Here is a 284,059-nt window from a genome sequence, read left to right as displayed (position 1 = left end):
TGAATCTGGTGCCAATGGACTGCTGGATTCTAGATTGTCAACCTTGCATAAGATGGATTGTTTACAGGACACAGCTTTTGCTTTTCCCCATAGTGAACACTCTCTCTCTCTCACCTTGTATAAGGGCTTCCCAGCTGTCATCTTGTATACTATTGAGAAGATCTCTCTCTCTCTCTCTCTCATCCTGTTTATTTATCTACAATAAAATACAAGAGACTTGTTATTTATTGAGAAGGAAACAGAGGATGGATGCTGAGTTTTGTTTATTCCCTGGTCCTTCCCTACCAGGGTTACTGTTCATATTGTGTGTCAACAAAAACCTAGAGGGTGAATGAGGTAACCAGACATTTGATTAGCTTAGGAGCAACCTGGAATGACCCACTCCTCCACCCAACATCTCCGTTCCCTTTTCTCAGGGTATAAGTTCTGTTGCATCCCTGTCTTTGAGGCCCAGTCATTCCCTCTGCCCTGCTGAGGTGGCAACATTTAAATATAGGCTGTCAGAATAGCCTGGATTCCAGAAAGGCTCGAGCAACAACAAAAATTGGCTGGATAAGCAAGACTTTAGGAGAAATACACCCCCCCTTTTTAAAGGCCCATGGCATGGTATAGCTGGGGGTGAGGGCTCCCTCTTGTGGGAACAAATTACCTGGATTAAATTGGGTTAAATCCTAGAGAGGAGCAGGGTACCTCCAGACAAAGCCCTGTCTCATTCACAGAATTTTACAGGGGTGGGGGTGGTCTGGATGATGTTGTCTTCCATTTGTAATCCTCCCGTGTTTTCCCACTGCTTCTTCCATCTTTTTTCTTACCACAGGTAATGTGTTAAGGAGGGAAAGATGGAATAGTTTCACAATGCCTTTGGAGTGTTAGCACTAAGAGCTCTCTAGCTGGAAGCACCCCCCAGAAATGCTTCCCTGCTTTTTGTATAGCTACATGACATGCAGTAACTGTTTTTCCCTTCACTGTGTCTTCATAGGAAAAGCTTTCCTTGCTGGATTTCAGCTTCTCAGCCAGTTGTTAAAGGCACAAGTCCCTTCTAGCTGCATCAGCAAAAACAATGCTGCTTCTCACCAAGTACTATTCTGGGGCACGGGTAGGAAGTATTCAGGCTTGTGGGATCTACTTCGTTTTTTACTGAATCACCAAGATCCACTAATCAGAGCCAGATGCAAGTTAAGGGGTGGGGAGAGTGGAGTCAATTGCCTATTTATTTAGTTAATTTATACCCTGCCTTTCTACCAAGAAAAATGGCACTCAAGGAGGCTTACAATCATAAATAAAACTCAATTAAAACAATAATAAAACAAATGCATTAAATCACAACAGAACAATACAATACAAACCTGAAGCTGGCAGAAGGTTCATCATGATCTGCTCGTGGATCTTTGGGTGATTAGCCATAAATCTTCCAGGGTTTCTGACCAGTGTTGGCTCCAGGTTTTGGAGGGCCCTTGGTCAGACACTCTCCTCCATGGGCTCTCTCTGTCTAGTGAGTCTACCTTTTCTCTGCCATTGTCGCCAGCTGCTCTTGCTCCTCATCCTCTTTCTCATCATTGCTGCCACTTGTTTGCTTGACAGGCTGAGAGCCTGTGAGCAAGTAGGCAGTGGCATCTGCTGCTCCCCCTTCTCACCACCACCATTGTCTGGGCTGGAGTGAGAGGCAGGTGAACAAGCTGGTTGTAAACATGAAGAGAAGCAGCTCCAGGGGGTTTCTCTTCAGTGGGCAGTGCTGGGGCGTGGGCCCTCAGCAGGTGCCTGACCATGCTTACCCTTGATGCCAGCCCTGTTCTGACTCACAATTATTTAACAATAGCAACAGCAAATGGATCCCCCCTCCCTGTAAATTAGCCTACTCAAATGAAGAAATCTTGTGAAATGTTCTGATCCTGAAAACAGCGTTAGGATCCCTCATCTATAACACCTCAGATGTAAAGCTGTACTTATTTATATTATGCAAGTTAGCCCAGGGTATGGTTCATGAAAAGCAGTGGGTAATTGGCTCTCCCCCCTGACCCAGTGACCCAGTTTGAATGATCACTGCAGCCCACCGTTGCTTTTTTAAGTCATGGTGGGTTGCCGTGTGTGTTTGCCAACATTTTGAACATGCAAGCCATGGGTTGTTCTATGGTTATCCAAGGGTTGTTTAACCCTCGCCTAGCCCAAAACACCCAGGTTGGCACAACAGGACAAGCCATGGTGCCCACCCACCACAGCTTGCATATTCAAAATGGTGGCCACAATGTGTCCTGAGTTAATTAACCCATGGTGGCATAGCGTTACATGCTAACAGGCTCATTATTCTGCACCTGGCTCTGGTTGTTGTTCAGTCATTCAGTCGTGTCCGACTCTTCGTGACCCCATGGACCATAGCATGCCAGGCCTTCCTGTCCTCCGCTCTCTCCTGGAGTGTGCTCAAGTTCATATTCATTGCATCGGTGATACTATCTAGCCATCTCATCCTCTGCTGTCCCCTTCTCCTTTTGCCTTCAATCTCTCCCAGCATCAGGGTCTTTTCCAGGGAGTTTTCCCTTCGCATTAGGTAGCCAAAATATTGGAGCTTCAGCTTCAGTATCTGTCCTTCTAATGAGCAGTCAGGGTTGATTTCCTTTAGGATTGACTGATTTGACCTCCTTGCAGTCCAGGGGACTCGTAAGAGTCTTCTCCAGCACCACAGTTCGAAAGAATCAATTCTTCGGCACTCAGCCTTCCTTATAGTCCAGCTCTCACAGCCATACATTGCTACTGGGAAAACCATAGCTTTGATTAGACGGACCTTTGTCGGCAAGGTGATGTCTCTGCTTCTTACTATGCTGTCTAGGTTGGCCATAGCTTTCCTCCCAAGGAGCAAGCGTCTTTTAATTTCATGGCTACAGTCACCGTCTGCGGTGATCTTGGAGCCCAAGAAAATAAAAACTGTCACTGCTTCCATTTCTTCCCCTTCTATATGCCAGGAAGTGATGGGCCAGATGCCATGATCTTAGGTTTTTTAATGTTGAGTTTCAAACCAGCTTTTGCACTCTCCACTTTCACCCTCAACAAGAGGCTCTTTAGATCCTCTTCACTTTCTGCCATTAGGGTGGTATCGTCTGCATATCTGAGGTTGTTGATAATTCTCCCGGCAACCTTAATTTTGACCTGTGATTCATCCAACCCGGTGTTTCTCGTGATGTACTCTGCATATAAATTAAATAAGCAGGGCGACAATATACAGCCTTATCGTAGTCCTTTCCCAATTTTGAACCAATCGGTTGTTCCACGTCCAGTTCTTACTGTTGCTTCTTGACCCTCGTTCAGGTTTCTCAGGAGACAGGTAAGGTGGTCTGGTACTCCCATCTCTTTAAGAATTTGCCACAGTTTTTTGTGATCCACACAATCAAAGGCTTTAGCGTAGTCAATGAAGCAGAAAGAGACGTTTTTCTGGAATTCTCTTGCTTTCTCCATGATCTAGCGAATGTTGGCGATTTGATCTCTAGTTCCTCTGCCTCTTTGAAACCCAGCTTGTACTTCTGGTAGTTCTCAGTTCACATACTGCTGAAGCCTAGCTTGTAGGATTTGAGCATAACCTTGCTGGCATGTGAAATGAGCGCAGTTGTACGGTAGTTTGAACACTCTTTGGCATTGCCCTTCTTTGGAATTGGAATGACCTTTTCCGGTCTTGTGGCCACTGTTGAGTGTTCCAAATCTGTTGGCATGTTGAGTGCAGCACTTTAACAGCATCTGGGCTCTAGTACAAAACAAAGTAGACCCCCGCAAGCCTGAAGTTTGCCTGTCCCTGACCTGCTGCATCCCATGAGCCATATATATATATATATATATATATATATATATATATATATACATACATACATACATATATATACACACATATACATATACACACTTATATATATATATATATCACACACACACACCCCTACCTACATCTGAGTTATTATAGATCAGGGATTTAATGCAAAACTCTCAAAGTGGAGCTGCGCAAACATCTGGTCAAAGACAACCAATTAACACTCCTGTTTCAAGGGGAGGAAAACTGAGGTTAAGAAATAAGTGACTAGCACAAGGCCAGCCATTTTTCAAAAATCAAACTTTCGATTTTACTTGCTATTGTTAAACGAAAGGGAATTAGTAACCTTTGCTGATCTACTGCAAATCACCCAGATCTCTACCAGATCCCAATCTGCCTTCTGCCCAGCCCTGCTGTAGAGCACAGATTCAAGGTTAACACAGATTAGTTACTCCAGTAAACCCTGTCCTTCAGCTGCCCAGATGTCCACACAATCACCCATTCAAAGCATAGATGGAATGGGAATTGTAATCTGTGATGATGGTTGTAAGAACAGAACCAGGCCATGGTAAATACTATTTTGTCTGTAGTATAAGTGGTGTGCTATTTGGCTCCTTCACACTGGGCTTTTATCCTGCAATTGAGATTGCTCCTTCACGGAAGTTTGCAGGCTCTGATGCAGTGACCCTGCCATGACCCTCCTGTATGAAATACCCTTTGTTCCGTTTTTAAATAGATCGCAGATAATGAGCTATCAAATTACCTCATTGTGTTCCGCTTCAGTTTCCTCAGTCAAAAGAGTTAAAGTGGGAAGAAGAGGCGGGAGATCAATGACAGATAATGGAAGACTCAGATATGGGGGGGGGGAGGGGAGCGCGTGTAAAGGGAGTGAGTTGTGATCCTGCATTTAAAATGGAAGCAGAAAGTCCCCTTTTAAATGCAGGATTTTAGGCTGGTGTAGAAATGACCATTGTGTACATCATTACCCTTCAACCGTTGGATGACAGCCTCACTTAAGGTAGACGACAATGCAGTCTAAAATAGCTGCTTGCTGACAGATACTTCTCAGTGTCAGTGCAAATGTTCTGGTGAAACTGCATGAGGAAGGAAGAAATAAAACGTTATTGTGTGAAAAGGAAAGGAGGAGGAAATAAAGGGTTAAAGGTGGGCCCTCCTGGGTCCAGTAAGGTTCAAAATCACTGGCGTACATTGTATGAGATGTAATGTTGGCCTGAGAGATGGATGGACAGGACTGGAGGCGGGTAGACCTCCTACGAGGACAGGGTCACTGTAGGCAGTGGCAGCAGTTCAGAGGTGTCACACACCCCACGCCTTGCCTTGTGCTAACTTTGGGTTTGGGGAATCACACGTGGTTCCCTGTCAGCTGAGGCCAAGCTTGTATCTTAAATGTAAACAGGCAGCGTCTCCAGGTAGCTAAGAATAGCCTGTCTTGGGACATGAGACACCAGCTGAGGAGAGAAATGGGGTTTACCTACTCCTTGGCCTTGAAGTGGGAAAAGCCCAGGGTGGAAAGGAATGCCAGCTGTGTGTGTGCATAATTTTCCCTCACAACCCAAGAAATTTTGCTACATTCCCACCCCCAGGGGGCTCCTGTACCATTCAGTGCTGTCTAGGAGAGGGAGACTTTCAGCTGAGGCAAGACATCCTACCAAGCTGTCTTCCTGCCCCACAGTTTATACAAGAACAGGAGCCCCATTTAATTCAGGGTGCTTCCAGGCAAGGCCATTGCCCTGCCGAAGTCATGGAATTTTACAGGGGTTCAGACATCGTCTTCTACTTGTAACCTTCTTGTGTTTTCCCATCGCAACTTCTGTCTTTTTTTCTCCTTACCGCAGAAAAACCAATAAAGGGGGAAAAAGACGGAATAATTGCACAATGCCTTCTGACAGTTAGCGCTAGGAGTCCTCCATCTGGAAGCACCCTTATATAGGCCCAGGTCCATGAGGCAGTGTCAGAAAGAGGAAATCTAGGGCCTGTAGTGACAAGAGTGTGATTCCTGTTGTGTACACCAGGGGGCACTGCCTTCAAAGGGAATGTGAGCTAGTAAGTAAACCGTGAAGGGCAAGGATGGGTGACTTGTGGCCCTCCAGATGTTTTGGCCTGCAACTCCCATCAGCCCTAGCCAGTATAACTAATGGTGCATCATGGGAGTTGCTGACCAAAACACCTGGAGGGCTGCAAGTTGCCCACCCCTGCCAGGTAGGTTTGTTCTTGACACACTGATGAAAACCAATATTCATACAAGCTGTGCCAAGATGCCCTCTAGAGGACGTGCAGAGCATGACATGGACTTTCCCTGCTCTTATCTCCTGTCTTGTGAAAACCCATTACTTCTTGAACTCAGGAATCAAGGCCTGCGTCAGCACCTGACACCCCTGAACAGCTGCCAGGCCCCAATGCCCTGAAGGCCCACTGCTAATGCCTGCCCCGGTGCCCCCTCAAAGCTAGAGTTGAATCCGACTGCTTCTGTCCTTCTCTTCTCCCAAACAGGGGCATTGCCTTCTCTCCCTCATCCCCTCTGCAGGTTTTCTGCACTTTTAACAGTGGCAGAAATTCAACAGGTGAGTTTTCCCTATCATCACCTCCATCCCTGGACAGCTGCACCTGTTGAACTTCTGGCTGGCATGTTGCTGTCAAAGACAGAAGAGGAACTACTGCCAGAAAAAAAAGAAAAAAGGGGGCAACAGTTATTCCCCAGTCTTGGTTTTTATTAGCTCACCCTCATCTTTGACCAATCTCCCAGATCCTGTTCCAGAAGATTCTACTATTTTGGTCTCCCAAAGAATTTCAGGTCCTGGCTTGTGGTATTCATTTGATCTTATACAGGCAGCCTGGCCTTGGGATCAAAACTCCTCCCTTCCCTTCCCTTCCCTTCCCTTCCCCTCCTCTCCTCTCCCCTCCCTTCCACACACATGCAGGCACGTACTTGGTTTTACACTTGGTTCCATTAATCTTTTTCTCCTGGACTTATTCAAGACCCAGGAGAAATATTGCCAACTTCCCAAATCCCTCTGGGGCCCAAAAGGGGAAAGGATGAGGCCAACTGCAAGATTTTATCGTGGGTTCTATTGTGCTGTTAATCCTGACATTGACAGTTAGCCTCAGATGCACCCTTACCAGGTGGGAGAGTGAAAGTGTGTTGATACAGGGATCGTGCCATCCCAACAGTACAGGGTTGCTGTTTCCAGCCCCTGAGAGAGTGCTTGTACCTTTAGAAGTTGCACAGAAGGGAAAGTTCTGCCAGGTGCAGCTTCTCCTGTCATCACCTGTCTTTTGGATAATAGGCAACTGAAAGATCACAAAAGAAGGAGCAAGATTCAAGTTCATTAAAGCTCGTCATCAGGCTGGGTGAAGAATTCTGATGAACTCAAAAGTTTGCTTACTTCTTTGTAACCCTTTGGTTGACAGGTGTCAAACCTCTTCCAGCTCAAGGGCCAAATTCACTTTTGGAGAAGCTCTCAGCAGTTGCATTCCAGTTGTGGGCGAGGGCTGAAAGCAAAAAAGGGTGGGACAAAGGGTAAAAGGGGTGGGGTCAAAATACAAAATATATGAGCATATTGTAATGTTCTTACTGCCAGTAACTAAGCTTTAATTGAAGAATACATTAAATATTTTATTTTACTTGAGATGATTTGGTTGAGAAATTGATTGGCTTTGCATTCTGTGTAATTAAAAAAAATCCTAGCATTTTTTTCTAAATGTGCATATATAGATATAAATTAGCATATTGTAAATCTTATGTGGATTTGTTCTGATGGGTCTGGCCCCCAAATCTTCCAAGGGCCTAGCAATGTCCCAGCTTAGAAGTAAACCCCATTAAGTTCAATGGGGGCTTACTACCAGGTAAGTGGGCATAAGATTGCAGACCAAATGACATTGAAAGAGTAGCCATGTTAATCTATTCTACAACACCAGGGTTCTTCATTGATTTTTGCTTCAGCTAGCTTAACTTTCACTGTTTCTGTTGCAAAACATTCTGGGAACTGTTGTTCTGAAAAGCCTTAGGCTTAATAGTTAACCCCACAAAACTGATTTGATTTGCACATTTTGTTGGCAAGCAAACAGGTGTTTAAATGGATTTACCCTTGCAACGGGTACGTTAAGGGCTTTCAGATCAATAAATAGGGTGATGTAGCGTGAAGTAGTATAGTGAGAGGCAGTGTACTCGAGTGGATTAAGCAGGGGTGGGGACCTGCTGTCTTGCAGGGCACTTCTGGCCCGCAAACCTCCCCATCTGGCCTGCTGAGGCCCCAAACATGGCCCTGTCCCCTCTCTGGAGCTCTGCTAGTAGGGTTTCAAAGGAATTTTGGATTAATAACCATCTCTCAGCCTAGCCTGCCTTATACTGTTGCTGCAGGGATAAAATGGAGACCAACCTTGACACAATTAATTAAAAAATACAGAAGTGAACAATAAATATGGAGGTATTGACCCTGCATGCTTCCAGACAAATGGCTCTTAGCACTACCAACCACAAGACTGTGATAAGAAAAAAGATGGAAGAAGCAATGGGAGAACAGGAAGGATACAAGTGGAAGCCGCCGTCATCTGGGCTTCCTGAAAAATTACTTGAATGAAGTGATTGTACAATAAGAGGTTTTTCTGGAAATGCCCATGCCTCTCAGCCTATCTGAAAGCCATGCCCCATGACCCAGAAACTCTGTTCTCTAATCCCATAAGTCATGGGAGCTAACTGTGGTTATTCTATAGGAAAGGAAAGGAATTTGGCATGAGCATACACAACAAGAGAACTCTTTTTTATCCACTCCACAGGTACAGGAGAAACAAAACAGGCCGGGCTGAAGTGATAATTCAAGAATGATGTTCTAGAGACCAATAGGTTTATGAAATAGACTGTAGAGCCCAGCAAAGTTGCACAAATGATTTCACCTCTAGCTACACAGACTAGTTTACAAAGGGGACTGTCCTTTTGCTGATCTTGGATCCTGTATTTGGTAAGAGCTTGCCTTAGTTTTACACATCTTACTACAGGGAGATGTCTGTTAACAAAGCCATTTCTGGGCAGATAACTTCAGCAGCAACCAACTATGCCCATTCCCCCCCACCCCCGGCCAGCAATACAAGCCTCATTTCCCCACATCTGCTGCATCTGGCTTTTACTGCCCAGAATGCAATTTCCGCCCATTAAAAAAAAATCCTACCGTTCTAACAGCCGCTTCAAACCCTTCTTGTTGGACAGAAGATTGACACCTCCATGCAGAAAAGAGAGGCCCACAGAAAGGCTTCAATTCAAGAGAGATCTCATCTCCAAAGTTCACATAGTGCAGGATGGGGGAAGCGGGTCCTCCAACTGAATCTGCAAGCCATTGGAAGGAAACAAAGCTAAAGAAGGCTGCAATGAAATCGTCCATAGCACCATCTCCGCTTACAGTAGCGGTGTCCTCCAGATGTGTTGGACTACAACTTCCATCGTGCCAGCTGGCTGGAGCATGCCAGGAGTTGTAGTCCAACACATCTGGAGGGCACCAGGTTGGCGAAGGCTGGCTTAGAATCTCATGCAATTGAAATATCTTCTACAGCAGCAAGAAGGTATGTTGACACACAGGTGTGAGGGGTCCTAGGGAAAGTGCCCTCTGGTGGACCCCTTCCTCTATTGATGGGTCCTGCTGGGCTTACCTACCACTGGTGGTGGCCAGCAGCCACTGCAACACTCCAAGCAGCACTGAGTGGCTGGCTCTAGCTGCCATTTACATTTCTCACAATGCCATAGAGTGACACTACCTTGGGGGCATTGGGAGAAATGTAAATGGTGATTAGAGCCAGACACCTGGTGGCCCAGGGTAGGTATCAGGGGTGGAGCCCACCAGGGCACTGGGCCCCCAGAGCAGCTGCCCAAGGCTGCCAGGTATTGGTGCTGATCCTGTTGACATCAGGCATGATGGTAGCCAGTGATTTACTATGAAGGGTTATGATATGAGCCACCACAGGATGAGCACTTATTATTAACTATCATTTCCATGAGAGCTAGTGCCTTGCCAATAGGATTGCCAAGTCCCTGCTTGGATATGGTGCCTGTACCTTTCAAAAACTGAGACAGGAGGCAGCCCCTACATCTCCTGCTCTCTTCCTCCACTGGTTCTCTCACCTGCTCAGGGACAATTATTAGGGTTTCTATGTTGCTCCACCGAGATTGACAGAATTGATTCATTTATTGATTTTCAACTACAATGGGTCACAAATAACAGAACAATGCCAAAAAAAAGAACATCAATTAAAAGAACTATTAATGAAAAGCTACAACCACCGATTACAAAGATGAGGATAAGACAGCACAGAAAACAGCAGTCCTAGTGTCTAAGAGCTCTCAAGCTGACAGGTGAAATCAAACAGAAAAGGTATAAGAACATAAATGGGTCTTCTAGACGGAGAGCTCCTAGTGCCACCAATCAAAAGGCAGTGTGCAATGAGTCCATCTTTAACTCCTTAATGGATTTTCTCTGGTAAGAAAACCAATAACAATTGGAGAACTTAGCAGCGGCAAAACGCAGGAGGGTTATAAATGGAAAATGGTGTCGTCTGGAACCCCCCATCCCACCCCCCCTGTGAAGTTCCATGAATGAGGCAGGGCAATTTCACAACAAAAGTCTCATCTGGACGCTCCCCAAGTCACTACTCCTCTCCAGTAAGGAGAGACTGGGCCAACCTGACCTCAAGGGGAAAGGGAAATCCGCTATTTAGGGGGCATCACAAAAAAGGCCCTGCTCCTTATTGACAATCAAAACTCCCTAACTGAAGGAACATGGAGCAGGGATGGATAAACAGATCTTGATGTCTGGGGGTGAGGGGGAGCTCATATGGAACAAGGCTGACTGGGAATCATGGGAGTTGTGGTCCAACACATCTGGATGGTACCAGATTGGAGAAGGGTGACATAGCTGCTCATCCTCTAACTTCATTGAAGGATTTAAAGGTATACTGTCAATCACATTGCTGCCAATCTCAAAAATTAGATCCCTGCTGGCCAATGGGACATACAAGTGGACAATTGAGAAACATGGCAGGAAGCACAGCGGCTGCATATTCTACAGCTGCTTTGAGGTACTTAAAGAGAAAGGCAAAATCTCTAAGTGAGGACCTAGCAATCCTGTTTACCAAAGGCCATGACTGCTTGTGAAAGAATTTCCTTCTGTCTCACATTCTCCACAGTGTGACCATTACTTCAAAGTGCTTCAGATTAAGTTCTGAGTGCGCTGTGATTGTCCTGTAGACAGACAAGATCCAAAATGGTTTTGGTGAAGCTTGTTCTATGGGCCCATTTGTGCAGGTAAGCTAAGATGGGGAGCTTTTGAATTACACAGGATTCTTCTTCAGGCTGGCAGCACGAGTATTCTGTGCAGTCCAGAAGCTTGCAGCTGTTGCCCTATGAATTCAACTGCTCCTGCAGTATCATCTGAATTGTTTTAGATTCTCTTTTAATTTAAAGCACTTTAAATAATTTTGAAATGTCAAGCTTTCAAGCCGTGTTCAAAGAAAGAAAGAAAGAAAGAAAGAAAGAAAGAAAGAAAGAAAGAAAGAAGTTTGTGGATGGTTGGAGATGGGGCCCAGGCATCCTACCTCCCACCATTTCTATTTTAATTCACGGTTAGAAAAAGATCCTCCACATTCCAGAACCGACTCCCACCAAACCCAAGTATTTCCCCATCCAGATCTAGCTCTCCAATCTGTTTTTGATCTGGTTAGCTGGGATGTAGGTGTGAGTCTGGGACAAAAAGCAAGATTTTGTTTTCCCTGAAAGCATCATCTGCCCAACAACTGGGGGAACCAAGAAGGAAGACTAGCTGAGCAATAATGCAGGGCACATCTGGCTGAGGTGGGGAAGAGAGAGACAGAAGACATTCCCTCCCCTGTGGAGCAAGACAATTGTTCACTCCTTGTATAGCTCCTAGAGAAAGGGGGGGTGTTTCTCTGTAATGCAACCTCCCCCAATGTGGTCCCCTCCAGATGTGTTGGACTACAACTCCTAAAAAGCAAAACAAAAAGTTGGAGACCTCCACAAAAACTGCTAAACAGCACCCAACTGTTGAAATTAGCAATAAACAATATTAAAGGTGCAATTTATTATACAGAAGGTGAAAATTCAGTTGTGCAAAACACAGCATTACAAAGCCCATAAACAAAAGAGAAAATACAAAGAAATGAGGCGGATATTGCTTTGGAGGAAGGCCGTTGAAACAGGCACACTACCGGATGCCGGTCTCAGATTGCCTGTTTTCAGATTGTGCAACTTTGATTAGATCTGTTAGTGTATTTTGAAAGTTTGGTCTTGTTTTTCCCTTTTCCCTTGGGTTTTTTTTTGGGGGGGGGTATTTTCCTTTTCTTTGTACAAGGGCTTTGTAGTGCTGTGTTTTGCACAATTGAATTTTCACCTTTAATATTGTTAATAATTATTTATTATTGTTAATTACAACAGCTGGGTGCTGCTTCGCATTTTTTTGAGGTGGACTGACCATGCTGGCTGGCGATGGTGGGAGCTGAAGTCCAACACATCTGTAATGCATTAGAGGAAAGTGGCACAAATGTGATGCTACCTACCTATGCTGCCAGACAGCCTGTGTGAGAGTTCTTTTTTCTCATCCTCTCCCTTTCTCTCTGCTGCCCTCTGGAGGTCATCACCGCACACTGCTCCATTTATTTCAATATGTAACCTTCCCTTTCTCAAGGCCAAACTACACCAGATGGTCTTTGTATCTAACCTGCAGGGTTGTTGTTGTCTTTTAAACTAAATAACATCCCCTGGGCTGGGGAAGGGTGGGGGGGCTGATAATAACTGGGAGGAGAGCAGACATGGAGGATGAATATAACCCTTTCTTCCTTTGCTATATAGTCTTGAGGGAAAACCCTCTTTTGAAGCTAGTATTTACTTTGGGAGTGGGTGTGGGAAATCCCCCACTGGCACCAGTGGGGGGATTTCCCACCCACCCCTCCAAAGCAAATACTAGCTTTGGAAGAGTGATTTTCCTCAGGACTGCAAAAAGGAAGGAAAGGGTTATATTCCACCCTCAGCACCTACGCTGATCTCGTTATTTATCAGGCCATGGTCCCTGATGCAATCTGGTTTTTTAAACCTGTGATTCAGATTCAAAGTGTTGCTTTTACATGTAGTTTGGCCCTCAGAATGAGTAACGGCACTGAGTAAAAAACATGTTGTTAGGGGCATTTCTGACGATTAATTTGCAATCCTATACTCACTGGCCTGGGAGTAGGTCCCATTGAACTCAATGAACCTTCCTTCTGAGGAGTAGACATGAATCAGGAATCCATTATTAGTTTCCCTGTACAATAAATGCACATTTGTTACATATTTATTGCAGAGGACTGAGACAATTTCCCTCAAAGTGGCACTTCTATTCCCAGGGAACTGCCTCTTTCCACCACTCAGGTTGGAGTATTTCTGTTATTGAGAGCATGGCATTCTTTCCCCAGATAATGTGCCCCTTTTGCAGTGCATGCAATATGGTTGCACCAGTTATTTACCAATTGGATAGAACAGCCTCCCCCAGCCTGGTGCCCTCCAGATATATTGGACAGCAACTACCATAATTCCCATCCAGCAAGGCTGGGAATTATGGGAGTTGCTGTCCAACACATCTGGAGAGCACCCGGTTGGGGAATGCTGAAGTGAAGCCTATATCATCACTGTGACAAGCTAAATATTTTCCTATCCACTGTGCATACAATTTTTTAACTTTAATTTTGCAGCTGGTTCTTTCTTTCTTTCTTTCTTTCTTTCTTAAGGGCTAGACTGGAGATGAGCTTACCCCAGTATGATTGCTGTTACAACACATTGATCTTAGATTTTAAAATCTACCAAATCACCAAAGCTTCCCCTCCATTATCTCCCCCACCCCCACCCTGTCCTGCCATTCCAGAAAATGTCACTTGATTAAAACAAAAAATCCCTTCCAGCCATGCACTTCCCCACTGGAAGCCAGTACTGGAGTTCTCATTCATCTCCGTTTACAAAAACAAAATTAAAAAGAAGTTGAGAACAGTGATGTGAATATCTCCATAGCAAAGTTTTTGCTGGTGTGCGGATAGGGGAACACAACAGTGAACTCAGATTAACATTCCTCAGTAGTCTCAAAAGGTTTTTATTTTTACAGGCAAAGGCCTGTACAAATAGAAGACTATCTTATGATATAACCTGAAAGAGGGAGGAACTGGTGTCCCATGTAGTCTCAGTTCTCCCGATGGTGTGAGGTGGCTTGCAAGTTGCAGCCAAGACTGACAGGTAGGGTGACCATGTGTGCTACTTTATAGTCCTCTGTTTGGAGGGCTGCCAGAGGACCATCCTCTATTTGAAGGCATCCTCTTTTTGAAGGGCTGTCCAGTTCAAGTCCAATTTAAGGATAAGGAACTATGAAAGAGACAGCAGAGGCCTTGAAATTGCCCATCGACAGTTGCGGGGGGCACCACTGACCCGCGCAGCAGCCTGAGCAGATAGGCACACAGTCATCTGGTCACAGCTTTCTCCCCTGACATGTCTTGTATTTCTATTTAAATGATAGTCATAATGACTAAATTTGCATCTATACATATTGGCATATGCAAATCTGTGTCCTTCGGGGGGGGGGGCGGTGATGCATAAGTGGCCACCCTACCAACAGGTCCCAGTTTCACACAAGGCTAAATTTTGTTCCTAGCTCCTAACTTGCAGACCTTCATTACATTTGAAGCTGCAGATTCAGCTGGCGTTAGGAACTGGGAGTTGACTAACACTGCCCGTACACCCCAAAACAGCCTTTAGAATACCCCAGACCCACTGGAGGCAGTACCCTATGAGAGCTGCTCATATGAATTGTACTGGTCCAAAACTTACTGTATAGATTGATTCTGTTTACTGCCTTTATACAGTGCCTTTCTGCCAAAGCACTCGAGATGGTTTACAATATTAGAACAGTAAAGGAAATGAAACAAAAAAAATGAAAATGAAACCGGAGAAATCTCTCAGGCTGTTGCTGGCCTCTTGAGGAGTTGCTGGCAAGAGTGAATCTCTGGCCTGGCCTCAGGGCCAGCCCTACCATTAGGTAGAGTGAGACAACCACCTCAGGTAGCAGAAGATTCAATGGCCAGTCTGGTTAGCTTCTCTACATGGAATGTGGGTGAGCGGTGGGGTGGGTCGGGGGCCATCTTGACCTTTGCCTCAGGCAGCAAAATAACTTAGGCCAGCCCTACCTGGCTTTCTCCACTGCTAACCTTCCCATAGGGCACACATAGGAGAGGGGCTGTCCCCGACCCTAATTCCCTCAGGCCTCTGAGGGTCTCTTCAGGAGATGGCATAGGCTCCCCCTGGCCTGGATTTCTCTTCAGCCTCCCCTCAGCAGCCAGGGTAGATGAGGGAGGAGCTGTCCCAACCGTTCTCTCAGGCCTTTGATGGTGTCTTCAGGAATGGGCAGCAGGAGCTGCCTGTCTTGCCCCTTTTCTCTTTCCCTTCCTTTCCAGGGCATGCAGGTCTTTAAGTAGGCCCTGGGAATGTGGGGCAGAGGCTGCCCCAGCTGGGATCTTTCAGGCCCTTGGCAGTCCCTTCAAGCCCAGACCTGTTTAAATCTCAGTTCCTTATCTGTGTTTCCAGCACATGGACAGAGGTTTGCCAGTTAGAACCACATTCCCCTGTGCTTGGAGAGGGGTACATAGTAGCAATACAGTTACCTATTCAGGAACCTTGGACTGCACCCTTGGCACAAACAGGTTAATCTGAATATTCTCCCTTTCCAAACATGCCCCCCCCAGGGTGAAAATAATCAGCATGATGGCTAAGCAGGCCAAGATGGGGACTTAGCCTGAAAGTGCAATGCGTTTCAAGGTGACCAGTGAATCTTCCTCAGGGACAACTATAAACTGTCAGAACCTGAACACACATTAAGATAGCTCATAAACACAATTTTCCATATCCATTATTTTCCATAGAGTGCCAGTTGTCATCTGGATGTACTGTATAACTGATTTATGACCAGTGAAGATATGCCAACATCTTAAAAAAAAAAAAAAAGAAAGATATGGGACAGACAACATGGCCTCTCTGACCTAATTCAGCAACTATTTTCAGGATCATACTCTTAATTCTTTAAAGTAACATTTGTATTTATATAAGGTTTAACACAACAGTCCTCTCTATAAGGATAACGAGTCTTGTGATATCTGAAAGTCTAACAGCACAATCTTATCTGTGTCTACTCAGCAGTAAGTCCCACTGAGTTCAATGGTGCTTATTCTCAGGTACATTGTCATAGGACTGCAGCCTAACAAATTTATTGTGGCATGAGCTTTCACAGCACAAAGCCTGCATCATCAAATGCATCTTCCCCTCTGGAACCTCTCTCTATAAGGTCATTTCCCAAGTGACAACTGTGTCTGTTTCAAACACACTTCCAGGAAGCTGAGTTTCCACAGCCCATTAAACAAAAAGAAATGTAGACTGAAGAAATTTCATGACATGTGACCGTGCTAATGTGCTTTATGTCATCAGGTGTCTTTGTGATTGATTGCATGTGGAAATGTCAACTAGATTAGCAGACAGAAGAAACAACTAAGCAACTGGAGCAGCCTTCCCTAACATCCCCCACCCCACAGATGTGTTGGACTGCAATTCCCATTATTCCCAGCCAGCATGGTGAAGGCCACTCTAGAATCCATGACCTGCTTCATGGTACGGCCCGTTGTGGTCTACAGTATTTTAAATATAAGAGCACAGGTGGAAATCATAGAATAGTAGGGTTGGAAGGGGCCTATAAGACTACTGAGTCCAACCCCCTGCTCAGTGTAGGAATCCAAGTCAAAGCATCCCTGACAAGTGGCTGTCTAGCTTCATCTTGAATGCCTCCAGTGTGGGAGAGCCCACCACCTCCCTTGGTAATTGGTTCCATTGTCGTATTGCTCTAATGGTCAGGTTTTTCCTGATGTTCAGCTGCAATCTGGCTTCCTGTAACTTGAGCCCATTACTCCATGCCCTGCACTGGGATGATCGAGAAGAGATCCTGGCCTTCCTCTCTGTGACAACTTTTCAAGTACTTGAACAGCGCTATCATATCTCCCCTCAATTTTCCCTTCTCAAGGCTAAACATGCTCAATTCTTTCAGTCTCTCCTCATAGGGCTTTGTTTCCAGTCCCCTGATCATCTTTGTTGCCCTCCTCTGAACCCTCTCCATTTTGTCTGCATCCTTCTTAAAGTATGGTGCCCAGAACTGGACACAGTACTCCAGATGAGGCCTAACCAGTGCTGAGTAGAGGGGAACTAGTACTTAATAGGATTCGGAAGCTATACTTGTATTAATGCAGCCCAAAGTAGCATTTGCCTTTTTTGCAGCCACATCACATTGTTGGCTTATATTAATATAATCATTGTAACAGCATTGTGATTCTTGAGGTTTTATTTTCACTCCCATGCCTAATAAAATAACAGTATTTGTATGGTACATTTGAAGTGTTGATAGTGCTTCTCACACATAACAATATCTCAGTAATGCTAATAAGCAGCCCTGCAAGGTGGGCTAATCCTAGGCATGAACTGGTCTTTTTCTACTCCTGCTGCACACTGAGTCTATGTTTTCAGAGATCTTTATTCTATGACTTGTTTCTTTACAGCGGGGCATCAGGACTCAGCTGTTCTGGCTCTAACCCATGGAGTCTATTGCTTCCTTATTAATCCTCCTGCACAGGGCCAGCATCAAGGGTAGGCATGGTTGGGCACCTGCCAAGGGGCCCATACCTCAGCAGGGGCCCACTGACAAGGGCCTCCTGGAGTCGATTCTCCTCTTCACTGCTGCAGCCTGCTTGTTTACATGCCTCTCGCGCTGGCCCAGACAAAGGTGGTGGTGAGAAGGAGGAGCAGCATTTGCCACTGCCTCCTTGCTTATCGACCATCTGCTTGCCAAGAAAGTGGTGGCAATGATGAGAGAGGAGGAGGAGCAACAGCAACTGCTAACAATGGAGGTGAGAAGGTCGACTCAATAAGGCAAGGGAACTACTGAGGGTGTCTTGTCCAAGGGCCCTCAAAAACTTGGAGCTGGCAGTGTTTCTGTATCCCCCACACACACACCTTCAAACACCATCTGGATTCTGTGCCTCTCATCCCCTCCCCTCTCCCTGTTTTGCTCCTATCATATGTCAGGTATTAAATAATTTGGCAGCGGCAGGTAAAGCCAGGTCAGCCCGAAATCCACACCTGCTTCAAGACAGGCAGCTTGAAATGGGAGCAGGCTCCTCCACCCCCCACCTACCAAAAAGTCAACAAACAGACTGGATTGAGACATCAACATGGAAAAACCAGGTAGCAACAGAGCAGGATTATGGCTTTGGCCAGGAGTAATCAGCTCTGTCCTATATATATATCTGTCACTGGCCATCCTTTCTCCCTTACTTTGTTAGAGGCAAAGACCTCCCTCATGAAGGCTCCTCATCCCTACTCTGTTGCCATCAGCAGCCAATCCAGCAGGACGTACTGAGGGTGATAACACATTGTAGGACAATTATGTTTTTTCAAGGATATCTTTGTCCCAAAAGAACCACCAGCCTCTAGGCTTTTAAATCAATGGTGGTGGACAGGCTATTGCAGAGTAAATGGATACAGCATACAAAAGATGGAGCTGTTTCTTACTGTTTATTTATGTATTTAAATCTGAATAGGTCATATGGCTGTAATAAACATAATTAATTCAAAGACAGAGTCGAGTCTCTAGTAATGTGTAATGTGGCGGGGGGAGACCTCAAGCGCTAACCCCTTGGTATGGGAACTATGGTGTTATAAACACGCTCCTATTTTTGTCCGTGACAAACTGGAAGCCACAGTGCTGATCCTAAGTAATAGCGGCTCCCCAAAGTTGCTTTTTGCTAGCCAGCTCCAAAAACATCAGTAGATTTCTTTCCCCACCTCTCTGTGTCTGACCATGAGAGCTGTGTTCCCCTGCTGCAGCTGACATATATCTCATGTTGTGCCAGTGTTGGCTACTTGGCTGATCAGGAACCTGTCCACTAACATGCTTTGGCAGGGGTGTGGGGATTGCATCTGGGGATGACCATGGCATCTGGTATATGTGTTTAGAGCTGAAAACACTCATGTTATGTACTTCATTAAACAGCTGCACAAAGTGTGGTCCTCATCCTGGAATCATGAACAGGTTTCTGATGTGATGTCAACTTTGCATCCATCCCCATTGCAGCTCTTTCTCTGCCTACACATTGACCCTGAGCCATGCTATTGCAACGACATACCTACACAGCATATGTGGCTTGTGCTATTACCCCACAGTTTCCAGTTCAGTCTGCTGCCTTGACCCCTACCTTTGCCATTCACACAAAGCATCAGGAGAGCAGGACTGTGGTGTTAGTTGAAACAATTACTAACAAAGTGCAGCACAAGGGCCAAACACACACCAAGAGGAAATGTTCAATGGGGAGCTGGGAAAAAGGTAAAAGCCCAGGTGAAAGAAAAAGCCCAGGTAAATTGCAGCTGACTGGGACAGAGATGAATTGCTCTGGGTCTAGAGACAGATTAGTCCCATTGGCCAGTGGGCCAAGAGCTGTAAGGAGCCCATGATCCCTCTTGGCAAGAAGAACTGCCAACACTGCAAAAGTAAGGTGGCCACATTCCTTACTATACAGAAGACAGTCCTCTATTTGAAAAGTGGCCAGAGGACAGTCCTCTATCTTAGTCCTCTAAGGGCTGTCCTATCTAAGAGCGTCTCTACATGAAGCTTTTATCATGTGCTCGTGGTTGGTCACTCACAGAAGTTTACAGGTCCTTTACATGATGTCGTCATCCTCCAGGGCATCTCCTGTCCTTTGGGATCAATATCATAGCTTTTCCCTTAATGATGAAAATGTGGAATTAAATCTGGGAAGTGTGATAATACTGCATGTAAGTGCACAATTCCACTATACCACAGTGCCAATTTCAGAGAAAGTTTCGGGGGCCATATTCCAGTGGTACGCAGGGCTGAAGGCAAAGGGGGTGGGGCCAAAAATACAAAAAATTCCAGCATGTTGTAGCTTAAAGCTCTTCTTGTTGAAATGTCTTGCAACAGGCTGCTCCCTCTTTTTGGTAAGAATTGAAGATTTGAATCAAACTTAAAGAACATCTCCAACAATGCGGATACTTTAGTCACATCATTGACTACAACATCAAATGAGCATCAATCATATCCAGGAATACCCTTCTTTGTGAAACAAAGGTTAACTCTTCGAAAGAACATCCCATTTGTTGTGGACTACCATCCTGCTGCCCTTAATTACAAGATAATTAAAGATAGTTACCCTATTATATCCTATCATTTAATGGAAGCCATTAATCCTCCACCCTGCAATGCATTCAGAAAACCACCCTGCATAAATTGTTAGTTAAAGCTGCACTTAAACAAGATACGTGTTTAAGTGCAGCTTTATGAACCCAGGATCATACCACTGTAAATCAACGTGTTGCATTACTTGCAGTTACCTCCAAGAAACCAGTTCTTTCAGGAGCACAGTTACTAACAAAACTTATTGCATTAGACAATCGTTAACATGTACTTCTACTAATGTGGTTTACTTAACTGAATGTAAAAAAATGGATGTCATATGCAATATGTATGGAAAACTACAACGGTCCTAAGAACAAGATTCTGTTACTACAAATCTGTGATCCTTACCAAAAAGCTGGAGCAGCCTGTTGCAAGACATTTCAACTCACCTTCACACAGTCTCTTGGATTTATAGTTGTTTCCAATACAACAAACAAAAGACACTGACATACTTGACAAAAAGGAAAATTTCTGGATCTGTAGACTGAGAACTCTTAGTCCAAATGGCCTTAATCTGGAGGACAATTCATAAGCATTACACCAATCATACCTCTGTTTTTTCTCCTAAGGAACTTTCACCTCCAAGCATTCCAGCCTGCTACTCCTGATATCCATTTAATAGCACAGCTACTGATGAGGGCAGAAGCCGAAACATTTAGCTTAGAATATACTTTTTGAATACCCTGTTGTTAGTTTTTCTATCTTTGTCATACATTTTACCTTAAGATTGACTGCACCCACCAGGGATTCAGAGCCTCCTTATTGCTATGCTGTTGTGCCAATATACACACACACATACATACATATGAGAGAGAGAGGGTTTAACAAATGTTGGTGGGGGGAGGACTAGCTTCAAGTCAGGATGTAGCAGCATCAGCCTTCACTCAGCCCCCTCCCACTTCCCACTCCCTTTGCCAACCCAGCCATGCCTCTGGGTTTGGAAGAAAATGGTTTGCATTACCTAACAGAGCAGCCATTGCTCAGTCCTCTTTTCCATTGAGGTGCACTTCCTTGCCTCTAGAGAAAGGAGGCACTTGCAAGACATAAGGCTCATTTAGTCTTGTACTCCTTAGCCCCGCAGGCTTTGACCTCTGACCTTTCACCACTCCTTCCTCAGTACATCTGCAGACTATATAGACAAAGGAGAAGTATTAGACCAGAAACGGGGAGGATGGACTGTGAGCCACAAATCTTAATTTGTCAGTGTTCACATGAACAAAGGTAAATGACTCTCTTGAACATGGTTAGTGTAAAAGATGCATCTTAGGGGCTTCCATGTGGAGGGCTCCTTGCACTGCAGAGTGGAAGGCACTGTGCAGCTATTCCAACTTTTTCTCCTTAACAGATTTTCTGCAGTAAGAGAAATGATGGAAGAAATTATGAGAGCCAGTGGGGTGTAGTGGTTAGTGTTGGACTGGGGCTCGCAAGTCCCCACTTGGCCATGAAGCTCACTTTGGGCCACTCACTGACTCTCTGCCGAACCTACCTCACAGGGTTGTGAGGTTAAAATGGAGAGAAGGAGGGCCAGGTAAGCTGCCTTGGGTTCCTTGCAAGAGAAAAAGGGTGGGATATAAATGTAATAATAAATAAACTGTGGGAAAACACAGGTGGGTTACAAGAGGAAGATGACAACATCTAGACCCCCTGTAAAATTCTGTGAATGAGGCAGGGTAATGGCACCATAAAATCCTCATCTGGAGCAGCCCTTATTTCCAAACTGTTCACGCACATGCTTTCCATACTGAAATATTGACCTCATTTTTCCCCCCACAAGGAGAGTTATGTTTGGTGAACCAGTGTCAAGATTTGCCAGAGCTATGTATCTCCTGCTCTTCTACCTAGAAAGAAAGTTGAGTTGTGCTTCTCCCTATGGGGCAATTGGGCCTAGGGTAGCCCTGTGTCCTTCTTTACAGAGGACGGTCCTCTACTTGAAGATGGCCTCTTTTTGAAGGACTGCCCACTTCAAATCTGGTTTAAAGACAGCCATAAAAAGGGAGAAGGGGGACTTAAAGTTGCCCACCAGCTGTTAGCATAACTGGACAGCAGACTGAGCAGGCACACAGGTCACCTGGCCACAGCCTTCCCTCCTATGGTGAGATGTATTATATGTGTCTACTGTTTACATTACAATAATTATTTCCAAATTTGCATCTATACATATAAATTAGTACATGCATATTTTATGCAAATCTGTGTCCTCTTTTATCCTCTCTTTTTTTGGTGGTGCATTTACTCTTTTTTGAGTATGCCTAGGGGGGTCACCCTAAATGGGGCATCCTGGGAAGGGTTGAGATATGCCAGCTTTGGAAATGCCATGAAAGAGGAATTTCTATTCTTGTTCCAGCCTCTCCTGCACTCCCCTCTCAGTGAGAACACCACAGAAATGAACATGTATTATCGATCTGTTAGAACTAGAGTTTCATCCGAGAGAGAGAGTGGGTTATGTGGAATAGTTATATGGAAAGCTGCTCTTTTGTGGTAAAATGATATCACAATAAGATACTTGCCGCCACATGTCATGAGATTTATATTAATTAGATTGTGGGACAGGAATCTTGTTGTTGTTGTTGTTCATATTACTCTGCAATTGCAAAACCACATTATCTGACACTGCTGAATAATCATAATCAATACAGCAGCAGCAGCAACTGCTGTTTTGACATCTCTCAGCAGTTTACCACTCCATTGCTAAACTTGTCTTTATTTTTCATTGATTCCTATTCAGGATTTCTTGCTGTACGATAGCAAACGCTAGCTATCCAGGCAGGGCAAAGATGAGCTTGTGGGATTGACCTTGTTTTCTCACAAGAACTTTGAGGTCCACCAACCAAGAGACAGGTGCAAAATAGTGGCACAGGAAAGCAGACATAAAACTGACGAACAAGATGCTTCTGGGCACATGCTCAGACCAGAACTTTGTTTCAGTACCAGAACTGGAGCTAGCACACAAATCTATTCCCGTTTTCTCCCAAGCGTTCTTGATTTTAGCAGCCTCATTTAGGAGCAGGGCTGGCCCAATATATTTTGCTGCCTGAGGTGAAGCAGCGAATGGTTCCCCCAGCCCTTTCTAGTCAAGGTGCATAGTAGTACCCTCAACCAACCAAGTTATTTTGGCAGCTGAGGCAGAAAATCCCACACGCACGTCTCCCTGGCAGTAAAAATCTGACAATAATATATTAATAAAAATAAATGTGTTACCTTTTAATGACATCAGATCTGCTGCCTGGGGCAACCACCTCACTCTGCCTAAAGATACAGCCTGCACTGTTCAGGAGGTAGGAGGAAGGCTTTTTATTGCTCCCATTGTTAAACCACTGGGAGTTGAAAACCCTTGCTGATCTACTGCAAATCCCCTGGAGATCTACCAGTGGATCCCAGTCTAACCTGCCCATTCCTGAGCTAGGGTACTGCAGCTTCCCTCCTTCTTTAATTAATAGAAGCACAGACACATTAATAGAAGCATAGCTTCCAAATCCTGGGAAGTACTAGTTCCCCTCTACTCAGCACTGGTTAGGCCTCATCTGGAGTACTGTGTCCAGTTCTGGGCACCACACTTTAAGAAGGATGCAGACAAACTGGAGAGGGTTCAGAGGAGGGCAACAAAGATGATCAGGGGACTGGAAACAAAGCCCTATGAGGAGAGACTGAAAGAACTGGGCATGTTTAGCCTTGAGAAGAGAAGACTGAGGGGAGATAGGATAGCGCTCTTCAAGTACTTGAAAGGTTGTCACAGAGAGAAAGGCCAGGATCTCTTCTCGATCATCCCAGAGTGCAGGTCATGGAGTAATGGGCTCAAGTTACAGGAAGCCAGATTCCAGCTGAACATCAGGAAAAACTTCCTGACTGTTAGAGCAATACGACAATGGAACCAATTCCCTAGGGAGGTGGTGGGCTCTCCCACACTGGAGGCATTCAAGATGAGGCTGGACAGCCATCTGTCAGGAATACTCTGACTTGGATTCCTGCATTGAGCAGGGGGGTGGACTCGATGGCCTTGTAGGCCCCTTCCAACCCTACTATTCTATGATTCTATGATTCTTTCTTTTCAGCATTTATTGTGGAGGGGCCCAGTTCAGTGGTAGAGCACCTGCTCTGCATGCAGAAAGTCCCCGGTTCGATCCCCAGCATCTCCGGGTAGGGCTTGGAAAGAATCCTGCCTGAAATCCTGGAGAGCTGCTGCCAGTCAGTGTTGACAATACTGGGCTGGATGGACCATTGGTCTGACTCAGTATAAGGCAACTTCCTACGTTCCTATAGTCCACTTTGCCAATAACAATTGCTCATAGTCATGTTTCCCACAAACAGACTAAGCACAGAAGACAGCATATGGGGAGTAAAGGCACATCATGGTTTTAGCGGTAACAGTGCTGTTAGTTTCTGGTTGCTCATATACCCAGTGATGCAGCTGGGTAATTTTAATGGCCTTACCTTAGGTTGCAATCCTATCCATGTTTAGACAGACAAAAGTCCTACAGCTCCCTTCATTTTAAGATGGGGGTGGACAACTTGTGCTACATTCCCTTGGGAGTAATCTGTCAGGGGCTGGGGTTCCCCTATACCTCCCCCTGCAAAACACAAGCTACCCCCCACTCACTTCTCCCCCACTCACACACAGTCATTTCCTCCCACTCACACATGCATGCCCCTACTCACTCACAGCTTTAACCCTTTCCTTCCCTCCACCGCCACCAGGCAAAGAAAAGGAAAAATGCTCTAGGAACAGTCAATATGGGTCCCACCATAGAAGCCTTATTCCTAGAGTGACCCCAGAGTGTACTAGGAAGCAGCAGGCTGGCACCATCGAGTCCCCTTCCTGGGATGTTCTAGGAATGAGGCTCTAATGGCAGGAATCAAAGAGGCCATCCCTAGAGCATCCCCCCCTTTTTTTGTATTTTAGGCAGTGGCAAATGCTGGGGGATCTCAGGGGCTGCCTGTGGCCCACAAGCCACACTTTTTGCACCCCTAGTTTATGCCTATCTAGGCTTCCTTCCCCTCCTTTCCCTCCCTACACTCATCCACAGTACTGCCTTCTGTGCAATTCCCCACCCCCCTTCACACCCATGCCCATCCCATCCATGTCTGCTTCATCCATTTCCCTGCCTTTTTCTTCCTCTCGAATTCAAGACTGCTGCACCAGTCCATTCCTGAATAATTTTTTGTGAGGCCTAAACAGTGCACTGAATGACGTTGTCTCCACCCAACCGCTACTGTTTTCTTGGTGTTTCTTCAGAAATGGCCCAGTTAGGATAATGCTTGGGGGCCGCGGTGGCTTAGTAGTTAAGACGCTGAACTACAGACTGGAAGGTCGGCAGGACAACAGTTCGAGACCCGAGTGCTGCATGACGGAGTGAGCTCCCGTCTTCAGTCCCAGCTTCTGCCAACCTAGCAGTTCGAAAGCAAGAAATTGCAAGTAGATAAATAGGTGCCGTTTCGGCGGGAAAGGTAATAGCGTTCCGTGCACCTCGGTGTTCAGTCTTGCCGGCCACATGACCATGGAAGCGTCTTCGGACAGCGCTGGCTCTTTGGCTTAGAAATGGAGATGCGCAGCACATTCTAGAGTCGGACATGACTGGTTGGGGACACCTTTACCATTACCTTTAGGTTAATGCTGAAGAGTCGGACACGACTGAACGACTGAACAACAACAACAACAGTTACTAGTTCCCAGTTCCTTCTTTGCATGAATGTTCAAAAACAGAGCTCAGTTGCTAAACTGAATAAAGACCTAACACAGCCTTCCCCAAACTGGCACCCTCCAGGTGTGTTGGGCTAAAACTCCCCTCATCCCCAGCCACCATATGATGGGAGTTGTAGCCCAACACTCACCCAGAGGGTGCCATGTTGGGAAAGGCTGACCTAATAAGGAACTGGGGATTAATAACCAACTTGAACAACATGCTTTATCCAAAATGTTGCCGTTTCTTTCTTCTTCCAGGTCCTGGGAATTACAAGAGGACTTGTCAGTGATCCGGTTTCTCTGCCTCTTGCTCAGCAGATGTTACATCCAGGCCAGGCCACCAGTTATTTTTAATTTACTTGCCCCCTCTGTTCCTTCCCTTTCCTCATCCATCCACCCATCCATCCATCTAAGAGGGCAAAGGGAAGACTTCAAAGCACTCACAAACATATCCCTTCAAGCATATTCATTCCTTGCATCCATTTTATTAATTTGGAAAATGCTTTTTTTCTTCTTTTTTAAGGGCAAAATGAACAATAAAAGAACAGCTCACATGGGCTGTGCACTGGTGGATTAGGGCACTAATATTTACCAAATGTGGGACAATCCCCCACCCCACCCCCCGCAATTTCCTATCCCTCCCACTTCAGCAGTGTTCTTGATTGGTTCATTCATCTACCACCCCCTCCCCCTAGCAAGCCCTTTAAAAACATATGATTTGACCCATTATTCTTTGTCCAAATGGTAGGTTTCTGTTTTTCTTAGGACAAAGGGGTGGGTGGGAATTCTAAGTGGAAGAGAGCAAGATGTAGTTGGGAAAGCCAGCAATCCTGAGTTCTTTTATACGGGAGTGATGGCCAGTGGTTAGAGCACAAATATCAGGAGCTGGAACTGGGTTTTCCAGCAGATAGTAGAGTTTAGGTGGTAAGGTGTGTATGTGTGTGTGTGTGTGTGTGTGTGTGTATGTCTGTATACAGCAGACTTCCCTAACCTTGTTCCTCCAGATGGTTTAGACTTCAACTCCCATCAGCCTCAACCAGCTTAGCCAATGATCAAGAATGCTGGGAGTTGTAATCCAAAACATCTGGAGAGCACCAGGCTGGGGAAGGCTGATATAATGCTCCACACTCTTGAATCCTTGTAATAGGGTTTGCAGCAAAAGGGACTAGCATCTTTTATATCAAGGCAGGAAGGTGTGTGTGTGTGTGTGTGTTTTAAAAGGCAAGGGTTAGAATCCGTTGAAACTATTCTGCTAATATTCATCCTATATTACTATATTGAGAGCTAGTGTGGTGTAATGCAAGGGTGGGCAGAAGGTAGATCAGGATCTACTGGTAGATCTTTGGGTGCTTTGCAGAAGATCAGCAAGGGTTTCCAATTCCCAGTGGATTAACAACAACAGAAAGCCCCCCCCCCCTCAATTTAGGCTGCTGAAATCAAGAAAGCTTGGGGGAAATAGGAATAGATTTGTGTGCAAGCTCCAGTGGTATAGATGTAAATTTTTGAAGTGCAGGGACTCATCATGACAGACCCCATAGCTATGCCCCCAAGGAGAGTCCAAAAATTTAGGCAGTCATGCTGATCCGTATCAACCAGTTCTAGTAGTTTTCATCTCCACCAGGAGCAGGCCTTTTGTAAAGCTAATGCATCTCAGTTGCCCATTCAAGACCAAGCCACCCCAAAATACTTTGCGTTATGACAGGGAACAATATATTGTTGATGGGAAAATTAATTGCTACTGTACTGTGAAGATTGCAGCTAAGCTGAGGGTGAACAGAGAAGTCAGGGTGGGGGTGGGGATGGGGGTGGGGGGTGGCAGATGATATCAGCGTCCCTGCTAATAAAAAAGGGCTGGGAGGCCTGACTCTACTAAACCACTGCTGAAAACAAATTCCTGGGCTGAGCACAGGCACCTTGTTCCACAATTCTATGTCTGCCTTTCTGAGCTACTATTTTGCAATTGGCTCCTCTTGATGGACTGAAGGTTTATAGTGAAGAAACAAAGTAGACCCTGTAAACCTAAAGTCTGCCCCACCCTTAGTATAGTTGCTTAGACCATGAATCTCCCTGGCTAGCCGGCAGTGGGGCTAAGCTTTTACTTGCCTCAGCTTTGGAGTGAAGGCAAGAAAACAGTGCTTTTGAACATGTGCAAAGGGCCTTTTCCTCACTGCTGCCAATTCACTTGCCCTCTGTGTGTGTGTATCTTATCCTCATCCCCTCTTAATACTGTTTGCATGCTCAGAGAGGGCAAGCAAATAGAGTTCGCAACAGCAAGGAGGAACAGAAACAGGGCCAGGGGGTGCGGTGATCAGCACTGGGCCGCCTGTGGGAGTGTAGTAGGCCTTGACAGATGCTCAATGATGCCAGCCTCCTGACACCTCTTCCGTCACCTGCAACAGGGCTGGGAAGACTTCAGGCTTTCGAGATCTTTGTTTTTTCACTGCAGGGTCCACCACCTGGAGGCAGGTGAAAAATAACGGCTGCGGGCAGGCATGTACCCAGTAGAACTAAGGCAGGAGTGGACAGAAGGAAGATCTCAAGATATATTGGATTTCAACTCCCCTAAGGCCCTGCTACCTTGGCCAATGGCCAGGAATGCTGAAAGTCGAATGCTGGACCTAGAGCTCTCCAGTTGCTGATGCCTAGTTGATATGAACCTATGAGGCTACCTTGTACTGAGTTAGACCATTGGTCCATCTCGCCCAATATTGCCTACTCCAGGAGTGAGCAGAATTCAGGCTTGTAGGATCAACTATATTTTTCGTAGAACCCAGGGAACCACCAATAAGAACCTGGTACTAAATAAATAGGCTAAAAATTAAAGAATGTGGAGCCCAGGAATTTGTTTCAAGTAGCAGAACTCAACGGGGCTGACAGTCCTTCCACACAAAAATCCAGTTATCCCAAGCTTTCTTCATTTCAGCGGTACAATTCAGGGAAGGGAAGATTTCATTTTGTTGTTGCTGCTGTTCAACCACTGGGAGTTAGAAACCCTTGGCGATCCAGTGGCCTGGGCGAATGGCTCAGTGGCAGAGCACCTGCTCTGCATGCAGAAAGTCCCAGGCTCGATCCCCAGCATCTCCAGGTAGGGCTTGGGAAAAAACCCTGCCTGAAACCCTGGAGAGATGCTGCCAGTCAGTGTTGACAATACTGGGGTGGATGGACCCATGGTCTGACAGTATAAGGCAGCTTCCTGTGTTCCTATCATAGAATCATAGAATAGTAGGGTTGGAAGGGGCCTACAAGACCATTGAGTCCAACCCCCTGCTCCAAGTCAGAGCAGCCCTGACAGATGGCTGTCCAGCCTCATCTTGAATGCCTCCAGTGTGGGAGAGACACTATATTCCAGTGGAAATCACCCTGAGATCTATAAGTAGATCCAGATCTACCTTCTGCCCACCCCTGGTCTACTCTGACCGGTAGCAGCTCCCCAGTGTCTCAGGCAGAGGTTTTTCCTCTGCTATCTGGGATCCCTTAGCTGAAGATGCCTGTGATTGAACCTTGGACATTGTCCATGCAAGGCACATGCTCTACTACTGAACTACAGGCTCTCCCAAAACATGAACAAACAAAACTCCTTTAGTTATTGCTGTTGAGACTATTCAATATCAGATGGTCTCTACTGCTTGCACATGTTTTGTGTACAGAAGTACCTTTGATACTCTGTCCCCATGATCACAGAGCCTCGTGTGACGCAGAGTGGTAGGCGGCTGTATAGCAACCAAAGCTCTCCCCACGATCTGAGTTCGATCCCAGCGGAAGCTGGGTCCCAGGTAGCCGGCTCAGGTTGACTCAGCCTTCCATCCTTCCGAGGTCGGTAAAATGAGGACCCAGCTTGCTGGGGGGAAAGGTAGTCACGACTGGGGAAGGCAATGGCAAACCACCCCGCTACAGTCTGCCACAAAAACGCTAGCGCAAGCGGCATCCCTCTAGGGGTCAGCAATGACCCAGTGCTTGCACAGGAGGAACCTTTCCTTTTCCCCTTCATGGATCACTGCCTTGTTGTGGCGAAGGGGCTTGCGTAACTCAGTGAAGCCATAAGCTATGCCGTGCAGGGCCACCCAAGATGGACAGGTCATGGCAGAGAGTTCTGACAAAATGTGGTCCACTGGAGAAGGAAATGGCAACCCACTCCAGTATTCTTGCCAAGAAAACCCCATGGAACGTATCACAAGGCTAAAAGATATGACGCCGGAAGATGAGCCCCTCAGGTCGGAAGGTGTCCAATATACTACTGGGGAAGAGCAGAGGGTATTTCCAAGTAGCGCCAGAAAGAGTGAAGCAGCTGGGCCAAACCCGAAAGGACACTCAGCTGTGGATGTGTCTGGTGGTGAAAAGAAAATCCGATGCTGTAAAGAACAATATTGTTTAGGAACCTGGAATGTCAGATCAATGAATCAAGGTAAGCTGGAGGTGGTCAAACATGAGATGGCAAGATTGAACATCGACATCTTGGGAATCAGCGAACTAAAATGGACAGGCATGGGCGAATTTAATTCAGGTGACCATCATATCTACTATTGTGGGCAAGAATCCCTTAGAAGAAATGGAGTAGCACTCATAGTCAACAAAAGGGTGGGAAAAGCAGTACTGGGGTACAATCTTAAAAATGATAGAATGATCTCAGTACGAATCCAAGGCAAACCATTCAACATCACAGTAATTCAAGTCTATGCCCCAACCACTGAGGCCGAAGAAGCTGAGGTTGATCGGTTCTATGAAGACCTACAACACCTTCTAGAACTAACACCAAAAAAAGATGTCCTCTTCATCATAGGGGATTGGAATGCTAAAGTAGGAAGTCAAGAAATCACCAGGATAACAGGCAAGCATGGCCTTGGTGTACAAAATGAAGCAGGACAAAGGCTAATAGAGTTTTGCCAAGACAACATGCTGATCATAGCAAACACTCTTTTCCAACAGCACAAGAGGCGACTCTACACATGGACGTCACCAGATGGTCAATATCGAAATCAGATTGATTATGTCCTTTGCAGCCAAAGATGGAGAAGCTCCATACAGTCAGTAAAAACAAGACCTGGAGCTGACTGTGGCTCAGATCATGAGCTGCTTCTTGCAAAATTTCGGCTTAAATTGAAGAACGTCGGGAAAACCACTAAACCGTTCAGGTATGACCTAAATCATATCCCTGATGAATATACAGTGGAGGTGAGGAATAGATTTCAGGGATTAGACCTGATAGACAGAGTGCCTGAGGAACTATGGACGGAGGTCCGTAACATTGTTCAGGAGGCAGCAACGAAATCCATCCCAAAGAAAAAGAAATGCAAGAAAGCCAAGTGGCTGTCTGATGAGGCTTTACAAGTAGCTCACGAAAGAAGGGAAGCGAAAAGCAAGGGAGAAAGGGGAAGATATACCCAACTGAATGCAGAGTTCCAGAGAATAGCAAGGAGAGACAAGAAGGCCTTCTTAAATGAACAATGCAAAGAAATCGAGGAAAACAACAGAATGGGAAAGACTAGAGATCTCTTCAAGAAAATTGGAGATCTCAAGGGAACGTTTTGTGCAAAGACGGGCATGATAAAGGACAAAGAAGGCAGGGACCTAACAGAAGCAGATGAGATTAAGAAGAGGTGGCAAGAATACACAGAAGAACTATACAGGAAAGATCTTAATGTCCCTGATAGCCATGATAGTGCGGTCACTGAACTTGAGCCGGACATCCTAGAGAGTGAAGTCAAGTGGGCCTTAGAAAGCATTAGTAACAACAAAGCTAGCGGAGATGACAGTATTCCAGCCGAGCTATTTAAAATCCTAAAAGATGATGCTGTTAAAGTGCTGCATTCAATATGCCAACAAATCTGGAACACTCAACAGTGGCCACAAGACTGGAAAAGGTCAGTTTACATTCCAATTCCAAAGAAGGGCAACGCCAAAGAGTGTTCAAACTACCGCACAATTGCGCTCATTTCACATGCCAGCAAGGTGATGCTCAAAATCCTACAAGCTAGGCTTCAGCAGTATGCGAACCGAGAACTACCGGAAGTACAAGCTGGGTTTAGAAGAGGCAGAGGAACTAGAGATCAAATCGCCAACATTCGCTGCATCATGGAGAAAGCAAGAGAATTCCAGAAAAACGTCTATTTCTGCTTCATTGACTACGCTAAAGCCTTTGATTGTGTGGATCACAACAAACTGGCAAATTCTTAAAGAGATGGGAGTACCAGACCACCTTACCTGTCTCCTGAGAAGCCTGTACGAGGGTCAAGAAGCAACAGTAAGAACCAGACATGGAACAACCGATTGGTTCAAAATTGGGAAAGGAGTACGACAAGGCTGCATATTGTCACCCTGCTTATTTAACTTATATGCAGAATACATCATGAGAAATGCCGGGTTGGATGAATCAGAGGTCGGAATTAAGATTGCTGGGAGAATTATCAACAACCTCCGATATGCAGACGATACCACCCTAATGGCAGAAAGCGAAGAGGATCTCAAGAGCCTCTTGTTGAGGGTGAAAGAGGAGAGTGCAAAAGCTGGTTTGAAACTCAACATTAAAAAAACGAAGATCATGGCATCTGGCCCCATCACTTCCTGGCATATAGAAGGGGAAGAAATGGAAGCAGTGACAGATTTTACTTTCTTGGGCTCCAAGATCACCGCAGACGGTGACTGTAGCCATGAAATTAAAAGACGCTTGCTCCTTGGGAGGAAAGCTATGGCCAACCTAGACAGCATAGTAAGAAGCAGAGACATCACCTTGCCGACAAAGGTCCGTCTAATCAAAGCTATGGTTTTCCCAGTAGTAATGTATGGCTGTGAGAGCTGGACTATAAGGAAGGCTGAGCGCCGAAGAATTGATGCTTTCGAACTGTGGTGCTGGAGAAGACTCTTACGAGTCCCCTGGACTGCAAGGAGGTCAAATCAGTCCATCCTAAAGGAAATCAACCCTGAGTGCTCATTGGAAGGACAGATAATGAAGCTGAAGCTCCAATATTTTGGCCACCTAATGCGAAGAGAAAACTCCCTGGAAAAGACCCTGATGCTGGGAAAGACTGAAGGCAAAAGGAGAAGGGGACGGCAGAGGATGAGATGGCTAGATAGCATCACAGATGCAATGAATATGAACTTGAGCACGCTCCGGGAGAGAGCGCAGGACAGGAAGGCCTGGCGTGCTATGGTCCATGGGGTCACGAAGAGTCGGACACGACTGAACGACTGAACAACAACCCCATGATCAGTGCTAGTTCCAGGTTTTGGGGAGCCCTTGGGAAAGACACCTCAATGGGACCCCCTCCCTCTGTGAATCTGCCTTTTCACTGCCATTGTCACCAGCTGTTATTGCTCCTTGTCCCTCTTTCTCATCATTGCCACCACTAGTGGCATCTACCACTCCTTCTCACCACCATCATTGTCTGGGCCAGAGTAAAAGGCAGGTGAACAAGCAGATTACAGTGGTGAAGTGGAAGAGCAACTCCAGGAGGCTCTTGCCAGTGGGCCCCTGCAGGGATATAGGGCCTTGGCAGGTGCCACACCATGCCTACTTTTGGTTTCAGCCCTTCACATGATAAGTAGGACATGCCTTCCAAAAACAGTACCTATTTAATTGGTGCAATATGTGTTTTCATGCACAGGCCACATCCCAACACAACAAATGATGTGCTGGGATGTGCGTTGAAACTCATTTCATGCATGCCTAACTTTGTTGGACTATGGCCAATGTGACTACCCACCTGGCACTTAATATTGGCACATACAATACGATTGTGCTCCCATATGGCTGGCCAGATACCAGCTCCCTTGTTGTAAAATATGCTCTAGCAAATATGCTAGTACACATGAAGTTCTGAAACGTTGAAACCAACACTATTCGATAAATGCCAATGACATACTGAGAAAAATATTCAAGCATGTGGTATCTAAATGCAAAAAGATGTGTTTTCTAAATGGCAGGGATACGTCTTTAAAAAAAACAACAGCTAGTGAATGGACCTGGTATCGAATGGATTAGAATAGTTCTCCATTTGATACGGAGAAGCCTTCGAGGTGTCAGCGCTGGACACATTGTGCCTGCCCCATCTGAATGAAGCCATACCTGCAGGCACTCCTTGGCACGGCTCCTATCATTCCTTTCCATTTCATTTATTGCATTTCTATACCGCCCAATAGCCGAAGTTCTCTGGGTGGTTTACAAAAATTTACAACCTTAAAAGTACAATATTACACATAGTATAAAACCCATTTACATACAAACATATAAAAAGGCAGCATGCGCGCACAGTGCGTGAGCACACACGCACACAAACACACACATATATATGTAATTTAAACAATCAACAATAAGGAAAGTAGAGGAGGGTCTTAACCTAGTGCCGAAAAGATAACAATGTTGGCATCAGGCAGGACTCATTGGGGAGATCATTCCATAATTGGGGGCCACCACCAAGAACTCCCTTCCCCTTGTTGCCACCTTCCAAGCTTCTCTCAGAGGAGGCACCTGGAGGAGGGCCTTTAATGATGAGCGTAGTATAGGTTCAGCCCAGGAGAACCCCTCAGGGATGGGTCTGTCCACTCCATTCCCCTGTGGGGGGCACGCCCCTCAGCAGAGGGTAGGGGGCAGGAATATAACTTTGCCCCTCAGCCTTCTAATCTCCCCTGGCTTCAAACGGAAAAGCTATGCGCTAGTTAAGGAAGTCTGCCTCTAGTGGCTGAAGATGCTATTGCAGTCTTCAAGCACATGGACACCTTTACATTAATTAAAATTAATGAATGTGTTTAAAAAAACAGTAATGCTGAGGCGCACACCTCTAGGGTCCCCTTAGTATGCATGCCAAATTCCAGGTGTTTTAAGTTTCATGGCGCATTGACACTGACAGATGGACAAACAGAAATCCTCTTTTATTATTATAAATGTGGTTTGCTAGCCAAAGAATCCCCTCAAAGTGGCTCGCTGCTATCATTTAACTTCTGTTTCATTAGTAGAAATGTGTTCTTTGACACAATGTATGCCAGACTTCTCCATGCCCCAGGTATGCTGGACTACAAATCCCATCATCCCCCAGTCAGCCTGGTAGTTGAGGAAGGCTGGTGTATGCTAAACTCCTGGTATGTGCTGGTATGTTCAAATACTAAACAGAAATGACAAATACAAAGGAGAGAGACTCCCCCAGATAGCAAGGAAACTGTTAAAGTCAATGGCACCTGCAGGAAATGAGAAAAGTCAGTATTATTACTATTCAAGAATAACAGTATTTAATTTATCTATTACATTTCTATACTGCCATAGCCACAGTTCTCAGGGTGGACCACAAAATAAAGTACAATATATTGCAATGATACGTTACAAAATTATGTGGCCAAAAATCATTTATATAAACCTTTCACATACATCTCAACTGTGGACTGGGTCTGAGATTATGAGATTTCTGGATCATATCGTGCTTCATTTCTTTATCTGAACCACCTAGGGAAACTTTCTCATGGAAGGCAGCTGAAGATAACGCTCTGGCCACTTGAATATATATTCCAAACATTTCTGTGATGGAACTCACCCAGAAAGTCTTAACAAAGAGAACTCCCCCCAAAGGGGCTTATTATTCCCCATAAGGTTCAATATGAAAGTCAGTTCACAAAGCTACTGCTCCTTTACTGTCAGCTACAAACAGAATTGGAACTGACTTTCCACACTGTCTGAGGTACTCTGTCTTTTCTAAGAGTACATTGTGCTATGTTCCATCCACACTAGAGGATATGATACAGCCATGTAAGGAACAGCCAGTGAAATTCACTTGAACGACCATTTAAAAAATGTTTTCCCCTCCATGGATCTTTATATATATATATATATATATATATATATATATATATATATATACACACACACACACACATACACACACACACACACACATACATTTATGCTATATTGCTTATTCATTAAAATGGTGATTGCCCACTTTCGCCTGACTTTTAAAAAAATATTCTGTTTTTACATCAGAAGTGTTTCAGCTTTGAAGTTTTTAGTTGGAAAACAAAAGAAAACGCATTGCTAAAATTGTGGTGACCAGAAAGGCAGAAAGCTTTCTTCCTTCTAATTACTTATATGAGCAAATATGTATAATTTTTTAAAAAATTGCCAGAAAAGCCTATTAGTGCTAATTAAAATATCAATTAAAAATAAAATAAATGGATAATAGTAAAGGTGTGTTGAGTAGCAATTAGTTCACCTGCCCAATACATCACTGCAAATGTTGAAACCACACTTCTTAGAAAGACAAAACAATAGCTCCAAGAACCATCCACACCTATGGAAAGTTTGTTACTGTTCAGTTCCTCTCTCGTAGAGCTCATCTGCTCTACTTGAGATTTCTGTTCAGATGCCTCAATTATGGCCTGCTGGGGTCAGGAGAGGTCCTTTCCCCCTGGCCTGCATACAATTTGAGGAGAGATCCCTTCTTGGGGGGGGGGGGGATGCTAGCTACTACTACCACCATGATAGACAGATGCTTTGGTGGCATGGAGCTGGTGTGCTGCAACTGTCCCCATTTACTTGGGGCTGTCACAGTTTTCTTGCACCTGTCCCTGGTACATTACTACACCTACTTTATGCCTTTGGGGGGGGATGCCTTCTTAACATTTGATAATGTGATTTGCTAGCAGTATCACACTCTACGGGAAGGGTGGGCATGTTCTAGTGTTCCAGGGGCCAATTGCCACCCTGCAGACCTCCACCCAGGACAGGCTCCTGCCGCTACTGCTACACTTCCAAAATTTGGTGGTGTGGCAGCAACAGACGGACTATAGTCTACAGGATGGGGGTGGTGGTGAGAGCCCCTGGATCCCCTGAAGTTGGCCACCCCTGTACTAGAGCTAGTGATGTTTATGTTTCATGGGCATTTATATCACAGCCTTCCAATAAATTCTCAGAGCAGCTTACAATACCATTTAAGACATACATTAAAAAATGAAAAACATACTAATACTACATACTAAAAGCAGCAGGATCCAAAATCTAGAAAGAGTAGTGTAAGAACTTGAAAAAAATAAAACAGTTCCAGCCTTCTCTAGCCTTGTGCCCTCCAGATGTGTTGGACTATGACTTCCATCATCCCAAACTTGCATGGCACCAAAATGACATGAAGGCAGGTGCCAGGCGAGCCTCCCTGGGGAGAGTATTCCACAATCAAGGTGCTACTTAGGGTGGCCAGGTGTCCTACTTTACAGAGGACAATCTTCTATTTTGGAGAGCTGGCAGGTGACAGACCTCTGTTCAAAGGTGTCCTCTATTTGATGGGCTGTCTGGTCCAAATTTGGTTTAAAATCAAAGAGCCATAAAAAGGGGACAGCGCACAGGGGCCCTGAAGCTGCCCATCAACATTTAGCACCCAGAGACCAGATGGAGTAGGCACACAGGTTGCCTATTCAGCCTTCTGCACTATGCTGAGATGTCTTGTATTTCTATTAAAACCATGGTTATTTTTTCTAAATTTGCACATACATGTGTGCGCGCGCGCGCACACACACACACGCAAATGTTATGCAAATTGGTGTCCTCTTTTTTGGTTATGCATTTCCTCTTTTTGGTGATACTGAGGCCCTTTCCCCAATAGCCAGGTAACCACCCACTGCTCCTCAGACAGCAGGGGAACCCAAGAAAGGGCCTCTGATGAAGATCTAACTGTACGGACAGGAACATGTGGAGATAGACGATGCTGCAGGTACCCCGTTGGTCCTAAGCCATGAAGGGCCTCCAACGGTCATCTTAATGCATGGGCAGGTTCATAAGGATATAGGCAGTCCTTCAGCTAACTTGGACCCAAACTGTTCAAGGCTCTAAACCAGCACTGTGAATTAGGCCCCGAAATGCAGTGGCAATCAGTGCTGCCACTACAGAACTGATGAAATATGATTTGACCCTCTAGCCCAGGGGTGTTGAACTTCTTTCGGGCTGAGGGCCAAATTCCATTTCAGAAACGCTCTCGGGGGCTGTATTCCAGTGGTGGGTGGGGCTGAAGGCAAAAGGGGCAGTGCCAAAATACTAACATATTTTAGCTTACAGCTCTTAGTGCCACTAACTAAGCTATAGCAGAGGTATTTCAACCTTTTAGAATGAGGGGAAAACATCCAAAAGGTGAGAAGCCACCAAACAATCAGCAATCAGAAGAAAGGGGGTAGAACCAGAGGAAGAGGGCATAGTCTTCTGGGGAACTGCAGAGGGCTGGATTGGGACCCCAGCTAAGCCAGATTTGGCTTGTGAGCCTGAGGTTTAACACCCCTGGTCTAGCTCCAACAAGGACTCAAGCGGCCACCTTCTGATCCAGTGGATATCTCCAAGTCCTCTTCAAGGGCTGCCCCACGCAGATCATACTACAGTAGTCCATACGATCATCGTTGACTGTATAGTGCACCTGTTCTGTTTGTGGCAGATGATTGTATGAATTCTGTAGGTTAAGGTGATGGGAAGAAGGTGGTGGGTGGATTAGGGTTGGATTCGATGGCCTTGGAGCCCCCTCCATCTGTGAGAATCTGCTCATTGTATCTGAGGAGACATCCTATGAAAATATGGCCCTGCCTTGCCCTTGGTTGTCAGAAAGTTCTTTTCACAAACTTCTTTGTGTGCAATGTCCAGGTTTTTGTACCTGTATAGTTGCTTCAAAAGAAAAGCCCCCTTTGAAGGCTTTTAACCCCCTTTCTAGCAGGTTTTGTTTCCAGCTGGAATTAAACCATTTTGAGGGAAATGAAGGGGAGGCAAGGAATATGTCTTTCTCTCTTCAATATTTTCCTGGGTAACTGGAGAAGGCCATCTTTGTTAATTGCTTATGTCTCTGTCCCTCTTTGAGGCAGACAAGGCTGCCTATTCATGCTAACAAAAGCCATGAAAAGACAGGTCTGGGATTTGCACTGCCGCGGCCCGCTGTTTGATGTGAGGTGCTGAAAAGAGGCAGCTGCTTTTGTTGTCATGAAGAAGAAGAAAAAGTCATGCCACCGGTGCCAGGACCCAACCCAGAAAAGGGATGCTGGGGAAATTCTGCTTTCCAAAAGGTGAGAAAAGATTGGATCCCAAGTGCCAGAGAGAAGCAAAAGCAAACCCACCCATGTTTCTGAGATTCTCCAGAGCACCAATTGTTCTGTAAGAACAAGATAATTGCCTTGATAGTAAGTAGGGTGGCCACTTAATGTCAAAAGAGAAGGAAACGCGTCACCCAACACCACACAAAAGGTAATTGATTTGCATAAAATTTCCGCATGCTAATTGGTACAGATGCAAATTTAGAAATACAGACTATGATTGAAACAGAAACACAATACATCTCACCACTGTGGAGATGTCTGGGACCAGATGACCTGTTAGCAGGTGATAACTGTTGAGGATGGACAACTTCAAGGACTTTCTTCTATCTCCCTTCCAATGGTTCATTGCCTTAAACCAGACTTGGATTTCAAACAGAGCAGCCTTTCCCAGACTGGTTCCCTTCAGATGTGGGAACCAGGTTGGGAAAGGCTGCTCTATTCCCAGCATGCCCCAGCCATTGAGAAGGCCTTCAAACAGAGGGCTGACTGCCCTTCAAATAGAGGGTGGCTCTCTGTCAAGTAGGACACATAACCATACTACTTGATGGATCAGGCCATAGTCTGTGCAGTCCAGTATTCTAGAAGATGATAAGGAAATAGCCTTCCCCAAACCTGCACTCCCAGTAAACAGAGGTCTACTGTCTCCAAACATGGAGGTCCCATTTAACAGCCATTGATAGAACCATCCTCCATTAATCTGCTGTGTCCCTTCAAAAAACATCTTCCAAGGCCTGGTCTCCACATGCAAAAAAATGACGTAGGAATTACATGAAAGCCTGAGGTGGTAGTAGGATGGACTGTACCATTTCAGACTCCAGGCACAGAATCTCATTTTGGAATGCTCCCTTGTGTAAGGAGTTCCTTTCAAATGGAAGAAGCAGCTACCACAGCAAGGAGTGAGCTGGACTAAAGACTTTCTCCCTGGAGAAAAGATTAATCCTCCCTCTTTGACGTAATGGTATATTCGAGGATTTGAGATACGGTGGTTAAGCTAACTAATATTGTTACAGCAAAAGACCGCTGGATAATCATTTTATTGAAAGATGGGGTTGATTTATTATGTTTTGGAACAACAAAGCATGGCCTTTTGTTTTATTAAGAACATTAGAAAGATATTTAAGGGAGCAATCCTATGGTTGCTAGTCAGCGGCTAGATGGCCATAGGATATCTGGTTTTCCAGGAACTGACCTTCCCCGCCTTCCATGCTTCCTCGCAGGCAGCGTGGAACAGCCCTGTGCTCCACACTCGCAAGGGGAGCGTGGAGCAGCCAAAATGGGGCATGCCAGGGGGCGTTCCAGGGCAGAACTGCCTATTTATTAATTGCCTATTTATTAATGAGAAGACGACGACTAGAAGGAATTTTGTTATATAGAGTTAGGCATATGATTAAGTTATATATTTATATGATAATTCTACTTTTCCCCCCAAAGTATCATGTATAAATTTATTTTTTAAAAGGTAATAATAATAATAAAATACTTTCCCCCAATGCTCTACCTTTTTACTTGCAGGGAGTTTCATTTCTACACGAGGGAGTATTCAAAACTGGCATCCATCCCACCTGTAGTTTGACTCCACCATCTCATCCTGCTAGTATGAATAGACCAGGACACAGCGAATGCCTATCACCACATCTTGTAGTAGTGAAGCCCATAAGCAAGGGTGCCCAAGATGTTTTGTTCCGTGAGGCAAAGGGCAAGATGGCACCCACTCATGTGCAAAAGCTGACTGGACAGGCAGTTGAATCTTACATCTGTACTGAAGAGGGGACAACATCCTCAACCGCACTTGAGGGCGGCAGGCTAGCTTAAGGGGTGCAGTACAGGCAGGCTGGCACACACAGCTCTGTCTCCCAAAACCTCACCACTCTGCAGCATCTGCTGCCTGAAGCAGCCATTTCACTCTGCCTTAAGGGAGGGCTGGTCCTGCCCATATGTTAACGATGTATTGGAGAAGTTGGAGATCCTGCATTTGCCCCTCTGCAGGATATTATGTCAATGTGGAAGAGAAGGTATATCCAATGATGTGGGTTTTCCAGATAATTTTCCAGAAAATAAGGTCATTTGCATCAGAAAATGTTCTGATGCCCAAGACAGATATAATTTAGTTGGTTTGTTTTATTTATATTTAGTAAATAAAGCTAAAAAAAAGTAACCAATGTTAATTTTTGGTCCCAATACACCACAAGTACTTGACCCAAAATATTTGAGGGAAAAAATTAAAGCACACTTAGAGCACAGTCCTATGCAGATAGGCGGCTGCCTCTGAACTCGGAGGTGACCGCCTATCCAATGCAGAGCAGGAGAAACACGGAGGGGATCGTTCCCTCCACGCTCCTCCTGCCCTGCATTTTTGGCTAGACAGCCAATTGCTGCTGTCTAGCCTCAGGAGGCCCCTTCATGGATCACTGCCTTGTTGTGGCGAAGGGCCTTGTGTAACTCAGTGAAGCCATAAGCTATGCCGTGCAGGGCCACCCAAGATGGACAGGTCATGGCGGAGAGTTCTGACAAAATGTGGTCCACTGGAGAAGGAAACGGCAACCCGCTCCAGTATTCTTGCCAAGAAAACCCCATGGAACATATCACAAGGCTAAAAGATATGACGCCAGAAGATGAGCCCCTCAGGTCGGAAGGTGTCCAATATACTACTGGGGAAGAGCAGAGGGAATTTCCAAGTAGCGCCAGAAAGAGTGAAGCGGCTGGGCCAAAGCCAAAAGGACACTCAGCTGTGGATGTGTCTGGTGGTGAAAAGAAAGTCCGATGCTGTAAAGAACGATATCGTTTAGGAACCTGGAATGTAAGGTCAATGAATCAAGGTAAACTGGAGGTGGTCAAACATGAGGTGGCAAGACTGAACATCGACATCTTGGGAATCAGCAAACTAAAATGGACAAGCATGGGCGAATTTAATTCAGGTGACCATTATATCTACTACTGTGGGCAAGAATCCCTTAGAAGAAATGGAGTAGCACTCATAGTCAATAAAAGTGTAGGAAAAGCAGTACTGGGGTACAATCTCAAAAACGATAGAATGATCTCAGTACGAATCCAAGGCAAACCATTCAACATTACAGTAATTCAAGTCTATGCCCCAACCACGAAGAGTCGGACACGACTTAATGACTGAACAACAACAACAACAGCCGCAAGAGGGCTGAGTGGGGGAGGAGGCTGCTGTACGACACATTGGATGTGTCGTACAGGCATTTCCGCCCTCCCCATCCCAGAACGCCCCCCGGAACGCCCCATTTTTGCCGCTCTGTGCTTCTCTTGTGAGTGCGGCGCACGGGGCTTTTCTGCGCTGCCTGGGAGGAGGTTGGTCCTCCGGGAACAGACCTCGGAGTGTGGTCTCCGAGGTCGGTTCCCGGAAAACCAGATATCCTATGGCCGTCTAGCCACTGACTAGTGGCCCTAGGATTGCTCCCTCCATTTGATTTAAATATGATATTATGAAGAAGATTGTATTGGAATACTTATAATAATATAAAGACAATAGCATCTACTTCCCTTACATTATTTAAATTTAAGGAAAAACACAAAGGTACTGAAAACTGTTGACGCACTAATTAATTTTAGCAACCCAAAGAAATGTGCAAGATATGCTGACAACCACTCATCTATTTCAACAGAGTTCCGTTCTCTTCCACTAATGTTGCTGGGGCACATTCAGTTTGGCCCTAATTGTGTTTGCCTATTTATTAATGAGAAGAAGGAATTTTGTTATATATAGTCATTATTTATTAGTTCCATTTCACTCTGAGACATATATTTGTATTCTGTCACATATTTGCTAAGAACAATCATTTGAAAAACATTACATTACAACTTTGAAACTGTCAAGCTTGCCTAATATTGTATTTGCAATTGGCATATATTCGTTTTTACTAATGAACTTGTGAAACGGAAAATTTTCCATGGAAGAATAAAGCACTGGAAAATTTTCATTTGGGAAGATTTTCTGTCCCACATCAAGGGTATACCTAGTGCAGTGTTCCCCAGCTGGGGCCCCTCCAAATGTTTTGGGCTACAACTCCTGGGATGCCTGATCATTGGCCATGTTGGCTTGGATGATGGGAGTTGAAGTCCAAAACATCTGGAGGACACCAGGATTGGGAAGGCTGGCCTAGTGAATCAGAACACTTTGTATGGGAGGCAAGGCTCTGGGGTTTTCTGGAGAAGGAGGATGTCAGAACAACTGGAACTGGTAGCAGCTTGCACTCCTGGATTCTCTGGGATATAGGTCCATAGCCTAAGGATGCCAGGGTGGTGGTTGCATTGTAAGTCACTGACCAGGTTCGGACAAAAGTGAGCCTTTTGCCAACTGTTGCAGCCCCTTTGTTCTTCCCTTTGCACAACCTGCTATTAAACCAGGAAGTCTCCAATTAACCACACTTTCTCTGAACTGAGGAACTATGGTTATCAGTTTTAGAACAAACCAGGATATTAAACTATAGTTTGAAGTTGGTTTAATATCCTGGCTTGTTTTGGTAACCATACCAAAATTTGGTAACCATACCAAAATGGTTTTGGTAACCACACCTGGTAACCATAGTTTCCTGTTTTGGATAAAATGGGAAACTACAGTTAATTAGAGGCTTCCTGGTTTAATTGTGGCTCACGAAAAAGGAAGCGTGAAAGACCAAAAGGTTCTTTGTCCAAATGCAGCCAGGGGTAAAAAAAAAAAAAAAGCAAAAACCTACATATAAGTAGGCTAAGGGAGCAATCCTATGGCTGCTAGTCAGCAGCTGGACAGCCATAGGATATCTGGTTTTCCAGGAACCGAGGTTCCCGGAGAACCGACTTTCCCCCTCTTCTGTGCTGCCTCGCAGGCAGTGCGGAACAGCCCTGTGCTCTGCGCTTGCAAGAGGAGCACGGAGTGGCCAAAATGGGGCATGCCAGGGGTCGTTCAGGGGCGGGGAGGGCGGAAATGCCTGTACAACACATCCGGCAGCCTCCTCCCCTGCTCCGCCCTCCCGCGGCTAGACAGCTGAAATAGGCTGTCTAGCCGCAGATGCAGGGCAGGAGAAGCGCAGAGGGAACAATCTGTGGAGGGTTGTGCCCTAAGATGTTTTAAGGCACAGCCCTATCGGGTTGCTGCCTGTTGGACAGATGCTTCCAATTTTGAAGGCCTCTTCTAAGCATCTTATGCCCTGCCAGGCTGCTGCTGGCAGGGCGAGAGGAGCAACGAAGACGATTTTCACCTCGCCACCCTTTTCCCCCCCTTGATGGACCTCTGAACATGGCTGGCTGGGGAATGCTGGGAGTTGTAGGGCTTTTTTTCTGTCTAGACATGCATAGGACTGCATCCTAAAAGGGGCATTTTATTATGTTTCCGTATGCGTATGGCCTGATTGGTTAATAAGCAATAAACTGAACTGAACTGAAATATACCAGCATATTTCAGCTTGAAGCTCTTCCTGCCAGTCACTGAGCCTCAGGAGAGGCATTTCAGCCTTTTAGAACTGAGGGGGCAAGGGAACTGCACCTAGCCTGGGAGCAACAGTCAAGGCAAAGGGGGCGGGGCCTGGGGAAGGGGGCGGGGCCATCTGAGGAACCCTGGAGGGCTGGATCAGAAACCCAGGCAGACCACATTTGACCTATGGGCTTGTGGTTCAGCACTCCTGACCTAAAGAAAGGGCCAACCCTCCATCAAATGTATCAAATGAGAGCGAGAAAAAATGTAGTATCGGTGGGTGCCAAATGACCATGAAATGCAAACGGCAAGATCTGTACCAGTTCTATCTAAAGCTAATGGGTAGTATCACTACTAATTTAAGAATCATTCATTTCAATGGGTCTACTCTTCCCAGGACTAACGCTGGATATTACCTAATGTAAACAAAATAAGCACAGAACATCTAAGCTTTACATAGGACTGTCATAGGTCGAACCTCTTACATTTCATGGCCATTTGGACCAGTTGTTTACAACAGCCTTTCCCAACCTGGAGCTCTCCCTATGTGTTGGACTACAACTACCAGCATCCCCAGCACGGGCTGGGTGCAGGTGATGGGAGGTGCAGTCCAACACATCTGGAGGACACCCCCATTTGGGGAAGGCTGGTTTGCAATGTCTCTCTCCCTCCCTGCATCTGACGAAGTGTGCTCCAGTCCACCAAAGCTTATGCGAGAATAAATCTGAATAAGTCTTTTAGGTGCCCCAAGCCTCTCCTTTTTTTTGCTTTTAAGACTTAGGGGCGTGAAAGTATCCCCTGACTAGATTGCACATTGAGTTTGAAACGTAACTAGTTGATGCTGCTGTCTGTCACGTGTTAGCCGCATTCACAAGTGATGCGTTGGATATCCCTGTGGAAAACGCCCTTTGCCGTCGTCTTCCCCCGCGCCCGACCCACGTCTTGATGGCATCTTCCCCTTGGCGGGTCTTTTCCTGCGCTCTTCTTCTTCGCCCTCCTGCAGGGTTCGCGGGCTTACTCGGAGCCGAGCCGACAGGCGCCGACGAAGGACGAAGAGAAGGACATCAGCTTAATTGCCTCGGGTCCTTTCTCGGAAACCCCAGCCTGGAGACGGGACTCCGAGGTTAAGCACCGCGAAGAGACGGCCGCTATCCTTCGCCCAATCGCAAGCGGCAAGAGACTAGTCCGCATTGATCCCGGAATCCTCCCCCCCCCCCCCGCCACCTCACCCGGCGGCGGCGGCGTTCCTTCCTTCCTCCTTCCCTCCCGCGCTCGCTCGCTCCCTTCCTCCTTGCAGCAGAGGTGAGTCTGACATCGCTTCCTCGCTCTGAAGACGCCGCCGGCGGGGCGTGTGCGCGTGTATGTCAGGTATGGGGCTCTGTGGGGGCCTGGCGGGACCTTTTTGGAGAGTGACAGCGCCGGCGAGGCGAGCTGCTTGGCAGGCGGCTGGAGAGGCTCAGTCAGGTAGGGCAAGATCGGGCAAGCCACACGGAGGGAAAGAGAACGCGGAGCGCAGCCTCGACGGACGTCTCCCTCCGCCGTCCATCTCCACGCCCGCCCGCGCTCCCTCCAGCATTCCCTCTAATTCTCTTCCCATCACCCCTGCTTTTGCATTTCTCCTCCAACCGATCTCTCTACGATCCTTCCTTTCCTTCCTTCCTTCCTTCTCCGGCACCTCCAAACCAGTTCCTCCGGTCCTTCTCCAGCTGGGTCTTTCCCTTCTCTCCGCGCCGTCCCTCTCCCACCTAGCCACCCCCTCGTGTTTGGGGAGCGGAGCCTCCACGGACTCCTCTCTCTCGCCCGCCCCACCCCCCGCCGCGGCCGCCCGCCCGCCCGCCCGCGCCAACTCCACCAGCAGCCTTTGCGCTCGCTTGAACAGCAAAGCGGGGAATGGGATCCCGACGACGGCGAGCGTGTCCCCCTTCGCATGTGGAGACCTGAACAGGCGCCCGTCTGGCTGGAGAAGGAGGAGAAGGGGTGGTTCTCTCCCCCCCCACACACGCGCGCGCGCGCGCATGCCAAGGGGCAGGAGCAGGACGGCCAGGGGCACAGCGAGGGCACCCTAAAGGTAGGAGGCAAATGGCTGAGAGTCAGCCCTTAGTTACTCTCTCTCTGCGCCAAGAAGCTCCCAGTTCCCTGCCTGTTAAAGAACCCAGGCGTCCGGCATGCTCCTACCAGCACCCTCCCCTTCTCCCAGCAAACTAGATATTACTCTCCTCCCAAAGAACCCAGGCTCTAGGATTCCCACACACTCCTCCCCCCACCCAGCACTAGACCCTACTTTCCCCCAAAGAAGCCAGGCATCTGGGATTCCTGCATCCCCCCCCCCCCGTCCCCAATCTTACTCCACTCCTGAAGAACCCAGATGTCCAGGATTCCCTCATACACACTAGACCGTACTCCACGTCCAAAGAACTCAGGGATCAGGGATTCTCCCCCCCCCCAGTAGACCTTACTCCCCTCTCGAAGAACCCAGGCATCCGGGATTCCAGTAGTAAACCCCTCCCCAACACGCGCACATAAGTGTGCTTGACTCTCTTCCAAAGACCCCAAGCAACCAGGCACTATCCAAAGAAGAGTTCCAGAGAACCCAGGCATCTGGGATTTCAGTAAACATGCCTCCCCCCCCCCCCCGCAACACACACACATAAGACCCTACTCCCTTCCAAAGAACCCAGGCATCCTGGATTTCCGCCTGTCCCAGAACATTAGACCTCACTCCCCTTTTCAAGAACCCAGGAGTCTGGTCTTCTCCGAACCTCTTCAAATGGTTCAGCCCACAGTTTGGGATGTGAGTCCATTCTACCCATCCATCCCACTCAGGTAAAGGCAAGGTGGGAGGAAAAGAGGACATGGCTGTGATCAATATACCACCTTACATACAGACACACACACACACACTTGCCTACAAGGAGGGTTAGATGGAAACCAGCTGGAGCAAGAAGAAGGGAAAAACGGAAATATCCCTGGCTTGTTCGCCCCTTCATCCGCCTGGTTTGGATTATGTGCTGGTGATGGAAAGCAGGACGCCTGGGTTCCCTGGAAGGGAGGGTGATGCAGTACACAGGGAAGCTAGGGCTACCCCCAAATACACACTGGCCCTGAGGGCGAGGCCCTTTTCTTTGGATTCATTGAATCCAAACCAACTGACTGGTCATCCCAAAGAGAGAGGTGGATTAGAACCCTTGACCTTCAAAGCACAGGAAACAAAGCCAGCTTCTTGTACTTCAAAGAACCACTGGATGACTAGTACCGGAGAGGGAGAGGCATCCATGTGATAGGATCCAAGACCAGCCATCCCCAACCTGGTGCCCTCCAGGTTAAACTACAGCTCCCATAATCCCCAGCCAGCATAGTCATTAACCATGGGAGTTTCAGCCCATCACATCTGGAGGGCACCAGGTTGGGGAAGGCTGATCAAACCAATCTCTTGTCAAATATGTATCCTGGAGTTTGCTGGGAAGAGATGGGATCCAGGTGCAAAGGTTGTTGTTGGGGTGGTGGTGGGGAGAATTCTGAAGATCATAGCAGTCCATGTCTGCCTGTTCCCACCCCAGCCTCCATACTTCCAGTCTTCCCATCCTTCTAGTCCATGTGGGGTAGGAGTGCCATTTCAGCACATAAAGAGGGGTGGGCCAAGTCACAGCCATACTGAAAGGATGCATTCAGCATTAAACTGTAAGAAAGCGGTGTAGTGGAAGAGCGTTAAGGGTGCAATCCTATGCATGTTTAGACAGAGAAAAGGCGTACACCTCCCAGCATGCCCCAGCCAGCTGGCATGCTGGGAGTTGTAAGCCTTTTCTCTGTCTAAACATGCATAGGATTGCACCCTAAGTTGCAGTTACCTCGTCATATATTATCTACGCGGTTAGCCATGACTGGAGCTTTCAGGAATGGGACAGAACTTAGATCAGACGCAAAACAGAGTTAATTTTATCAATGCAGGTCAACCGGCGGCCTTCCCTTGTCAAATGTAAGCACACGAAAGAGATTTGTGCCTTTGGCTTAGTGCATTTAGGGTGCAATCCTATGCAGGTTAGACAGAAAAAGTCCTATGACTCCCAGCATCCCTTCAGCCAGCCATACTGGCTGGGGCATGTTGGGAATTCTAGGGCTTTCTTCTGACTAAACATGCATAGGATTGCGCCCTTAAATTATTAAATTTATATCCTGCCTTTCCACCAAAAATGATGCTCAAGGCGGCTAATAATTATGAAAATTGAAATTAAAACAAAACCTTAATTACAGCATAGCATAAAAACAAATAAAAGCACAGTTACATAGGCCCATTTCATTGATTGAAACCATAGTTGCTGGGTAGAACCAGTGGGCTGTCTGGAAAGACTGATGTTCCTGAGGAATAATTACATATGGTCTGCAACAAAGGTGGAAGGGATCTATGTGCCCCTACCATGCATTCTCTCTAAATGGTGCCCCCAAGAATAGGTCCCAAGAGGCTGGAAACTGAGTGCCATGGCCCCCAGATATTTCCCCCTTAAATCTGGTCTAATCTTCAATCCGTGCATGTAATGGGGGAATGATTGTTCCTGGATGCCCAGCCTAGTGGCTTAGACCAGGGTGGACAGAAGGTAGATCTGCGTTTACTGGTAGATCTCCGGGTGATTTGCAATAGATTGAGAAGGGTTTCTAACTCCCAGTTGTTGAACAGCAGCAGCAATGAAATGACTTCTTCCCTTGCCTGAATTATACTGCTGAAATGAAGAAAGCTTGGGGTAACTGGATTGGATTTTTGTGTGGAAGGACTGTGAGCTGTGTTCAGTTCTACTACTAAAACAAATTCCTTGGCTCCACAGTCTTTAATCCTTGGCATATTGCTTCTGTACCAGGTTGTCGTTGGTGCTTCCCTGAGTTCCACTAAAAATATAGTTGACCTTACAAGTGCGAACTCTGCCCAACCCTGCAGTAGGCTATACTGGGCTAAATGAACCAATAGTCTGACTCAATACAAGGTAGCTTCATAGGTTCATATCAACTAGGGATCAGCAACTCGAGGATCGTATGTAGGTCCGGGGTGGGCAGAAGGTGGACCAGGATGTATAGGTATCTCTAGGTGACTTGCAAGGGTTTCTGACTCCCAGTGGTTTAACAGCTGCATCAACAAAAAGGCTTCCCCACCCACCTCCACTGCTTAAGTGAGGCTGCTGAAATAAAGAAAGCTGGGTGGATTTTTGTATGAAAGGACTACAAGCTCAGTTCTGATCCTGAAAACAAATGCTTGGCCTGAGTCATGTGCCCAGAGGCACTCTGTTCCTCAGGTTGCTTAGGTGCCTGTCTGCCCAGAGCCTCTATTTTTCACCTAACTCCAGGTGATGGACCCAGAGATGCTAGTGAAAAAGCAAAATAGATCCTGGAAGCCTGAAGTATGTTGATGGAGGAGGTGTCAGGAGGCTGATTTCAGCAGGCTAATTTAGGAGGTGGGAAAAGGCATTTTGTTGTCTCTCCTGTTAATCCATTGGGAGTTGGAAGCCCTTGCTCATCTGCTGCAAACCACCTGGAAATCTACCAGCAGATCCCAATCTCCCTTCTGCCTAGAGGCTAGCTAGCAAGGGAGAAAGATCCCTGGATTCTTTCTGGGGGTGTTTGTCAGCAAGGCTCCTGGGTTCTCTGAAAACTATTGGATCTCATCATAGCCCAAGTGTCTCGCAGGCCCTTTTGTCATGTGATCTGAATGTTGAGCAGGGCCAGCCCTACCATTAGGTAGAATGAGGCAGTTCCCTCAGGTGGCAGATGCCACGAGGTGGCAGCAAGGTGTTGGAGCAGAGAGCTGTGTGTGCCATGCAGCCTGCTCTGCACCTCGTAAGCTAGCCTTCAGGGATGATGGAGCTTGCTGTCCCATCACCAGTATTGAAATAATATTCAACTGCCTGACCAGTCAGCTTTTGTACATGGAACGGGAGGTGGGCGCCATCTTGTTCTTCACCTCCAGCAGCAAAATGTCTTGGGCCTGACGTTATGGCCCTTTCTCTATGTGAGGCCTCTGTTCCAAGGTCATCCTCAGGTCCTGAACTACTCCACTGCCCCAGGTTCAAACCTGCCCTCTTGATTTCCTGGGGCAGCAATCACACCAAAGCATCTGCTTTCTCTTCAGGTTAAATTCGAAGCTACTTGATAGATACAGTAAGGCATCCCAAGTGTTGCTAAAGCAATTGGAGAAGCCAGGGGGCAGGGTCGTTGCTAAGCACTTAAAAGAGTCAGGGTTCAGGCTCATAGGACACAAATCTGCATAAAATCTACATATGCTAATTTATAGCTATATATACAAATTTAGAAATAATTACTAGGATTTATTTACATTTCACAATACTAGACAATTAATTTCTCAAATCATCTCCAATAAATAAATTCTTCAATTCATTTGTACCCTGACTCAGGTCATCAGAAACCAATGGAAAACTTTTTTTTGCTAAGCTCAATTGTCATGCAGGAGCATATTTTTTGAGGGAGTGTTGCAGCATGTGGAAAGGGGAGCATTTACCTTTCCATCCCCAGCTTCATTCCCCCTTGAAAATTGCCCTCTGCATGGCAATTAAGCTGAGAAAAAGCTCTAGGTATTCAGCACGAATGGACACTCAAGGTTCTGTATAATAGATCTGGGGTCCTGGGAAATCAATTTGGGGCCAGGCCTTGCTGGGAGGGAAGAGACATGGGGGCAGGCGTTACCTCTCAGACTCTATGGGTCATGCTTGCACCCAGACAAGGCTGCAAGATTCTCTGAGGGGAATTGGTAAGGAGGTTTATGGACTCAGAATTCTATGGAAAGGGAGATCTCCTGGATTCAAGGAAGGTGTTCACTCAAACAGAAGTTACTTTATTGGCATTAAAACTAAGAGGGTCTGTATTTCACATGTCCCTAGAGCCATTTCAGCTAAGGCAGTGTCCTCAGAATCTCATCTTTCATTTAAGTAAAAGCAAGTTTCTGGTTCTCATGAAAAATGCACAAGTTAAATTTCAGAAGCCGGAGAGAATCTTAGGGGGTGGGGTATTAGTCAAATAGCGGTGCTTAAGGACTTTGCATGCCTCCTCTTAGCTTCTTCTTGTCTACTACCATTTGCTGGCCCAACATAAGCCCCTTCCCCACTCTTCTTACCCTTCCCTCTTCCAGTTCCCCTCAGTTCATGCGTGGATCTGTGGTGGTGGTGAAGCTTCCATCTTAGAAGCACAAATAACGGCAATTGCACTGAAAATTCACGTCATTTGATTTGACTGCAGAATTGTCTTGCATGGGCTTTGGGGCTCCCCTGATGCAGAGACTTTGATACAGTGTCTTGCCAAAGTAGTAGCCACTGGATACAGGTGTTGCCGAAGAAACTGGAAAGGCCCAGATCCTTCCCTGACACACTGCTGGATGAGGTGGGGGGAAGAAGGAACAGAACACCAGCAACCTTCTACGTGGAAGTTGCAGGCCAGAACCATGGGCATCCTTAACGCAGCCACAGCTTCCTGCTTGTTGATCAGCGTTCAGGCTGGGAGGCGGCAGGTCGGAGCCTGCCCGGTGCTAAGCTACGCATACCTCCTCGGAGCAGGGGCTGGTTCCCCTGCGCGCACGGAGTGCCTGCAGCTTCGCACAACAGGCACCCGCACCCCTCACTCTTTCACACGGGAAGGAGCAGCGAGGTCACGGGCAGGCAGGCGTTGGGCATGGTGGGGGATAAAAAGAGATGCTTATGCAAATAGCCTAAGGGTCAGGCTTAACTCTCTCTGAAGAGTTGTTTGCTTAGCCACTAGGCACCACTCCCCTGCCAAAGAAACCCAGGCGTCCAAGCCTCGCCCTGCCGTAAGCCAGAGAACAACAGATTCCAGGGTCCTTTCTCTTGCTAACCGTAGGGAAAACAACACAGCAGCACTTCGGCCTTCTCATCCCAAGGGACCCAGAAGGCCTGTTTCTTGATCCATCTGTCCTAACCTGTTAGATTTAACTTTGTTTCTAGAGCCCCATGCAAGGCAGGAGAGAGCCTCAGCTCCCCTCCCCTCCCCACTTTTTCCCATCAGCTAACCTACCCACTTTGCTAGGTAAGGTAGGAGTATTGGCTCCTGGCTCTTTCCTGCATGCCAGTCCCTTCTGGCTCTTCTTGCTCTGCCCACTAGGATGTCAAGAGATGTCTGTGGCTTAAGTGGAAACACATGCATGCACATGTGTGTGTACACACACACACACACACTCTGTGTTCATGGGTCACCCAGTCCAGTGCTGCACCCCCTATCTATGCAGTCTCTCCCAGCCGCTCCAGTGGAGGAGGGCAGTTTATTTTCCTGCCCCCACATAACCCTTGTCCCTCCCATCCCACTCTCCCCCCCACTGCCCATGATGAAGATGCATATATTGGTGGTGGTAGGGAGTGCAGTAGGTAGAGAGGATGGGTCCAGCTCTGCCTAGATTGGTTGGACTGGTGGAGGAAAGAGGGGGGGAGGCTTAGAGCTCCATCAGTGTCAGTTTCAAAGGCGAGAGGGATTAGCCACCCTCCCAACCCCATCCCCCGTGTGGTAGTCCTCCCCAGATGTTGCCACATCTGGATTCCATTCCCCTGGCTCCCGACAGCAGCTGTAGAATTTGCAGGCGTCACCTGATGTTTCCCAGCTGCCCCTGGGATGGGACGGGACGGGGTGGCGGCGGAGGAGCATTTGGGCTCAAAGGTGTTCTGTAAACCTGAATGTCCTTTCCAAAGGAGCTGCAGGTGGGGAAGGGGGTGGTTTGCAGCTAGTTCAGCCTCACAGGTTGTGAATTCTAGAGGGTGATGTTCTCAGTCTCTAATATGGGAAATACTTTGGAGGGGACATGGGAGTCAGATTCACCCTGTGGGTAGCTCTGGAGGTTTAAGCATGGAGTTTTAGGTAGAGGATGGGGGCCTCCAGATGTGTGGGACTACAAACCCCATAATCCCCAGAAAGCAGGCCAGTGGCCATGCTGGTTGGGGATCATGGGAGTTGTAAGTGCCGGCTCCAGGTTTTTGAGGTCCCTTGGGCAAGGCAACCTCAATGGGTCCCCTCCCTCAGTGGGTCGAGCTTCTCACCAGCACCGTCACCAGCCGCTATTGCTCCTCATCTTCTTTCTCCTCATTGCTTCCACTTGCTTGCTTGCCAGGCAGAGAGCCAGGGAACAAGGAGGCCGTGGCATCTGCTGCTCCTTCTCACCACCACCGTTGTCTGGGCCAGAGTACGAGGCAGGCGAACAAGCAGGTTGCTGTGGTTAGAAAGAGGAGCTACTCCAGGGGGCTCTTGTCAGTGGGGTATGGGCCCTTGGCTGGTGCCTGACCATGCCTCCTCTTGACACTGGCCCTGGAAGTTGTAGCCCAGTACATCTGGAGGACACCAGTTGTGGGAAGGCTGAAAGAAGAGGTACTGGAGTACAGGTGAATTTCTTGCCTGGAATATGCAAGGGTGTTGATCAGTACCAGGTATATGACGTGAAAAAGGGGCTTCTTTATTTTATTTCTATTATTTGCATGCTCAAGGAAATGTTAGACATTTTGAGTGAGCACTGGGATTCTGAGTATAATTTTGTGTTTTCATGGTTTCCTCTAATAGCAAACTCAGGTAGTTGAGGGCCGACAGGATTGGACCAAACATGGCCAATGAGAAGAGGGAGGTATTGGCATGCTCAGGTAAACCCTGAGATTTGCAGAAGTACAAAATATGGTGAAAAGGGGGACAGCCTCCCAAAACACATGAGGACTGAGCATGCTCAGTGGCCTGTAGAAGCCACAAAATGTGAAATATCACTTGAAAAAGAAAATGTGAAAGGCGGGGGGAGTTGGCTTGCTTGAGCCCCTAACAGTTTATAGTATCCTGGACGAGGGGATGGCTGGCTAGAATCCCAAACAGGAGCACTCCTATTAGGCAGTGAGGATATATTGCAACATTTTGTTGCATATTCCACCTGTCCATAGTTTATACTCATGTTGATGTGCACAAAATCTGTGCAGGCACAACTATACTAGGTGTGAGGCTCTTGAGAGATATGTTCTGCATGATCTCATGGGCAAAGCCAAGAGCGCTATGTAATTTTACGATCATCTCTGAACATAAAAATATGCTCATAGTTTTATCAAATGAGTTTGGGTGGAGGGAAAAGAGCCTGCATTCATGTGTTCTTTGCAAGCTGAATGGTATTCAGAGCAGGTGGTGCCATGAAACCAGATCTCCTGAGTTCTTGGGGGAGGAGAGAGATTTAGGCTACAGTCCTATGCACCAGGGATGGGGAATGTGTGGCCCTCCAGATGTTATTGGACTGCAAGTCCCATCAGCCCTTTTCAGCGTAACCAATGGTGAGAGATTATGGGAGTTGCAATCCAATAACATCTGGAAGACTGCACATTCCCCACCCCTGCTAAAACACTCATACAGCCCATTTAACTCAATGGGACTTACTTCTGAGTAGACATGCATAGGATTGTGCTGTTGGTGAGTTTTAAGCAGTGGCTGGGATCCAGCTCTGGGTTCTGTAAGGTTATCCAGGAGTACAAATATGACTTGATGCAGTGTATCCTCACTTTCTAGCAGAGAAACCTGTGTTCAGGGTTCCTGTCTAGTAAGCAGAAGTGAAGTGGGAAAGAGCACTGTGGACTAACGATGAAGAGCGGGGTGGGGACAGGCTCTGGTGCTCGAGAAAACAAAATTTGTTGTGCTCTACGCGTTTTGGAATATTTCCTTCTTCAGGAGCTGATAAAAGCTTCGATATAGGCTTCAAGAGTAGCATGTGCAAGTATCCAGGCGAAAGAATATTTGTGTATTTCAGAACAAGAGACAAAACGGCTTTTAACAGCTCCTAAAGAAGGAAATATTCCAAAACGTGTACAGCACAGTACATTTTGTGTTCTTGAGCCCCTGAGCCTGTCTCCCCCTTCTCCAGGGTTCCTGTCTGCCATACCCTGCTTCCAAATTCTCTCCCTCCTTTTCTCCCCACCCATCTCATTTTCTTCTCTGACTGACAGTCAGCATTCCATGGCTACTGAGCATGTTCAGTCCTCATTGGGCTGTTTGTTTGTTTTAAAGATATTTTGTACCATTGCAAACCTCGGGGTTCTCCTGATCCTGTTGATGCCTCCCGCACAAGTGTCTGAGTTAGTGTAGGCTGGTGGCTCTGATATCAGTGGGGTGGTGAATCTGCTCTGGCTTCCAGTCAGAACCAACCAGAATTCTAAAGGAGCTATCCAAGGTGTGAAGCACCTTGGATAGCTCCTTTAGAGCTCTGACTGAAACCCGGAGCAGATCCACTGCCCCTCTGACGTTGGCGCCACCAGCCTCCACTGGTCTCAGTAGCCCCGTCTTGGCTTGCCACCAGAGCTTGCTATTAGAGGGAGTGAGATGACGTGATGCGCTGAAGTAGGTAGGGTGGCCAGATGCAAAAGAGGACAGGGCTCCTGCGCTTTTTAATAGTTGTGCAGAAGAGGGAAATTCATCAACTGTGTCGCTCACACACACACACTGAAGCAATGGTGGAGTTTATGTAGGATGTGTGTGTGTGTGCGCACGTGCTGAAACCCCTTTGGGATCTTTGGAAACAGCTTAGACACAGCCTTCCCCACCCTGGGGCCCTCCAAATATGTTGCACTACAACTGCCATCATCCCCAGCCATGCTGGGCGTTGTGGTCCAACACGTCTGGAAGGCCCCACATATTGGGACAGGCTGAACCTGAGGGTCAAAGCAGAAGGGATGTTAACCTAGAACTCCTGGGTCCTATTCAGTGAGAGTTTGTTTTTGTTTCCTTTGCCAGATCCAGCAAGTGACACTGAGTCCTTGGCTAAGTCTACATCCGTTGGCATCTTCCCATCTTCTGAGCCAGATCCCTTTGCCAGCAGGGAGACAAAGCACTTACCTCTGGGCAAGAGTCCATTCTCCTCGCTCATCCCATGGAGAAACAAAAGATGCAGCATGAGATTTGCCGAGACCCCGAGGAGTCCAGGCTTTCAGGCACATGAACTGCAAAGAGGTATCAGCACCTGTTAGGGACAGGGCAGCAAGAAGTGGTCCTCACACCCCTGTCAAGAAAGATCTAACCCTTCCCAGGCTGGCTTACATCAGGGAGTATCCAAGCAGGACCCCAACGTGGAGGGTCATGAGTAAAACCCAGGATCTGCTTGGCTGGGTCTGAAGAAAGCACTGAACCCACAGGTAACAGACTCCCCCTCACTCATGTCCATGGACCTCACTCACAGCCCCCCACACTGCTTTCTAACCTTCCCCAGCACTTCTCCCTGATTTGACTGAAATCATTGAGATCTTACCCTTTCAAAGGGCTCGGTCTTTACAGCAGTGGTGCAGAACATCTTTCAGTTCCACTTCGGAGGAGCTCTCAGGGGCCGCCTTCCATGGGTGGGCAAAGGCAAAAAGGGGCAGGCCCAAAATACCAGCATGTTTTAGCTTAAAACTCTTCTTGCCAGTAAATAAGCCTTAGCCAATGAACTTCAACCTTTTAGAAGCGGGGGGGAACCACCAAATGATCAGTGATTGGGGGTAGAGCCAGCAGAAAGGGTCGTGACCATCTGGGGAGCCCTGCAGAGCCGGATTGGGACCCCAAGTGGTGGCCTAGGGTGGTCATGTGTCCTCTTTTACAGAGGAGAGTCCTCTATTTGAAGGGCTGCCAGACGGCCGTCTTCTGTTTGAAGGAGTCTTCTATTTGAAGGGCTGTGCTTCCAGTTCCTGTTTAAAGATAAAGAACCATAAGAACTATTGCCCATCAACGGCGCCTAAACAGCAGACTGGACAGGCAGACACACAGGTTACCTGGCCACAGTCTTCCATACTGTGATGAGATGTATTGTACTGTATTTCTCTTTAAATTATAATAATTATGTCTAAATTTGCACCTATGCATATAAATTAGCATATGGATTTTTAATGCAAATTGCTGTCCTCTTTTGGGGTGATTCATAAGTGGCCACCCTAGGCACCCTGAGTTTCTGCACCGTGTTCTAGAGCAGGAGTGGTCAGTCTTCAGACTTACAGGATCTACTTTGTTACTGTTTTTTTTCTTACTAGAACCTCAAAATCCAGTAACTGGAGCCTCCCGCAGAAGACATACCTTTAAATTACAGGATTCTGAGCCTAACAAGCTGTTTTGCACATCAAAATTGAATGGAGGTCACAGTCTTTCCAAATCCAACCTAGTTAGGCCAAGCTTTCTTCATTTCAGCAGCATAATTTAGGGCAGCTTCCTCAACCGGGTGTCCTCCAGATGTTTTGTACGACAAGCCCAATCATCCCTAACCCTTGGCCATGCTGGCTGGAGCTGATGGGAGTTGTGGTCCAAAACATCTGGAGGGCACCAAGTTGGGGTAGCCTGATTTAGGGTAAGCCAGTGGGGGTGGGGTGGTCATTTTGTTGCTGCTATTGTTAAAAAATTAAGAATCAGAAATCCTTGCTGATCAAGTGCAAATCAACCAGGGATCTAGCAGTAGACCCAGGGCATGGTCTGAAGGCACATGAGGGAGCCACCTTGCTGAAGCTAAGCATGTCTGGGTCTTGTCAGTGCTTGGAGGGGAGACCACCTGGGAACCACATGTAGCTACCTTGAGTTCCAGGATGGAAGAAAGGTGGGGTATAAATATAATAAATAATTTAAAATAATATTTTTTTAAAATAGATCCAGATATACCTTTCCATGCCCTAAAGTTAACCTTCAGCGATACCTGGCAGCTTGAGCTGCCCATTGCCAGATAACAAATACTTCTTTTCAGAGTGCATCGTTACAGCCAAATCTCTAAAACCCTGCTCCAGCGTATGACAAATTATGGCCTAGCTACCGCACCACCACAAACCCCCTAATATATCTATTAACTCTCTCAGATTCTTGCCTAATGCTGCTAAATGAGTGCAGACGCCTGCTTTGGGGTAGGTTTGCAGCTACCTAAAGGTAAATTCAGCAGCTGCTAGCCGGCACAGCAGACAAGAGGTCAAGTGTCATAGTATCCGGATACTATGACAATACAGCTGCAATCCTATACACACTTACCTGGGATCAAGTTCCATTGAACTCCATGGAGCTTACTTCTGAGCAGACACGTATAGGATTGCACTGTTAATGCTTTAACGTGTGCAATCCTATGCATGTCTATTCAGAAGTAACTCCCATTGGATTCAGTGGGGCTTACATCCAGGTACATTGGGATATAACTGCAGTCTCAGTTGTTGTACTGACTAGTAGTTGTTCCTGTTGCTGCTGCTATCTTCTATTGCCAGGAACAGTTTTCCTGATCCATGCTTGATTGCTCTCTACTTCCTCTTTATATTTATACTGGAATTTGCAAAGAAATACATTAAAATTAGTTTTTTTTTTTTACAATTCAGAGTATCAGGAATTTAGTTTTGGAGAGTCTGCAATAGCCAGAGCTGGTTTATATGAGTGAGACCCAAAAGATCCCACTCATTCTGTCATCTCAGTAACTTGACTTTTAGTTTTCTATAGGTTTTTTCCCCCCCAGCCTGGTTCTCTGAGATGTATTCTGTTCAGCCTCCTTTGCCCCAGGTGGGTGTTAAACTGACAACCTTGACTGTTTTATAGGAGGAGTCCAGGCCCAGTGCCACGACCTGGATGACTGTGGGGGCCCACTGCCAATGGTGAAGCCATCTGGGGCCTCTACTCTGAGCCCCCTCAGCAGCCGCAAAATGTAATACCTCAGAAGTTCCATTGTTCTGTGGCACATTGTGGGTTAAAAATATGGGTGCTGACGTGTGTGTTTTTGGTAGTGGCTGGCCATGCTTGGTTTTACCCACAATGCCATGGAACTTTAGGGGCAGGTCAGGCCCTGCCATTAGGCACATGTTGGAGGGGCAGCAGCAACAGCCCCCTGGCTGTTCCCCTTGAAGCCTCCCAGGTGTTCTTCTCTGTGGTTCTCTGTTGGAAGTCAGACCTGTGTGTACCACATGACCTGTCCTGCACCTCCTAAAGTGTCCTGCTGCCCTCAGGTGTGGTGGAAGATGCTACCCCATTGCCAGTATTGAAGTAAGATTCTGCTGGCAGTCCAGCCAGTTGCTGGGGGTGCCATTTTGCCTCAAGCAGGAAAGTGTTGGACTAGCCCTGTCCTGGGGATTGCATTTTGGGTAAACCAAGATGGCAGCAGCAACTATGGCTGCTGGAAGCCCATAAGACAGCAAAGGGCCTTCTCAATCCTGGTGCTGAAGGAAGACAGCAGAAGATCATGAAGGGGAAAATGTGAAGGTGGAAACGGGGCACTCATGGATCTGTCTTGTTTTCTGAGCATTTTGCTGACAGATTAGCAATTTTTGAGATTCATTTCTTCCTTCGTTCCTTTCTTCACAGGTCCCCGCCGTGCAGGGAGTGATGCTTATTCTGTTCCATGCCATGGTCACCCCATTGCTCTGTGTCATCCGTGCCGCTCCCCTTCCCAACACCAGTGCCCTCCCTAACACCACCGATGTCCTCTGGGGTGAGGCTCCCTTGAGGGATTGGGACCTCTTCTCTCCGCGGGTCGCTCTTTCCAACCATGAGCCAGAGGGGCCCCCGTTGCTTTTCCTCCTGGAGGACTCCAGTGCCCATCCAGGACAAGCTGCTAACAGAACACTCAAGTCCAAACGGTCACTGGATGGGGCCATCCGCCGGGGAGAGATGTCTGTGTGCGACAGCGTCAACGTCTGGGTGACGGACAAGCGGACGGCCGTGGACATCCGTGGCAAAACCGTGACGGTGCTATCTGAGGTCCAGACACTTACGGGGCCCCTTAAGCAGTATTTCTTTGAGACAAAATGTAATCCGGCAGGGGGGACAGTGGGGGGCTGCCGGGGTGTGGACCGACGCCACTGGATCTCTGAGTGCAAGGCCAAACAGTCATACGTGAGGGCCCTCACAATGGATTCTGACAAGATTGTGGCCTGGCGCTGGATCAGGATCGACACCTCGTGTGTCTGCACCCTACTCACTCGCACCGGCCGGACGTAGGGAGGAAAGGGCCTTGGTCCATGTTGTCACTTTGGCTAATACCACCTCCCTGGCCCAGGACCCTCTCAGCTGTTCATTGGTGCGATCCTTAAGCCCAGCATGGTCTCTCATTGGCCAAAGGGTGTGTGCAGTGTTTCAACTGAACAGGAGGAAGGGGGTGTGGTCCCTGCTGATTGACAGACGTCTGGCCACCATGCCTGGCTCCCCTGGCACTCCAGCCAAGCCAGGGTTCCATATCGACAAGGTACGTCGTCATGACTACAAGCAGCGGCCATTGGCTGACTGGGGAAGACGTTGCTGTGCCTCATTCACCGGGGTGGAGAAGGGAACTTGAAGCACTGCTGCGAGCTAGCCGGGCAGCCTTTGTGGAGTGGAGGGCAACAACCTCTGTGCTGGATGGGGGGTGACCACAAAGATATTAATGGGTCCCTGGTGGTCCAAGGGGTATGTGTGATTCCCGGTGCCTGCTCCAGGTTTGGAGGCCCTTGGGCAAGGCGCCCTCAATGGGCCTCCTTCAGTGACTCTACCTTCTCACTGCTGCTGTCACCAGCTGCTGTTGCTCCTCCTCCTCTTTCTCATCACTGCTACCACTTGCGTGCTTGACAGGCAGAAAGCCAGGGAGCAAGGAGGCCGTGGCAAATGCTGCTCCCCTTTCTTACCACCACCGTTGTCTGGGCCAGAGAGAGAGCCAGGTGAACAAGCAGGTTGCAATGGGGAAGAGGAAGAGCAACTCTGGGAGTCTTTTGCCAGTGGGTTCTTAATGCTTACCCACAAAGCCAGTCCTGGTGATTACCCCAAGTGATCAGGGCACAGGTGTCTTGGGACCCCTGCATTAACAGTCATTTGGGCCTGGCACTGACTGCCTGGCCCACAAATCTTCCTTTTGCAGCCCTGCAGGGCAGAGTACACCCCGGTGCTCCTCCCTCTGCATAGTCCTCTAGATCAGGGTTTTTCAACTGTCTACCCTCGGGGAGCCCTTTCCATCTCAACACATCTGCCAAGGATTCCCCGCATGCGATTAAAAAAGAAGTTCTGGGGCATGTTTTCAGGTGCATTGCCTGTACATGTGTGGCCACCAGTCACACCTGCTGGGCCTCACTATTGCTACATGCACACCGAAAGTGCACAGCCTAGAACATGCCCAACAGGGGAAATTCAGTCGTTGTGGGAGGTTTGTCCACCGTTACCATCTGTCAGTTGAGGAACTTCTGATAAACTCCCGAGGAATCCTGGAGTTCTTTTGAAAACCGGTGTGTTTGGTGGTGTAAGTTTACTTCTGGAGTCCCCCTTCCTTTCTTTTTCCTTGCTTCATATTTATTGCCTCCCTCTCCTCCAGCTTCAGTCTGTGTCTGACCCTATCCTGTCATTTTAATTATTAACTTATTTGTGTACATTTACTCTCTGTGGGGGATAAATTCTAGGAAAATGTGTGTGTGTTTGGAGCCTGGGGTGGGGGGAAGATTAAAAACAAAAGATATGTCTGCTACTTCATTTCCAGTGTCCTGATGTCTTACTTTGGGCAGGCTGGGGGTTCGGGGGGGGGGAGAGCATCTGGAAAGCAAGGCTCTTAGAAATGAAAAATGGATTGCAACTGGCCCCTGCTGACATCCCAGCTTTCTTAATGCTTCTCAATTGTAACAAGCTGTGTTTTGTACACACATAGCATCCCCCTCTGCAGCTACTTGGCACTCGGGAAGGAAACTGTTTTCTGGCCCCAAAGGCCACCTGATGACTAGCAGTGGAATTGCAAGGCCTTATTGTGAGAGGGCAGAAATGGGGATCTACTGGTAGATCTCTGGGTGATTTGTGGTAGATCAGCAAGGACTTCTTCTGACTTCCAGTTGTTTAACAGCAGCTGCAATAAAGCGATCCATTCACTGCCCTAAATTTTACTGCCGAAATTAAGGGTGCTTCCAGATGAGGCTTTTATTGTGCAATTGTCTGCCTCGTTCACAGCATTTTCCAGAGGTTCTCATCGGCTTCCATTTGTAACCTCCCATGTTTTCCCATTGCTTCTTCTGTCTCTTTTTTTACCATAAAAAATCCATTAAGGGGGGATACAGAGTGGCTGCTGATGTCTTTGGACCGATAGCACTAGGAGCCATCCATCTAGAAGCACCTGTAGAGAGTTTGGAATAACCACAAGTGGGTTCTTGTGAGAAGGATTGTGAGCTTCATTCAGCTCTGCTACTCAAAACAGAATTCCTGGGCTCAGAATTCCTTGCTTCTAAGTGTATGGCATTTGCCCCAAGGTCTGGTTTCTGGATCTCAGGATTGTGTACTAGAAAACAGAATATACTTTGCAAGTGTGACGTCTCCCCACCTCTGACAGTGCGTTGGTTTGGCTGTGTGTTGGCAACCAGTCCTGCAGAACAGGACCAGCTCTCCCATGAAGCAGGGAGAGCTGCCCGCATCAGGTGGTGGAGTGGGAGGAGTGACAAATTTTGCCACTCCCACCTGTCTCTGCCAGGAGAGCCCACTGCTGCCCTGCCACTTCCAGCAGGGGCTCTGGAGAGCCCTGCCAGCCACTCTGCCACTGTCGCTTTTGCCAGAGTGCGAGAGCAGTCAGTGGGGCTCTCTGGAGCAGCCACCTGCCCTCTGTTTTCCTCATTGTGCGCCCCTTTCCTTTTGCCACCACCATGTTGGCTCTATAGAGAGCCATGTGGCCTGAAGAAGTGGCTTCCGGGGTCTCGCAAGAGCTTATCTGGTTCTTGCAAGTGCCCTGCAGCCACTTCTTCCAGCCCCACAGCTCTCCACAGAGCCAATGCCGTGGTGGCAATGGTAAAGGGAAGGGATGTGCGAAATGGGAGGGGTGTGTGAAATGTGGCAGTGGTGGCACATGTTCTCTCCTGCTCAGGTGGTGAGGGAGTTCGTGTCAGGGCTGCTACAGAACAAGAGAAATGTGACTGAAATACTGGACATTGTTGTATGAGAGCAGGTCTCCTCATAACATTTCTGAAGGGTTACGATAGTGCAGAGGTGGGCAATATGTGGCCTTCCAGATGTTCTGGCCTACAGCTCCCATCAGCCCTATCCAGCATAGTCAAAGGTGAGGGATGATGGAAGCTGTAGGCTAAAGCACCTGGAGGACCAGAAGTTGTCCACTCCTGTGATAGTTGATCTGCATACCTTTGCATACATGGACATGCACATATTTTTTACTTGCTGACTGATTCATTTTTTTTTGAGCGGGGGGAATTAAAAATGGATCCAAGCATGGGCAGTGGGGGAGTGTCTTATAATTGGGGCCATTAGAAACACTGTCTTTTTCGAGCACTACATATTATTGTGGATATTCATACATTCTTTAAAATACCTTTTAAAGAAATCTTCTCTAGGTGTGGTGGCAGTGGCAAATAGACAAATTGTGTTATTCCTCACCAGTGCTGTCATGGGCACTATATGATACAGGGGTGCAAATCCACCCTGCCTATGGTCCCACACCCCCTTCCCCTGGCCCCACCGCCTTTCCCCTGGCCACCAGTTGGTGGTTTCCTGGGTTTAGTGCTGTTTTTTCCCTATTCTAAAAGGCTGAACTGCCCCTCCAAGGCTTAGTTACTGGCGTTAAGAGGGCTAAACTAAAATATGCCCGGGTCTGGCCCCACCCTCCTTGGCCTTTGGTCCTGCCCCCTTTGCCTTTAGTTCCACCCACCACTAGAATGTGGCCCCTGAGAACTGCTCTGAAATGGAATTTGGGACTTGGTCTGAAAGAGTTTCAACCCCCCTGATCTAAGAGGTGAACACACATCTGTTGTAGCTGTTCTGGGAGCTACTTTCATCTTTGGCCAAGTTGTACTTCAAGCCCTCTAGAAACCTTAAAATCAGTTTTGACTAGACGCCCATGAAAAAAGTGGAATTGTGAGTGTGTGTACTCCAGGCAATGATAGCTCTACAATACTAGTCAAGTAAGACAAATTCCCAGTATAGGTGGAAAGAGGAATGTATTGTGTAACCCAATGCATCTTGAGCACATAACTGAGGAAAGTGAACCAAAAGAAAGGTATCAATGAAAGGGTTTCCATATGTTTCTTGCATATCTCTCTCTGCCCCCCACCTCACAAAGAGTGGGAAGGGAGGGAGATATGTAATAAACATATATAAAAAACTAAAGATAGCTGTGCTGGTTGGGGGCGGGGGGGAATCCAAAATCCACAGTTGGGCAATACCATTATTAAACCAACCAAAATTCCACAAAAGTATGCAAGTGTTTGAGTTTTCCAGAACTCTTGATTAGGCTAGGTGGTACGAAAAGCAGGTGATGGGGGGCGGAAAACAGCAAAGTCCAAAAATGTGACTGGGTGTTGTGGCCATGGGGTAGTATCCAATGTTAGTCCTACTTAGAGTAGACCCATTGAAACAAACGAGTCTTAGACTAGTCATGACCAACAAGTGCCATTTATTTTTATGGGTCTACTCTAAGTAGGATTACCATTGGCCACTACCCCATGAGTTTAGATTAGACCCAGTCTCAAAATGGAAGAGATTAGTCAGTGGTGGGTGTCGCAGGTATCAGATTACACCTAGCAATGCATTTTGGGATAGTGAAGCAATGACACCTTTACTCATACACATTCACAGTCATACATGCATACACGGTACACAAAGACACACACACCCCTTGTGCAGACAACCACACAGGACCTACTTTGGGTTTTAAGGAGCCCTCAGCAAAGTACCCTGCATGGGCTGCTCTTACATTGGTGCCTGTCCCGGCAGTGGATATATCTGGTGGCAGATATGCCATTTTAAACTTCTCATATTGCCACAGAACACTGCATTGTGGGACATTTAAAATGGCCACTCACAGCAACTCAGTGTGAGGGGCCTAGGTGTCTGCACCAGTGGGCCCTACCAGGGCACTGGGGTCTTCACAGCAGCCCACTGGCACCTTTTTATTAGGAGGGCTGCTGGCATCAACTGCCCCCTGCCCCAGGCTTCTCTGTTCCTCTGAGCTTAGCTGAAACCCCCACAGTAGCTGGGGGGAAATGGATTTTCCCAGCAATAATATATTGTTCCCTGTTTTCATGCAAAGTATTTGGGGGTGGGTTGGTCTTAAATGGGGAATTATGACCCATTCACTTCTTTAAAGACCTGCTCCTGGTAGAGATGAAAACTGGTAGTAGAACAGGTTTGTTGATATGGCCTGCCTGAAGTTGGAGGTGTGGCCATGGGGACTGTCATGAAGAGCGCCTGCACTTCAAAATGTACCACTACATCACTGCCTGCTACTGTAGGTAGCAGCAGAAACAAAAACTTAATACACAGCACAGTCACTGACTACTGACTCCCCTCTTTCACTTACACAAGGCAAAACATATAATTTGGAAGTTCCTGTCTTACAGGAAAGGTACATACAAAAACATACACAACACAGCAAAGTAACACTTACCATTTTATTTATTTATTGCATTTATATCCCGCCTTTTTTCCTCTTGCAAGGAACCCAAGGCGGCTTACATTATCTTCCCTCCATTTTATCCTCACAACAACAACCCTGTGAGGTAGGTAGGGCGGAGAGTCTGTGCCTGACCCAAAGTCACCAGGTGAGCTTCCATGGCTGAGTGGGGACTAGAACCCAGATCTCCCGGCTCCCAGTCCAACACTCTCACCACTGCACCACACTGGCTGTACCATAAACATGACACGTGTACCTTTTCTCTCAGGCAGAAGAGAAACAAGGGGGACATTTCTCTCTGAGGACGAGGAGGAGGAGCTATACTAAGAGGAACAACAGCAGTTTTTCCAACCCAGTTCCTGTGGCACCTGCTGGCACTAGCAGCCCCTGCTACTCTGCCACTGCCCAAATCCAGCAACAACAGCCACTTCCTCCCCTCACTGCAGGAACTCCTTGTGCCTGCCACTGCAGCCTATTGGTCCCCCAAGCCTGGATTCAAGAACTGCCACTGTTCTCATTGCTGCCCAGCACAGGTTTGCTCACATCTGATCCCAAACACTGTGCTGCCACTGCAGTCACCTTAAGCATTGATGCTGCCACCTGCCCACCATGGTGGAGATGGGGATTGGGGACCCTGAAGGATCTGGGGACAGAGCGGGTGTAGACAGGTGGCATGCTTAAAGGCTTTTTAAAACATTGGGTTGGATCCAGAATTAGTCATACTTAGAGCAAACCAATTGAAATCCATGGGATTCTAGTTAATCATGACTAACATAAGTCTAGTTCATTTTGATGGGTCTGCTCCAAGTATGACTGAGTCTGGATCGAACCCATTAAAGTGAAAAATAGGTGCTGGGGCAAGTAGGCAGAAATGGCTGCCAGTCTGTCATGAGCCAGCCAACTGATGTGGTGCCCTCTACACGAATGTTGAACCTCTTTCAGCCCAAGGGCCAAATTCAGTTTCCAAGAAGCTCTCAGGGGCTACATTCCAGGGGTGGGCGGGGCCAAAGGAAAAGGGGTGGGGCCAAAAATACCAGCGTATTTTAGCTTAAAGTTCTTACTGTCCATAACTAAGCCTTAGGGGAGGCATTTTGACCTTTTAGAATGGGGGGGAAACTGCACAAAAGCCAGGAAACCACCAAACAATCAGTATTTTATGGAGGCAAGGGAAGGAGGTGTGGCCATCTGGGGAACCCCTGAGGGCTGGATTGGGACCCCAGGCAGCCGGCAGTTCTGCACCCCTGCTCTAGAGTTAAACTTCCGTCGTTCCTATCAGAGTAAAATTAGGATGCTCTGGATGGTCACAGATAATACTTTTTTTCAGTTGCCATGAAATCAGTATAGTGCAATATTATGGCTAAGCTTCAAAGATGCTGCCCAAGTGTTTGGCACATTACAGACTAGTTGCTGCACCACTATAATATTCCATATATGTATGTATGCATGTATGTATGTATATATGTGTGTGTGTGCACGTGCGTGCGTGCGTGCGTGCACACATGCGTGCGTGCATGTAACACTTTTTCTTCAGGGTCTCTAAAGGGACTCACAGCAAAGGCCTTGTACAGGGACAATTAACATATATCATTTTAATTTCCTAATTAAAAACAATAATAATGCACATGTAATAATTTTACATGCATAACCATACACTTATCACCAAACAATAAAACAAGGCACAGCCTCCCAAAGTTCTGTCTTTTTTTTCAGCTTGAGTCCACAACAAAAATATAAATAAATCTTCTCTCTGAAGTTTGATTTTTCTGTTGGCCGAAGAAAGAAAACAGTGTCTACTCAGTGCACTGCAGCTCTGCAGCAATCTTCTCAAAAATGGATCCAGCAACACAGGAACAACGTAAACAGCCCTTCATACAATATAAAAGAACATAAACAAACAAGGAAGTCATAGTGTTTATAAAAAATCATGACTCTTAAAAAAAAAATTCAGAAGGAAACCTCCCTACTAAACTGTCTCAAGAGTTCAGGGTCTTACAGGGAGGAGAAAACTAGCTTCTTCCACGCTGCAATTTTGGTAACTGCCTAAAATGGTGTCCACTCCCTCTCTCACTCCTTTATTGAGCAAGTGCAGGAATATTCCCACTGAATTCTTAAAGAAAAATATACCAGTGGATTACATGTGTACATACACCCTGTCAGAAACTTGAAAAATGCATCCAGTGTATTCTAGGCCCCTGCTCTGAGGTATTCTTGAAGCTACTCAAAGGTACATTCCGCTGGTGCTAATTGGTGCTGCAAACAAGAGGACAAAGTCCTAAATGGAATAGCATCAGATACTGCGACACTGAGGGTTTTGACCTCTTGTTTGCTGTACCAAGTGGTAGCTGACAGAAACAGTTCTGTTGACCGATGGCGGGCTGCACCAGCAACGCCATGAACGTCATCTGGACATAAAAGAGAGAGGCTGATACAGCGAAAAAGAGAGTAGTGATAAAGAAGGTGAGCCAGAAGGAGAGATCTGAATGGATAAAGGTAAAAATATATTTTAAAATGTTAAATCAAATTTGGGTGCCTTGGGGCAGAGTGGTGTTAATGGTGGCAGGCCATGGGTCTAGAAAAGTTGGACATAAGTGTTGTATCAGATGGGTGAAAGGGCACAGTTTAGACCAGAGCTAGGCAACCTGGTGTCCTCCAGATGTTTTGGACTACAACCCCCATAGTCCCTGGCCATTGACCTTGCTGGGGCTTATGGGGGTTGTAGTCCAAAACATCTGGCAGGCGCTGGCTTGCTTACCTCTGGTTTAGACTATCATTCTCTCTGTTAGTCATATTCAGGAGTGCGTGCCAATCCTTATGTAGCCAAGATAATACCACTCACGCACAAGAGAGATATCAGCAAGCCCAGAGGTACCCCAAGGTGTGCAAAAACCAACAACAAACCTTTAGGAGAACGCCCCCACCCAAGGGACAACAACCCCACCCCAAAATAGCCAAGACTGAGTATGCTGGGTGGCCACAGAATGCTGACTGCTGGGGGTGGGGGAATGGAAAACATGGAGTGGAGTATCGTGGAAGAGGGCATGTCTAGCTGAAACCCTGAGCAGGAGCACCCCAACACCATTGCGCTGCCAGTGCCGCTCATTTGCTATGATTTTCTTAAATGCAGAGCAGTGAAGGCTGGTGGCTCGAATTGTGACGGGGCCATACGTCCATTCTGGGTTTCAGGCAAAACTCTAAAGGAGCTATCCAAGGTACTGAAGCCTATCCCCAAAATAGGTTCAGTACCTTGAGTAGGCCCCTTAGAGTTCTGGCTGGTTCTGACTGAAACCCAGAATGGATTCATAGCCCCACTGAAATCGGCACCACCAGCCTCCACTGATGCAGAGTTTGCCAAGCAATCCAACACCTACCACTCAGTTTGGATCCTTTAGCTTTCATTTTGATAAAAGTTTATAGCCTTTACGACAGAAACTTAAAACTTTGCAGGCAGTATGTGCAAAGGCTTCAGTCTATGGCACAAAAAAACCTCTTTGCCTTTTATGGTTCCTCTTCTATAAATAGGCTTTGCATAATAAATGGGTGAAAAAATGAGTTGGGTTCCTTTGTGCATGTGTGTGCGCGTGTGTGTGCAGAGTATAACAAGAAGTTAGTTTCTGAGAGTCTCGGGTAGCTGGAGCTGCCTTGCGTGGAGTCAGAGCAAAAGGATCCTGCTCAATACTGCTGCTGTCTAAAACAGAAGTGCCTACCCAGTAGCTCCCGGTGGTCTTTCCGAGGCCTGAAATCCCTCAAATGGAGATGGATGTGCTCTACCATTGAGCATTGGCCCTCCTGGGGCTCTGAGCAGATATGGCTGTGGTCGCTGCCCCTGTTGTACACCCCTTCCCCACTTTTTAGTATCCCTGTCCATCAAGGGGTGAGCTTCTGACAATTTCCTTAGGGTTCAGCCTTGTTTACTCCAGTTGGGCCTTGAAATGCCAAATCTGACTCTTCTTATTGGCCAGGTACAGGGGACCTGTAGCCTGAGGGACCCTCAGCCTAGTTTCATGCAGACCGTGGACCACTTTACAAGACCCACTCACTTTGCAAACCCCCACCCCTTTGTCTTTGCTCAGTTTTGGCTTTGGCCACACCCACTGCTGGAATCAGGGAGGCCACTTAGGAATCACCAAGAACGAGGAAATGCATCACCCCCAAAGAGGACATTTGCATGAAATTTGCATATGGTAGTTTATAATTATCAGTGCAAATTTAGAAATAATTACAAATTAAAAAGAAATACAGTATATCTCACCATAGTGTGGAAGACTGTGATGAGGTGACCTGTGTACCTGCCTCTGCAGTCTGCTGTTCAGGTGCTAACTGTTCTGGGGTGGCCATGTGTCCTGTTTTACAGAGAACGGTCCTCTGTTTTGAAGGCGCTGTCCAGTCTAAGTCCAGTTTAAAGATTAAAAAAATCAGACGGAAGAGCTGAGCTTTGAAGTTTGTCAACGGCCCCAGCACAGCAGACTAAGCAAGTCGCACAAGTCAGCTGGCCAGTCTTCCATATCTAATTATTTCTAAATTTGCATCTACACTGATAAATTAACATATGTAAATGGTATGCAAATTGGTGTCCTCTTTTGGGGTGATTCATAATTGCCACCCTATTTCCAAACCCTGCCCACTTTGCAAGCCCCACCCCTTTGGCTCCGGCCCCACCCACTTTTGGCTCTGTCTCTGTCCAGTTTGGCTCTGGCCACACCCACTGCTGGAATGTGGACCTCAACAGGTGTTGACCTCAACTGAAGTAAGGTAGACCTTGACAAAAGAAGGTTTCCCTCTGCTGTTACAGGCTAAGCCAGAGTGACAGGTGGTGATGGAGATGAAATGGAGGCAGAAATGGCATATAGACCCAGATACTGATGCATGCATTTTTCTAGACTTGTTTTTCTCCCTTCCTGCACAGGCCCCCACCATGATTTTCCTGCTTCTTGCTGTGCTCAGCCCACTGTTTTGTGTCACCCATGCCATGCCTCTTCCCAACGCCAGTGCCATCCCTGGCACCACCGACGTCCTCTGCACCGAGACGCCACTTAGGGACTGGGAGTTTGTCTCTCCACATGTCGCCCTTTCTAGACAGGAGCCTACGGTCCAACCCTCATCGGAGGACCCCTATGCTCCATCAATGCTAACAGCCTGTGACATGATAAGTACCTGGGTGACAGATAAGGGAACAGCTATTGACATCAGGGGTGGAAATGTGACGGTGCTTTCTGAGATCCAGACCCCTCAGGGCCGACTCAAGCAGTATTTCTACGAGGTCAACTGCAATCCAGATGGGGGCACAAGAGACGGTTGCCGGGGTGTGGATCGACGCTACTGGAACTCTAAGTGCAGGACAGCCCAGGCGTATGTCAGGGCCCTCACTGTGGACGCTCCCAATGTTGTAGCCTGGCGATGGATCAGAATCAATGCTTCATGCACATGCACTATCAGCTGTGCTCACCCGCCTCACCCGCCAGATGGAGGGAAGTGTAGAAGGCGGAATGGGACATCAGTGCTACAACAAGGGCTGGACCTCGGGGAACAGCCTAGGGACCCCCCAATTGACTATCCAGAGAGTGGCGGGTGATGGGGGCACCGGCAAACAGGCCCTGTGTCAGCGCCTGGGTTGGCATGGGCACGTCAGGCCCATGAGGACTGGTGCTGAGCACTGCAGCATCCTTTCTTATTCTGAAACATTTGAGAGTTAGGGAGCAGCCAGCTGGGCACGTGCACAGTTACAGATGCTCATTTTATTACTGATACTTTAAAAATAAACCTTCCTTTTCTATATCAAAATGGTGCTCATGATTCCCAAGTAAATGTGTTTAGCATCAAGGCAGCAGAAACAGATTCCATTATATTCTTATAGTCATGATGGTGCTGTGATTTAAGTGAGTTTAAAATGCAGATCTGCACATGCTCAGAATATTTATTTTTGGCAAACAGGGTTTTTTTTTCCTTTGCTTTTTTTGCTCTGACATATCAGGCATGCAAAACCAGTTGTGAAGCATGCAATGATGGGGAGATGGAAGAGGAGGGACATTAGTAGAGGAGGGACTGTAGCTCAGTGGCTACAGTCTGGAGAGGCTCTGCTAGTCAGTGTCGACAACACTGGGCTAGAAGGGCCAAGGGACTGACTCAGTCTAAGGCAGCTTCCTATGTTCCTAAGAGAAAGTGAAGTTGTGTGCTTCACAACTGAAGTAACACACTTGGCCATCTAAAGGGGACCCCCATAAGGTCATTAAGGGCGGAATCCTATGCAGATAGGCAGCTGCCTCCAACCTCAGAGGTGACCGCCTATCCAATGCAGGGCAGGAGAAGCACGGAGAGGATCGTTCCCTCCACGCTCCTCCTGCCCTGCATTTTTGGCTAAACAGCCAATTGTGGCTGTCTAGCCGTGGGAGAGCAGAGCAGGGGAGGAGGCTGCTGTACAACCCATTGGATGTGTTGTACTGGCATTTCTGGCCTCCCTGCCCTGGAACACCCCCCAGAACGCCCTGTTTTGGCCACTCCACGCTCCTCTTGCAAGCGTGGAGCACAGGGCTTCTCCGCACTGCCTGTGAGGCAGTGCGGATGGGGGGAAAGTCAGTTCTCGGGCAACCGACCTCGGAGCGCGGGCTCCGAGGTCAGTTCCTGGAAAACCAGATAGCCTATGGCCGTCTAGCTGCTGACTAGCGGCCATAGGATTGCTCCCTTTGTCTAGGGTCTAAAATTACCTATCTGTACCACAGTGGGGTGTAGTTCATGGTGCCACATTGGCTAATAAGTTCTGGCTTTCTTGCTTGCACCATCTCATAGGCCATGCTCAGACATTACGGATTGGTGTTTTTTTCCCTAAGCCTAACATGGTCTCTCATAAGAACATTGGAAAAGCCACGCTGGATCAGACCATCTACCGCAGCATTCTGTTCACACGGTGGTCAACCAGCTGCCTGTGGGAAATCCAGAAGTAGGATATGAGTGCAACAGCACCCTCCCACCCATGTTCCCCAGCAACTGGTGTACATAGGCATATCGCCTCTGATACTGGAGGTAGCATAGAGGCATCAGGACTATAGCCATGGATAGCCTTCTCCTCCATGAATTTCTCCAATGCCCCTTTAAAGCCATCCATAGTGGTGGCCATCACTACATCAAAGACTATCAATGGTTACTAGCAGAATAGCACAAGTACACAAAGGAAAAAAAATTATTTCATATTTACAATTAAATGCTGTATTTTCCCTGTTCTAAAAAAACTTGCTGAAAGTGCTTTTTAGACACAGAAGTGAAACTGGAAGGTCATGACAATGTCTAAAGAACCTGTGAACAACCGTGAGTAGGGAGTGATGAGTGCATGATAAATGCCTCATGTGGAAAAGCCCTAATACGTTTATGGCAGCATAAACTTTCATGGATTAAAGTCCACTTCATCAGATGCATGAAGTGTTATCCCAAGTTGGCATGCATATATACACGTGTGTATATGTTGTGGGGGGGGGAATGGCACAACTGTGAGTTTATGTGTGTGCGTGCATGTGTATGTGTATGCCAACTTAAGATAACAATTCATGCGTCTGATGAAATGGATTCTAGTCCATGAAAGCTTATGCCACTATAAATTTAAGTCTTTTTAAGGTGTCAACAAATCTAGATTCTTTACTCTTTTAAGGACCTGACAGCTGGAGAATCTGTGTAGCATAGCAAAGGAAAGATATAACTTCAAAGAAAAAATGTACTGATAAGTCACCACTGCAGGCATCAGCCAGGGGCAGGCCTGAAATGAGCATGTTAACTTAGTCCATCTCCTAGAAATTGAGTGGGCCAAGCCAGAAGCTAAACTTCACCCGTTTCTGGGATCCCTTTGAAAAAAGAAGGTTTCTACATAGGGACAATTATCAGAGTTGATACTTCTGTCCAGGGTCAAATTCCTGTCCATACACCCGGAGAAATTATGTCCATCTGAAGATGAGAATGTGTGTGTACTTCTCTCTCAATAAGATTTTAGGGTTGGTTTGTTCTACTACACCCATGTAATACACCCACGTGCGTGCATTCACGCACGTGGGTGTATTTATATCCTACCAGTATGGAATTCAAGAGGTTCTATCATGCCCTCAGACAATGCCCATGTAGATAGAACCTAACTTTATCTTTGGCTTTCTTTTCTACAAGTGGTTTTCCTACCTCTCTGTGTGCAGTCTATACAAATATGTTCCAGTATTTGAGAGCTCTAAGCTGATGTGAATCTGCAAGTTCCCAAAACAACAAAGAATCATGCAGCACTCTAAGGACTAATAAATGTATTATGGAATAAGCTTTTGTGGACTAGAGTGCACTCCATCAGATGCATGATGTGTTATCCTAGCTTGGCAGGTATATACACACATGGGTCCCTCTGTCTCTGTGTGTATGAAAATGGCTACCAGTGAGGTCAGAGGGAAACAAATTGCAAACGTTACAGACTGTGACAATTACATTAAAGGTTAAATGTATGGGAAAAAAACACCGACTTGCTACGGAGTCCAAATGTCTATGATTGCTACGGAGCCCAAAGAGGGCCCCTGAGGAACAAGAGGGAGGTAGCAGCATGCTGGGGAACCCTGAGGTTTGCAGAAGTACTCACACAAAAAAAACTTTAGGGGGAAAAACCTCTTAAGGGTGCAATCCTATGCATGTTTAGACAGACAAAAGTCCTACAACTCCCAGCATTCCATAGCATAGCTGGCTGGGGAATGCTGGGAGTTGTAGGACTTTTGTCTGTCTAAACATGCTTAGGATTGCGCTCTAAGAGGGCCACCCCCCACCCCCCACCCACACCCCAACCATGGCTACGAAATGCTGAATGTCTTTTGGGAGGGGGCGGGGAAGGGGGCTCTTGGAAGTGGGCATGGCTGGCTAGAACCCAGAACAGGAGAAGTCCGCATTTGTATATAATAACAACAACAATAATGAGAAATATGGCCTGACTAAAACCTCCATTCTAATGCACCCTTATGTAGGAGTGAGGCAGAAAAGGTTTAAGAAAACCTTGCCTCAATGTGGTGTTCTCCACATTTTGGACTACAACTCCCACCATTCCTGCCATTGGCCACGCTGGCCGGGGATGATGGAAGTGGAAGTCCAAAACATTTGGAGGAGAGCAGGTTGGGGAAGGCTGGCTTAGAGAAGAGTGGTGGGAGCTTACTTTTGAGTCAACATGGATCGGATTGGGCAGCATGCAATGGAAATCTGCACTGCTACCTACTGGTGAACAGTAGCAATGCAAGCTTCCGCTGCATGCAGCCCATCCAATCCCATCCTTGTTGACTCAGATGAACTGCACCCTAAACGAACTGGCAGAAGAACTCTCAGAGCCACTGTCTATTATCTTTGAGAAATCATGGAGGACGGGTGAAATGCCAGATGACTGGAGGACATTTTCCCTATCTTCAAAAAGGGCAAAATGGAGGAACCTGGGAACTATAGTCAGTCTGACATCAATCCCTGGGAAAATTCTGGAGCAAATTATAAAGCAATCAGTCTGTAAGCACCTTGAAAACAATGCAGTGATTACTCGGAGCCAACATGGATTTGTCAAGAACAAATCCTGCCAGACAAATCTGATCTCATTTTTTGATCAAGTAACTTCCCTTGTGGACTGTGGGAATGCTGTTTATGTGGACATAATATACCTCGACTTCAGCAAAGCTTTCAACAAAGTGCCCCATGATATCCTGATGAGCAAACTAGCTCAAAGTGGGCTAGATGAAACAACGATCAGGTGGATCCACAGTTGGCTACAGAATTGGACTCAAAGAGTGCTTATCAATGGGAACTTCTCAAACTGGGGACAGGTAACGAGCGGGGTACTGCAGGGCTCAGTCCTGGGCCCAGTGCTCTTCAACATTTTGATTAATGACTTGGAGGAGGAGGTGCAGGGAATGCTGATCACATTTGCAGATGACACAAAATTGGGCGGGATAGCTAATACATTGGAAGACAAACAAAAGTCAAAGTGATCTTGATAGACTGGAGCACTGGGCAGAAAACAACAGAATGAGATTTCATAGGGATAAATGCCAAGTTCTGCACCTAGGAAAAAGAAACCAAATGCACAGTGACAAGATGGGGGATACATGGCTCAACAACACTACAAGCGAGAAGGATCTTGGAATTGTTGTAGATCACAAGCTGAATATGAGCCAACAATGTGATGTGGCTGCAAAAAAGGCAAAAGCTATTTTGGGCTGCATTAATAGAAGCATGGCTTCCAAATCCCGGGAAGTACTAGTTCCCCTCTAGTCAGCATTGATTAGGCCTCATCTGGAGTACTGTGTCCAGTTCTGGGCACCACAGTTGAAGAAGGATGCAGACAAGCTGGAGAGGGTTCAGAGGAGGGCAACAAAGATGATCAGGGGACTGGAAACAAAGCCCTATGAAGAGAGACTGAAACAACTGGGCATGTTTAGCCTTGAGAAGACTGAGGGGAGATAGGATAGCACTCTTCAAGTACTTGAAAGGTTGTCACAGAAAGGAAGGCCAGGATCTCTTCTCAATCATCCCAGAATGCAGGACACAGAGTAATGGGCTCAAATTACAGGAAGCCAGATTCCAGCTGAACATCAGGAAAAACTTCCTGACTGTTACAGCAATACAACAATGGAACCAATTCCCTAGGGAGGTGGTGGGCTCTCCCACACTGGAGGCATTCAAGACGAGGCTGGACAGCCAGCTGTCAGGGATGCTGTGACTTGGATTCCTGCATTGAGCAGGGGGTTGGACTCGATGGTCTTGTAGGCCCCTTCCAACCCTACTATTGTATGATTCTATGACTCAGGAGCAGCGATCCTTTTATCCGCCTCTCATTACCAGAGACTGCAGAAGTCCTGGCTTCTTCCCACTCACACACGCACACCCCGCCCCCACGGGCGCCCTCCCCAAGGCACGATCGAATCCAGAGCTGACAAAGGGCGGATAGAACGCTCGGCTGCCGAGCGTTCCATCTCCATGGCAACGTTTGTCCCAAACATTCCAGGGTCCCGCCCCTTCGTTGGCGCCCGCGGCTGTCTCCGCACCCGCGCCCGCCTGCAGCCATGTCCAAAAAGCAGAGGCGGGCATGGCAGGCACTTTCTCCGCCTTCCCCGTCGGCTGGGAGGTGGACTCCGAGGCGCTGGGGGCTCCGGAGGGACGCCGGCAAGACTGGAGACTGACCAGCAGCGGCGTGGGGCTCAACTATAGCCCCCCGCTGCCTTTCCCGCCGCCCTATGCACGAGTGAGCAAGCGGGCGACATCGAGTGGGGCTGGCTAGTTCGATTCGGATTGGTGGGATCGATATGATTTTGGGGGTGGGGGGCTGAGATCCCCGACTTTTGGGTTCTCCGCAGGGCAAGTGGTGCCTAGCACCAGGACGCCTAGGTCCTTTGAAGGGGAATGGGTCTAGTGCAGCCTAATCCAACCAGCGGCCCTCCAGATGTGTTGGACTACAATCCACAACCTCCAGACAGCTGGCTGGGGATTATGGGAGTTGTAATCCAACACATCTGGAGAGCACCCGTTTGGGGAAGGCTGGCTTAGTGGGTGCTACAAAAACACCTGGGGTCTGTTTGCATCCGTTCATCCACTTGCTCTGATTGTTTACTGCCCTTTATACTCCTCCCCGTCCGCACAACCGCCCCCATCACCAGTCCACGATCCACGAGCCGCTGCCTCCCGCCTCTGGGAAAGCGTGGCGAGATGAGGTCATTCCACGGCTGGCCACCACCATGCAACTCGCCTATGGCCCGAAGACCCACGGGGGAGTGCTGGGCCAGCCCCGCTACTCTGTCGCCTACCCGTACTGGGACGTCCTCTACAATAAAGACTTGCGAGAGAAGGTAATTAATGGCGTGTTTCGGAGGTGGGGAGGCTATAGAAGGTGGCGTGGGGGGGGGGGGCGGTCTGTGGTCAGTGGAAGCTAGCGGCTCCAATTTCGGTGGGGCTGAGGATCCAGTCTAGGTTTCAGTCATAACTCTGAAGGAGCCATCCAAATGAAGCCTATCCCCCAAATAGGTTCAGCACCGTGGATAGCTCCTGTAGAGTTCTGGCTGGTTCTGACTGAAACCCAGAATGGGTGCATAGCCCCACCAAAATCAGCACCACCAGCCTCCACTGTCTGTGGTGTAAAAGAGAGAAGGGACTGGGAAGCCGGCTGGTGGCTTGCTAGAGAGGGAATGGGTGGGAGCCCTGCCTCCGAGGGGGAACGGCATGGCGGGGGGAGAGACCAGCCTTGCCCCATCCATGGGCAGAGAAGACACAACTGCTTGGAGCTTGCCTCCTCCCTGCCTGCCAGCCAGATGTTTTGTTGCTCTCCAGAGATGTTTTGGATTACAACTCCCATGATCCCTGGCTGGAGTTCATGGCAATTGTGCTCCAAAACATCTGGAGGGCACCAGGTTGCCGACCCTGTCTTGAGTTTGCTTTTTTCTTCCTCCCTCCTAAGTTCTTTTTCTTTTGTGTCATGTTTTTAAACCAGGAGTGGGTAGACTTCAGGCTTGTGGGATCTACCTTGGCGGATTGTTGTTTTTTGAACTAGGATCTAGTGATCCACCAACCAAAGCCTGATGCAAAAGAAATACGCTTAGAATTAAAGAATCCTGAGCCCAGAATTTATTTATTTATTTATTTATTTATTTGAGTGCCAGAACTGAACGACGCTCATAATCCTTTCACACAAAAATCCACTGCAGGTTAATTCAAGCTCTCTTAATTTTAGCGGTATCATTTAGGATGGGGTGGTGGGGTGGGGCATTTTGTTGCTGTTCTTATTAAACTATCAGAAATTCTTGCCAATCTACAGCAAATCACCCCAAGATCTACCTCATCTGTCAGGGATGCTCTGACTTAGATTCCTGCATTGAGCAGGGGGTTGGACTCGATGGCCTTGTAGGCCCCTTCCAACCCTACTATTGTATGATTCTAGATTTACCTTCTACCCACCCATTGTAAGCCTGAGGGTTGGTACTGTCTTATTAGTGATCTTGGATAGCTGCTCTGGGAACCTTTTTCGTTTGCAGAACACGATAAAAATTCTTAAAATTGGGTGTTGAACCTTTTTCGGCTTTAGGGCTGAATTCAATTTTGGAGACGCTGGCTGTAGTCCAGGGATGGGCAGGTTGAAGGTAAAGGGGGCAGGGCCAAAATAGGAAATATATTAACAGCATGTCATAGCTTGAGGGTGTAATCCTATGCACTTTTAGACAGAAAAACGTCCTACAACTCCATGGCTGGCTGGGGCATGCCGGGAGTTGTAAGACATGTTTCTGTCTAAATGTGCATAGGATTGTGCCCTAAAGCTCTTATGGCCTGTAAGTGAGCCTTAGGAGAGGTATTGCAACCTTTTATGATGCGGGGAAAAAACTGTGCAAAAGCCAGGAAACTTGCAGAGGAAGTTTGGTCTGACCACACTTAAGACAGAAGACAACTGCATGCGTAAACAGGACCTTTAATTAATATTAACAAGCATCTTCTTGTTACAATTAAAGCAGGCAAAGGAAGTAGGCAAAAGTGAAACCAAACCAGCACCCCAACACCCTACACCCTGTAGTGGCTGGCTTTTCAAGCAGTTATTTCCCCCTCCTTGCAGTGGGTTTAACTAATGGCTGTTGCTTCTTCCAACAGAAACCACCAAACAACTGGTGGTCAGGGGAAAGGGGGTGGGACCAAGGGGCTATCTGGGATTTGCAGGCAGGCCAGATTTGGCCCAGGGGCCTACGGTTCTGCACTCCTGCTATAAATAAATAACACGAACAAGATGATCCAGTAGGTCATTTATAGTCCATGCATGTTTACTCAAAAATAAGCCACATGGAGTTCGATGGGATATACTTCCCAAGTAAATGTACATAGGATTGCAAACAGAGTAAAAACTGGGAGGATCAGGGACTCCTGGGTTGTCTGCAAAAGGAGTGGGGTCTAAGGTAAAATGTTTGTCAACCATATGAGGGGCTTCTTTTGGGTACAGTAAAAGGGGAGTGAGGTCTGCAGGGCTGGAGCAGGGAGTGACAGGGCCAGAATTTTTGGGAGGGTGGCTAGTATATCTCTAAGGGGAACAGCCAACCTTGGCTATAGCCCAGGCAGGGGAAGGGAGTCACGATGGGGAATGCGGAAGAAAAGTTCCAGAGGACATAGAATCATAGAATAGTAGGGTTGGAAGGGTCCTAGAAGACCATCAAGTCCAACCACCTGCTCAATGCAGGAATCCAAGTCAAAGCATCCCTGGCAGATGGCTATCCAGCCTCATCTTGAATGCCTCCAGCATGGGAGAGCCCACTACCTCCCTAAGTAATTGGTTGCATTGTCATATTGCTCTAACCGTCCCCTCAGTCTTCTCTTCTCAAGGCTAAATGGGCTCCAGTTTGTCTGCATCCTTCTTAAGGTGTGGTGCCCAGAACTGGACACAGTACTCAAGATGAGGCCTAACCAGTGCTGAGTAGAGGGGAAATGGTGCAAAAAGAAATCTAACTGCTTGACTGGGCATATAGGTGAGTCAAATAATCATGAGGACTGGAGGAAATCGAGCATCTTTAATGTAAATTGAGCGAACGAGGAGATGGGGACTGGAAATGGCAGTTTCTGACTTTTTCACCAGAGGGCACCCTTGCCCAGGTACGATGATCATCCTCCACTGTCCCCTTTCCACTTGTATTTATCTCCAATTTTCTAAGCTGCTTTTCTTCCCAACAGCTGAAGTTGAGAGCCTGGAGGTTCCCACTGACCATGGGCAACCAGAAGAGTGAGATGAAGGACCGCTACCCTGGCTGGCCCAATCTGCCACATGAGCCCACCTTTCATGCTGGGCCTCAGCCGTTTGGGTTGGCAGCTCATCACAAAGATGGAGCATCAAAGGTATTAGGTATTCCAGGGGATAGGGGGGAGGAGAGGACATCCCCACCCCCACCCCCAAAGCCTTCTTCCCTCAGGCCAAACCAGCCTTCTCTATTTTAACCAGAGTCAGAACTCTCAAATTAAGGATGCTTCGTTTTGCACATTTTGCTAATAGGCATTGGATCCAGGGTCTGCCTTGCTTGAGACAAAGGGCTCCACTGGTGGAGACCCCCCCCCCACATGACATAGCTCACTGGAGTCTCTGTATAGCATTTTCAGGGGGCTGGAGGGGCTGCCTTGGGAAAGAGGAAGCAGGGAAGTCCACTTCCACCAGTGCAGTTGATCCAGCGTAAATCTGGATCTAACCCATTGATTGGATATAGTTGCGTGCTGTCCATGGAATGAGGTAAAATATTGTTCAGTGTTCATTGTATTCCTGCTCCATGTGTGTGTATAATGGAGTGAGACCATGTATGTTTGAGATGCAGGAGCTACGACTGCGTTGGGGTCAGGGCCAGCTCCGGATTTTTTGGCGGGCGGTGTCCACTGAGTCATTGGACCCTGGAGGGCTTACCTAGCAGCAGTGGCAGCAGCAAGAGGGAGCTGCTGTTGACATTTCCCACAATGCTCCAGACATTGCATTCCTCCAGGGCATTGTGGGAAATCAAACACAGCCCTACAGCGTATGTGTGTGCATGTGTGCGTGTCCCCTGCCAGGATGTCTGTATGCTGAGGCCTGGTTGGGGCAAATCAACTCCTCATCTGTTTCTTCTGCAATAGAGGGAGAACTGGCTGAGAGGTTCAAGACTGCCTTGTCCAACAATGGCCTTTATGTTGTTCTCTCTGCAGTCCATTGTGGCCAGCACACGGAACGAAGAGCTGGCGGGCAATCCCTTCTACGTCCGCGACAAGGCAGTTCTGCGGCTCACTGAACCCTATATGTCCATCACCACCCAGGACTTCCGGCCCTTCACACAGTCAGTAGCGTTCCTGTTGTTCTCTCCCCTTGCCTTGAACCCCTACACTTGTCAGCTATTGCTAACAGTTCCCTGCAGGAGCTAGGCCAGCCCAAATAACCAGGGGGCTGGGGCAACTCCCCCTACGAGAGAAAGGTATCACTACAGCGTTTGGGGCTATTTCATTTAGAAAAAAAGGTGAGTAAGGGGGGAACATGACAGAGTTGCATAAAATGATGCCCAGTGTGGAGAACGTGCAATAGGGAGACGTTTTTCTCTCTCCCTCATGATACGAGAATGTGGGGTTATCCTATGAAGCTGAATGGTAGGTTATGCAGGACAGACAAAAGGAAAGACTTCTTCACACAGCAGCGAGTTAAATAATGGAGTTTGTTTCCACAGGATATGGTGCCGGACACCAACTTAGGGTGCAATCCTATGCCTGTTTAGACAGGAAAAAGTCCTACAACTCCCAGCATTCCCCAGCCAGTTTTAGGACTTTTTTTCCTGTCTAAACAGGCATAGGATTGTGCCTTTAGATGGCTTTAAAGGAGGATTAGACAGATTCATGGTGAATAATAGCTGAGGCTACTAATGTCAGCTAGATGATATCCTCAGGATCAGAGGTAGGAGACCTCTGAATACCAGTTGGTAGGGCAAAACGGAGAGAGGGCTATTCGCCTCATTGGGCTTGTGGTATCTGTCCATTGTAACCCAAATTCTGCCAACAGTACAAATTAAGCATATTTTATCCTGTTTCTGCTAGTCCTACCAGGAAGAGGCAAGGAGCTACACAGGGCACAGAAGACCCATGCTCATACCACTGGAGCTCTTATTCTGCAGCTCCTCAGGGTTCTGCAATGTTCATAGGCAATGCCCACGCAGTTTCAAGCTTATCTTTGCAATCACAGGGGCCAGAAACTTGCTATTTTAAATGAAGGGTGGCATTCATTGGAAGCTGAATTGTATGGCCAGTGCCATACTCCGCAGTGTTTCTGCAATTCCCCAAAATACCAGCACATAGAAACACAGCACTTGCCGTCAGGTAGCCTCTTCCTGCCCTGCAAACATCCTCTCCCCTCAGCTACTTGGTTTTGCTCCTCTTCCAGAGAAAGTAAGTGATCTGATTCTACCTTTGCTCTTGCTATGTATTCGGGGGGGGGGGGGAGGTGTTACTGTGGGCTAGTTATTTTTTTTAACCTTGGTAGCTCTAGTAGAGTTGGGAGTAGCAGCTGTGGGTGGAGCTTCTGCTAAGTTCTTCACTTCTGTGTGTGCTAAATAAAGCACTGCTGTGTTTGAGGCCTGCTGAGTCTGACAGTCATTTCCTCTACCTATACAACAGCTTTCTTTCCATTCCCCTACAGGAAGGAACTACAAGGCTACGCCCGGAAAGATGCTCTGACATACTGGCAGTGCGAAGGTTACCCAAAGGCCTGGGGCCACGGCTTGAAGGAGAACCCCCAGGCACAGGATTCCTACCCTCTGATCCGGGTACCTGGGCCAATGCGAGACATCAGCCAGTTCCCAAAGGCCACCCGGGTGCCCCGCCTGCCCCCAAACATAAGCGCAGTTCCCCACCGTGGTCTCCTCAGCCTGGCAAAAGAATCCTACCAACTTCCCAATGACTACAAGCGCACCTGGGACCGCTTCTGCCCCGTGGAGCAGCCACCCACTGTCTCGTGCCAGGTGCCCGTGGTGGAGATCATGTGCGTGCCGCGCATGTATGAGACAGAGTATAAGTGCTATGGAAGTGGCAAACCTATGCCAGTGTGAGAGGCCAGGTGCAGCAGCAATTATGCACAAATGTGCTTCTCCTCCTTTCTGCCACTCAAAGAAACAAAGAACTCAAACAATTATCACTATCATTTTGCTTCTGTCTTTGTTTTGCTGTGGTAACCTCACAGCTTGAAGTTTAGAGTAGCCTTCCCCATCCTGGTGCCCTCCAACTCCCCGTCATCCTGGCTGTGGATGATGGGAACTGTAGCCCAACTTCTCTAGAGGGTGCCAGGCTGGGGAAGGCTGCCTTAGAGGCATTCAGAAAAGGGCACCTTTTGGGCAGTGCTTTGCAATAGTCAATCCCAGATTCAAAATGATCCAGTTAAAATGTCGTCTAGTGTTTTGCAATTTGTACTTTAATTTGAAGAAAGATTTGCTGAGGGAAGCACAAAGACTATAATCTAGGGATGCAGAACCTTAAGCCCCAGGGCCAAATCCAGCCCTTGGGGGGGGCACATCTGGTCCTACTGGGTTCCCCAGATAGCCAAGCCCCCCCCCCCTTTGGTAGTTAGCTGGCATTTGTGCTGTTTCCCCATTTCCATTCTAAAAGGTTGAAATGCCTCTCCTAAGGCTTAGTTACTGGCAGAAGAGCTTTACACCAAATATGCTGGTATTTTGTCCTGCCCTTTTTGCCTTTGGCTCCTCCCACCCCTGGAATGCCACCCCCGAGACCTTCCCCAAAATGGAATTCGGCCCTCTGGTGGAAAAAGGTTCTGCACCCCTGCTGTAATCATTACACACTTGCCTGGGCGTAAGGCCTGTTGAATGCAATGCGACGTACTTCTGGCTAAACGCTCAAAGGATTGGACTGCAACGATGGATTCCACAAACTAGTGCATCGCACGAAGGAAAATGAAATACATGACTTGAGTCAAAGGGGGTCTTAAGGAGTGTAAGAAATGAATCGGTCCTGAATGTCTGCTTGCAAGATATTTTAATCTCCATCCGTATATGGGAGGTGCTTGGAGCACAGCAACCACTGCCAGACTGAACACAGTAGACCTGGGGTGGGCGACTTGTGGCCCTCCAGATGTTGTTGGACTGCAGCTCCCATCAGCCCTAGCCAGCATCACTGATGCTAAGGCATAATGGGAGGTGCTGTCCAGCAACCTCTGGAGGGCTACAAGTTGCCCGCCCCTTGCAACAGACAACACACAATGGCACCAATGCCTGGTAGATGTGGCTAGTATGCAGTGCTGCCCAGAAAGAGGGGGAGTGAACTGGGACAATTTGCCCCTGGTCCCACAAGGGCTCCCCTGCCTCAATTTTCTGTGCGCACCATTTTTCTTGGCACTGCTGCATTTATCATGGGGGGCGGCGGCAGCAGGGCCCCCAGTACCACATCTGCCCGAGCTTCTGTAAACCCCCTGGACAGCCCTGCTAGTGTGAAAGCAAGAGATACCTGGAAATGAGGTACAAGCACTTATTCATCACATTTGCATCTCACCCTTCCTGCAAGTAACTCAGGGAAGTTTACATGACGTTTCCCCATTTTATCCTCAAAACCACCTGGGAAGTAGGTTAGAACGAGAGATGGTGAGTTCAGCTGCAACCCCATGCACACTTACCCAAGAGTAAGCCCCAATGAACACAGTGGAACATACATCTGAGTAAATGTGTAGCATCTGATGGAGAGCTGAAGCCAGATTTCCCAGGTTCAAATCCAACATTTGTGAGCCAGTGTGGTGGTGCAGTTAGAGCAGAGGGTGGGGAACCTTCAGATACTGTAGTACTTCAACTCCCATCAACCCCAGGTACCATAGCCAATGGTTAGGGATAATCAGAGGTGTCCAAAAACATCTTAAGGGCCACGCTTACCCCACCTCTGGGTTAGTGTTTCAGAGTCGGACAAATCTTGACTCAACCAAATATTTTATGGGGTAATCTTGGGCAGTCACTCATCCGCCTAGCCTACCTCACAGGGTTGTTGTGAGGATAAAGTGGCGCAGGGCAGAACTACATATCCTGCCTTGAACCCCTGGGAGGAAAGGTAGAATAAGTAAATAAACATTCTAGCCACTGCATTCTCTTCGCTCTTGTTGTTTCCGTGTGTTTTTGAGCGCAACGGCACCGGGTAGCAGTGTGTGGCCCATGGGATCTATTCACAGACATCCAATAACTGTAACCCCTTCCAGGCATGAGCTACTTCATTGCCTGTGAGCAACAGCGTGTGCTTTGAAAAGAGCTTTCCAAAGAAAAAAAATTACAAGCTTTGGAGCCATTTTAAAAAATGTGTTTGAACAAAGTCAGCTAGTTCACTGCTATGTCCCAACCAACAGTTAAGGAACATAGGAAGCTGCCTTATACTGGGTCAGACCCTCGGCCCATCTAGCCCAGTATTCTTGACGCTGGCAGCGGCTCTCCAGGGTATCAGGCAGGAATCTTTCCAGCCCTACCTGGAGATGCCAAGGATCGAACCTGGGACCATTGGCATTGTAAAGCAGGTGCTCTACCACTTGAGCCACAGCCCTTCATCGTAGCTTCAACACTTCAAGTGCATTATAATAAAACCAAAAGGGGTAAATGTGTACATGTCTTCTATTGAAGGCAGGGGTGGCAGCTGCATACAACGAGACAGAAACATCAGGTTGCCCAGCAAAACAAAATAAAAATAAGCTTCTTACTTAATTTTTAGTCTGATACTGGGGACTTGGGGCTGGGCCTCACAATTAAGCCGAGTGAGGCATCTGATTTTTGGTGTCCTGAAATGGCATCAAAGTAAGTAAAGCAAATGCACAATCCTATGCATATTCAGACAGAAAAAAGTCCTACAACTCCCAGCATTCCCTAGCTAGAATGGCTGGCTGGAGGGATGCTGGGAACTGTAGGACTTTTCAGTCTAAACATGCATAGGATTGCGCCCTTAGTTATTTATTTGATTGACTGTTTTGATTCCACTTTTACTGCGGGGGGGGGGGGTGCTTGTGGTATTTTATGCCTCAGGTCCCAAAGTAATTTGACTGGCCTTGGGTACTATGAACCTTGCCTTGAGTGGTGGACGGGTGCCATTTGCTGCTCCATCTCAGGCAGCAAATTGTCTTGGCCAGCCCTGCCTAGGGCTACCTTTCAATGTGACCAAGTCCACAAGAGGTTGTGGGCCCCCATTCACAGTAATCTTAGTCATCACCCATTTATTTCTCATATTTGTACCCCATCCTTCCCTCCAAAGAGATCAGGGTAGCATATATAGGAGTATTCCATTTTATCCTACCTGTGAGGTAGGTTAGGATGAAGGAAAGAAAGCTCTTTAATGAGCTTCTGCCATGCATTAAAAACGTGGTTGTTCAGGCAGGCATTTGGGGTGGGTTAGGGTACTTTTAGAAATATGATGCTTTAAAGTTGAATTTTATTGTTTTGAAATTGTATTGCTGTACAACGCCCAGAGTGGCTGGGTGACCGGCCAGATGGGCGATTAAGAAATTCAATAAAGAAAGAGCGAGAGAGAGAGAGAGAGAGAGACTGCCTTGCCCAAGGCTACACGGTAACCTTTATGGATGATAAACTACCCTCTGCAATGCCTATTACAAATGAGCGACCCTGAGCTATTTCAGAAACTGCTCTTGTATGTTTTTCATCCATGATCCCCTCCCACCTGGCATTGGCAATGTCTTTTTTAAAATCTCTTCATTAGAAAACCACTGTTCTCAACCCTTCGCCAACCCTGCCTGCCTGCCTGCCACTCTGTACCACCCAATAGCCAGAGCTCTCTGGGCAGTTCACAAATCAAAACTTAAACCCATAAAATACAGTAACACAATAAAACAACATGTAAAAACCTTAAGTATAAAACAGAATAAAAGAAAAGTAAAAGCCAGCAGCTGTGCAAAGATCTAAACACATGCTAAAACCGAAGGACTAAAAGCCCTAACAGCTAAAAGGACTAAAAGCCCTACTCAACTGCCAAGGCCAGCTTCTGATTTGAGGTGGGCCTGAGCCAAGGGTCTTCTGGGCCCTGGTTACTTAGATGCACTGGGAGCTGGTCCAAGCAGCTCTGGAGGGCTGGGACTGGCCACCCCTTTAAATTTCCCACAACGCCTCAGAGCAATGCTATGCCAGGGGCATTGTGGGAAATTAAAAGGCTAACTAAACCCAGCTGCTACAGTGCTCAGTGTGCCAGCCCAAGGGGCCCAGAGCAGGCCTCAACATTGGGCCCTAGAGGATGCTGGGGCATTGGCAGCTCCACAAAAATGCCATTGCTGCCAGACCTGTACACTGGAGCCCCAAACCCAGATAGTTCCAGTATATGAAAGGGTGAATCATCATAGGCAGCAGAAGTGGTACGACAATGCTGGTCTTCAAGGGGTGGCTTGCAACCGGACCTAAGCTGGGGTCTTTTCTGTAGCACCACCACCATCTCAGTAATGTTTAACTTCTATAAGAGAATTAGGCAGGGAAGCAAAGCTGAGGGAGCCAGATGCAAAGACAACACATTCTTAATAGTTAAAGCAACACATTCCTTACTTACACTGAAACTGGACTACTGCTGTGCATTCTATGTGGGGCTGCCTTTCAAGAGTGTTTGGAAACTTCAGCTGGTCCAAAATGCACCAGCTAGAACAGGGGTGTTGTACTCAGGCCTGTGGGCCAAATCCATCTGGGGTTCCAATGGTTTCTTGGCTTTTGTGCAGTCTTTCCCATTCTAAAGGGCTGACATGCCTCTCCTAAGGCTTAATTACAAGCAGTAAGAGCTTTATGCTACAATGAGCTGGTATTTTTGATATTTTGGCCCCACCCCATTTTGCCTTTGGCCCCACCCACTGCTAGAATGCAGCCCTGAGAGCTTCTCTGAAACTGTATTTGGCCCCTAGGCTGAAAAAGGTTCAATGCCCCTGAGCTAGGGCGTTGACCAGAGCGAAGTATCAGGAGCATGGGACTTCCTTGTTACAATAGCTTCCCTGGCTTCCATCTGTTTCTGAGCCAAATTCAAAGGACTGGCAATTACGTTTTTTTCTTGTCTCCTAGCTGGGCAGAACAGAGCAGAGAAGCTGCTCCAGCTGGTCTAGGGGCTAGGCAAGCAAGCTCCCAGAGAGCAAGTGATCAGAGTGGGAAACGGAGAGCAAAAAGGAGTCTGCAGGGGAGGTCCCTAACATTTTTTTAAATTTCTTTTTCTTGTAACACACACTTCCATACCAGTGGGACTCTGTTGTTAACCTCCAGTGAACAGAGGACAAAGCACAGGCTATTCCAGTATAGATAGCTAGAAACCTAAAGGGAATAGAGACTATAGAAGGAAAAGACTCTCCAGTGGTGGTGACCTGCAATGTTTGTCTGTGTCTGTGCAATGTCTGTGCAATGTTTGTTTTCTTGCCTGAGATCAACATGGCCTACACATGCAACACGTGCAAGTTGATCACACTGTTGGAAGAAAAAGTAAGAGGACTGCAACAGCGAGTGTCAACCTTCAAGGGAATAAGAGAACACAAAGAGTTCTTGGACAGAACGGTGGAACTAGAGCAGCAAAGTGACGAACAGAAACTAGAAGAGCAACAGCAAGTTGAGGCAGAAGAGGAAAATGCTGAGGCGAGGAAAATTAAGTAGAGGATATTCCTTGGAAAAGGGTGACAGTTAGGAGCCACCCTCGGAAAAGGGTGACTAGAAGCCATTCTGCACCAGTTGAAAGCAGTGGAACTACGGAACTGTTTTCAGTACTTGAGGATGAGACTGGAGGTCAGCCTGCAGAGGAAGAATTACAGGGGAACCTGCATGAGAGCGAGCAAGAGGCTGAAGGTCAAGCAGAGGCGATGAAACCAAGGCCTACAACAACAAGAAGAGAAGAGTAGTAGTTGTGGGAGACTCCTTGCTGAGTGGGATTGAAACTCAAGTATGTCGCGAAGACCCATGGACTCGCCAGGTATGCTGTCTCCCAGGAGGACAGATTAGAGACATGACTGAAGGATTGCCTGCACTCATAAAGCCCACTGACAGGTATCCCTTTCTTCTCATCCATGTGGGAAGAAATTATACCACCAGCAGAGCTACAAAGAAATTACATCAGACTTTGAAGCTTTGGGAAGGAAACTCAATAACTTTGGGGCCCAGATAGTTTTCTCATCCATCCTTCCAGTAGTTAGAAGCGGGTTAGAAAGGGAAAGAAAAATACTCCAGGTGAATGACTGGCTACAAAGGTGATGCCGACACGAGAGATTTGGATTCTGGGACCATGGGCTATACTTCCTGGAAGATGGTTGGCAAGGGATGGGTTGCACCTCACAAAGGCTGGGAAGAATGTGTTTGGCCACAGCATGAAGAACTTCATCAGAAGGGCGTTAAACTGAATTCTATGGGGGGAGGGAGACATAAAGTTGGGGGTAACAATGGAGGATGGCTTATGCACCATACTGGAGAGAACAGCTCTAATAGCGCCCAATAATAGTCTCCAGAAACATGCAGGAAGAAAGCCAGACTATAAAGCACATGGTCTTCGATGTCTATATACTAATGCCCAGAGTATGGGAAACAAACAGAATGAACCTGAACTCTTAATACAGGAGGGAAATTATGACTTGATAGGTGTAACTGAAACTTGGTGGGAAGACTCCCATGACTGGAATACAGCACCTGAAGGATGTAACTTGTTCAAAAAGAACAGAAGGAACAGAAAGGGAGGTGGAGTTGCACTATATGTTAAAAATATGTATCTCTGCACAGAAATACAGGAGGATGAGTTTGATAGCCCCATCGAGAGCATCTGGGTTAAAATAAATGGAGCAAAGAATAAAAGGAGCCTGGTGGTTGGAGTCCACTACCGGCCACCCAGTCAAGGAGAAGACAAAGATGAAGCTTTTGAAAAGCAAAGTGCCAATGTTTGAAGGAATCATGATGTAGTAGTAATGGGGGACTTCCATTTCCCCGATATTTGTTGGGAGACAAATTCTGCAAAACATGGCCCTTCCAAGAAATTCCTGACTTGTGTTGTGGATAACTTCCTCCTACAGAAAGTGGGGGAAGGAACTAGAGGATCGGCTATCCTTGACTTGATCCTAACCAACAGAGATGACTTAGTGGATAAAGTAGCAGTTACTGGAACTCTGGGGGAAAGTGACCATGTTATACTTGTGTTCTTGGTTCTAAAGGAAGCCAAAGCTGAATGTAGCCAAATGCATATCCTGGATTTTAGGAAAGCCAATTTTAATAAACTCAGAACAATGATCAGTAAGGTCCCATGGCAAGTGACTCTAATGAGAAAAAGAGTCCAAGATGGGTGGGAGTTAAAAAAAGAAAAGAAAAGAAATTCTAAAGGCACAATTACAAACAATTCCAACAGGAAAACAAAGTGGAAGACAACAGAAGAAGCCAATGTGGCTTCACAAAAAGCTTAGACATGACCTGAAAATGAAAAAGGACACATATAGGAAGTGGAAGGAAGGCCAAGCTACAAAGGAAGAGTACAGGCAGGTAGCACAGAATTGCAAGGATGGCATCAGGAAGGCTAAAGCTGAGAACGAGCTGAGGTTAGCGAGGGATGCTAAAAGCAACAAAAAGGCTTTCTTCAGATATGTGCATAGTAAAAGAGAGAGGAAAGAAATGGTGGTTCAGCTATTAAATAAAGATGGCAAAATGATAACAGATGACAAAGAAATGGCAGAATTGCTCAATTTCTACTTCCGCTCAGTTTTCTCCCAAAAGAGGGTCTATGACCCCACTGGCAAAGGAGAAGTACAGGCTGAAGGGGTAGGATTGCAGCTTGAGATTGATAGGCATATGGTCAAGGAACACCTAATTACTTTGTACAAGTTCAAATCTCCAGGGCCAGATGAACTGCACCCTAGAGTAATAAAGGAACTGGCAGAAGAACTCTCAGAACCACTGCCTATTATCTTTGAAAAATCATGGAGGATGGGTGAAGTGCCAGATGACTGGAGGATGTTTTTCCTATCTTCAAAAAGGGCAAAAAGGAGGAACCTGGGAACTACAGACCAGTCAGTCTGACATCCATCCCTGGGAAAATTCTGGAGCAGATGATAAAGCAATCAGTCTGTAAGCACCTTGAAAACAATGCAATGATTACTTGAAGCCAACATGGATTTGTCAAGAACAAATCCTGCCAGACTAATCTGATCCCATTTTTTTATCAGGTAACTTCCCTTGTGGACTTTGGGAATGCTGTGGGCATAATATACCTCGACTTCAGCAAAGCTTTCAACAAAGTGCCCCAAGATATCCTGACGATCAAACTAGCTCAAAGTGGGTTAGATGAAACAACGATCAGGTGGATCCACAGTTGGCTACAGAATCGGACTCAGAGAGTGCTTATCAATGGGACCTTCTCAAACTGGGGAGAGGTAACGAGTGGGGTACCGCAGGGCTCAGTCCTGGGCCCAGTGCTCTTCAACATTTTTATTAATGACTTGGAGGAGGAGGTGCAGGGACTCCTTATTAGATTTGCAGATGACACAAAATTGGGCAGGATAGCTAATATCCTGGAAGACAGAAACAAAATTCAAAGTGACCCTGATAGGCTGGAGCACTGGGCAGAAAGCAACTTAATGAAATTTAAAAGAAAAAACTAAATGCACAGTTACAAGATGGCTCAACAATACTACAAGTGAGAAGGATCTTGGAATTGTTGTAGATCTCAAGCTGAATATGAGCTAACAGTGTGATCTGGCTGCAAAAATGGCAAATGCTGTTTGGGGCTGCAATCTGGTGCCCTCCAAATGTTTTGGACTATAACACCCATAAGCCCCAGCCAGCATGGCCAATGGACAGTGATTATGGGAGTTGTAGTCCAAGACATCTGGAGAGCACCAGGCTGCCTACCCCTGGTGTATATTTTGTTAAACTTTTAAAATGCATTGACCAAATGTTTTAAAATTCTGTATTGAGAGCTTGTGAGTTTGTTAAGAAATAAAAAAGGCAGATTATAAATTTTCTTAATAATGTAAAATAGGTGCGTGTGCACACACAGAGCTCCACCTGGCTTGTAGTAGCAGGCTCCGGGAGCAGCTTTTGAATCACCAGCCTAGACAACCCCACATTGTGGTGGAAGGAAAAGATGCCAATTAATTGCTGGAAATGCTGCTGTCCTGGCGGACTAACGAAGAACAATATGCAGACTTTAAAAAGAAGCTGGGGCTGCCAAGACCATTGCCTTCAGAGAGATGTGCAAAGCTAACAGCTAGCTCTTGTGCATGCTGCAGCTATTTTTAATTATCAAGAGCTAGTCCTTATTTTCTGGCATCTATCCATGGTAACTCACTGTCCCTATTTTTCCCGTTTGTGGGATTTGTTGTTGTTCAGTCGTTAAGTCGTGTCCGACTCTTCGTGACCCCATGGACCATAGCATGCCAGGCCTTCCTGTCCTCCGCTCTCTCCCGGAGCGTGCTCAAGTCCATATTCATTGCATCGGTGATGCTATCTAGCCATCTCATCCTCTGCTGTCCCCTTCTCCTTTTGCCTTCAGTCTTTCCCAGCAGCAGGGTCTTTTCCAGGGAGTTTTCTCTTTGCATTAGATGGCCAAAATATTTGAGCTTCAGCTTCAGTATCTGTCCTTCCAATGAGCACTCAGGGTTGATTTCCTTTAGGATGGACTGATTTGACCTCCTTGCAGTCCAGGGGACTCGTAAGAGTCTTCTCCAGCACTACAGTTCGAAAGCATCAGTTCGTCGGCGCTCAGCCTTCCTTATAGTCCAGCTCTCACAGCCATACGTTGCTACTGGGATACCTTGTTAAAATTTGCTAGTGTGATTTGCTAGCATGGTCATTCTGTAGGGCAGGGGTGCTCAACCTTTTTGGCCCCAAGCACCACATCAGGTGCTTGCTGGGGTGGCAGGGCCGCACGTGTGTGTCTGCGTGCGCACCCCCCCCTTCACATATCCCAGCAGCAAACAGCATCAAGGCGTTGAAGGCCTCTCTCCAGCCACCCCCACCCAACTGGCAAAAAAGAAAAAAAATGCTCTATGAATGGGCTCTATGGTTCCTGCCATAGAAGCTTCATTTCTAGAACTTCCCCAGAGCTTCCTAGGAAGCTGGCAGGAATTTCCAAGTACTGCTACAGCAGGAACCACAGAGCCTGTTCCTAGAGTGGTTTTCCCTTTTTTTCCACAGATGCTGGGCGTGTGGGAGCTGCCAGGCAAGGCTTGGGGAGCCACCTGCAACTTTTGCACCCCTGATTTAGGGCATGGGTGGGGAACTTTTTCCAGCCTAAGGGCCAGATTTCCTCATTGGTAACCTTCTGAAGACCTCATGTCGGATGATCAGAGCCAAAGCCACATCCCACATATTCCCCCTCCCCATTGACACCCCCACCCCACACATCCACACACTCCAGGCCAGCATTCACACACATGCATACATCTCTGCCCCATGGGCAGGTCACTGAATTTCTGAGCAGAGTGCTGAGATGAGGGCTTTCCTTTTGCAGCACAGGACTCTGCAGCCATGCCCCTCCTCCCCTGCTTCTCAGATGTCAGCTCAGCAACAGGTGGGGGCAGGGAGGAGATTGTGGGAAGGGGACGCTGAAACTTTTAACTTCCCGGCAAACTCCCCCCACCCCTGTTGCTCAGCAGGAAATAGCAGAGTAGCAGAAAAAATGGGCTGTGGAGCTGGGAGAGTGGGCAGAGTGTAGGAGGAGAGGCTGGCTGGCTGGCCTTTCCCCACCCGTGCTTCAGATTTGGCTCCTTTCCTAAAAGTTGTGTTGGGGTGGGTGGATGCATCATCTCTCTAGCACGCACATGGACACACACAAATGTTAAATCTATGCGCATGAACACTAAGGCACTGTTCAATATGCCGCCTACCATTTTACACCCAGCAACTGCTGAAGTGTATTTCATGTTGTAGGACACTTGCCTTTTTCTAGTATATCTTTAACCCAAAGAAGAAAACCCCTCTTGGCTCTTAAATCGGTGGAGGGCGGAGCTATTGCAGAATAAATGGATACAGCATCAAACCGGGCATCAGGGCAGAGACCACAGTGCAGTAGTAGAGCAACACACTTTGCATATAAGGGGTCCTGGGTTCAATCCCTGCATGTCCAGGTAGGGCTGGGAAAAAACTCATCTGAGGACCTGGAGATCTGCTACTGGTTAGTGTAGAAAGTGGTCTGCATCAACAGTCCGACTCCATGTAAAGCAGCTTCCTATGTTCCAGGAAATTCCAACATGCAATAGCAGAGGGAGCTGAGGCTTGAAAAATGATCCTTGTTGGAGAATTGAGATCTTACACACACACCTCCCCATTTTCCACTGTAAAATGTGGTAGGGTTTGCTCTTAGAACCCAGCTGAAGCCCTGGCAAGGGCAAAGATGACATAGGGAAGGGGGTAAGTTAGGAAAAGACCTAACTGGAGCAGTCAGGAGAATGGCAACTCAACAGTGCACCTTTCCCCTATGAAGCCTGGTGCCAGCCAACCCAACACTTGCCTGCTTTTCATGGCAAGCCACACGGATGCCCTTTAATTTGCTACAGCACTGGCGTCACGGACAGCACGCTCAAAATCCTGGGCAGGATGCGACAAAAGCAGTAGGGGATTTCTCACCTAGCAACACAGAGCCCAGAGCCAGCGACCTTGGATGAGAGATGGAAATCCATGGCCTACGGAAATCTCTAGTGGGTTTCATTTGCAGCTGCTGCCAGGTTGCCCATCTGGAAACTCAGAAACTTTTGGCCCTCAGCCTCCCAGGAATAATTTGATCCATGGCTCAGGTGTAAAATGTGATTTAAGCCAGCTGAGTTCTTAAATCGAGCTGAAAATCTGCATGAGCATGTGCAGAGTGCCTTTCCCTTGCCAGTGTGAGTAACCACATCTGGGCCTGTCCCTTACCCAGTATCATGGATGAGAAGGAAGGCATTTCAAGGCTAAGTTTCTGTGACCCACCTCTTACCTTCACCTCTGTTCCACAAAGTTAGGATTTTGGATTCCAGCATTTCTTCTGCTCAAACCACCTGATAAATAAAACCTCGTAAGACCTAGCAGCACCTAATCCTCTCTCAGAGAACCCAGACGTTCTGAGAACCATATTCTGACCCTCTTTGATCTCCAGATCCCAGCTCTTAAGCCTTCTTCCCTTCCCAAAGAACCTAGAAGCCTTGGTCCCTAGAAATGACCAGACCCAAATCCCACTGCAAACCCCTATAGCAGGGGTGGGCAATTTTGGGCAGTTTGGGGGCCAATTTCTAGCCCCCAGACTCCCTCATGGGCCACACTGCTGTCACCACACCACCCCATGGCAAAAAATCAGTGGCAAACCGCTATGGAGACTTAAAGGGGCCACATATAGCTTGAAAATAACCCACGTTTGGCACATTTAGTCTCTGTAGCAGTTTGTGGCTGAATTTCGGCAGCAAACTGCTGATCTTTTGCTGCTGCACTGCCAAATTTCAGCAGTGCGGGGGCGGCAGGGGTGCACAGGGGCTGCACTCAAGGGCACCCTTGTCCTAAAGGTGTTGCCCTCCCCTTCCCCAAGGCCTTGGGACTTTTGCATGGAAGGGCCAGCACAACGTTGCATGTTGCTCTGGGTTAAGTTCCCTGTTTGACCATGAAGCTCACCAAGATGACCTTGGGCCAGTCCCTCTGGCTCAGCCAAATCTACCTCACAGGGCTGTTGGGATGATAAAACGCGGGGAGACACACATGACACACGTAGGCCATGCTGAGTTCTTTGCAGTAGGGGTGCAGAAGCTCCGGGCCAATTTGGCCCTCGGGGGGAAGGGTAAAATCCAAATGTGACATCACCATGGCCAATCAAGATTCAACACTGCTGACGCAAAAGGGATTCTAACCTAGCAGTGGAAAGCAAGGCTTCCAGGGAGAACAGTGCATGTGCCTTTTAGCATCCTTGGAACGCTGCAGCCTGGTTGGCAACCAGGTACAACACCCCTCTTTGCTCGTCCTTGAGTCTCCTGTCACTTGGATGATGGGAGGGGGAAGGTCATATAAAAGAAGATGCAAGATAGGGGAGAAATACTCCAATCCAGGCCAGCTCAGGAGTCACTATGAAGTTGATAGAGGTACGTGCACATTAAAAAGCAAGTGTGTGAGCAGAACACAGGATGCACCCATGGGTCTCGTGTGCTCACTACTGAAAGCAATGCTTGGAGCTACTGTGATTATAAGACAATGGATATTGTTTTGTTCTTTTGCATGTTAAGATGGGTTAAGAGGGCAGGACTGGAATGACTGAGTGGAAATTGCAAGGAAGCAGATTTCAGCTAAATTATTAGGAGAAACTTCCCAACAGCAAGAGCTATTTGGCAGTGGAACATGGGAGGGATTGTGAGCTTTCCTTCACTGGAGGTATTTAAGCAGAGCCTGGACAAGGATCCAGGCTCTTTATATACTTCAGGGATACTGTAGTCAAAAGATTCTTTCACTGAGCAGGGGCATAGACTAGATGATCCCCAAGGTTCCTTCCAAATCTAACATTCTGTGAATCTAAGTGTTTCAGGCAGAAGGGAAGCAGCAATCGTATGCACATTTCTTTGGAAGTAAGTCCCATTAAACCTAATGGGGCACTGTTGAATAAGCATGCATAGGCTGCGAGTCATTTTAGGGAGGAAGGAGCTTCCAGGCCCTGCTAGTAAAATATAAAGAGCTCTGATTCAGAAGCTTGAATGTTTATACACCCACAAGGGGATTTAGGAAAAGTTTATCATTTTGATCATTTTCGTGCTCTTATGCATGCATGGCATCTCTGAGATGCTGTACTACTTGTGAGCTAACTCGCTGTTGCTTTCCTCTCCCTTAACAAGAGCTAGAGCTCTTTTTTTAAAGCTAAAAGGAGGGAGGCTGGAATATTTCCCAGGAGACCAGGCTGCCACGGCAGCCTTCTCCAACCTGGACTCCTTTAAATGTGTCAGACTACAACCCCCATCACTTCCAGCCAGCAAAGTCGATGGGGATGAATGGAGTTTAGTCTAACACATCTGGAGTGGGCCAGGTTGTGGAAGGCAGCCCTACAGCATCCTCACCACAGCTGCAGCCCTGGAGAGAAAATGAACCGATTGGTTTGCCATGCTCAGTGGCTGCTGAATCAAAGACAACAGATTGAATTTTATCAAGAGCAGGGGAGGAGCACTCAGACCAAATAGCTGCATTGAAGTATTCTTGCAAGAGATCTGACCGACTGCAGCCAAATGGACACCCAAACACAGTGCAAGTGAGGAGGTGCCCACCTAGGATCTTACTGCTTTGGTTGTGATGCCTCAGCATTCAGGCACTGACCCACCCCCCAAATCACCAACATCTGGCAACAGCTACATCCACATCTGATGCAGATCCTGAGCTAGTCTTGCTCTCCAGAGCTCTCAATACCTGTTTCTCATCTCTCCCTCTCTCTATGTCCAGGGAAAGAATCCCTTGCTGGCGGCATTCTTATTCTTGGCTGCTACTCACTGTGCCAGCCGCAGAAGTGGCCCAGGCAGCAGCAGCCTGGCCTGCCACCCTGTCAATACCACCATTGCGGCAGAGAAAGACGACTGCCCTGTCTGCATGACCATCACCACCTCCATCTGCAGTGGCTACTGTGAGACCAGGGTGTGTGCGTGAGGAAGTGAGAGAAGGTGGGCGGTGGGAAGTGGGGAAGAAATCCTTTTATAAAACCCATGCACCTACTTAAGACTCAGGATGATGCAGTGGAACTGAGAATGCTACCTTAGAATCAAGCGTCATGCAGTGGGCAGTGAGAAGGGTCAGAGAGCTCACCTAGCAGCTGTCTGCACCTCTCCTGAGCACCCGCTCCTTACACTCTGGAGAACCATTTTGAGAAACTAAAAGGTGCACAGATACAGAAGCACCCTAAACATCTGGTTTGGGGCTTTAGCACAAAAGAACCTCACTGTGCCCTCCAAAAAACAGTACCGGTGACGGGGCCCAAGAGACCACTGCTCCTTGGGTGACGTCAACAGCCCTGCTCTCCATCATCTGCTAGTAAAGACCCAGACAGCCTACAGGTTATAAAGAAAGAGCACACCTGGTCCCTGAAAAATTGCCAGTGGTGATATGCCAGCAACACGGTGGCCTTTGGGATCCCACGGTGGCCTTTGGGATCCCACGGTTAGCATGTGCATGTCTGGACTATGATGAGAGATGGACAGCACAATGGAATTCAAATATACGCACTGGAATAGGCCCGTAAAAGCTGGCAGAGGTGTGCCAATATCAGCCTGAAGTGTGGCAATGTGGGGCTTCTCTCTCTTTTAGCTGCTGCCCTCTCCCTACATTAGCAAGGGGAAGCCAGTCATGTGTAGCACCCCCTTTCTAACTCCCCGTCCTTTTCAGGAGATGTTGTGGAAGACTATCCTCTCATCCTTCAACCAGAGAGTCTGCACCTACAAGGAGGTCCGCTACGAGACCGTGCTTCTGCAGGGATGTCCAGCAGGCGTTGACCCGTCCTTCACGTACCCCGTGGCACTCACTTGCCACTGTGACCTCTGTAAGATGGACTCCAGCGACTGCACTGTCCAGAGCACTGGGCCCAACTCCTGTAGCAACCAACACGTCTTTGCCTAATAAAAAGGGGGGCAACTAATAATAAATGCCATCCAAGGCCAACAATGGTGCATCCATCTCTGGGGGGTGTTTCAGTCAATAGACGCAAGGAACTCAGGAATCCTGGTTTCCAGCCCATTTTGCCTGATCTATCCCCTTTTCTCCCATTTAACAGGGCACACTCTACCTTTCTTAAAGAGCCCAGATATTCCGATTCTGCTCACCACTAGAACCAATGTTAACTCCTAAAAGGATTCCTGGTTCTAAACACCCTTCCCTAATTCCATAGTTCAATATTTCTGTGCTGTGAAAACTCGGGTTTCAGAAAATGAACAACATAATCCCAGCTATGCAGTGTGAAAACTGGCTTGAATGTACTGAAGATGCACAGCAAAGTTTTGTGTGGTGGTGAAGCAGAGCAGGGTACAGACACAGAATTGTTTGGGGCACTGGCTGTCATGGGAAACTGGGGAAGGTGGTGAGGGCAGGCTAGCTGGGAGGCTCTTAAGAGGAGACCTGGGTCAGGACTTCCAGTTTTTTAACCTTTAGGGTGAACAAAGCCAGCCTCCTTATCTTGCCTTGCACCTCTCCAATCCCACCGAGACCCCAGCTCTCAGAACTGCCTTTTCCCCCTTTGAAAGCTCTTAACTCACTAAACCTCATTTCTCTGTCCGAGAACCCAAGGACCCTGGGCCACCCCCCCCCACACACCAAAGCTCGCAGGAGTCCTGCTTCTTATTCAGCCCCTGGCCCAAATTCTCAACTCTCCATCCTCCCAAATTCTGTGATAGGCCATGTGGGAACTTCTGGGATTGGGCCAAGGTTCAGGCTTCCTGGGTTCATTCCCCATCTCTGTCAGTTGCAACAGAGCCAAGTGGAACTTCTGAAATGGCAGTGGATGATGGGAAGGGCAGGCAGAGTAGTTAACATGGTTGCTGTGGGGCAGGAACCTCTTCCAGAAAAGACCAAGACATGAAGGGAAGGGTATAAGATTTCTTAACAAATGGGGGGAAATTACACACAAGAGAAACAGTAACATTCTCCAGGAGGGAAGCAACTCCCTGGTGCAGGAACAACCTCAGCCCTGGGTGAGACTGGAGCAGGACCCTCCTCCACCATCAGATGAGGTCCCTGAGGATGTCATCCTCCATGATGCTGGGGGCTGGAACCTGCTGCAAGCCTGGCTGAGATACAGGCCCCCGGGGACCAGCATTCATCAGCATTTGACCTGGGAGGAGATATGGTAAGGTGGAGGAAGAGACATAACCGGTAGGAATGAGCAGGTACATTTCTGGGATTACATTTTTAAAACAGGGGTGGTGAACCTCCAATTGGAGGGCCGAATGTGGCCCCGTGGTTAATTTCAGCCAGCCCCCTGAACATTTCCAGGAACTCTTCAACTATTCCAAAGGTGCTGAACCTCAGGCCCGCAGATCAAATCCAGCCTTCCGGGGTTCCCCGGATGGCCATGCTGGTCATTTGGTGGTTTCCTGACGTTTGCATACCCACCCACCCCGCCCCATTCTAAACGGCTGAAATGCCTCTCCCAAGGCTGGCTTACTGGCAGTAAGAGCTTTACACTACAATAGGCTGGTATTTTTTGGTATTTTGGCCCAATCCTGTCTGCCCTTGCCCTGTCCACCCCTGGAATGCAGCCCCAGATAACTCCTCTGAACTTGAATACAGCCCTCAGGCTGAAAGAGGTTTGACACCCCTAACGTATTGCTTTAAAAAGTGTCGAAAACCTTTTAATTTCCCTGAGTATATCTCTTCACTTGCCTCCCCTCTCCAGGAACAGTTAGGACACTGTTCCAGTGAATACAATTAAGAATCTATAATACAATTAATTCATTAATTGCTTGTGTGTGCCCCCCCTTGATCTCCCCCCCGAAAGTCAGAGGTTCTTGATAGAAAGAAAGTTCCTTGCCCTTGTTTTAAAACAAAGATCCTTCCCCAGCTCCCAGATGCAGCTGTTTCTGGGGTGGGAGTCACCGAGTAACATGAACTTGGCATATCATACCTTGCAATGGTGCCCGTGGTGCCATCTGGGCTGGCCACTGCTGTCCGGGGGCTTGGTGCATGAGTGGCTGTCCGGGGAGCTGCAGCTGCTGCTGTCCTGGAGGCTGGTGCCCCAGAGCCTGTCCCATCGGCTGGTGTGGCAACATTCCCGGGGAACCTTGCTGGAGGTGATGGAGGGGCTGCTGGGATTGAGGAACACCAGGCTGGGGCTGTGCAGGAGAGAAAGCAGGAAGGGAGAGGAGATGAAAATGCAAAAATTCATTCACAGTGGAAGGAGGGAGGGATCATCAAACAGGCAAGTCCTCCCATGAGAAGAGTCCTGTTAGACTGGACCAGAAGCCTCTCTACTCCAACATCCTGTTTCTAGGAGTGGCCAACAGGAAGCCGACAAGTAGGACATGCCCTGGTCTCCCCTCGTCTAGACTGCTGTAATGCACTCTACGTGGGGTTACCCCTGAAGACGGTTTGGAAGCTGCAGCTGGTGCAGAACATGGCAGCTCACCTGATTAAAGGCAGCCGTCGGCGTGATCACATCACTCTGGTGCTGAAGGAGTTGCACTGGTTACCAGTTGTTTTCCGGGCCAAATTCAAGGGGTTGGTTTTGACCTTTAAAAGCCTATATGGTTCCGGCCCAGCCTATCTCAAGCAGCGCCTCCAGCAACACCAGACAGGCCGCTTAACAAAATCAGCCTCGGATGGCCTTCCCTCTGTCCCGTCAGCCAGGACAGCTAGGCTGGTGAGGACGAGGGAGAGGGCCTTCTCTGTGGTGGCCCCCATTCTGTGGAACTCCCTCCCTAGGGAACTCTGCCATGCCCCCCTTTAATGAGCTTCCGCCACGCACTGAAAACTTGGTTATTCAGGCAGGCATTTGGGGTGGGTTAGGGTATTTTTAAATAATGTTTTAATGTATAATATTACTGTTTTAAATTGTACTGTTGTACATCGCCCAATTTATTGCACAATTTAGAATCAGACTAAAGAGAATAGAGAAGACCCACAAATCAGTTAGATATGAGCTCACTAATAGTCCTAATGAATATGCAGTGGAGGTGAAGAATAGATTTAAGGGACTAGATTTAGTAGATAGGGTCCTGGAAGAACTATGGACAGAAGTTCGCAACATTGTTCAGGAGGCAGCAACAAAAAACGTCCCAAAGAAAAAGAAAACCAAGAAGGCAAGATGGCTGTCTGCTGAGACACTGGAAGCAGCCCAAGAAAGAAGGAAAGCAAAAGGCAACAGTGATAGGGGGAGATATGCCCAATTAAATGCAAAATTCCAGAGGTTAGCCAGAAGAGATAAGGAATTATTTTTAAACAAGCAATGCGCAGAAGTGGAAGAAGATAATAGAATAGGAAGGACAAGAGACCTCGTCCAGAAAATTAGAAACATCGGAAGTAAATTCCAGGCAAAAATGGGTATGATCAAAAACAAAGATGGGAAGGACCTAACAGAAGCAGAAGAGATCAAGAAAAGGTGGCAAGAATATACGGAAGATCTGTATAGGAAGGATAATAATATTGGGGATAGATTTGATGGTGTGGTCAGTGAGCTAGAGCCAGACATCCTGAAGAGTGAGGTTGAATGGGCCTTAAGAAGCATTGCTAATAACAAGGCAGCAGGAGATGACGGTATCCCAGTTGAACTGTTTAAAATCTTGCAAGATGATGCTGTCAAGGTGATGTATGCCATATGCCAGCAAATTTGGAAAATACAAGAATGGCCAACAGATTGGAAAAAATCAACTTATATCCCCATACCAAAAAAGGGAAGCACCAAAGAATGTTCAAACTATCGAACAGTGGCACTTATTTCACATGCCAGTAAGGTAATGCTCAAGATCTTGCAAGGTAGACTCCAGCAATTCATGGAACGAGAATTGCCAGATGTACAAGCTGGGTTTAGAAAAGGCAGAGGAACTAGAGACCAAATTGCCAATATCCGCTGGATACTGGAGAAAGCCAAGGAGTTTCAGAAAAACATCTATTTCTGTTTTATTGACTATTCTAAAGCCTTTGACTATGTGGATCATCACAAATTGTGGCAAGTTCTTGGTAGTATGGGGATACCAGGTCATCTCGTCCGCCTCCTGAGGAATCTGTATAACGACCAAGTAGCAACGGTAAGAACAGACCACGGAACAACGGACTGGTTTAAGATTGGGAAAGGAGGACGGCAGGGTTGAATACTCTCACCCTACCTATTCAACCTGTACACAGAACACATCATGCAACGTGCTGGGCTTGATGAAGCCAAGGCTGGAGTTAAAATCGCTGGAAGAAACATTAACAATCTCCAATATGCAGATGATACCACTTTGATGGCTGAAAGTGAGGAGGAGCTGAGGAACCTTATGAAGACGGTGAAAGAAGAAAGTGCAAAAGCTGGGTTGCAGTTAAACCTCAAAAAAACCAAGATTATGGCAACCAGCTTGATTGATAACTGGCAAATAGAGGGAGAAAACGTGGAGGCAGTAACAGACTTTGTCTTTCTAGGCGCAAAGATTACTGCAGACGCTGACTGCAGCCAGGAAATCAGAAGACATTTACTTCTTGGGAGGAGAGCAATGACAAATGTTGATAAAATAGTTAAGAGCAGAGACATCACAGTGACAACAAAGGTCTGCATAGTTAAAGCAGTGGTATTCCCTGTAGTAACCAATGGCTGCGAGAACTGGACCATAAGGAAGGCTGAGCAAAGGAAGAGAGATGCTTTTGAACTGTGGTGCTGGAGGAAAATTCTGAGAGTGCCTTGGACTGCAAGAAGATCAAACCAGTCCATACTCCAGGAAATAAAGCCAGACTGCGCACTTGAAGGAATGATATTAAAGGCAAAACTGAAGTACTTTGGCCACATCATGAGAAGACAGGATACCCTGGAGAAGATGCTGATGCTAGGGACAGTGGAAGGCAAAAGGAAGAGGGGCCGACCAAGGGCAAGATGGATGATATTCTGGAGGTGACAGACTTGACCTTGGGGGAGCTGGAGGTGGCGACGGCCAACAGGACACTCTGGCGTGGGCTGGTCCATGAAGTCACGAAGAGTAGGAAGCGACTGACCGAATAAACAACAACAACAAACATTACCCAGTTCAAACTACCGCACAATTGCGCCCATTTCACATGCCAGCAAGGTGATGCTCAAAATCCTACAAGCTAGGCTTCAGCAGCATGTGAACCGAGAACTACCGGAAGTACAAGCGGGGTTTCAAAGAGGCAGAGGAACTAGGGATCAAATCGCCAACATTCGCTGGATCATGGAGAAAGCAAGAGAATTCCAGAAAAATGTCTATTTCTGCTTCATTGACTATGCGAAAGCCTTTGATTGTGTGGATCACAACAAACTGTGGCAAATTCTTAAAGAGATGGGAGTACCAGACCACCTTACCTGTCTCCTGAGAAACCTGTATGAGGGTCAAGAAGCAACAGTAAGAACTGGACATGGAACAACCGATTGGTTCAAAATTGGGAAAGGAGTACGACAAGGCTGCATATTGTCGCCCTGCTTATTTAACTTATATGCAGAGTACATCATGAGAAACACCGGGTTGGATGAATCACAGGTTGGAATTAAGATTGCCGGGAGAATTATCAACAACCTCAGATACGCAGACGATACCACCCTAATGGCAGAAAGCGAAGAGGATCTAAAGAGCCTCTTGTTGAGGGTGAAAGTGGAGAGTGCAAAAGCTGGTTTGAAACACAACATTAAAAAAGCTAAGATCATGGCATCTGGCCCATCACTTCCTGGCATATAGAAGGGGAAGAAATGGAAGCAGTGACAGATTTTACTTTCTTGTGCTCCAAGATCACCACAGATGGTGACTGTAGCCATGAAATTAAAAGACGCTTGCTCCTTGGGAGGAAAGCTATGGCACACCTAGACAGCACAGTAAGAAGCAGAGACATCACCTTGCCGACAAAGGTCCGTCTAATCAAAGCTATGGTTTTCCCAGTAGTAATGTATGGCTGTGAGAGCTGGACTATAAGGAAGGCTGAGCGCCAAAGAATCAATGCTTTCAAACTGTGGTGCTGGAGAAGACTCTTACGAGTCCCCTGGACTGCAAGGAGGTCAAATCAGTCCATCCTAAAGGAAATCAACCCTGAGTGCTCATTGGAAGGACAGATACTGAAGCTGAAGCTCAAATATTCTGGCCACCTAATGCGAAGAGAAAACTCCCTGGAAAAGACCCTGATGCTGGGAAAGATTGAAGGCAAAAGGAGAAGGGGACAGCAGAGGATGAAATGGCTAGATAGCATCACCGATGCAATGAATATGAACTTGAGCACACTCTGGGAGAGAGCGGAGGACAGGAAGGCCTGGTGTGCTGTGGTCCATGGGGTCACGAAGAGTCAGACACGACTGAACGATTGAACAACAACAACAACAACATGCCCAGAGTGCTCGGGTGATCAGCCAGATGGACGATTAAGAAATTTAATTAATTAAATTAATTAATAAAATAGGACATGAGTGCAATAGCACCTTCCTGCTCATGTTCCCGAGTAACTAGTATACAGAGGCATGTTGCCTCCAATATTGGAGGTAGGATACAGTCATCAGGACTAGTAGCTACGGATAGCTTTATCCTCCAGGAATGTGTCGAATCCGTTTTTAAAGCCATCCAAATTGGTGGCCATCACTAATCTTGTAGTTATCTAAGATCTAGTCTAGTCCAATCTGTCTCCCAAAAATCTCCCAAAAGACAGATTGGACTAGTCTAGTCCAATCTGTCTCCCAATCTGTCTCCCAAAAGTGGCCAGGCAAATGCCCCCGGGAAGCTGATAAGCAGGGCATGATGGATAAAGGCATCCTCCACTAGTCAGCATTTGGAAATCAGATAAAGCCGTCCAAACTGGTGGCCATTACTACATCTTGTGGTAGTGAATTCCATAGTTTAGCTATGCGCTGGGTGAAGAAGGCCTGCCTTTTGTCTCTCCTGAATCTCCCATCATTCAGCTTCATTGTATGGCCCTGAGTTCTAGTACTATGAGAGAGGGAGATCATTTCTCCACACCACACATGACTTTATACGCCACCAGCACTTACTTAGCTTCCTTTCTAAATTAAAAAGCCCCAAACACTGTAACCTTTCCCTCCTAGGGGAGTTGCTGCAACCACCAGATCTTTTTGGTTGCCCTTTTCTGCCCCAGTCAATGATGTTGCAGATGTGACAATGCAAATTGTTCACTCCTTCCAGGCAAGGAGTGCCGCTTCTTGGCCTCAACCGTCCCACCTTCAAGATATACTTCAACTGAAAAAGATTCTCTCTCTCTCTCCTTCTCTCTCTCTCAGCCCAGCTGATGTCTACCTTCTGGGTGCCGAGCCCTACCTTGGGTGGTAACATAGGGCCAACGCCCCCGCCCCCAACAGAATGCAATTCCACTCCTTCCGCCCACGTGGCTAACATGACTGGCATGTTGCAGCGCCTCTCTCAGCTATCTGGAGGCTTTGGTTCCCAGCTCCCTCTCTGTGTTAAGAGAAGGGGCTGTTGTGGAAAAGGACAGAATATAAATCTGAGGAAGGTGTGCAATGGTCCTGGAGATCACACTAGAGCTCTGAATTCGCCCTGTTCTTCTGATGAAGACTGGACAGAACCTGATAGGAAAAGGGGAGGGGAATGGACTGACTTCCACTAAAAGTGGATAAAGCAGGGGTGCAGAACCAATGGCCCACCTGAGTTCCCCAGACAGCCCCACCCCCTTCCTCTGGCCCTACCCCCTTTCCCCCGACTGCTGATTGATGGTTTCCCAGATTTTGTGCGTTCCCCACCCCGCCCCATTCTAAAATGTTGAAATGCCTCTCCTAAAGTTTAATGACTTGCAGTAAGATCTTCCAGCTAAAACACGCAGATATCTTTGATATTTTGGCTCTGCCCGTTTGCCCATTTTGCCCTTGGCCGTGTCCACCACTGGAATGCAGCCCTTTTCTCCAAAAATTGAATTCAGGCCTGGGGCTGAAAGAGGTTCAACATACCCTGGGATAAAACCATTTGCACAACTCAAACTCTGGAGCTGATGTGAGAAGCTGCTCTCTCTGTGACACCCTCCCTCTACCAAGGGAGAAGAGCCCACTCCTTGCCAAGGGCCCTGAGCATCAGAGGGAGCAAAGGATTATGGGGCATCCTCTCTTCCGCAGGGCTCAGTGGTAGAATCTCTTCCCCCCAAACAGGGTTCCATCTCTTAGGCGTGCTTAATGCTTGCACAGTTCCAAATAAGGACTAGCTCATTGGCAAAGTGGAGAAGAGACAGATAGTGCTTACCGGCTGTTGGCTCAGGAGGAGGCTTCGCAGCTGAGGATTGGCTCCCGGGTTTTGGGGCCTAAGCATAGTACCCCCTTGGGTGGCCTGTGGCCCAGCCTGTGGGGGACCTGGCGCTTGTGGGGGTTGGCTGGTGGGTGGAGCAGCTGGCTGAGGCTGCTGCACTCGAAGCTGCAACTGGGAAAAATAAAAAGAAATATTATCCAGCTTGCTGGAGCTCGCTTAGCACTGTCCATCCTTCCCGTAAAACCAAAGGCATGGCAAATGAGAGACACATGCAGAAGCACCACAGGGATTGGCCCACAAAAGGGGAGCTGTCACTGAAAAGTGTGCTACACACCAGAAAAAGACAGACTGCTCTCCAGGGCGACTGGGAGAGTATTTGCAGGACCTCTGCAGTGGCCAGATTACAAAAGAATATTAGGAAGCCCTGGGTGTGGGCAAGACAGGTTGAGAGAAAGCTTTTTAAAGTGAAAGGAATCTATAGACTTGGAATATTAACTGCCCCCTCCCCAGCCTGCCTCTGCACTTGACTGCGGGAGGAAAGGACAGTGGCACTGAAAAAGCAAGGTCCAAATGCTGTTGCAAGAGCCACGCGATTCCCATCACAACTGCTGCATTCAGTTAGGAAATTCACCTACTGGGTTAACACACAGGGGAATCCTCTGAGCCGACATCTCCCGTCTGGGGCTGGGACTCAACCCCTTGGGTTGATTAGGCCAAGCTGCATGAAGCAGATGAGCCCATCCCCCAACAAACGCAGCAGGCTCCTACCTCCACAAGAGACTCACCAGCCCCTGTTGCCGTTGCTGTTCTTCCATGATCCCCACCTGAGGCATGCCGGGGCTCACCTGTTGGCTACCCATCTGCAGAAAGATTAGGGGGTGTGTGCATCTGACCAGGGGGTGGGGTAGCCAATGAGACAGAGCAATTCCAAGCTCAAACAGGCAGTAGGTAGCGCTCCCCACCCCACCTTGTGTGGCTGCCTCCCCCCAAAAGGGTTAGGACAAAACCTCATCTCATCCACCGTCTTACCTGCTGCTGGACCCCCTGTGTCACTGGCAAAGCAACAGGCTGCTTTGTCAGGAAGGGCTGTGTGCTGGGCGCAGACCCCAAGGGCTGGGACCCCCCCATCTGCTGTAAAGAGAGGGAGACACAGGAGAAGTAAGCACATGGAGAGGGGCCAGTGGGAACTGACAGGGGAAGATTTCAAGCCAGGAGAAGGGACCAAGGATTGCATCACTTAAGTTAAAACAGTCCGTGCCTTTCCATCACTAAATGTGAAAGGGGACAAGGAGGAGTATAAGACAGGCAGGCAACCTAGTGCCTTCCAGATGTTATGCACCACAACTCCCATGATCCCAGGCCATTGGCCATGGTGGCTTGTGTTTATAGGAGCTGTCATCCAAAACATCCGCAGGGCACCAGATAGCCTATCCTTGGTCTAAGAGCACACTCGTGTGCAGAGCTGCACAAATAAACAAGTGTACAAAACACTGGATCAGGACTTAAATCTGAGGCCCAATCCAGTATGAAGAATCCCCTGCAGAGCTCCAGTTCATCAGCAAGCTCCAGAACACCAAGAGAGATATCTTAAGGGAAGCTGGGAGTTATTCCTGATGTGCCCACATTTTCACTATGAATAGCTTAACATCAGAGGGCTTCACACCCAGGTTTATTCACGAGTCAGACACAAGCAAGCAAACACTGCTGGGAGAAGTGCGGGGCGGGGCAGGGCATGGGGCTGTGATTCTGGGGAGCAATGGGGTATTTTTGCTACGGCAGCCAACGACAGATGGGAAATGGAATGTTTCAAAAGCAGAAGAGAGTGAGAGATTTCGACCCACGGTGATTCAAGAGGTCTGTGAAAGGGTCCCCCAACGTACCTGGGTGAGGGAAGGGGGTGGTGGAAGAGAACAATGCCCATGAGGGAACAACCACTTACCTTCTGTTGCTGTACTTGCTTGTGGTTGGTGATGACCTGCCGAATGCCATTGACAAAGCCACTCTGGTCATAGGGAATGAGCCCCATGAAGATTTTCTTCTTGGAGGAATACAGCAGCATCAGCACCCGCACCTCACAGGGGGTCGTGTGAGGGAAATGAACACAGCCCGCCTGCTCGTATGACAAGAAAGATGCACATCTGCTAAAGAACCTGCCCCAATAGTTACTGGGGAACTTCTCACCCCTCTCTCTCCTTCCCTCCCACCCGCAAGAGGAGTAAGAAGCCCGATTCACAAGATGAAGGCTCTGCCCCCATGACTAAGAAGCTCCACTTATAAGGGGGAGGTTCCGCCCCATAAGGCCAAGATTCACCAGCCACAATTGCAAGACTCCATCCCTCTGGGAAGGAAATCCCGCAAAGCACCTAAGAAAGGAGAGGGGAACCTTTTTTGATCCAGGAGGTGGATTGCCTTCTCTTCCCCTGGAACAATCCAGAGGGCCAGATGATGTCGAGTGAGAGGCTCCCTGGCCCCAAGCCCCTCCTTGACATCATCTGGCCCCCACCCATTCTCCCTTTCTCTGTGCAGAGAGAGGCATGGAGCTCTATGCCTCTCTCTGCAAGGGAAGGGGACTTGACTGACATTTGGAGGATCTGCTCTGCCAAATGGCAGCTGAATCAGGTGCATCCTTTGTGTGACATCCTGATTGGGGCTGTGGGCAATGGGCAAAAGGAAGGGATTCAGCCGGGATTCACCCCTGGCCAAGTGCTCAACACTTAGCGCGACACTCCCCCAGGAGAAAACCCTTGGTATCACCAATCTGTGGGGAGGGGGTGAGGCCCATGGAGGGAACCCAACCCTCCACAGGCCAGAGGTTCCCCATCCCAGATCTAACACATTCTTGTGATCAAAGTCCACCGGCTGCTACCACCAATATGGATGTTCAAGATCAAAAGGTAATTCAGTGAAGTAGGGGCAACAGTGTATATTGGACTTCCCCAACCTGGTGCCCATCAGGTTCCAGTCTACAACTCCCAGCATTCCTGACCATTAGCCAGGTCGGCAGGGGCTGATGGGAGCTGAAGTTCAAAACATCTGGATGGCGCCAAGTACTGATGAGTTTTGAAAACTATAATCGTTGACTGATTTGATTTGTCCATCATGACCAACCCACTGTGAGAGAAGACACTACCTTCTCCAAATCAGTTGGGCCACCTCAACCCACACCCCTCTACCACCTGTAGTGCCTTACAAATCCGTTGCCCATGATGCGGTACAGCCCCTTCAGCGATTCCAGATCCTTGTTGGTGAAGTGGAACTGTACCATGCGCGAGTTGCGAAACAGGTGGCCCAGCGTCGTCTGCAAGGGAGTAACAGAGGTTAATCCAGTAGGAGCCTAAGCTCATGTATAAGCCATGCAAACTTGGCCGTAGAGAGGGGTGATGAATCAAGGAGCTTCCCGTGAAACATGGAGAAGTCAAAAGCAAATCTGAAGAAGCAAGAGTCGTCCGACCATACAGACCCATAAAATATCTAAGAAGAACTTGTACCGTGTATAATAATTCAAAGAGACAGACTAATTTCTGATGCAGAAAGCCTTGGGGAAGAAAGGCCTGTTCAGGGCACAGACGTTCTAGCCTCTGACAGCTGAGCACAGCTAAGTAACAGATTCAATGCATCTGCTGCAACCTGCAGAAGTACAACCTACATATCTCACACATATTTAGCATTTAAGGCTAAGATTTCCAAAACATATACCTGCCTGCTACCTGCAGTGTGACACCTGCCATGCTCATATGCAGATTATGGAAATCAGAAGCAGCCCTTAAGCTCCAGATACACTCCTAATGTCTTCCAGTGTCACGTGAGTGGCCTCCCCTTACTACATTGCCTATATTTTTATGTGGCAGGGCCGTTACGGTACCCATTTTACTGTTGGAGTTACTGCAGCTAAGATAGAAGCAACATCCATAAAGGCATGAATTTGGCGCCAGACCCAATGCACTATCCAATGGACTCCCCTAGGGCCTTTTTGATCCCTAGATGCTGGCGGACTATAGTTCCCATCATCCTCGACCATCGGTCATGCCGGCTCGGGATGATGGACATTGTGGCCCAACAACATCTCGAGGCTGAGAAAGGATGCCTTAAGGGGATATGGCCTAGTGCCAGGTCAGACTCTGCCCACAGCCACCCCACAAGCCCTCCCCTTACCAAGAGCTGCTGGGGGATCAGCTGCATGATGAGCTTCTGGGGCCACTGCTCAGCCTTCCTGGAAGGGAGCAAGCAGAGCAAGTCAGCTGTGTGTTCCTCATCGATCATACTAGCCTTCCCCCACCTGGTGCCCTCCAGACATGTTGGATTATGGCACCCAGCAGCCAACAGGCAATCCCTGAACTCCAAGCTCCTCAAAACCAGATCTGATTTCTCAAGGGAGATGGGACCTTGCTCTGGCAGCTTTCAAGGGTTACAGCCAGGATGGGGAACCTGTGACCCTCCAGGAGTTGTTGGGCTACAGCTCCCATCATCCCTGATCATTGGCCACGCTGGCTGGAGCTGATGGGAGATGGAGTCCGGAACCATCTGGAGAACCACAGGTTCCCCAATCCTGGTTTTCTAGCTCTTCATCCACTTCAGGCTGCAACTACCCTTGCCCCATTTAGTTTCACCAAATCAGGGAGGTTACTATTATTTTGGAGGTCAAAAGACAAGAAACCTGGTCCTGGCCCCAGACCCTTTCCACATCCCTGCCCACTAAACCAAGGGTGCGGAATCTCAGGCTCGGGGCCGAATCTGGCCCTCCAGGGTTCCCCTGATAGTCACACTCCCTTCCCCTGGCCTGACCTCCTTTCCCCAAACCACCAGTCGTTTGGTAGTTTCCCAGCATTTGTGCTGTTTTTCCCCATTCTGAAAGGTTGAAATGTCTCTTCTAAGGCTTAGTTACTGGCAATAACAGCTTTAAGCTACAATATGCTGGCCTTCTTGTGGTTTTGGTCTCAGCCTTTTGCCTTCAGCCCAGCCACTGGAATGAGGCCCCCGAGAGCTTCTCCAAAATTGAATTTGGCCCTCAAGCTGACAGAAGGCCCCATCCATGCCCTAAACTTACAGCGAGGACGTTGCTGAGCTGGGATCGGAAGCTCCCTGCCCTTCGCATCGCTGGAATGTTCCTTTCCTCGCTGAACCGCCCCCCGCAAGACCCACCAGTGCCTTGCCCATTTCCACTAACACTAGAGCACCAGTTCTGTGTAGAACCTCCCTGCTCCCCCTGCCGCCTCCACCAAGACTGCCTCTCCTCATCCGCCACGATCCCCTCCCCTTAGCGACACAGACCAACACTCACAAGTTCTCTCCTTGGTTGACATACACTTGGCAGGGCAGCGAACGCGTAAGCTTGGTGTTGGAATCCACAGAAGCTGGCTTGGGCTTCTGGGGAAAGAGGGATGGGGCAGACCGTCAAAACATGTCAGGAGAAGGGTTCCCCTTTTCCCAGCTCACCCCTCCTCCTCCTCCACGATTCAGCTCTCACCTCCTGCCATTCCAGCACGCCGCTCCACGCCATCACCTTGTTTGTGACCGACTGCTGGGTCGCTCCGATCTGCGGCTGTGCCGGCTGGGTCACATTCATGCTGCCGGGAGGCACGCCAGTGGACTGCTGAGGGGGGTGGGTGGGGAGGGTGCGGGAAGGAGAGGGAGAGATGGGCAACAATCACTTGTGGGCCAGCCACTTAAAGAGATGGAAAAATAAGTGGTAAGCCCTGGATCGGCAAGATCCTGCGCACACATTTCTTCCCCCCTCCTGAACGGTCGGGGGCTCACGTGTACCATGGCTGAGGCACCAGGCTGTGGCGGAGCTTGCACAGGCGGCTGGACCAGCAGGCTGGAGCCTGTGGTGACCGTGGAGACCAGACTGGACGGAGAAGAGGCAGGGAGCTTTTGAGGCAGGGCTGGGACTGAGCCTGCCGGGAGCGTCTGTGTGGGAGCTTGGCTGAAGGCTGGCTGCAAGGGGTTCAAGGAGGGGACTATGGAGAGGAGAGAGAAGGCCATGTGGTCATGGAAGCAGCTATCCTTCACCCCCAAACACACATACCTCTAGCACCTCTTAACCACCCCCCTCTCCTGGTCGAATCCTACAGAGCAATCTTTTCCCTCCCAGAGCCCAGGAAACAAGCAAGGACTCACAGCGGGGGCCTAGGCCGGCTTTCTGGCTCTTGGCAGCCTCCACAGCGGACTGCGCAGCTGCCTGGGCAGCGGTGAGAGTCGTGGATGGCGCCACCTGAAGCGAGAGGTCAGAGCAAGGCATGGGTTGTGGGAGCCAGGATCCTCCCATCCCCTACCCACCTCTTGGGGCACATGATGTACCTGGTATGGCTGAGAAACCGGTGGCAGGGCTTGTGGCGGGGCAGCAGGGAGCTGGGGCGGCACTGTGGGGAGCTGGGGCTGCGGCACAGCCTGTTTGGGCTGCAGGGCGTTGGCAGCAGCTCCCCCTCCGACTGCAGACAGAAAAGCAGGAAATGGTGCTAGTCATCAAAAGGAAGTGCCGGAGGGGGGTATTACTCACCACCAGGAAGTGTGCACTCCCTGACACCCCATTCTCTCTCTCTCTCTCTCTCTCCCTCCCTCATATACAGACACAAAAATAAATTCAAGGAATATCAATCAACTGCAGGACAGGGTAGAGCTAACCCTCCATTTTCTACTGTTAAGGTTCATATCATTAATATATATATTGTTTTTTTAAAATAACTTATCTGTATCATCATTCATGTATAGATTTAGTGCAACTGCTTCATGCTAAACATTGTTAGCCACTGTGAGTATACTAGTGGAAAGGCGGGCGATACGTTTTAAATAAAGAAAAGGAAACCACTAAAAATAAATAAATAAAACTTAGGGGGACAACTGGAGGGCAAAAGACATAGTCCACATGCTGAAACTAAGCCAGCCTGGTCTGGGTCCACCTGAGAGATCGCCTGGGAACCTCTGTAAGCTATGCCTTGAATTGCAGGATGGAAGAATACCTCTGCTGGCTACAACACCATAACCAGGGGTGCACAAACTGCCTTCCCAAAAAAATATGTCCCCAGAAGAGGTGAATGCTGTGGCCTTTTATCAATTCAAGCACTTTTACATGGCTGTCACTGAGCTATTTAAGTCTGCTTCTGCACAGGGAAGGGATGATGCAGGGCACTGAACCCTCGACCTCTGGAAATCTGATTTGGCTGCTCCTCTCTTGCTTCTAGGATTTATCACTTGATAATGTGCTCATACATTTTCAAGTGTATCTTTGCAGCCCTAGGAGCAATACACTTTTTCTTTTTTAATTAAAAAACAGTAAAAGCAGAGATTCTCAGGAATCTGAATTCTGAACCTAATGTCACATTTGGGGCTTTTTCTGTGCTTGTGCATTATTATGGAATACATCTTGGTTGGTCTATAATTTGAATATATGGTCCTACTGGAAAACAGACTTTGTTGTGACTAACTTAAATCCCATTTATTTCAATGGCTCTACTCTGGGTACAACTACATCTGGAGCTAAGCCAATGACCCCTTGAACACAGCACAACCCTAATGAGCTTCAACCATTACACTGTAGTTAACAGACTTTCTTGACTCAAAGATTGCCTACTGATAATTGCCAGGCAGGTTTGGAAGGTGAGATGGAAACAGTCCTCCCCACCCCCACCCCGCCCTTCATGGGATGTCAAGCCTCCTACGTTCCTCTGTCTACCCTTTCCCAGGCCGGACTGGTCAGCTTGCACCGACTCAGCATGATGCTTCCCAGTGCCAGCCAACTGCTCGCTCCCAGGTCGGCTCTTACCTGGAAGCACCATGCCACGGATGAGGATCATATGCCGGGGGTCCTGGCTGTAGTCCTTGAGCTGGGCCTCCAACATGCCCCCCGTCACGGCCTTCTCAAAGAGAATGCGCAGAGCCGGTAGCTTCCGTGGGGAGATAATGGAAAAGTGGATCCCACGCTGGGGGGTGGGGGAATAAAGGCAGAGCGGGTAAGCAAAGAGGACATCACACACACACCCCTTTGCCCCACGCAACCTCAGGACAGGTTGTGGAAGACAGATCTCCAAAGGTTCCCATCCCCCAATCACTTATGCTGTCTTGCTCCTTCCCGGCATGTTGGCAACTGGCACACAACCCAGGCCATGATCTGAGGGCACATGAAGCAGCTAAGTGGGCCTGGGTCCAGTCAGTGTTTGGATGGGAGACTGCCAGGGAACTCCATGTAAATGGTTTTGAGTTCCACAATGGAAGAAAGGCAAGAGATACAGCAACCTTCCCCAACCTGACACCTCTAGATACGATATGTAAATATTTCAAATAAAAACAAATGCACAAATACCCAAGTGTCCAGTCTCCTATTCTCACTACTTTAACCAGAGCAATTTCAAGATGGGAGGAGGAGCCCCCACAAGATTGCATGGGAGAACACAGCTTAAGGTAAAGATTGCTCCCATCTCCCACCAGGTTACCTAAAGGATCACCTTCTGCTATAGACACCTACCCGAACCTTAAGATCCTCTTTGGAGGCCCTGGTCTGTGTTCCCTGACCAAGCGAAATGAGGGGAGTGGCTACTAAGGAGAGGGCCTTCTCTGTGGTGGCACCCCAGCTGTGGCTCCTCTAGTGCCCCCTTTTTGGTGTCAGGTGAAGGCCTTATTTCACCAGGCTTTTTAACACTGCTTGGACTCCTCGACTGGGTTCGGAAGATTGCAATGGGGAAAGAAGCCAACGTGGCTTCTCCCACTCCTGCGCAACTGCCATTTATCCCCCACGATGCAGCGTGAGTTGTCCTAAATGGGCACACAGCAGCTTCATACCCACCTTAAAATCCATGACGTGCAGTAGAGGCTATGAAGCCGCCCCTGTTGCGCTGCACACCTGGTTTGCATGACATGCCAACCCACACTGCATCACGGAGGATTATGCTAATAGCAGTCGCATGTGTGGGGGGAGAAGCCACGATGGCTTCTTCCCCCATTGCGATCATCCCAACACAGCCTTGCTGTTTTAGTATGGTTTTTAATTCAAGTTGCTAATTGTTTTAAGCTGTCTTTATTAGAAGGAAGTTCTTATGCTGTATTTTTAACATTTGTTGCTCTTAAATATGTTATTTTGCCCATGTTTAACATTTTATTTTGCTTTCCTGACCTGTAAGCCATCCAGAGCATATTTGTTGATGGGCGGCCATGTAAGTTCAACAAATCAAATCTCACAAGATAGCGTAATCTATTGTCTTGTTTTTATGACTGAAACAGTGAGCCAAGTTTTTACTCTCACTCTCTCGTTAGCACCAGATAAGATGTTTTTGTGTGCTGTACACCCACCAGGCTTTCAACGGAAATGAAATAGTCAGAGCAGTGGTTGCACTGAACTTTAGTCTGAAATATGTCATGAAAGATTATCATACCTACCAGCCCAGAAAAGAAGCCAAGAGGAAGATTGCAATACTATCAATCCTCCTTATAATTGGCACAAATGACATACCATGGGAATTACTCTGATATACTTACTCTTATTTATTTATTTTTATTTATTTACAATATTTGTATACCACTCCATATCTAGAACAGATTTGGGAGTGGTTAACACAAGAGATAAAACTGTAAAAGGATAAAAAGATTAAAACACCAGACTTAAATTATGCTATTTTGAAAGCAGAATACCAATAGAAACCATGACTGGTCAATTACGGAATGCCTCCTGGAACAGTGCTGTTTTCAGGAGCTGCCGGAAACAGCACAGTGTGGGGGCCTTCCTGACCTCTAAAGGCAGGGAGTTCCACAGAAAGGGGGCCACCACACTGAAGGCTCTTCTCCTGATGGACTCCAATCGGGCCATTGGTCCATGTGGAGCCACAAACCCTCCAGTGACCTCAGCGACCGAGCAGGTTGGTAAGGCAGAAGGCACTCTCTCAAGTATTCTGCTCCCAAGTTATTTAGGGGTTTGTACCCTAGTACTAATACCTTCAACCTGGCCTGGTAGCGAATAGGCAGCCAGTGCAGTTCTCTCAGCAAAGGAGTTACATGCTAAAAAGGGGCAGCTCTTGAAAACAGCCGAGCTGCTGCGTTACTCATACTCACACATATTGCTCGTAATATGTATTATCATCCCTGCAAGCCATGAGGCATGGTTAGCTCAAGTCCCCTAAGACAGTCTTCCCCAACCCCCTGCCCTCCAGATGTGCTGGACTGCAAATCCTGTCATGGAGTGGATGGGAGTTGTAGTCCAAGCCATCTGGAAGGCGCCAAGTTGGGGAAAGCTTCTCTATAATATGACTATTCTAATTAGTGGATATCCTAATGTTCGAGCTCTGTTGGTTGAGCAACAGGGAGTGAGAAAACAAAATTGGGTATTTGGGTTATGTTTGATATAAAAGGCCTGCAACCCTTTGACCTGGCTATCATAAGGCGAGATGTGTCTGATTTTGCTTGATAAAAGGTTTATTAGAATTCAGTTTTCTAACAAAGTCTATTGTTTAATCAAACTTGGAGGCTGCATTGCATGGACAAGAGATCACTGGCTGCTGAAAAACAAAAGGCATCTCAGGGCTATTAGAAAACAGGGTTTGGTTTCAACTCTGAAACCTTACGTTCATTTAAAGATAGTTCGGCTGATACTGTGAACATTTCTTGCTTACAAAAATGTTCACAATGGAAAATGCAAATACATTTTGAAACCTCATGACTTTCCACACTTTCTGTTACCAATGGGGAGGTAAATGAAGAGTATAAAGAATTCAGTAGGTTAGGCAAATTGAGCTGAGTGGTAACATCACCCAGAGTTCAACTCTGTACCCAGAGAACCTGACTGGCCATCATGAACTCATCTCTGGACTGACTCCCCTCAGCTGCTTGCATAAGGAGACTTGCTTTACTACCTCAAAAAACTGCATTTATCCATGGAATCTGGTATCTGAACATGTCTGAGCCTGAACATATTTGTTCTCCTTTGTGAACCAGTAAGGTCACAGAGTTTAGGCTCTGGGCAATAGGGCAGCATCTGGGCCTTGGGCCTCTGGTTGGCCAAGCCTGGTTTAAGAAAACAAGAAGACAGGGAGGAGACGGCCCCCTTGAACAGGCGTTGAAACAGATGGGCAGCAGACACACAGTTCTTTCAAAGGGTTGCCTAGCAACATGTCTGCAATCCCTCCTTTCAACTTCCTTCCCAGGGGAGATAGGGTTCTTCGTCTAAGACATTCTCTACCTCTAATTCACTTGGCATTTGAATTCCCTGGGAGGCAAGTGGGGAGAGCTCCTGCCACAAAGCATCTTCAGTTCTAAGCTATCCAGGTCACCCCATACATTACTTGCTGGGATTCCCATACATCTCCAAGCCATGCTCTGTTCTAACCTAGAAGATCAGCCTTCCCAAACCTGATGCCCTCCAGATTTGCTGGACCACAACTCCCAGAATTCTAGAGGGCACCAGGTTGGGGAAGACTGTAGACGATGTCTGGGAGGATTGGGGTAAGGTAGCATGGCCAATGGTCAGGAATGCTGGGAGCTGAACTCCAAAACATCTGGAGATCTACTTTGCCTGCTCCTAATCTCAACCCACCATACATCATCCAAAAATCCAGAGAAATCAGAAATCCAGGTTGCTGCAAGCATCTTTCACTCACCTCACCAATCTTCTGCACCAGGTTCTCCGTTGTATAGCCAGAATATGTGGTGCTCTCCACAGCTGGAAGGAGGTAGGGTGGGGAGTTGCAGATAAGGATGCAAACTTTATGCGTCGGGCCTCTGTTTGGGGGAGACCAGGAACAGGTGAGGAGCCCTGAAGAACTACATAGTCAAGCATGCTGTGCTTTAATCTAGACCAAGGTTTCAACAGCAGTGCAGCATTGCTGTGCATTTGTCCTATCTTGGACCAGCATTCTGCATGGCAGATATGGATGGATGCAACCCTGACATTGCTTTGTTTTTTACTTTAAAGCAGCTGCAAGAGGGGGCTCGGGAGAGACTCCAATTCAGATTAGAGCAGTAGTGCTGAGAAAAGGTATTTTAGAAGTTACACTTACACACACACTTAAAAAAAAAAAAAACTTCCCTCCCCCTGGGCCTGAAAAGTTGAGCAAAGAAAATTAAAAATAAACAAATGAACAAGTCCAAGAAAGGCTTCAGTAGCTGGCACAGACACTCCCAGCACCACCCCCACCTGGCAAGCTTTCATTTTGTCCTATCTTATTATGACTTTCCAAAGGAAACGGTAAAAGGCTCTGAAAAATCTTATGAGAAAAAACGAAACTCAACTCAGCTTTTCATTCATGTTTCTCCCCTTTCTGTGAAACAACGCCAGGCACATAGGAACCACAGAATGAAACAAAACATTTCACAGCTTTAAACATGACTCATGAGGATGCACTAGTATTAAAAACAGATGGGAACCCTCATGTACACTCATTGAGTCCTGACTTTCCACCCTGCCTTCACCCCTACCCCAAAAAGACTTACATTTGCTCTCTCATCTTTTTGAAGTCATCAAAGAGTTGCAGAGCAGTGCTGAGCCCTTCTGAGATGAGACTGCAGCTCTCGCCACCGCCACCCACAAATCTGAGATTAGGAAGACAAAAAATCAGAGAGGGCCAGTGCTGGGAACCAACGGCCTCATGGGCTGCATTCAGATGATCAAAGCCTCTTGGCCATGCATGCAGCCTGTTTGTGGCCAGAGCAAACACACCAGGAAGGCTTCCATTAGCTATGGTTTCCTGACTTTTCTTAACTGAGACCCCACAGTTAATAGCTTCAGAAAAAGCCAGGATATGAAGCCATGGTTTGAAACTGACTTCATAGCCTGGCTAATTCCAAAGCCATTAATCAAATAAAAACCCCAAAACAAACTAGCAAGGACAAGAAAGGGCTTCCCATAGCTGGCACCGACAGTACTGGGAACCAAAGGGCCAAACAAGAAATTACAGTTAAAGGAAGACTTCCTGGTTTGTTCATTCCCCCTGTGAAGAGATGAGCAAAGGAGCTGCGTACGTGGCCAAAAGGCTTGTTCATCTCTCAGTTTATTAATGAGATATGATTATCCAAACCAGCCCATTCTCAAGCGCCAGACAGAACCCAGACATAAACAAAGTGGCTATACTGAGTCAGAGCTTTGGTCCATTTACTTTTAACATAATCTACTTCAAACAGCAGTTGGTCTCCAAAATTTTAGGCAGAGGTTTTTTTCCCCTATCCCTGCTGCTCAAGATCCTTTAACATGAAATGACTGGGATTAAACTTGGGACCTTACAAGATGCAAAATTTGGGCTCTACCACTGAGCCATGCAATCTTCTAGACTTTGTGGTGACGTTCACCACCCACCCTAATCTTCACATACTTCCCAAGAAACTCAGAAGGCTTGGCTTCCAGCCCACTCTCTACAACCCACCATACCCCACCTTAGCCCTAGAAAACCCAGAAGTCTTCCTTTCCATTCCTTCTCAGACCGATTGAACCGGCCATCCTGTTCAGTCCCCTGAGCCAAACAAACCACTGCCTACCCACAGATCAACCTTGGCTGTAGCATGTTACAAGCAGAGGAGAAAGATAATTGCAAGGCAGCGCATGGATCCAAGCTGACAGCAACTGAAAAGGAACATACTTCACCCTGTTTCCCCCAAACATTTGCTATACTAATCCATCGAGAAATCTTTTCTGATCTCCAGAAGTTACAACTAAGACATTGGATTCCTCTCCTGTTCCAAGGCATTACTCCAGGGATGCACAACCAGTAGTAGGCTAAGGCGTTTCCTGACCATCCCTCTGAATTCCCTGCTGGCAGTACTCTCCACTCTTTTCCACAGAGATTCTCATACAAATCACTCTTTCCCTGCTGCTGCTAGTAGCAAGGAAAGAATCTGTATCAGGATCAGCAGTGTGTGTGTCTATGCATGTGTGCAGCTCCCAGGCCAGCAACAGATACAGCCCTTAGGGCCGAAAAGGTTTTGCTCCCCTGCATTAAACGCTGAAACACAATCTCTAGTGCAAAATTAAGCAGCATGACTACAGATAGTCATGTGCGCTCCCAGACTCACTGAATGCTGTCAAGCCATGTGACAAACTCGTAAGCGCTGCTAGTTGGTGCATGGCACTGCACGTATGACTCAGGAGCGCAGTCCACCGTATTGAACACCACCAGGCTGTACTGGGTGCCACCATACTGCAGGAGACAAGGGTGGGAGGTAGAAGTCGGTTAGACAGACGGGCTCTGGGCAAAGGTATTTTCAGCACTGTGACTCTTCTGCTGGGCTTCTGCTCGGCTGTGTGACTGTGTCACTAACCAGTGATTTTGGCTCCCACTACAGCACAGCTGTGCTGGCGCATTCAAGATGTCTGCAATGTGCACATGCTAATGGAAATGTTTAGAAAGAGCAATTTGTTATCGGTTAAGTTCCTATATGTTTTATTAAATCCACAAAGAGTTCTTTTGTCAAAACTGGAGAAACTGGAATCTAAGCTCACTGGCTGACTTCAGGCCACTCACTGGCAGCATTCAGGTGATTCTCCAAAGGATAGCGAATGATCTCTGTGCTCACATGTTCCTTGCTCCCTCTTCTGCTTGTTTGGCTTAATCAATTACTTTCACATTTGATCTAACTATGCTTTGCCTGCAAGTCAAGGCATGGCCCTAGCTTGTGGGCAAAATATAGTTTTATCAAACCAATGGCTTGCCACACTTGGATGCAACAGCAACTATGGTTTGATCAAACCACTACATAGTGCACTGAAGTATGCACATGACAGGAGTGGAAGATAGAGTGTACAACACAAGGCTTGCTCCCAATCCTTCAAACTATGGTTTGGAGGATTGTCTGAATGCAGACATTGCAACCCAGGTTCAATATAAAGTTAAAACACAGTAACCCCATGTACACTACCTTGAGATCCTTGAGGGAAAAATGGGATAACAGTGACATAGCTTGCATGTTAACACTAAACTATGATTTAGTGTTTATTAGCCTCAGGGCTCACATGCTCCCTCTTCCCCTCTGGCATGGCTGCAAGGAGATCGGAACTTTTCACTTCCATTTCCAACTAACCATAGTTATCCATTATGTCTGAACCTGGACAAATTGTGATTAGTCTTAACTATGGTTTAGGTTAGAGAAATAAGCCAACTTCAAACTGTGTTTTATAATTGTGGCTTGTCTCCCTAAACTATAGTTAATACTAACCACTGTTCTCCTGGGTTCAAATAAATTGAGTCCTAACAGTTAGTTGAAAATGGAAGCAAAAGCTTCCGATCTCCTCTTCATGGGAGGAATGCATGAGCCTGAGTCTCAACCAGGCTTGTTCCCTTAGTGCTAAACTGTTGTTTAGTGTTACATCTGAGCCCACTCAATGTGATAAAAAACAAAAGTAATTAACAGACATTTAGAAACAACTGTTCAGAAGTAGAAGCTTTTACTCAGGGAAAAACTGCTTTTTCCATTCTTTGCTTTAGACAACAGCCAAGTTCACACATCACAGTAGCAAATCACACGTTAAACTATGGAATTTGCTACCTCAAGACGTAGTGATGGCCCACAATTTGGATGGCTTGAAAAGGGGGTTAGACAAATTCCTGGAGGAGAAGGCTATCAATGGCTACTAGTACTTATGGCTATATGCTACCTCCAATATTAGAGGCAGTATGACTATATACCCTTTGCTGGGGAATACGAGTGGGAGAGTGCTATTGCACTCATGTTCTATTTGTGGGTTTCCCATGGGCAGCTGGTTGGCCATTGGTGAACAGAATGTTGGACTAGATGGCCCCTTGGTCTGATCCAGCCTGGCTCTTCTTAAGGTCTTATGATTAAACCCACAAAAAACACATGGGTCACATGCCTGGCATGTGCCACCGCCATTTTGAAAATTCAACTTCCGATCACAGATTACTTCATGACATGTGAACCTGGACACTATGGGTTAACTGTGGATTAAACAGCCCACAGTTAACCTAAGAACTAATTGTATGTTAACAGTGGGTTGTTTAACCCAAGATTAACCCAGTTCACATGTCATGAAATCACCTCCATTGAGCCGATTAGAGGTTGCATATTCAAAATGGCAGTGGCACGCAACCCCAGCAAAACCTGGGTTAATTAACCCATGCTTTGCTGCCGTTACATGCAAACCAGAAGACACATAAGTTCAGACGTCTGGGGCCTCGAATCCAGGTCTTCCTATAGTTCTCAAGACAGCACTGGCTGATCCCCAGCCCCTGCTTCCCCCACCTTATTTTTTCAAGCCATGAACTTTGCTGTTTGGATGGCTGGGTGGGAAAGCAATAAGGCAATTTTGCTCAGGAAAACAAAAACCAAAAAGTGGGGTTTTTACACATATTTGTGGCCTCATGAACAGAAATCAATTTTAGCTATCCTCAAGCTAATCCATGAAATCCTGATAACAGAAAGGAGGCATACTCAAAGAGAAGGACTGCCTTGAGTGCCTTTTAGCTGCCTTGAGCACCATTTTCTTCGTGGAAAGGCAGGGTATAAATTGAATAAATAAATACGGGGTTCCCAGAGCCCACTCAATTTTCTGCATTCATAAACAACTTTGAAAGTGCATTCACACACTCACATCTCCTCCAAAGTCTGTCTCAGCTGGGGGACCACCATTGAAATACCTAGAAATAAAAAATACTCTCTCTCAGATAGGCAAAAATGGGCAAGGATTGTCTCACACGGAACACATCAATAAAAATTTATGAAAAATAGCCATAAACTACTCACTCAAGCAAAAGGTTGTGAAATCACAGGATTATTTTTCATGACCATTATTCCAATTTAGCTATTCGTCATGATTTACCACTTGCCCATTTCCCAGGGGCAAGTATAAATTGTAAACACCTTTATATTGTGTTTTACACCTGATTTAGATCCTGTAAATGTCCAACTCATCTTATTTCTGCTAGTATAATCTGCAAGGTTGTTTCCCCATCAATTTACCTTCTCTTACATGTCCTGAGATGCTGTTATTTGGAAACTGGAAGGTTAGTCATTCTTTGTATTTGCAGCTATTTCAACTTGGGGAAAAAACTTCATGGGCCAGTATTTTACTCCTAGGATTCTTGATCCTATGCATTCTTACTTAGAAGTAAATCTGAATGATTTCAATAGGACTTATTTCCAAGTACGTTGCAATACCATGTATACTTATACTTAACACCATAATCCTATGCATTTTTACTGGGAAGGTCCCGTTGCATTCAGCAGGGCTTATTTTATGTCAGGAGTAGACAGAAGCTAGACTGGGATGTACTGCAAAATATCTAGTTGATTTTCAGTAGATCAGTAATAGGTTTCTGATTCCCAATTTTCTAACAATAGTGACAACTTGTGAGCTTGCTTCTTGTACTTATCGCAAATTCCTGGGCTGAATATGTGCTAAAAGGCACCCTGTTCCTTCATCCTAAGCATATAGTAGATCTCGGAAACCTGAAATCTGCCTACCCTATTCCATGCAAATGTGCATAAGATTGTAGCTGTTTTTAATCCTATGTACTGCCACATTTTACAGGCATGAAAAGAGGGAGACTTGTTCACACCTGCTCACTGAATCTATGATTTTCCAAATCTGTGTAAACTAATAGTTATTTTATTTATTACATTTCTGTAACACCCAATAACTGAAGCTCTCTGGGCAGGTCACAACAATTAAAACCACAAATACAACATGATAAAACATAATATAAAACTTTGTAAACTATAGTATAAAAGAAAAAAAAAGCCAGCAGCAGTGTAAGATTGAAAGATACAACATCATATTTAAAAACAACAAAAACTGAAGGAGTAAAATGCCTGTGAGAATGAAAAGGTCTTCACCTGGCACCAAAAAGACCACAATGTAGGTGCCAAGCAAGCTTCTCTGGGGAGGGCACTGCCACAACGGAAAAGGGCCTCTTTTTAGAAGCCACCTGCTTCACTTCATTTGGCTGGGGTACCTGGAGGTTGGCCTCTGAAGACGATTTCAGAGCCCAGGCAGGTTTACATAGGTAACCTGGCCCAAAACTGTTTAGGTCTTTAAAAGTTAGTATCAGCACTTTGAATTGGTCCCAGAAATGAACTGGAAGTTAGCACAGATCACAGAGCACTGGTATAGTATGTTCATATCACCCAGTTCCTGTTAGTAATCTCATTGCACTATTTTGGACCAGCTGAAGTTTCCAGACTGTTTTCAAAGACAGGCCCACATATAACGCATTGCAGTAATCCAGATGAGATGTTACCATAGCGTGGATAACTGTAGCTAGTCTTGCCTATTGGACCACACTCATTAGAAGAGGGACTCCTGTAAACAAATTTGCCTGTTATATTAAAATGCTTTGTTAAAGTCAGTATATAGTCAAATAGTGAGAACATAGTACTTATTAAGGTTAATAATTGCAGCCCTTTCCAGAAAAAGAACAATTTCCCAACAATCCCTTTCCCATGAGTGTCTCGTTGCAACGAGGACAATGGCAGTGCTGTTGCATACTGGGACCTTGTGAAAACTCACTCAATGGCAGGAAGAAGGTAATGCTTGCGCAGGGACTCGAAGTAGGGCCCGAGATTGGCAGTGCCCTCGATGACGAAGACCACATCAGCAACCATCCCCATGGGCTGAGCAGGCATGTCCAGTGTTGGCACCACCATCTCCTCCAGCTATCCACGATGACGTGTGGATATACAACGGCAATATGGCAACAAATTAATAACAAGAAGGAAGCTGAAATCAGTTACTATTTAGCATTTATTCCGTATCAACGGAGCACTAGGTGCTGTACAAAACACAGTACTGACATAGTCTCTGGTCAAGGGTCACTATCTACACTAGACAAGCAAGACAGATAAGGAGAGGGAGAGGGTAGGAGACTGAGAAATGAGGAATAGGGTAGAAGCAAGCCAAACAGAGATGAAGGTGTAGGTAAGGGAGGGAGAAGGTGGCGTGCAGGGCAGGAATAGACAGACTTCAAGTATGCACTTTGTGGGGTTTCTTTACTAGAACCCCATTGTCCACTAACCAGAGCCAAATGCAAAATAGCAGTGGAGGGACCAGACATACACTTTGGATTAAGGCAATCCAGGCATTTGTTTTGAGAACCAGAAGTGAGCTCACAGCTCTTTTACACAAAAAATTACTCTTGGTTTCCCCCAAGCATTCTTGGGTGTTTCCAGATGCAACTTTTATTGTGCAATCACACTGCCTCATTCATAAAATTCGATGGGGGTGGAGTGTCCAGTCGTTGTCATCTTCAATTTGTAGCCCTCCCATGTTTTCCCACCACTTCTTCCATTTTTTTTCTTACCAGAAAAAAATCATTTAAGGAAGATGGAAAAGCTGCAGGATACCTTTCGATAGTTAGCGATAGGAGCCCTCTGCCTAGAAACAGCTTTTGTTTCAGAAGCCTAATTTAGGGGGACACATTTATGTAGCTGCTATCATTAAATAATTGGGAAAGAACCCCCCTTAGTAATCTATTGCAAATCACCCAGTAGCTCCTGATCTACCTTCTCCCCACCCCTGGTGTAAGAGACATAAAAGCCCTGCTAGTTCAGAGGAAAAGTCCATTTAGCCCTATAATCCATTCCCACAATGACCAGCCAAATACTCTTGGAAGGCATAGAGACAACACCTTCCCTAGTGCTCACACACACACACACACACATATACCACAAGTGGTACTCAGAAATACTGTACCACTTGAAGCGCCATTTAACTATCATGCCTATCACTAGTTGATGAGGCCACCTTCACCTATGAGTTTGTCTCAGCTTTTTTTTTTTTTTAAGCCGTCTAGACTAGTGGCCATCCCCAACATCTTACGGCAGTGAGTCCTGTAAATCAATTATGCATCGTGTGAAGAACAACTTCCTTTTGTCTACCTCAGGGGTGGGCAATCTGGTGCCCTCCAGATGTTTTTAACTACAACTCCCATAATTCCTGATCATTGGCCATGCTGGCTGGGTGTTGCAGCCCCAAACATCTGGAAGGTACCAGGTTGCCCACCACTGGTCTACCTTGAATCTACCACCCTAAAGCTTCACAGACCTCTAGTATCATGAGAGGGAAGCAAAGGCGGGGGGAGGGGCCCTCCACTTTCCCCACACGTCATGCATTATTTTGGCTTTACTGAAGGAGCAACCAGTCTTGAGCGAGGACTTGCGGGAAGGGAAGAAGCAAGGGATGTATTAAGTAAGAGGAGACGCAGGGGCATGATTTCTGTCTGGCTTCGGCCTCTCTCCTCCCCCCTCCCCAAATACCGCTCGCAGGCTTTGGCTCCCCTCCCTCATCCGCCCCCTCCGCTTGACCCCCGCCTAGTCCCGTACCCGACGCTGACATCCGGATTCTCGGCCCCGCTTGCTCCCCAGCCACCGGAAGTGATCCCCTTCGGGTCCACTCCTCGGCACGCACGCGCGTAGACGCACCTTCCTCCTCCCGTGTGGGTGGAGGAGAACTCGGATTCCTCTTCCTCCTCGGTCACGGGAGAAAACAAGACCAAACAACGGGGGGGGGGGGAGAGAGAAGAAAACATCCAATCATTAAAGGGCGTCCGTTACTATGGCAATGGCGCCGCTTGTGTCCCGGCATGCAGCGGGCTCCCCAAAATGGCGGCCCTGAGCCGGGAGAACGGAGTAGCGATGGGTGCGGGGTAGGAAGAGGCCCAACGTGGAAGCGACTGCCGGCTGGCCAGCGCGGGAGAGGCAGCCCGGGTCCCAAGATGTGGGAGGAAGCGGGGGCCTCCGTGACCTTGCTGTGCCTCACGGCCAGCAGTGGGGTGCCCTTGTACTGCAGGAGCCGGGGTGGCCCCGCCAAGCAGCAGGTGAGGGCTGCGGTGGCATCAACTCTTTCCCTCCTCCCGCCCCGCTGTGGATTCCTAAATGAATCCCAAAGGGTTTTTCATGACGGACAGCCATGTGGTACAGTAGGCACTTGGTCTGCAGATATACCTTTGGGAAAGACCTCCGCTGGCAGGGCTTCTGCAGCTTTCCCCAACCTAGGGCCGATCCTGTTGTATTGGACAACAACTCCTATCCTTCCCACCATTGGCCATGTTGGCTCAAAAATGATGGGAGTTCTACTCCAACACATCTGGAGGGAATCAGGTTGGTGGAATGGCAGAATAAACAATACTGGGCCAAGTAGGCCAATGGTCTGACTAAACAGCATTGTATATTGGTCAGGAACATCCATTGTTCAGTGGTAGAGCACATGCTTGGCCACAGGCAAACAATATTGAACAAGATGAACTAAGATTTTGATTCTGTACAAGGCAGCTTCATGTGTTCAGAAGTAAGCCCCACTTTTTGTACAATGGGACTTAGTTCTAACTAAACGTGCATAGGATTGCAGCCTTGGGAAGGATTATTCATCCAATAGCAAATTCAGATGGTGAGTACTGACAGAAATGAAGCCAAAACAGGGCCACTGAGAAACATAAGAGTTGTCCTGGCATTGCAGAAGCTCATTCTGATTGCTGTCATTGGCCAGGAGACCAAAGGTCACTGGGAAGTTGCAGCCCTTCCCTCCCAGGAAGAATAACATGGCAAGGAGGAGACTAACATGGCCCCATCCATCTGGCAGAGAAGGAGCAGTTGCAAGACGTTTGCTTCCCCCCTTCTTGTCAGAAAGGACACTTGGCTCCAACTGCCAGTTGCTCTGAGACTTCAAAAGTGAGGTGAAGCATGGTGGACTAAAGGCTGCTGAATTGTGTGGGTTTGGGGTTTGTATAAGTGTGTGTATATGATTACAATATATTGCAAGACACCTTGAGGATCATTTGATCGAAGGGTGGGATATAAATCATCTAAATAATAAGAGTGGAGCTCACTATGCTCAGAAAGTTTGGAGAAGTAAAAATATTTTCTTAAATACAAAAATTAAGATGGGGGGGACACAATCCAGTGACCTAGTTCCCCCCATGGTTTGTTGATTTGTGGGTTGTTGTTATGTGTGAACCCAGAACTATGGGTTGTTAATCACAAACAACTCCCAAAGAGAACCCATGGTTTGTTGTTGGGTTGTGAACTGTGGGTTGCTTAAACCATCGGTTGTCATTAAATGAGAATCCAGAATCATGGCTTGTTCGTGGTTTTTTTTTTTTTTTACCAGGTTACAGAGGCAGTGGGTAAGAGCAGTCAAAACATCCAGCTGCTTTACATGCCAGTACTGCAGTGCTGCAAAGGCATTTGGGATAGAGGGAGGGTGAAGGAGGAAGACACCCCCCCCCAGGAACTGAGAAAATAAACCATGGTTTGATCAATCATCTGCCAAATCCCTGGGTAGGGCAACAAACTATGGTTTATTTAAACCATGGATTAGTGTTACATGTGAATCCGGTCAATGAGAACTAGACATACTCAGCCAAAAAAACATTGAGTGTCAGTTGGAAAAGAACAGGGGTGGGAAGAGAGTGGAATACCCTGCTTGAAGAGAATGGTTGGCTGGAACCATTCCTGTTCCAACCACGTGGCTGCTCCAGAAACTACTCATTTTAGTATTAGTAACTGACTTCATAGATTGTTGTGAAGGTAAAAAAGATGATGACTGTAAAGCACTTTGTACACTAGATGTCTTGGAAATTTATACAAGATGTCCCATAAGTTAGTGGTTGTAGAGTACATGGCTTGTGTGCAGAGGAGTCCAGCCATAGTCTCTGGTATCTCCTGTCAAAAGATCTGTGTTTCAGGGGTTGGAAAGACCTGCACTGGAGACCTCGGAAAGCTGCTTTCAGTCTGAATAGCTGGACTAGTGGTTTGATTCTGTATATATCAGCTTGATAAGTTCATATATATATATTATACCAATGCTTATGTCTTATCCCCCAGCTGCCCTTCTCTGTGATTGGCTCCCTGAATGGGGTTCATATGTTTGGTTCCAACCTAGATGTCCTGCTGACAGCTGCCTGCACAGAGAATATTCGTGTGGTCTGGAAAGTGTTTCACAACAGGTGAGTAGAGAAACAGGCCAACTTGTGCCCCAAGATTTTCTCTGTTGTTAGCGATCAGTGTCTTCAGCTGTATCTGGTACACATTGAACCATTTTGTCACCATAATGAAGAGGCCTCAATATCTTCGTTGTTACAGTCAAGCATCAATAGTTGTGGAATACTGAGGATATGCTTGACAGAAGAGTCTAGCATCCATGAATATATGCAAAAAATCTAGAAATACCAAATCACTGGCTACTAGTCCGAGTACAGAATGCCTTTGTCCAGCACAGATCTTGGCTGCTTTTCATAGTCCCAAATCCTTCTGCTTTATACCACCTGAATTTTCCTCAAATGTATTGTGTTCCAGCGCCTCCCTCTCCCCCCCAATCACGCAACATGGAAAATACTTTGCATTTAAGCAAAGTTATGTAAATTTGTTGAATTTACTCCAGCTTCAGGATTCAGTAGTTTTTGCAGGCCTCCTAATTATTTGTATTGCTGTTGATAAATATGGAATTCTGTGAAATACTAATGGGGGTCGTGCCGGTATTATCACAGATCCATTTTGTGAAATACAACTGGTCTATCACATACCCATTTGGTTCTATCTAACTTGAGTTACCAGAACCACAAGTCATATAGGTGGGGATGTGAGATCTTCATTGTAGATGTGCAATCCAACTCCACCCCTGTTTCCTTGGAAGTAAGCCCCACTTTATTCAGCCCATAGGATTGGAGCCTTACTTACATGAGCAGGTATCCTAACTTTCAACTTAAAAGTACCTGTTATTACTGTTACTTTCACTGCATGTCGATTACAGCTCAGAGAACGGGTTTTCTGCCTTCCTCGGGGTTGGTTATGGCAAGGGAGGTGCATTTTGTCGTTTTTCCCACCAGTGTGCAGGGATTTTAATCTAGCAGGAGGAGTTAGTTGAGAATCATTTCCATCTGCCGAATATCCCATAGCACAGTGTTCAGTATTTCATAAACTATACAGCCCCCCCCCCCCTCCCCGAAGCTACAGAATACGGGACAGATTATTCCACGTCTGCCCATGGCAAAGGTGTTCAACCTTTCATGCATCTACTCTTTCTTTCTCTCACACACACCCCTATCTTTATATTTTATGTTTGATGTTCCCAGCATCACTCTCATTGTCCTGTCTTCAGATGAAAGTGCCAGTGACTTTAGCCTTGGGAGGCTCCTTGAGAATGTCTTCAGTGCTATGGTGAGCAGTCAAAAAAGTGAGGGAATGCCATTTCAGCCATTGTCTGAAAGTAGGAGGCAAGCCCCATCCATTGCAGTGTGAAATAATCCCAAGGGGAGGAGCTGGCTCAGATGAGTGGTGGTCTGTTCTACACAACTTTGTTTGGGGGTGGGGGTGAAGTTGTATAAACTTTATCTATACAACTCTACTTTCCAAGAACTCATTTTGCAGCTGCTTCCTTCCCCAATCCACTAAACCTTTCATATACAGTCAGGGCCAGAAATATTGGAACAAGGATAACTGTTTTGGCAGTTGGCCTCTGTACACCACCACATTGAAGTTGAAAGGAAACACACCCAGATGGGAGCGAAGGCAGGACTTTCAGCTGTAATTCAAGGGGTTTGACAAAAGTGGAGCACTAACCATTCAGGAAGGACAGCCAGTGGCATCCACACACCCCCATCGTTGGTAGCTGATAAGTAATGGAACAAACCAACATCATTTCAAACTTAAGGATCGCCTTTAATACCAGGATGAAAATCCTTTGCACTCAATGACTGCCTGAAGTCTGGAACCCATGGACATGGCCAAATGCTGAGTTTCATCCCTCGAGATGCTTTGCCAGGCCTTTATTGCAGCTATCTTCAGCTGCTGCTTGTTTGTGGGTCTTTCTGCCTTTGGTCTTGTCTTCAGTAAGTGAAAAGCATGCTCTATTGGGTTGAGATCAGGTGATTGACTTGGCAATTGAAGAACATCCCACTTCTTTGCCTTGAGAAACTCTTGGGTAGCTTTTGCTGTATGTTTTGGGTCATTATCCATCTGCAATATGAAGCAGCGTCCTATCAGTCTGGCAGAATTCGGCTGAATCTGAGCAGAAAGTATAGCCCTATACACTTCAGAATTCATCCTGCTGCTTTTATCCTCAGTCAGGTCATCAAGAAACACCAGTGACCCGGTTCCATTGGCAGCCATACATGCCCATGCCATAACACTGCCTCCACCATGTTTGAAAGATGGTGTGGTACACTTTGGATCATGAGCTGTTCCTTTCCTTCTCCATACTTTTCTCTTCCCATCATTCTGGTACAAGTTAATCTTGGTTTCATCAGTCCAAAGAATCTTATTCCAGAACTGGGCAGGCTTTTTTAGGTGTTTGCTGGCAAAGGCTAATCTGGCCTGTCTGTTCTTGATGTTACCAGTGGTTTGCACCTTTTTGTGAAGCCTCTGTATTTACATTCATAAAGCTGTCTCTTGACTGCAGATGTTGACAATGACATGCCTACCTCCGCAAGAGTGTTCTTGACCTGGCTAGATGTTGTGAAAGGGTTCCTCTTCACCATGAGCAGAATTCTGCGGTCATCTACTTTAGTTGTCTTCCGTGGTCTGCCAGGCCTTTTGCTGTTGCTGAGCTTGCCAGTTAATTCCTTCTTTTTCAGGATGTTCCAAACTGTTGTGCTGGCCACTCCCAATGTTTTTGCTATCCCTCTGATGGGTTTATTTTGTTTCCTCAGACTAATGATGGCTTCCTTCACTCACATGGACATCTCTTTGGACCTCATGTTGGGAGTTCCAGTGAACAGCTACCAAATGCAAACGTAACACTCAGAACCACCTCCAGGCCTTTTAGCTGCTTGATTGGTCATGGGGTACCCAGGAAACAGGCCGCACCTGGCCATGCAGCTGCTTGTCAGCCATTTGTTCCATTACTTATGAGCCACCAACTATGGGTGTGTGTGTATGCCACTGGCTGTCCTTCCTGAATGGTTAGTCCCCCACTTTTGTCAAAACCCTTGAATTACAGCTGAAAGTCCTGCCTTCACTCCCATCTGGGTATGTTTCTTTTCAACTTCAGTGTGGTGGTGTACAGAGGCCAACTGCCAAAACAGTTATCCTTGTTCCAATATTTCTGGCCCTGACTGTACATTGCTTACTGTGCATTAGTTACCCCATAGCACACCTTAACCATCCCTTTGCTCTTGCAGTTAGAATGGTAAAAATGTAGGTGGGGTGGGGGACTCTTCCAAGGCATACTTATAGATGGAGTGTAGATTCTAGACTGCATCATAAGTATGAGCAATTGTGAGCATGGAACTGTGTGTGTGTGTGTGTGTCAGTACTAGACAAATTCATCTGAGGGAATGGGGCGTGTATGTGATGCCAGAGAACTGAAGGGTTCTGGTTTCTAAATTACACAGAGGTCCCCTCTCCACATGGTTGAATCCACTGGAGCATAGACCTACTGCTCTGGGTCTAGAAACTTATTTGGCTTTTTCAGGAACTGGCTGCTGTGTTTCTTTGTGGCAAGGTTGGGCAATCCTCTTTCTCGGGGGGATAATTGCAGGGTTTCTCTCCCTTAGAGGGAAGTTTGTATGTTTTACTACAGGTGCTGGTATTGGGCTTGGAGGAATTGGTAAATGCACGCAACATCGAACGTCTCAAAAAGGACCTGAAGGTAACAACTGACCCAAAGGCTTCTAGAGAGTTGGGGAGGGGAGTAAGTGTAGGTCATATTGATAAAAACTGGAGACAGGAATATGGGCTGTAGATAAACTTTGCGGTGGGACTGGGATCAAGGGATACAGCCATATTCTTAGAGCAGGGGTGAGCAACTTGCGGCCCTCCAGATGTTGTTGAACTGCAACTTCCTTCAGCCTTACCCAGTGTAGCTGATGATGAGGGATGATGAGAGTTGCAGACCAACAACATCTGGAGGATCACAAGTTGCCCACCCTGTCTTAGAGAATGCTTCTTCTGCTCTCTTCCATTGCAATTCTTTGATCAGTTGAGGGAGCTTCTGGCTGCTGCTCTCTGTATCAAATCTTAATGGTAGAGAGAGGCATCCTTGGAGTCGTCTGTCTTGCTTTGGCACCCCCTTTAGCCTGTGCTAGAGTGCCTTCTGGAGGCAGGCCAGATTATATTACTTAGAGCAGGGGTGCAGAACCTCTGTCAGCCGAAGGGCAGAATTCCATTTTGCAGAAGCTCTCGGGCTGAATTCAGATGGTGGGCAGGGCCAGAGGCAACAGGGGAGGGGACCAAAAAACCAAACATACCAGCATATTTTAGCATAAAGTTCTTACTGCCAGTAAGAGGAGAGGCATTTCAACCTTTTAGAATGGGGAAAAAAACTGCACAAAAGCCAGAAAGCCACCAAATGTCCAGTGATTGCGGGGAAGGGGTGGGGCCTTCTGGGGAACCCTGGAGGGCCAGATTTGGCCCCTGGGCCTGAGGTTTGCACCCCTGATTTAGAGACAGTTAGTGGTGAGAAATGAACAGTGAATTCCTAGGAGATTTTTCTGAAATGGTTTTCATGGCCTAATCTAAGTTTTCTGGAGTGGCTTTCTATCCTTGGTAGTTTAAATATGAAATTTACCACTCCCTAGGCATGTTTCAAACTGATTGACAGTTTCCTGGAGCCAGGCAAATGCAGTGCTGATTTGACCCAGTGTGTGGAATGTGCCATGATGCCCTCCAGGGCAATACTGCAGGTGAGGCTGACATATTCTTTCCCCTTCAGCAGGTCCTGACACACTCATTGAGGCTGTTCACACATCATGACAGCCCACCATGGTTTAATTTACCCATGGGGGCTTTTGCGTTGTGTACTCAAACAACCCCTCAAACAACGTGTCGCATTGTGCCCTCAACGTAACATGGCAAGCCGGGCACCATGCAAAACTGGCATTTGCCAGGATATAAAAGCCCCTGCAAGTAAAGTACACCGCGGTGAGCTGCCATGTCGTGTGAATCAAGTCATTCTCTCTGTTCAGGATTGGGCTTGTCTGAATACTCAAAACCCTTTGGGGGTAAGCTCTGCATCAACATCCCTACGAGTGCCTTTCAACAAAGCAAAATGTAAGCATCATTACATTTGCTTCCTCATTACCTCTTTGTGTCTCTTCCCCCATCCCTCAAGGCCCGCTATTGTCAGTTAGATAGTAAGTTCTTGGAGGCAGGGGGCTGTGTTTTGGTTCTTGCTTATGTTATTTAGGGCTCAATCCTATACATTTTTAGACAGAAGGCAGGCCTTCAACTCCCAGCATTCCCCACCCAACATTCCCCAGCCAGCTGGCTGGGGAATGCTGGGAATTTTAAACCTGCCTTCTGCCTAAAAATGCATAGGATTGTGCCCTTAGTTAAGCTCTGTGTCTGTTGGTGCTACCTCTATTTGTAGCTTTCAGTATCTGCACGTGGACACTGTGGGTTGCAAACTGAAGAGCAAGGCAAGGTCAGAGAGGATCTCAACCAAAAGTAGAGGCTTCCTACCCTTGTAGAAAAATCCCAGGAGTCGGATGGGGTGCAAAATGACCTCCAAGCACAAAACTACAGCAGGGCAAGGGTTGCATGTAAAAGCTTTCCTCATGCCACTGGTGTGGGCAGCGTAGAGCCACTAACATCTTGAGCCATCTGCCTGAGAGGAAGCAAATGAGCTTTGTTATGGCTTTGCACCAATCACTGGTGGGGTTGGAACTCAGTCCCTTCCCTCTGGAGTTTTGGTTGTGTGCGTGGGCTTGTGCCTAACATGGATCCAGAGCTATAAAACACAAAGTCTGTGACTGCAGGGAAGGAAGAATCACTTGCCTGCCAAACTGACCAGGCTTCCTGCACAGCTGGAAATCTACTTGGCATCTTTGCTGGTAGGTATTTCTTTCCTTCCCCAAAGCGAAGGAGGAAGGTGTGGTGGAAGGAAAAGAGAAGATAGTGGGGAAGATGGGAGACTGTGGGGGAAGAATGGGGGGAGCAGGAAGAAGGTGGGGTATGGGGAGAGGGAGAATTAAAGACAACAGGAGGAAGAAAAGACATGGAAGGATGGAAGGACTTTCTTCTTAATTTACCCCACTCCTCTGGGTAACATTAAAGCCCTTCCTGCATTCACAAAGTTTCTGTAGCTTCTCATATAAGCCCCCTAGCTCACTACCTGCTGACCTTTTTTTGGAAATGACCATTCCCCACAGTACCATTAACCAGCAAACATGATTGCTGCTGTAATGTGTTGTTCCTCCCATAGTGACCAGGTTCAATGGAAGTCTGGCAGTTTCCCCAAATTATCCTCTGCATTATTTTCCCACCACTCCTTGAAATACCTCACTGACCATGGTCTTGCCAGCCACAGGAGCTGTTTGTCCTCTGTGGTAAACATAAAGTATTCAGGAAAACTGTGGAGAAAACCGTGGGGAAGGGGGGGCTGTCATCTCTGAGAGGAGCCTATGCGCTCTTTGTTTTCACTGAGAAGTTAACGAAGAATGCAAGTGAGGTAAGGATTTGCCAGTCTAGAGCAACTGTTTGTGACAAGATGCTTGGTTTGTATCTTTGGCCTCTGCTGTCACCTGTGAGGGTTTGAATAGTTCTAGCTTGTGTCCGTAGCTTGTGTATGCAGATGGGCAAGCCTGTTTTGCCTCGTTCTTTCCCCATTTCAGGAATGCCTGGAAGCCTTTGCCTTGGCAGCCGAGTCCCGGTTCGGCAGTCTGCTTGCGGGCGGGCGGGTGCTGTGTGCAACGGAGCAGTGGTGGCAGCTGGCAGCCCCAGAAGCCATGCTGCTGGTGTGGCTGGTGCACTCCCTTCCGCCCCACACCTCCCGCGATCTCCCCGTTTACCTTCCTCATGGCAGCCCCACGGTGAGCAGATTGGCGATTCAGGCAGGGGCAGGGGGAGGGGGGAAAGGGAGGCAGTAGACGAGTCTGTCTTTCTGATTTTCCACGTCCCTCACTCCCACAGGTTCCCCATCGCTTCCTGACCTTCCAGCTCGTGCCTGGTTTGGAAGTGGTGCTGCTCTGTGGGCCTAACCCCTCCCTACAGTGTGTGGCTGATGAGGTGAGGAGGAGAAGGGGGGTATAGGCCCCAAAGCTTAGGAGTGAAGTGGCTTGCCATCCTTTCCTCGCCAGTCCCTTGAGGCAGTTAAGAGCAGTTCAGTGCATTAATGTTTTTGCAGTTCCAACACACCCAGCCATTGTTTTGATAGGGTGCTGTCTCCATCACCCCACTACTGCCATCTTGAATAGGGGACCCAAAGAGGGAGGGAGGCTTAAGCGTTGTTCCTTGTTTGGGGCACGTGACTGGCAAGCCTGTAGTTGGTCCCTTAGGGGAGCTTGGGCATCCTTAGCAAGCTTTCTCTTCTTGTAGCTAGTGAAGAAATTTTGGCAACCGCTGCTGGATCTCCTGAAGGCAAGTGCCAGAGCCCCTCCTCGATGCCTGCCTCCTGGCATCCCTCTTGCCCCTGGGATCTTGGGGTGAGTCTCACAAATTTCTGGGGTTGGGTGGGGGTGGAGCAGTTTGGGGGATATGAACGGGGCCATGTTTGTTTCACCTCTGCTCCTTCCTCCCTTTCAAAAGTGTATTGCCAGTCTGGGTACGCAACCCTCCCCCAGTGCCATTCACCATCTCTCCTACAGGCTGTTGCTGATCAACCAAGATCAGAGGAAAAGCCTCTTCACAGTGCAGCCTCACGGTACCTGGACTGAAGGTATGGCTGAAGCATTACTGCGCTGGGGAAGGGGAGAGAACACCTTTCCCCTCTCAAAGCTCTATTACAGCCTGCCTCAGCCTGGTGCCTTCTAGCTGTGTTGCACTACAACTCCCAGCATCCCACAGCCAGCTGGGAGTTGTGGTCCAAGACAATTGGAGAGCACCAGGTTGGGGCAGGCTGCTCTATTAGGAAGCCCACCCATTCTGTGGGTTTTGTGAAATGTATGCATTTGTCATTTACACTGTGCTATGTACGATGGTGAGCTGCTACTCAAAAGAGCACCCCAGTTCCATCTCAAGGTAAGGCTAGGCCCTTTCCCCTTGCAGGATCCGAGATGGCGCTGAAGAACCGGCTCTGTGCCCTCCGCTCCTTCTACGCCTTAGCGATCTCCTTGTACTTCCCCTGTGAGAAGCCAGAAGAGACTGCAGGTGAGTTCCTGATACCATCCCTTTTGCTGTCTCGATGCACACTGTGAATCTCGTAACTTCTAAAATCACGCAAAATATTTTTACGTTGGCCATTTTACACAGCCAAGCATTCAGGTTCTCCAGTTAGTGGGAACTCTTTGGTGACAGAGACTGAACAAGCATTGGGACATTTTCCAAGTTGATATTTTTAATTGCAACCCTAAAGACTAAGAACGTGTCTGCTTTTTAAAAAAGCAACAGAAGTTGACATTCTTTGGTGCTGGAGTTGTACCTGAGGATAAACGCACACACGGTCCTTCTTTGTCTCTGCTGTAGCCCACGGAGCCTGACCTTCTTGTCCCTTCCTCAGCTCCTTTGCAGGAGGAGTTCCAGGCTGGCTTCTCCCACCGGCCCCAGCACTGCTATGTGGTCTACACCACCCACAAGGCCTATGCAATCCATGGGAGACGGCATCAGCTCTTCCTAGTTGTGAAGCCTGATGTGCCTACCTTTGCTCTACGGTCCCTGGCAACCTGCACACTACAAGCCCTCACAGCTGAGGACTCAGGCTTCTGAGCGGATGCAGCCTGCTGGACGCAAAGGTGAAATTGGGGGAAGTGAGATGAGCCCCTGAATGTTCCATGCAAGCTGTGTTTACCTGTAGTAGAGCAGCCTGGTTTTGTGGAAGAACTTTCATAGGCAAGAGGGATTTATATGAATTCCACTCATCCCCTGGCCTTTATTTAAGGGGAAAACAACTGGGCTGACAATGGCTATGACTACCAGTTTTGGCCTCATGTCTCTTCTCCCTCCCACATTTAAAAAAATAAAGTTGGTACGAACTATGCGTCTCCCACTGTTGTCTAGACATGTGTACATTATTGAAGGCACATGAGATTAAAATACATCCATGAAATCAGGGAAGCTATTGTGGAGTTACAGCTGAAAGGATCAGGCTTTTCATTCAGGTCCACCTCAGCAGAGCAATGAGCTCCTATGCTTTGGATGATGCAATTTTCGTTATCATCAAACCTAATAAGCTACTGTCATGTTTTACTGCCAGCTTCCTTTCTATTCCCTTAACAATTTGTATTCATTCCACATGCTGTCATACTTCCTGTTTATAGTAGTTTCTCACTTTCCACTGTGACTAGCTTTTCCATCTTCTTTAGGAGAGGAGCATCTTCTGCTGCTCTCACCAGCTCATGCTCTGCGGAAGCAACAGAGCTTCCTCACACTCCCAACAACTTGATGTGTTAAGTGGCTAAGACTAAGCTAGGAAGTCCCTGATTCAAATCCTTCCTCAGTCATTAAGCAAGTCATTATTTCTCAGCCTAAGTTGCCATAATACTAATTCTGACCTGCTTTAAAAAGCTATTATAGGTATATGTGACATGTCAAGAAGCACTTTATACCCTCTAAAGCACTATATATAAATACTAAATCCAGAGATGTCTGCACTGACTTCTGGATTAGTAAAATTAATTTGGATTGAGGCTGTAATTCTGTGTACACTTATTTGGGAATAATTCCCATCAAAATCACTGAGATAGTTCTCGCTAAAGGAGAAAGAAACAGAGGCCTAGGCTGTTCAACCTAAATTATAGAATCATAGAATAGTAGGGTTGGAAGGGGCCTACAAGGCCATCGAGTCCAACCCACCGCTCAATGCAGGAATCCAAGTCAGAGCATCCCTGACAAATGGCTGTCCAGCCTCGTCTTGAAGGCCTCCAGTGTGGGAGAGCCCACCACCTCCCCAGGTAATTGCTTCCACTGTCGTATTGCTCTAATGGTCAGGAAGTTTTTCCTGATGTTCAGCCGGAATCTGGCTTCCTGTAACTTGAGCCCATTATTCTGTGTCCTGCACTCTGGGATGATCAAGAAGAGATCCTGGCCTTCTTCTCTGTGACAACCTTTCAAGTACTTGAAGAGTGCTATCATATCTCCCCTCAGTCTTCTCTTCTCAAGGCTAAACATGCCCAGTTCTTTCAGTCTCTCTTCATAGGGCTTTGTTTCCAGTCCCCTGATCATCTTTGTTGCCCTCCTCTGAACCCTCTCCAGTTTGTCTGCATCCTTCTTAAAGTGTGGTGCCCAGAACTGGACACAGTACTCCAGATGAGGCCTAACCAGTGCTGAGTAGAGGGGAACTAGTACTTCCCGGGATTTGGAAGCGATGCTTCTATTAATGCAGCCCAAAAGAGCATTGGCCTTTTTTGCAGCCACATCACATTGTTGGCTCATATTTAGCTTGTGATCGACAACAATTCCAAGATCCTTCTCACTTGTAGTGTGGTTGAGCCACCCTCCATATGTTGGAGGGTGGGGCATTAATAAAAAGAAGCTGATATTTCAGTTGGAGTATGCCATGTATTACAAAAGTCATTCTGAAATCAAGGCAAATCCAGACACATATTCATGCTGCTTCAGTTCCTCAGAATATTCTAGGTGGTTAGATGGAGGGGGGGAGGTCCTTGAATGGTAAGCAGATTGCCCTGATTAGGTAAAGCTTCTTCCAATGGTGAACTGAAACTTATTCCAGGAACTAAGTCATTTTCATGTCCACGGTACTGCATTTGACACCTGTGTGGAAGATAAAATTGCTGGCTTTCAAGCTGTAACCCCTTCTGTTTGGTTCAGAAATGCTGTATAACACATTGGCAGCTGAAATTTAATGAAGTTAAGATTTCAAGGATGCTTGCTGAGAAAAAGCTCTTCTGCCTGTACTGTGTGTAGAGGAACTGTGTGTTTTTAAATCTGTATAATTAAATGGTATTTTTCTCAGTTTTAAAAACATTCAAGTGTATGTTTCTAGCATTGCATGCAGGCAATTTATGATCAATCTATATATCATACATGGACAAATGCTGGGGCTGTTAAGATGGTGCACCAAAATATCTTTCATCTGTACAGACCAAATGTCTTTCCTCCAATGTTGTTTTAATGCTAATGCTTTTCCTAGTCTCTGTTCTGCCCCTCCCTATTTCCACAAAGACTCTAAATTTGGTTATCAAAGTAAAAGGCATACAAATCAAATACATTTATGCAGGTATTCTGCATAATTCACACTGCAGAATTAGGAGGTTTCTTCTTACAGAATTTGATATCCACTAGAAATTGTAGACCTTTGGGAAGCTAACATGGTCTCCTGTTCTTTTATCAGCCTCCAATAATCCCCTTTCCCCAGTGTTTTAGAGTCCCTTAGGAAGGGGAGAAATTAGAGAGGTTTGTGCCACATGCACTGCACTTCCTGGGTAGGAGTTGCCTCCTCTTTCTCTTTAAGATCTCCCTTCAAGTGTATGATTGGGGTACCCTACAAAGCATCCCTGCAGTCTAGCTCCAGCAAAAGGCAGGCTATATTCTGTGCCACTGACACAATTGCAGAATGGCTGCACTTCGCCTGTGAAGTGTTGCCACCTCTTAGCAAATCCATGCTGCTACCAATTCCGTACAGTTCAAGTTGAACACCTTCCTATAGCCACCAGGGCAAACTATCCCACCAAAACTGTAGTGGTTCCAACTGGATAGAAAGCCACCATCCAGCTAAGTGGCTAGAAGCCACCATGCACCAAATACCAGTTTCTGCCTCACAAAACCATGGCCGTTCTTAGTCCAAAGATGGCTGTGTCTCACTTCCAAGTGTGGGATTTCTGTCTACACAAACACACACACACTTTTCTGCCCGCATACAAAGAGCAGCACACAACAAGTCAGTCAGCGGTGTGGGGGTGACCCAGCCTGGCTTGATTCTGGCTCTCCCCCGCCCTCACGGCTTTATTAGAGTCACATGGAGATAGATACAGGCATTCAAAACCCAGATAAACTAAGATGCGCTAGATAACACCTACACAGCAGAGTAACATGGAGCCCGGGCCAGCATGGGAAGCTGGGACACCCCCAAACTAGCACGAACTGAACCCTCCCCCCTCCCTTTTCCAAAATGCATGGAGGGCAGCATTCCAGAGTCAGCCTCCCCAAACTTTACAGCTGCTTAAGGATCCCAGTAAACCCCTTTTCCTGTGATTTGTAGAGGTGGGGGAGGGGAGGCAGGAGAGGAATTGCTAGACCTCTTCCCCATGGCCCTCTCCACCTTCGTGCAGTTTTCCTTCTAGAGGTGAGAGAAGGGGGGGGGAGGCCTGCTCTCAAGTAAGATTCCTTCTCCGCAAAAAACACAAGCAACCATAACACTGGAAGAATGGTCCATGGCAAAGGAAAGGGAGAACTCACCCCACCCCCAGGGGAAATACACAAGGCAAAAAACACAAAACAACCCCCTACAGGCATTTCTCCACGCACACACAAACACACACACAGACACCCCATTCCTCCCCCCAGCCAGCTCAGGGGGAAGCAGGGAAGCTGACATGTATACACCTCCCCAACAGAAAGGGGAAAGGCCATGAATGGGGAAGTAAAGGTAAATAACTGTAAACAAAAACCAAAATGCCAGCCTAAATCATACGGCGGTGGCAGCGGGGGGGGGGATTAAGACCACAAATCTCAGCCTCATCCTGAGTTAGAATGGACCAGGCTTACGGGCTTTCTTCCAAGGGCCACCCTCCTGCCAAGGGGAAGATTACTCCTGGAAGAACACCCTCCACCAACATACATTGTCCCTCCCCAACTCTACTTCATCCATCCCAGGGACCGTAGTTCTGCTCCCCGCTCACTTATCCCCCTTGGTGCTGGCCCGGGCTAGGCAATGAGAACACAGAGGTTATCACGACAACAGGCAAGGAGCGGTACAGTCTTTTCTGGAGGCCCCTGGTGTGGAGGGAGGTGGGAGGGGATGGACTTAGGCATCCAGTGTGCAGGAACGGCCTTTTCCCCCACTCCTTCCTCCGGTGCAGCCAATGCCTCAGAACTGCTGAGAGAGCAGCTCGCAAAGGTGCTTCGAGACAGACTCCTTGCTGGTGCGGAGGGTCAGCCGATACATCTGGAGGGAAATTAAAGGAAGGTAAGTAGGCAGGTGAGCCAAAGCAGTCTTTAGTGCTGGTTCTGTTATTGTCAAAAGGCACCTGAGGGTTTTTTTTTTTCCCCCTTTGGGTTTTTGTTTCAGCTTTTTCCCTCCCACTTTTCCGGGGAACCTGGGAGTCCGGATTCCAATTCTTTTCTGCCTTGGCACTCCAGCATTACCACCCCCTCTCCCGGAACTGAGGGCCACTGGGAGGCTGCACTCCCTGCTTCCTAGGAAGAACATCCTGGCCAGGGGGAGACCAACTTGGCCCTATTTGTCAGCCGGAGAGAGAGCGACTGCAGGGAGCTCACTTCACCCCTCCTCGCCAGAAGGAGCACACAGCTCCAGCAGACACTTCCCTGGGGGGACTGCAGACTTTGGCCTCATGAGAGGCCACACTGCCTTGCCTTATGGGATAAACATCACAGCAAGGCGGAGAACAACCGATTCCCATACATCAGCCAGAGATGGAACAGCTGCAGGAAGCTTGTTTCACCTTTCCCTGCCAGAAAGAAGACCTAATGACACTTAGAACTGGTGCCTGATTTTTGCTTTTTTTCTCCTGCCTCCCAATTCCTTTTCCGTTTGTGTCGTGTCTTTTAGACTGTAAGCTTGGGGCAGGGACTATTTTGATATTAATCTTTGTAAACTGCTCTGGGAGCCTGTTTTGGCAGAAGAGCAGACTAAAGATGCTGTAAGTAATAAATAAGCTTACAGGCCACCCCCACCAATGACAGAAGTTTCAGGAGCCCTTGCCCCCTCACCTGTGCCTGGGCATTGGGCTCCAGCCGCAGCAAGCACCCAACTTGCAGTGCCTTTGTCTGGATGATCCCAGCTCCTACGTAGTTATCGGGGTTTGGATCCACCTTCTCCAAGAGCGCACTGCCAAAACCTAACAGCTGTGGGAAGAAGAGACCGGAGCTCAGTTGGGCTGGCCCGCTTGCCGGAGAGGCTCCCGTTGCCAACTGTACCTTTCCTGAGGAAGTTGATCAGGGGAAAGAGGTACAAGAGGAGAGAAGCAGGACCACTGCAAAAAATCATCATAGTGAGTCCTGCAGCATAGTCAGCTGTACAACTCCTGTGGCTCCTATCTCTTAAGACCATTGCCCAAGCAGATTCAGTCCCAAGGATGTGAGCGCTCTGCACATCTTCCAAAAGAAGAATCTTACATCACACAAGAAAATGGACAAGCCTGAATATTTTGTGCCCTACATACTGATGCTAATCTTTTTATCTCTTTCATCCCCCTCTCACTATTGTTGAAAATAAAATAGAATTCTTTGGAAACCTGAAAGTAGAATTATGCAAATTGCCAGGTCACCTAATTTGAACTATTTACAATCCCACACATGTTTAAAATCAGAAGAACATTCAGCTCCACTAAGCTCAAGGAGACTTATTTTCACTTAAATGGGCATAGCACTACAACATAATTCTATGCGTGCTTGTTTGGAAGTCCTGTGTTCACCTACTGCCAGGTGTGTGTGTGTGCATGTGTGCAAGATTGCAGCCTTATTGAAGAAGTTACATTCCCCATTAAACTCGAGCAGTCTAGCCTTCCAAAAAGGAGAATGGAGGGAGATAATAACGGAAAGGTTGCACATACTGACCTTGTTCACACATAATGACAGACCATGGTTTTTTGAATCATGGGTTGTAGTTACATGTGAACCCAAAACTATGGGTTAACTATGGGTTGTTAACCACAACTAACCCACAAAGAGAACCCATGGTTTGTTGTTGAGTTGTGAACTGTGGGATGTCTAAATCATGGATTGTTGTTACATGTGAACCCTGGATCATAGGGTATTTCACCAGGCTACAGAGACAGGAGGCAAGAGCAGTAAAAAAACTAATCTCCTTACATGCCAGTGCCGCAGCGCTGCAAAGGCATTTGGGATACAGGGAGGGAGCAGGCAAAGGAGGAGGGAAACAAACACCACAGGGACTGAGAAAACAAACCATGGACGGTTCTATCATCTGCCAGACAAATGCTGAGTAGGGCAACAAACCATGATTCAAATAAACAGTAAGTTAGCATTACGTGCGAACCAGGCCTAGCACTGCTGCTGGATCAAGTTCGTAGGGAATTGTAGCAAAGGAACCCCATCTCTGATAAGTCAGCAAATTAATAATTTGATAATGAATTGGTTGTGTTTATTTTTAAATGCAAGTAACTGGTGTTTTGATTATATAAATTTACATATTGCTAAATCCTCAGGAGGGGCGCCTTTCTGATGATCATGAAAGGTAATGTGCAGTTTAATACATCTCTTCCATGAGAGGTAATATACAATTTAATACACCTCTTCCATGGGAGGTATTGTGCAATTTAATAGACAAAAGCTATTGACTAGGAGGAGGCTATAAAAATTGCAAGATTGCAATTAAAGCTATGGTTAGAAAGAAAAAGCTACAGCTAGAATCTCAATCAGATTCAGACTATTGAGTCATCTCTCTTACGGTTAATACACCAGAGCCAAATTGTCTTCAAATATAAACAAGTTCAACACCATGAGTAGTGTGGAAAATCGAGGTTTTTAAAAAATATGTTGATGCCAATGCTGATTGACTACTGTTGGCTTCAGCTGTCTGTGGCTCTTGTAAGAAGAAATGTGCTAGTCATTTTCTGTTCAGTGTGAATTCATCTGTTAAAAGCTCTTCTGATTAAAATTTCTCCCTCAGGTAATCTGCAATTCAAGCTTGCACTGATTACATTAAAGCTTGCAACTCTCCTCCGTAGGTATCAGACAAGCAGTTTGCGGGAGGTGGGGTGGAGGAAGTCGCGACTGACATTGCTCACCTTGGCCTTGGTCACTTCAGAATCCATGGGGTGGTTTGCCTTGAAGATTTTTTGGGCTTCCTGCTGTGGCCTGCAGGGACATAAAAGCAGTGACTCAGTGCTTGCCTTTCTCTTTCCCATCCACCTGTCACGCACACGTTGCGTTTCCTGCACCTCAGCCATTCACTGAGCGCTGCATCCACCGCGTCACTGGGGCAACTTTAAAATGTGTCCTGAGCAAGGCAAAAAAATCCTTCAGGCCCAAGTGAAAGCCCTCTGCCTTAGGTGAGGGTTAGCAACCCTGCTGCTAGGTACCTCCTCCTAGGCTGGTCATTCTGCTGGAGGGTCAGCAGACAGAGTAGACAAGTTTGTGGTGCAGCAGCATCTTCCTGGCCATATGGCACCATACAAAAGTATGTTTTAACTTAAGCATCCATCTCTAAACTGGCCTGGGCGAGCTACAGTTGCTAGCTACAGCAGGGGCCAAATCTCTCCAAAGTCCCTGATAATTTGAGAGTGAGTGAATGCAAGTAGTGTGGAAGGAAAGGTGAGTGTCACCACTGGGCTCCATCAAAGGTATCTTAAAAGCTGCCCTTATTCCAGACCATCCTTCCACATCCTGGTTCTCTCCAGACAAGTTGGACTACATCTCCCAGCATCCCTAGGAATTGTAGTCCAACGGATTTGGAGGGCACCAGGTTGGATAAGGTTACTCTAGACAGTGATTGTAGAAATGGCCCTTGACTGCCATGTACTCACGGAACTTCACTTTCCTCTAAAGTCCTAAACCTCTGACTCTTTCCTTAGAAACACTTTTTTTTACATAGGGGAGGGCTGTGGAAACAGAATGTGTGAGCCTGCGACTGTGTGAGCCAGAGACCTATTAAAGCAACACATTCACACAGCATAACTTGCTAAAATCTACCTCAACATTTACTTGCAACAGCACCGAGATCAAACGGGCAGTTATTGCTTAAGGATTCTTGACAGAAGCCCAATAGCACCACTGGACCAGTCTAACCAGTGAAAACAGACTGCCCTCCTGGGTCACGCCCATCTGAAAAGTCTAGGCCAAGTACACATCAGCCAGTTGTGTACTGTGATCCCACCACAGAGATAGAAGGATGGGCACAAGCCCCTCTCCTTCCAAGCATTTGTGTGTGTGCGAGTGGGAGGGGGCTTATATCCAACTGCCGCCACCACCCCTCTAAAGTTGTTCACATGGAATTAAGAACTTGTGCCTTTACTACAGATGGCTACCACAGCATACCAACAGCCTGCTAAAAAACATCACTTAAGGTTGTACCAACAAGTTTCAAGGAAGGAGGGCAGCACATAAATGAGGTACCTGGGATGGACTGAGCATATTTGGGAAAGATGGGCAGGGGATAAAGTGGAAAAGGTAGGGAAAGTACTATAGGTGCACTTCAGTTATTTTGGACTGCAACACCCAGCAGCCCAAGCCAGTATAGCCAATGATCAGGAATGCTAGGAGTTGTGGCCCAAAACACCTGGAGGGCACCAAGTTGAAGAAGGCTGCTATAGGGTTACTGAGGAAGGCATCATATGTCGTTCCCCCTCTGACAAATGCAGAAGCTGCCGTTCATGAGCCCCCATTTCCAAATGCTGATTGGTATTGCCCAAATGCAGTCCCCCCTCTCTACCCACCACGTCCCCACTTACAGGCTGAGCTGTTTCCAGCGCTGGAAAAAATCTTGTGACTGCATCTCTGTCGCCTGGAAAAATTTGTTGACGGTAATAGGCAATTTGAGTGTGAGGTTCTGCAGCGTCCCGCCATACCTGTCAGAAACGAGGAGTGCGAAGAGAGAGCCATTAGATGTCATGAGGACCACCACCTCGCTCCCTCTGTCACCACTACATCTTGCTACCACAAGGTGTAGTGATGGTCACTAACCATGGATGCCTTTAAAAGGGGATTGGACAAATCCATGGAGGATGAGGCTATCAATGGCTACTAGTCATCATGGCCGTGTCATAGCTCCAGGATCAGAGGCAAAATCCCTTTCAATGCCATTTGCTGGGAAACACACACAGGAGGGTACCACTGCTCTCACGTCCTACTTGTGGGCTCCCATTGGGGCATTTGGTTGGCCACTGTGGGAACAGAGTGCTGGACTTGAGAGGCCTGTGGTCCAATCCAGCATGGCCATTATGTCCCTATATTTCATGAGGATCAGCAGACACTTGGTGCAGAAGCACTCATTCCTAGCCCACTGAGCCCAAGATCCCCTTTCTTCCAGTTCTGACATATAAATTGGCTGAGGATTGACATTTGTGGAAAAGTGGGACAGGGACAAAGAGAAGAACAGATGTGTCAGGACAAGGACCGAGATGTAAGGAGTGACTATTGGAAACAACACACCCATCTTGTTCAGTTTTGCCTATATACAGAACTTTTGTTTCTCCACAACACTGAGGACTAGAAGCTTTTTTGTTTAAAATGGAACCTCAAGCTCTCTAGGTTTTTCAACCGTTACCAGATTCTGTATCACCATTTCCTGCTCCAGTGCAGAGATACAACTGGTCATTCAACTTAAGACTGCCCTGGGCTACAGCCAATTCTAAATGCCTTTCATTGCTCAATTGCAAAAGCTCTCCTTCCCTTCAATCCAAGGATAGCCTGGGCTGTTGGGCGATGGTACCGGAATTTTATGTTGATGAGAGGGGCCTCCGTGAAGTCACTCAGGCACTCGATGTTCAGGACCTGTTGAACTTGAGCGCCTCCCTCCACCAGCGGTTCTACGGCTTTTGTCTGGATGTTGAGCTGTGAGCCGCACTAAGGAACAAGGCGCTAAGCCTGCGGAGGAGCCAAAGAACAGAAGACCCAGGTGCCCAAAACCCACCCGGAGACATCATCTCCACCCCCCCCATCCACCACAGACATCCGCAAAAAGATATGGCTTTGCAGGTCTCCTGGGTAGCTGACCGTAGGGGTGAAGCTCTGGAACTGGACGGACGTTTTGTTCCCGTAGAAAAGATACATCCGGCCTGGGGGGGTAGAGAGGAGATAGTGTTAGGGTGTGGCGCTTCGCATGTCCTATCACCAGCACTCCTTCTACTAAGGCTGCCATTACCAATGAAAGAGAAGGCGCCTGGGCAATTGGAGGCACCCCAGCTCCCTCCATCTCACAAAGATACCTCACTGCTCACTATCCCTGCCGAGGAGCCAAAAAGTCAAGTCCCGCTAAACTAGGGGTGGAGAACTCTATTTTCTATCAAGGGCTGCAGTCGTGGTGGTCAGGACTGGAACCAAAACTGGGTGGGGCATCCCGTTCTTCCCCATTTTCCTCCGCCTTGCCACTTGTGTGAAATTAGGGTGAAAGCCGCATATTGCCCACCCCTACTCTAAACAATGGCTAGTAACAAGTTTAACTGCCGGACAGCTGCTTTCTACCCAAACATCACACATAGGCCAGAAAACCTTTCCTGACTTTAGTGGGCCACAAGTGAAGCCTCGGACAAGAATCGTGCGACGGCTCCGATAAATGGACTCACTTCTGTTTTGAAGTGAGTGACATTCTTTGGGGTGGAACCACCCTAAGTCCAAAGGAAGTGGGGTTCAGCTTTCCCTTTTTGGCAGATGGCCGAAGGGCTGCAAAGCCCAGGTCAGAATGACCACTGGGGCAAGTCCAGGGAGTTGCCCCAACACATTGCAAGGGGGAGGGGTGTCCAAGAGGATCTCCTGATGGTGCAAGCCAAAGAAGGTTGTTACAGGGCTGTTCCGTTAGAGCAGCCTTCCCCAACCAAGTGCCCTCCAGATGTGTTGGACTACAACACCCAGCATCCCCAGCCAGCTGTGATGAGGTTTGATGGTGACCCCTAGTACACACATGACCACAATGTCGGTATTATTAATGGATTCCGATGGATTCCAGAGGGCTCTGGGGGATTTTCCTGCTGGTATGGCTGGTGCTCCTGTCGAAGCCCAGGTCGCTCTGTGGAATGCAGAGATGACTTGGGCGGTTGACACGATCGCGCCCAAGCGCCCTCTCCCTCTGAGCAGAGCCCGGCCAGCTCCTTGGTATACACCTGAGCTGAGGGCAATGAAGCAAGAGGGGAGACGGCTAGAACGCAGGTGGAGGAAAACTCGTGCTGAGTCTGACCGAACACAGGTAAGAGCCCACTATCGAGCCTACTCTGTGGCGGTGAGGGTGGCAAAGAGGCAGTTCTTTTCCACCAGCATTGCATCTTCTCAGTGTCGCCCGGCGGAGCTTTTCCGAGTGGTTCGCGGCCTGTTACATTCTGGGCCAGGGAGAGAGACGGTGGAACCCTCGGTAGCACGCTGTGACGGGTTTGCGCAGCACTTTGAGGATAAAGTCGCTCAGATTCGTCATGAATTGGACACCACGATTAATGCAGTTCCATTGGTAGAGGCGTTCAGAGCACCGTCTGGTCCAGTTTTATTGGATGAGTTTCAGTTACTGAGGCCTGAGGATGCGGACAAGGTGCTTGGCCAAGTCCAATCGACCACTTGTGTGCTTGACCCTTGCCCTTCATGGCTTATTAAATCAAACAAGGAGGGGTTGTCCGGCTGGGTCCAGGAGGTTGTAAGTTCCTCCTTGAGAGAGGGAGTGGTGCCTGCCGCTTTAAAAGAGGCAGAAATTAGACCACTCCTGAAAAAGCCTAACCTGGACCCAGAGGATGTTAACAATTATAGGCCAGTGGCCAACATCCCCTTCCTGGGCAAGATGCTTGAGCGGGTGGTTGTAGGACAGCTCCAGGCACTCTTGAATGAAACGGATTATCTAGATCCATTTCAATCGGGCTTCAGGCCTGGTTTTGGAACGGAAACTGCCTTGGTCGCCCTGTGGGATGACCTCTGCCGGGAGAGGGACAGGGGGAGTGCGACCCTGTTGATTCTCCTGGACCTCTCAGCGGCTTTCGATACCATCGACCATGGTATCCTTCTGGATAGGTTGTCTGGGTTGGGAGTTGGAGGCACTGCACTACAGTGGTTCCGCTCCTACTTGGATGGCCGATTCCAGAAGGTGGTGCTGGGGGATTATTGCTCTGTGCCATGGCAATTGTGCCATGGGGTTCCACAGGGCTCTATTCTATCCCCCATGCTGTTTAACATCTACATGAAACCGCTGGGGGAGGTTATCCGGAGGTGTGGGCTGAGGTGCCATCAATATGCGGATGACACCCAGCTCTACCTCTCTTTCTCATCAAAACCAGGTGAGGCAGTGGCTGTTCTGAACCAGTGCCTGGGCACGGTAATGGACTGGATGAGGGCCAATAAACTGAAACTCAATCCAGACAAGACGGAGGTACTGTTAGTGGGTGGTTCGTCTGCCCGGCTAGGTGATAATCAACCTGTTCTGGAGGGGGTTGCACTCCCCCTAAAGGATCAGGTTCGTAGTTTGGGGGTGCTCTTGGATCCAGAACTGTCACTTGAGGCACAGGTGAACTCAGTGGCACGGAGCACTTTTTATCAGCTTAGGCTGGTATACCAACTACGCCCTTATCTGGACAGAGATAGCCTAGCTACAGTTATCCATGCTCTGATAACTTCTCGTCTGGATTACTGCAATGCGTTATACGTGGGGCTGCCTTTGAAAACGGTCCGGAAACTTCAGCTGGTCCAAAATAGGGCAGCAAGATTGTTAACAGGGACTGGCCTGCGAGCTCATATTACGCCAGTACTTTTCCAGCTGCACTGGCTGCCGGTCCATTTCCGGGCCCGATTCAAAGTGCTGGTGCTAACATTCAAAGCCCTTAACGGCTTGGGGCCAGGTTACCTGAAGGATCGCCTCCTCCCATATGTGCCTGCCCGGACCTTAAGATCATCAGCAGCAGCCCTTCTCCGTGAGCCCCTGCCAAAGGAAGTGAGGCGGGTGGCTACTAGGAGGAGGGCTTTTTCTGTTGTGGCACCCCGGCTCTGGAATGAGCTCCCTAGTGAGGTTCGCCTGGCGCCTACATTGTACTCCTTTCGGCGCCAGGTGAAGACCTTTTTATTTTCCCAGGCATTTTAGCTTTCTAAATTTTTATCTTTGCTGTTTTAAATCTGTATTTTAAACTCCTGTACTGCTGCTAGGTTTTATTGTGGTTTTATTGTTATATTGTGGTTTTAATGTTCTATATATTTTAAATTGTTTTATTGTGTGTTGTTTGGTTTTAGTTTTTGTGAACCGCCCAGAGAGCTTCGGCTATTGGGCGGTATAGAAATAAATAAATAAATAAATAAAATATTATCCAAAAGCAATAGGCCGACTATCCTGTCAAGCATCAATTCCAGTTCTCCTCTGAAACAGAACACAGGCTTGCTTCCTGCATTCAGCCCTCCAGGAGAAAATGGGGTGTGTTGTCCTGAGGTAAGGTTATGGGAATGGGGAAGACTCCATTCCCAGTATGTGGACTTTGGGGGAGTCCTGCAGGGGCCCAACCTGCCCATTCGCCCCAAACCTGTCCCAAATCACTCACCCAAATTCTGCCGGAACTCTGATTTCACCCCGATCTGCAGCAGCTGGTTCTCAAAGAGCACTCCGTTGTTCTTACACACAAACCTACAGCAGGATGCGGAGGGTCAGGCAGAGGGAGGCACAGGCCACTGCTTGCTGGTAAATGTGCCCGCCATTTTGGGTTGTCATGCCAACAGCTTCCCCACCCCGCCGTTTCTGCTGGTGCTCACTTGACACATGGCCAGCTGACCCCCCGCCTCCTCCTGCCATCTGAGCTTTCTAAACCAGGGGTGTTGAACCTCTTTCAGCCCAAGGGCCAAATTCCATTTCGGAGAAGCTCTTGGGGGCCACATTCCAGTGGTGGTCGGGGCCAAAGGAAAAAGGGGCAGGGCCAACGATACCAGCATCTTTTCACTTAAAGCTCTTAATGCCAGTAGCTAAGTCTTAGGAGAGGGATTTCAACCTTTTAGAATGGGGGGAAAACTGCATAAAAGTGGGGGGGAAATCAAGCGATTGGGGTTTGTGGGGGAAAGGCAGTGGGACCATCTGCAGAACCCCGCAAGGCCAGACTAGGAACCTGGGAGGGCCAGATGGGGACCCTGGGTCTGAGGTTCTGCACCCCAACTCTACACCGACCTCTCAATCCCAATGTTTCACTGAGCTGGTGCACCGAAAACACACCCTACTCAGAGGAGACCCTTTTCTGCCCCATCGCCACACCTGGAGGGTACCCTCTGGAGGCGGAATTGCAGGACATGACAGAGGATGGTGCTGGGTGAAGCTAGTAGCACAAGGGGGATCCGGCTGGTGTAGCCGAGGAAATCTTCCCACTCTAGCAGTCGAGTGAGAGCTGCCTGCAATCCATCCATCCATCCCGCCCACCCACCGTCCCCCACGACCCATCCAAAGCCGCAGCCCTGCCCCAATATCTTACTTGTGAAGCAGTTCATCGGCTTCAGCAATAGGCAAAGCAGGGTCCTCAGAGACAGAAGCGGCAGCCCCTGAGCTGAAGGTGGTGGCGAAGGGGCAGAGCAAGGGGGCCAGCAGTGGGCAGAGGCAGGGAAGAGAAAGAGCAGAGAAGACGAGTCACCGGGGAACAGCACCATGTTAGTGCCAGAAAGAGATGTGGGTGTTGGGCGTGGGGAGGACCACATACACACACACACACAGACGCAGAGGCAGCATGCAAGACAGCAGGCGAGGAGGCAGAGGGAAGACTGGGCGCCATTCCTACGGAGTCTCTGAAGTAGGGGTTCCCCACCATGGGTCCCTCCGGTGTTGTGGGACCACAACTCCCACCATCCCTGACAGCCGGTCACAATGGTGAGGGTTTGATGGGAGTTGAAGTCCAACAACATCTTGGGACCCGAAGTTGGGAACCACTGCAAGGGGCGAGTGCGAAATGGGGTTTGCATCGTTATCTTGCTTAAAGTACACACACACACATATACTGTTCTCATGCAGAAATCCTATCCGTGAACAATTTGGATTCCCTGACCTGTTAAAAGAGCTTACTTATTTATTTAATCGTTACATTTAAAACCTGCCTTTTTTCTTCTTTCAAGGAAGCCCAAGGTGGCTTAGACAGTCCTCCTCCTCTCCATTTATCCTCACAACAAACCCCTGAGGTTGGTTAGGCTAAGAGTCAGTGACTGGCCCAAAGTCACCCACTGAGCTTCACAACTGAGTGGGGTCTAGAACTCAGGTCTCCTGGGTCCCAGTCCAACACCCTAACCACTACAGCACACTGACTCTCACACTTTATCCTCAACCCTAAGAAACCCATCTCCACATCCCACCCCCCTTATTCAAAGCTCCTCCCAGGAAACCCAGGAGTTCCGTATTCCAGGACCCACGTCTGCCCCAGCTTCCCACATGGCTGCCACTGAGAGCCCAGGTGTCCTGGCAGCCGGCAGCTCTAACCCACTCCCCTTTGCAACAAGGTGTGAGATCCTAGCCTCCATCTTCTCTGAATTGTAAGGTCCCCATTCACGTGAAGGATGGGAGGGACTTGAGGCAGCCATGGCATTTCCCAATCCACCCCAAAGCTGCAATGTTCTCTGACTTTTGCAGCCTAGAAGCACAGAGAGAATACTGTTTCCAGGAAATGGAATTTCCTCGGGGCCACTCCCCTCTGTTCAGCAGGAGCCATTATTAATTCACACAGCATTCTCAGTGTCTATGGTGCTTTGCAGAGTATAAGAAGACAGGCCCCTGCCCCGCAGAGCTTACAATCTAAAAGTTCAACGCAGAGGGGGAAACGACAGAAGAAGTGGAGCCTGGAACCAAATGTGGCTGTTTTGAGTTGCACGTGCTTGGGCTTAATTACAGGCCGGGCTTACAGCAGTGGCACGAGAACTAGAGGGCCATACCAAAGGCTCCATGGAAAAGGCGGCTTTTGCAGAGGGAAGGAAGCGAGGCAGCATCACGCAGGCGTTCTGGGAGGCAGTTCCAAGCACACAGGGAGCAGAGGAGAAAGAGCAGTGTCTTTTGAGGGAGCTGGAGACCCTGGGATGATGGAGAGTGGTGGAGTTGGAGCAGCAAAGATCACAGGCAGGGAATATGAGAGTGGAGAGGTTGATGGGGGCAGGCAGACAAGGCCACAGAAGGCTTTGAAGGCAAGGACAAGGAACTCTTTTATAGGCTATCTACACTGCAGGGGTGGCCCATCTGTGCCCCTCCAGGTGTTTTGGCCTGCAACTGCCATCCTCCCCCACTATTGACTCTGCTGGCTAGGGATGATAGGAGCTGTAGGCCAAAGCATCACCATATCAGTGGAGCCAAACGAGTCAGACATGGAGGGGCGATGCCACCCCTTGCAGAGTCTTCAAAATCAGGGAAAGCAGAGGAGTGGTAATTGCCCAAACCCTCGCCTACACTGATCTACCGAGCACCAAACAGGCCATATCCTTGTATGTTCCTTAAAAAAAAACCTCACAAGGCCTCACGGAATATTGTTTTAACATCTGTCATCCCCTTCTCACCGAGGACGCAAGGCAAGCCGAACACGCGTACGCACACTAAAAGATAAATTAAAAAATCACAAGACGCTCTCTTCTCCTTCCTGCAGCTGGGGATCCTAACTGGAGGGCGGGTCTTGTGGGGAGGCACCACAGAGGCTGGGAGGGGGAGAGGGTGGCCATAGCAGGGTGGGTGGAATTGGCAGAGAGAACGTTTCAGCCCCTTACTCAGCAGGTAGGCCAGCCTCCACCAATAGGGCCGCAGGACTCTCGGGAGGCGGCTCCAAGTCACTGCTCCGTCCAAGAGAGAGAGAGAGAAAGAGGAAACCATTCCCAAGAGGCAGCAGATAGAAAAGAAGAGAGAGACACACACACAGATAGATACACACACGCACACATAGGGCAAAGAGACAGCAAGACAAGGCTGTGAGGACCAACACATGCCCTCTCCCAAGGAACAGAGAGAAAGCCCAAGAGTTCCCCAACCACTTGGAAACAAGCACCCAGAAACCTTGCCCAACACAGAGTTGCATCCGCGGGACGCCCACAACCCCATTAGCAACAGAGGAAGCCATCTTATTCCCTGGTTTGACTATTTGTGCCTCTACTACTCCAGTTGGCAGTGACTCTCCGAAAGAGACCTTTTCCCACCACCAGCTAGCTGTATCTGGAGATGCCGGCAATTGAGCCTAGGACCTCCAGCAAGCAAAGGAGGTGCTGTACCCCCAAGCTACAGCCCGTTCCCCAAGACCCTCCAAGCCAGCCGTGAATCAGAGTTCACATTCCCTTCCGGGAAAAGGCCCCACGACAAGCTCGTTCCTTTTCTCCGGAAATGGCTGGCAGAAGTGTTCCGGGGACCTTGGCCAGACTGAGCAGCATGCATCCATTCCCCGACCTTGTATTCTCTCGGAACTGGTGTTACCCTCGGCCCCCTAACCCCAGGAAAGCAGAGGGAGAGAAAGCCTGCGCCCTGGTCCCCCTGCCGCCGCCACCTCACCTCAGGAAGTTCTCTTCAGCACCAGAGACGAGACCTGTTGCGGCTAAGGGGCTGTCCGAGAAAACGTCCACTAGAAGATTGCCGGCGCTGGCGGGGGCACTGGAGGCGCTGGCTGGGGCAGCCCGGAGGCCTAGCAGGTCAGCAGACGGGGATGGTGTCGACTGCGAGGAAGCAGAGGAAGGAAGCCGGGGGCGGGGGGAGAAGTAAGAAACGAAGGTCAAGTCGCTTCCGCGCTCCTGACTTGAGCACTGAACCCAAGCACCCTGGTACCTACCTTGGGGACAGAGGAACAGACACCAGGCCCTGCGCTGTGGGAGCATGCTTTTTCTCTACTCCTGCACTAAAATGTGTCCAGAAAAAAACAAATTCTGCAATTGGAATATTTGGTGCAAAAAGGTATGGACACATTTATATCAATTCATCACACCTCCTCGTCTTGGGGTGGGGGGGGGGGAGGGGGGAAGCCTGTGCCACATCACTTTTGCCTACATGAAGTCCAAATAGGAGCTCAAAGACTAATGCAACCTTCCCCCAACCTGGCACCCTCCAGATGTGTTGGATAACAACTCCCAGCATACCCCAGCCAGCCAGTGTGACCATGGCTGGCTAGGGGATGCTGGGAGTTGTCGTCCATCACATCTGGAGGTGCCAGGTTGGGGAAAGACTGGACTAAGGACTTGGTTGGCTTGAAATATAAGATGGAAAAGGTGGAGAGGGTGGCCAGGCAACTCAGATTTCTAAGACTAGGTGTCGGGAGGCCTCGCGGCATCCACACCCTGATGACCACCTCACAGGTGTGGATTTATCTTTTGGGAATCACCAGGGAGGCTACTGGACCATATGGTATACTGCTTATGGCAGTCCCAGGGCACGTAAAGATGTTTTCATGGCTACCAGAAGGAAGGGCGCTTCTGCAACAAGCTGCCAGGTTTTATGGTGGCCGACATTTTGGTAGAATTTGCTGGCCGTGACAGAATCCACAGCCCCTCCCCTCTCTTCCTTTCCCACCCGTAGCAATGTGAGTGCCGCAGAGCATGAGAGGACCCCCTTTAGAACACAGTGCACATAGTGGTAAATTAGGGCCTACGGTTCTCACTTCCCCCGGCTTTAACTCTTGAGTCCTCTCTTCTCCATGGAGTCCTGGTCCTACACCCAAAGGGCCATGTTCTGTCCAGGGAACCTTCCGCTTCCTCAACTCCCAGCGCCCTCCCTTTCTCCTGCACTCACGGTGGTGCTGGCTGAGGGCTCCATGCCCCCATTGATCTCAGAGCTGGGGTCCTTCTTGCCATCATCCAGTTCGCTGCCAGCTCCTGGGCCCTTCTTCTTCTTGAGCTTAGCCAAGATGGATGACTCGCGCTCAGGGAACGGAGGCATCTCTTCTAGCACTGTCGCCTGAGGAGGAAAGGGTGAGAATGAGGAACACGAACTGGCAGCAGCCCGCCAGGCAGCCTCATGACTCTGGAACAAGGTTAGATGGAGGCCCTGTAGAGCAGGGAAGAGGAGCCTCCTTTTAGTCCGAGGGCCAAATTCCATTTTGGTGAAGCTCTCGGGAGCCGCATTCCGGTGGTAGATGGGGCCGAAGGCAAAAGGGGCAGGGCCAAAACATAACAAACCCCAGCGTATTGTAGCTTAAAGCTCTGACTGCTAGCAATTAAGGCTTTGGGGGGGCATTCCAACCTTTTAGAATGGGGAAAAATCAGCACAAAAGCCAGGAAACCCACAAACCATTGGTGGTTGGGGAGAAAGGGGCGTGGCCAGCTGGGGAACCCTGGTGGGCCAGATTTGGCCCCTGGGGCTAAGGTTCTGCACCCCTGCTTTAGAGGTAAAAGATGCTGATGACAGTGTGACCAAACACTGGGTACATGGGTCATTTGTTCACTGTATTGAACCTGTTATGAGGCCCTGTATGGCCAGTCATTTTTCCCATTCTGCTTGCTAGGCAACAACCAAGGCCTCCTCTCTTATTTCTCAGAACAGCAAAGCAGCTGAAACTTGAAAGAGGGGGTGTTCTATGGTAAAGGGGCAGGAATAGGCCTTTGCCCATATACATTAATACCAAGGGATGTTACGGATTCAACACAGAGAGAGAGAAGCCTTCATGAGCTGGCTGGAGAATTTTTTACCTCATAAGCACTCTAGAGTATGGGGCAGCTAAATAAATGGAGGCATTCTTATATCTTAAAAAGAATCCTCCCGCCTCTCATTATTTGATGTTCCCTGAACTAGTTTCCCTCAGAACAGAGTTGACAGCATCTTCATAAGGAAAATAGACATCAACCCCTTCCTGAGGCAGTTGGCTACTGGCGCAGTTGGCTACTGGCCAACCCCTTCCGTCAGCATTCCCAGGCCCTCCCTCACCAGAACGTCGGTGCTGGCGATGGAGCTGAGCTTGAGGTATTCGACGGCACGCTGCTGCAGCTCCACGTCGGCATTGCGGATCTGGCTGTCCGAGCGCAGCACTTCCTGGATGGTGCCCTTCGTCTCGGGGAAGAGGTTGATGAACTTGATGTAGGTGGAAAGGAGCAGGGCCCGCGTGGACACACTGCAGAGGTGGAACTTGGAGTGGAGGAGGTTGAACTGCACCAGTGGGCTGAGGGAGGAAGGCAAAGGGGTGAGAGGGCATGTGTCACTGGCGCTTGGGAGTCAGTGCACCAGGGTGAAGGAACGGGATCTGAACTAAGGCATCCTAACAGGGCTGAGCCTCCCCAAGCAGAAGCAAGCTCTAGCTCTTAACAAGATGGCAAACCTCTATCTGGGCTGTACCACAGCAGGTGGAGGCTCACCTGATTGAATGATGCTCTATACAAATAAATAATCAACATCATCTCTGCACACGGAAAGCTAGCATGTCAGGGAGATGGCGCTGAGCCTTTTCCCCAACATGCTTGGCCTAGTTCTCATTGAGTTGGTAGACCTGTCTGGACTGTACCACTTCAGACTGCAGGTAAGGGCTCCCTTGATCATGTACTTCTCCATGCAAAAAAGTTATTATCTCACAGATAACTAAGTGACACGGGAGAGGGTCCTAGGCTAGCGTACCAGCCCGTCAAGACTCACCGGACCAAGTCAGCCTCCTTCTGTTGCCGAACACACCCAGGCAGAGAGGCAGCAGGCAGCTGGCTCCAAGTATAAAGTTACAAGGGAGCACTGCCTGGGGATGGCTTGAGCTGATACGGGCAGCACAGCACAGCTCTGGGAGAGTGAGGCCTCAGCCGCAACAGCTGGGCCTCCTCCAGATGCTGCTATAAAGCTCTGGGAAAGAGTAGGAAAAGGAGGGTGGTGGGAAGAGCAAAGTAAGGGAAGACAGGCTGGTGAGAGAGGCTCACAAGAGAGCAGACGGACACCCTCTGCCGAGGCAGATACTGGAAGAGTGCCTCACTTGCAACCCCCACCCAAGGCTTCCTTGGCTGGCAGACCTGGAAATTCCCAGTTGGCAGCCACAGGAAGACCTCAGGCATGTCAAAACCTGGGCTTAGCATCTTTCTCTGAGGCACCTAAAGAGCTCCACCAGCTGCTTGGTCTGAAGAGCTACTTCCCTAGGAATGGACAACACCCAATGAAGGAAAACTGTGGAAGGTTGCCACCGGAAGGGCCAGTCCTGCAAAAGGGGAGAATTGGACAGTTTTGTAATTTAAAGGGGGGAGGAAGGCAAGCATAATTCCTCACCTTGAGCTGTAAGCCTATATGCTTGCTTGTCCTCAGTGCTGTAACTAGAGACAAAGACTTACAAATAAAAACTGCCTGGACTTACTGCTGGACTCTTGCGACTATGGAGGCTATGGAAGAACATGGGTTTAATGTACCAATTCTGGAGGACCTGACAAGCTAGTTTTCTATATGCAAGATTTTTTTTGTTGGTGGCAGGGGAGCCCTGCAGCATGAGAGGCAGCCACCCAACCTCCTGTAATCTGAAGTGGTAGAGTCCACACCCAAGTTTGCTACATCAATGAGAATTAAGCCAAAGAGAAATTCTTATGACATGGGGCACAGCACAGAGGTAGAGCACGTGCTTTGCATGCAGATGGCAGCAGGTTCAGGCCCCAGCATCTCAGGTAGGGCTGAGAAACATCCCTGCCTGAGATACTAGAAAGGCACTACCAGTTAGTGTGTAGACAACATGATCCAGATGGATCCTTCAGATGCAGGCGCTTGTGACTCACAGAAATGTGCCTTGGCAAATCTCTCTCTTCCTAGACTTGTTGTTCCTTTTTTTATCTCCAATCCTAGACTGTGTGATGGAACAGATTTTGGGGCCACGAGAAATAAATTACAAGGCACTTGTGAACCCCAAGGGCCCACTAACAAAGGAGGCTGCCTGCCCTACCTCTTTATGATTCTGTGATCTAGCCTTGCTTCCTTTCAATCAGCCACTGTGAAGACAGCAAATTCTGCCATGTCTCTGCATCAGATGCAACTGGATCTTTTAGTCACGTCTCATACAGAGGTTCAACATAGGAACGTAAGAAGCAGCCTTATTCCATCTAGCTTAGCTACTTTGTCAGTAGACTCTCCAAGGTCTCAGGGAAAGGTCTTTCTCCATCACCTGCTACTTCATTCTTTACCTCAGGGGTGGGTGGCCTGTAGACCAAAACATCTGGAGATCCACAAGTTGCCCACGCCTACTTTAGCTGGAGATGCCAAGGAGGACCTCTTGCAAACAAAGCTAATGCTCTCTCCACTAAACTGTGGTCTCTCCCCACAACAAATCAGAAGAGGCTGTCCGTTGCATCCCCAAAGAAGTCACTGCTCGGAATGTGTCTCTTTCTGAGTCAGGACGTACATTCAGAAATGTGACTCTCAGGTGGTCTCCTTCGAGGTTGAGCAAGTCTTAGTGTTGCAAACTCTAAAAGTCAACTATGTTGGGGTGTTAAAAGTGAAATTAAGTTCCAGTTTTAATTCAGAAAAAAGCATGCCTCTGCGGTCAGAAGTTTGAGAAGTACTGGTCTACAGTAGGGGTAGGCAACCTGGTGCCTTCCAGATGTTTTGAACTACAACTCCTACCAGCCCCAGCCAGCATAACCAAGGGTGGGAGTTGTAGTCCAAAACATCTAGAGGGCGCCGGCTTGCCTATTCCTGGTCTACAGTGATTACCTTTACAGACAGACTATTAAATTAAGGTTTTGTGTTGTTGTTGTTGGAATGCAGTTAACTGAATGGTCTTGAGCAAGAGGCCCGCTTAACATATCTCACTGGGCTGTTTTGAGGATAAGAAAAAGGAGTGAAGGATATATCAGAACCCACCCCAAACTTTGGAGACAGGGAGGGTAGGCAAGTGGTTTCCTCAGCCACTTCACTTCCTCCCACAATTCCCTACCTGGAGCGAGGATCTCCAGCGATGAGATTCCCGAACTCCCCTAGAATGTAGCCTCCAACTTTCACCATGTTCTCATGACATGCAGGAGCCTGTAGGGCCTTTGGGAAATAAGAGTTTATGCAATGCATTATGAGTAAGCGGGGAGAAGGCAGCAACAAAAAGAAGCTCCCGTTCTAGTTTACCACATACTAATTGGCCAAGGTGCCTCAGGCCTTTTTAGATTCTTTCAGGGACTCCAGTCTGTGTGACTATGTCCACACAGGCATATGTTCAGTGGGGAGCCTGCTCTGGAAGTGCATTCAATGCAACTGCTCGCAACACAGGGACAGCCATCTCCACAGGACTGGCCTCAGGAGAAATACCATTTTTTCTCCACCATTTGTTAAGCCAGACTTGAACAATGCTGATTGACCCAAGGGCCCAGACAATCATTAAGCAGCTTTCCTCTTCTCTGAACAGGGCTGTGCATAGTGCTGATTGGTTAGCCACCTTCCTTGCGCCAAAGTGCAAAAAAGACACGAGGGGAAAAAGTATTGAAGATAATATAATAAAGCAAATAAAAATAATAATTTGATACCCCTGTCAGGTGCTAATCAAACCAGAAAAAAAAGACAGCCTCCTGGGGGAAGGGGCAACAAGCAGCTTGCACTCTGGAACCAGGTACATGTGGCACTAGAGGAGAAAAAGATGGGAAGGCAGACCTTTCCCTGCCCCCACAACTGCCCCTGTTGGCAGGGACATGTGGATGCAGCCTATGTAAATAGACCTAGGGCCTCCTCCAGGAGATCTGAACACCCGGGGCCAGATCACATGTTCATTGATTCATCTTAGGACATGAACCAGTGGGATCTGCAACAAAATGTTGCAGTGTTTAGTGCTCCTCTTTAGTGTTCTGAGCAGCCAGCCATGCCCTCTTCCAGGAGGCTCCATTCCACTCCCCCCACCCCCGCCAACAGCCCAATGAGAACTGTGGCCACTGAGCATGCTCAGTCCTCATTGACCTTATTTTGGTTTTTTCCCTTTTTAAAAAAAAATTCTGCAAGCCTTGGGGTTCCCCGAGACTGCCGATGCCTCCCACTTGGATGTGATGCAGTTCTGGTTAACATAAATGGTGGCACTCACAGCCCGAACATTGGAAATAGAAGGAATGATTCACCTAGATTTGACAGAGTTGTTTCCTCTTGAGTTTCTTCACTTCAATTAGTGAGCCTCATGCGAGGGAATCAGACACACCCACACACCCACCCACAAAGAGAAGGAAAGCCTTCTCTCCAGAGCTAGACATAGATAAGGAAGAGACATTCAATGTCCCCAGCTCAATCCCACCCACCTCAAAGACAGTCTTGGCGGCATAGCCTTGCACGTCATCCCGGTTGATGACGATCTGGATGACGCGGTACCACACCTCCTCACTCACGTAGTCCCCGGCGATGCGGATCAAGTTGAGGATGGTGTCCACATACCAGCTGTAGTCCACCGCGTATTTCTCGGCCAAGATAGCCACCTTCAGCACCTGAGAGAAGGAAAATGAAACCTTCTCTGCCAGCTCCCATCTGGCTTTTCAAGCTGCTGCTAGCTACTCTCCTTACCATATCCCTCCATTAAGCAAACGTGAACACCACTGTGACAAAATCACCTGCTTATTATATTGATCTGTTCTGTGGTATGTGTTCAGTTTTGCTGGGAAAGTATGTACAGGTAAGAAGGGGTTAACTGTGAGCAGATTTGGGCTAATCCCCATCCAAGCACCAACTTGGATGGGGAGGGAGAATTTAGAGGGGTAGGGAGGCATATTTAGGCTACTTAACAATATCTATGTAAAAGAAATAATATCTATAACAATGAAATAACATCTTGTAAATAATAAGCTTTTATTTTATTTTCCTGAGTTAAATCCATGTGCCAGCTTGGTCTTTGTTTACGCTACCTTATTCATGAAAAAATAATAGCCAGCACTCACTTCCCAAATTAGAAGTAACAGTAACAGCTATAGAATCGACACACTTGGCATTAACTGTGGTTGGGAAAAAGGTTGGCCAGGTCAGTGGGTACAGCTGACTTGGCAGTGATGTCCCACTCCTTTAGGCTTATTATTCTAGGCGTGAAGGGATAACAGGGGAAAGCCTGAGTAAAAGGAGGACGGATGTCACAAGAGCCTTACTCAGTTTCAAAGAAATCCAGCCAGATGAAGAAATACGCCATGGCTTCCACAACCTCTTCCCCACTCATACTCCTGCATTGGCAGCCCCAACTCACAATCTCCTCACGGATGGAGTAGTCGGCTGTCTCCAGGTAGCTAAGCATTTCCGAGACAATCTGCTTGGCGTTGGTGCGGTCGCACATGGCGTAGAGGAGGTCAGCAGCCCGCTGGCGCACGCTCACATCCCTTTCAGTCTGGGAAAAGGGGGTGGGGGTGGGGGTGGGGGAAGCAGTGAGAACCAAGCACTTGCCTTTGGCATATGCCCAGCCTCCACTCCAGCTCCAAGTTGGCCCATACAGATACAAACAGCAAGGTGGACAGCTGATGACCCACTCCAACTCCTGTCTCATGCCAGCATTGCAATATGGATGAGCAAGAAGGAGATAAAGATGGTACCACACTGAGAAGATACTCCAGTGCCTTCCAGCAGATTCTTCTTCCTTCCCTCCTCCACCCTTTAGCCCTGAGGTGCAGAAGCTCAGAGGAGAAGGCCAAATCCAGCCTGCCTGGGTGCTGCAGTCAGTCCTCTGTGGTCTCCCAGAAGGCTGTGCCTCCTTGCCCCTTTCCCCCAAGTGCTGTTCATTTGGTGGTTTCCTGGCTTTTGCAGTGTTTTTCCCCATTGTAAAAGGTTGAAATGCCTCTCCTAAGTAAGGGCTTTAAGCTACAATGTGTGTGTGTGTGTGTGTGGGGGGGTATTTTCTCCCCACCTCTTCACCTTTGGCCTCACTCACTCACTGGAATGCAGCCTCCTGAGAGCGTCTCTGAAACTGAATTCAGACTTCAAGCTGAAAGAGGTTCAACACCCCACGTTGTGGTCCACCACTCCCCAGTCATTAAACTCAAGCCAGAACTCTCAACAACAAAGGCCTGGGATGGTCTACTAATCAGCAGCAGCAATGACTACACAACCATGTGCAAAAACATGGCTCCTAATAGACTGTAGTCCAGTTTTCCCCAGTCTGGTACCCTCCAGATGTGTTGGAGTACATTTCTGATAATCTCCAGCGATGGGAGTGATGGAAACTGTAGTGCAACATATTGGGAGAGTTCTAGGTTGGGAAAAGCTGGACTAGTCACTGCAAGACCTGTATGCAAAACTGTACGGAGGCCAACGTAATGTTAGTTCGATTTGGCTAACAGCATTCACTGTAGATGAGGCCGTTTTGACTAATTTATTTTTATTCCTCCTGCAAGTTGCTTTTAAATAGTAATCATGTTGGCTTTTAAACAACGGTTTTATCTCTTGACTCATGCAGAAAATTCTGCACCAAAGATATCCCAAAGATATGTGCCACCATAACAAAAAAGTGTGTGTGTGGCCGGGGGGTGGGGGGACTATACGAAGCATACACATTTTCACAAACCAGGCCCATTAGTCAATACTTGCTGGGTTTGGTAATTTCTTCTGGCTCTCCTAGCCACAAAGAGCGGCAAAGGGCTAAACAAGGCATGAGGCCCTGTCTCCTAAGCACTGGAAATCCTGCTTGGAATTCATTCTGGCTTTTGAAATTTCACGAACATATATTTAAGCTTACAGTCACATTCATAAGGACCAAAAACTTGCTTTAATAAAAAAGAAAATGTTGGGAATGCTGGATTCTGAGCTTTCAATCCAAATTCTGAGAATGTTCCCCCCTGCCCCCCCAGCTGTTGGGAGAATTTCAGGTCCCGCTGGAGAATATTTTGGGAAATTATCCCCAAACGACTCCCGCCCATGATCAGGATGGAAAATTTTGGGCGCAATTGTGAAGTCCGTTTCAATGTTATGTTATATTGCAGCAGGAACCAGGGGATAGGCTCCAACTCCTTCCAGTCCTCTCCCAGCCCATAGCTGCATTCAATCCCAGCATGAACTAGCGATACCATTCATTCAGTATGAACTGAGACAACATTTCCCAGAAGACAGTGTGCTGAGGATTTTTCTTTAAAAACTATTGGGAGAATTCTACATATCCGCACCCCCACCCCTGGAGAATATTCGGTGAAACCTGTCCCCCACCCTGTGATCGCACCACCTGCAAATAGGGTTGAGAATTAGGGGGGAGGGGGCCATTTGCACTCAGCCCTACGCCCCCCACTCCCTACATAAGCCGAGTTTCCCATTTGCTCTGTGCACGCCTTTATGGATCCCGACCTTGAGGGCGTTGATGACGGTCTCAATGTGGGTCTTGACGGCCTCGTGGGAGAATTCGGAGCTGGCCAGGGTGCACATGCTCTCCAGGGCCAGGTAGCGCAGGTTGGTCTCCCGATGCTGTAAGAACTGGCCTAGTTGATTGCACGCCCGGACCAACAGGTTGGGTTCACTGTGGGGAAAGAAGACAGGGTTAACTCCAGGCCAGGCATGGCAGGAGGAGCGCCCCACTGCAGCTCAGGGCCAACCGCAAACCTCTCAAATCTCCCAAAATACCAGCCAACATCACCCAATTGTAATCAAATTCTTTCAAACTGCCTCTCATTAACACTTTTGATTTCCCCAGTTTTCACACCTCTGTCCCTCTCCCTCTGACTTTGCCTGTGGCAGACGGCCAAGAAGATCACTGAAACGCTCACCGCACTGGAACACCTTTAAACACCTCAAACCAGGTCGGTGGGCGCATGTGGCGATTTTGAGAGAATATCATGGGTGCTCTCACAAAATGGCTGCTATTGGGGCGGGACTTGCCCATTCGTATAACAGCTGCCATGGGAGTGGAGGAGCGGGTGGCCGATCACAGAAACACTCATTTCCCAGAAGGCAAATTAGAGAGGCTTAAAGAAAAGGTAACTTTCCCAAGAACCTAACTACAAGGCAGAGCTAGGGCCTGTGCTCTAAAACACAAAACCACTATTTCGAACCGAAATAAAGATGGCTCTGGTGGGGAGAACTTCACTTCAGGCATAGCAGCCTCCCAATTAAAAAATAATAACTTAAAGAAATAAACTACAAATCAGGAGGGGCCAGGAGCCTGTCAGAAGGTCGCCCCTGCCGCCTTCTGAAATCTTCAGGTAGCCAGAATCAACATGCAGACAATAGGGCTCTTTTCCAAGGCTTTTTTCCTATTCAACCTAATGACACTTACAGATGCTAATTGCTTGATCCTACCAGTGAGACTTAAGAGAGCTGCCTACTCGGGGGTTCTAACCTTAGGAATCAGTTGATCTCTGGAGGGGAAGGCGGGAAACCTCTGTACTTATGGGCTAGGAGGAGAGAGTCCACCCTTTTCCCGTGGGGCATCGGGGCGCCACTGTTACCATCGCGCCAAGCGGGCTGAGCACCTCCTCTCAGCGCCCGCCATCTCCCGCTTGACACTGCACCGGCACCTAGCATCCAGAAACTGCTGTTGCACCTCCCTCTCCCTGCCAGGGTCACTATCACTATCAGGAATGTGTACTGGGAGGGGGTCTCCCCCTGGCTGCTCCTGTGAACAGTGCGCGGGTTCCTCTCCCGCAGTTTCTATCTCTTCCTCAGAATCAGAACTGCTTTGGGGCTCTCTGGGCTCCGATCCAACCCTGACAGAGCCTGGTAGGTGTCAAGAGAGGTGCCGGCGGGCACAGTGGGCCTACAGGCAGCCCACCGGAGACCCCGGCCTCAAGTTGTCTTTGCCGCCGGGTTCCCCCTCATGACGAGGACGCTTAGCGCTAAGGAGGCAGGTGCTCGCCTGTCGTAGTGGATGATGAGGCTGATGGCTTCAAAAAGGATTGCGTTCTTGGCATTGGAGTGCTGGACCTTCTTGGACTTGGGTGGCTCCTGGGCCTTGTTGAGGATGGTCTCCAGGCACTCGACCAGGCGTCCTTTCACTGCTGCATCTTCTGCGGGGAAAGCAGAGGGCGCGGGGCCAGACAGTGGCCTATTAAAAGGGGCACTGGCAGGAACAGAACCCCTGGGTCCCGGCCCTCGGCATCTGTTCTCACTGCGCTTCTTCCCCGCCCCACACCACCCCCTCCTGAAGACACTCCCTTGTACCAGCTCATTCAATTCGACCTCAGGGCTCATGGCCCCTGGACTCCCACAACTCGAATACCAGCCATTGCCCACTAGGTTTCTTGCAAGACCTCCGTAAGGAGAGGCATCCACAGCTATGCCAGTTTGTGATGCTACATAAATACTAGGTGTTATGAGGAGGAGGATTTTCCAGACGTTCACGAGGAAGAGAGGGGAGCCGGGACAGTGGGAGCCCAAGCCTTGTGCAGGCTCGTTCACGTAGCCCAGGGGTGCAGAGCCTCTTTCAGCCCGAGGGTCGAATTCCATTTCAGAGAAACTTTCAAGGGTTGCATCCCACTGGTGGGCAGGGCCAAAGGCAAAAGGGGCAGGGCCCAATATGCCAGCATACTCTAGCTTAAAGTTCTTAGCCAGTAGCTAAGCCTCAGGAGAGGCATGTCAAACTTCCAGAATTGGGGGGCGGGGGGACTGTACAAAAGCCAGGAAAACCACCCAAAAAAATGGCAGTTTGGGGAAAGGGGGTGGAGCCAGGGAAAGGAGGCGTGGCCACCTGGGGGACCCCAGAAGGCTGGACTGGCTGTGCTCTTCTGTGAACATCCCTCTCTCTCTCTCGCACCCCGCCCCCAAATCCTAGGCCGCTTCCTACCTGGGGGAGGATAGCATTGCAGCAGCCGCAGGAGCTTGACTGAGAGCCAGGGGGCTGGCACGAAGTAGTAGGTGTAGTCCTGGAGGTCTGTAGAGGCTGACGACACAATCTGCAGGAAGAGAATGCAAACGCAGCAGCACAGAGCATCACTGAGGGATCTCAAAGCTGGCTGTCATAGAACCTCCTTATTCCCCGCTACGTCTCCATCCTATAAAATAAAAGCTGATAGCCCTGGCTCCCAGGGCCACACTAGTTGTGCTCAAAAGCAGTCTGGGGGGGGGGGAGTTGGATCAGGGCCACATTGCTGGGAGGGGTTTAATTCCCTGCATGCGCTTCCCCCAACTTAAGCCCCCCTCCTCAAAGCTTCTATTAGCTGAAGAGGGGAAGAAAAACAGGTACAATACAGCAAAACTGTGACAAATCTCGTATCTCGGGTAGAGGAGGGGCATTTGTGCACAGCAGCTGAGGAAGCATTGTGCTAAGGGCCAAATGAGAAGTGATGCTAAATGTGACACTTTCTCCATCTTCTGAAAAACACACACACACACAGAAGAGCAGGTATGGGGAAGGCCCGATTTTCATCTAGACTGCAGTATGTGCTTGGGGGGTGGAGGGGAAAGGGGAAGAAAATAACATATTGCTCCTTCACCACAGCCTTGATAAAGATGTTCCCCCACACTGGTTATTCGCCCCAGGAGAGAAGCTCCCACTGGCACCAACAGCAGCCGTGATCGGGAGAAGGGGGGCTTCAAAAGCAGCTCAGGAGAACCTTACCTGCCTCCTCCAAGCGCTACCTATTTGATCTTCCACTCCCCACCTCCCTACTCATGAGTAGGTCTTTGTTCTGAAGCAAGCTATGGCCGCAGCTCCTGGGGGCAGGGGAGTTGTGTTTCACCCCATACGGTGGTCACATGATTCCCCCTCCTGCGTCAGACGGCAGAAAGACAAGGCATCCATCACCTCCATGGCTGGGCTGCTGTTTCCTCTGTGGTTCCCCTGGGTCAACGTCATTCCCCAGCCTCAGTAATGTGGGGTACCCTGCAACCCACTCACAGCAAATACCGTGATACAAAATGGCGAAATAGTACATCAAAAGTCCCGTACAGGTGCCTTGGTCTTTACATTCCGAGGGGAGGTCTTGCTTACCATACCACAACCTACTGATCTTCACTTGGCCATGGCATTCTTCACTGTTGTGTCCATCGTGTGAAAAGATCCCCCCATCGAAATCAGGGGAGGACCTAGTGTGGATCGTTTCCACCGAAAACCGAAGATGCATTTCTTTGCCTGGGCATTTCCCTGACCAGTAGCATTGCCAGCCACCCCTGGTTACTTTAGTGAGCTTTTTCCTGTTTTATTATATCATTTGATTGCTTTTATTGATGGTTTGTAACTTTATTTTATGAACCACTTTGGGATTTAAAAAAGAAAAGAAATGCAGTATATACATTTTCTCAAATAATTAAATAACTAAGTGTGTGCTGCCTGCAGAATTTGTATGTTTCAGCATTGTTCACAGTCTTCCCTACCTGCAGTCACTTAGGACTCCTGGATCACAGGTACAAGATCGGCTCCCCACCAGTGGTCTTCCAGCAAATCTCAACCACCCCCACAAAAAGTCAAATGAATAAATTCAAATGAAAACAAAGGGTAACCTAGTAAGGAAAAGACAAAAGAATCGGCTCCCAGCTACCCCCTCCCCCCAAAACCCCAGGACTCACCCTGCTGAGCCTGGACACCGCCAAGGAGACGCATGTCTTGAAGTCGTCGGGATTCTTCTTGCAGAGGCAGGCAATGAGGCTGACAGCAGCTGTGACCACGCCCTGTTTGGGGGTGGGGGTACAAAGATGGGGCACCCAGTGAGACCACTACCGCAGCAGCTGCAGGAAGTGCGAGATGCACAGCTTACCACCTCCCACCGGGTAAGTGGCGTAAGCCATCTTGATGGTGACACAGGGAAAGCAGAGTGTCCAGCATGCAACCCTACCCTGGAGGTGCATTTGGGGGGAAACTGGAGGGGCTGCCTGGTGGCCAAAGCCTCATAAATTGCATCTCCTATGAGCCTACCAGCTGGTGGGAAAGGAGATGCTTTAAGCATCTGCAGAGTGCATCACCGAGGCACCATAAACAGACCATCCGGAATTCCCCGCAATCAGTGTGGAGTTCTGGCAATGCTTATTTTGAATTAACCAAGCACTGGGTATAAGGGGGGTAAACAGTTCTGAATGCTCACAGCAAGATGCACCATGTGACAGGGATGGGACGGGTGCGGCTGGGACATACCACATGCAGGTTATTGTGGGGACGGCAGGAGATTCCACACACTGGCCACTGAAAACAAAAGCTGGGGCAGAGAGGGGAGCGACGTACCATGTGCTGATCGTTCAGGAGGTGCACCACACGAGACGTCCACTCTCCCATGGGCACCAGGTCAGGCGAGGTCTTGTAGAGGCGCAGGAGGCAGAGGGCGGCGCTCTGCTTCACGCTGTCCATGGTGTCACTGAGGTGTGATTATACACAGACATGGGGTGGCAGGGGTCAGATAACGGATGCCTTTGGGCAGGGGGTGCAGAACCTCTTTCAGCCCAAGGGCTGAGCTCTGTTTCAGAAGCACTCTGGGGGGGGGGGGGGCAAAGGCAAAACGAGCAGACCAAATATGTCAAAAATATCAGGTAGCTTCAAGCCCTTACTGCCAGCAGAGGCATTTCAACCTTGTAGAATGGGGAAAAAACTGCACAAACACTGGGAACACACTAAACGATCTGGGGGGGGGGAGGCTAAAGGGGAATGGCCATTTGGAGAACCCTGGCCAGATTGGGACCCCAGGCCAACGGTGCAACTAGGACATTTTAAACCCTAAACGCAATGGTCTTATGGGGGGAGGGACGCTTTAGATGGCTGTGTGCATTAATTCACTTGTGAAGCCTGCCACTAACATTTCTCTCCACAGCTCCGACTCCCACTGCATGCTTTAAAACGGCTTTTACATTCCTAAAGTGTTAGAACAAGAACACCAAAGTACTCGGAACATGTGCAGTTCTGCATTTTAAATTCGCTGAAATCACAGCACCGTCATGACGAGAGGAACGAACTGGAGTTTGCTTCTGCACCAACCACTCTCTGGGTGGTCATTGGGGGGAGGGGCCACTGAGCTTTGACCTCAAGGTCCAGCTGCAGCTGCGCCACCATCCCAGAAGGGCTGTACTGGAACCCTGAGATTTTGCACCCTTCGCTCGGCAGTAGGGCACCTGCTTTGCACTCAGAGGGTCCCAGGTTCAACCTCTGGCATCTCCGGATAACAGGGTCAGGTGGCAGCCGATGGGAAAGCCTCTGCCTGGGACTCTGCAGAGCCACTGCCAAAGCAGACAACATGGGACCAGAGATGGAGAGGTAGCCTGCGCTGGTATAAGGCAGCTTCCTATGTTCATGCGCGCACTTCTGTAAACACCCCTTCTCCCCTCACACAGCCAACCCTTTTCTCCCCTGGCACCGCCTTACCCTGCCACCAGGATGCGGGGGATTTCAGAGGCAAACGCTTCGGCCATCTCACGGCTGCCCACGTTGGCGATGCAGTGCAGGGCCAGGCACATGAAGGTGGGGTTACGGCTCGCCAAGTCATTCTTGATGGCGTTGTTGATGAGGCGGATCAGCTCGCTGTTGGAGTTCACCAGCACCGAAATGAACAGGTAGCCCTAGGACAGGGAGGTGGGGGAGAGAGAGACACACACAGAAAATGCTGAGCCAGGAATTGTGGGAGAGGCAGGGGCATTCCTCTGCTGAGCCAAATTGTGTCCCAAGGCACTTCTAGTGACACTGCCTTGTCCCTTAGCAGAAAAGGGCCGGAGCAAGGTTGGCTGGAGCCTCCAAGGGAGATAAACAGCCATGCTGACACATTCCTTGGGAGCTACATTATTTCCAACTACAGCACATGGATGCGGGTTTATTGCAAAGTGCCTCAGAGTGCCCAGGGTCATTTCTTCTTTTCATCGGTCAACAAGCACAGCTGCCCTTTTATTTAACAGGGACAATACTACCCATACCCACAATGATGCAGAAGGCTCAAAATACAAGGAGAAAGAACAAACTATGTGAGGAAGCTGTAAGAGGGAAGAGAAACGGAATACAGAACCCTGGATGCAAATCCCCACCCAGGCCTGGCTCACACAAAACGGCTACAAAGCAGTAAATTAATTATAACTGCATGTTCGTGTTTTTGTAGTATTTCAAGCCACCTTGAGGGGGCAGTGCACCCTGAAAGGCAGGTTAAAATCAACAACATCAACAACAATAAGTTACAGAACAACACCAGCTCAGACTGCAGTGTGTGGGGTGTTGCACAACTGAATGCTCCTTCCTTTTAAAAAAAAAAAATCCCTGTACGTGGAAAAGTAGATGTCAGAGGAAAAGTTCTAGTTTAGCATTCTTCCTGATATAATTTTTTTTATATGCAAGGATCCCCCTCCGCCCCCACCATGTGAAACCATCTAACCATGCAATTCCCCATCCACGGCCCAAAGTGGTACAGTCTACAAGCTGTGTGTGTGAACAAGGCTTTAGTCACAGGAAGCTCATTGGGAGGGTTTGGGGTAAATTGCACTCTCTTCGCCTGACCTACCTGAAAGGAGAATAGGGGGCATCTCATGTGGTCCACCCTGAGCTTCCCCTAGGGAAAGATTCTGGCCCAGATGGTCTGCAGCCACATCGGCTTCCAGAGGCTCCTGTTTTAGGCTTTACCACCTTTCTCTCATTTTTTTTTTTTGTAAGAGCAGCCACTAAAGCATGTCATAAATTTAAAGCAGAATCTGGAACTGTTTGCTTTTATGATGTATACAGCAATTTATGGAATTGTGAATTTATTTTATTTGTATGATTGTACAGGCCTTGTAACTTACATGAAAGCCAATGTGGTGCAGCCCTCCACATGTTTTGGCCTGCAACTACCATCAGACCTAGCCAGCATTGCCAATGGCGAGGGCGGAAGGGAGTTGTAGACCTAAACACCTGGAGGGCCACAAGATGTCCACCCCTGGGTTACAGTATCCAGCTAGGATGGGGAAAACCCAGGTTCAAACCCCCCACATAGCCCCCTCTTCTCCCTCTGTCTAACCTACCTGACAGGGTTGTTGTGAGAATAAAACAGAGGTGGGAAGGATGATGTATGCTTCCCAGATCTCCTCAGAGGAAGGGTGGGATGATAAAAAATATAACCAATAAATAAAGAATTATGGTCTTTCCAAATAAATTATATTCAGGTTCAGGGTTGTCATTACCCTGCAGCTTGGGAGCTAAGCTACTGTTGTTCTCATTTTTCTTTCACACTGGGAACTGAGGCAATGAGAGAGCCAGAGCCTGTGGTGGGTTTTTTGTTTGCTTTTTGTTTTAGAGGATCCCCCAGCCCAGCACCCTCGCATCTACTCACAATTTGCTTCTCTGTGTATTTGTTGGAGCTAAGCAGGTTGACTGCTTCCATGTGCCCAAAGTCGATGTCATGGCCCAGCAAGAAGATGAAGAGCAGCTTACAGACATATTTCTTCTTGCTGTAACCGTCCAAGGCTTTATCTCCTGAGAGGAGAGAGAGTGGGGGGGGGGGCAGGGAGAAGGTCACTGGCACTGAATAGGAAGTTGACTGTAAGGCAGTTGGGAGGGCGAAAGGTCAGCTACAAGAGCTCTGTGGCGTTCTACTACCAGCCCCCACAGTGCTTTCATGTTTGAAACCACTCAGGAGGAGGATGTGTGTTTCGGGACAGACACATTTAGACATGGCCCCTCCAATTTCCCTATGGACCATAAGAATTTGGGCCCATTCCCATCTGTAGGATAGGGTTTCTTAAGCTTTGGCAACTCCTGGCTCAGCAGATTTTCCCAGTGGCAGAAGTGAATCCACAAGGCGCTTGGTGGGCCCTGGAAGCTCTGTTTACACGACAGTCCACTTCGAAGGTCGGCAAAGACTTTACTAAACATTTTCCTTCTTTCCTTTCCACACTACTCTAGCCAGTGTTGCAGAAAAGAATGGAGGAGCCTTCTTTTACTCCATGGAGTCCCTTTCCGATGAAGAAGGAATCCTGCTTACTCTGATATGTGCAGGCATCAGTGGGGCTGTTCACACCTCACGGTGGCAAATTGTGGGTTATTTATCCCATGTTTGCAGGGCTGCGCACCATGTGCTAGCCACTTCTATAATTGTAAACAACCTCCGATTGGCACAATTGGAAGTTGTCAGTGTGATGCGCAAAGCCAAAGCACTGGATTGTGTAGGGGCTAAACAACCCAGCAGCTAACCCAACAACAAATCATGGGTTAAATAACCAATGTTTTGCCACCGTGATGTGCAAACCGGATCAGTGTGTGCTTACCCGTCCTTTATTTAACCCATATTTTGTTGCCCTACCCAGGGTTGTCTGGCAGACAACTGAACAAACCATAGTTTGTTTTCTCAATCCCTGGGTTATTTGTTACCCTCCTCCTTCACCTGCTCCCTCCCTGCATCCCAAATACCTTTGCAGCACTGTAGTACTAGCATGAGCGGCTGGAATTTTTGACCGCTCTTGCCCACCACCTTTGTAGCCTGGCAAAACAACCCATGAATAACCCATAGTTCTGGGTTCACACATAATAACAACCCATGGTTTAAACACAGAGTTCACAACCCAGCAACAAACTATGTGCTCTGTTTCTGGATTCCACAGGCAATTCCTAAATTGTTGCCCTGCAGTTAAGAACCATAGGGATTCCCTGACAACAAGGAAATTAGGTCTGTCAGAGAAAGGAGCAGCATAAGAAAGGAATCAAAACTGCTAGACTTTCTGAGAGGCGGTGCCAGGAACTAGGGATCCTGTGTCCACCTGCCACTGTCTACTCAGACATAAGTGGGTTCTGCCTGAAGATCCACAATTAGGATTGCTGCTTTCTGTCATCCTCCTAATTTAAACTCCTCCTCCTGCCTTAAAAAAACAACAAACCATGGCACAGGTTGCACAATTGTGCACTTTGCGTGCCCATCCCTTCCCCCTACCCCCATCTAATGTCCTGATCACAGAGACAGTAGTGGAATGGGGCTTGTTAAATCCTGTGAATCTCAGGTGGAGATGTAGACACAAGGAGAAGAGTTTGAGTTTCTGTTCAAGCATTTTTTGCCTCAGTGGTTTTATTATTAGGTAAGATAGATGGACTGGTGGCATAAATGGATAATTGCAAACATGTTGGATTCAGCTCAGGTTCTAAGAGCTAAAAATGGGGAAAAACAAGAAGTACCATTTCTAAGGGAATGGGAAAATAATATTTGATATAGGGTATTAATGCATAAGATTGCCTATTATTAAAATACATATGGGAGAGTCAAGTTACAAAAAAGGGTTCTTTAGATCATCAGGACTAATTTATTTAGTACTGGAGACAAAAGAATAATGACTGGAATATAGGGAAAGAGGACTTAGAAGTTGTTCAACAGTTATAACTGATTATAATACACATTGAACTAGAAAAAAGCAAGATAAATATTGAATTGAGAAAGCACAGTTATTAACTGATTGTATTAAAATCCCCCTACTTTTGGAACTGCATTGGCTCTTTTGTGTTAAATTATATTGCCAATAATTTTTAAGCACTTTTTGTATTTTTGGCAGAGGAAGCAAAGAAAATTGCCCCTCTCCAACACAGAGCCCTTCATGAACACCCTGGCCAGGTGAGGGCATGTTCCAGAGGCCTCCAATCTTCCCCATCACTCTCCAGATCCAGGAGGGAGGGGCTGGCATTCACTGGGCTAAAAAGGGAAAGGCTGCTGGGAGAAAGATTTCCCAGGTTCATTTGGACAAGACTGGCTTGAGCTGAGCAAAATACAGGGCCAGCGCCAGCCACTCCTGGATTCTCCGGGAGACAGGAGACTTCTGGTTAAAGCAGAGGGCCTGGGAATCAGACCTTTTTCCACGTTCATTTCAATGTCCCAGCTGGAGACCTAGAACCGTCCAGCTGTTTAGAGTTTTGACCCTGAGCCCGCAGGGGTCAGCCCTCAACTGCGGACATGCCACATGCAGCACCTTTCAACAGAGCATCGCCAAGAGAGAATTTGAAAAGATGGGAAACGGGAGCTGAACCAACCTGGGCAGCGACTACAGATAAGCACGGTCAATGGGTGGGGAGACAGAGAAAGAAAACAAGAGGTGGTGAGTAAGCCGTCAGGCTGAGTCATGGAGCTGCTGTAGGGAGCTTTGGTGTGAAACTGCTAACATACCCTGCAAGGTGGGAGAGAAAGAGAAGAAGGAAGGAAGGAAGGAAGGAAGGAGAAAACAGCACAAGAACTCACCCTTGAATTTGGACCGGATATTGGCCAACTCCTTGTTAATTCGTTTAATTTCAGCCTCTTTGCTCTTACCTGGAAACAAAAGACAAAGGGATTCAAACAAGAAAAATGCCAGCCTCTTCTATACATCGCCCACTCAGCCCACCTGGACAGCGTGCTTGGTACTGAACACCTACACATCACATCAAGAAAGAAAGTCTGGGGTGGGAGGTGTGTGTGTAGTGGGGAGAGGTTGGATAAACGGGAGTAAATTTATTTGTTACATTTATAGCCCACCCTTCCTCCAAGCAGCCCAAGGAGGCACACATGAGTCCTCTCCATTTCATCCTCACAACCCTGTGAGGTAGGCTAGGCTAAAAGTCAGTGGCTGGCCCAAAGTCACCCAGTGAGCTTCATGGCTGAGTGGGGACTAGAACCCAGATCTCCAGAGTCCTAGTCCAATACTCTTAACCACCACACCGGCTCTCCAGTGTGATACAAATGGAAGCACTCCCCACCACACACACACACACTTCAGGGGAAAAAACAGCACCAAAAATGAAGTAGTGCACCAGAAAGAAAGGACCCAGGGCTCACGGTCTGCTTCTCCCAGCAAAAACACCTCCAGTTAGACACAGGACAAGAGATCGGTCACTGGAGCGCCCAAATTTTTTGTTGCTGTTTTTAACTTAAAAGCAACCAGTGGGTTCTGAGAACTCCACTTAAAAACAGCCCCCAAAAGTTGGATGTAACCCCGCACTGCTGTTTTAGTAGTAAACGTTCCCCCCACCCACAACCAACGAAACTGATGTTTGCCCAGCTTAGGGAGAGGGTGGAACTTAGATTGGGAAAATGAGAAAAGAGGAAAGGATTTTAACACCCCACCCTGCTCTGTTCCAAGCCTGGGCTGCTCTTGAGTGAAAATCAAGAGGTTGGGAAGATCCCATCACGGATCTCCACCATCGTGTATTGTTTGCCCCTTACGGGGTGAAAAGGTCCATGCATATCTCCCCACAGAGGGCAAAGGATGCTGTGCCCATCCCACCAGGGGTGTGTGGACTAGTCAGTCTCATACCAGAACTGGCAAGAGAGGGCAAACTGACCTGCGTATCAGAGGTGGGGAACCTCTTTCCCACGAGGGCCGCATTCAGTTTTGGAGAGGTTCTCAGGAGCCACATTCCAGTGGTGGGCAGGGCCAAAGGCAAAAGGGATGGGGCCCAAAACACCAACACATTTTCACTTAAAACTCTTACTGTCAGAAACTAAGCCTTAGGAGACATTTCAACCTTTGGGGGGGGGGGGGCAATTTGCACAAAAGCTGAGAAAACAAATGACTGGCATTGGGAGGAAGAGGGTGGGTCCAGGGGAAAGGTGTGTGGTCTTCTGATAAACCCAGGAGGCCCCCCGTGGAACCAAAGGAGGGTCAGATTTGGCCCACTGGCCTGAGGTTCCCTACCCCTGCTGCATATGGTGGTACCTGGAGAGTAAACACATTTCCACTTAGTTGCTGATCTAAGTAGTGGGGGATTGAAAACAGTGCTTCCTGCAGAGAAGAGAACCCCAGATCCCATTCCCACAGGAGCTCAGTGACAAGGGCTGAAGCTCAGGGACTATTTCCCCCCAGCAAGCGGAAGATGACCCACAAATAAATCAGCCATGCAGGAGAAGGCAAGAACAAGTACACACGGATCCCTTGCATATTCAACTGCTTCTGCTGTGGGGGCTAAATATATGGGGCTCAGTGATTGACCTTTTTGAGTGGGGAGGGAATTTATTATTTATTTATTTATTTATTTCATTTCTATACCGCCCAATAGCCAAAGCTCTCTGGGCGGTTCACAAAAACTAAAAGGGAAGAAGCTGCTTATACAAGGAGCTAGCTTGGGCAGGGGGGAAGGGGGAGGAGCAGAAATTTATTGGAAACAGGGGAAAGGAGTGTCAAGCCCTAACACAAGAGACAGCCAGAGGCCACAGTTTTCCCTCCTTCCGAAAACGGGGAAACTAAACCAGGAAGAGAATTGCTTCATGTGACGTCCAAACTGAGGATTATGGCTAGCACACCCAAACAAGCCAAGGTTATAAACCAGCTTTAAGCCAGGGTTGTTGTTGGCTTATGAATCCTGGCTTGTTTGGGCACACTTAACCATAATCCTGGGTTCAGACGGCACAAGGCAGGAACAAACAGGCTACATGCACAAGCATACTGGTTTAAGCCTTCACTTTTGGCTTATAGTGATGCGCCAATGCCGCTGGAAAGCTATCTGCAGGAAGGGGGCAATTATTTATACCACACAGTGCAAGGTGGCCCTCTCTAGGAAGACATGGGTGTTCCCCAACACCTCCCCATTGTATATTTGGACTAAAAGTGCAGACAGGTTCAAAATAGATTCTCCACCTGCCACGAACAGAAGGCTACACACACACATGCACCAGTCCTTGTGTTCGTCGTGACTGAAGTAGGAAAATCTGCTTCTTAAAGAAAAATGGTTGCTTCCTCAAAATGCTTTGCCAGGAGCCTTTAAAAAACCCAATCACATTCATAGAATTAAACAGCCGTGATTGATCTCTTTTTCTTTTTTTTTGTCCCAACAGCACCCTGTCAAGAGCATGCAAGTGCAGCCAAATGAACGGTCAAATTAGAAAGCGTGAACAAGTTTTTGAGAGCCTGCCACATAAGAGGCCCTCGCTCACTTCTCGGGGGGGCAATCATTTTCAGGGGTGGGAAAACTGCAGCCCTCCAGATGTTGCTGGACTACCACTCCCATTATCCTTGACCATCCTGGCTGGGGCTGAGGGGAGTTGGAACCCAGCAGCATCTGGGGTGCCACAGATTCCCTCTGCCCTCTAGCTTCACATAGAGATCCATCACCTCAAATGGAAAAATGATTACCCCCGTAGTGTCAGCGTTACTGTTCAGAGGAAATCTGTAGCATGGAGGAATGACCAGGCGACAGGCCTGTGAAATGTGTTTATTTGTTGCATCCTGCTCTTCCTACTGGGAGCTCAGAACCACTTCCACAGGCCTCCTTGGGGGATCCCCCATCCAGACACTGATCTTGTCCACCCCTCCTTAGCTACACCATTGCTAAAGGATTCAGCGCTCCCAGACCAAACACTGGGCAAGAGACAAGGCCATTTTGGAATTTGAGATTTCACAGGTCTGCGGCCATCAGGCCCCACACATTGACGGCAGAAAGATTCCTTCATCTCCAAAACAGAATGTGCCACCAAGACGCAGCCTCCTCTTTGACTCTTTCAGCTCAGGCTGCCCACACATTTCCCAGTGCTTCCTCGGCTGCCTGTTCCTTCCTTGGCTAGTGTTCCAGAGAGCCTCTGACAGCATGAACCGCTAGTCCTTTTAAACTTCTCTAGAATTCTCTCCACCCACACAGCCGCCAACACACACTTCCCTCTTTTCAGTGGAACGGGCACCTGTAACTCAAACACCTTCCACACAATATCCCACCCCAAAATATTAGCCGTAGTAGTGACTCCTTCCAAGTGTTTATACCCTCTTATGACCGTCAGCACTTTGAAAATGCAAAGGATTTGGCCCTGTTTATTCATCTGAACCCCTGACATCATTCTTATGTCTATTTTGGAGATGCAAATGGAGGCTGAAGGGTCATTTTTTAAAATATAAACAGGGATCCAGATTTTTCTGGTACTTAAGAGTGGCCAAAAAGGACCAGGCTCCTGAACATTTCACAGCTGTGTTCACAAGGAGGTTTTGGCAGCAGGCCGCTTTTGTTATTCCTGCAGGACAAGCTGCACCTTGCAAAAACACCCTCTTGCACACGATCATTAAAGGCACAGGGACCCCTGCTCCAATTTGGCTATTTTATGACACTTCTGCTTCAGAGGTGTGTCAATACCACCCTCAGAAATAGACCTTCCACCCACTTCCAGGTTTTTTTCCTGGAAGCAAAACATACAAAACATTGGCAGTTGAGAGGAATATGCAGACACGTGGACCTTGCATCAGTGTGAAGCAAGCTCAGAAAAAGATCTCAAACTAGGATTTGGGATCTGATCTTCCAGTTCTAGATCCATAGGAACGTAAGAAACCACCTTATACTGACTGGGTTCAGACGATCAGCAGAGGGGGAAAAAGCCACCGTTCTTTTCCCTACCGCACAAATGTCACGCGCGCACCCACCATTTCCCTAATTACCCTTGGTGCGGCATGGGTTGCCATGTCATCCGAACCTGGAGAGATGCACAGTGGGGGTGGTTTCCAATAACAAGCCATGGGTTGTGGGGTGGTTTGGAAGCTACCCCCACCACACACATCGCTGACTTCGGACAACACAGCAACCTGCTCCATGGCGAGGGTAATTATAGAAATGGCGTGCGGTCAAGTGGCACACACAGGGCAGGCAAAAGAAGCCACTGTGGCTTCTTTTCGCTGCTGATTGTCCGAACCTGGCCACTAAGTCGGACCACTGGTCCATCTGGCTCAGTATTGTAGACACTGACTGGCAGCAATGGCTCTCCAGGGTTTTAAGCAAGAGCTTTGCCAGCCCTACCTGAAGATGCCAGGGATTGAACCTGGGACCTTCTCTATGCAAAGCAGGCACTCTATGACAGCCACAGCTGTTCCCTGTGAAGAAGCTGTACCTGGTCTGACTATTTGTCTGCCTGGCCCAGTATTGACTCTACTCTGACTGGCAGCTCTGCAGTCTCAGGCCAGGAGAGGCCTTTTCCGACACCTTCTACTCAATCTTTCTAACCAGACATGCCAGCAATCGAACCCAGAACCTTCTGCACGCAAATCAGGTGCTCCACCACTGAGCTCTTCCCCTCCCTTAACATTTTCAGAGGTGCCAGTTGCACTGGTCAAAGGCAGCCTCAAACCAGGAAACTCACGCCTAGCGAGCCTCTACCTCCCAAGCAGAGCTGCATGAAAAGAACCAATATGCCCTCTGCTGGTCCTGACCCAATTACAGTCTTTAGCCATGTCAAACTCACCACAGAATGGACCTTTCCCTGAAATGCCAGTGCAGTGAAAATGACTGTGGCACCTTAATGACTAATGAATTTATTATGGCATAAGCCAGGCTTCCCCCACCTAGTGCCCTCCAGATCTTTTGGACTATGACTCCCATCATGCCTGACCACTAACCACGCTGGCTGCAGCTGATGGGAATTGAAATCCAAAACATCTGAAGGGCACCAGGTTAGGGAGGCCTGGCATAAGCTTTCATGGACTACAGCCCACTTCACCAATGCAAGGATGTCTGTCTTAACAGACAATTGGTTTTTGAATGGCTCCTGTAAGTAAGGTAATTATCACTGTCTGTACATTCTGCATTTAAGATCATAAGACAAGCCATGCTGGGTCCGACCAAGGGTCCATCTAGTCCAGCATTCTGTTCACACAGTGGCCAACCAGCTGTCGACCAGAAACCCACAAGCAGGACATGAGTGCAACAGCACCCTCCCACCCGTGTTCCCCAGCAAATGGTGTCCATAGGCTCACTGCCTCTGGTACTGGAGGTAGCACATAGCCATCAAGACAAGTAGCCATTGATAGCCTTCTCCTCCAGGAGTTTCTCTAACCCCCTTTTAAAGCCATCCACATTGGTGGCCATCATTACGTCTTGTGGTAGCGAATTCCATAGTTTAACTACGCTCTGGGTGAAGAAGTCCTTCCTTTTATCTGTCCTGAATCTCCCACCAATCAGCTTCATGGGATGATCCCAGGTTCTAGTGAGGGAGAAAAATGTCTCCCTATCCACACTCTCCACACCATGCATAATTTTGTAAACCTCTATCATGTCTCCCCTCACTCGCCTTTTTCCCAAGCTAAACAATCCCAGCTGTTGCAACCTTCTCTCATAGGGGAGATGCTCCAGCCCCTTGATGATTTTAGTTGCCCTTTTCTGTTCCCAGAGCCCACTGTTTACAAACTGCCTCCCCCAGCACCATGTGTATATACGTGTGTGTGTATACCAGGGGTGCAGTACCTCAGGCCTGAGGGCCAAAACAGGCCCTCTGGGGTTTCCCAGATAGCCACACCCCTTCCCCCAGTGACCAACAATTTGGTGGTTTCCCAGTATTTGTGCAGGCTTTCCTCCCATTCTAAAAGCTTGAAATGCCTTTCCTTAGGGTTAGTTACTGGCAGTAGAACCTTTAAGTGAAAATATTCTTGGCCCTGCCCCCTTCGCCTTTGGCCCCACCCACCACTGGAAAGTGGCCCCCAAGGGCTTCTCTGAAATGGAATTTGGCTTTCAGGCTGAAAGGCCAAATTCCATCTCTAAAGGAAACATCCCTGATATATAGATATACACACACACACACAAACACACATGAGAAATTCAGTATAACATTTCATGCATCTGCTAAAGTGGGCTGCAGTTCACAAAAGCTTATGTTGTAATAAATGTTGGTTTTTAAGGTGCCACAAGACTCTGTTGCTTTTGCTGCAACAAGCTAAAATGGCTACCCCTCTGGAAATCAGTGGAGTTAAGGTATCTTAAGAATGCTCCAACATGTGACATAATTACAATTTGCCATGGCCTGGTCAAGTTCAGTTGTTAAAGGTTGTCTAGGCTAGTGGTGGTTTGTGCTCTTGCATTCAGGAGTGTTGGGGGGGGGGGCGGGAATACAGCGAAGAATCAACTCCAGCAACTCCATAGTCTAAAAACGATTATGTGAAATTAGCCCTGCAGGCTGTCATCCATAGAGAGCTACTACCACTTAGCTTGTATGTATTATTCTTGCAAAACTGATATTGCGCAATGCTTCTTTTTTTCTTTCCTTTTTGCCAAGAAGAGGAAGGGTGGGGTAGGGGAGAAGATTAGGATTCATGAGAAGGAAGTAGGAAAGTAGGCTGAATCAAACAATTCTAGTCTCTGACCATAGTGGAACATCTCTGCGTAAATCTAGAAAGGTGGAGTTGGGTCTGAATTCAGATCTCCTGGGTTTCACCCTTGTTACCTTGAACACTGGAATCTCCTCTGTAAATGCAGAAGCAGGCTTGGGAAATGAAAGGACTCAGAAGACTTTCTACTGAGCCCAGTAACTGGCAATCTTTTTCTTGGGAGCTATAAATGTATACTTCCGAACTACCAGGATCACACCCATTTGTCCTCACTGTCAACTATCACTCCTCTAGACTCCGGCTGACATCCAATGGAAGCCAACGCCACGGAAAATATGATTTGGCTCCCAGCAACCAGAAGCCTTTCTACAATTTATTTTGTCATCTTGGAGCAGAATCTGCATCTTCCCCTCCCTTTCCATACACAGGATGTAAATAGCTGTGCCCCACTTGGCTGGCAACAGTATCCCTACAAGCCCTCTGGGCCAACCTCTGGAGATCCTTTTGCACCCTCTGCACCCCAATAAACTCCAACATAATGCTCTGCAAGAAGAAGGGCACTGTATAGAGAGCCGAAGCCAACCCTATGGAAGTCTATGAGTGTGTCCATCCTTGTGACATGCCAACGCCTGAACACCTGAATGCCTTGATTGACCTGCAATCTCTTTGGATGCTCTTGCAGTATTGGGAAGAGGGAGAGAACTGAACCTCACACCTGAGCAAAACAGGTGACCTCTCTGCTGCCCTCCAACACCCCGACACAAACACCTTCTCTATTTTCTTTGCCCCCAAAGCTGCTCCTCCCACTCCCTCTCCACAACTTTCTGTTTCTGGCCTCCACCTTCTTTCCCCCTCAAATATTACAGTCCTAGTGTCAAGCAAACCCTAAAGCTTAAAACACTCATGTGAGATCAGCCTTCCTCAACCTGGAGCCCTCCAGATGTGTTGGGCTCCAACTCCCATAATCCCCAGCCAGGCCATGCTGGCTGGGGATTATGGGAGTTGCAGCCCCACACATCTGGAGGGCGCCAGGTTGAGGAAAGCTAAATTGACAGTACACAACCATGCGGGGGGACTCTCCGGTCAACGCAACATTCTCCAGCACCCCCCTCCCTCGTCAAACTATCCCTACAACTTCTATCCCTCTCCCGTTGCCAGCCGCCAGCTCCCTCCCAAAATGATGCCCACCTCCCACTCGGCACCACCCCTTGGCCCGCTCTCTTTGCGGGCATGCCCGAGTGGTCGGCCTGGCTGGGCTGGCGTCGTCCACCCTGACAAGCCGAGCCCATCACCCTGCTCTCAGGTCGCCTCCTGCCAGCCTGCTTGCTCGCTTGCCCGTCCCCTTCGCTTCCTCCCGAAGCCCGGCTGACCCCCTCCCTCCAAGCGGGCTGGAAGAGCCCCTCCCCGCGGCTCAAGCCCTTTGCTTCGAGCCAGCCAGCCGCCGCCGCCGCCCTCCCCGCGCCGCGCTGGCCCTCCCCGGCCGCAGGGCCTCTCCCCACGCCCGCGCTGGCCGGACCCCTTGCCGAGTCCTCCCCGCGGTCCGATCGCCCCTTCTCCCCGCCCCCCCCCAGTCGCTCACAGTTTCGGATGTCGGAGATAAAGACGGCCAAGCCCCGCATCCCGTCTCCCTTGGAAACGGCCGGCATGGTGGCGGTGGCGGATCGGGACCCCGGCGATGCTCCGCTCCGCGCCCGGACCTGGCCCAGCAGCACCGAACCGACCCAGTCCAAGCCGATTGGCCGCTCGCTCCGTCCGTCACAGAGCGCTTTCGTGTCCTATTGGGTTGAGGTACCGCCTCTCAAGCCTATCCCGATTCCTATTGACTGGAGTCAAACCAGCCTCCTCGACGATTGGTCGATAGGTTTAAATCCCGCCTGCGCTCCTCCGTATTGGATCCGCTGGGCGCCTTATGTCAAATAAGTCCCCAACCGTTCTGCATTTTCCATTGGGCGTGGGTCACGATGTATCCCGCCCATCCTTCACTTTCTCCCGCCTCCTTAGATAGTGTCTCTTTCTCGGTAGCTCCTAAGAAATGTCGCTCAAGCGATACCCCGCCTTCCCCTTCTCCGGCTTTAGTGTCGGTTCTCGCGAAATCAGCAAGCTTAACCTCCGCCCCCATTGACGGGCAGTCAACACCTCTTCTAGGCTCTTATTGGATGAAAAATCCTTCAAGTGTCCTTCAAGGCAAATTCCTCGTCTCATTGGCTGAATGACCTGACAGTGGAACGGCGGCAAAAGGAACGTTAGGGAGAAGAGACTTGGAGACTGGGCTGCATTTCCGGAGAGGGGGCGCCGATGTCGTCACCACTTTTGGGCCAATAGGCGCTGGGAGTAGAATGTGAAGGGAGAGAAAAGTCGTGGGTTCGAATGTTGCGCCCTGGGAGTGGGTTCGAATGTTGCGTTTCTCGTTCCAAAGGGTTCTCTTGCGTAATTGTAGAGACCTTCATTAGGATCAGAATTGATTTGTTCAGGGAAGGACTTAGGTGGTCGTTTGAGTAATCCATTGGGGTGCACACTAGGATAATACCTTTACTAAGACCAACTAAAATGTCATGTTCTCCAGTTTTCAAATTCTCCAGAAGTTTGGGGGGGGGCTGGGGGTCTTTCAGGTAGACCCTATCTCAACAGTACCTTCAATAAATCATTTGCAGGCCCGTTCATGTGAACGAACTATAGCACGAACTAAGGGGAGCTGAACCATGGGAACTGGTTCCATGACGAGAAAGCTTAGCAACTGACAAGTTAGCGTTTTATTTATGTTAAAATATATATCCTGTATAAACCTAAATGGCCCTGGAATGCTGCTTTGAAAAAATTCTCAGAATAAGATCATGCTGGAGTCTAGCATTTTATTTGTTCGTTCGTTCGTTTCCTGCCCTTGTCCTTGGTATGCTGTGGTATTACACTTCTGCCACTGCCTGCTAGGGACTTCGTGACGAAGGTGAAAGAAGAAAGTGCACAAGCTGGGTTGCAGTTCAACCTCAAAAAAACCAAGATTATGGCAACCAGCTTGATTGACAACTGGCAAATAGAGGGAGAAAATGTGGAGGCAGTGACAGACTTCATCTTTCTAGGCGCAAAGATTACTGCAGACGCTGACTGCAGCCAGGAAAACAGAAGACGTTTACTTCTTGGGAGGAGAGCAATGACAAATCTTGATCAAATAGTTAAGAGCAGAGACATCACACTGACAACAAAAGTCCACATAGTGAAAGCAGTGGTATTCCCCGTAGTAACCTATGGCTCCGAGAGCTGGACCATAAGGAAGGCTGAGCGAAGGAAGATAGATGCTTTTGAACTGTGGTGCTGGAGGAAAATTCTGAGAGTGCCTTGGACTGCAAGAAGATCAAACCAGTCCATACTCCAGGAAATAAAGCCAGACTGCTCACTTGAGGGAAGGATATTAAAGGCAAAACTGAAGTACTTTGGCCACATCATGAGAAGACAGGATACCCTGGAGAAGATGCTGATGCTAGGGAAAGAAGAAGGCAAAAGGAAGAGGGGCCGACCAAGGGCAAGATGGATGGATGATATTCTGGAGGTGACGGACTCGACCTTGGGGGAGCTGGGGGTGGCGACAGCCGACAGGAAGCTCTGGTGTGGGCTGGTCCATGAAGTCACGAAGAGTCGGAAGCAACTGACCGAATAAACAACAACAAAACAACTGCACTGGTGGAAGTGGACTTCCTTGCCCCCTCCTTCCCATGACAGCTCCTCCAGCCCCCTGAAAGTGCTACACAGATTGTCAGGAGACCCTGCTGAATGGGGTGAGCTCAGGAGGGGGGGACCCCTGAAAATCAGGCGGGGGGACATTCTGTGAGAAGAGCCCTCCCTCTTATGGAAGGTCCTGGCCTACTGAGGAAGGCAGATCCTGGATCCAACTCAGCAACTCTCACTGAAACCCTAAGGATGGAAGAGTGGGGCTGAAGCATTGGAATGCATTCAGCTTGTGGTGGAAGCAAGCTATTATTTACTGAGAACCTCTGAGGCCAGGGCATGATGGCCAAAGCAGATATGATGGTGCCCACAGGTAAAGCATCTCTCCAGACAGGACTTTCATCTGTGCCTCTCTCCTGTCGCATATACACATGCTTTCCATGTGAGTCAGTCCATTCACATCATGTGTTGAGTTAATGTACCAGCAGCACACCTGCCAGAGTGTCATTGCTAGCAGGCTAGTTCAAATGCAAATGGGCTGACTTGCACAGTAAGTGGGCTTCTTATGTGACAGAGTGCATTTCAGATGCTTACAGTGGCAAGCAGTTTATCTGTGGGCCCAGTCATGTATACTTTGGCTCGTAGGTGTTTGCATTGCAAGCAAACTTTTGAACATCTTGTACTTGTTTTGTCAGGCATAGAGTAGGGAATAAAGAGGCTCAAACTGTCAAGGCTATCATGTTTACCTGGATGAATCTGTTGCTCTTTAGAACATAGGCCTAGGAGCCTACATGGAACTGTTATGTCAATTACAAAGCCTTAGGAGAGGTGTTTTAGTATTTTAGAATGTGGGGGGAACTGCACAAAATGGATATTTCAAACCAGGAGTGGGGACCGTTTGGTTAATGTACATCTGTCAGGAGCCTTTGTATTTCTAGGGTAATATCTATGGTAATCAAAATAAACTGGGTCAAACCAAAGGTCTATCTAATCCAGCATTAGAAGTGTTACCAAATGAGTTTCAGTGAGCCTCAGGTCTGTGTGCTTCTCCCTCCCCTTTCCTCCTCTGATGCAGCTGCAAGGAGGGGATTGGAAGCTTCTGTTTTAGATTAACCATAGCATGGTGTCCAAACCCTAAACTGTGGTTAATCTTAACTATGGTTAGTTGAAGCAAGCCAGCTTCTTAAACAATGGTTTGAAGTTGGGTTGTTTCAACAAACCATATTTAAGATTAACCACAGTTCGTCAGGTTCAGATGCTGCTACAAGCCATGGCTAATCGAAAACTGAAGTGTCTCCTCATAGCTTGAGCGGGGAGTGTGGAAACCTGGGGGAGGCTAGGTTTGTTTTTGTACCAACCAGATGCCCTGAACCACAACAGATGTCAGTGTGTGGAAACTGGTACCTGACAAAACAGACTCTGTTGCCATGGAAACCAGACAAGAAACCACTTTTCCAACTCTAGTCTAGCTGTGGGTGTAACACAAAGCAGGTTACAGGTTTTGCAGATGAGGTAATGAAGGCAGATGTGGTAGAGGGCAACAAGTACAAAACTGAGTGGCTAGTCCTTACAATCTAGGGTTTGGGTCTGCTCAGCTGCCAAAAGAAATGTATTCTGAATTTCTGATGCTATCCAAATCACTGAGTAACTCTGCCAACCCCATTATCTTACAAAGACAGATGGCCAAAATTTAGTTCCATCATCTGGTGATCAGATTCAGTCTGAGCATAAAATTCCATTTCTTGCTGCCCCAGCTAATGGGGGACATTTTGTTTTTGTTATTTTATTTATTTTTGTTATTCTGTTGAATCCTGTTTTTAATTACTGCAGCCACCTAAGTGTTCCTTGTGAGTCCACTCAGTCTTGTCAGCCTTCTCTGGTAGGTTTAGTTCTTGTTGTCCCCAGCTACAATGCACTGTCCTCCTTCCTTGCCTCACAGATGGCTAGAGCTTTCAAGGTGTGCCCTGAGTTTGTCTACTGGAGGCAGCCTATAATATGATTCCTGTCGTAGCTGCAAATAGGTTCTTCTCTGCGGGTTTCTGTTCAGCCTCTTATGCTCACAAATCCTGACACCATTCAATGCAAAAACGGTGGCTCATCATTTTTGCCAGATTTCAGATGCAGGGCAATGCAGTCAGCTGTGATGTTAGATTTTCCTTCCCACTCCATCCCAAGCTGTACTTGCGATCCTGTGTGAGTTGATGGCCAAATGACTGGGAAACAAAAGCAGAGATCAAGTAGAAATACAAAATCAGCAGCAAGTGAGAGAGAAGTCTCCATCTGCAGTTTTGTTCTGATCTTGCACCTTTTGAAAGGCAGAGGATAGAGCAAAACAAGGCAAAGCCTTGAACCAAAAGTCAGATGTGTTTTGTACACATAAAAAAGAGAGTCAATTCAAATCAAATTCAGTCAACATGAAGAAACCTGAACTTGGCCATATTGCTTCCCTAGATGAGCCTTAAAGGAGCAAGAAGGACAAGGCTGGCATTAAGCAGTGGGAGAAAATTAGTTTGCTAACCTCTGTTGATGCAGCTCCTTCCAGCCTTCTCAGTACTTTGCCCTTAGACAAGGCGTCTTTCCCTGTTCTGACATCATAGAACATTGGTGGCACAGGCCAAAGGTGGAAGAGCGGGGTCATGTGATTGCAGGCACCATGGCAACTGTTGTGAGGTCATGGGGAACAGCTGGGAAATCCCCGCCCTCCTGGGAGAGCCGGTTGGCTTGGAGGCGGTCAATATTCCCTGGTGTGGCGCAGGAAAAGAAATTGGTGCTCAAACTGGATGTTGGTACCCAAGCCAGTAATGGCCAACTTTGTGGTGAAGACCATCTGGCAATCCAAGGAAATCAACGAAGCTGGAGACACATCAACAGGGACTGAGAGTCGGCCTCAGGGAAGCAAGGAGCAGCTGGGAAAGTCTAGCAGCGTCAAAGGCTTCCCCAAAAAGAAGAAAGCCGTCTCTTTCCATGGGTGGGAGCCCTGGGAAGGGAGGGGGTGGAGGTGGAGTTCACTGCACTACTTGGGGCATGCTGAGAGACATGGGAGTGGGGGAGACATTGCTCAGGGTTGGAGTGCTTGCTTTGTGTGGAGATGGCCCCTTGTTCAGTTCCTGGGATCTCCAGTTAAAGGGGTCTGTGATAGCAAGTGATAGGAAAAACCTCTTGCCCCCGGAGACCTGCTCATCACCACAGTTAGATGATGGACAAACAGTATGTCCTGGTACAAACAGCTTCTTATGAGAGGGGTTATTGTTTACAGTAGCCGTCCTCAACTTGGATCCCTCCATATGTTTTGGACTTCACCTACCATCAGCTCCAGCCAGCAGGGCCAATGGTGAGGAATGCTGGGAGTTGTAGTCCAAAACATCTGGAGGGAACCAGTTTGGGGAAGGCTGGTTTATGGCTCTAGAAGAGGGCATTTCAGAAAACATCCTGGTCTAGGGGTGAGCATGACACAGCAAAATTAGCTTGGCAGAAGTGTGGTCTGCCTTTCAGTCAACACAGAGAGGAACCTCTCAGATAACTCAAGGACCCAATCCTCCCTGCTCCAGCATACTGTCCCTTGCATCCTTCATTATCAAACCCAGCAGCTCACTGTCCCAGCAACCCTTGCTGTAGTGACCTCATTCCTTCCTTGCTAAACCTATGGGTCCCCTGTTCCCCTCTCCTGCTGGAAAGTAGCCTCCGGCTCCTGCCCAGACAAATGAAGAGTTCTCCCCCATTCCCCCACCCTGACTTCTCTCATCTCAGGTTTTATCATGCCAACCATGGGGTTAGAAAGGGGAACAGAGGGGGGAAAAGGCAACCCAGTCTTATGCATGCTTATTTGCTAAGTCCGGCTGGGTGCAATGAGGCTTACATCCGGGCAAGTGCACATAGGGTTGCAGCCTTTAAAGAGTTGGAACTCCTGGCTTTGGATCTAACTCCTCTGCAGTGCTGGCTACAGGTTGTTGAGGGCCCTTGGGCAAGACACCCTCAATGGGCCCCCTCTTCTGTGAGTCTATGTTCTCATCACCATTATCACCAGCTGTAAATTGCTCCTCATCCTCTTCCTCATCACTGCTACCATTTGCTTGCTTGGCAGGCAGAGAGCCAGGGAGCGGGAGCAAGGAGGCCATGGCATCTGCTGCTGCTCCTCCTCAGCACAGCTGTTCTATCTGGGCCAGACCAAGAGGCAGGTGAACAAGCAGATTGCAGTGGTGAATTGGGGAAGGAACTCCAGTGGACTCTTGTTAGTGTGCCCCTGCTTGGGGGGCCCCCGATCATACCCTTGATGCCAGGCCTGCTCCTCTGCCCCTTAAACCACCAGATGCCTTCCTCTTAAATTCTAGGATTTCTGTCTCCCATCCTTTCCTTATCTTTGAGCAGTGACATCTGTTTGGCTCAGGAGAGGACTTGAAACTGTAGGAGAGGAAAGCAAAAGGGTGACTAGCCAAGAGGTAAAGGCCTTCTTATATGACAAAGTAGGCTCTCTGGCCTCCAAAAGCTTATGCCACAATAAATGGTTACCCCTTTAAGGCAGGAGAGTCTTTCCAGATGTTTTGGCCTAGAACTCCTATCAGCCCTCACCATTGGCTATGCTACTTGGGTCTAAGGGGAGTTGTAGGCTAAAACATCTGGAGAGTCACCAATTGTCCATCCCTGCTTCAAGGCACCACAAGACTCTTTGTTGTTTTCACTGCAGCAGACTAACACTGCTGCTTCTCTGAAATGTGTTATCTAATAAGGGATGTCATCCTCCATCTGCGGCTAACGTATCTGCCCTTTTTCCCACCTCAGGGTTGAGCCTCACTTGACCAGTGAAAGCCCCAACCTCAATCTGAAGCGTTCTTCTGCTTGCACCAACGTTTCCCTCCTGAACCTGACTGATGGGGAACGTGATGACTCTACCACTGAGAACGAATCCACAGATGATGGGGGTCCTCCGGGGGGAGCAGGTGGGGAAAGAAGGGATCTTCTGCTCCCCACCAAGCCTGTCTGGTCTGAGGATGATGATGATACCTCCAGCCAGCAGGTGAGGAAAGGAATTGTCAGTCTGTCAGGGAAACTTTTCACCCCACATCGCCATTGTTCTGTTGATAGAACAACACCCCTCCCCCCAAGCTCACTCCCCAAAAAGGGATCCTCCCCTTTTCCAGGCCTGCAGGATTCATCCTAAGACTTGTTCTGCCTGATGCAGAGGACAAGATGATACCTCCCATTCCATGTACAGAAAGTGACCGGACTGACAGTTGAATCGAACTTTCACACAGGCAATGGGATAGTGTCCTCCACTGTACCTGAAGGCAGCAGGTAACCTTAGGAGGCAAAGAGCACACTGTGAAATTCACACAGCTTTGTCCTCCAATATCTTGCTACTATTCCACATTACCACTCCCTGCCATCCCCCACCATCTGCATTCTGAGGCAACTATTTCACTCTGCTTAATGGTAAGGCCAGCCCTGCAGGCCTGCTCCTACATTTTAAATCCATATCCCAGCCTGAGAACATGGCTCCCGACCCACACACCCTAGAGCCCTGTGAACAGACTGGGTTGAACAGACTTTTAGGCCAATGTTCAGTTGCATCAACCAACCAAGGCCAGGTTTAAGCCCAACAGAAACCACTGAAAGACATGCCAGGCTGAGGTGATGGAATCTGTCATTGATGCTTTTGTAACCTCAGGGCGTTGCTTCTGCAATGCACTCAAATGTCTGGGCTGAGGCTGCAGTTCATGTTGAGTGCAGAGGCTCCTATCTTCCTGTGGGTATGGACTGTCAGGATCACGTTACACCAAGGCTGTACATTTCAGCTCCAGAATTAGCATGGACTTCCTGTAGCTTTCTAGGAAATATTCAAATGTCTTTCTGTCAGGACTGGCATTTGATGGGTGGTGCGCTTAAGAGGTTTTGCTTAGCTTGCTTTTATTTTAATTTTAATTGACACCATGGGTGCTTCCAGATGAGACTTTTATGGTGCCTTGGCCTACCTTGTTCATGGAACTTTACAGGGGCTCCGGCCGACAACATCCTCCACCCGTTTTCCCACCGCTGCTTCTGTGTTGTTGTTTTTTAACCACAGAAAATCTGTTAAGGAAGACAGAATAGAGGCACAATGCCTTCTAAATGGTAGCATTAGGAGCCCTTTGCCTCGAAGCACCCATATTAATTCTAACCCTGAGCTTCCAGGATAAGGCGGGATTTGTGTCTCTAGGCCAAATCAGACAGGATGTTCACATATCTTATGCATATGTGTATGCCATTCACACATAAAACTGGGTTGGAGGTTTCTTTTTTACACGAGAAGGAGCCAGTGGGGAATGGGGAGATGAATACCTGATGATCTGGAGGGCATCAGGTTTGGGGATGGCTGGTTTAGAGTTAGACTCTGGCACTGGTAAACTCCTTTTAGTGTGGAAACAAAAAAAGAATAGAATTCCCCCTTACACACATGCTTTATTCATGAAGAAATACACATAGGTGTCCTCATCTTGTATAGTTTGTCCCAGTGTTGGACTCGGTTAGAATGGCCACTATCGGAAACTATGAGACACCCTCATTTGCATTGCTGTACTCATTGAATTTCATGCAAATTAAAACCTCCTCCTCCTCCTCCTCCTCCTCCTCCTCCTCCTTCTTCTTCTTCTTCTTCTTCTTCTGGCCAAGGAACATATATACCCATAAAGCCACAAAAAGACTTAGAGTGACACGCCATCCTCACTTTCTCTCCATGGTGCAAGCCCTATTTGCCTGCCATTAGTCACCATCCAAATGCCCACAGCCAAGGGAAAGTAGGAAGTGCCAATCAAAATCTGCTGGGATTGAGACCCCTTCTATAAATCACCAAGCCTCCTTATATTATTAATTATTATCCTGTTTTGAAAGGCTCTAAATGAGCAATGTTAAAGGTATATCCTATATTTAGGACAAATTATTACATTATTACAACATTATATTTTAATCCCACCCTTCCTCCAAGGAGCTCAGAGTAGCATATGTGACCTCCTCTCCCTATTTTATCCTCACAACAGACCTGTGAGGTAGGTTAGGCTGAAAGACTGTCCCAAGGTAACCCAGTGAGCCAAGCCTCATTGCTGAGGGGCATTTGAACCCAGGTCTCCCAAGTCCTAGTCCAGTACTCTAATCACTGAAGTGCACTGCCTTGCCCTCTAACCACTGCACCACAAATGGGCGTCCCAAATACCCTTAGGTTAGGGCTAAGATTGCAGCTCCCCCCGCCCCCTCAGAGCAAGACTGTTCTCTGCAAACTGGTTGAAGTGGTCAACCTTTTCTCTCCTAAATTACTGTCTCTAACATCAACTAACAAAATGTTTCTTAATTGACATCTAATTAATATATGTACAATGGTGGGATTTTGGGGGATGTCATATGCCTAAATAGATAATCTTTTTGAAATCCGGTTGCCAGCTTGTTTTTTCAAGCACTTCCTCTTGTGTCTTTAACAACAGCCCGAGGGGCAAAAATTAAATTGGCGACATGTTTGCCATCATTCTTCCTACCAACCCCCCCACCCCCTGCCCCTTTTGGTTTTAAATTTCTTCTTGTGACATTGTTGTTTAGAGGCACAGGAGGAGGGCTGGGGAAAGGCCTGGCAACTCTCTTTTTGGAGAGAAATACAAACTGCTTGTGTCCATAGGATTTGTGGTTGGGTTATTCTTGGGTAAACATTGCAGCCTTCCCCAACCAGAGCCCCACAGATGAACAACACCCATTGTTCCTGACCATTGGCCATGCTGGCTGGGGCTGATGGGAGTTGCAGCCCAAAAAATCTGGTGGGCACTACCTTGGGGAAGGATGCTGAGGGGGTTTGGTTAGTCCAGGCTTGCAAACTCAGGGTGCTTTCAGCGGAGGCTTTTATCGCATTGCCTCATTCACAGAATTTTACAGGGGGTTCCAGACAACAAGATCTTCAATTTGTAGCCCTCCCGTGTTTTCCCACCACAACTTCCATATTTTTCTTACTAGAAAAAAAATCAATTGAGGAGGAAAAGACAGAATGGCTGCAAAATCCTTTTGATTGGCAAGCCTAGGAGCCCTCTGTCTGGAAGCACCCAGTGACTGTTGTGTCCCCCCCATGCTGGTTCTTCCAGAAGGGAAGCTGTGGAATTACCTGCAATGGTTACTCTTAAATGTGCTTCCAGAGTCTCACCTTTAACACTGATATAACTGAATATGTGTTAGCAAAATCTGTGAGACTATTCCCCTTGGCAATTGTTAGCTCCCTTCCTTGATTCCTTCTCTTACGAGGACCTTTCCTGGGATGTTTTCATTCTGCCACCTCCCCAGCTCTATGTTTCACCATCTCACATCCCAGTTTCTTCATCCCCCAGGCTTGGCTGCTTACGCTGCCCAAGGGATCCTCTGCCCCCTTTCTCCCATTAAACTGCAACTGCCAGAGGTTTATCATACAGGAGTGCCCTCTGTTTCTGACTTGAGGGATCTTGCATCCCTCAGAGTTCCTAATTATTAATGGTGTACTTCTAAGGCCTTTTGTCCCAGCGTCTCCTTAATTTAGAGGGCTACCTTCAGCCACCTTCTACCCTGTTTTAAAGCCCTCGGGGTCGAAAGAAATGCCCAGGAAGTGTGGAGAGGTCAGGAGTAACTGGACTATTCACCTGACCCGCCCCCCTCTTGCGCTCTCCCCCAGCAGGAAGTGAACAATAGTGGCCTGTTGCGAGCCAAGGACTCCATCACCAGCCTCAAGGAAAGGACGTCCAAGGTCAACCGCCATGTTCAGAACCTGCAGGTCTGGAGACTGTCCCCCTCCCACACCGCCAGTTCCAGTACAGGCCACACAGCCAAGGGTCTAGACTCCATCCTGAAATGTCCTCTTCAGTTCTTTCAGCCATGAACTAGACCACGGGCTCTGACATTTTGTTCTGTTGAGGACTACTGTGGTGGCTGGTTCAGTTCTTTGTAAGCCACCACATTTTCTTACCTCCTGTCACACAGGAGGATGTTCTGAATCCATACTCAGCGACTGGCTACATTAGTGACATGTGGCCACATGCCTGCCCAGGGTGAAGACCCCACAGCTGAACTTTGAACTCCAGCTGCTTAAACTGCTGAAAAGGCAAAGTGCTTTGCATTTGAACTTTAAGTTGCGTCTTCACTCTGTGGTGGAAACAAAACGCACCCCTTTGGCTCTTCAGCATTTTCCTCTACTGTTTTTGATGGGAACCAATAGAAGTTGCACCTAGACTACAGTTTAAGAACCATTGAGCTAGACATACATACACATAGCACAGGGCTTTTGTCTGTTTGTACCTCTCAGGCATTTCTAGGCCCTACGCTTGGTGAACAATGCCCTACCCTCTTGTGAGAGTATATATATGGGAGGTGGGTGGTGCCTTGCATTCTTCCGATATCATAGGCATTCCCTGCCCCAGGCTGTCCTGTAAAATTCAAAGCCCCTTCCTCGATATGCATCCCAACCTGGGGCTCCTGTACTGTTAAGAATATTGCTACATGAAGCCACTGGTCAAAATCTCTGAAAGCTGAAAGCACTACTGTGGGTTCTAATTTGATAGTTTTGATGGGAATATGAATGAATTTCAGATATTATATGGATGTTTGCGTAGGGTTTCTTGGATTTGCCTCTTTTTCAGAGGTGATATGAATCATGTTTCGACTGAAGGAGTAAAAAAACATTGGTGAGTTCCTCCGGTCTAAACATGCCACTAGGAGAGCTTCTGTTTGAAGGGAAATTGGAACTGCTAGAGCAGGGGTGGGAACCTTTTTCCGCTAGAGGACTGAATTCAGAGAAGCTCTCAGGGGTCGCATCCCAGTGGTGGGCAGGGCCAAAGGCAAAAGGAGACAGGGCCAAAATACAAAAAAAATACAAGCACATTGTAACTTAAAAGCTGTTACTGATAGTAACTAGGCCTTAGAAGACGCATTTCAACCTTGCAGAATGGAGTACAAGCTACACAAAAGCCAAGAAACCACCACATGATCAGTGATCAAGGAAAAGAGTGTGGAGCCAGGGGAAGCAGGTTGGGCCATCTTGGAAACCCCAGGAGAGGTGGATTGAGACCTCAGGAGAGCAGGATTTGGAGGCTCCCCACCCCTGTGCTAGAATGACCTAGCCATGAGCTGCTAGAAAGGTAGAGGTGGGGCTGTTTACTTGGACAGGCGCCTAACTGAGAGGGCATTTGATCAGGGCAGTACAGCCTCCTCTCACCACATTTGCTTGCCTCTGAGATGCACTTGCTGCCATCTCAGCCGTTCCCTCCTGCTCTACCTGTGTGCAGAGTGAGTGCACGGTGCTGTGCGAAAACCTGGAGCGGCGCAGGCAGGAGGCTGAGGACCTTGAGGAGTACTGCAGTCAGCTTAAGGTGAGAAGTAGAGTAGGATGTGTGGGCCAGCCCCAGACGTGTTCAGGGAGCAGTGGCTACGCCTGCCAGCCACCGTCGTTACCAGTGTTAATGTTTTCTTCAGTTCACCACCCCGATATGGAAAGCCTCATCCTTGTCAGGGAGGAGGTTAATTTATGAGGATACCTTCCACGAAAGGAATGGCCCGTAGGATTCCTAAATCGTGGAGATGGTGGAATTGGAGACCAGGGACTGTCATTCAGTCAAGATTAATGGATACATGTTGAGAACCTGTATTGAATTAGATGGAGCTTGGTTCATATTTATTCCGGGAAGGGAAACCCTGAGAAGCTGCAGCTTGAGCAGATGTATTGCATCATTTGCTGAATTATCAAAAGTGGAGAGCATTCTCATTACAGCAAAAGGGTGAGCATAGCATATAGGCAGCCCTTCTGAATCTGACCAAAAGCCTGTCTAATCCAGCATCTTGTTTTCTGCAGTGGCAAACCAGACCGCCACTACCCTCGGAAGCCCACAACCACTGTGACCACTCAGTAACTGATATTCAGTGGCATACTGCTTCTACATTGAATTAAATTCATGAGAGTTAAGGCTATCAAAGCCTACTGGTCATTATTTTATTTTATATATTTATGTTTATTTACTATTACGTTTATATCCCACGTTTTTTCCTCCAAGGAACCCAAGGTGGCATACGTGATTCTCCTCCTCTCTATTTTATCCTCACAACACCCCTGTGAGGTAGGTTAGACTGAGAGTTGGTGACTGGCCCAAAGTCACCTAGTGAGCTTCATGGCAGAGCCCGGATCTTCCAAGTCCAATACTCTAACCACTGCACCACACTGGCTATATATTACCTCCAGCATCCCGGGCAGTATATCTCTGTATGTCAGTTGCTGGGGAACATGAGCAGGAGGGTGCTGTTGCACTCAGGTCTCGCATGTGGTCTTCCCGTGTGCATCTGGTTGGCCTCTATGTGAACAGAATGCTGAACTAGACAGGCCTTTAGCCATCGAGCACTTTAAGCCTTACAAAACTCACCTGAAATTAGACACCCTGAGTGCTCAGGGTAGAAATCTCTTCCAGTAGCAATGGTGTGTTGGCTCAGGAACACTGCTCAGAATCAAGTCCAGAGTCCTGCAGCACAGCTGTAAGCATAAGAACAGAAGAAGAACCTTGCTGGATCAGACCGAAGATCCATTTAGTTCAACATCACACTTCCCACAGTGGCCAAACAGATGCCCCAATGGGAAGCTCACAAGCAGAACAAGAGGGCAATAGCGTCATCCCCCATCCCCCCATGTTGTTGTTCCCCAGCAACTGGTGCTCAGAAGTGAACTCAAAGGTTGCATATAGCTATCATTGACTATATGCAGCTGCTGATAGCCTTATCCTCCATGAATTTGTCCAGTCCCCCTTTTAAGCTATCTAAGCTGGTGATCCATTATAACATCTTGTGGTAGGACATTCCATAAATGAAATGGATTACCTACCTACTATAAGTGCAAAGAAATGCTTCCTTTTGTGGGTCCTGAATTTCCTGCCAAGAATTGGTTTAATTGGATGACCCCAAATTCTAGCATCATGGGAGAGGCTGAAAAAATTATCTGGAACCGTTTTCTCCACACTGTGTGTAATTTTTTAAAATAAATCTCTATTGTAAGAGGTTGGGGGGAACCTGAGGCCCTACAGATGTTGTTGGATTCCAACCCTAATCAGACCCAGATGGCATGGCCAATGGTCAAGGATATGGGAGTTGTAGTCCAACCACTGGAGGGCCACTGGTCCTCAACCCTGCTCTCTTGCACCCCTGTTTGGTTGCCTTTTTTTAAAGCTAAAAAGCCCCCAACACTTTAGCCGCCTTTTGGTAGGGAATGTGCTTCAATCTGTTTGATCGTTTTAGTTGCCCTTTTCTGCATCTTTTCCTTCTCTGTGATCTCCTTTCTGGGATGGGGCGACCAGAACTATACACAATATTCCAAGCAGTTCCTATATTTATTTATGTATTTGTTCATCTGTCCAAAGATGTATATCCCATCCCACCTTTCAGGGCAAACTGACCTCACAAGGCAGTTTACATAAAGTTTTAAAGCAGATAAAAATAACTACAATTATAATGTAACCATATTTTTAAAGATGTCCGTTTAAAACCATCAGCAGCTGTAGTTCTTCAAACGCAGACTGGAATAAAAAAAATATTCAGGGTTTTCTTAAAAACCAGCTGTGACAAAGACATATGTATGTTGAGGGGCAGGGGAAAGTTCCAAAGGTCTGGGGCCACCACTGAACAGGCACAGTCCTTGGTACCTGCCAATTTACCAGCTCCTTCGGGTGGGCCAGAGTGCAGGGCCTCAGATACTGTAGATTTATATAAAGGTGTTCCGATACTGGCAGTTTTATTTTCAGTTTCTTTTCTCAATAATCCTTACTATGGAATTTGCCTTTTTCTCAATGCTACAGCTTTACGGTGCTCCCAGATCAGTCACTGGGCCAATTTTTGCTTGGGAGAGCCCAATCTTCCTCTTCTTTGCTATGAAATCTGATCTTCCAACTCTGCCTTTGTTTTGGCCAGTTTCGTTGTCATTGTTCTATTTCCTAGACAATGTTATCTGCAAATGAAACTGGTTAAACATTAAAAAAGCAAAGGTAGCCGCTTTGGTCCGTAAGAAAAACCTACAAAATCCACAGTTGGACAATGCCTTTATTAGGACCAAGCAAAAGGTTGCAAAGTAGCATGCAAACTTTTGAGTTCTCCAGGACCCTTCATCAGGCTGGATGGTACAAAAACAAGCAAGGGGTGGTGGGAAAAAGAAAAAAACAAGTGTACAAATTAGGATGGATGTTGCAGCCAGAATGTCTGCATTTAGACCCAATCTTGAGATGGAGATAGCAGACTAAAGGAATTTGTCTCTGCTAGGTGCTGCAGGTATCGGGTTACACCTAGGATTCTGGAACGAAGAAGCTGACCCCCATTTTTTAACGAAAAAATCAAGTCTGGCTGCCTGCTACTCAAATCACTCTCTAGCCTTTAGTGAAATGCACAGGTTCCTGGTTAGAAAATTAAGTTTCCTCTTGGAGAATTAGTTTCCAACAGGGACTTAGACTGTTTTCTACGTGGAACAGGGGAGGATTAAAGAGTGGGTGGCTGAGATGCTTATTCTTTTTGCTGTTTGTGCCAGGAAGAGGGACTTAAAGAGCCAGGCGGTGTAGTGGTTGGAGGGTTGGACGTGGACCGGGATGACTTAGGCACAAATCCCTTCTCAGCCATGAAACTCACTGGGTGACTTTGGACCAGGTTCAGGACATGTTGCTGATGGAGCCCCCACACCCAGTTCCATGTACAAAAGCCAACTAGACCGGCGGTTGACTCTTACTTCAACACTGGCAACAGGACAGCAGGCTAATTTAGGGAACACAGAGCAAGTCACGTGGCAGACACAGCTCTATCCACCCAACAGCTCTCTGCCTCCCAGCACCTGCTGTCTGAGGCCGCCACCTCACACGACCTAATGATAAGGCTAGCCCTGCTTTGGACCAGCCATTCTGCTTACCGGGTTGTCATGGGGATAAAATGGGGTAACCGATGTACGCTGCCCTAAGCTCCTTGGAAAAAGGGATATGTGAAATAATTGTTTATTTTATCGATATCCCACCCTTCTTATGAAGAGCCCGGGGCAGCTAACAATCGATATAAAACACAGCACACCACTTAAATCACAAGTATAATAAATGTAAATAAATAATACTTTGAACTGAGCAAAGGAGGAAGGAGCATCAACCTTGGCTTGGCCCACTGAGTCCCAGGCAAGAAGAGAGGTAAGCCAAAGGACTCTCTAACCCTCTCTTCGCCAGTACAAAACAACAGAGGCTTTGACAAAGCCTTCTTCTACTTTGGCATCTCAGCTGCTCAGGGCCTCCCCAAGGTGTTTTGCTGCCTGAGGCAGAATAGCCAATGGTGACACCCCCCCCCCCCAATTGAGTATAGTACATAGTACCCAAGGGCTGGCTGAATTACTTCCCACCTGAGGCAGAAAATCCCTGGGCATACAAAATACAAGAAAAATTACTAACCATTTACTTCCTTTCCATGATATTTAAAACCAGCTGCCTGAGGCAGCTGCCTCATTCTGCCTAAGGGTAGGGCTGGCCCTTCCCAAGCTGTTCGCTGCAGGACCAGCAAAAGGTGCTTCAATTCTCTCCCCCTTCAGTGTGAAAAGCTACAGAGGCTTTTGCCAGGGGCCTTCCCTTCATAGGCATCTTGGCTTCCAATCTGTATGTGCGAACAAAGGCACAGGGATGGTTCCAATAATCCCCACTCCTACGTATGGTGTGCAGGGAAAATTCACTTTCCCTCCTCCGCCTGCCTGTTCCTGGTGTATCTTAGACACCAGGAGACATCCATGTACGGGGATGACATTCTTAAAGGCTTACTTGCTTAAAATCCAGACATTCTTAAAGGCTTACTTGCCTAAAATCCAGCATCTGTAGGCCCAGACTGTACAGTCAATTCCTGGATTTAAAAAATAATAATCGGATACCTCCCACACTATCTGGGCCTACAGGTTTTGGTTTCTCCATGCACATATATCCTATATTTGAAGATGTCCACACAGATGGATGTCTGAGTTCAACAGATGTTCTAAGTAGGCTAGGAGAGAAAGCTCACTGTTGCTCTCCATCATGCATAGGGGTTGGATCCAAATAACTGTGTCATCTGGTCTGGCCCAAAAGCAAATGGCAATGAGTTGTTTGAGGAGGGGGCTTTGCCAAAGCCTCCCTCTGGAGAGGAAAGAATTAAAAGGCCCTTGGCCAGTGCCTCAGGGCCAAAGCAGACATTACTTTAAGTCTGCATCTACATCTTTCTCTCCATTTTTTTTTTACCCATTCTCCCCATGCTAGGCTCCCAATCTGAATCAGGCCTTCTGCATCTACTCTAGAGTAAAAATGACCAAAAAAGTTTCGCTACTAGATAAAGATTTAAAGTACTGTCAGTTTTGGCCATCAGCTTGTGTGGGAGAAAGTAACAGAGATTCTTAATGTCTTGGGACTGGAGGCTATTCTGAGTGTGAGACCCCACCACCTGCCTGTCCCTTAAGTAGGCCCAGGTTCAAAGCTCCATTCAGCCATGAAACTCACTGGTTGACCTTGGGCCAGTCACTGGGTGTCCTTGGAGTTTCTTAATGCTACAGTTTGAGGATGCTCCCAAATCAGTCACTGGGCCAATTTGGGGCGGGAGAGGCCAGTCTCCCTCCTTATGAAAGCTGATCTTCAAACTTTGCAAACTTTCAGCCTTGCCTACCACACAGGGTTGTTGTGAGGAAACGTAGGATAACAATATAATGAATTAACTGTCCGAGGCCTCTGTAGGCTTGTTCATTGTTAAGATTCTTCTTGTAAGGTAGCAGAGCTCCTTTGTAAGCTAATTAAAATCAGCCTTGCAGAACCCAGAGTGGTTAAATCAGAGCTCCTTGCAAGATCATAGTTTATTTACAAGGAAATTAAACAGAACTGGGCAAATGCTGCCAGGTAGCTCAGATCACATTAGGGAGGAGAATTTACAAGTGAAGCTCAGTCATAAAGCATAAATGCTTTTATCATAGATTCTGTGAGATGATCTGGGATGAGTGCAAACATTTAAAATAGCTTCCCTGTTTTATTCCAAGCAGTGGGGCAGTGAGCAGGGGCTTTAAGGTGGGGAATTGAGCAGAATCTCTTGGATTTGCAGAAATTGGCAAGGAGAGTTAGATGTCAGAATGACATCCATCTGAGTGAGTTGGCGAGGAGTGGGCTAAAGCAGGCGGGAGCACCGCAAGGCAGTTTCTATTTGTTTCCATGGCTGCAGGAGAGCTGCCAGAGGCCAATGGAAATTCCCCTTTTCTTTTAATTAGCTGTTCAGGGGTCTAATATACCATTCACATTCTCTCTCTCTCTCTCTCTCTCTCTCTCACACACACACACACACACACACACACACACACGAGGCAAAAAGAAGAGAGTGTTCAGGTGCATCAACTCCCCGGGACGACTCTTTTCGAAAGAAGGGGGGCAGAGGGCCAAATTAAGAGTCATGTTAGCTGACTCCATTCCTTTTACTTTTTCTGGCTGGCTTCTGGATCCCCCATATCTTCTCCCACAGGAGAGTTGCCGGAAGGTGACAAAATCGGTAGAGGATGCTGAAGTTAAGACCAACGTGCTCAAGAAGAACTCAGTACTCCTGGAGGTGAGTGAAGGATGATGTTTGGGGCTGGAAGGAATGTGGTTGTGGGCCATGCTCATATAACTTTGGGCCAGTTCACACATAACCACAGCCTATTGGTTAAACTCTCCCAAGAGCTTCTGGGGAGAGAGTAGGCCACTTTCGCTTTTACTCAACAACCTACGATCGGCTCATTCGATCGGCTCATTCATAGGTTTTTGAATATGATGAGCCCAATAACAAACCATGATTAACCCAGCAACAAACCATGTATTAACTGCTGCGTTGTTTAGTGCTCTAGACTCACACATCATGCTCAGCAACCTAGGAATGAGCCAATCATAGGTTGCTGATTAAAGGTGGAAGTGCTCTGCCCTGCTCATGCACGACTACCCATGGGTTGTTTAAAGCATGGGCTGTCATTACATGCAAAGTCATTCCAAGGAACTAACTACACATGGGAATGTCAGGAGACCACTTGAAGAAGTCAGATTACTGCTCAATTAATTGTGAGTAATTAGCATTATAATCAGAGCCTGCAATTATGCATGATCACAGTTGAGGAACATGGCCTGTATTACAGAATATCTGTAGCTTGGGCAGAAGGCAGATAATCCTTTTAAAAATCCAGTTTCTAGACCCCTGGTGGCAAAATAAAAATGGTACACATTTTCTGCATACATTTTTAAAGATCAGAGTATCTGGGCTGAGAGGGGAACTTCTTAACTATCCGCCTCCTAAGCCCTGTCTTTCTGCCTTTCTACACCCCCCCCCCTAATTTTGTCAAAGGATCCAGTTATTGATCAAAAACCCCTCCACTTTTCACAAAATTTCAGTCCTGTAATCCTAATAGCAGACTGTTCAAATTACATGAGGTGTGCCGAAGAAGGAAGTTTATGGAGGTTTGCCCAAGTGGTACAATACAATTTATTCCAGACACAACATGTGAAGACAGACGCAATACTAAAATGGAGCTGGCTGAGTCACAGGGTGAGACCGGCTTCCTCCAGGCCTGCCCACCGAAATGACAGACTGACATACTGGCAAATAGAATGACAGCTCAAGCTGTCAGTCTCCCCACCCCCTGCCCCACTTCATGTTTCAGCAGGGTGTCTTCCTTTTCTCTTTAAAGTGCTGCGTGTACATTTATCCATCACCTTATTAATTGAAAACAATGGGGTTGACTTGGTGGCATCACAGGCAATTGGAGCCACATCCTGCTGGTTTCTGTTGCAAACTTGCAGAACCATTCCCCACCCGCCACCCTGAGATAGACCCTGGAGAGGAAAAGATACATTGAACTGAATATGGCAAGGCTTCTTCCAACCTAGTCCACTTGCTCTATGCGTAATATACCTTCCCCCAATGTTTGGAGTTTGTGATAAAAGAATCCAGAACATATCCCTCATCCATGACATGATCCTGGATGAGGGTGCAGACCTGGCATGTATTATGAAGACCTGGCTGGCTGAGGCCGCTGCTCCAACTCTTGCGGCCAAGGTTTTCATATGCACAGCAGCCGAGGGCTGGGGATCGGGGAAGGTGAGTGGCTGTTATTTACCGAGAGTCCTTGGTCTTCACCAGAACCCCTCTCCAGGAGACCAAGGTTGCTGAGTGCATGTACTGGAGGTTGGGCCCGAAGGGCAGTCTGGGGAATCTGCTCATGTACCGTCTACCCTGCTGCATGACTGACTCCCTGGACGAGGTGCTTGAGGTGGTCTCTGATGTGCGTGTGCAGTCCCCTAACTTATTGGTGTTGGGGGACTTCAACGTACATTCAGAGGCCGTCCTCACAGGGGCACCTCTGGACTTCATGGAGACCATAGCTTCCTGGGAGCTGCACCCTATTCCAACTGGGCCCACCCACATAGCCGGTCATGCACTAGACCTTGTGTTTCTTTCTGGAGAAGCGGGGAGTGATCTGGAAGTTGGGGGTATATCCACCACCGCCTTGTCATGGTCAGATCACTATCTGGTGACATTAGACTTCTCAGTTCCACAACCCCTCCGCAGGGGTGGAGGACCCATTAAAATGGTCCGCCCCAGGTGTCTTATAGATCCAAATGGGTTCCTGAATGTGCTTGGGGATTCTCTGGAGCACGCCAACAGCCACTCGGTCGAGACCCTGGTGGGTGGCTGGAATACTGCAATCTCTGGGGCATTAGATCGGGTGGCTCTGAAACGCCCTCTCCCCCTGAACAGGGCTCGGACTGCACCATGGTTCAATCCACAGTTACAAGCTCTGAAACAGGAGGTGAGACGGCTAGAGCACCGGTGGCGGAAGTTCACTCCCAAGATGATCAGGCACGGGCTAGAGCTGTATCTTCAGCCTATCACGTGGTGGTGAAGGCAGCAAAAAAAGAATATTATGCTGCCTCTATCGCATCTGCAGAGTGCTGTCCCAGGAGGCTGTTCCAAGTGGTCCAGAGCCTGGTTGGTCCAGTGGCTCCAGAACTGCTGGAGCATTCTAAGGCCTCCTGTGAGGCCTTGGCAAGGCACTTTGCAGATAAAATTGATCGGATTAGGAGTATTATTCTGTGCGTTCTGGATACAGTTAGTGAGCAAGAGGCGGTCTGTGGCAAACCAGTTTTGTGGGATCAGTTCCAGCTTCTTCCTTCTAATGAAGTGGACAAGGTGCTTTCATCTGTAAGGCCGACCACCTGCTTACTTGATCCTTGCCCATCTTGGCTCATTATGGGCTGCAGAGAGAGATTGGGTGAGGGGATCAGGGCGGTGGTGAATGCCTCCCTTGAGGAGGGAGTGATGCCATCAGCCCTCAAGGAGGCAATGATAAGACCACTCTTAAAGAAGCCCTCCTTGGATCCCCAAGTTCTAAACAACTTTCTCCCAGTCTCGAATCTGCCATTTTGGGGCAAAGTGATTGAGTGGGTGGTGGCGATGCAGTTGAAGGCACACTTGGAAGAAGCCAATTATCTAGATCCATTTCAGTCGGGCTTCAGGCCTGGGCATGGGACAGAAACGGTCTTGGTCGCCTTGGTGGATAATATGAGGAGGGCTCTGGATAGGGGCGAATGCTCCTTCCTTGTTCTCCTTGACCTCTCAGCGGCTTTTGATACCATTGAGCACTGTATCCTCCTGGACCACCAGGAGGGGTTGGGCATTGGAGACACTGTATTGTGGTGGTTCCAGTCCTTCCTCTCCAGCAGGTACCAGAGGGTAGCACTGGAAGAGGAGGTTTTGGACCCGTAGCCGCTCACTTGTGGGGTGCCACAGGGTTCCATCCTCTCCCCGATGCTATTTAACATCTATGCGAAGCCGCTGGGGGCTATCATCCAGAGTTTTGGGTGCGGTGTCATCAATATGTGGATGACACGCAGCTCTACCTCTCGTTCAAATCTTCACCAAGGTTGGCCATACCTGTCCAAATGTCTGGAGACGGTGAGTGGCTGGATGGGGAGGAATAAGCTGAAGCTGAACCCTGACAAGACCGAGGTTTGGTGGGAGACAAGAGGAAGTTGGGGGATGTCCTGGTGTTGAATGGGGTACAGCTACCCTTGAAAGACCAGGTCCGCAGCCTGGGGGTCATTTTGGAGGCTCAGGTGTCAGCTGTGAGCCGGACAGCACTGTACCAACTCCATCTGATACAGTGGCTGCACCTCTACCTTCCCGACCATCTGCTCCCATTGGTAGTACATGCCCTGGTCTCCTCTTGTTTAGACTACTGTAATGCGCTCTACGTGGGGTTACCCTTGAAGATGGTTCGGAAGCTGCAGCTGGTACAGAACGCGGTGGCTCACCTAATTAAAGGCAGCCACCGACGAGATCACATCACTCCGGTGCTGAAGGAGTTGCACAGGTTACCAGTTGTTTTCCGGGCCAAATTCAAGGTGTTGGTTTTGACCTTTAAAAGCCTATATGGTTCCGGCCCAGGCTATCTTAAGGATCGCCTCCAGCAACACCAAACAGGCTGCTTAACAAGATCAGCCTCGGATGGCCTTCTCTCTGTCCCATCAGCCAGGACAGCTAGACTGGTGGGGACAAGGGAGAGGGCCTTCTCTGTGGTGGCCACCACTCTGTGGAACTCCCTCCCTAGGGAACTCCACCATGCCCCCTCTTTAATGAGCTTCCGCCACGCACTAAAAACATGGTTGTTCAGGCAGGCTTTTGGGGTGGGTTAGGGTATTTTTAGAAATATGATGTTTTTACTGTAGAATCTTACTGTTTTAAACGATTCTATTATACACTCTGTACATCGCCCAGAGTGGCTGGGTGACCAGCCAGGTGGGTGATTAATAAATTTAATAAATATATAAATAAAATTACACATGCACACCCCACCGCCTCCAGTAGTATATGTAGGGGCATCTCTGCACTCGCCTAAAATCCTGCACTCAAAATGGGGCTTTCTGCTTCCGTTTTAAATGCAAGATCACGACCCCCTTTTTCACCCACTTCCTTTCCCCCAGCCCCTTCCCCCCTCCTTCTCCCCATATCTGAGTTTTCCATTATCTTTCATTGATCTCGCTCCTCTTCTTGCCGCTTTTCCTCTTTTGTTGGAGGAAACTCGAAGCGGAACACAAGGGGGCAATTTCATAGCTCATTATCTGCGATCTATTTAAAAACAGAACAAAGGGCATTTAGTGCAGGAGACGCCTTGGCAGGTCACGGCATCATGTAAAGAGCCCACAAACTTCCGTGAAGGAGCAATCTCAATCGCGGGATAAAAGCTCCATGTGAAGAAAGCGTCAACTCTATATTTATATTTTATATTGTTCTACTCTGTGGTTTTTGGTTTTAACTTTTGTGAAACTGCCCAGAGAGCTTTGGCTATTGGGCGGTATAGAAATGAAATCATCGTCATTGTCATCATCTGGCTAGTGGCTTAAGGGCCAAACTAGTCGATATGTTAAATATGTCTATACAATAAATGTCCTTGGTTTTTGTTATTTAAATAGCAACAGCGTGGGGTGTGTGATCAGGATTGTGACTGCACAGAGAGGGGAGTTTAATCATCCCCAACCCCAGCGTGGCCAGCCTAATGAAAATCGCCCCAACCTCAGCACCGGGAAGCTGTTCCGAGAAGGATGCATCCATGCACATCATAGCGAGAGACTGCAGGATCACCTGCTGGCACTGTAGACTAGCCTCCCCCAACCTGGTGCATTGGCCATGCTGTCTGGGGATAATAGGCATTGTAGTTCAGCACATGTGGAGAGCGCCCAGTTGGGGAAGGCTGCTGTAGACAAAGAGGAACAGGAGGCAAAGATGGGGGAGAGCAGAGAGTAGGAAACCTAATAATTAATACTCATGCTTCCTCTGCCCAGTGAGAGGATGCTCAGTTTGTTCTGTATAGGATTGTTCTCCCACTAACACAGGGTTGGGGAACTTGTGGTCCTCCAGATGTTCTTGGACCATAACCCCTATCATTCTTTACTCTTGAGCATGCTGGCCAGGGCTGATGGAAGTTGGAGTCCAACAACGTCTGAAGGGTTCCTTAGCCACAGGTTCCTTACCCCTGTTCTAAAAGATCAGATCTGCAGTACAGGGGTGTTGATAGATCCAACGCTGAAAGTTTAAGCAGCATCCATGGCAGATGACACCTTCCACCAGCTGCAACACCTGACACACTCAGCCAGAGATAGCCTGTCCAAAGTTATCCATGCTCTGGCAACCTCCATATTAGGCTGCTACAGTGTGTTATATATGGGGCTGCCTCTGAAGGCTTCTCTCTGAAATGTCAGTCAGTACAAAAATGCAGCTGCTAGGCTACAAGCTGGGATCGGCCATAGGGGCTATATCTCGCCAACTGTTGAATCACTGCAGTGGCTGCTGCTCGGTTTCTGGGCAACATTCGAAGTGCCGGTGTCACCTTTAAAGCCCTAAACTGCTTGGAACCTGCCTGAACTTTCTATTCACCCACATCTTTTAGATGAGTGGTGATTGGGATGAGGGCTGCGTCAGTGATGGTTCCCAACATGCAGAATGCCTTCACCAGGGAAGCTTGGCTAGTGCCACATTTGATGTCCTTCCAGTGCTGGATGATGAAGACTGTTTTAAAGAATTTTCCCAGGCTCCCCAGCATGTCACTGTCACTGGCTTTAATTAAATTGTTCTATCCCTTCTGCTGGACTTTGGCATTCTTCACACAGAGCTTTTATCCTGTGATTGAGATTGCTCCTTCACGGAAGTTTGCGGGCTCTTTACATGACGCCGTGAACCTCCAAGGCGTCTCCTGCACTAAATGCCCTTTGTTCCGTTTTTAAATAGATTGCAGATAATGAGCTATCAAATTACCCCGTTGTGTTCCTCTTGAGTTCCCTCCGTGAAAAGAGGAAAAGCGGCAGGAAGAGGAGTGAGATCAATGAAAGATAATGGAAGACTCAGGTACGGGAAGAAGGAGGGGGAAAGGAGAGGGGGGAAAGGAAGCGGGTAAAAAAGGGAATCGTCGTTAAATGCAGGATTTCAAGCTCGTGTAGAGATGCCCTTTACTGCTTTTGCACCTCCTTGCTTTCTACAGATTTTTAATCGTTGAAGTTTGTGTCTGCTGCTTTATTTGTTGGGGTTATTTTTGAATTACATGAGCCTCCCTAACAGTTTTTAAACTGAAAGGTGGCGTATAAATATAACAAATTTTTAAAAAATTAAATATATTTTTAAAGCTTTTGAAACATTAAAATAATTCTTCTAATGTGTTTTATCATTGGTATTTGTATTTTTTATTATATATGTTGTCTTGAGAGCTTTGGCTATAGGGTGACTCATCGAATGAATGAATGAATGAATGAATGAATGAAAGAAAGAAAGAAAGAAAGAAAGAAAGAAAGAACATAAGGAAGCAAACATTACTCTCTCCTCCCCACACCCTCTCGCCACTCCCTTTAGGAGAAGCTACGTTTCTTGCAGCGGCAAGTCCAAGCAGAGGACCTCGGTCGGCAGGAACATGAATGGCAAGAGCTGGAGCAGCGGATGGCAACTGGGGTCTCCAAACATCTACTGGAGCTCGTAGGCAGCACGATGGCAACCGGCCTGAGACCCCTTGGCTCTGAGGACAGTGAACTGCAGCGGTCCACTGTTGCCATCTTGGCATCTGTCAACAACCTGCGAGCCGCCCTGGAGAGTGGGCAAGTGCGGGCAGGCCCAGGGGACGAGGTGGGCCCTGATGGAAAACCAACCATGGCCTACGCCTCGGTTTGGATCCCTCTGCTGGAAGAGATCAGGTATTGTGGGGATGGAAAAGCAATGGGGATCTGTAAATCTCAAGTTTATTGCGCATTCTTGGTTGCTCACTCACTGAATTGTGCAGGCCCATTACATGATGTCGTCGTTGTCCAGTCATTATTCCACGATTTCCTCCCACCTATCCCGTGTTTTCCTCAAACGGAAAAAATTGGGTATTTTTCCAGATATAGGCAAATGGAGCGCCATGTCCTCCCAATGTATTTCTCCCCTAGGGTGAATGAAGCGCCGAGCGTGGTTGTTGGGGGCGTGGTCATGATGTTGAAGGTGGCGACGAAGGTCTGATGGACGTTCAGCCTTCCCGCTCCTGTGCCATTTTGGCTCCTCGTCATTTTCAGCCTGCCTGTTCAAAACAGAACAGCAGAGCGGCAGCGAGGGCGGGCGGCAGAGCGGAGGAGCAGCAGAGGGGCTGAGCAGCAGGGACTGGCCAAAAGCATGGAAGAGGGAGGCAGGGCCTGGGGAGATCGGTCGGGGGGGGGGGTGCTGTCCATGTGTCAGTCCCCATCCACCAGTAATGTGCAACGGGAGGGAAAGGGGCAGGAGGCAGGAGCCCAGGAGCAAGAATCGCTGAACCTGGAGCGCGTGTAATGCCTCTTCACGGAAACATAACGCAATGGGAACAGCCATCTACAGAGAAGGAAGCGCATGTAAAGGGAATCAGTTGTGATCCTGCATTTAAAACGGAAGTGGAAAGCCCCGCTTTAAATGCAGGATTTTAGGCTGGTGTAGAAATCCTCAATGTCTTGTTAGAACAGGGGTGCAACTTGTGACCCTCCAGATCTTTTGGCCTATGACTCCCTTCACCCCTCACCATTGGCTATACTGGCTAAGACTGATGGGAGTCACAGTTCTGCAACGTCCGGAGGGCCGCAACCTGCCCAGCCCTGGGTTAAGAGGTGCTGGCTTCCACCTCCCGACACAACTCTTTTTCCACCGCTGCTTAGGAAAAGTGTGCAAGAACTGGCAGGGCGATCTCAGCGGGACGGGCTGACCCAGAAGGAGGTGCTGCGATTGCTGGCTCAGCTGGGCGTGCGTCTGGAGGGGGTGCTTCCACAGTGGGAGAGGACACACGTGGAACACAGCCAGGTGCTCCGGATGCTACGAGAGGAACTGGACGAGGTCTCTGCCACGTACGTGCCTCTCCTGAGCAAATAGGCTCCCCCTTTCTTGAAAGCTTGTCCTCCTCCAGGGACCAGGACTGTTTTGCGGCCTCTCATTCTGTGCCTGTAGAATCCGGTGGAACAAGGGCCAGACTTAAGAGGGGGCGGTGGCAGGATCCAAGCCAGCTCCTGCCAGTTTCTTATGAAGACAGGGTGGGGTGGGAGACTTAAAGCAAGGCCAGTGGTGCAGTTAGATCATTTTAGACTCTGATCATAATGGGTTTGATCCAGATCTAGGCAGAAAAGGACTTCCCTGCCCTCTCCTCCCCACAACAGCCCCTTGAAATTTCTACACAGAGCCTTCTGTCCACAGAAAGCAGATCCTAGATCCAACTCAATGGTCTTACCAGGCAGGTGTGGGGACTTTTTAGATGGTCTTGTGTATTTGTTGCTGTGCCCTAGAACATGAATGGCTGAGAGCTTTGGCACTAAAAGAAAACAGCCCTTTTTTAGCCCTCAGGCTTATGCAGATGTCTTCAAAGGGTATTGCCATTCCAAAAATGGCCTTTTCCCCCTTTCTCCACTGCCTCTGCCTGGGGCTTGTGGGATGTTCCATACCCCTCTGGGCCCTCCCATTTAGCTGTATACCTTGTCCCACCATCATCCCACCCTTGCTTAAAAAGAACCGAATGGTGCAAAAATTAAAATATGAGATTCAGAAAAAAAGAAGTGTGGCCTCCAGGACTTTCATAACAAGCCTCCCTAATGCAAGAGGAAATTGGAGAGACCTCCTCGAGTGTAATAAAGAGGAAGACATCATGCAATCCAAGTGGTTATTTTAATCCTCTGCCTGGAAGCAAGCAAGTCAGAGTAGGGAGTGCAATATGCTCGTGCCCACCTCCTCCATGGATGATGGACTTTGCAAGATGAAGTGCTTGGTTGCCCCAGTCCTGGCATCACCACAAGAGACAGGAAAGTCTCCCATGTTACACGGTGTGCAAACCTGTTTCTTTTCTTTTTTTTAATATATAGGCTATAGGGCACTGAATTCAGAAATTGGGGAGGCAGTCATGCCTAAGGCAGCTGCCTTTGACCTTTCTTCACATTCTAGGGCAAAGCGGACGTCGGTGTCCCTCACCCAGCTCCGTGCTGACCTGGATGGACTGTGGCAAGTGAAGCCACTCCTGGAAGATGTGTCCCGGCACCTCTCGGCATTCAAGGCCTTGGAGACACCCGACAGACACCCTGTCAGCTGCGCCAGATGTTCCAGGTGCCCACTTCAGACACATCAGGGCATATGTGGGTCAGGATCAAAGAAATATAGGCCAACCCAGGACAAGGAGGCCAAGGCTAGGCTAAGCAGGGGCAGAGGCAAGGAGACTGGGGTCTAATCTACACAAGCGTATCATCCCAGTACTCTAATGCCACATTCACCCATGGGACACAAGATGCACACTTTGAACCCATTGTGATGTTATTTCTCCCTCCATATTTTGTTTCCCAAACCACTTTTATGACAATTTGTATAGCGCTTGCGGTTTTAATGCGCTACAAAGACGTGTGTTCCAATGTAGTGGTATTGTGGTTTTAAATGTGTTGAACCTGTTTTGCAACAGTTTTCTGCACCTTCTTCCCCCTTCTCATGTCTTTCTCCTCCTCCTTTTGCTCCCTGCTCTTTTCATTCTCTGATTTTTATGGGATTGTGGGAAGGAAAAAAACAAGCACCCAAAATGGCACCATAACCTCCCCCAGACTACGTCTTTCTCCTCCTCATCGGTGGGTTTGTTTGTTTGGTGTGTGGCTATTTTTGTATGTGCGTGTATGGAGCTGTGAAGCTGTGAATTACCGTGCAATTTATTTTTGAACCTCCATTGCTGTGCACCATCAAAGGTGTGCATAAAGTCAGCAGACTACAAAGAGAGAGAGAAAACGGAAACTGAAATGGCAGCATACCCTCTAATTTCCCCTGCCATTGCAGCACTATACTGAGGCTTGAGTCATGTGTTTGTGCTACAAACCCAAACAATAGAACACATGTGATCTTTCAAACTCCTTCTACTTCCCCGGCAATTAGAACACTATGCATTTGTGTGTGGTACTCTGTTGCATCATAAACAGGAGATACTATGCTGTATTTATTAGTATGTGCTTCCAGAGCAACAATTGCATTTTTAAAAAATATCAGTACAACGGTGCCTCGCACCCAAAAGGGGTTCTAGTGTAGCTCCTCCCTGGCTAGCGGAAGGGTTTGGTTTCTCTGATCTCAAGTACGTTCCAAAGCTATTCTAATGATATGCCAGTGGCAGACTTAGCACAAAAGGAAAAAAATGCTTGCACAAGCAGCCTGCACATGTGAGCAGTCTAAAGTCAGAGCTGCAAACACAATCGAGACTGCAGTTCTTGTCTTCCATGAACAGATCTTCGCAATTTTCCAATTCACAGAAGAGAAGGCGCAATATTGTATGAGAAAACAGACTGCTCACATGACTGGTTATTCTTGTGAAAATTGTCAGAAAAGACTCAGTTTTGTAAAAAAAAAAAAAAAAGGTGGGGGGGAGGGGAAATCCAATATCTGGTATAGGGTTTGGATTCCTGAGAATCTCTGCTTTCATTTCTTTAAGAAAAACATTATATTCCTAGTGCTCGTTGAATTGACATATATGTTTACAATATTAAGAGGAGCAAGAACCACTGTGTCTTAAGTGGCTAATTATTTTTCTTGCGCACCTTTCTGGTTATATTCCACACACGCTTGGTTGGTTCCAAATATAATCATACGTAAACCAGAGCCATTAAAATCAATGGGACTTAAGTTAGTCATGACTAACTTAAGTCCCACTGATTGCAATGCATCTACTTTAAGTAGCACTAAATCTGGATTTAACCCATTAGCTCCTTCCTTCCTATGTACCGTGCCTTTCCTCCTCCAGCTCCCCCTTCCTTCACCCCCCAAATACTTCAAAAGCCCAGATATTGGATTTATACTAAAGCTATGCGATATTGATTTCTATGCAAAATAAGCACATTTTCATAGATGCAATAGATGTGCACCCCTTGTTTTTATTGCGGAAAAACTGCATTTTTGTGAAGTGGAGATTTCCATGATGCCATAATTTGGGCCACTTTTTTTCAGTCAGAGAGGATAAAGAAGTCATGAGTGTCTACCTCTATCCCGTGTAAATTGTGTTTCCTCTGCCTTCTCCCTACCCTGTTCCTGACCTCAGCTATAGCTTTGTGAACACAGAGACACTGCGACAGATGGTTGAGCATGCTGTGGCACCCATCTTGGAGGAACTGAAGCAGAAGGTCCCACCCCCGGGCACGTGCCCCAGCTGCCAGCGCCTGCAGAAGAAGATAATGGTACCGTGAGGCACAGAGTACGCCAACCCCAGACCCCTCTGCCCCTCCAATAAAAAGATTCCAGAGTGCAGCCTTGCTAGAGCATTCTTCTGGCCATGAGCCTTGGAGATCTGGGTTCAGATCCTGCCTGAGCTGTGGATAGAGGAAGCTGCCTTAGACTGAGTCAAACCATTGGCCCAGGTGGCCCAGTATTGTCCACTCTGACTGGCAGCAGCCCTCCAGAGTCTCAGGCAGGAGTTTTCCCCATCACCTGCTACCTAATCTTTTTAACTGGGTATGTTGGGGATTGAACCTGGAACCTTCTGCATGCAAAGCAGGGCTCTACCACTGAGCTCCCTGGCATAGCCTCTGGCTATAACTGCTCACTGGGTGTCTTCTCATCTATGCCCATATTGCCCTCTCCCGTTTGCTTCCATCTCCATGGGAATAATAGCAGCCCTGTCTTACAGGAAGGATATTAGGGTGGGATAATGAAATAAATTAAAACTGTCAACAATTCACCCTTTAACCTTCCAGGATTTGTGGATCATTATAAATGCATTGTGTGTGTGTGTGCGCGCGCGCGCGCACACACACACACACACACACGCAGGCAGTGGGAGAGGTATTTAAAAAATATTAAATTCCCCAGCCCTGCCTTTTCCTTGCTATGTAATGTTATTCCATGTGCAAACTTTTACATTTCTGGATGGCAGAATTTGAGATCTCTCTGTAGCAGACTGTTTGTATAAATATGCAAATGATTAACACGTCTCCTCCCCTGGTTTTCGCCTCTCTCCTCCGCACAAAACTTGCTTTCTGAAGGCTGCATCCCTATACACCCTTACCTTGAAGTCAGTGAGAGTAGGCATGCATAGGACTGTGCTGTGTCAGTTTTGTTCCATTTATCAACACATCTTTTGTGCAGCAGCGTGACCTCCTTAGCTTTTTTTTTTAATTCTCTGGGACTTACTACCAGTATACCTCAGTGGTTGTGTCTAGAGCAAAGGTGGGCAACCTCTATCCTACAGAATATGGGACAGTGATGGGAAGAAGTGTCTGCTTGTTTACTTAAACTAGGGGTGGGCAACTTAAACTAGGCCCTGTTGCCTTAGGGACTCATGCAGCCCTTGGCCTAATTTCAAGAGCACTGTGCGAGTGATCAGTTCAGACCTCTGGCAAGAGCAGTCTACCTATCCCTGGAGTGGGGGTGGGGGGATGGACAGCCCCCTCTTGGCTCCAGCCCCACCCATTGCTGCCTTTAGCCCTGCAGCTTCCGACGGGTGACCTCTGAAGAAATGTTGCCCTCGAAACAAGGTTCCTCCCTCCTTGGGCCACCCCAGTGGTATTGCAGCAGTTGAATCATAGGGGATGGGGAGTATCTGAAAGTACCCCCTGCCACCCACCCACGATGAGAAATTTAGTTCTGCTTCTGAGTTGTATGGGGGAACCTTTGTCTCACCTCCAGCAGTAGGCATCGTGCAGTTGACATTTCCAAGGGAAGAGGGGGAGCTATGGAATTTGGGTAAGGGAGGCACTAATTTAAATCCGTGCTTGGCCTTGTAGCTTCACAGGTGGCATTTAGCAGCTTGCTCTTCTAGCACAGTGTTCTTTTACAGGGTGGCTGTGAGCATCAATGAATTACAAGCAAAGGTTGATGACGATAAGATAAAGACAAGTCTGTTATTAAAGCACAGTCACTTCCACATCTGCTAAGGAAAGGCTCAGCAGCCTAACCCAATGTTTTATTGAGGTCTCATTCCAAATAGTCCAGCGTACTCTAGAAATGTAGGAAGCTTCCTTATAGACCATTGGTCCATGAAGCTCAGTATTGCCTACACCAGCCTTCCCTAACCTGGTGCTCTCCAGAGGTGTCAGACTACAGTGCCTCTCACCCCCCCAGCCAGGGGCCATGCTGGCGGGGGATGATGAGCTTTGTAGCCCAACACATCTGGTTAAGGAAGGCTAGCCTACGCAAAGTGGCAAGAGCTCTTTAGACTTTCAGACATGAGTTAGCCTCAGGCACTGTTAACCATCAGGATTTAAAGGACAGCCTTGCTTTGTCTGCACACTAAGGTTGAATCTATATGAAATAAGTTCCTTCCCTCTCGCCCGTCCCTGCCCATAATTGCCAACAGTTTTCCCATGGCTCCTTTTGGCAGTCACACATTCCCCTGCCATGATGGAGACTACCAAGTCCTGCTTCGCCTATTGTCCCGGTGTCATGGGTGCCTCAGCATGCTGCTAGCCCCTTGTGCGTGAAGCACATCTACAGAGTTTTCCTGTAAAATAACCTGGGCCATAAGTGGGCAGTGCTTCACCCAAGCAGGTAACCTGCCAAAGAGACATGAGCAACTATGCAGCTGACAGGAGAATAGGTGACGCAGGACTGACAGTGAGCGCCTATCGGGAAGGAGCCCTCTTATTATTTCTGCCCATCCCCTTGCCTAATTAGGCCAGTGGCTGACACTGCTACCTGCTCCACTAGCAGTCCCTTGCCAGAATGGCCAGACAAGTAGCCTTTAGTGGCTGCACAGTGGGGACCGCAGGCAGCCACAGCATTCATCCCAAATTATTTTGGCCAGCAGACCCTGGTCGGTACCCTGGGCCATCTTTGGTCCTGTGCCTCTGCAGCTGTCACCAGTTGCCATTACCCCAGGCCTGGCCACCCCGTTTCCATATGAGGCTGCACCTGCACAGCCACCAGGGGTGGAATAGAGATGGGTAGGGACACTTCCAAAGGGGCGGAGTCTCAGCAGGCTGCATGCAGAGATCTCTCTGCTACTCCCAGGTAGAAGCCTGCGGCATTCACAACCCCTAGTGCAGGAGTGGGCCTCTTGCAGCCTGCAAGTGACATTTGGGGGCTGCCTGTGCAGCCAGCTGACAGAGCCCTGCCCCTTCCCACCAGTTCCCCTGCTTCGGTTGCCACCAGCCCATTCTGCTAGGAAACGGAGTCTACAGCAAGGGCTCTCCTCACACAGCCTGTTTCCCAGCAGCGATCCTTATCAAGGTAGCTGTTTCCCTGTTGCTTGGGGGGGGGGGTAGGGGAGAGAGGCTTTAGTCTTACCACCAGTGCAGTCAGGATCGCTGGGAAGGGGCAAGGTGAAAGCCCCCTCACCCCCCACAATCCTGTGTGTGTGAGAGAAAGCCAGAGGGGAAGATTGTCTGTGGTGTGTGGGTGTAATTGTGTAGCGTGAGGCTTGTCCCCACACACCTGTGTGGCCCCCAAAGGGCTCTGTATGGGCCAGTGCACCCTCCAACCCCAAAAGGTTGTCCATCCCCTTCCCTAGTGCCAAAAAAGCTACAAGCTGAACTTGCTCGCCAGTGACAGCAGTAATTGGTCATCATGACTGCAAAACGCCTCTCCTAAACTGCTTAAATGGGCTTGTGCTGCATTCCTACTCCTCCCCAGTTGGGTGATGCGCTCTGTAGTCCTTCTCTCTTTCTTTTTATCCCAACTGCTCCAATCACTGGAATGCAGGAACTGGAACAGTCAGCCTTGGATACTCATGCACGAGCAGAAGCACTGAGTTCGAATGTACGTCTGGCCCAGGATGAAGCCCTGAGAGCTAAGAACTATCTAGAGCGGGCAAGGATCAACACAGAGTGAGTAAACACAGAAGTGCCAATGGTGTCATCTTTCTTCCCTGCCATTCCACAGGCCCATGAGAGAAACTTGTGGAGGAGCTCCCCAATCCCTGGAGCCAAACCTTAAAAAAATGAAACTGCCTCCACCATAATGAAACTGACACAAAGGGTAACTGTATTAACCAGGGACATCCCCAGATTAAAGACATCTTAGTAGATTTAAAGCTCACGAGAATGTTAAGCAATTAGATCCAGGGCTGAGCAGAAGGCAGATCTTCAGATGTTTGTTTATTTATTTAATTTCTATACCGCCCAATAGCCGAAGCTCTCTGTTTGGGAGTTCAGCTTCCCAGAAGCCCCTGCCACCATGGCCAATGATAAGGAATGCTGTGACTTGAGGTCTGAAACATACTTTCTGCCCACTCCTCAATTAGATGACACAGCATGTTTTTAAAAGAGAGTGCTGACTACAACACATGATGCCTGTCTTATAAGAGGGGATGGGATTTTCTTCAGGACTGTAGCACGGGAGGAAGAACTGACCTCGCCTCCCCATATACCGTGGCCCTAAGAAAAATCAACCCCCCCCCATCAGTTGTTAAAGACACCACCATGCATTTGGTGCCACATCGAGTTTGGCCCTAAAGTGGTGCCAGGGAAGAGGCAGTGCAAGTGATGGGTAAGCAGAGGGTGACCAAGGGAGGACAAGGCCAGCTGGAGTCTTGATTGGGAAGGCTTTCTGTCAGCTGGGATCTAGGGTGGCTGAATGGCAAATTATGGAGACTTGGGAGCCTTCTTTCTCACATACTCTTTCTCCTCCCTTCTGGCAGGGATAAGGCTAGTAGCCTGGATTATCTCCAGAACAAGCTGAGCTCCCTCCACTCGCAGCTGTCCCTGGTCTCCCAGGAAGGCATGCCCCAGTCCCCAGCAACCTCGATAGCCGTTCCTGCAGCCCTCGCCAAGCGGAGCTCTTGCCCTGCTGAGCTAAATCGCGCCCCCCAATAAAAGAGAGATGGCCATGACCTGCTCTTCCTCCCGTTTCCTCTGGAAAACAGGTTCCAGGAGAAGACCTCCCACTTGAACAGAGTGGTCTTTGTTTGGATTTGTTGCTCTGTCAAGCCCAAGGAAACAGCCATTAAGACAAGGGGGGTGAGGGGGGAGCCAGCCAAGGAATTGGCAGTGGAGCTACACGCTGGGGCATAACGTTTTATCTGAATGGCTAGTGGGCCCAGGGCCAAGCCGCATGTTTCATGTAGCCTGCTGCCCCCTTTTTAAAAGAGGAACGCCTCAGATCCAGAGCAGAGAGGCTGCCGGTGAAGGGTGTGTGCTTAGCCTTGCTCCTGTGTCCCTGCTCCAAAACACCCCCCCCCCCCCCGCCCCAGCAGCTTTTGCCCTCTGCATCATTTCAGATGCAGGGAATGTTACTGTAAAACACTACCACTGTGAGGAGTCTGCTTTGGGACTTAAAAGGGTTAAGCATGCCCTCCCCAACCACCATTTCTCCACTGCTGATTTGCCCCCATTTGAAGTGGCTTTTCCTCTTCAGAAAGGGACCCTGGATTACAGCTACGCATTTCATGTAACATGCTCTTTGGCTCTCGCTGAATGATGCTCCATCTCAGTGTTCGGTGACTTTCTTTTTCGTGATATGCCTCTGAGAGATACAGTTCTGTCTCTGTCCTATCAAGGCAGCACAGAAGAACAAACAGCAAACCCAGGGAGTAGGAGTCAAGTCAAGCCAGCAGGAAATCAGCACACCTCCCCCCATCCCTGCTCTGCTGGGATGGGGCAGGGAACCTGTGGTGGTGCTTCAGGCATTGTTGGACTACAGCTCCCATCATCCCTGACCATTGGCCCTGCTAGCTGGGGTGGATGGGAATTGCAGTCCAGCCACGTCTGGAGCGCCGCCACAGGTTTCCCCCTATCCCAGGCTGTGGATGCTAGGTGAACTGAAAGGCTTGTGTCAATCTTGCTCTGAATCTTTGCTCTCAGTATGCAGGGCAATGCAGGAGCTTCTTTCAGGAACTACACCAAATAGTCAATCTGGGTGTCTGGGCACACATGGCACCTGAAATGCCCACACTTCCCACTTGCCTAGCACTCTGAGGATTGGTCCCCTTCCATAATCAAGGGGGTGTGCCCTCATTTTCTCACCCCAACACCTTACTTGGGGCTCCTTCAGCAGAATCTTATGTGCAATGTATTCGTATCCCGTTTCATATATTCCAAGTTTCAGTCCTTGCAACAAAAATATGCCATTGGTTAAAATCAGAGGTGTTGGATCTCAGGCCCACAAGCCCAGCCCCTGGGCCCCAGCCCCTGATTGGTCGTTGCCTGGCTTTTGTGTACTCTCCTCCGCCCCATTCTAAGACATTGAAAGATCTCTCCTAAGGTTTAGTTACTGGCGGCATTATGCTAAACTCTGTTGGCATTTTTAGTCCCACCCCTTTGACCCCACCCATCACTGGAACGTGGCCCACAAGAGCTTCTTTGGAATGGAATTTGGCCCTTGAGGTGAAAGAGGTTCAACACCTCTGGTTCAAATTAAGCCCAAACGCGTAAGTTGCAGACTTGGGGGCGAGGGATGATTAGCAGAGTTCTTCCATTACATTCTGCCACGCACTTCTCAGAAGCAGAACATTTCAACAGGATGGCACCATGCATTTCCAAAGCTTGAGCAGCCCTTCAACTCCTCCTGGCACACAAACACACTCAAGGATTCTCACACACACCCCAATACCCCCCAGCTGACAAAGGGCACACATGCTTGCTCTTTGCAAGATCTCCCATCCTGTGGTTTTATTCAGGTCTGTGATGCTAACAAACCAAAATGACAGAGAAAGACAAACCTGTTCTTCTGCCTCTCTTCACAAGCTCATTTCATCCCCCACTCCACCCCGAAAGGCATTTCGTGCTCTACAAAAACCTGCAGTAAAATGAAGATTACTTCTTCCTACATCAAATTTGTTAGGATACCTATTATCCTAGAAATCAAGGAAGTGGGGGGAGGGGGAAAGAGAAGTAAGAAACTAGATTCCCTGCCAAACATCACCCATCATCCCATCTGCAGTGCCTTGTGGGAACATAAGCATTTGGCAGCCACACGGACAGAATCCTTCAAAAATGAAGCACAATAAAGAAGCAGCAGCCAGCTGCTGTGGATTGCGGTGGCTGGAGTGCAAGTAGAAGAGATGCTGGAGATGGCAGTCTGAAGAAACACCACTTCAAAATACCCTGGACAGCCTACAGAAGGAGCCTAGGAGAAATCATCCGTCCCAAGTTCCAAACTCTTCTGATCCAACCACAGCTCTCCATCCACACATGGGCCTCAAAGGAACCCAGGAGATTAGGCTGTCAGACCCATCCATTAGACCTCTACTACCCTAGAAACATGGATATATTTCCAGGGTGGGTGGGGGTCATTTGTCTATAGGACTGTGGTATCCAGTAGAGCATCCAAACCCCAACATCCAAGGGCAGGAGAGTATCTTGCCCTTCCATTGTGCTTGTAGGAATCCTCAGGTCAGGCCCCTGTGCATCCCACCCACCCCCTCTCTTTCTAAATGTCCCTGCAGATCAGAGAACAGAGAAACACACAAAAGTGTGTCTTAGTAGCTGGCTGTATAATCCTGTTGGCATTTATTCAGTCACTGGATATGGTTGGCAGAGACTTTTTTGTCTACTTGAAACAGGGCCAAGATGTCTGTCATGGCATTCCGGATGTTTAATCCAAATCGGTGTGCATTCTGCAGAGAAAAGGAGAGAAGTTGAGGAGATCTAGAAACTTGGCACATCTATACATATACCTCACTGGCTGAACTTAACATTAAAAATAATGCAAATGGTTCTTCCTCTGAGGATCAGGAGAAAATCTTGAAATATCCAGGTAGAATTTCCTGACAGCTGAAATACGGGGACAAGTTTCCATGCAGTTAGGTTACATAAGCCCAGTAGACAATCAAGGTTGGAAGGTAGCTTACACACACTTTCTGCCACAAGGCAGGACCATTCACACAGTCCAATCCAGGGCCTCCACAATGCCAGCAATAGAAAACAGAAGCCGCAAAGTGTACTACAACCCCTTCCAGATGACTCAAGCCAACCATGGAGAGGAAACAAAGAGAAGCCCCAGAGTCATTAAGCAATCTCATCTGAGGAAAAACAACTTTTCTACATAAGGCTTTTAACCCACTTTAGCAAGGCTTCTGCTTCCAGATTATTTGTGGGATTAAGATCAGCTCCTTTACATGTTTTTTCCTGGGGTTTCTGCCTTTCTATATGTTCCATTACACAACCAGTAGGTGGTGCTGTGGTATAGCAGAATTACACGAATACACTAGGATTTTATGCTGCCATTCAGGAATATACCAGACTTTCCTCATTGGAAAAAAAATGCTAAAATGGTTCCAAAGAACGGGAGAAACCCTGGAGGATGACAACGTTGTGTAAAGCACCCAGAAACTACCCTGAGTGAGGACTCACAAGCATACAATAAATGCCTTGTGTAGAAAGGCTCAAAATCTTTCCTAACCCCAGTGCCATCCACAAGTCTCTAGGAACAACTTGTAAGAAGCTTGGTGTACCTTGGGCCCTGCCTGCCCAACCATCAAGGTGTCCTACTCTCCCCTCCTGGGGCAACAGGACATCCTGGCACTCACCGTCTCTCGGCTGGAGCATTTGCACGACACGTGGAAGTTGATGAGATTTTCACCGACAATTATGTATGACACTCCGTACCCATCATCATTAACCTATCCCGGGGTGGAGGGAAAGGGAAAAAGCAGCATAAGGCAGGCCTTCTGATTCCAGACATACATGATTTCCCACAGGAGACAAGTGTTCCTAGAGAACCCAGGAGTCCTGGCTCTCAGACACCTGCCCCCGCCCCAGGAATAAGTCATTGGGCCTCCACTTCCCTTCTCCTAGAGAACAGAGGAGTCCTGGCTCCACTCACCGGCCCAAATCCACCCCCACAAGAAATGTAGTCCGGATGGTTCTGGAGGTCAAATAGCTCCAGCTGCTGAATGGGAGTCTGGCTAGTCGAGAGGTGCCACGGCTCAGACAGCACCTGGCCAAGAACAGAGAGAAATTGAGGGTCAGACAGTGAGGGAGCTCTGCAACTACTGACTCCCACTCCCCACCACCACCACCACCACCACCACCACCACGCTGTTCTCCATAGAAACTCTGCCCTCTTGTGATATTTTCAGGGTCACTCCATTTGCTCAACACAAATCGGTCCTTGCCATGCCTAGGATTAGCAATTGTAGTCCTTATTCATGTTTAAGGGAATACAGAGCCAGACAGTAACTAGTGGCATCCTTCCCCAACCTGGTGCCCTCCAGATGTGTTGGGCAACAACTCCTATCATCCCCAGCCAGCATGGCCAAGGATGGCTTGTACTTTAAAAAGTAAGCCCTAAAGTAAGGCAGTGTAAGAGATGCAATCTTAGGTACATGGCATCAGTACAGAGTCTTAAATGTACAAGAGAGGAGCAAACAGCACAAAAGGTTGAAGGTAACGTTACAGGGTTTTCTCTCTAAAAGCAATGTGTCCATATGGGTAAGGGATACGAGGTTTGTTTATTTTTACATCAGTTGCATTGTGAACTGTAGAATCTGGACACCAGCACACCCAACTGCCTGTGAACCCCAGCTTTTCTTTATTTTCTTTTTTTAAACAAATCCAAGTTTCTAGTCCTCAGGACTTCAGAGAAAATACTGCTTGTGCCTTGGCTCTTAGGGACCATGGGGGACGATCTCCCTTATCCCTTCGCTAGGGCAACAAACTCTCTTTTCCTACTGCTATGTACATGGCAAAGACCCCACCTCTCTGAGGCATGTGCGTATTTTGCTCAAGAATACTCACAGTTCTGCCCACACAGTAGACCTGAGCCTGTCAAACCCTACCCATGCACCAATACGTGCAGCTCTGTACTTGCAGAAGAGCTGCCGATAAGGGAAACTGGTGGGCAGAATGTGGATTTAAATCCTCCCCCACCCTCCAGTTCTGTCCAGCAAACACTGCTCCCACAGAACCTTTAAAAAAATATCCCTAGCCAAGCTCTGAAGTGAACCTTGCTGGGGGTGGCAGGATGTGCATGTGGAATGGACTTTGGGTGGGGGGATTTGCAGGGGAGAATAAGCGGATCACCAGGAGTTCATTGAACAGTCCTCTTTACCACTTGCCAAGGCTTCCCTGTAAGCACCAAATCCACATCATTTCATATCTCAGTACCACACAGGGTTGTGACCAGATAACATCTAGTTGGGCTCTGCAAGGGGTTGTGACCTCAGGATGAAAGTTTGTGCTGTCAATCTTTTAGGGAGGTGCATATATTCACTTTACTCTTTAGAGCAGCCTTTCCCAACCGCTGGGTCCATGGATGTTGTTGGACTACAAATCTCATCACCCCCAGCCAGCACAGCCCATGGTCAGGGATGGTGGGAGTTGTGGTCCAAAACATCTGGAGGGGCCCATGGCTGGGAAAGGCTGTTTTACAGGCTCGTCAGCCAAAGCAACCCACCTTCTACCCATCCCCACTCCTCCAGGGTTGCCAGACTCTCTGGTGGACTTAAGTGAACCCACACTATCTGAACCAGTCATCCAAGTGGGTGAACGTGTCCCGAACTTGCTGGACATCCCATTTGGCGGGAAACTGGAAATTAGCAGGCTTACCGGCAATCTAGGTGTGCCATGACCTACCCATAAAACAAATTCAGCCTGCACAGTTCAGCTCATGTTGGCAGCAAAGTGCAAGGTTGGCAGAAGAGCAGCAGGGAAACAAAGTCACATGGGTGACTAACAAAAATGACCAAGACAGATACACACCTGGTAGCGCTCAGTCTCAGGCAAGGAAGTCAAAAGGAAGAGCAGGAAGAAGAAAGCGCAGCCACAGCATGTTTTAAAACCTCCCGGAGATGGAGCTAGCGCAAGCAAGAAGCTGGTCAAAAGGCCTGTTGGTTTGTTCATTATTTGCAAAAGGGCAATCCCAGGCAAAAGCGTGGTGAACACAACTTCCTGCTTGGCCTTGTCTGGGCAAGAACCCGTGAGGCGGGAAAGGTGCTGCTTTTGACTATCTTCTGATTGTTTCAGAATATACCACAGGAACAGAAGAGTCACTAAGGGCACCATCCTATGCATGTCTAGACAGAAAAAAGTCATACAGCTCCCAGCATTCCCTAGCCAGCCACGCTAGGAGTTGTAGGATTTTTTTTCTATCTAAACATGCGTAGGATGGTGCCCTAAGACCTATAGGGCAGCTTTCCCCATTGATGCCCTCCAGGTGTGTTTAGCTACAACTCCCATCTTCCATGCTGGCTGGAGATTATGGGAGTTCAACACATTTAGGTTGGGGGGGTCTGCCTTAGAGATACTTTCCTCACTTTCAGAGAACTGCTGTCTTTGAGTTTGCACACATACCCTACCACCACATACACACCCTAGCCCAACAGCCCTTACTTCACGCAGGAAGGGGGAGTCCAGGCCAAGATACTTGGAAACAACGTAGAGGCAGAAGAGATGCCTGTCGATGCCAGCACCTGTCATGGCCTGCCGGTAAAGGTGCTGGTGTTTCTCAGCTGCCACACGAAACAGGCGTAACCTTGTGCCGTCCTGGGATGAGAAACGGATGGGAATGAATAGAAAAGGTTTTCCTGCACCTCCACATCTTCTAAACAACCCTGACCGCCGACTCCTCCTTCCAAATTAACTTGAAGGGCAGCCTCTCCACATATGTGTCTACCCAGACCTTGGGAACTTCTTCAGAGATCCTTCTCCAGGTGTCCCTGCCCGCTAAGATGCAGCAGGTGACTACTGGGCAGAGGGCCTTTTCAGTGGTGGCACCCCAACTGTGCAATGCCCCCGCCCCAAAAGTCTAGCACACTGCCAACTTTGTTGTCATTCCAACATCAGGCAGACCTTTTAAAATCTGTCTTAGCCTCTTAAAATATGTGGTGGCCTGGTAAATTTGTTTAGCCTGCTTTTTATTCTCCTCTGTTCAAGCTTTTATGCTGCATTATGTTTTACTGTAGTTGCAATGGTGGTTGTATTTTTAATCTCTTTTATCTTCATGTTGTAACCCACCAATAGAACATCTCTGCAATGGGGCGGCTTGTAAATAGTGTAAACCAGAGCAGGGGAACTATTTTTCTGTTGAGCGCTGCATTCTTTCACAGGTAACCTGCTGGGTAGTGCATGATGGTGGTGAAGAGCAGAGCCAGGGCCAAAGCCAAAAATGGGTGGGACTATCCTTTTTGTCTCTCTTGTTCTACAACCACCTTTTCTCTGTCTCTCTCTCCCCCCACCCCCCTCTGCACTGCAGGCTGCTGGAGAAGGGCAGATCACTCTTGCCAGAGGTCTGAACTGATCTGATCGCAGAAGGATTTGAAATTAGGCCTAGGGCAAATGGTTGTCCATCCCTGATGTAAACAAACAAACCACTCACTTCTTCCTCCTCCCTATCGGTCACATGCATCCATAGGAAGATGGTTAGGAATGTGGCAGGCTAAACTCATGACACCCAGCACAGCTTGAATTGTAATCCAGTGGGTATTGGTGCAAATCATTAAAATCTAAACAATCTTCAAGCCAATCTTCTCCCCCCAATAGCAACTTTCTAGTCCTCATGGAATTAGCAGTTAAAAAGCCGAAGGTATCTGAAGTGGTGCCGCATGTGTGGGAAAGGTGGAACATTCAGCACAGCTCCTAATCCCCATGCTATAGTCTCCTACACCAAACTCTGATCCAAGAATTTTAAAATTGAAAATTCTGCAAGAAAAAGAGGCAGGGAGGAGAAACTAAGTTTGTAAAAACATTAAAGTACAGCTCATTTCCTCTTCCTTCCCATTCCTTTTCCCTTTTGTATCATGTCTATTTGACTTGGAGTCTGCAGGCAGAGACTGTCTTATCTGTACAGCACTTAGAAATCTTTAAGCACTTTAGAAATCAGGGATGGGGAACTTAAACTGGGGGGGGGGGCAGATGATCCATCCCCCCAGCCCTCCACAGGCAGAATAACATCACAGGGCGGGGCCAGGCCCTGGCCAAAGCACTGGTAGGAGGTTCCTCCATTGGGGATGATGTGAAGCCGCCCCAACCCCTCCAGAAGGGACATTGCAGGAGAATCTCTGGTGTTATCTCAGATCACTGACCAGAGATAACAGAGGGTATTCCTCTGAAGGGATGGGGTTTCAGCAGAGTCCCCGTGGGCTGGCCTGGCAGGCCAAATTTCAGCTATGGGCCAGAAGTTCCCCATCCCTGTTATAGAATAATGATGCTGATGGTTTTGATGATGTACATAAACCTGATCATTTTGCTTTATTTATTCCAGCATGCAGGACTGTTAGAACACTGCATTTTAGACCCAATCCCACTGTCTTCTTGCAAAGGCCAACCCTGCTTGCATTTCAGGACTCACATTCTGGGTGGGATCCATCATGGCCTTGACAAAGTTACAGGACTCAATGGTGCAGGACCGGACTGTTTCTGTGCGGCCCTCCCGAAAGAGACGAGTCATGGATGCCTCATAGGTGAGGCAGAATTTATTCCTGTCCTAGAAAGGCAGGAGGAGGAGGAAATGCTGATTAGGGAGAAAGAAATCCTCAGCTGAGTCTAGGGACAGGGTTGGGTCCAGATCTGGGGTGGGGCAAAGTGGAAGTCATCAACCTAATTCCATGTTGGGCATAATTAGAAAAGGAACTGAAAATAAAACTGCCAATATCATTATGCCCATATACAAATCTACTGTGCAACCACACTTGGAATACTGTGTACAGTTCTGATTACTGCACCTAAAAAAGGATATTGTGAAGTTGGAAAAAGTGCAAAAAACACCAACCCAAATCATCAAAGGGCTGGAGCAACTCCCCTATGAGAAAAAGTTACAATTGGGGTGTTTGGATAATCACAGGGGTAAAAGAAGCCATTGTGGCTTCTCCCCCCCAGTGCCGCAATTTGTGTAATTACCCACAATGCAGTGCAGGTTGCCATGTCATCTGAACCCACCGTGGTGCACAGTGGGGGTGGCTTCTTACCCATGCCATCTCCCGGGAAGCACTGCGCCGGGTTTGCATGACACAGCAACCCACACTGCATCACAAGTAATCATGCAAATCACGATTGTATGCATGGCACATGCAGGGACGATGAGAGAAGCCACGATGGCTTCTTTTACCCCTGTGGTGAGGAGAGACATGGTAGAGGTGTACAAAATTATGCACGGTGTGGAGAATGTGGACAGGGAGACATTTTTCTCCTTCTCTCATAATACTAGAACCTGGGGTCATCCCATGAAGCTGAATGGAGGGAAATTCAGGACAGATAAAAGGAACTGCCTCTTCACACAGCGCATAGTTCAAACATGGAATTTGCTATCACAGGTGTGATGGCGACCAACTTGGATGGCTTTGAAAGGGGGATGACACAGATTCATGAGGGATAAGTCTACCTAGTCATGATGACTATATATTACCTCCAGGATCAGAGGCAGTATACCAGTTGCTGGGGAACAACAGCACAAACATGGTATTGGCCTTCATGTCCTGCTTGTAGCCATTTTTTTACTTGTAGCCAACTGGTTAGTAGCCACTGATAAAGCTATCATGATGGCTAGTCATGACTATATATTACCTCCAGTATTGGAGGCAGTATGCCTTTGTATACCAGTTGGTGGGGAACAAAAGCAGGAGGGTGCTATTGCACTCATGTCCGACTTGTGGGCTTCCCACAGGCATCTGGTTAGCCACGGAACATATGCTGGACTACACAGGTCTTTGGTCTGCTCCAGCACGGCTCTTCTTATGTTCTTACGTTCTTAACCCATTCCCTAGCTGAGTGGAAATGCAGCTGCCACAGGGATGGGGGCACACATAACGATAGCTCCATTAGGTCAGAGGAACCCTAGTTGTCATGATGGAAGCACAGAAACCCAAACCACCCCATTTATGAAATCACAGGCCTTTACAAAATTCAGATCACAAGAACAGAGCAGATGCTCTGCTGAAAAACCCCACCGGAATCACTAGCTAATCTGGCCCGGGGAGAAGAGTATTTTTCCAACTCACCTGGCCATTGGTTGTCACTCTTTGTGAGCCAGCCAAGTAATTTATGGCCTGGTAGCCAACCTTCGTCTGACCACTTGCTTGCCTATCAACACATTCCTCATGCAAAGTGAGAGGGCCTTCTTGGTGGTGGTCCCCCAGTCTCCCTGATGAGGCCCACCTGGCACCAACATTGTTATCTTTTTGGTGCCAGGTCAAGACTTTTCTCTTTTCCCAGGCATATGGCAGCATGTGATGAGTTTTTAATTGATCCTGGAGTGGTTTTATGGTTTGACTGATTGCTCAAAGTTGTTTTTAGATATATGTTGTCTCTGTGTATATTGTTTGTGTGTTTTTTATATTTTTTAATTTTGCATATTGTATTTTTGACGTTTTAACCTTTGTAAACTGCTCAGAGAGCTTCGGATATGGGGCAGTATAAAAATGTAAATAACAATAAATTAAAAAATACCCGAAAATGCGCCAGCTGGAGGGCAAGTTGGACGAAGCCATCTGGACTGGTGCGGCATTTCTTGATGAGGCCTTTGCCAAACTCCCTGAAGGTAAAAGTGTTGAAGTCAACGTCATTGGCCAGGGCCTGGGCCACACTGAAGGACTGCAATATCACCTGTTCACACTGTGGACAAAGGGAAACAGGAGGCAATGAGGGCACAAACCAGAGAAGAGATGTAATGGAAAAGCCAGTTCTTCCCCCTGTTGCCCCCCCACCCCAATTCCCCATTTCTACCCAAAGCCTTTTCCTGTCAATAATCTCCAAAGCAAGCAATGATGTAGACCAGGGGTGTTGAACCTCTTTCAGCCTGAGAGCTGAACTGAATTTCAGAGAAGCTCTCGGGGGCAGCTGCATCCCAGTGGTGGGCGGGGCTGAAGGCAAAAGGGGCAGGGCCTAAAATACCAGAAGCTCTTAGCTTAAAGCTCTTAATGACTGTAACTAAGTCTGCCTGAGAGGCATTTCAACCTTTCAGAATGGGAAAAAAAAGGAGCAGAAAAGCCAGGAAACCACCAAACGCTCAGTGGTCGGGGGAACTGGGGGGGGGGCAGGGGAAGGGGGGGCAATCTGGGGAACGACGGGGGGCTGGATTGGGACCCCAAGTGGGCTGGATTTGACCTGTGGGCATGAGGTTAAACACCTGTGACGCAGACCCTATACATTATTATTTTTGCCTAAATGTACACCAGGGTCCCACAGCAGCCCAAGAGGAGATGGCTTTCTCTTTACACCTCTCAGGAGCTATTTCCGCAGGCTGAAGTAGCCTTCCCTGACCTGGTGCCCTCTGGATGTAATGGGCTACAGCTCCAGTCTTCCCCAAATATCAAAGCCACATCAGGATGGGAAAGCCTGCTCCAGAAACACATTTGCTGCCTTACTGACTGACACACTGATTCCCGACCAGGACTTAAGACTGGGAAACAGGCTCTGAGGGTTTTGCAGCACAGCTGGCTTGTGCAGTGCTGATTAACTGGCAGCTGTATTCCCAGTGCCTCCCCCCCCACACACACACACAAGCAGTTTTTATGCTTTTAAAGTACATAAATAAGGTGCTGAGTAAATGGATAAATGCATGAATATTCTTGCAGCATTTTTTTTAAAGCACAAGCCATAGGTAAAACCCTAGGAGGGAATACAACTGTCAGCCAATGAACTTTGTGTACAACTAGCCACCAGCCAATCAGTGTTGCACACAGCCAGCTCTACCGCAAAACTGGCAGAAAAAGCAAAGGTGACGAAAAGCTGTGCTCACCTCGCCAGTAGAAAAGGTAGCTGTGACTTGTATTTCCAGTTATTTAGGGCACAATCCTATGCATGTTGAGACAGAAAAAAGTCCTACAACTCCCAGCATTCTTCAGTCAGCCATGGCTGGCTGGGGAATGCTGGGAGTTGTAGAACTTTTTTCTGTCTCAATATGCATAGGATTGTGCCCTTATTTTATTTAATACATTTCTAATAACATTAGAACGTAATAATATAATATTACACTGCTCAATAGCGGAAGCTCTCCCTAGGCCGTTCGCAAAACAAAACTTAGAACCATAAAATGAAAAAGACATTAAAACCTGAACATTTTAAAACAGAATAAAAGCAAAAGAAAAGCCAGCAGTTATGTCAGTATTCACCAGGAGCATTGAACCTCCTTCAGTCCAAGGGCTGAATTCCATTTTGGAGAAGCTCCTAGGGGCCACGTTCCAGTGCAAAGGGGGCTGGGTGCAAAGGAGCTGGGCCAAAGGCAAAAGGAGTGGAGCCAAAAATACAAAAAATACCAGAATATTGTAGCTTACAGCTCTTCCTGCCAGTAGCTACCTTTTTGAGAGGCATTTCAACCTTTTAGAATGGGGGAAAAACTGCAAAAGCCACCAAATGATCAGTGGCCAGGGAAAAGGGCTCTCTGCGAAACCCTGGAGGGCCAAATCTGTCCCCCGCTCTGAGGTTCTCCACCTCCTGTATACATCCTCAATCTGCAACATCTTGAGTAGTTAGTTAAGAAGAAACAGCAGCCAGTATTGCTCCGCGGAATCTCCTAACTCCTCCCACTCTGCTCATAACCATGTCTATACACTCAGACCGGCCCCCTCCCGCCGCCAAATCAATGCTGGTCCTTCCGCAGCAGGACCCACATATCATAGCTTGTCTTGTCCAAACAGCTCTTGGGCCCCACCCTCACCCCAAACTCACCTCCGGAGGAATCTCCCATTGAAGCTTTTGGGGCAGGGGGATGCTGGAGTCCATGTCACCTTTGCAATTCCCATTAGTATCATACCCCAGTGTGAATGCATCTGTGGCAATGGTGTACTGTGAAAACAGTGAAACCAGGTGAGAGCTCAGCTGTTTTGCCTCTCTTCCTGGCCCTCTTGCTGTAGGTCAGCACCTCCCACCCTGTCCCCAGGAGTCCTTGCTCCCAGGCCTTCCCTCCACTGCAGTCCCATGCTAGGGTACGCAAGTGGGCCTTTACCTCCCAGAGATGGCTAACAATGGGCGCATCAGCCCATGAGTGTTCCGCGTTGACTCCAGACTTCCCATTGCGGTAAACAATCAGAGTGAAAGACTTGTCAAACCACCTGTACGAAAGGAGGTGGAAGGAAAGATTCGTCAAGCCATCAGCAATATGGATTCTCGCCATGCTGACTGAATTGCCAAAGAGATCCCCAAACACCCTCTTGGAGAAAGGGAACCGAGATCAACTCAGGAGTCAACACGCCTAGACTTAAGGGCCTGGCTGATACGCATGAGATCAAGGGGAAAGGCGGAGGGGAAAAAGGAGATGCTGTTCTGGCGATCCCCATGTGAAAAAAAGGGGGGATTGTTCAACCAAAAAGGCTATGGGGAAGCTAACCTGCCTTAGAGCATTTCTATCAGAAATGTCTCCATTTGGATTTTCTCCAGATGCCTTGTGGGGGTGGGAGGGGGAAGGTGCCAAGAACAAAGGAACCAGCAAAACTGAAACGGGGGTGGGGTGGGGGAGGAAGAGAGGAATGACGAAGGCAACCTTCCCCAACCAGCTTCCCCCTTCAGAGGTGTTGGACTACAGCCCCCATCATCCCCAGCCAGGTGGGGATGATGGGAGCTGTAGTCCAACACCTCTGAAGGGGGAGGCTGGTTGGAGACGGCTGGCCTAAGGCTTTATACAGGCACACCAGTGAACAGGAGCAGATGTGGATTTTTCTGCTATGGAGCAAGATCTGCTTCCCCCACCTTTGCTCTTCTAATGACACACATGCAGCCTCCGGACCTAACACTACGTCCTTCGCAAACACACACACCCCGTGCCCCCCATGCCTTCGCTGCTTTTTAAGCACCTTGTGTCTGCTCAAACATTTAAAAAAAAAAGTGTTGAAAACTGCTTGGAGAGATGGGGAAGAAGAGACCTCGTGAGGGACACAAGGGCTGGTTAATTGACACCGTGCAAATTTGGCTTCTGCTGAAGGCCAAAACAAAAGGTTTTCCAAGCTCAATCCCAGGGGACTGCACACTTGCTGCAAGCGACCAGGCTGTGCTTTCACTGCAGGCATACCCAGCAGAGGCTGGTGGCTCCAATTTTGGTGGGGCTGCGAATGCATTCTGGGTTTCAGTCGGACCCAGCCAGAACTCTAAGGAAGCTATCCAAGGCTCTGAACCTATTTGGGGGCGATGGTTCATCACCCTGGATAGCTCCTTCAGAGTTCTGACTGGTTCAGGCTGAATCCCAGAATGGATTCACAGTCTCACCAAGATCAGAGCCACCAGACTTCACTGGGCGTATCCCTGAAACTATGGCTTCTTGGCAAAGAGGGATCAGGCTGGGGAGAAATGCGCATGCCAGCTCGCACACACATGCCCCGGGCTTGCTGCACAGAAAGGGTGCTGACAAGGGCACAGAGATGGGCAGGGTTAGAAAGGTCCAGAGAAAAGGTAAATTACAGCTGCAACACACCAAGAGTCAATTCCAATGAGTTCAAAGGGACTTCTGAGTAGACATGCATAGGACTGCATTGTAAAAGAGGATCCGGGGAAGATCTCTTCAGTGTGGTGCCTGGGAGGAAACAGAACTAAAGAACATTTATTTTGGGTTCAAGGTTTGAGGGGGGAGGGAGAGAGAGAGAGAGAGAGAGAGAATGCACGTGCGTGCGAGGGGGGGGGAATATGAAGGCTTGGACTTCCCAAGGCGTTTGTGTCTTTTGGGGTACAGTGAGTGGGATCCTTGCAGGCTGGCAAGGTTGGATGCGAAGCGTATGCAACGCATTCAGGGCATCCCAAGAAACACACACCTGTCACAACAGCGCCCATGCAACAGGGACTTAGCGTAGGCATCCAGCGCGTGGCCTGGATTGGGTCCTTGCAGCCCCTGCTCACTGGTGTCCAGGGTGACAAAGAAAGCGGCTTTCTCGACTATACTCAGCGACTGCTCATTCTTCCCCGACTGGAAGTAGGTCTGGCGGGCCCGGGCCCAGGGGTCTCTGCAAAGACAGATAGCCGTGCATTAGGGAGGCCTGGCTGTTAGGGGAGCATTGGTCTGGCCAGGTAACTGACTGGCTTGGGGACAGCTGATGGAAAATTATCCAACTTCACGGTAGCTTTTCTCAAATTAAGGTAGGAGCCAGCCTACCCCCCACCCCACCATCCTGTCCTTGGAATCATCCTGTGCATTTATAGCTCATAGTGGTTCCCGACAAGCGACACAGAAAGTTGCAGGGGAAAGAGCAATGAAAGTATGGAGACAGCAGCTGAGCAATGGAGGAACAGATGGAGTTATCAACTGAGTAACAGGACCGCAGCCACCCCATACCAATCATCCTCAGCAGCAGGAGCCATTTTATTTTAGTGCAGCAATGGAATGTGGGATGGCAACAGCAGGTCCTGCTCTTCAGTGGGAGAGTGAGGCAAAGATAAGCCAGTTCTGAACACTTGTCCTGTCTGTGCCATCTTGACAGGCCACTGGTGCAAAGGAGTCTGCTCCCTTCTTCAGGATTATACATGGAAGAGCATGAAACTCTTGCATTTCTCACATTAGTTTGGTTACATGTGAATCAGCCCCCGGATGGAGACACAGGAATATGTCACTTTAGAATCAGCTTTAAAGAAGAGAGCCCTTGATTCTTTCCGAGTTGGTCTCTCAGTTTTGAACTTGATAGCCTGAGATATTCTGCAACTCCTTGGGGAGACAAACAAGTTTTTTTCTCCTACCTTTAGCATGGGAGCGGAGAACCTTTTTTCTGTTGAGGGCTGCATTTGTTCAGGAGTAATCTGTCAGGGGCCACATGATGGCGGCAGGCGGGTTCAGAGCCAAAAGTGTGCAGTTTGCAGCATTGCAGGTTTATGTAGCTCTCTCTCTCTGTGCCACCCCAACCCATCCTTTTTCTCTTTCGCTGTGCCACCCCATCTCTCTCTCCCCCCCTCCCTCTCCCTCTCCCTCTCAGTGTCATCCCATCTCTCTCTCTCTCTTTTTGTGCCACCCCATCTCCCTCTTTCTCTCTCTCTGTGCCACCCCATCTCCCTCTTTCTCTCTCTCTGTGCCACCCCATCTCCCTCTTTCTCTCTCTCTGTGCCACCCCCATATCTATGAGCTGCATGAAATTAACCTGAGGACTACAACAAACTAGGCCAAGGGAGACATGTGGCCTGTGAGTCACAGTTCCCCCACCCCACTTTAACAATTAGGGTCCCAAAGGGCTGGCTCCGGGCAGGGGCTGTCTCTCACCTGTCAGCCGCCGTCAGGGATGGCAGTTTCTCCTCCCCCGGCAGAGGGGGTGTGGGATCCCCTAGGATGAACTGAAACTGTGCCTGAAGCTCACGTGGGCGCAGCAGCCTCCCATTGTGGTACACCCCGACCCGAAATAAGCGCCCGGCATGGTACACTGCAATGTGCTTGCTGTCCTGCTGATGCTGGATGGTGTCTAGAGAGTGAAGAACGTGAGGACATAAGGACAGCTCTGCTGGATCAGACTAAATGTCCATCTCATCCAGCATCCTGCCTCCTCCCACAGAGGCCAAGAAGGAGAGAAGGAAGGATGGAGAGGGGATAAGCCATAACTTGATGGATGAGCAGCTGCTTTGCATAAGAACGCAAGTTCAGCCCCAAGCAAATTCAGCCCCCCAGCATTTATGGTTAAAAAGGACAGTGGGTAGCAGGGTGGTTCTTTATGTCCAAGGAAGAGCAAGAACAAGACTGTCAAGTCACTGCCTCTCCAGCGTCAAGCAATTCTGGGGTCAAACAGGGACATTCCTAAAGCAATGGGCAAAGATCTAAGAACGGGATGTTGCACACAAAGAACAGGCTGAAGTTGGTACCCAGTTTCCTCACTGCAATTCCTAGTTGCCGACTTGATTTAAAGGTGCACAGATGAAACCTGACCGAGGACCGACCTGGGTTCTAAACAAACAGCGTGCCCTGAAGGAGGCTGTGGAGACCATCCCTAAATCGTATGTCCTCCTCACTGGGGACGGCTCCCAATGAGCTCCAGCAAAGCACTGCCTTGGCTCCAAAACTCATTTGGGTGTGCAAAAGGCCCTCAGGTGGGTTGTCCCCATCCCTTGCATTTAAATCATAACTACAAATAAGGAGCTGAACAACTGCCTTGGAGGGCTACTGGTCCCTGTTTCTATGGGCACTAAAATGAATAACTCTGGGAAGTAAGGTTGGCTGAGGAGCGTGGCCAGTGGGGCACATGCAGGCGAATCCACCTCTCCCACCCCGCACCCAATGTATGTTTTGGACTACAACTCCCATGAGCCCTAGCCAGCATGGCCAGTGGTTGCAGGTGATGGGGGTTGTGCTCCAAAACATCTGGAGGGCACCAGGCTGAGGAAGGCTGGCTGGCTCAGGGTTTGCTCACTTGGGATGCAGGTGCTTTGGCAGACCAACATCAAGACTCGTATACTGTGGGGCAGCCTTCCCCAACCTGGGGCCCTCCAGATGTGTTGGACTGCAACTCCCATCACCCCCAGCATGAGCATGCTGGCTGGGAATGACTGGCCATGCTGGCTGGGAATGATGGGAGCTCCAGTCCAACACATCCAGAGGGCCCCAGGTTGGGGACAGCAGCTGAGAGATATTAGCGAGTTGAGCATCAGCACCCTCACTCCGGTGCCCTCACTGGCTGCCAAACCTGCATATCAGTCTCAGCCCAGCTCCCCATCCACCCTAAACTTCATTCATCCATCAGCTCTAGCCCCTCCCCCAGTCCTACCCATGCTGAATCGTCCTTCTACCCACCTTCTCTCTACAACTGAATCACCCCTCTACCCACCTTCTTTCCACAACTTCCACACTGCCTCTGCAGTGCCAGCTCCATCCAAAGTCCTGTGGAAATTCCCTTTTTTCAATAGGAAGGGAAATGAAGGCTGCATTCTTCCCCCACCTCTTTTTTGCCCACTGAAATCCCTTTGGCTACTTGAAACAGGAAGTGGAAACAATGCAAGAAAACATCCTGCTCATCTTCCTGTTCCCCCATCTCCAAGATTCCCCTGGAATTCTGCTCTGAAGTTCCCTTCTCTTCCCTTGAACATAGGAGTGGGGAACCTGTGGCCCTCCAGATGCGTTGGCCTACAACTCCCATTGGCCCCAGCCAGTATGGCCAGTGGTCACGAATGATGGGAGCTGTTGTCCAACAATAGCAGGAGGGCCACAGGTTCCCCACTCCTGCTTGAACAGTAAGTACGGGTAGGCCCTCCAAATGCTTTGGCCTACAATGCCCATGAGCTCTAGCCAGCATATACAATGGTCAGGAATGCTGGGAGTAATGAACCAAAACATCTGGAGGGCTACAGGTCCCCCACCCCGGCTTGAACAGTAATGGTTATAGGAGACGGGCATGGAAGTAGGGTGAGCTTCCCCTGGCACTGCAGGTGATGACAATGCGCAGATACTTTGGGGGATGCTGATGTAAGGAAAGGGGATCAAGGCGTGTGAGAGCATCCTACCTCCCTCCATGCCTGGGACACGGGTTGTATTAAACATGCGTTCGTATTGAGCCGAGCACATGGGCAGGCAACCTTGGATCATCATCTAGGAGGGGGGAAAGCAAGAAGAGAAAGAAAGAAAAAAAGAGAGATAGAGAGAGTAATCAAAGCTGCTGTGGGGAAAAAGAAAAAAAGAGAGGAGGGGGAACAACACCTCAGCTCCTAGCGACATCAAAAGCCCTCCCAGAACAGAGCCCAGGTAACGTCTTCCCCAAAATGGCATGGTTAAGAGTCAGCCCAAAGGGGGCAGACAAAGCTCAGAGCGCGAAATCCAGGGGGACCATCCTGACTTCGTCTATGCATATGCACCAGTCATGTAGGCAAGAGGAAGAAAAGGTTGCAAGAGATTCAGAAAGGCTGCAGGAATCTAGACCAGGAGTGGGCAACTTGTGGCTCTCCAGACATGTTGGCCTATAACTTCCATCAGGCCTAGCCAGCATGGCCAGTGGTGATGCACGAGGGGAGTTGTAGGCCATGCCATCTGAAGGGCCACAAGTTGCCCATCCCTGATCTTGACTGGAGGATTTGCAGAATTCAACAAGGATAAACCCAGGAATCCCAGAGCATAAAATCTTTTTTTAAAAAACTCGTAAGTTAGGATGATACAGACTGGGTCAGAAAGTCCATCAAGAGACACCATAAAGCAGACTTACCCTGCAAAAGGCTCCAAAGCTAGGGGTAGATGGGGGGGGGGTTATTTTGCAATGCCCCCGATTCACTTACCCAGCCCCACCCCAGGCAACCGGGTGGTATTGAAGAGACGTTGCAACTGGGCCGAACATAAGGGGATGACGGAATTAGGGACCATGCTCTGTTTTCAGATGGGAGGGAACCCCAGGATTAGAGTGGGGTGGAGTGGGGTGGAGGGAACCAAACAGGGAAGATATTTGTTGTTAATACACTCAGTGCACCATTCAGGAACTTTAAAAATTCAAGACATAAACACATTTGTTAAATACATAGTCAAGAGAGTCAACCCCATGGAAATTCTAGGCCCAATAATATTTGCCTACCTTTGTGGACGAACTTTTGCATGAGATACTCCCTGTGCCATCTGATTATTTACTAGATATTGAGCAGGCATTTCCTGTGCCATCTGATTATTTACTAGATATTGAGGAGGCATTTCATGTGCCAAATGCTAAAGCGAGTGACCATACGATTATAGTCCAATTTGCAAGAGTCTCCACAAAGAATTATATCCTGCATTTGGCAAGAGAGGGTGGAAGTCTTTTTTGGAAACAAGATAAAGTTATGTTGTTTCCAGATTACATCAAAGAGGTGGTGAATAAAAGAAAGCAATTAATCAAGGCGAAGAATATGACAAAACAAATGAACATACAATATTATTTAAAAATATCCTGCTACATTTTGTATTGTTTCTGAAGGTCAGACAAAGAAGTTCCTAAACCATGAAATGGCGGAGGCATGGCTGAACGTAAAAATGTGTGAGATTTCTGTTCCAGCCCCATGAACTGGAATTTTTAAATAAGCTTTGTTAACTGTTTATGTTTAGTCTACATGATCCAGGCTAGGCCAGAAGATATCTGAATATACATATATTCGTTTACTTTCTTTCATTTCTTTCATTTTTTTTCTTTTTCTTTAAATTCTCTTTTTCCAAAACAGATACGATATGCTGTATTTAAATATATTGTTTGAGGGTGTGCTGAACACACTCATTTATATGTCCAGTATAAAATATATCACTAATTGTTGTAAGGTTGCGTTTAAATTTTATTATTATATAATATTATAATTTCATCTTTTCTTTTAATCACTATTATTATCATTATCATCATCATCATCACCACCACCACCACCACCACCACCACCACCACCACCACCACTATACTCAGTAAGATTTTTGGTTGGTTGAATTGTTAAGCTTTATTATTACTATTATATTTTAACTTAAGGGCAATATACGGTTACTGGCAATGAATTCTAGGACTGCTCTCTTGATATAAAACCGATGATATGATATTGAAATGTAAGGTTGATTATTAAATTGTAATATTGCTAGTGATATAGGCATAGTTTTTAAAATAGAATGGCATCTGAAGCCTGTGGGTATTGGAGTTTAAATTTAACCCTTTGAAAGAGGAGAGGGAAGAGGGGAGAGGGAAGAGGAAGATTGCTTTTTTCTTTTCCTTTTTTCTTCTTTACTTTTCCTTTCTTTTTCTTTTTGTTACTGTTGTGTCCTCATAAGAATATTGCATTGTTGGGAAACTGTAGTTATTGATCAGGTTGTTGGTACTGTTTATTTCATTTATAAAAACAAAATAAATAAAAAGTATTTTTAAAAAAAGAAATTCTAGGCCCAATAATCTGGAGGAAATGCAGCACATGGCTTAAAGAGGGATCACTGAAGAAACTAACATGGCATCCATAAATGTGTGGGGCAAAGCTCTCTTACTGCTTTCCAGTACAGTATTTCAGCCATCTGTTGTGATGGCCATTTAGGGTTCATGAGTGTGGTAAGTCACCTGCCCTCCCCAAGACTCCCCCCTCCCCATTTATTTGCTGCATACTCACTAAGAACCAATGGAATGTAGTGGAGCGGCATGACCTGTGACTGGACCTGGTGACCCTTTTCTCTCTCTCTTTACATTAAACTAAGTGCAAGAGCTCCAGGTTTGATCAGAGGAGCAGCAGTGCTGGGGGAGAAAGGGATGTTTACTCCCCCACCACCACTACTTTCCCAATCAAAACTGGCCCTGCAAAGATGCTATTAGCCCCATGTGGGTGGGGGTGGGAGGGAATACACATTCCTGCATTGTGTTTGTATTGTTTGCTCAGTGGGGCAGGGGTGAGAGCATTTAGATTAAGAAAACAGTCAGAGGGTCAGGATAAAATAAGGAAATACCTCCCCTAGTGCCACTGCTCCAGTCAGAAGCAGAGCCACCTGCAGCTGCTTTAACCTTAAAATAAGGGTGTTGAACCTCAGGCCCAGGGCCCAAATATGGCCCACCCGAGGTCCCGATCTGGCCATCCAAGGTCCCCCAGATGGCCATGCCCCCCTCCCCTGACCCCATCCCATTGCTCCTGACTGCCCCTTGTGTAGTGGTTTCTCAGCTTTTGCATGTTCCCCCCCACCCCCACCCCATTCTAGAAGGCTGAAATACCTCCCTGAAGGCACAGTTATTGGCAGTAAGAGCTTTAAGCCAGTGAAAGGGAGAGCCAGTGTGGCACAGTGGTTAGAGTGCTGGACTGGGACTCGGGAGATCCAAGTTCAAGTCCCTGCACCTCAGCCATGACGCTCACTAGGTGACTCTGGGCCAGCCACTGACTCTCAGCCTAACCTACCTCACAGGGTTGTTGCGAGGATAAAATGGAGAGGAGGAGGACCATATAAGCTGCCTTGGGTTCCTCGCAAGAGGAAAAAAGGTCGGATATACATGTAATAAATAAATTAGCTAAACTATGCTGGTATTTTTGGCATGTTGGACCTGCCTCTTTTGCCTTTTTCAACTTGTCCCTTTTGTCCCGCCCACTGGAATGTGGTCAAGAGCTTCTCTGAAATTGAACGTGGCCCTCAGACTGGAAGAGGTTCAACACTCCTGCCTTAAAAAATAAAATTGTGGGTCTCCCCCACATCACATCCATTTTGGCCCTTACACTGGGGAGGCCACGTTCAGCCATGCAGTTCACTGGGTTGTCTTTTGCAAATCACTGTCTCTGAACTGCCTCAACTTACCCCACGGGGTCCCCATCCTGAGCTGCTTGGGGGGAAAAAGGCTGGGATGCAGACATGATAAATAAAGAGCGGCACTGTGGTCTGCAGTCCATGTCAGCACGAGATTCTTGACAATGTGCCACACCACAAAGGATGACATTCTGCGGGTGCAGATGTTTTTGGCATTGCACCCTGCTTGCGTTTTACCAGCACAACAGCTCACAGGATTGGGCCCAGAAGGAGAACATAACAATTAAAAGGAACCAGAAACATTCCAGTGTGTTTTTTAAAAAAGGGTTTAAACATATATTGCTTTGAAAAGGTATGGTGGACAGTTTAAAGCAACGTTCCCCAAACTGGCACTCTCCAGATGTGTTAGACTACAACTCCCATAATCTCCAGCCATGGTTGGGGATGACAGGAGTTGTAGTCTAAACGCCTAGAGGGCGCCACTTTGAGGACAGCGGGATTAGAGAGTGAAATGGGCAAACATTAACGGGTTTTACAGAAGTTCTGTACCCAGCTAGGTGTCTGCTGTGCCTCTATTCCCCCCCCGCGCCCCGCAAATTGTTAGCAACCCCACCTTCCTCTCACTCTGACCTCTGCCCCATTCAAGAAGAGGGAGCCTTTCACAGCCTAGCAGCTGTGTCCCTCCATGAATTTTAATCTCACTCACCGGCTTGATCTCCTCCCGGGTGAGTTTGCGTCGGTACATCAGCATGGCATAGACAAGATTCCCAGCACGAGCAGCCTGGATTGGGGTGGGAGTTACATACAGGAAATCCTAGGGGGGGGAAAAGATGCACAGAAAGGGGGAACATGAGATGAGCGGTTCAAGTGAGTCCCGCCCCGCCCCCTCTTCTCAGTTTCTGAAACTCACCATGCCATAATAGTTGCTATTTACTATCAGGGGTCCCCGTCCACGGAGATACACGTACTCTTCCCACCAGTCGCTCACCTGGGCAAGAGGTGGGGTTGGAAAAGGAGAATTAAACAGACACATACACACACTCCACACCCAGCACCACATGCCCAAAGGGCCCCCTCCCTTTCTAGGGATCACTCACATAATTGGATGCCCACCAAGACTTAAGCTTGAGGTACCACTGCAGGCGTGGCCCGAGGGTCCGTTCAAAGTCACGGGCAAGACCCGTCATCCTTTGGAACTCGTCATCTGCCATCAGAGGTCGTACGGACTCTAGATACTAGTGAGAAGAGAGGGGTGGGAGGAGGCGGAGGAGGGTTCCATGAACCCTGACTCATGGAAGGTCAGGGTTCATTCTTCACTCCAGCTCACCTCCCTGTCCCATAGCCAAGAGAGAACATCTATTCTTGCACAATTCTCTGCAAACCGCCCCCCCCTCGCCGCCACTTTGGACAAGGAGACCCCATAGGAGCAAAAGTGAGAGTCCCTGCAGGTATTTGGAGGAAGGAAAGAGGAGTGTAGGAGCCTCCAGAGCAAGGATGGCCAATGTCCATGGGTTGGGGGGGCACACTGGCCCCCGACCCACCCCAAAACTAGGGGTGTTGGAGAAATCTGCAATGGATTCAAATGAGTTCAGATTTTTATGAATCCGATCTGTGGATTCTGCAGCAGACCAGCTTTTCCCCTGTCAGGTGGATTCCACATACTTGTGGACTGGGTTTTCACTTATGCGGGGGACTTATGCTAATTCACATTAGCGCAAGTGTGCATTAGCGCCAATGCAAATTAGCACTAATGCAAATTCGTGCAAGTAGGATGAAATTCTCATATAAAAAATCCAATTCCATGAATAAGAGGATGACAGATTGAAAGATACAGATGTAACACAATCCACACATTACTACTCAGAACCCACAAGGGGCCACCCCTACCATCAAAATCGCTGCTGAATTTGCTGTCACGATAGCAATTTCAGCAATTTTGCTTGCAAACAAGGCTCGTGGGCTTTGTGGTTTTTTTTAAAGTAAGTAGCATCGGGTTGCTGATAATTATCAACATCACAGCAGGTGTGGAGGGGCAGATTTAACCCCTTCCTCCCATGCTGCAGTTTTGAGTAAAATCTCTGTTATGAAGCTGGAATCTGCTGGGGGGGGGGCTCCCCCACTGGTGCCAGAGACTCCCAGCTTTTGGAAAACTACATGGCCGGGACAGAGTTTTAATTTAGCCTTCTCTGTTGCATGCTAGTTTCTCTATACAGAGATTTGCTTGTTCGTTTGGTCACGTAGCAAAGCTTTCAAATAAGCAGCCTTCCACCTTCAGTATGAAGTGGTACAGTCCAAGAAAGCAGCATTATATTCCTCACTCCCCTGCCTTTTTTCCTTTTATCTTTGAATCAGCTGTCTGATGGCCACCTAGGGCAGAGGTGGACAAACTTCAGAGTTGTGGGATCTACTTTTTTCTGTTCTTTTTATTAGACCCCAAGGTCCACAAACTGGAACCGGGTGCAAACTAGTGGCTCAGGCAGGTGGACATATGCTAAGAATGAAAGAACAGGGTGCCTCTGAGCACATGCTCAGCCCAGGAGTTTGCCACCGGTACCAGAACCGAGCTCGTAAGTAATTCCATGCAAAAGTCCACTGCTGGTTCCCTCCCCCCCAACATTCTTTTCAGCAACCCAATTTGGGGGAGATGATGGGGGAGGGAGGAGGAAAGCTTTCTAGTTGTTGCTATTGTTGCAACAATTGGGAGTCAGAAACCCTTGCCAAAAGGCTTCAGGTCAGCCAGAGATCTGCTGGTAGGCCTCGATCTGGTTTCTGCCCATCCCAGACCTACGGGGCGGGGGGGGGGGGGGGAGAACACCAGGCTCACCTTCTGCATGGTGTCCTGGATGGCTGGAACAGGCAGGCGAGGCAGCGATCCCTGGTAGCTGTACAGCATCGGATTCCGCCCAGCAAAGATTTTCACCAGAGCCTGTGGTGGGGGCCATGGGTGTGTGGGGAGATAAAATGCGGACAGGTATCAAAACAGAACAATGCTCCCTTCTCCTCTCTCCATTACCACCCTTAGCTTTACAGGCAGCTCTTTTCCTCAACCTCCGTGGCCTAGTTTACACTGAAGGGTAACCCTATGCCTGGATTGTTGGGGCTCGTGTACAAATCAAGCAAGCAATTAGCCTCACTGTTTAGATGTCAGAGGGAAAGGTTCTAGCCTGGCCTTTTCTCTCACTCTCGCTGTGTGTGTGTGTGTAGGAACACTCAGTCACGTGAGAACTAGGCCTCTATGGATATTTTATCTTTGTTTCCACAGGTGGCTTTTCTGTAGCACAATCAGTCCTTGCTGTGGGTTGGCTCCTTAGCATCCACATCAGGATTTCCTGCAGTCTGCTCTAGTCACCCCTCCCTACGTCTGCCCTTGTAGAAATTACAGAGCGACCTTTTGTTACTTCTTCGTGAAATGCATCTGTGCCACCCCACCCATGTGGTTTCCAGACAGTATGTTCCAACTCAGTCCCATTCCTCTCCATTAGCCTTCTGCAGCCTCGTGCCCTCTTGGACTAAGAAACATCCAAGACTACAACTCCCATCATCTCCATAGTCCAACACATCTGGAGGGCACCAGGTTGGGGGCTGCGCTATGTCACTTTACACCATCTAACTACCATGAAGCTTTTCTGCCACCCCTGTTCAACAACAGTATTTTCCATCCCCGCTAACACATTCTGGCCCCAGCCACCCCATATTATAAGCCACCCCATATTATAAACCTCGTGCCATTTCATACAATCCTTCCAGCACCTGGCACCCTCCAGATGTTTTGTCCTACAATTCCCATCATTCCTGACCACTGGCCATGGTGCCTGGGGCTGATGGGAGCTGAAGGCCCAAGCATTTAGAGAGCATCATGTGAGGGAAGGCTGACCTAGCATATTCCAGAATATCCAGTGAGACATCCAAGCATAGCTCACAAACGTGAGCTCTTTGCAGCTATGTTCCAACCCTCATGGCATCCCCCATGGCAGGGGTGGACTATGCGTGGCCCTCCAGAACTTGAGGCCTACAACTTCCGTCATCCCTCATCATTGGCTCTGCTGGCAAGGGCTGATGGGAGTTGTAGGCCAAAACATCTGGAAGGCCACAAGTTGCCTGCCCTATGGCATAGACCTGCTTCAGCTCCACCCAGATTCCTGATGGGTCAACCCAGACCAACTTAGCCTCAGCTGCCACTATCCAGTTCCATCCCGCGGAATGCTCCTTTTTTTTATTTATCGGCCCGCTTCCCAGTAGCATGCGTTTCCTGCAACACATACCAGCCAGACCTTGGTGGTGTTGGACATCTTGCCATGCTCTTCGAACATCCAGCCATGGTAGCACAGAAGCATTTTGAGAATGCTGCGCATGGTCACAATGAGGGCCAGCCAGAGTCCTGTGGAAAAGGCCATGGCGCTGAGGAAACTCAGGCCCTGATCTGAGAGGTACTCACTGGGGACAAAATGGGAGATGGGGAGAAAGAGAGAGTGAGGGGGAACACGCACACACGCAAATAGATCTTAAAGACAAAGGAAGCCATCTTATACGAGAAGAAAACTTAACTCCACCTTCTAGCTCCACTTCTCTGGACTACCACACACATTCAAGAACCGTAACAATTAACACACAACCCCCCCCCCCCCCGCTTGCTGTTTTAAACCAAAGAACATGAGAGGAGCCGTGCTGGATCAGGCCAAAGGTCCATCTAATCCTGCATTCTGTTCACACAGTGGCCAACCAGCTGCCCGCAGAAAACCCACAAGCATGACATGAGTACAACAGCACCCTCCCACTCATGTTCCCCAGTAACTAGTATACAGAGACATACTGCCCCCGATACTGGAGGTAGCACATAGCCATCAGGACAAGTAACTACTGATAGCCTTATCCTCCATGAATGTGTCTAATCCCCTTTTAAAGCCATCCAAATTGGTGGCCCTCACAACACCTTGTAGTATATCTAAGATCTAGTCCAGTAATCTGTCTCCCAAGAGTGTCCAGGCAAATTCCCCCAGGGAAACTGATAAGCAGGGCATGATGGAAAAAGGCATCCTCCACTAGTCAGCATTTGGGAATCAGATAAACTGTCTCTGAACATGGAGGTTCCACCATGTTCATCTAGGATAGAACCACCCTCTGGATGTTTTTCTAAAGCCATCAGAGCAAACTGACATATTAGCATCCTGTGGCAATGAACCAACATGCTTTCCAAAACATACGGCCAGTCTAGTCATTCTATGATCTTATTACTAAGGCTGAATCCTATGCACATTTACCTGGGAGTAAGTCCCATTGAATTTAATGGGACTTACATCTGAGTAGAAATGTATAGGATTGCACTGTTAATCATATATCCATGCTAAGATGGAGTCAAGATTTTTCAGATGCAGGCAAAACAATCTTCCCTATTGCAGACCCTTTTATTTTCTCCCATAGAAGTCAATGAGAGTCATTCATTTTTCTGGGAGAAAGTAAATATAGCTTGTTGTTCTGGCAGTCAATTCATTCGTGATTCCACAAGCTTCTATTGTGATCACTTTAAGTCCATACTTTTTTAAGCTCCCCACTACTCTTCTGTTCGAAAGAAAATGCCTTTGGCCTTTCAAAGAGTACTTTTGGAAGAACATCAAAATGTATCACTTGCAATTATTAGGAGTTGGATCCAGATTTATGCTAGATCAGCTGTGCTGTCAGAAGTGGATTTCCCCACCCTCCTTCTCATGGCAGCCCTCCAGCCCCTGAAAATGGTACATAGAGGCACAAGATGCTGCTGAATGGGGTGAGCTGTGGTGTGAGGGAGGAGGAGGGGATCCCCCCAAATCTGACAGAGGCTCTTTCTGCAAGCAGAATCCTTGCTCTTGCGTTAGGTCCCTTGTTCTCATGGAAGACAGATTCTGGATCCAACCCAGGGCTGCAACCTTTAAGTGATTGTTTAGATTAACTGATTAAAAACCTGATTGGAGGATAACTTCCAAAATTAACAAAATGCTCCATCTCCTTCTGTGTTTGGAATGGATATATCTCTGGATGGTGTTTGAGTGTGGCTTATAACTAAGCTTATCCAAAGAACATCAGAGGTGTAACAGGAAACCAAGATTTCCCACTGTGTGAATGAGTTGCAACAAACCTTGAGCTCCCACGCTCACTCCGTCCCGTCCCGTCCCTCCCCTCCCCTCCCCTCCCCTCCCATATAACAGATGCTAGAGACTGGAAGCACGGGATTCAGCTTTTAAACAAACTCCCATTTCCTGTGATGTCTAAACTCATGGAAATTAAGGGCACCATCCCATGTGTGTTTAGACAGGAAAAAAAAGTCCTACAACTCCCAGCATGCCCCAGCCATGGGGCATGCTGGGAGCTGTAGGACTTTTTTCTGTCTAAACATGCATAGAATTGAACCTTAAGTCTGTTTAAACTATGGTTTCAGGACAACCCAGGATCCATCCAAATATCCTGAGCCCCTACCGCAGAGGTGCAGAGCCTCAGGCCCAGGGGTCAAATCCAGCCCTCCAGTGTTCCCCAGATGGCCATGTCCCCTTCAATTGGCCCCACCTCCTTTTGCCCAACTGCCCATCGTTTGGTAGTTTCCTGGCTTTTGTACAGTTTTTCCCCATTCTAAAAGTTTGAAATGCCACTTCTATGGCTCAGTTACTGGCAGTAAGGGCTTTAAGCTAAAATATGCTGGTATTTTAGGCCCTGTCCCTTTTGCCTTTGGCCCCGTCCATCACTGGGGTCCCCCCCCGCTTCTCCAAAATGGAAAACAGCTCTCAGTCTGAAAGAGGTTCAAGCTTCTCCAAAGAGCATCACAGGTGTAAAAGGAAACTGGTTCATCAGCAACACCCATCCCTGTTCCCTCCCCACCATCCATACCTGACTAATAGGTGTTCCTTGATCTTTTCAATCATGCCCATTGAGGGGTCAAGTCGAGAGTACTGGGTCACCAGAATGGCAGTAACCATGAACAGCCAGCTGGAGGGGCTGGCCGGGTACACGCCCGTCACAAATCCATTCTGTTGTGGCAGGGTCACAAAAAGATGAATGTAAGGGATGGAGAAACTAAGAAGTGGTAAATAGGTTCAAACATTTTGCTGAGTTCAGACTTCTATTATTTTTGAAGGCATGTAGTCCCTTCCTTGGAAAATATGGTTCATAGGCTGAACTTTTGCCTGGCTCACTAAATTGCCCATGGACTTATTTTCTTCTAACTCTTGGCAAAAGTTCTTGCAGAAACAACTGTGGATTTCAGCAAAACAGGGAGATTATACTCAATGACCTACCTATCTCAGCCTTAAAAACTATGGAACTCCCTACCTCTAGAGAACAGGCAGACACCAACACTGTGTTGTTTTCAGAAACATCTTTATTTCAAGAAGCCTTCCTTGATTGACCAGCCATGGTTTTTATCAGTTTTTGTTGCTATCTTGTTTCCTTAAAAAAAACTATATAGTGTTTTATTCTTTTCATATCTTTATCTTTTATTGTTCACCACTCCAGAATCTGTTTAGATGTGGAGAGGTATATAAATGTTGTAAACACATAAAAATGAACTGACACATTCTTTCTTAGGGATGGGGAAAACATTTTTTGTCTTTGCTATTTGGAAGTAGAAATCTCTGAGATGAAATTATTTCCACATCTCTAACTTAATTTTGTTGTAAACTAGTTTGCACCTTGATGAACTTTTATTTTTTTTTTTACCAACAGCTATTTCTTTAAAAAAAAAAAAAAACTTAGGCAGAAATATAGCTTTGCAGTGTTACTGTGCTGAACGTGCTTTGACTGTTTGATGCTCAACTATGGTGCTTACTAATTAAAAAACAGTTTACTTACTGCTTCAAAATTTTAACCATTCATAGTTAGGTTGGTTAAACAGTGGTAAAAGGGCAAATTCCCCCCTATTCTTCCATCACAGATTTTCTGGTGATGGAGAGAGGTACTGAGGGTTTTAGATGCATTCCTATACTCACTTATTTGGGAGTAAGCCCCACTGAACTCAATGGGGCTTACTTCTAAGTAGATATGTACAGGATTGAACTCTTAATCTGTGATTGGGAATTAGGAATTAAACTAGATACTTATATAGCACCTTTAAGGGAGCAATCCTATGGCCGCTAGACAGTGGCTAGATGGCCACAGGATATCGTGTTATCCGGGAACCGACTTCCCCCCAATTCCACGCTGCCTCGGAGGCAACGCGGAACAGCCCCATCCTCCATGCTCGCAAGAGGAGCACAGAGTGGCCGAAAAGGGGCGTGGCTGGGGGCATTCCGGGGCGGAGAGGATGGAACTGCCTGTACGACACATCCTTTGTGTCATACAGCAGCCTCCTTCCCTGCTCCATCCTCCCATGGTTAGACAGCCGCAATCGGCTGTCTAGCAGAAAAAGCAGGGCAGGAGAAGCACGAAGGGAATGATCCCCTCCAGGCTTCTCCTGCCCTGCTTTGGATAGGCAGTCACCTCCGAGTTCAGAGGCGGCCACCTATCTGGATAGGATTGCGCCCTAAGTGCTCAAAAAAGCTTAACAATAATACTTAGCAGCTGTATATAGCAGGCTTCCCCAACAGGTTCCCTCCAGTCTAGTTGTGTTCGACTACAACTCCCATCAACCTCAGCCAGTGTCTATGCTGGCTGGGGATGGTGGGCATTGTAATCCAACACATCTGGAGGGTGCCCAGTTGGGAAAGCTGGTATAGAGTGTTCAAAATGCTTCATATGCATTATTTAGTTGTAATATGCCTTATAACAATCTTGCAAGGTGTTATTATCCCCAAACTGCAGATGGGGTGGGGGATGATACCAAGAGAGACTCACTTGCCTAAGATCACCTAGCAAGTCCTTGGCAGAGGTGAGATTCAGACAACTACTTCGTAGCTAATTCATAGCTAAGTTACTAAACTGTACCAGCTTTCCGCATACATTATCTTGGTATCCCTACAATAACCTGATAAGTTAGGCCAGTATTATTATTTGTCTCCACAATACAGATGAAGAGAGCAGCTTGCGTTCGGATATCCAATGAATTCATAGCTTATTGAATAAAGAACCAGTTTGTGGCAGTTATTGAACCTGAATCATTGAAGAAAAAACAGCATAATCTCCTTTTTGCATGATAAACACTCTCTGCTAAACTCTTGGCTGACCTCCAAGGGGCCTATAAATAAAATGTCAGGGACTCTCAACTCCCAGAATCCTCTGTTCCAATTTGGTCAAATATTGGTCTCAGCAAGAATCCAAAAGTCGCAGCTTCCATTCTGACCATAGCCTCAAACCACTGGACTCAGTTCTTTCTGAGAGCCCAAGAACACTTCTTCTACCCACTTATTTCCCCTAGATTACAATTGAATTCCTTTGTAAGGCTCTTAACATGGAAGATTTAGGGTTCCCAAGAGAAAACTTAAGTAAGATCTAACAGCTGGGCTCTCAACACAGAAACATCATCACAAAGTCACCCTCAACATTTGAGTTTTTAAACAGGTATCCACTATTCTTATCTGACCCGGAGCTGGTTGAATTTCTTTTTCCAGGACCGCAAACCCGAGAGATAGACCTCCTTGATAGCTGCACGGCTCAGCTGAAGGTCGATGCCCTCTGGAGAGACAGTGAATTGGAATGCAACAGCCTGGTGAGCCTCGGCCATCTTGGAAGGGTGCTAGCTTGTTGGCTAAAGGTAGAAAGAAAGAAACACATTACATAAGTGTACACCTAATTCTCCTGCAAATTTATTTTTCTAGTTTAACTTGTGGGGACATTTATTTATATCCTAGTGAACAGACCCAGCTTCCCATGAGTTGGAATAGCCCTTAGTTTCACACAGCAAAGCCTTCAAGCATACTTATACAGCTGTCAAAGTTGGACACTTTCAAACCTGTGTGCTGCTTAGGGAAGTTTGCCCCTAGTGGGTGAAGATATTAATGCAGGCTTCAACCACATGGACACATTAAAATTAATTAAAAATAATCAATGTGTGTTAAAAACAAAATCACTCTGACGTATACATCCCTTGTTGTTGTTCAGTCGTTCAGTCATGTCTGACTCTTCGTGACCCCATGGACAATAGCACGCCAGGCCTTCCTGTCCTGCGCTCTCTCCTGGAGCACGCTGAAGTCCATATTCATTGCATCAGTGATGCTATCTAGTCATCTCATCCTCTGCCGTCCCGTTCTTTTGCCTTCAGTCTTTCCCAGCATCCGGGTCTTTTCCAGAGAGTTTTCTCTTCGCATTAGGTGGCCAAAATATTTGAGCTTCAGCTTCAGTATCTGTCCTTCCAATGAGCACTCAGAGTTGATTTCCTTTAGGATGGACTGATTTGACCTCCTTGCAGTCCAGGGGACTCGTAAGAGTCTTCTCCAGCACCACAGTTCGAAAGCATCAATTCTTCGGCGCTCAGCCTTCCTTCTAGTCCAGCTCTCACAGCCATACGTTACTACTGGGAAAACCATAGCTTTGATTAGACGGACCTTTGTCGGCAAGGTGATGTCTCTGCTTCTTATTATGCTGTCTAGGTGTGCCATAGCTTTCCTCCCAAGGAGCAAGTGTCTTTTAATTTCATGGCTACAGTCACCATCTGCGGTGATCTTGGAGCACAAGAAAGTAAAATCTGTCACTGCTTCCATTTCTTCCCCTTCTATATGCCAGGAAGTGATGGGGCCAGATGCCATGATCTTAGTTTTTTTAATGTTGACTTTCAAACCAGCTTTTGCACTTTCCTCTTTCACCTCAACAAGAGGCTCTTTCGATCCTCTTCGCTTTCTGCCATTAGGGTGGTATCATCTGCGTATCTGAGGTTGTTGATAATTCACCCAGCAATCTTAATTCTGACCTGTGATTTAGCCAACCCGGCGTTTCTCATGATGTACTCTGCATATAAGTTAAATAAGCAGGGTGACAATATGTAGCCTTGTCATACACCAATCCCAATTCTGAACCACTCGGTTGTTCCATGTCTGGTTCTTACTGTTGCTTCTTGACCCTCGTACAGGTTTCTCAGGAGACAGGTAAGGTGCTCTGGTACTCCCATCACTTTAAGAATTTGCCACAGTTTGTTGTGATCCAAACAATCAAAGGCTTTAGTGTAGTCAATGAAGCAGAAATAGAGGCTTTTCTGGAATTCTCTTGCTTTCTCCATGATCCAGCGAATGTTGGCGATTTGATCTCTAGTTCCTCTGCCTCTTCAGAACCCAGCTTGTACTTCCGGTAGTTCTTAATTCGCATACTGCTGAAGCCTAGCTTGTAGGATTTTGAGCATAACCTTGCTGGCATGTGAAATGAGCGCAATTGTACGGTAGTTTGAACACTTGTTGGAGTTGCCCTTCTCTGGAATTGGAATGTAAACTGACCTTTTCCAGTCTTGCAGCCACTGTTGAGTGTTCCAAATTTGCTGGCATATTGAATGCAGCACTTTAACAGCATCATCTTTTAGGATCTTAAATAGCTCAGCTGGAATACTGTCATCTCCGCTAGCTTTGTTATTAGTAATGCTTCCTAAGGCCCACTTGACTTCACTCTCGAGGATGTCCGGCTCAAGTTCAGTGACCGCACTATCATGGCTATCAGGGACATTAAGATCTTTCCTGTATAGTTCTTCTGTGTATTCTTGCCACCTCTTCTTAACCTCATCTGCTTCTGTTAGGTCCCTGCCTTCTTTGTCCTTTGTCATGCCCATCTTTGCACAAAACGTTCCCTTGAGATCTCCGATTTTCTTGAAGAGATCTCTAGTCTTTCCCATTCTGTTGTTTTCCTCGATTTCTTTGCATTGTTCATTTAAGAAGGCCTTCTTGTCTCTCCTTGCTATTCTCTGGAACTCTGCATTCAGTTGGATATATCTTCCCCTTTCTCCCTTGCTTTTTGCTTCCCTTCTTTCCTCGGCTACTTGTAAAGCCTCATCAGACAGCCACTTGGCTTTCTTGCATTTCTTTTTCTTTGGGATGGATTGAGTTGCTGCCTCCTGAACAATGTTACGGACCTCTGTCCATAGTTCCTCAGGCACTTTGTCTATCAGGTCTAATCCCTTAAATCTATTCCTCACCTCCACTGTATATTCATAAGAGATATGATTTAGGTCATACCTGAATGGTTTAGTGGCTTTCCCTATGTTCTTCAATTTAAGCCAAAATTTTGCAACAAGAAGCTCATGATCTGAGCCACAGTCAGCTCCAGGTCTTGTTTTTACTGACTGTATAGAGCTTCTCCATCTTTGGCTGCAAAGGACATAATCTGATTTCAATATTGACCATCTGGTGATGTCCATGTGTAGAGTCGCCTGTTGTGCTGTTGGAAAAGAGTGTTTGCTATGATCAGCGTGTTCTCTTGGCAAAACTCAATTAGCCTTTGTCCTGCTTCATTTTGTACACCAAGGCCATGCTTGCCTGTTATCCCGGTGATTTCTTGACTTCCTTCTTTAGCATTCCAATCCCCTATGATGAAGAGGACATCTTTTTTTGGTGTTAGTTCTAGAAGGTGTTGTAGGTCTTCATAGAACCGATCAACCTCAGCTAGTTCGGCCTCAGTGGTTGGGGCATAGACTTGAATTACTGTGATGTTGAATGGTTTGCCTTGGATTTGTACTGAAATCATTCTATCGTTTTTGAGATTGTACCCCAGTACTGCTTTTCCCACCCTTTTGTTGACTATGAGTGCTACTCCATTTCTTCTAAGGGATTCTTGCCCACAGTAGTAGATATAATGGTCACCTGAATTAAATTCTCCCATGCTTGTCCATTTTAGTTCGCTGATTCCCAAGATGTCGATGTTCAATCTTGCCATCTCATGTTTGACCACCTCCAGCTTACCTTGATTCACTTATCTTACATTCCAGGTTCCTAAACAATATTGTTCTTTACAGCATCAGATTTTCTTTTCACCACCAGACACATCCACAGCTGAGTGTCCTTTCGGCTTTGGCCCAGCTGCTTCACTCTTTCTGGCGCTACTTGGAAATACCCTCTGCTCTTCCCCAGTAGTATATTGGACACCTTCCGACCTGAGGGGCTCATCTTCCAGCGTCATATCTTTTAGCCTTGTGATACATTCCATGGGGTTTTCTTGGCAAGAATACTGGAGTGGGTTGCCATTTCCTTCTCCAGTGGACCACATTTTGTCAGAACTCTCTGCCATGACCTGTCCGTCTTCGGTGGCCCTTCACGGCATGGCTTATGGCTTCACTGAGTTATGCAAGCCCCTTTGCCACAACAAGGCAGTGATCCATGAAGGGGAGCAGCGATCCATGAAGGGGATGATACATCCCTAGGTTCCCCTTAATATGCAGGCCAGGTTTCAGGTGTCTAGGTTTCATGGTCCTGGTGCTATGGCTACTGATAGATGGACAGTCACACAACCTGTTTTATTATTGTAGATTTATAGAATTTATATCCCACCTTTTGCCACCACCTTCAAGGCAGCTTACAACAATAATAAAAACAATAAAATACAATATCTTTGAAACAGCAACCAAGTCACAAAATAAAAGCAGCAGAGACAATGGCTAAAAACCATTAAGGGGATCTCAAGTACCATAAAAAGCACAGAACAGAATAGATTTCACTTGGTCCTTAAAAGACCACTAAGATGGTGCCAGACGAACAAACCTAGAAAGGGCATTCCACAAATTTATACCCCACCACAGAAAAGGCACTCTCTCCAGTAGTCACCTGCCTAAACTTGGAAGGCAGGGGCACTGGAGAAAGACCTCTGAAGATCTTCATCTGCAGGCAGGTTGTACATGGGAGAAGGCAGTCCTTCTCTTCACTGAACACATATCCATTAAAAAAATAAAATAGACAACCTTTAAAGTGCTGATTTTAACCTTTAAAGCTCTAAACGTTTTGGGACCAGGTGACCTGGAGGACCACCTTCACCTGTATGAACCTGCACATGTATTGGGTTGAGACTAGCTTTGGAGGCCTTCCTTCATACACCCACCAATAAAATCAGTTACATTGGCAGCACAAGACAGCGGACCTTTTCTGTGGTGGCCCCCTGTCTGTGGAATTCTTTAGCTACTGAGATGTGAATGGCCCCTTTGATCCAGGTTTTTAAACAGGCATTACATATCCATCTATTCTAGTTGCTGATGGTTTTGTGATACTGCTGCTTGTGGACAAATTAGAAGAGGGACTCCTGGAGTTGCAAAACACTTGCTGGATCCCCATGCAAGGGCAACTGACACAAAGCAGAGGGTGCACAGACTGGATAGAAGGTTGGGTTGGCACTCAGCTAATGACACCCACTGAGGGGAAATTAAAAGCACATTCCTCTCTTCCTAGCAAGGCATGCAGATCCCCCTGTGGTATGGATGCAAGGTAATTAAAGGTATTTAAAAACAAAAAAGTGATGTTAACCCCTACTACCCCAAAGGCAGCTAGGAAAAGGGTCTCTGCAAGCAAGATGTTGGACCCATTGCTTCTAGCATTAGGCAAGAAACCCCCAAATATCTGGAATTCCCCAGCAAACATTGGCATTTGCTGAGGGAACAAATGGGGAAATTACTTCCAAAAGAGGGGCTTGGGCCTTCTGCACAAAATTTACTACACACTTCCTGCCAGATGCCAGCTTGGCTGCTATGGCAACAGCCTCCTCTTACCAGGCAATTAAAGGGAGCAACAGGATATCTGGCAAAGAGAGGGGTAAAAACATCTGGCCTAGAAACTCAAGAATGCTACTGAGCAGTTTTAACCCACTCCTCATGTCCAGAGTCCCAGGAATCCTCTCCCTTGTCAATGAGAAGGTGCCATTCTTTTCAGAGTCCAGAGAGCTTCGGCTATTGGGTGGCATAAAAATGTAGTTAATAAAACAAACAAATCCCCAAATCCTGCCTCCCAGCCACAACTAGACCTCACCATCCACTAAGGTAGGGGTGTTAAATCTCTTTCAGCCTGAGTGCCAAATTCAATTTTAGAGGAGCTGGGGTGGGGTGGGGTGGGGCTACACTCCAGTGGTGGGCAGGGACGAAGGCAAAAGGGGCCAAGGCCGAAATAGCAGCATATTTTAATGTAAAGCTCTTACTGTCAATAACTAAGCCTTAGGAGAGTCATTTCAATCTTTTAAAATTGGTTGTTTGGTGGGTGGATGTGCAAAAGCTGAAAAGTACCGAAGAATTGGCCATCAGGAAAAAGGTGATGGGGCCAGGGGAAGGGGGCATGGTCTATTGGGAAACCCTGGAGGGCCAGACCGCAACCCTGGGATGCCTGAGGTTCAGTACCCCTGTCCAACATAGAACCCAAGAATTCTGGCTCTCAAACCCTTCCTGCTATATGTACAATCCTCAGAAATGCTCTGGGGCTAAATTGGGGAGGGGGATGGCTTCACAGAGGGTGTTACCTGGCTCCCTTCTCCAGCTGTAAGCGGACTGCCCCCCCATGCCATATGCAGGGCTTTTCCTTGTATGCACAGTACAAATGGTAGATTGTGCTGACTTCATTGGCATACCTAATGTGAGGTCATAATATAACGTCTGGAAGGTTTGGGTGAAGAGGTCTGCTGGAAGTGTTAAGGATACCACACACAGTGACACAATCTATGGAAAATGAATAGAGGGGCACACAAGCTGTCAGTAGGGAATATCATGAAATGAATGCGTGATCTTTCTCAAGAGGATTTCAGCCCCAATGTGGGAGTCATGTTTGACTCCATGGGTTTGCACCTAATGTACCAAGTTTTAACTCATAGCTGTGGGTACAGACTGGGGTTAAAAGTGGGTAGTACCAACAGTTACTAGTGTATTCAGGAATGGTGGGTGTGGACTGGGCCAGCCCAAGACATGTTGCTGCCTGAGGTAAAGGAAAAGATGGCACCCTCTCCCCATTCCATATACAGAAGCCAACTGGGCCAGGAGCTGACACTTACTTCAACTCTGGCAATGGGATTGTGTCCTCCACTGCATCTGAGGATAGCAGACTTGTTTAGAAGGCCCAGACAAGCTGGGCAGCATACACATCTCTGCCTTCCAAGGAAGGGGAATAGCCAGGGGCTTAGGAAGAACAGCTAAGGGGGCTGGGTCATTGCCCCACAAGATCTGCAGCCCGAGGTGAAACTGAAAAAACCTCCTAAATGAAACTTTAAAAAAAATTCAGCCAGCCTTGGAGTGCTTCAAACCAAAGTGTTGGCATCCAGCCACCCACCAATTTTATTCCCACAATGCCCCTGGGCCCTACATGGACCCAGAAGCCTTCTTTTTGTTTGTTTGTTTATTCGTTCAGTCGCTTCCGACCCTTCGTGACTTCATGGACCAGCCCACGCCAGAGCTTCCTGTCGGCCGTCGCCACCCCCAGCTCCCCCAAGGTCAAATCTGTCACCTTCAGAATATCATCCATCCATCTTGCCCTTGGTCGGCCCCTCTTCCTTTTGCCTTTCACTCTCCCTAGCATCAGCATCTTCTCCAGAGTATCCTATCTTCTCTTTATATGGCTAAAGTACTTCAGTTTTGCCTTTAATATCATTCCCTCAAGTGAGCAGTCTGGCTTTATTTCCTGGAGTATGGACTGGTTTGATCTTCTTGCAGTCCAAGGCACTCTCAGAATTTTCCTCCAACACCACAGTTCAAAAGCATCTATCTTCCTTCACTCAGCTGGAGGCCAATGGGCTGGCTTGAAGCACACAGGCCACATACATCCAAAACAGGAGATAAGAGACCCTGTCACTGCTGCCACATGAGTTGGGGAGGCATGGAGATAGCAGCGGGGCAACTGGGAGAGGGCTGGAGGTGACCTGCTGGAGGGAGGAGGAAGCCTGGAGACTAGAGCTGGTGTAATAAGTGCTGCAGAGAGCAACAGCAGGGGCTGTGGAAGGCTGTGGAATGACGCAACAGGGGAGAAAACAGGGAGGGTGTGTGAGAGAGTGGGGGCAGGGAGATTTGCACAGTGACCCTGAAAGAGATAGAGAAACGAGTGACTGGGCTGTGTGGATGTCGTGTGCTAGGAAGGTGTGTGTGTGCGTGTGCGTGCGTGTGTGTAATCCAGGGGTAATCCTGAGAGAGAGAGAGAACTGTGTTTTTGAGCTCAGCCCCCCCCCCCCCCTGCACTTTGTATTCAGGATCTTGAGAAAGTTATCTTTTAGCCTCACCCATTTGCCTTTCTGTAAAAAAGATGGGAATCTAAGGGAATAGTGAGGTTCCTTGGGTTCTTTGCATGGGAACGGCTGGGGTGAGTTGGAGGGATCCCAAATTTTATTTTATTTTATTGTTTTAAACTGTTTTTATTGTATGTTGTACATCGCCCAGAGTGGCTGGGTGACCAGCCAGGTGGGCGATTAATACATTTAATAATAAATAAATAAATACATGAGTCACATGGCCTTCCTTCAGATATCAAAACAGCAGGTAACACCTCTGAAAAGCCTCCCACACAATTACAGTGATTAAGGTGCTAGATCATAATGCAGTTGGCTCAGCTACCCACTATGCAGCACCAGCTATGCTGAGAACTCAGATATCTTTATTCCTAGCTCCTCTTGTTGTTTTAAACTCCGATACATATATTACCACAGTTATTCTTACAACAAACCTGTAAGTTAGGACAGTGGTATTATCCCCATGTAGCAGATGGGGTGGATGAGAGGAGAACAGAAGAAGATCTGTGCTGGATCAAACCAAGGGTCCATCGGGCACGGCATTCTGTTTACCCAGTGGCCAAGAAACAGTGGCTGAGAAACGCTGGGTTGCTTAAGGCCACCTAACACATCCCTAGCTGAGGTGCAATTTGAATCAAGAACTTCCTTGTTCATGGCAAAGGGGATTTGAAGTTCGCAGCTTAGAGCCAAACTAAACTTTACCTTCGATACGTAGCAGTTTTTGCTGTCTAGCTGTGGCTTCAGGGAGAGGGAAAGGAGGAGCCTGGGGACCAGATAGGAAGCTGTATAAAGCAGCTCCTGCAGTCTCCTCCCCTCCCCGGGATGACCCCTGTTCCCCATCTTCACATTGTTTCCAAGCACAGAGATGTAGCTGGCACAGGGAGAACCGTGCCAGCTCTGAGGGGGAAGGGGAGGGAGAAGGGAGTGCAGTTTCTGGGCTCTGAGGTCAGAGCTCTGTTTCTGACATTGGATCCCAGAAACTGAATGATCCTATGTCCCCACAGACACTGTCTAGGGTGCAATAGGATTGCACTCTCCAAGGTTTACAGAAGCTTTGTACATGCAGGAACCACTGCAGAATCAGGTCTGTTAACATGCTACCTGTATGTATACAACACGTGGCTTTTTTTTATCCTATACAGAGATAATTCCAGGAGAGGAAAGCATATACCCTGTCATGTGCAAAGTCAGTCTGTTGATTCCATGATGAATGCACAGGTAAGGAAGCCAACGCACACAAAATAAACTCTTGTGCTCACTAAGACATGATCTGCATGCTTCTTCCTGAAAGGAAGTTGTCATTATTGCAGCAACCCACTGAATCAGCACTGAAATGGGGAAGCTGATTTCGAAAGAATCTCAGCACTTACCAAAATTGTCTCTTCCTTGTCTTTGCAAGGAAAAAAAATATCCAAAAGGAAATATCCAAAACCAAATGTCGCCTGTATAAATCCTTGCCCTCATAAAGTGTTAAAGTGATGGATACCACTGCATACTCAGCAACCGCTCTAGACTCCAGATGGTGGTTCAGTGGTTTTCACCATGCAAACAGATTCCATTATGGACAGTCAGGTTCTATAATACAGTAGCTCTCATACAGCAGTAACAGCATCAAGATAATAACAGCATCCATGCCCAGGGAACAGTAGCATTACTACTACCACATCAAGCACATGGACTGTTGGAAGACTATTCCTTAAGTTAGTGATTGCCAAAGAGCAATATAGATAATTAACATGCCATTTGAAAATTAAAAGATACTGGTCAGGGTGTGAACCCAGGTGTTCTAGCTGGATGCCAACTGGGCAAAAGTTGACACTCTCACACTTTGATTTCCTCCGAGGAGTTGGGTGCATTCTTGGAATGAAAAATATGATAATTTTAAACTATGCAGTTGATTTTCACACATTTTGCTTGCCACCATACATTAGGGAAGAGGCCACAGCTCAGTTGGTAGAGCACCTGCTTTGCATGCAGAAGGTCCTAGGTTCGATCCCCAGCATCTCCAGGTAGGGCTAGTAAAGAATCATGCCTGAAACCCTGCAGAGATGAGCCAGTGGCCTGACTCAGTGTGAGGCAGGTTCCTATGTTCATATATTTAAAAAACACATAGGAGACGTTATTATGATTGCAAGCAAAATCTCTATAAACCAGTTTTAAATCCTGTGCCTTCCCTTACTCTCTACGCCCTCCAGCCTGGGTTTGCTTAGAGCATTGCCTCAACAGCACAACTAGACTTGTTCTGCCTGGGGAAGGTAGTGGAAGCATATTTTGCTGGGGTGCTGTCCACAGACAGCTGGTGCTGATCTACCCCAGGCAAAATTCGTGGCCCAGTTCCCTTGCTGAACTGGGTCGATTGGGGGATGACGGCTAAGAGCTTAATCCAAGCTGCAGTGTTCAGGTGGGTTTTATGTTATTCCATTGCACTGGATTATTAAGCAAAGTGTCTCGAGTGCAATTTGGCAGCTGAAGAAAAAACACAGAAACAAAAGTGGCCCCCTGCTTATAAATTTCCAATTTTGCTTAACATTTTGGAGTGAGCAGAGAAGAAGGCCTGTTTCTGTTTCTTCCAGGGCAGCCAGTTGCTTTCTCTGAACTCCAAGAGGATTTTCCCCTAGGTTGAAGGTGCTGCAAAGCAGGCAGAACTTACAGGAGTGTTGTCCAGCGCAAGGAAAACACTGAGGCTGTCAACTCTTGTCCTAACGGTAGACCAAGGACACCAAAACACAGGCCTGGATATGGGATCTTGGCTGGGCTACAGTCACCCCATTCATTCTCCTGATTCCAGCAGTTCCTTTCCACCAAACACACACAGCTATCTCATTCCTTTCCTCTCCTGAACTAGCCTCACTGTGACCATGCCAACTGTGTAATGCTGAATCTATCTATGTCGAAGGAGAAAGGCATGGAACAGTTTACTGAAGTGCAGTAGTCTCTCTCTTATGGGGATCTTTCAGGAAGCACACCCATTCTTCAGTCTCCTAGTTGATAGCCTCATACTACCCAAAATCATGTGCTCTATAGATGTGGAGCCCAGACAATGCCAACTACGCTATATAGCAGCCTTCCCAATCTAGTGCCCTCCCAATGTGTCAGAATGTAACTCCCATCATTCCCATGCCGACTAGGAATGATGCGAGTTGCAGTCTGACAAATCTGGAGGGCACCAAGTTGGGGAAGGCTGCTATACAGCCTGGGGTGGGCAAACTTCAGGCATGTGGAATCTATTTTTGGGGGGAGGTTACTAAAACCCCAAGATCCACCAACTAGACCTTGGTGCAAAAGGCATACACTCAGAAATTCTGAGGTACGAGCCCAGCAATTCATTTTGAGCAGCAGAACTGAATGGAGCTCACAGTCCTTGCACCGAAAAATCTACTCCTGGTTACCCCAAGCTTCCTTAATTATTTATGATGTTTCTGTGCCAACCTATAACAAAAGATTCAGGGCAGCTCACCATAATAAAGCCAGTTAAAAATAGGTTAGAACAATGATGATAAGTCACACAATAAAGATGTAAAAGGCCTCAGAAAATTTGAAGCACAACAATAAAAATCTAAAATGCCTGGGAGAAATGTCTTTGCCTGGCAATGAAAAGATAACAATGTGGACACCAGGCAAGCCTCTTTGGGGAGGGCATTTCATAAATGGGGTGCCACAACTGAGAAGGCCCTCCCTCTTATAGCCACCCACCTAATTTTTGGAAATAAAGATGATGCAGAAAGCTAGCAATTCATTTTGCAACATGCCAGCCTCCCAGGTAAAAATAGCATTTTTTTAAAAAAATCTAAAATAAGAACAAAAATCAGGAAGGGCAGGGAGCCTGGCATGCACCAAGAGAGGTGTCCACAGACACCACATTGAAGACCCAGTTAGTAGCCTAGCACAGGGGTGAGCAACTTGTGACCCTGCAAATATTTTGGCCTACAACTCCCATCAGCCTTAGGCAGCATAGCCAAAGGTGAGGCATGATGGGAGTTATAGGCCAAAACATCTGCAGGACCACATGTTGCCCACCCTTGCCTAGACACTCTACTTTGGAGTAGGTGAAGTTACCAAACCGTTTTCAAAGGTAGCCCCACAGAAAAGACACTGAGGTTATTCAACCCAGAACATATCAAAGCATGGATAACTCTCTCTCCAGATAAAGTCACAGCAGGTATGTCAGGTGAAGCTGATAAAAGGCACACCTAGCCTCCTATGCTACCTGTGCTTCAAGTGACAGTGAGATCCAGGAGTACAACCCCCTCCAGAACAGTTGAACACCACTCAGCGGGGCAGAGGAACCACCCACTAACAGCAGCTCCATCTTGTCTGGATTGAGCTTCAGTTTCTTCATTTCAGCAGCCTAATTTAGGTGGGGCAAAAGTTGTTTCATTGCGGCTATTGTTAAGCAATATTCTCTCCAACTGCCAGTCTACTGAAAATTACCCAGAGCTCTACCAATAGATCCAGATCTACTTTCTCCCCAGCCCTGGTATAGAGTACCTGGCTATCCACGAGTAGGTAGAAAGTTCTGACCCCAGGACTAGCAACTGGAGGAGAAGAAACTGGCCATCCCCGATTTAGATGGCATAGGAAGCAGAGTTGCTCTGGCCTCTTTTGTGTCAAAAGGAGCAAAAGGAGCAGGCTTGCCACACAAACGCTGAGATGAGTCATACACCGCTGAGATGAGTCATACACCGTCTGGCTCCTCCCAGCTTCCTCAAGTCTCCCATAGCGATGAGATGGGGAGGAGCACACATAAGGTATATCAGTGAAATATCAAGGCACAGCAGCAAGATTTTACTAGCACTTGTGATCACATGGCAGAGAGTTGTTTTGAAACCAAGAAATAGCCGCAGGTGAACATATGGTACAGTACAAGCATAGGCGGGCAAACTTAAGGCCTGCGAGATCTACACTGCTGCACTTGTTGTTACTAGAACCAGGGCTGGTGCCACACGCGGACACTGTCGGCCCACAACCCTGCAGGGGACCACTGATAAGAGGCCCCTGAAGTTGCTCCTCCTCTCCACCATTGCAGCCTGCTTGTTCACCTGCCTCTCACTGTGGCCTAGACAATGGTGGTGGCGATGAGAGGGAGCAGTCGATGCCATGGCCTACTTGCTCACTGGCTCTCTGCCAAGAAGTGGTAGCAGTGATGAGAAAGAGGAGGAGCAGCAATAGCAGCTGGTGACAATGGCAGTGAGCAGGTAGATTCACTGAAAGAGGGACCCCTTGAGAGTGTCTTGCCCCAGGACTCTCAAAAACCTCGAGCCGGTGCCAACTAGAACCCTGAGAACCATCAGCTGGACCCAGGTGCGAAACAGTGGCTCAGGCAGGCAGATATATGCTAAGCATTAAGGAACAGGTGGCCTCTGAGCACGTGCTCTGACCAGGAATTTGAGACCACTACCAAAACCAAGCTCACAAGTCCTTTCACACAAATATCCACTCTTGGTTTTCCACCCAAGTGGTGGGGTTTTTTTCCCCCAGTAACCTAACTTTGTTTTGAGGCGGGGAGCTTGTTAGACAGTTGTGAGACAACTGGAAGTCAGAAACTCTTGACCTACTAGATCTTGATCTACCTACTGCCTACCCCTGGGAGTACAGGTTGCTGAAGAGTCCTGCCTCATAGCCTCGCCTGCTCAGAGCAAACCACAAAGTAACATTATTCCCACCTTGGTTCCATGTCCTAATTTCATCTTAACATTTTATATAGTGTTTTCAAGTGTACAATGTGCTACACATGCATTATCTAACTGCAATTCTTGCACCAGCCCTCCTACATTACAGCCCTGTAATTCTAGGGCAGCCTTCCCCCAACCTGGTACCCCCCAGATGTTTGGACTTTGACTCCCATCAGCCCCAGCCAGCATAGCCAATTGTCAGGGATGCTGGGAGTTGTCATCCAAAACATCTGGACAGCACCAGGTTGGGGAAAGCTGCTGTAATGTAAGCCAATAATATTTTCCCCCTTTAAAGCACCACACAACTCACCTAATCCAATTTGTTAGTCCAGTAAACCGCATAACTAAAGTATGCATCATCTGTAACCTATTAGCCTAATCTTAAATTGCCAATACAGTAAGGAAATAGATGTCTTATTACTACGTATGTCACATTTTGCATCAATACAATAATCCAAATTGTACAAACAGAATCACTTATATCAAACTCGCAACAACAACAAAACATGTCTACTTTGCTTTCAGTCCTATACCACACATACACCCTCCTTGCAGAATTGCACCAACTGTTGTGCCTATCTTGTGCAAGAATGGGAGGAGCAGAAAGACAATAAGGACTTCAGTCAAGGAAACAGGGAAATAGTTCCTCCCTCCTATTCACCAGAAACATTATTAGTGGTTTTAGTCAACAGGGATCTTTTTTTTTTTTTAAAGAAAAAACTTGAGTAGCCATGAGGACTAGAGACTTTTGAAAATAGATTCTTACTGTCATATTCAGTGCCTGATTCAGTGCCAGAGCCCTGCAGTGATCTTTCTGAGCTCTTCTCTCCTGGGCATTTCAAATGAAAGCATGACCATTGGTCATGCTGGCTGTGAATCATGGGAGTTGTAGTGTGAAACATCTGGAGGGCACCAGACTGGGGAAGACTGCTGTAGACTAGTAGTACATCTCTGTCTCCTTTTTATCCACATCTGTAATACAGACTCCTTTATAGGAAGGAAAAGCCCTATGAAAGCTAGAAACATCATTTTCTGGGAAAGAATTATGCCTAATGGTTAGAATAAGTCTTTCAGCTGGGAGCAAAAGACTCCAAGTTTATTTCCTGTCCAAGCAGGTCAGCCCCCTCCATTGTTTTGGAGGGGTCATGCTCTGCCCTGGCATTGTGTCTTTATTTGGGGCCCACCCAGAGAGATGGACACTCTGGAATAAAGTAAACAAGATCTGTGGACTGGCTTGTCTTTCCATTTATTTCATGTTGAAATCAGGAAGTACACTTTCATTGAGGCATCTGCCTGTCAGCCTCCCACACAATTCCATCTTCTCAACTAGAAGATGAAACAAATGAATGAATGGACAACAGCACACATTCCAAGAGAAAGCATGACAAAACCAGGAGGGAAAATAGGCAGTGGCACATAAGGTTCTGTGTAGAAGGGTCCTGCAAGATTGGCCACCAGCTCCTCACTAGACTCCATACCCCATCCAGAGAAGCCAAGAATCTTAGCCAAAAGCCACTTCCCTCCCCTACCACCCCACTAACTTTCTTTCCACCTAAAACATGGAGTATTGTAACACACTAACTTTTCACAGAACCCAGGAGATCCCAGTCCTTCCCAGATAGCTCCTCCTCATTTTAAACAGAACTCATCCCAGAATTGTGGCTCCTAGTCTGTCCCCCACTCCAAATGATGCAAATTCCACCATTGGCCCCCACTAAACCCCACCCCTCCACACACATCTCTTCCAGAGAGCCCCCCAAAATCTTGAAATTGTAGCCCAGCTTGCTCTGATCCCCAAACCCTATGCCAGCCTTTCCCAACTTGGTGCCATGTGGCTGATAATGGACGTTGTAATACAACACATCTGGAAAGCACCTGGTTGGGGAAACCTGCCCTACATCTTCATTCCTTCAGGCAGACAATACATTCCAGACAGCCTCTAAGTCATTCCACTACCCCCCTCCGCCGAGTTCTCCACCACCACAGCTATCTTCATCACCATCCCGTCACCCGTGTATCCTTTGGTCTAAGACTCCACTTCCTACCTGTGTGGAGGGCTAGATCCTCTCAGCATGGATGAAAACCCACACCTGCTTCCCACAGCCTCTTCTAAGGAATGTGCTCTCAGACTCTTCCCTCCCACATGAAAACAGGTTGGACTTGTTTACCTTGGCAGGTCTGATGCTTTGGCTGATATACCCACTCAACACACACACACCCTGCACATGGAAAGAAGGGAGAGGGAGGTAGGGAGGGTGGGGAACCCCCTGCGATATGTCAGATAGAGATGCATGGACCAAAATAAGCAGAATGGAAATCAACTAGCCCTACTTTAGTATGATGACACAAAGACATTCTGCCTCCTTCTGGATCACAGCCACCACCCCAAAGACATATTTGCTTGATCCCTGAACTTATTACATCTGCTTATAATCCCTTGCCGCACATTTGCAAGATTATCTCTTCTTCTTAGACTGAACAATGAACCTGGAATACTTGCTTCCTCCAGATCCATGCTCAGGATCCCCAAAACATAACCTACACCCATTAATTTAGAATACTCTCTGACTGCTAGTCTGCTTTGATTTTCCATACAATATTGCCACCAATTATACCTGCACACGGAGGACAGGAAGGCCTGGCGTGCTATTGTCCATGGGGTCACGAAGAGTCGGACACGACTTAACAACTGAACAACAACAACAACATACCTGCACAGCTGGCTCAAGTCTACCCATCTTAATTAAGACTTTGCAAGCATGCACTGTTTTGCCACTGGCAGGTTTTTCCACATTTTAAAATATTTTATTTAAGAAATACAAGGTAGCAATTATATAACGACAAAAACATCAACACACACAATCTGTTTTACATTATGCATCACAGATTCTATACATATTTTAGAACTGTTGTCCCTGATCATACTCTTATTGTACACATTTTAAGCTCTGTTACAGCCACAAAATCATCACTTTTCACTTATTAGGCTTGCTGGTTATTATATCCTTCCAAAAATACGATTGCAATTGCGAACATCTTAACAATGAGATGTGTGACAATAAAGAGGCCCAAGTGTACAATGTCCAAATGTGAAAATGTAATTTCCAAGGCATCAGGAGAAGTGCTTTTTAAAGTTAATATTTCAGAAGTTCTTTGGTGCAGCATGCCACAATGTCCCAGAGAAATGTCTCACTCAGTTAACGTAGCTTTGCTTAACACAGGCTTATAAGGCCGCACTTGCCTGGAGCCACCTTCTCCAATGTGGTGCCCCTCCCCAGATGTTTTGGAGTATCTCATTGGCCTGACCATGCTGGCTGGGAGGGATGGAAATTGTAGTCCAAAACATCTGGGGGGGCCCAGGTTGGGAAAGGCTGGCCTCAAGTGAGGAAGGGCTGAACCACATGTTACACGGCAGGCAGACATATCAGTTTACCCTATTTTTTTAACAAAATAAATACCAGCCAAATTAGATTGGAGAGGTGGCATGGGAGGGTCAGGTATTACATTCTCACCACCTTGGCCATTTTTCCACTCTAAGTTTGCTATATATTTTCCCTGTAGGTAGAAAAGCAGCATGTGGAGAATTGATTATAATCATAAAAATGTACCATGAGGAAAGGGTTAAGCACCCATCCTCTGGGAAAATTCACAGTCTCCTATGGTTACTTTTCATTTTAAAAAAATCAGGAGACTCTTACACACATTTGATGTGTAACATCTAGTTTGGACCTTTAATTGCCTCCAAGCACCAGACAAGGAAACATTTATAAACTGAATAAAGGTTAGGGTTTTTCCCCATTACAACCAATAAATAACTAATGCTTATCAGTAAACATGTTCATCAACTAGTAACTTTTATAGGCCTCTAGGCAAGGCTGCATCATTTAATGCAGAATAAAAGGGTGTGATCCTAATGAATGCACTCCTCAACATTCTTACTTCCTTTTTGGTGGCTTTTTCAAAAATCAAAAGTGTAACAATATACAGGCAGATGAGAAAACATAATGGAAAAAAAATTATCTTCACCCTGCCCCTCCAAATGTTTTTCCTGTTCCGCTCCCCTGGCTTCCACAAGGCGGGGGGAGTAGACATAGCTTTATTTATTTATTTGATTTATATCCCACTCTTTTCCATCATGGAACATGATGTGTTCTCAGGTATCTCCCATCCACACATGACTAGACCCAAACCTGCTTTGCTTCAGGTTTGCTGTGCCATGCCCTCGTTCAAACCATGTCCCAACAACCTGTACCCTAAAGGGGCAGATATTCAATACCAGAGATTTCCCTGCCTTCTTTGAATCCAGAAGCTGACCACACACAAGATACAGCTCTGGGTCTGTGAGAGTGCACTCGTCATGAAAGTCCCCATAGCCAGGCCCCAAGCAGAGTTCAAACATGCAGGCAGAGGTGCTGATCCATATCAACAAATCCATTCTAGCAGTTTTACAGCAACCAGGAGCAGGTCTTTTGTAAAACGAATGGGTCTTAATTGCCCATCCAAGACCAATACTTTCCATTACTCCAGGGAACAATATATTGTTGCTGGGAAAAAATCATTTCTCCCAGCAACTGCAGCTAAGCCTAGAAGGAACAGGGAATTCTGGAGTGGGGCAGGAGATGATGTCAGTGCGCCTAAAAAGTGCCAAGTGGCATCCCTGCAAGCCCTGGCTCAAACTACACCACTGCTCCCATTCCAGGGACCAGGTTGGGGGAGTGGAGTAGGAAATGGCCTACTTCCCTGCCAAGCTTTGGGACTAGGCAATTAAATCTGCCCCCACCCCCATGTCTCTCATGACAGTAGCAAGACAAGCAAAAACAGAAGAGGAACAATACTGAAAATCAATGTCTACTCAGCAAAGCTGCTTGGCTCCCCCCATCCTCCCAATGCCCCCCCCATCACCTGCCTGTGCCAAAAGAAAATTGATCACCTCCTGCCCTGCCTCAGCAGGGGCACAGGCCTGTCTGTAAAGAGCAACCACCATAATGACACCCTCCAGAAGCAGTGGCCAGCTGGACAGAGACCACCACCACCCTGCTCGAACACTTGGCATCGCCACCGCTACCCCCGTTACCACGTACCTGTTCCACTGGCAAACCTTGCATGAGAGCTCATTGAAGCCGCCTGGATGGGTCAGGCTGCCAGCTCTGAGGAAGTAAAGCACACATCTCAAAAGAAAGTCAGAGAGGGACCCTGCCTTAAGCCCCCCAGAAGAAGGCACCCAACCCCCACCCCCAGCACAGCCAAGAGCCCTAGCACCCAGCTGCTCCCACTAGGCACCACTCCCCTCGTAAGAAACCCAGAATTCCTGGCTCCTATCACCACTAATCCATAAAATCCCCACACACACACACACACACACATTTCCCCACATACGCAGATATCCTTTTCTGCTACGAGCCAGTAACTTGAGTTTTCCCTTCCAGAACCCGGCCCTGACTCTTAGCCCCCCTCCTTCTCCCTATAAGGCCCCACATGTCTTTGTTCCCAGCCCCTTTTACTCTAACCCAGTAGGCTCCCCCTCCCCCTCCCCCTCCCCCTCCCCCTCCGGAACCCAGGAGTCCTGGAAAGTGCTCACCTTGCTGCCTCGGGGGCGACCCCCAATCAAGCGCATCCTGACCCACTCCTGGGGCTGAGCCATGCCCCAACCCTCACTCACTGCCTGCCGGCCCGTCTTTCGGGGTCACCACCTCCAGCATCCCCTCTCTCTATTCCTCCGCCTCCGCCGCCTCCTCTCCATCCTCGCCCTTTTCTCTGCCCCTCTTCCTTTCCTCTCGCCTCTCTCTCCTCTCCTGTCTTCCCCACCCTTAATTCCTCCCCTCCTTTCTTCCTGGGCAACGACCTTCTCCTCTGCCCCCTATTCAGCCAGATCCCTTCCCCTCCCCTCCCCTCCTCTCCTCTCCGCCCGCCCGCCGGCCTTTTTAGCATCTCTCTCCTCGACGCCCGGCTCCCCGTGCCGGCTCCGGCTGCCCAATGATTTTCCCGAAATCCCCCGCGCCGCGTTCTTGCCTGCCTGAGTCCAACGTCGCCGGTCGCGGCTTCCGGGGCCCGCCCGGAGCGAATGCGAGGGTGCCTGGAAAGGGGCGACCGAGTCCGGCGATCCCCTGACCTCCTCGATCTGTTTGGGAGCTTCCTGAACCCCAAACTCCCAGCCCTTCTCCCTCGCGCTCACTGTCCCCGTTTGCCAGGGACAACCTTAATTTCCTGGATCTAATAAAACACTGTCCCTATGCTTGCGTTTGGTTTATTCGCTTCGTGGGGCGCAGAGTGGTAGGCGGCAGTATTGCAACCGAAAGTCTCCCCACGACCCGAGTTCGATCCCAGCGGAAGCCGGGTCCCGGGCAGCCGGCTGAAGTCGACTCGGCCCCCCATCCTTCCGAGGTCGGCAAAATGAGTACCCAGCTTGCTGGGGGAAAGGTAGTCACACGACTGGGAAGGCAATGGCGAACCACCCCGCTACAGTCTGCCATGAAAACGCCAGCGAAAGCAGCCGTCCCTCTAGGAGTCAGCAATGACTCGGTGCTTGCGCAGGAGGAACCTTTCCTTTATTAGTACGATATTTAATATTTTGTATTATTTATATACTGTGATGTATATAAATAATATAGTGTGGTGTAGTGGTTAGAGAGTTGGACTGGGGACTTAGGAGACGTGGGTTCTAGTCTCCACTCAGCCATGAATCTCACTGGGTGGCTGATTTTCCTCAGCTTAACCTACCACACAGGGTTGTTGTGAGGATGAAAGGAGGAGGAGGAGTATGTATGCTGCCTTGGGCTCCTTGGAGGAAAGGCGAGATAAAAATGTAACAAATACATTAGTATTGTTCTTGTTAGAGTGGTAATTCGTAGGAGTTCAGCTCCTGCCCCAGGTTTTCTCAGAGTTAAATCAGTGGTAGTGAACATGTAGCCCTCCAGATGTTGTTGGACTACAACTCCTATCAACCCTAACCAACATAGCAAATGGTGAGGGGAGTTGCGGTCCAAGCACGTTTGGAGGGCCATATGTTTCCCCATCTCAGTTAAATGAGTGGGGCAGTGAAAGCACCAGTCTTCTGGGCACATGCATGCACATACGTGAATGTCAAGGTAGCACACACAGCCTGCCATATCACACACTGCAGCTGCTGAGGTATATTTTAAATAATAAAAATTAGGGTCAGCCAAAGACATTTTGCTGCCTGAGATGAAGGGCAAGATGTCCCTCCACCGTCACCCCTTCATTCCACATACAGAAGCTGACTGGACTGGCAATTGAATCTGACTTCTACACTGGCTATGGCATAGCGTCCTCCACCGTACCCGAGGGTGGTAGGCTAATTCAGTCTGCGATGCCAAAGGGCAGACTGGCACACAAATCTGTCCTCCAGCAGAGGAGAACAGCCAGGAGCTTCAGGAGAAATAGCCAGGGAGGGCTGCTGCTTCTGCACTCCACACACACCATTCCAGCATCCAGGGCTGGTATCAATGGTAGGCCTGGTTGGGCACCTGCCTAGGGCCCAAGTCCCAGCAGGGGCCCACTGACAAGAGCCCTCCTTTTCACCACTGCAACCCATTCGTTCAGGCCCAGACGGTGGTGGTTGAGAAGGAGAAGCTGTAGGTGCTCCTGCCTACTTAGAATCATAGAACAGTAGGGTTGGAAGGGGCCTATAAGCCCATCGAGTCCAACCCCCTGCTCAGTGCAGGAATCTAAGTCAAAGCATCCCTGACAAATGGCTGTGCAGCCTCGTCTTGAATGCCTCCAGTGTGGGAGAGCCCACCACCTCCCTAGGTCATTGGTTCCATTGTCTTATTGGCTGACAGGAAGTTTTTCCTGATGTTCAGCCTGTGATAATTGCAGCTGGTGATAATGCAATTGCAGCTGATGATAATGGCTGTGAGAAAGTTGACTCACAGGGAGGGGGCCCATTGAGGGTGTTTTGCCCAAGTGCCCTCCAAAACCTGGAGTCAACACTGCCAGCATCCATGACCTGAGGCAGCCCCCTCACTTTGCCTAATGACAAAGCCAGCCCTATAATGCTTTCAAGTGTTCAAAGTGCTTCATGTACATTTTCTAGTGTAATCCTTACAACAACCCTGTAAGGTTTCTTCTTCTTCTCCTTCTCCTCCTTCATCTCCTCCTCTTCCTCCTCCATATTACAGATGGGAGCAAGAGGGTTGACTGAGGCTGAGAGAGAGTGGCTTGCCTAAGTCCACCTAGCAAGTGGCTTGCCTAAGTCCACCTAGCAAGTTAATGGCAGAGGCAAGATTCAAACCTTCCCCATTTGTAGCCCAGTCTCTTACACAGCTCTGAAATATTGATATTGTAGGATGATTATGGTTTTCAAGTGTGTTTTTAATGCATGTCGTATTGGCTTTTTAAAAATAGTGGAGGAAAGACTATTTTGGAATACAGCCCACATTGGGGGGGGTGGCCTAGATTAGCTGCCAGCAACTGGCGCCCTAGGCGAGCCATGCAATCGCGCCCCTACCCCCAAACCCCAAGGGCAGATCTAGGCTGAGTTTTTTTGTAAACGGAAATATTTTGCCCCTATTTTCTATTTAATGAAGAGGTAACCCCCCCACATCTTCAGAAGCAGAAATATTATCATTTATAATAAAATGTGCTGCAAGTGTTGCTGTTTTTACTAAGCACTGTATCAGCACAGAGGGTTTGATAAAAACAACAAAGGAGAAGAGCACAGCCCTGGAAGAAGGGTCCCTGGAAGAAGGGTCCTGGTTGCAAGCATCCTCAGGGCAACATGGCCAGCCCCTAGGCTTAGCCCTCTGAGAGCAAAGGAAGCTGCTCCTCGGTGTGGGGTGGGGGCTCTTACTTCCTGCCTCCAACGGGAAGCAGCAGCAGCACAGGAGGATATCCCCTGTAGCCTGAGGGAGGACCAGGTCCCAAAGGTGGGCGAATGGGTGGCCTGACTTAGCCCCACCATCCCCAGTTGGTCCCTCGCTCACCTCCACAGCCTCAGTCTTATTCCCTCTGTATGCGCACGGGAATTGAAGTAATGACATCTTCATTATTTTATTTGTATTTTTGTATGTGTATATTTTTCCTTGAATTTGGCACTCCGCTTAAATTGGCACCCTAAGCGACTGTCTAGTTCGCCTATATGGATGGGCCACCCCCGAGCCCACAGAAGGAAGAGTGAAACTTTCAGCAATGTGTAATAAAGATGATGGTGATGATGATGATAATGGGAGGAGCAATCCTTATTATGGAGACGGTTGTTACAAGTGTGTCCCTATTTTCACCTGCAATGTTGGGAGGTATGCCACCACGGCCCTATGAGCAGTTCATTTCTAAAATTAGATGTGCAAGGGTGGAGGGTGGTTGAAGTGGGAGTCATACTTTCCAACCTGAAGATCTGCCTTCTAGTTACAAATTAGGACAATAGCTTCTTCTGATCGAAGAAAAGGTGCACTGAATATTCTCATATTTTTTCATATATGACTACATGTGTCAGGACTCAGACTATGCCCTGGGTCTCCCTCCCTTAAGCAACACATACCCCTCTAAGAAAACAATGCCCTCCACCCACACACATGCTTTAACCCATTAAACATGTAGTTTAGGGTGCAGTCCTATGCATTTTTAGACAGATAAAAGTCCTACAACTCCCAGCATTCCCCATCCACTTGTTTCTGGTGCTGAGCCTCTGTCAGGGTGGACACTGAGCCCATAGAATCCCAGAGTAGTTCTGATTCTGAGGAAGAGCAGTCGCTCCTGGGAGAGGAGCGCGCTCCTCTTTCCCAGGGCCCACAGCTGACGCAGATTCCTCCCACCAGCATTCCTAGATTAGAAAGCAGTCCAGGGAGTGACCGAGCGCCAGAAGTAGTCTTGGTGGACGTGCGACGCCGACGCAGAGAGCGGCGCCAAATGGAGGGCGCAGAAAGGAGGCGTAGTGCCCGGTTGGCGCGCAAACAACGGCTGCGCCCAGAGGATCCAAGGGAAAAGGGGAGGGACTCTCCCTAGTCCTTAAGTTCAGGGGTCTGCCAGTAATTCCCTTTCAAACGGGGACCAACTGTTCCAACTTAGGGCATAGGTACTCTGCTGCTCAGATCTAGTTGCTACCTGTAGAGTTGTTAAGTTGTAAAAGAAGAATAAAAGCTTTGAAAGGAATCCCTTTGTCTGTGTCTGGACTTGGCTACTGGATTAGACTGAGAGAGGCCTCCAAGGAGCCCTTGACAGCCTCCAAGCATTTGAAAGTGTCATCCCCATAGCACTCACCCTCATAGTGCATCATGGCAGCACCAAGAACCCCAGATTCAGTAGGACAGAGGTGGGCAGAAGACAGATCAAGATCTACGCCCCCCTCCCCAAGGTTGTTGTTGTTTATTCGTTCAGTCACTTCCGACTCCGTGACTTCATGGACCAGCCCACGCCAGAGCTTCCTGTCGGCCGTCGCCACCCCCAGCTCCCCCAAGGTCAAGTCCATCACCTCCAGAATATCATCCATCCATCTTGCCCTTGGTCGGCCCCTCTTCCTTTTGCTTTCCACTTTCCCTAGTAGTCATAAGAAAAATTCTAATCCATATAAGTATAACACCTTTATTAGCTCAAACAAAGGATCCTGAAAAATGCACAAGCTTTCGAGATCTTCAGATCTCTTCATCAGATCTCAAAAGCTTGCACGTTTTTGTGATTTTTTGGTTGGGCTAGTAAAGGTATTACACTAATATGGATTTTACAAGATCAACTGGTAGATCTCTGGGTGATTTGAAGTAGATTGGCAAGGATTACTGACTCCCAGTTGTTTCACAATGGCAACAACAAAATAACTTCCCCTGTCCTGCTGAAATGAAGAAAGCTGGGAGGGTATGTGCGACTGGGAATGGATTTGTGTGTGGAAGGACCATGAGTTCTGGTACTCCAAAGGAATTCCTGGGCTCAGAATTTTTTAACATTCAAAGTGTGTGTCTTTTGCACATGACACTTGTTGGTGGATCTCAGTGAAAAAACAAAGTAGATCCTAAAATCCTAAATACCGTAATACCTGTGCTAGGATAACCAAAAGATCACAAAAAATGTGCCAGGTTTCAAGATCTCCAGATTTCTTCCTCAGGCAAGATGTTACAAAAAGCAAGCTGGCAAGGGAGGGAATAGGGGAGTGGGGGAAGCTGACTTGATGGTGAAGACACATTGTGTGCATATTCAGAGTTCCAATATGAAATTGGGGCGTCGGGTGCAGGGGAGGACTCTGAACATGCAGAGAATGTGACTTCACCATTAAGTCAGCTTTTCTTTTCTTTCCCCTATTCCCCCACCCACAACCTATTTTTTTAGACTATCTTGCCTGATGAAGACATCTAGAAATCTCAAAAGCTTGCAACATTTTTGGGTGATCTTCTCGTTGGCCTAATAAATGTATTATAGAAACATGGATTTTGGAATGTTACTTATGGTCAAACAGCTACTTTTGCTTAAAGTAGATCCTGCAAACCTGAAGTCTGCCCACCCCTGTTCTCAGAGAGGAGTGGCTTTCAAATTAAGTCAGGAGGGGCCAAACAACTCCAGCCAGTCCCAGCTACTCCTTTCACCTGCATGCACAGCCATCTCGCCAGAGACAAAGCACCCAAGATACCACTGAAAGAGTCCAAACTGCAAAATCTCTTTACTTAACAATGTTCGCTCAAAACACAAACCCATGTGCACAAATGAAGCAAAGGATCCCACAAGCCCTGGGGGGCTCCTTTGATTCTACCCCACTCACCCACCCTGCCTGCAACATCCAAGTGGGGTAAAGTCAACTTTTCTTTTGCAGAGAGGGCCTCTTTTGCAATGCAGAGATGTCCTGCTGTCTTTCTGGGGATTCTACAACCCCTTTTTAACCATCTTCCTCTGCACAATATAGCATCTTCTTTCTGCAGTCTGGCAGTGTACTACTGGCCCAGTGGAGGGCAGGTTCTCGGCTTGAGCACTATACACATGTAACTCTGCTGTATAAGAACAGTTGGGGGCAGTACAGTACAGAAGGTGATTCCCACCCTAACAAATGGTAACTGGTATCCGCTCTGAAATCTGCATCGTTGTCAAGCTTTGGGTAGATACCGGTGGCCCCAGTCTTAGCTTGGATGGGGAACACCAAACGCTGAAGGTAGAAGAAAACCCACTGCCATGCCCAAGCCTCAGACTGCGGCCAAGAAAGTCCTTGTAGGTGCCCCTTGCTGCTTTTGGAGCACAGCCTCCGAGTGCTTGAGAGTGTCACCCCCAGCCTGTTCTCCTGGTCCTTGCGGGTGCCCAGAGCCCGATTCTGTTGGTGCCCATCTTTCCCTCGTCAATGCAGGATCTCCTAAGTGGGAGCAGGCATGCCATGCCCAGCCGCCCGCCGCTTCCTGCGCCCGTAGCCCATGGGGTCACTTGTGCCCTTGTTGTTCTTGTGGGATTCCTCTTTCTGGTTGTTGCCTCCATAGCGGTAGAGCAGATTGGCCAGGTTCTGGATCTGGCAGGTGCCAAGGTGGCATCCACGCATAGGAGATGAAGCCAGGAGCTGCCGGGGAACACGGTGCCCAGAAACGGAGCTGTGGTGGGGAAGAGACAGTGAGGAATGCTGGAGCCACAAGGGGGACTGTAGGGCCTTAGAGCAAGAGGAAATGTCTCCCAAATGTCTTTGGGGGCTAATGGTTTGGGTGCTTAGCTAATGCCTGAAGGATCATCTCCTCCCATTTATTCCTGCCTGGACCCTAAGATTGTCTTGAAAGGCCCTCCTCCAGGTGCCTCTGCCAAATGAGGTAAGCTAGGTGGCTACTGCAGAGAGGTCCTTTTCAGTGGTGGCACCTCTGTTGTGGAATGCTCTCCCCAGAGAGACTTGCCTGGCACCTACATTGTGGTCTTTTCGGCGCCAGGTGAAGATGTTCTTTTTCTCCAGGCAGTTTAGTTCTTTAGCTTTAAATCTGTTATTGTATTTTTAAATCTTTACACTGCTGCTGGTTTTTACTTTGGTTTTATACTATAGTTTTAAATAATAGAAAATATATTATGTTTTATTATGCTGTATATTATGGTTTTAATTGTTGTGAACCACCCAGAGAGCTTCAACTATTGGGTGGTACAGAAATGTAATCAATCAATCAATCAATAATAAAGCTTGGACTAGGGTTGTCTCTGGTCCCAGAGCCAGTTTTAGCCCAGCCGAAATAATGTTCTGTCCTGCTCAGAGCCAGGTCTTGGGTGTCTAAATGAACCAGAACAGTGGAAGCCTAAATAGCTTTCAGATGGAGAGCTAAACTCTGTTGCCACCATCTATCAAATATCTACATCCAGGTTACCAGCACAAACATAGGAATAACCAGGTCTACAGGAACATAGGAAGCTGCCTTATTCTGTGTCGGACCATCAGTGCATCTAGCTCAGTATTAGCTGTTGCAGGCTTGCAATTCAAGAGAGTTCATGCCTGCCAAATGCATGTGGAGGAAGAGAAGGCATCTCGTGGGAGTGCACTGACATTTATTAGGAAGCATCCTAATTAATCACTTCCTCACCAAGTCAGAGAAAGGTTCACCATCGGCAAGGTTACTGCCTGTTGGGAAACAATTAAAACCCTTAAAGACCTACCTACCAGGGAGAAGAAGGAAAAGGGACTGGTGACCTCTGTCTGCAGGAAGCATTTTACATATTTTTCCTGATACAAATTGATGTTAGTTGGTTTGGATACAACATCTGGCCAATCTGGTATTTCACAAGCCCTTACCTTAAAGCAGCAGAGGACAACTTGTGGCCCTCCAGTTATTGTTGGATTCCAACTCCTATCAGCCCCAGCCAGCATTGCCAATGTTTAGGGATAATGGGGGTTGTAGCCCAATGCCCTCTGGAGGGCTCCATGTTCCCCGCCCCTGCCTTAGTGCAAAAGGAGATTTTTATTCGATGATGGAGACAATTTGGTATTCTGAAACGTAAATCAAGCCAGATCTCATATCCATTGGCCACATTGGCTGGGGCTGATGAGATCTGAAGTCTAAAACATCTGGAGGGCACCAGGTTTGGGGAAGGCTGTTCTAGAACTATTGTCACAGAGGTTGGGTTGGTTTAAAGACCATGAGGTCAGGGAGCAGGCGAAAGCTTATGCCAGCATAAATGTGTTACTTCTTAAAGTGCCACAACACTTTGTTGTTTTTCCTGGGCTCCAAGGTTCTCTTGGAAGAACTGAGATCTAGTGCAGGGGTGGGCAAAAAGTAGACCTCCTCATGTTTGGGACTTCAAAGCATTCCTGACCACTAGCCATGCTGACGGGGGCTGACGGGAGCTGAAGTCCCAAACATCTGGAGATCTACCTTCTGCCCACTCACAGACTCTCAGCCCAACCTACCTCACAGGGTTGTTGTTGTGAGGATAAAATGGAGAGGAGGAGGAGAATGTAAGCCACCTTGGGTTCCTTGCAAGAGGAAAAAAGGTGGGATATAAATGCAATAAATAAATAAATAAAATGTAGTCTAGTGCACTGGAAGGGAGGACTCTAGAGGTGTGTGGGGTAAGTTAAGGTGTGAGGGCGGGGAGCATAGCTGAAGGCAGGAGTTCTCTGGAAGATGAGGGCGATCCAGTGACTAAATCCAGGGGCTGGTCTAAGGCATAGACGAGTCCCAAGGGAGACCCTAGACCCTCATACCATCACACACACACACACACTCTCGATACCACTGCCTCCTGCACAAAGCCACTTACTTCCCAAATGGGTTCAGCTGGATTCTTGCTTCCTCCAACTTGGTGGGTCTTTCCCCTGCTTCCAGTCCAGGATCCTGAAGGGCTCGGCTATCTGATCCTCCATGGATTTTCAGGAGCTGTTTCAGGAAGGAGGCAACTGGAGGAGGCTGCCGCCTGAGACACAAAATGTGCAAAGGGGGAACAGTTACAACCTTGAGAATGCCATATAATTAGGGAGATGGGGGATCCCCCGCTTTCTCTTTCCCGGCAGGCCCTCCTCCTTAATCATAACCCACCCTAAATCTGCTCCTCACCTATCTGGTATTCCAGATGTCCTCCAGGGCTGACAGGAGGATGTCACCAGCAAACAGAGCATCACAAGAAGACTTCTTGAATCCATGATTCTGACCTGAGAAGAGAAAGATTTTATTTGACTGTGGTTGTATTATGTGCCATTTGTATATCACTTAGAAATGTTATAAGTGATTAATAAATACTGATAAATAAAATAAAATAAAATACATAAAGATTAATTGGAGAGACAGGTCATCCTGACTTAATTAAGGAATCTGCATTCAGTGCCAAGGTTCACATGTAGAGCAAAGAATAATAAAAGTGTCTCTGAGCACATGCAGACAGCCTTTCCCTCCGCGCTGACAACCGCAGACCCTCCACCCACCCACCTTCAAGGGAAGGCACATTTGAGCCTTCACAGAGTGGCATCTCCCCCTTCTTTCAAATTAAGCCCTGGAAAGCTTAATTTGCTGCAAAGCTCTGAAGTATTTGGGATCTTCCACCAGGTTGGAGGTGACCATTTGATGCTCAAATCTTTATGCCCCTCCCCAAAGCCTGAACAATATCTTGCCTTAGCTATTTACATATTCATATGGTACAGCCCATTCCATGGGCTTAGGGTGGATAGCAGCACATTTACTCAAGAAAGCCACTGTGGCTCACAAAAGCCTTTAATGCAAGTCTACTAGTCATCTGACAAAGTGTTAAGTCCCAGAGAAACCAAGACACTTGAGGAGATTGAGACACCCACCTGATATCTCCAGGAATTGAGTTGAATCTAGTCTAGTCCAGTTCAGTCAAGTTGAATGTGGTCTGGTCTGGTCTGGTCTGGTCACTTTTCTTCCCTACCAAGCAAGTGGCTCTGTCCAGCGAAAGTGGAGTGTTTTGTGTCAAGCTAGGATGGGAGTCCAGTTTATATGCTACTAGCCAGGAGGTGGAGCAACTGAAGGAAGTTGGGAAGCTTCACGACTCAACAGGATGGGGGCAGACAGGCCCTCCCCGCTCTTTGCTTCTTTGGAGGGCAGGCAAGGGCTGTATCCTCTCCCTACCCCCACTCCCAGCTGCCTTCCATGCTCTCCGTCATGCACACACTATAGTCACAGTGACTCATCATGAACCCAGGCATCCTGTCTGGCACTATGGGGGTCTCATTCCCCTCCTTATATGCATGCACCTGACTCTCCCACCATCCTGCCAGGCAGACGGTCAGACACGCACGCACACAAACAAGAAAACACATACACGGAAGTTCCAGCCTCCTTGATATTAACACTTCTCCACCCCTCCGCCTTGAGATCTAAGCACTGTCAGATCTCACTCAGCCCTTCTCCATCATTGTCTGAACATGCATAGCAATCCTAGTCTGAAAAAGATGCCCTTGCCCCAGGGTAGGCCTAGAATTGCCAACTGACCAAGACATCAGAGTTGGCACCTTGTCCGATTTTTGTTTTGCGCCTGTTGACAGACAAGCAAGAAGGCAAGAGCTGGTGCAGCTAGGGATGGACCTTGGGGTGACTGACCACCCAGAGAGGGGCAGGGGATGAGAGCATCAGGGCAGCAGAAGTAACCTCCCATTCTATCCCTATAGTCATGATGGCGTGATTACTCAAGCAAGTTTAGAATGCAAAACTGCACATGCTTGGAGCGTGTGTGTGTGTGTGTATATATATATATATATATATACACACACACACACATAAAATCAGGGTTGGCAAATTGTTTTGTTGTTCTAACATATCAGGGATGTAGAAACAGTTGTAAAGCATGGAACGGTGGCTGGGGAAAGGCAAAGAGAAATGTAAGCTGTGTGCTTCACAATGGAGTAATACACATGACTGTCTAAAGCCCCTCCCCTCTGCCCCCCAATAAGGTCATTATAAGGGCGCACGCCTATGCATGTTTAGTCAGAAAAAAAATTCTATAACTCCCACCCATGCTAGATGGAGAACGCTGGGAGTTGTAGGACTTTTTCTGTCTAAACATGCATAGGATTGTGTCCTAGGTCCAGGGAATAGAATTACCTAGCTGCATCACTTGGGTCAGGGTGGGCTTTCCCCCTCTTTTTAACTGTCTGTTGAGCAGACAGTTTTTTGCACTGGGCTCTGACACTGGGCCCGGCCAAAAGTGCTGAGCTGCACCAAAACCCATTGTGTTCCACCACAACCAGACCTTCCCTTGTCTCTGACCCAAAAGGACTCTGCCTCTGGGTCCCAGAGGTACCAGAATTAAACAAAACATAATAATTAATTCCTCCTTCCCATATACATCTGGTTATTCCTTTTTATCCTCCAAACAATCGTGTTAGGTAGGTTCAGCTACAAGATAATGGGCCAAAGTCATCCAGTGAACTCCATGGGTGAGCTAAGATTTGAACCCGGTTCTCCTTCATGTAAGGCCAACAGTCTTTCCCAGCCTGCCCCAACCTCGTGCCCTCCAGATGTGTTGGACTGCAACTCCCATCATTCCCAGACAGCATGTCAAACATTGGCTGTTCTAGACAGACCTCCTATTATACCCATCATTCCTCTTTTCACCTCGGCATCGCCAGAGACATCTCCTATATGTAGAGAATCCAGGTCCTCTGTATTAGATACTGTTATTACTTCATTCACTTGCCAGAGCAAGAACGGTCCATCAGCTACCCTGATGCTCCAGCAGATGATGTTATCACTCCTGGCCTGAAAAAAAAACACCATTCTGAAGTTGCACTTGCCTGCGTTTCCCCTCTATCAAATTCAGGGCTAGTGTCAAAAGTAGGCATGGTTGGGCACCTGCCATGGGTCCAGGCCCCAGCAGGGTCCCACTGACAAGAGCCCCCTGGAGGTGCTCTTTCTCTTCACCTTTGCAACTTACTTTTTTGCCTGCTTCTTGCTCTGGCCCAGACAATGGTGGTGGTGAGAAAGAGAAGCAGGAGATGCCCCTGCCTACTTGCTCCCTGGCTCTCTGCCTGCCAAGCAAGCAAGTGGTAAGAATAATGAGAAAGAGGAGGAGGAGCAATAGCAGATGGGGATAATGGCAGTGAGAATGCCAGCGTGATGTAGTGGCTAGAGTGTTGGACTGGGAGCTGGGAGATCTGGGTTCTAGTCCTTACTCAACCATGGAAGCTCACTGGGTGACTTTGGGCCAGTCACAGACTCTCAGCCCAACCTACCTCACAGGGTTGTTGTTGTGAGGATAAAATGGAGAGGAGGAGGAGAATGTAAGCCGCCTTGGGTTCCTTGCAAGAGGAAAAAAGGTGGGATATAAATGCAATAAATAAATAAATAAAATGTAGGGAGGAGGCCCATTGAGGGCATCTTGCCCAAGGGCCCTCAAAAACCTGGAGCCAGGCCTGACTCTACCACTGGTTCTGAGGCCTGGGGAAGAAGCCCAGCTGATGTGTTTGATGCTTACCCTGACTCTGAGGCCAAGGCTGGCCTAAGTGCAAAATAAGTAGGGGCAATATTTTTAGGGGGCACCAGTGAGGCAGTGACGAATGCATCCCAGAATCCTTTGCCATATCATGGGCGATGGTGGTGTACCCCTCCCACTCTGTCATGCAGCCACTTGTGCGTAGCAAAAATCTGGCTAAGAGACCTGCAAGAAACCACGGGAGGGGTCTGAGGTTCACAGAAATAAGAGGGCTGTAATCAAGCCAGGACAAGCCCTTTTTGGTCAAAGTCCTGGGATTCTCTGAAAGAAAGGATCTAAGAGGCTTTGGAAGCCAGGATATGCAGGTTCACCCTCCCCCCCTTTCAGTCATCCAGTCCAGCCTATTCTTAGCTGTGGGGATGTGCAGATGCGGGACCTTTTGGCCAGCTGCTCATGGCCAAGGCCTGACTCATACCTGTGTGTGAGTTAGGCCTCAGCTGAGGGGGAAGGTTCACAGGGAATGTGCCTGAAAAGATTACTCACAGCTGGGAGTAGAGAGGGAACGGTAGTCATGGCAATAGTCATGGGAATGGGATAGGGTGACAAGAATGGGAGAAAGTGTGCCAGGATGTAGGTCAGCCTTCCCCAACCTGTGGCCTTTGAGATGTGTTGGACTACAATAAATCATCTCCATGTTGGCTGGGGATGATGGCACTTGTAGTGCAGCACATCTGGAGGGCACCAGGTTGGGGAAGGCAGATGTAGGATGTATGTAGGAGACAATGAGTGCCAGGACCAGTGCTTTGTTTTGTTTGTTTATTACATTTGTATACTGCCCCATACCCAAAGCTCTCTGGGCAGTTCACAGAACTTAGTACTAATATAAAAGGTACCGGAACTCAAGCCTGCCTGGCAGTTACGCTCTCGGACCTGAAAGGAAGCCCTTCTTTTATTCCTGGATGTAACTATCTAAGTGCACCACTGCCCCCAAAATCTCTCCCAAAGGCCTCAAGTTCTTTGAGTTTCAGAGCCTCATGCAGGTCTGTAGAAGTTGTATGTATGTAAATGAATGTACACAGACACAATGGGTGGGATCTAGACTTAGGGTGCAATCATATGCATGTTTAGACAAAAAAAAGTCCTGCAACTCCCAGAATTCCCTTGAGAGCTCTAGGCCTTTTTTCTGTCTAAATATGCATAGGATTGCTCCTTTAGTCCTTCTTAGAGTAGACCCACTGAAATCTGTATTTGAATAGAATTTAAGCATGACATATAGGGAGGGAGGGAGCCTGTCTCTTAAAGGGGGAGCACAACTGCAATGGAATGCTAGAAGTTCAGTGAAAGAAAGAAAAAAAAGCCCCTAGAAATGGGGAAAGCCCCTCATTGTGCAACCCACCCAAGAACACATTAGGATCCATGTGGGGTTCATGACCCACGGTTTGAGAAGCACTGGCTCAGAGGCATCATTTTTTACCATTATTATTTCTTATGTTCCAGGCTTCAGCCTGAACACTAGGGCTACTTTGA

At 47.9% G+C, this 284,059-nt stretch overlaps 10 protein-coding genes and 1 long non-coding RNA gene across 42 annotated transcripts; 6 read left to right on the top strand and 5 right to left on the bottom strand.

Annotated features, from left to right (window-relative positions):
- The first annotated feature begins 59,528 nt into the window (after window positions 1-59,528).
- On the top strand, window positions 59,529-60,143 carry NTF4 (neurotrophin 4). Its single transcript, XM_084808298.1, has one exon. It carries the CDS (start codon window positions 59,529-59,531, stop codon window positions 60,141-60,143), a length of 615 nt encoding a protein of 204 aa, XP_084664424.1.
- Window positions 60,144-67,866: 7,723 nt separating this feature from the next.
- Window positions 67,867-72,701, top strand: LOC146341212 (neurotrophic factor BDNF precursor form-like). Of its 2 annotated transcripts, none has more exons than XM_084805018.1 (2): window positions 67,867-68,028; window positions 70,442-72,701. In XM_084805018.1, exon 2 carries the CDS (start codon window positions 70,451-70,453, stop codon window positions 71,105-71,107), a length of 657 nt encoding a protein of 218 aa, XP_084661144.1. In that variant the 5' UTR covers window positions 67,867-68,028; window positions 70,442-70,450; the 3' UTR covers window positions 71,108-72,701. The 2 variants fall into 2 exon arrangements, with proteins under 2 accessions (XP_084661144.1, XP_084661145.1); XM_084805019.1 differs by having other exon boundaries at window positions 67,867-67,995; window positions 70,442-72,695.
- Window positions 72,702-76,597: 3,896 nt separating this feature from the next.
- On the top strand, window positions 76,598-83,163 carry SAXO3 (stabilizer of axonemal microtubules 3). The gene is made up of 5 exons (XM_084805017.1): window positions 76,598-76,753; window positions 77,166-77,354; window positions 80,203-80,364; window positions 81,193-81,320; window positions 82,664-83,163. The coding sequence occupies exons 1-5, from the start codon at window positions 76,598-76,600 to the stop codon at window positions 83,070-83,072; spliced, it is 1,044 nt and encodes a 347-aa protein (XP_084661143.1). The 3' UTR covers window positions 83,073-83,163.
- Window positions 83,164-95,986: 12,823 nt separating this feature from the next.
- Window positions 95,987-98,565, top strand: LOC146341210 (lutropin subunit beta-like). The gene is made up of 3 exons (XM_084805016.1): window positions 95,987-96,025; window positions 97,362-97,550; window positions 98,295-98,565. Exons 1-3 carry the CDS (start codon window positions 96,011-96,013, stop codon window positions 98,523-98,525), a joined length of 435 nt encoding a protein of 144 aa, XP_084661142.1. The 5' UTR covers window positions 95,987-96,010; the 3' UTR covers window positions 98,526-98,565.
- Window positions 98,566-99,484: 919 nt separating this feature from the next.
- MED25 (mediator complex subunit 25) lies at window positions 99,485-127,311 on the bottom strand. 10 transcript variants are annotated; one of them, XM_084805011.1, is made up of 20 exons: window positions 127,127-127,311; window positions 125,217-125,362; window positions 123,300-123,345; window positions 120,767-120,891; window positions 119,195-119,293; window positions 118,363-118,483; window positions 114,546-114,702; window positions 113,084-113,214; window positions 112,904-112,997; window positions 112,547-112,743; window positions 112,251-112,376; window positions 112,065-112,147; window positions 110,939-110,996; window positions 109,977-110,084; window positions 108,726-108,896; window positions 107,816-107,917; window positions 107,572-107,646; window positions 106,784-106,957; window positions 100,525-100,732; window positions 99,485-99,732 (listed from the first exon to the last, which is right to left on the bottom strand). In XM_084805011.1, the coding sequence occupies exons 2-20, from the start codon at window positions 125,351-125,353 to the stop codon at window positions 99,623-99,625; spliced, it is 2,322 nt and encodes a 773-aa protein (XP_084661137.1). In that variant the 5' UTR covers window positions 125,354-125,362; window positions 127,127-127,311; the 3' UTR covers window positions 99,485-99,622. The 10 variants fall into 10 exon arrangements, with proteins under 10 accessions (XP_084661137.1, XP_084661132.1, XP_084661129.1 ...); XM_084805006.1 differs by having other exon boundaries at window positions 112,065-112,150; window positions 127,127-127,261; XM_084805003.1 differs by having other exon boundaries at window positions 108,726-108,899; window positions 112,065-112,150; window positions 127,127-127,171.
- FUZ (fuzzy planar cell polarity protein) lies at window positions 127,288-140,397 on the top strand. 2 transcript variants are annotated; one of them, XM_084805013.1, is made up of 11 exons: window positions 127,288-127,521; window positions 129,527-129,648; window positions 130,774-130,858; window positions 133,221-133,289; window positions 134,218-134,322; window positions 136,252-136,449; window positions 136,550-136,645; window positions 136,955-137,061; window positions 137,224-137,294; window positions 137,624-137,725; window positions 138,075-140,397. In XM_084805013.1, exons 1-11 carry the CDS (start codon window positions 127,288-127,290, stop codon window positions 138,278-138,280), a joined length of 1,395 nt encoding a protein of 464 aa, XP_084661139.1. In that variant the 3' UTR covers window positions 138,281-140,397. The 2 variants fall into 2 exon arrangements, with proteins under 2 accessions (XP_084661139.1, XP_084661140.1); XM_084805014.1 differs by having other exon boundaries at window positions 138,041-138,551.
- Window positions 140,398-141,411: 1,014 nt separating this feature from the next.
- Window positions 141,412-184,721, bottom strand: AP2A1 (adaptor related protein complex 2 subunit alpha 1). 7 transcript variants are annotated; one of them, XM_084804995.1, is made up of 24 exons: window positions 184,579-184,721; window positions 176,198-176,266; window positions 173,318-173,460; window positions 171,397-171,590; window positions 170,269-170,398; window positions 169,620-169,721; window positions 167,899-168,007; window positions 166,972-167,122; window positions 165,468-165,636; window positions 163,390-163,527; window positions 162,464-162,646; window positions 161,134-161,231; window positions 158,178-158,409; window positions 157,047-157,211; window positions 156,094-156,159; window positions 155,820-155,980; window positions 152,797-152,868; window positions 151,885-151,967; window positions 148,361-148,449; window positions 148,104-148,228; window positions 147,124-147,240; window positions 145,462-145,531; window positions 143,423-143,557; window positions 141,412-142,637 (listed from the first exon to the last, which is right to left on the bottom strand). In XM_084804995.1, the coding sequence occupies exons 1-24, from the start codon at window positions 184,643-184,645 to the stop codon at window positions 142,560-142,562; spliced, it is 2,946 nt and encodes a 981-aa protein (XP_084661121.1). In that variant the 5' UTR covers window positions 184,646-184,721; the 3' UTR covers window positions 141,412-142,559. The 7 variants fall into 7 exon arrangements, with proteins under 7 accessions (XP_084661121.1, XP_084661122.1, XP_084661125.1 ...); XM_084804996.1 differs by having other exon boundaries at window positions 166,972-167,119; window positions 184,579-184,714; XM_084804999.1 differs by lacking the exon at window positions 152,797-152,868.
- A 3,682-nt stretch (window positions 184,722-188,403) lies between these two features.
- Window positions 188,404-201,268, bottom strand: LOC146341206 (uncharacterized). The gene is made up of 4 exons (XR_014783860.1): window positions 201,062-201,268; window positions 198,032-198,138; window positions 192,623-192,719; window positions 188,404-188,869 (listed from the first exon to the last, which is right to left on the bottom strand). It is a non-coding gene; the product is annotated as an uncharacterized LOC146341206 (long non-coding RNA).
- On the top strand, window positions 189,458-219,490 carry TSKS (testis specific serine kinase substrate). Its single transcript, XM_084804993.1, has 11 exons — window positions 189,458-189,624; window positions 191,433-191,667; window positions 195,301-195,399; window positions 196,907-196,990; window positions 203,127-203,210; window positions 210,030-210,364; window positions 211,328-211,513; window positions 212,595-212,753; window positions 214,708-214,843; window positions 218,304-218,428; window positions 219,241-219,490. Exons 1-11 carry the CDS (start codon window positions 189,458-189,460, stop codon window positions 219,413-219,415), a joined length of 1,785 nt encoding a protein of 594 aa, XP_084661119.1. The 3' UTR covers window positions 219,416-219,490.
- A 1,688-nt stretch (window positions 219,491-221,178) lies between these two features.
- Window positions 221,179-270,529, bottom strand: CPT1C (carnitine palmitoyltransferase 1C). Of its 15 annotated transcripts, none has more exons than XM_084804984.1 (20): window positions 269,844-270,203; window positions 269,347-269,412; window positions 251,029-251,193; window positions 248,403-248,542; window positions 245,813-245,984; window positions 244,375-244,476; window positions 242,648-242,785; window positions 242,461-242,538; window positions 242,257-242,364; window positions 237,863-237,947; window positions 235,641-235,836; window positions 234,211-234,399; window positions 232,419-232,524; window positions 232,142-232,258; window positions 229,922-230,086; window positions 227,829-227,963; window positions 225,872-226,024; window positions 223,365-223,478; window positions 223,069-223,161; window positions 221,179-222,156 (listed from the first exon to the last, which is right to left on the bottom strand). In XM_084804984.1, exons 3-20 carry the CDS (start codon window positions 251,167-251,169, stop codon window positions 222,058-222,060), a joined length of 2,331 nt encoding a protein of 776 aa, XP_084661110.1. In that variant the 5' UTR covers window positions 251,170-251,193; window positions 269,347-269,412; window positions 269,844-270,203; the 3' UTR covers window positions 221,179-222,057. The 15 variants fall into 15 exon arrangements, with proteins under 15 accessions (XP_084661110.1, XP_084661105.1, XP_084661103.1 ...); XM_084804977.1 differs by lacking the exons at window positions 237,863-237,947; window positions 269,844-270,203 and adding exons at window positions 238,625-238,712; window positions 270,275-270,529 and having other exon boundaries at window positions 221,180-222,156; XM_084804983.1 differs by lacking the exon at window positions 269,844-270,203 and adding an exon at window positions 270,275-270,529 and having other exon boundaries at window positions 221,180-222,156.
- Window positions 270,530-275,840: 5,311 nt separating this feature from the next.
- On the bottom strand, window positions 275,841-281,859 carry LOC146341203 (pro-adrenomedullin-like). Its single transcript, XM_084808297.1, has 5 exons — window positions 281,716-281,859; window positions 279,933-280,043; window positions 279,202-279,296; window positions 278,909-279,061; window positions 275,841-276,771 (listed from the first exon to the last, which is right to left on the bottom strand). Exons 3-5 carry the CDS (start codon window positions 279,285-279,287, stop codon window positions 276,543-276,545), a joined length of 468 nt encoding a protein of 155 aa, XP_084664423.1. The 5' UTR covers window positions 279,288-279,296; window positions 279,933-280,043; window positions 281,716-281,859; the 3' UTR covers window positions 275,841-276,542.
- Between the last annotated feature and the right edge of the window lie 2,200 nt (window positions 281,860-284,059).

This window comes from Heloderma suspectum, chromosome 6 (assembly GCF_057233095.1).
Source record: "Heloderma suspectum isolate Gila_16-S chromosome 6, 16-S_ref, whole genome shotgun sequence".
In the NCBI taxonomy this organism is placed as follows: Eukaryota; Metazoa; Chordata; class Lepidosauria; order Squamata; family Helodermatidae; genus Heloderma; species Heloderma suspectum.
Note: the sequence above shows the minus strand (reverse complement) of the source record. Positions and strands in the feature narration are given on the sequence as shown.

Coding starts and splice junctions, on each gene's coding strand:
- MED25 (XM_084805003.1), bottom strand. CDS start 125,353: ATGGTGGTGCCAACACTGGACATGCCTGCTCAGCCCATGGGGATGGTT. Junction 112,744..112,903: donor AGCCGGCCTAGGCCCCCGCT/GTGAGTCCTTGC, acceptor TCCTCTCCATAG/TCCCCTCCTTGAACCCCTTG. Junction 112,377..112,546: donor AGCCTGGTGCCTCAGCCATG/GTACACGTGAGC, acceptor CACCCCCCTCAG/CAGTCCACTGGCGTGCCTCC.
- AP2A1 (XM_084804995.1), bottom strand. CDS start 184,645: ATGCCGGCCGTTTCCAAGGGAGACGGGATGCGGGGCTTGGCCGTCTTT. Junction 163,528..165,467: donor CCGTCATCAACGCCCTCAAG/GTCGGGATCCAT, acceptor CCCTTTTCCCAG/ACTGAAAGGGATGTGAGCGT. Junction 158,410..161,133: donor GCTGGAGATCCTCGCTCCAG/GTAGGGAATTGT, acceptor TTCCTCCCTCAG/CCCACTGGTGCAGTTCAACC.
- TSKS (XM_084804993.1), top strand. CDS start 189,458: ATGGCCAACTTTGTGGTGAAGACCATCTGGCAATCCAAGGAAATCAAC. Junction 191,668..195,300: donor ATGATACCTCCAGCCAGCAG/GTGAGGAAAGGA, acceptor GCTCTCCCCCAG/CAGGAAGTGAACAATAGTGG. Junction 212,754..214,707: donor AGCTGCGCCAGATGTTCCAG/GTGCCCACTTCA, acceptor TCCTGACCTCAG/CTATAGCTTTGTGAACACAG.
- LOC146341203 (XM_084808297.1), bottom strand. CDS start 279,287: ATGGATTCAAGAAGTCTTCTTGTGATGCTCTGTTTGCTGGTGACATCC. Junction 279,062..279,201: donor ACATCTGGAATACCAGATAG/GTGAGGAGCAGA, acceptor TTTGTGTCTCAG/GCGGCAGCCTCCTCCAGTTG. Junction 276,772..278,908: donor CAGCTGAACCCATTTGGGAA/GTAAGTGGCTTT, acceptor TCCCCACCACAG/CTCCGTTTCTGGGCACCGTG.
- FUZ (XM_084805013.1), top strand. CDS start 127,288: ATGCAGCGGGCTCCCCAAAATGGCGGCCCTGAGCCGGGAGAACGGAGT. Junction 130,859..133,220: donor AGAATGTCTTCAGTGCTATG/GTGAGCAGTCAA, acceptor GTTTTACTACAG/GTGCTGGTATTGGGCTTGGA. Junction 137,295..137,623: donor TCACGGTACCTGGACTGAAG/GTATGGCTGAAG, acceptor TTCCCCTTGCAG/GATCCGAGATGGCGCTGAAG.
- CPT1C (XM_084804977.1), bottom strand. CDS start 251,169: ATGGCCGAGGCTCACCAGGCTGTTGCATTCCAATTCACTGTCTCTCCA. Junction 242,786..244,374: donor TCCAGGACACCATGCAGAAG/GTGAGCCTGGTG, acceptor TCTTCTCACTAG/TATCTAGAGTCCGTACGACC. Junction 235,837..238,624: donor GTTGCCTGGGGTGGGGCTGG/GTAAGTGAATCG, acceptor TTCACTCTCTAG/ACACCATCCAGCATCAGCAG.
- SAXO3 (XM_084805017.1), top strand. CDS start 76,598: ATGGCAGGCACTTTCTCCGCCTTCCCCGTCGGCTGGGAGGTGGACTCC. Junction 76,754..77,165: donor TCCCGCCGCCCTATGCACGA/GTGAGCAAGCGG, acceptor CCCCATCACCAG/TCCACGATCCACGAGCCGCT. Junction 77,355..80,202: donor ATAAAGACTTGCGAGAGAAG/GTAATTAATGGC, acceptor TCTTCCCAACAG/CTGAAGTTGAGAGCCTGGAG.
- LOC146341210 (XM_084805016.1), top strand. Junction 97,551..98,294: donor GTGGCTACTGTGAGACCAGG/GTGTGTGCGTGA, acceptor CGTCCTTTTCAG/GAGATGTTGTGGAAGACTAT.
- NTF4 (XM_084808298.1), top strand. CDS start 59,529: ATGCTTATTCTGTTCCATGCCATGGTCACCCCATTGCTCTGTGTCATC.
- LOC146341212 (XM_084805018.1), top strand. CDS start 70,451: ATGATTTTCCTGCTTCTTGCTGTGCTCAGCCCACTGTTTTGTGTCACC.